We start from the raw sequence: 288,358 nt of genomic DNA, 5'->3' as shown, positions 1-288,358 counted from the left end.
GGCGTCGCCCTAAAGGAGGGCTGAGCGTCCTGATCGCTATAAACCTTCGAATCACTATATTTAGACCCAACCCTCTGCCTGGTCTAGCCATGTCGCTAGCCATTAAGTTTAAATGGGCTTGGCTCCTACTCATAAACATTTATTTGCCCCCACACCACCAAAAAAAATCAGTTAATGACACCAGACAAAAATTAGAAGACTATGTAGCCAACTTGACATCAATATACCCACAAGCCCTGGTGATGCTAGCTGGCGACTTTAATGCCAGAATTGGCCCGACTGCAAAAGTGAGGCGGGGTAAGGCCCCTGGGCCTGACAACATCCCCCCCGAAGTTTTCAAAACTAACATACAGTGGTGGGCTCCGGTTCTGGCAGCTCTATTCACAACTATTGATCGAACTGCATGTATTCCAGAGGACTGGGGTTTAGCCATCATTATCCCAATCTACAAAAAAGGCAATCAAGCAGATCCCGCCAACTACAGACCCATCAGCCTACTAAACATTGTTAGTAAGCTCTATGCTCACCATCTACTTGAAAAACTGCATGACTGTCTAGAACAGGAAAACATCCTGGCAGAGGAACAAGCCGGATTCAGAGTGGAACACTCAACCATAGACCATGGTCTTGTTCTTCAACATTTAGTTGAAAAATATATAACTAAACCGAGGGGGGCGCTCTACACCGCCTCATTGACTTTAAGTCAGCCTTCAACCTCATACCCAGAGATAGGCTCTGGAAAAAATGTGAGGCTACCAACATAGACAGACGTCTGCTAACTCTCATACGATGTATACATAACACCCAACTACGTATAAGATATAACAACGCCAGCAACCTGTCTAGGCCCATTTCTACTCTCAGGGGAGCTAAACAGGGATGTGTTCTAGCTCCCACCCTGTTTAATTTTTACATTAACTCCCTAGTCAATAGTATGGCGATGGTGCCTTCCCATCAACCCACTCTGTCGAACAGCCCTGTGTCCATCCTTCTTTACGCGGATGACGCAGTACTCGTATCTCTACCAAGTACTGGCCTGCGACGTCTTTTGAGGGCGCTTGCCAACCATTGTAACAAAGTGCTATTAGTTATCAACTACGACAAATCAAAGGTTGTTGTGTTCTTCAGGAAGAAGAAGAATCATTGTTGGCACCTAAACGGATTCCCAATAGCACAAGTAACATTGTTCAGGTATTTAGGGATAACTTTTCACTCTTCTGGCCCATGGCACCCTCAAGCAAACATCACTGTTGCCAATGCGCAAAGGAACTCAAAGGCTCTCCTTTCCTTTTTCTACAGCAAAGGAGGCCAACATGTCCCTTCTGCAATACAGGTATTCGTGGCCAAAATCATCTCCCAATTGCTATATGGTTCTCAGATAACTGTCCATGGCAAATATACATCATTTGAAACCATCCAAACTAAATTCCTCAGGTCTATTTGGGGCACTCCTTCCTGTGTCTCCAACACTCTCTTACGCCTCGAAGCAGGGCTCCCTTCGATAGAGGCCCATATATGGATACTTAAGACTAAATACTGGTTAAAAATACTTTTTTCACCCGTGGGTTTGGCCCCCCTTGTATTGTCTGACGTTTTTCAATCAAGATGGAAGAAAGCTCTATCCACAAAACTTCTAAGTTTGGGATTCTCATACTCTGCCATGGTTATGTTAGGCTTTTCAAAAGCGCAGACAACCGTTCGTCAGCGGATCCTAGACGTAGATTACCAGAACCACCTCGCTCTAGTTCCTGCTAACCCTGGACTCAGTCTCAATGCAGTAGCTCTTACACCTGCACATTATTTGGCTTCTCTTTCTATCCCTAGATTTAGAAAAGCATTCACGCTGGCCAAGTTTAATGTATTACCGTCGTCGCTCTTAGATGGTAGATTCCAAAAAATCCCATTTGCTGAGCGTGTATGTCCCTGTGAGGCAGATGCAGTTGAATCCGTGACCCATGTCCTACTAGGTTGTGCTTTCTATTCTGACCGTCGTTCACTTATTCGTCCGATCTTACAAAAAATCCCAGGCAGGGTGCCTCATTTTACGTCAGCTTCCTCCTATCAGACTCAACTCCCCAAGTCTCTTTCAAGGTGGCAAGCTTCTGCGCTGCAGTTTTTCAATGAAGAACACTGTTAATCCAACAGCCTACACAGACTTAAGAACTGTCTCCTTTTTTTAAACTGTGTTTATTTTAATATGAAAAACGTTTGCCCTGTATTAATGTTTTTAAAATGATTGTGATTTTTATTTTTATACTGGTCCATGACCATAATAAATCATTCATTCATTCATTCACTCACTCTATAAAATAATGGTATTAGGTGGCTGATGGCTCTTGGCTTTGTCCTCTCTTTTTGTTTTTTTTAAGCTTTCACTGCCTCATAAGAGCACAGCTGAGACCTGTATGAAATACTGGGCAGCGGCTGCCAGTCTGTGCAGACCACCATTCTTCCACCTTCTGTCCCCAGATGTTGTTGGCCTACAACCCCCATCATCGTTGGCCATGGGCTAAACTGGCTGGGGCCAATGGGAGTTGTAGTCCGACAACGTCTGGGGACCCAAAGTTGAAGAAGAGTATTGTGGACAATACTGAGCTAAATGGACCGATGGTCTGAGTTGGAATAAGGCAGCTCTCTGTTCCTGTGACAGCAGGAAATAAAAGCAAAGACCCCTGAAAGTCTCAGCCCTGCACAAAACAGTCTCCATGTTGATTTGTAGCTGAGCCTGAGAGTGAAGGATCACCCTCCTGTGACATTTCTTCAGCTTTTATTTACTTCACAATTTCAAAATAACTTCATACACTTTCTGTTATTTTCCCCTATTTGCAAATGAATAATTTAGTAAGTAAAATATATTAAAGCTTTCTTTGTGCCTGTCGAAGACTGAAGCAGCCTCTCACGCTCGCCACTTTTGGCATCTGCAGGGATGCTTTTGTGCTGCCACCGCCTCTGAGTCTTCCAAGAACATGGAAATTCTGCCCAGTCCTCGGCCAAAATGGCTACCAACCAGTTTGGATTGTTTTGCTTTGAAATGTCCAAGAGTCATTAGCAATTTCTTTAAAGTGGACAGTGCAGAATCCTTTATTTATTTGAACTTGTTAGGGGGGGAAAGTATCACTGCTATTAAAAACATGCTGGAGTCATCATTTCTTTGTTAAGAGCAAAGATTTCACTCTTAAGAGTGATGAGTGACCATTTCCAGAGAAATTTTTGATTGACACAGTGCTCTACAGTTCTTGTCTACTGCACCATAGTTTTTATCACAAGCCAAAATTAAAATAATCCAAACATTATTAAAACTGAGGGCTGAATATAAAAGCCTCCACCTTTGCTTTTCAACAGAATGCAGATGAAACTCAAGTTAGAGAGATGCAGCTCTCATTTAATGCAAGTTTTAAGGAAAAGGACTGTGGAGAGGCACTTGGAGCTGTAAATAAAGACATTCTTTGGGTGGGAATGACAGAGGGGCCAATCTACCCGTTGCCCATTTCCCTCCGTTTCTCACTATTCCACTCTTAAGTTCAGTTCTCCACATTTGCAGGTCAGTTTGCAATTTTTAAAAAGTGTCATCATGAACATTCATCAGCATTTCCATGTAAATTTCTTCTAATATGCACATTTGTATGCAATTTTGTCTAATGTGTGCTTTTTTGCAAAGCAACGTTCCCTAATGCAATGCATTACATTTTTGTATATATAGTGAAAATTTGCATTTTCATGCACATTACGTAGCTAGAGAATTGCATTGCAAAATTCAGAGGAGTATAAATTTCAAAGGATGGTTGTGTTTCAGTCTGTTTATTGTTTCAGAAAGTGTGAATTAGGTAGAATTGGGGCAATGTAAACTGAATAAAATTTCTCTCTTCTCCCACCCCCATCCTTAGTGGGAATCCTAGAATGTCAAAAAGGGTGCAAAGATTTGCACAACATTAAACAGTCAAACGTGAGGAAAAGGAAGAAAACCAAATTGCACAAAAGATCAAAGCGTGTAAGGGTGAAGAAAGACATCTATATTAAAAGAAAACAAAAAGGAGACAAAGGTTTTATACTGTTTAAATTTTTAAATTGTGTTTTAAATTGTTTTTGTAAGATCTGTTTTAAATTGTATTTGTTTTAATGTTATTAGTTACTGTAAACCGCCCAGAGAGCTTCGGCTATGGGGTGGTAAACAAGTATAATAAATAAAATAAATAAATAAATAAACAAACAATTAATTTCCTAACTGTATTGTCAGCAGAACCAGAAAAGTTGAATTAAAAGGAGGACCAAGACGGGGAAAGGGAGGAGGGTCAGTTCAACCAAAAATTAAACCTCAACATGTACTACATGGGAAGAGCAAAGATCAAATGAATCCCAGATGAGACGGAGGCTGAAGGCACACGGGTTGCTTCAAAAGCAGCCAGACTGTTTTCCCTGGCTGTGTTTAGAAACGACTCTGCCCACGGCTGGGCACATCTCCCTTCCTCACCGCTGATTAGGAAAGCTTTGGGCCAGTCACTTTTGTCTGCCTGAGCCTGCAGCAAAGCGTTTTCATTGGACACACCTGGAGTGGCAACGGGGCTGACGGCGAATCAGTTCTGAAGTCTGTGCAAAGCTGACTTCAGGGTAAAGCGCGCTGGAGCGGCAACGTCTGCGGCTTTGGAGTAAAAGGGGGCAGGGTCCCCGTGTTCAGAAGATGGAGGTGGCAGGCACCGAAGCCAGCAAAACCACAAATCTGTCTCCGCTCAAAGACTCGGAGACTGGTCTTCAGGCAGCCACCCTTCTGCCTGGCTCTCTGGCAGCCCATGGAGAATAATTCTAATTTTCAGCCAGCTGCAGTGAAGCACAACACCCCAAAAGCTGTTCAGGGCATTAAGAATAATCTGAACAGTTGGAGAGCTCATTCTGATAACATAGGAGGCACTGTGATCCAGTGTCACTGCAGCTGCTGCTGCTGCCACCACACCTCCCAAAGGTGGGTACGGCATTGGCTGACCTCTCCACCACCAGCTTCATCCAGCTTTTCTGAAATTGCCTCCCAAGGTGGAATTTCACCCCACTTTTGAGCTAAAAATGGAAGAACGTTTAAGAGAAAACAACCTCTCTTCTTTGGGTTCTTGTAAAAGCAGAGCATTCCCACAACCAGCCAACAATTGATTCACTGTGCCGTGCAAGAACCTGCAGAGGACCACCTTTCTTTCCATGCAGGTCCAAGCCATCACATAAATCAAACATTGTTCATCAGAAACCACACAGTCAAAGTGCTGGTGCTTCCTTCCCTAGAGTGCCTGCCCTTCCTTCCCTAGAGTGGCGAACTGACTGTCACTGGAAGTGAAGACCTCCTCCAAGACCCCCACCTGCCTCCAGAGGGGAGAGCGATGGTGACTGAAGAAAGGGCCTTCTCCTCAGGAAATCTTACCCCAGGCCAAATCTGTGGGGTTCTAGATGCCCTGCAGATGCTTTTTTTATTTATTTGGGTGTTTTAAAATATCCATTTATTTCTAACGCGACAGTTTTAACTGCTGCTTTTATTATTTACCCTCCTGCTATTTCAGTTTTTGGTTACTGATTTTTTTAACTGGCAATTCACATTTGTAAGCTGCTTTGGAAGTTTTGAAAACCGAGAAGTGGTTTAAACATGTTTTAATAAACAATAAACGGATACCTTTCTTATTAGAAATTCTTTTTAATATTTCATTCTGACATACATGCAGAGATCAGTTGACATCAGAATCAGGGGACGGGTCACACCTCAGTGGGGAGGGCACCCGCCTTGTGTGCAGACGCTCCCAGGCTCAATCCCCAAGAGCGCCATCTCCAGGTAGGGCTGGGAGAGACTCCCTGCCTGGAGAGCTGCTGCCAGCCAGTGCAGGCAGTAATAAGCTAGATGGACCATTGGCCTGGCTGGGTATAAGGCAGACTCCTCTGTTCCTACCTACCATTTGCTCTCCAGACTCAACTGTAGCAGCAACTGCCTGCCTGCTCGATCCGCATCTTTCTATGTTCCTCCTAATTTGTAATTAAAAAATTCAGCCACTCCAATGCAGCAAAAATAGAGCCAAGAAATCGTCAAAGGAAAGCAAAGTGGACACAACATGAAATGAACGTGGCCCACATCCAGCTGCAAAGATGGGCATTCTGGAGGGCAGATCAAGGCTCCCCGAGGCTTCCCCAGCTTAGACTCCAGCGAAATCCCCCTCTGCCTGCCACTACAAGGCAGAAGCATGTGTTTCAAATGTATTTCAGACCCAATAGGGTCCCTCCAACTAGGGATGGAAAGATCTGCCTCTTTCAGTTCTTATTTTTCTTATTTTTCCAACGTTAAATTCAGTTCTCTACATTTCTACAGCAATCTTTTTTTTTAAATCCTCATGAAGATTCTCCACATTTTAGTGCAAATTTCTCCAAATAAACACATTTTTGTAGGCAGTTTTGACAAAGGTGCACATTTTTGCCAGCCATTCCTCATCACTTCATGCCTTTTTGCATGTTATTTTTACTCATGTATTCCTTTTGATGCACACTTTCCCCTCATAGATGCAGTTTTGTAAATGTTGTTTAGTTGGCAAACTGCATCCCCAAATTCTAATAAATGCAGATTTCAAAGGATGGCTGTGTTTCAGTTCTCATATTGTTTCAGAAATTGCAAATTTGATAAATTCTGCTCAAAATGTGAACTGAATCGAAATTCTCACCCATCCGTACCTCCAACACAGGACTGTGGTTAACGTTAATCTCCCATGCCAACAATAATACTTTCAACTTCCTAACTGGGAGGGGGGAACTTGCAAAATGCTAACCACGGAAAGAGTCACACTGAAGCAAGAATCAGAAGGGAATTCTACCTAGCTAATGCCCAGCACAGCACACAGTCTTATCCCCCCCAAAATAACACAAATGGCAAAAGGCGGCAGTCAACACACAAAGGAGCGATCCCTGGAAAAGCCCACATGGAAGACATCTATGACAGAACCCCCAAGTCAGATACGTACGGATAAAGCATAACACAGAGCTATATTCACTTCTGGTTGGCTTAGCCCAGAAAGCTTGTATTTCTTATAAGCTATAAAACCTTTTAATTTTTCATGCTTCACACATACATGCAAATGTCTGGTGTTTCGTGTGGAGGGAGAAGCATCAAATGAAAAGGTTGCTGCTGCTCAGATTTCGAGGGAGCATGTCAGGAGCAGGGAGGGGAAGACCACAGCAATGCAATTATCTGAGATGAGAATATTTGGCTTGGAAGGAAGATCGGGGGGGGGGTCTTCTTTTTGATGAGAGACAGCCCCGCTTGACACACTGGCTGTCACCACTTCAGGCCCTTCCATTGTCAACACAAGATGAAAGCCCATCAGAAAGTATTAACTTCAGCTTTTAAACATTTTGAAAATGTCAAAGAGGTCACAGCTGATCTGTTTCCTTATCCAGCATATTTACTTGATGAAATTTGTGGTAACAATGTGTTTTTACTTTTCATTCAAGTTGGCCTTAGATCCTGGAAATTGATCACAGGCTAATGAGACTTGACAAGGGCACAGTGTGATTGGCTGGCTTGTATCAGCCACAGCTGTTGCAGGTACAAGCCAGGCATATTAGAAATTCACTAATGGCATTAATTGGGGGGCGCTGGAAAAAACAACCCCACCCAACCGTTTGGACTTTCCTCAGTTGTCACTCACTGGTCTCTGGTGGCCATTTGAGGACTAACACCCTCCTGCCTTGACACTGCCTTCTGTGAGGCAGTGAAAATGTTCATGCCACAATTTGGTGGGCATGGGGGGACACCCCCCCTCCCACACATTGCTCTGTCAGTAAAGATACAAAAGGAGGTGAAATCTTTGGCTTGACCTTTTGGGAACATGAAATGCACTGGGAAAGTCCTTTGAGGCCACTGTACCTTGGGACATGCAATGGAAGAGGAAAAAGTCCAGCCTTGAAGCCACCTATTTGCTGGAAGGGAATTCTGAAGATGCACGTAGCTGCCCTCAGCCTCTAAATGGGAAGCTGGGTAGGTAAAACCACATCAAATGGTCCTTGTATCATGGTAATTATCTTTTGCACACACGTGATTCCAAGGGAAAGGTCAGCGCGGCTGTCACTTCCCTCTAACGGATGCTCAAGACTGTGTGCAGCAAGCGTGAGATATTTAAGAGGAGGAGGAGAAGCCCTGCAATAGGCCATTTTCTGCATCAACTGTATTAATCATAAACCCTCCATCTTGAGCTGTGCAAGAGGCAGGTGAGTGAGGAGCCCAGCAAGAGGCAGAGGGGGAGAGTTGTCCCCTCCTCCAAACCTCAGACATCCTTTCCCCCGCCAGGGGACCAGGAGAGGGTAATAATATTCACCATAATTTACACGGTAGACGGCCTGGGAACGAGAAGCCGAGCTGCGGTCTTAATTGGACGATCGAGCCCATGTCCAACAGGGTGTGGGGAGGAGAAGCAGGTGAAAGGCACAGAAAATGGGAAGGGGGAAAGAGGACAATGTGCTTGGCTCCCGGAAAAGGCATTCATCTTCCTCTCTGAGCAGATGTTGTCTTCCTTCATCTTTATCAACAGCGGAAAATGAGCAGTGTCCACAAATCCAGAAAGAGGGCTCCAGATCCTGGCATATTTGCCATTTGCACTCACAGGCAGATTCTTATTTGTCCACAATCATCCCAAACATCTGAGCTGAGCAAATCCATACATTTGGACCTTGGACTTAGGGAGACATTCTGTGTTTCTCTTTGAATGAAGGAGGGTCCACTCTGTCTTGAAAAGATATTGATTTTTCATAGATTTGCAATCACCTCCACTCAGCAAACTCCTTTCTATGGCAAAGCAGCCTGGACTGAGGGGACTTTGCCCTAAAGCACAGCAAGACTGGCAGCCCTTGGCATCAGAGCCAGAGGACTCGGATTGCATATTGAAAGGGTTCTTACGGACCTCACAATTTGCAGGCAATTGGCCTTCTGACCTGGGCACCACTCACCTGCAAAGAACGTGCTCAGGCAAGGGGAAGGGATGAAGCCCATTCTGACCACTGCTATCCCATTTGGATGAGCAGGAAGGGTGACTAACCTATATGAATTACTAGCTACTCCCGTCCCGTGTTAATGGGACCTCTTAAACACCCCCTCCTCCCCCATAGGTCACATCCTGCCCCTGCTGGCATAAAGTTCATTTCCTAACCAAGTTGCTTCTTTCTCTAAAGACAGTTTGATGGCACCAAAGCACTCTATGGAAGATCTTGCGTCCAACCCTTAAAGAAGGGTGCTTGTTAACAGGGCAGGAGGAGGCTCCAGGGAGGACGCTGCCCTGACGCGCTGCACTCCAGGAGCTGCTGAGAAGGAGGCCGGAGGCCTGGACGAGCGCCGCTTCAGCACAGGTTTGGCATTCAAGTATCCATACATGGGGGCCAGTGGAGCCCTGGGTTATGTTTGGCCATGGAGCGGGGGGGGGGCTCTTGGATGTCTGCCCGTGGAAAGCCTACAAGCCAGTTTCTTCTGGAGGCTTCGCCTTTGGCGCTTTCCCCAATGATTTGCTCTTTACCACCATTTCATTGGGCTCCAACATGCCATACTTGACCTTTGCTCTCAGCCTGGCCTCTGCCTCCAGCCTCCAACTGCTGGCATTTGGATCCCAGGCTGGGAAGGAGAGGCAAAGAGTCACTGGAGTCCCCGGGATGTCAGCCCCGGAGGAGGAGGAGCAGCAGCCACCCCAGTCATGGCAGCCCTTCTGCTGCTGCTGCTGGACACGCAGACAATCCTCCCCGGAGTGAGCCAGGTCCCTTTGTGTGGAGAGAGGCACCCAGGAGGAGGTGGAAGCTGGCTACAGCTGAGAGGCCTGGTGGTGCCAAGCCCATATTTCTCCCCCTAATTCAAACTAGTGAATGCAAAATGGAAAGAGTCTTGCAAGCTGCATGCTACTGACAGCTGGGCCCTCCCAGAGGGGTGACTGCCTTCAAAGACAGGTAAACGAGGGGCCATATAAAACAGGCAAGTATTGATGTTGTAGTAAAATCCCAGAAAAACACATTGGCAGACAAGTAAATTTGTCACTAATAATTTAATGTAATTTCCCTAAAACGGAGGTAATAGGTACTTGGGGAATACACCTCCAGGGTTTACATCAAATGTTCATGTGGAATATCGCCATTTTTTTTTTTAATGTAGATGCTTTGTCTGACATGTTAGTATATGAGAAAAATCATTCTCTTGAAATGATGAGCTGGGGGGGTTGGGGAGGGGGTGTAAACCTCTAAACTGGCACAGCCTAGATCCTCTAAAGCCCCACTGTCAAGACGACAAGTCCTGTGGTGGACGCTGCGGTTGTTTGTTGGGGTGGCCCCCCCTTTACAAGGACAGACGGAGGTTACCAAATATTAATGAACCAATCCGTTGACAAACATGGTTCCCTCTGTCACTCCAGCGTACAGTGTCTAACATCAGACTCACTCGTAACATTCCAAAGCAGCATCTTGGTCTCCATGCCGCATAGTGACAGCTCAGGTTGTGTTCAACTCCCAGCAAATCAAGTATAAAAAATTCATTTTCTTCTCTCTGTGCTAATGTGATTTCTTTAAGCTCATCTCCTCAGACGGCACACTGCATGGGTCCAGGGACTGCTTAAATACCTTTATCAATTATAACGTGTTGCCAGATTTATTTTCTTAAAGCTCTGGGAAGGAAGTCACGTAATAGAGCAGAGAAATTGCCTAGGCCAAGACACACACCCGCAACATCACCCCCTTTCAAACCCATTTGCTGTTTATATTTCACATTGTAAGGAGGGCATTTGAGCTATAAATCTGGATTGCACTGCAGGTGTTGCAAGCTTAATACTGAGGCAGGAGTGGGGTGGGGGGTGGGGAAGGCCTGCAGTTTCCCCAGGTGATAAGAGACGCAAACGGATGAGAAAGGAGATGAAGAACCAGAAGGACAGAAAAATTATGAACTGAGACAAAAAATAGAATTGTGGAACGTCCATCACTCCTTTATAGAAAATTGACAGAGTGAAATGAAGTCAGCGCAGACAATAAGGGCTGTGCTCCCTTAAAAAGAAGCATCCAAATATGGCGGCTTTCTGTGCAGGTTTCATCAAAGGGGTGAATTTAATGCAGGTGCAGAAGAAAAGCCTGATCCAATTTAGCAGCAGAAGGTTACATGGAGAGGTCTGCATCATCCACACGCAGACCAGGTTTCCCCCAGCAGTTGGGGGGCCTGGCTGGACCAGGAGGAGTGATTTGTTACCACTGTGCGCTTTGCCTTCTTGCTATCCCTTTCCTTGCAGACATGCTGGTGTTTGAGATCCTTGTGAAACATCCCTGCATGGTGCTGCAGCTGCCTTTTGCTGAGGACAACCCTGGCCAGCCCAAAATCGTTAGTTGGAGGGGAGGTTGCAGAGAAATGATTCCAGTCTGTGCCCCTCACGGTGGGTGCCTTCTGCCGTTTGTGTCCCCCCCAATTCCAGGGGACTCCCTGGGGACCGAGGTTGTTGGATCCATTCTTGACACGGTCTTTCCTGCTGTTTCCCAAAGATTTTGTTCTAATGGTGGGAGGCTTTGAAAAGGACCCAGCTTGGAAAATCATACTTTAGCCCTCTGTTTATTACTGAAGCATAATAACATTTTTTTCAGGCAATAGAATGTGCAACTGAACAGGCTCATTCCCAGCAAAAAAACAAACCAGTTTCTAGAAAGAGATAAAACCAACGCACAAAGAGAGAGAGAGAAAGAGAGAGGCCGCCAAAATATGATCTGCCTGTGGCCCAGTTAATAGATTAGCAAGAACAACATCACTTTCTCAAGACAGGTGAAATCTAGACAATATCACTGAAGATTCTGCAAACTAAATAAGCTTCAGTGTATTGTTAGAATTAACAGATATACACAGATGGTTTCTGACCATGTTGTCAACACTGGAACATTTTCAGAAGTCAGCTCTGCTTGAAATCCACATTTTTAATCTGTGATTAATGAAATGTTTGATTAATGAAACCAATAAATCCTTTAAAATATCTTAACAAACAGAAGACGTGTCCAGTGTGTTATGATCAACCCTAAGAATTGCAAAATACGTGGGCAAATGGCTCCCACTTTTAAGATTGGATAAAATTGAAGACCTGGCTGTTTAGGCAGGCCTACGGGACTTTTGGGTAATCTAGTTTTATTCTGTAAAGATGTGGGTGGGTTTAGATTAAGTAGAGTTTGATGTTGTATTTGTATTTATATGTTATATTTTAATTTTCTGTACATCGCCTAGAGTGGCGGTTAATTCGGCCAGATAGGCGGCTTAGAAATAAAATTTTATTATTATTATTATTATTATTATTATTATTATTATTATTATTATTATTATTATTATTACTATTATGTTACATAATATCATTGGGAAATGGGTGACCTCTTTCGAGTTTCCATTTTCTCCTGTGTGAAACTCAAAACATATCTTTTTGGGGGGGGGGAATTCTCTGCTATTAAGAACAACAGAAACATACTTTTAAAAAAGAAAAGAAAAGGAACTTAAGGCTCTGGTAAAAGCAGCTGCTTCACAAGGAGGCGGGTTCCACATACCCCCCTCTCTGGAGGGCCACGGTGCAACAGGGAGTGTCTGCCCTTACGCTGCTGTTGTGACACTTTATCAGTTCAAAGCACACGCTGGGAAAATGGAAAGGCTATTTTTTAAGGAAGTTCACAGAGAAATTAAAATTATCCCCACCAAACCTGCCTTGTCCTGTAATTTATTTTCTAGCTGTTTCCTCTTTAGCAATGGATTTGTTTGTTGGACATTTCTGAAAGCACTGGCATTAGTCACCGGGCCCCCAAACTACATTCACCAATGCAGAAATAGAAATATTTTAATTGAGCTTGTGACATATTTTGCAAAAATGCATCTAATTTCATTGCATCTCTCCAAGGCCTAATCACTAGGGGTTGCTATCCTATTATTATTATTATTATTATTATTATTATTAGGGTGCTAGTCTCTATCTTCTATCCATTGCAAAATAAAATAAAACGGAATAAAAGCCACTTCTCCCCTCTCTCTGTAAGCTGAAGGAGGGATGCTGGTCTGGTGCCTCAACATCCACTGAGGGCTCCTTTTGGGGACCAAATTCTGTTGTGGGGAACTACTTGACATTTGGTAGAAACGTACGAGGTGGGCCTGCCCCATTTTCTTCCCGGCTACTTTGTTTTGGCTGACTGTGGTGTGAGCAACCATCGCCTGCCTGGCTGCACAAGGAAGTGGAGAATGGGAGTCACTGCCTGCACCCCACGCCTACTGGAAAGAGCAGGAGCTAGCAGCCGCTGCAGTGGGGTGGGGTGGGATGGGGTGAGGGCTCGTGTGTTCAGCAAGGGACAGATTAGAATCTGAAAGAGGACAAAGTATTTTTAAAATTACGCAGCCTAATGTCAGTGCTACTGGCGATGTGCCCACAAGATGGTGGCATAAGATGTACCCACACCCCCTCGTTTCCCACCTGTGGCTGAATGCTGCTCCTCCATCTACACAAAGCACCCACACATGGATGCAAAATGCACACAGCCAGAAAAGAGAAATAGGGGGTAGGAACGCAGGTTCCCCCCTTCCCACTCCTTGCTCTGCCCCCTAACTGTAGAATTGGCATTTTGTGCAGCATTGAGGAATGATCTCAGGCGAGCCTTTGTTTGGAGCAGGCGAAAGGGAAACCACGAAGATCCACAGATTCTTAGAGGGGAAATCAGCTCCTTAAAATTGCATTACTGACGTTGATGATTCATATTACAAATAGTGCTATTTCCCCATATAAATCTGAATTTCATTTAAGATATTGCAAGCTTAATAAGAATCGAGGCTTCGTGTTTTTCCGAAGCAATAAAGAACGCGGCACCTGCCACAAGCCTGAGTGCTGATAGACCGAAGGAGGGAGAGAGGGAGAGAGGCACAGTCTGAACAGCCATGGGACAAGAAGAGTTATGGATTGTTATGAAAAAAAATTAGAGTCCATTCGTCATCTGTTACCAAAAGAGGGATGTCATGGTGTGAATACAGAAGGCAACCCGAAGGACGCTTGTTGCCTGCATAAAAACTGTGCCCAGCAGAGCTTGGAAAAGTTACTTTTTTGAACTACAACTCCCATCAGCCCCAGCCAGCATGGCCACTGGATTGGGCTGATGGGAGTTGTAGTTCAAAAAAGTAACTTTTCCAAGCTCTGGGCACCCGAGGAAAGCAAGCGCAGCCCACCCAACGCAAGGGAAACGTGAAGGAGCCCCTCCCTGGCTGCCAGGTGCATGCAAGCTGCTGCCTCCTCTTCCCTGCCCACGCCCATGCGGGTCCTCTCAGGCCTCTTCCCCCGTGCAGCTGCATCTCCAGGCCACATCTAGTGTAGGGGTGCGCCATTAGGACCACACTGCACACAGCCATCTCTAGTCTCTTAGCAAAAGCAGTCATGAGGCAGGGGAGCTAATCTGGATTGGGAGCCAGGTCCATGGCACACAGAATTGGGGGCAGGGGGTAGCCCTTTCCCCCTCAAGGCCATGTTCCTCCTCCGAGCTCCAATTTGTACCAAAGCAAAGCTTGGGTGTTTTTTCTTTGGTTTTGCATGCACACCACCCATCCACAGACAACGTCTGTGTGCTCATGCCTTAGGCCCTGGTCCTTAGCACAGGGAGACATGGCATTCCAGGGGGTTACAGCAATATCCGCTTGCTGACTCCCTTGGGGCGAGGGTGTCCTTTACAGCTCCAAGCCATCCTGTTAATTCCAAGCCACCCTTCCCTGGCAACAATAGCAAGTCTACAATGGTGGCTCACACCTCCCGGTCATTTGCCTTAGGAAGAAAGAGGCAGCCTAGTGTACAAGCCCAGCCTGAATCACCTGAACAGCTCAGTGTGGATTCCTCAGGATAACAGATCTGTGAGAAGAGGCTTGGGAATGGAGATACCCAGAGGACCAGCACTGGGGTCAAAACACCCCCTTTAAACACTCCACACATACATGCACAGAGAGGGTCTGTGTGCCCTTTGCTGCATGTGACTGGAGATTGCCTTATACAACAGGGTCAGAAAAATGACAACAGCCAGGAAATGGAAAGCCAGGATGAGACCTTGTCCATCTGTAATTTGCACAAGTGCTGAAAAAAGGACAGGAAGGGAGGGGAGGCTTAACTTTTAATTTCCTGGTTGTTATCAGTTTAAATAACAACCTGGCTGTTATTTAAATACATTTTCTTTTGGGGAAAAAAGAGAGTTTGGAGAAACAGGAATTAATATTATTTTTTCTTCCAGAGACAGGAGCCAAAGTGGAGCGGCAGTTTGCTTTTCATGTGTGTTGCCGTTTCCTGGCATTTCATATGAATATTTTATGTACTTTTGCAGACAGTATTTACACACCCAGCTGGGGCTGCTGAAGCATCACTCACTCGGCCTCACGAGCCCCTGAAAGCCCTCACCCCACAGCTGGTCACTTTGTCCAAAGCAAGGGCCCCTGCTGGTCACAACAGTCCAGTGCCTCCTTGACCTGCCATCCAGTTTTGCCCTGCAGGAAAGGGCCCCAGTCCCCAGTGGCTGGGGCAGATGTGCCCCACACAAAGCACTCAACAAGGGTCTGTGCCCCCCCCATGGCTGCCAAATGCAAGGCATATTAGGGAGAGGAAGTGGCAACTGGAGACAAGGATGGGCCTACTCTTCTTGGCCAAGAAGTGGGCTGCTGGCTGGGGCTGTCTCTGGGTGTGTGCAAAACACTCTCTAAGAGGTACCAACCAGCTTCTTCCAGTTGTTCTGGAGAGAAGGACAAGTGCACAGCGCTCCTTTGCTTGGTCAGTCTTATGACCTTTCACCTTCAGTATCAGAACCACAAATGTGCATAGGACAGCCTGTGTGCATCTGTGGTCGATTGGTGCCATTACTACTCTGTGCCTACTCACCACAGACGCTTCCCCCCCCCGGCCCCTGAAAAATAAGAAGCTGCCTCTACTGAGTCAGAGCCTCTCCGGGGGTTCAGACAGGGCCTCCCCGGAGAGGCCGAGGATTAAACCTGAGACCTTCTACATTCAAAGCAGATGCTCTGCTGCCCCATACATTTATTTGTTTGTTTAATATGGCCTTGAGGTAGCCAGAATTGCCTTCTCTCTGAAGGTGCCCCTGCTCCTTTATGGCACGCACAAATGGATTCATTTGGGGGTGTGACAGAAGGAAGCGAGGGGTGTGTGGAGTTGGCAGCCACTGCCCAATATGGACAACCAGGCAGTGAGACGCAAGGGTGGCTGAGGCAGGGCAAGGGGCGCAGCTGGTTTTGAGGCTCTCTTGAAGAAGGGTTCCTGCTGCACTTGTCCGTGTCTCAAAAACTGCACAGAGAAGGAAGCTGCAGACCCAAAATGGACAGTTGCAAGAAGAAATGGGCCATTCAAAAGCGGACATTTGGGAAATTCAAAAATTAAAGTTGCATTATGTTAGGCAATGCAAAAAGTGACCAATAACAACTGTGAAAAGCAAATGAAGTAGTCGAGGCTGCCCTAGAACCCCAGACCCTGATCACGCAGACCCATTTCTTCTCCCTCTGCCAGAGACACTTCCTACACACTCCACTGCTACTCTCCATGCAGCATTATTCACCAGCACCGTGAAGGAAATAATTCTGGAACCTGGAGGCCCTTTCCTGACAAGTCATGTGAAGTTGCCGATGTAATGAATACAATGATGCCTGAAATATCCAGTACGACATTTTTAATGGGGACCTTATTGGGGGCGCAGTACCGACTCGAAACATTTGTGCCTGAAAGTATCATCACAGACCACAATTACTGAATTTGAGCTTTCGTCTGGTAAATGTCCAGTTTCCTAGATTTCCTCCCACTCTGTGATGGCTTCTATGTCGTGGAATGTGACCCTGAGCAAGACCTGAGGAAAATGCACATGTGTGTTTAAGAGGCGCACACAATAAATTACAATCACACATCATTGGCCAGTTCCACCTATTTCCTTTTCCAAAAAGGTCTGGTAGGCTTTGAGCCAAAATGGGAGACACTTGGGGCCCCAGCGGAATTTTCTGGTGGTGGGGTGAGGCTTCAGGCTGCTCCGAAACCTGTCTGAGAAAATGTTGATTCATCTAAACAGAGAACAACCCTTTCTCCCTTGATTTTAGGAGGGGAGATTTTTTTAAGCTTGAATTAAAACAGCTCAAAATCCTCGTGATATCCTCATTGCATGCAATAGAGAACCCAAAGACTCTTCAAGTACATGAAAGGTTGTCACACAGAGGAGCGCTGGGATCTCTTCTCGATCGTCCCAGAGTGCAGGACACGGAATAATGGGCTCAAGTTACTGGAAGCCAGATTTTGACTGGACATCAGGAAAAACTTCCTAACTGTTGGAGCCATACGACAATGCAACCAATTACCTAGAGTGTTATTGGGCTCTCCAACACTGGAGGCATTCAAGAGGCAGCTGGACAGCCATCTGTTGGGAATGCTTTGATTTGGATTCCTGCATTGAGCAGGGCGTTGGACTGGATGGCCTTGTAGGCCCCTTCCAACTCTACTATTCTATGATTCTAAGAGTTTTACTCAGCCCTGAAGCATTCCCAGTGGAATGGGGGGGAGAGAAAGAGAGGAGGGAGGCTGCTTTCCTCCTGAGTAGGCAAGGCAGGAGCCGGGGCTGCAACGCTGCCAGGCTGGCTGGCACAGATCAAAGGCCCTGCCCAACCAATCAAGTGGGCGAGTCTGGTCGGTGAAAGAGCCCCACCTCCGGCACTTCTGAATCCCGGCAGCACAAAAGGGGATTTTGCAAGCGCCTTGCCATCCGGCTGCCCTCTCCTTTGCTCTTCTCTGCAGGCGCACACCTTGCCAAGTGCCATTCAGTTGGGCTTTCTTTCGGAAACACCTTTATCTCCTTCTGCATTGTGCCTCGAAAGCCGCTCCACTTTCATGTCAGACTTCGAGGCTCACTATGCAGGGTTTGTGCAGCTGCTGCTGCTGCTGCGAGGTTTTTGGTTGCTTTTCATTTGACCTGTAATCTTGCTTCTGTTTGGAGCGCTGTAACTTTTAACGTTTGGAAGGGAATGTGCTTCCCATCTCTGAAAAGCCAAACACACCTGGCAGGTTCACACTCCAAATGTGAATTCAGGTGAAAATGCATGCTAAAAAATGACATTTCCCCCACATTCTGGAAATCCAGCATCTTCTCCCATATTTGTTCCCTGATTAAAAATCCACTGCAAAACAGGGACACACAAGTGGCAATGGCCATCCTGCCCCCACACTGTAAAGGGACAAAATGAGAGGTATTTTCTGTCCTTATGTGGATGCTGTTGGGTAACATCTCCTTAAAAATAAAACAATTGTCAGAAATAACACCTCCAGACTGGGCTGCGATACTGTGCCCAGTTCATCAGAAGCAAACCTGTGGTAGCCAGGAGGCACCAGGGGCTTTTCCAGCCCAGGGGGACCCTGATATCACTCATGCGGCCATTTCCTTCCCACCACCAACAACAACCCAAGAAGATGTTCACAGAATAAGCCTGAGAAATGTTCTAAAACCTCAGGATGAGGGTGGTGGATGATGTGGAGGTTTGATCTGGCGCAGTCCCTGTCAAAGATCTTAACTGGAGAGAGAGAAAGACACCGAGAGCTCCCCCCCTTTGTGCAAGCATCCCCCCGCCTCCCGATAAAAGGACAACTCCAAAAGTCTTTGTTTTTTCTGCCTGACAAACGGGCATGAAATAACGGGCTGACATCAGCCTCTGCAGGTCATTCAAGTCAGGCTGCTGCATGTCAGAATTCAAACTGCTCCATCCATCAATGGCAGACCAAAAATTAACATGGCTTGGAAACTCTGCAGCAAGACAGTAACAGCCCGATTGAAAGTCTGACCTTCCAAGAACGCTGGGGTGAGATGGAAAAAGATGGAAAAATTATTTCATGCCCTGCACCAAAGCAGACAATACAAAGAGATTTTGAGTTACTCGCACACAATCCTCCCCCTCTTGCAATTTAATTGCCAGAGTTCAGTGCATATTGATCTTTCAAGCAGCAGAAACTTGCATTCAACATGTGCAAGCCTTCAAGTGCTTTCTTGGGTGAATAAGGATTTTTTTTAAAGAATTAAAATAAACGTTTGCGATGATTCTGCACATTACAGTTGCTGGGCCAGGATCCTCTGTGCTGGGTGCAGACAAGAGCGTCCTTGCTGCTGCCGCTGCAGGAGGGACCAGTCTGAGCAATCCAAGGGAAGCTCCTTGCACCCCACCCCTTTCTCTGGATTGAGGCATCTGTTAGGCACAAATCAGCAAGGTGCAGCTAAATGGAAGAAAGGGGGAGGCCTTCAGTTGCAAAGATGCCTGGGAAGCCCTACCAGCTGGGAGGCCCATTGGGCAGAGGCTGGCTCCCCCCCATCTCCTGTTTTCTTTGCATTCTTGCAAAACGCCATTTCAGCACATTTATGTTCAGCACCATTCTTAAGCCTGACCACCAGCCATGAGGCAAGGAAAGGCCTCAGTGCTCCTTGAGTGGCTGCCGGCTCGTTCCAAGCATAAATAAAATCTGCAGAAGTGAAAAGGCCAGAGAATCTGGTGGCTGACAGTCACATTGGGGAGGGGGGCAAACATTTGGAGGGCTGTAAAGTCCTGCTTGCCTTTCCACACGGCTGGAGCTGGCAGGTGCTGCAGTTTGCAGACACACAGACAAAATATTCCTTGTGGGAACACTAGGACTCTCTGCAGCCACAAAAGCTGATTTCTGTAATTACTGGGGGTGGGCGGAATTATTTGCTCATCATATAGGCCTCTAAATGGCGGTGGTAACCAAATGTTAGGCTGCTGCAAGAGTCATCAGCTTGGCATCCTAAGTAGCCATCAACATGTAGCACAGACTGCAAGGGAAAGAAGTCCTCAGTCCCTCTTGCAAGCAGCCCAAACTGATGGGTGCAGAACCAGATGCTTTGCCGGGGGTGGGGCGGGGGCTGATCTAGGTTACAATACTATTACCATGAAAGGGGGTGGGGGAATAGAGGCTCGATTGTAGGAACCACTAGTTGCACATGCACACCCCCTGCCCAGCTATACGAGGTGTCCAGTCTTCTAAGATTTGTTGGTACCAAACAAGGTGCTTCCAGATTGTCACTGTTTTGTGGGTTGGATTCGATCATATGCCAGCAAATTCACATTGCACAATTAAAAGTGCATTTGGCTTTCCTGCACAACAAACCCACTCCCCTCACCCCTCAAAAAATCAGGTGTGGGCCTTTTTGTTTTTGCAATAAGGAAAATGACGGAGAAATTCACTGGAAAAGGTGGGATAGTAATTGCCTGATGTGACGTCATCTAACCTCCATGCAAACAAATCAGAATAAATGCTGAATAAACAGCTGATGTCATATAACCTGCCCATAAACTTTTGAGTACGCAAATCAGGATGCTCAATTCATAGGTAGTCTGGAATCACCCTCAGAAGCAGCATTAGAAGCCATGCTGTGTCTCAGTCAGGACCAAGAGCTTGTTTGGGGAATTCTAGGGTTCATAGTCCAAGAGGCGTAGAGATGTGTGCCTCCCTACCTAATGTGCTCTCTGCAGAAATACAAGTCCCAGAGTTCCTTCGTTCCTGCTGGCATTTCCTAGGCACAGGTAGGAAGAGGTGGCACCAGGAGGGAGGGACAAGCACCCCCATGGCCAGAGTTATGGAGATCTCCAAGGAGGTGGGCAGGGACCAGGGCTGCTGATGGGACTGGCAGGCCTCAGGCCAGGAGGAGCAAATGAGCCAGGTCTCCAGTCACCAGAGTGCGCAGAAGAGCTGACACTAAATCCCAGGGATGAGGAAAGGGGGTTCTGCAGGGCACCTGTCACTCGTGCACAGGCAATATACGCACCTGCCACACCTAACCAGTTAGGCAGCCAGCAACAAATGAAGCTTAAACAATGGCATTTAAAGAAGCCAAAGGGCACCCACTGATCCTTTCATTTTTCAAAAAGAGACAGGGAATTGGGGAGGAAGAAGGTGCCCACACAACCCCTTTATCCCAGGCCAGCAGAACAGAGGCCAAGGCAGCGCTCTCGCAGTAGCAGCACTTGGGAGAGAAGGGGACGGACCTCAGCAGGTCAAGGGTTGGGTCATATGCCTTGTTCCTCCAAGCAATCGCCTTTTGGCTCACAGAGCAAACACGGGCTGAGGCAGCAATTGCAAGAAGGGCTCCTCCGAGACAGGCGTAGCCGCATGGCAGCCACGGAATTCCTCTGTGGCACTTCCAAACCTCAATTCCAGCCACACGAGGAAGCTGGAGGCCACTCCTGGCAAGGCCTGGGTCAACTCACACAGTTGCTCTGGCATCGGCCCAGGGGCAAAGGGCCTCCTGGCTGTCTTTCGCCCCCACATCGGCTCATGTGGCACCCCTGCATGTCCAGAGAAGGCACAGGGGGCCGGGGTCTTGCTGAAGCTACACAGTGCCCAGATGGGTGACCACCTAAGAATCAAACCCCATGTACACGGCCTTCACTTCCATGACAGAATAAAAGCAGGATATAAATTTAATAAAATCATACACCCCCAAAAAAGAATAAATAATGCTTCTTGGAAAAGAGCCATCTCTGCCCACTACCTGCACACGAGATGAGTGAAGCACATACCCCATTTTACACAAAATTTGAAACCAGTCTCTACGTCCTATCCCTTTCCTACACACTGAGTGTATCTATCAAAATAAATGAGAGCTCATTTAATAAAAATAAAGGCATGCAAATGAGTCAGAATCATAAAAACAATTAGATTGACGGGCCCGTCTTGGTTGCTGTAATTACCAAAGGTGTATCATTTTCTAAACTCTCGTTGCATTAAATGGGTGACATACATTTATTGAAAGTAATTAGCACCTTAGTGACAATGATTTGAGTGACTGGATTTCTCTCTGCGTAATAAAATCCTGCTGCACTGGCAACTGTATCCAGAAAGACAGACAGCAGGGACGTTTTGCCAGTTGTCGCTCATGATCATCACTGCCAGAGGCAGAATCGTGTCAGGGTCTCCCCGTGCTATGGCTGGCAACGCATCCGGGCCCTTTCCCGGCTGGCAGCCATCTTGTTCCCCTAGTGGGTCACTCCTCCCCAGCAGGCCAAACGTGGCCCCTCCTCACGCTCCAGCAGGACCACCCTTTGCATCTCTTCAAGGGTTGCCCCCCTCCCTGTCCTCGCCCTCAATCACTACCTCTTCCTGTCCTGCCTGCAGCCTTTGTCGGCAGAAGAAAGAGCTCACTTCCAGTACTCAGCTGCTGGTTCTGGTCATCCCCCTTCATCACATCCTCCTCCAGACTGACTGACCCTTTGCCCGGTCACTGGGCCCCTGGTTCTGCTGGGCCCCTGGATGACACCTCCAGGCGGCCCGTCTCCGTAGGGCTAGGAAGACAAAGGGACTCTTTGTAATGTAATTTGAGACCAACTTCTGTAAGACCCAAAGTGTATGTGGGGGGGTTAAGGATAAGTAATCTCTGAAGTGTTCTCATCAGCATACAAATGCACACACATCCATGACACAAGAATCAAAGTTTTGCTTGTAACTTAGACAAATGCGTGACCTTTGATAAGAATGTCATATAAAGATGGACAAAGTAAATCTCAGTTGTTTATTGTTTGTCTCAGTGGATGGGCTGTTTTTGCCTTAGAAGAGCCAAACATGGCCAAGCGGCTGGTCCTTCCACGGCGACTGTCTTGCTTTTGGCATTCATTATCACAGCTGGCATAAGGCATTTGAACTCTCACCCCATATTTATGACGTGCACAAAGAGTTGTTCTTTTATTACTCGTAAGTCATTTCATTTTGGAATAATATGAGGGAGCATAACTCAGTGGCAGGGCATCTAGTCAGCATGCAAAAGGGCCTGGGTCCAACCCTTGGCTTCCTCAGGTGGCGCTAGGAAGGAAGGACCCTCCTCTGATGCTCTGGGGAGAGAAGTGCTGGATGGGCAAATGGCCAGACTCCTTACGAGGCACACCCCGTGCCCGTGCACAGCCTCTACGATTCCCTTGCCAGGGAAGAGGTCCCTTCTGTTTACCTCTTCAGTAAAGAGGTGCCCCCAGCATCTCATTGGCCCCCATCAAAACACAGACACCACCCACACAGGTGCAGGAGAGTTGGGTGTGTGGCTCAAGTGCATGCAAAGGTTTGCCTCCTCTGCTCATGCCCGTGTGCAGCTGTTGGGATTCTGGGCAACGGGGACCACCCCCCAAGGACTCTTCTTCCCTTCAGCACCTTCCCTCTAGCACAGCTTGGCCAAGAGTTCTCTCCGAAGAGGGCTAGGCCTGGCAGGGGAGTTGGAGGCATCAAGTTCTGGAGCCAATGGCAGCACACAGAGTGCAGCTCCTCTGCATGCCCTCTCCCCTTCTGGGAAATGGGAAAACCCACTGTGTTTGGTTCAGCAGCACTAAGCTCCTGCAGGAGGTGGCTGGGCCCTGGGAGTGGGAAAAGGTCCAACATGCTGGATCTCTAACAGAATGGGAGCATTAGATCAAGGTAAGGTGGACAGAAGGGAAGGCCAAGAACACAACAGGAGCCCTGATGGATCAGACCAACATCCTCCTCCTCATTGTGGCCAGCTGGATGCCCCTGGGAAGCCCACAAGCAGGGCATAGACGCAACAGCCCCCTATCATTGCTGCTCCTTGCAACTGATACTCAGAGGTAGACTGCCACTGAATCTGGAGGTTCAAGGTGATGCAAGATTCCCCTGCCAGATCTTACACTGTCTCTGGTTTGCTCTCCAGGCCATACATGGGCAAGGCCCAAAGCACATCAACCAGTAGCTAGAAAATGGCAAGCAGGATCTATACTAGCGGGACTCCCGGATGATCCCTGTTGAGCAAGCCTCTGTTTATGATTCCTACCACCCAAACTCCAGCAGTCCTCCAGGAACTTGAGGAAACTGGCACAGAGAAGCTTCAGAAGCTCTTTCACTCAGCCTTTCAAATACCTTGAGCCCGAGGGCCAAGACTAAGATGTGCAACTCTTTTTCATGGGCATTTCTCTTTCTCTGCAATTAAACAGTAACAACATCTGTTTCACAGGCCTCTTTCTGGAAAACGCTTGGACCATTTGAGGAATGGCCTGCTGCTGGATGCGATCTGGAAGCCCCTGCTTTTCTCCCCAGAGCCAAATGTCTTTTGCATTTACAAAAACAGGCCTCCATTCAGTGATGGCCGAAACCACTTTCCATTTTCCCCCTGAACTCCCCAAGGAAGGACTGGGGACCTCACGTCAAAAACCTTCACTTTAGAACAATAAATAAATAAAACCAGCCAAAGCCTTCCCGAGGCTGGCCAACTGTGGCATAAGTAATTCAACAGGCCGAGAGATGCCAGATAAATTTGATTACTATAAAAGATGGGAATATGTTGCTTTCCTCTGAGAATTCACAGAAGGGGTCAAAAACAAAGCAGCGCTGAAAGGGAATGATTTCTCTTTGCTTTCCCGTTCAAGGCAGAAATCCAAAGGCAGCTCCAGTGAATGGGGATTACAACCCCCATCTTGGGTGTTCTGGCCACTCGGGGAACAGGAGAGGGAGGAGGAAGAGATCCTGTTCAGGGAGAATGCGCACAGCCCAGTCAGCCTTACTACAGACAGGGACACGGAAACAATATGGAAATATTCAATATCTTGCCAGAGGGCCATGCTGAGGCTGGGGCAGAAGCTCTCAATTCTGAGCGGGGTGAGTGATGCACTGCCTGGTCAATCCCTCCCTGCGGGGGCGTTTGATAGGCGTGGAGGGTGGGAAGAGAGACAATTCTAGGCATGTTCTGCAGAGTCAAAGTGTAGAGACACACTCACTGTTCTGCCAGTTGCACTTGCATCTCCACCTCTTTTGTCTGAAAACGGGGGCACATGGCACCCCCATTTCCTGTAAAAGCTAGTGGGATCGGCTCGAGTGCATTTAAAAAAATTCAGCTTCACACAGATTTCCCAACTGATTGGTGGATCAACCCGTTCCCCCTTCAAGTGTGGCCAATGGAGACGCTTTGGGGTAGGCAACTAGTGTATTTACAGCCAAAGTGCAGCAAGGAAGGCAAAGAGACAGGCAGAGAAAGGGGGAACTTTCATCAGCCAGGAGAGGAGGAGGAGGAGGAGGAGGAAGAGCTTCCCATTCTTAATTTGCTGCTCTCAAAAGAGTAAAGCAACTCAACTTGCAAACAAGTTTTCTTGTAGCATTGAAAGATTTCAGCAGGAAGACATCCCATCCAGGTAAACAGTGCAAAATAAGGGATGGCCATTTAAGAACGTAAGAAGAGCCTGGCTGGATCAGTCCAGTGGCCCATCTAGCCCACCATCCTGTTCTCACAGTGGCCAACGAGTTGCCCATGGGAAACTTGCAAGCAGGACATGAGTGCAAAGAGCACTCTCCTCTCCTGCAGGTTCCGGCAACTGGTATTGGAAGCATACTACCTTTAGCAGCCCTCTGCGTTCTCCTGCCCCTCAACTCCTCCTCTAAAGTGAATCAGCCTAGCAAAACTAATATGCAGAAAGTCACTACAGTTGCCAATGATCTTGCATTTCAGCAGCATAATTAATTGCTTTCTACCACAATATTATTTAACGAACAACTGAAACCATGCTGGGAAGACACTACAGAGCCACACTACAGACCGGAGTGACACCTGGCCCCAAGACCCAGAAAATTTCCAAGGGCTCTCGAGGATCTGTAGAAGGCTGAGCCACTTGTGGATCATAAATCACATGGAAACCCTCTTGTAGCCCAGAAATGTGTTTGGATGGCACGGGGGGAGGTTTTTCCAAACACCACAAAACTGCCCCTCCAACTTTGCTTGTTCTTTTCAAGGAGAGCATTTGACATTCTTGCAGCCACCAGAAAGTGAAAGGAGGCAGAAGATGAACAGACTCTTTCCATCCTCCTGATGCCAGGAGGAGCAGCACCACACCTCTCTTATTATGGCTACTATTACAAGGCTACTTTGGGGCACCTTGGAAACTAATCAAGAAGCCTGTGTGAACAGACGTTTGCACAGATTGGTGTGAGGAGAAGCAGCAGTATCTTCATGGCACACCCAAGCTCACAACTGAATGCACGTGTAACTTGCCGTGTGGCCCCTCGCACAATTCTCGAGAGCTGCAGTGGGGCACCAAGGTGAAGCAAGGGAGTGAAATGTCAGGGGCTGCTTCCACACAAAGCTTCATCAGCCACACATTCACTCGGTGGGAATGTTTGGTCAAAGGCTTCCACCTCCTGGAGAAGATCTGTCCGAATTCACCACTGTCCACAAAGCACATCAGACGGACAGCAGCAAAAGGCACAGCAGTGAAATTAATTCAAGTTGGCAATTGTACATTATGTTGTGTGCATCCTAATTGTGACACTTTCTCTTTAGAGGGAGGTGAACAAATGAAAGCAACGGAGACAGAAGACGGGCTTCAGAGAGATTCCCTGCTAAGGTGTTTTAAAGAGCTGTGTTCCTTTGTGAGGAGGTGGCGGCGGCGGCAGCAGGAGTGGCGGTAGGAAAATGACAGCAGCTGATAAGGAACACTAGAATTTGGAAAGAAAAATGGAAAGGAAGGAGGTTCTGCACGCTAGGAAATATTAAAACAAATAGCCCAGCAGCGGGCCATATTCCGTGTGTGCTTTGGGCAGGAATTTTTCATTTCATACATCATTTGCAACTTGCTGCAGCCGACCACAAAATCAGTCCAGAAAATGAAATGTTGAAAGGAGACTTTTTGTCCAGCCTTCCCTCCAACACCCTCCCCCAAGTTGCAGGTCATCTGGGCCGCTGCTGGGTTGCCAGGGCTTCTTAGGTGGCACAAAATCGGACAAAAGATTTGACAGTTTCAAGCAGAGTGCTCTTTCCACGTTTCCTCTGAATGATGATGATGATGAATGAAAATTAATAATAAACATAGTCACATCATATTTGATTGCAGGGAGCTTCTGCCCCCCTCCCGAAGCACACACACCTCAGAGGTGCTTATACTATATTAAAAAAAAAAAACAGAGACACATTAAGGACCATATAAAAGCCAGTGTCTAGAAAAGGAACCGGCAGGCAAAGGGAAAAGATGCAGCCAAGGTAAACAGCAGAAGATCCTTGAAACTACCTGGCCCTTTTGAAAGCTGAGAAGCGAGGAAGAGGAGCAGAGGGCTGACCGGAGTGAGTTTCCATGCCAAGGGGCCTGCCAGAGAGCAAGGCTGCCTCCCCCCTTGATGTAAGGTGCACCCCCAAACAGCTGTGGACAGGAGGAGGACAGACCTGCTGGGAGGGACAGACCAAGGTGGTCACCCACTTCAGCATCTGAGTGCAAATCCTGACCAGCCAGATGCTTTGAGGGAGCCCAGAAACAGGGCATAAAGGCATCAGCCCTCCCCTTTTCTTTCCTCCCAAGCAATGGGTATTCAGAGTAGATTGCTTCTGAACATGGAGGTTCCATTCAGCTATCCCGTGGCAGTGAATTTGCAGAATTAACCATGTGCTGTGTGAAGAAATTGTTTTACTTTGTCTGTTATGAATCCACTGCCCATCAACTTCATGGTATGACCCTGAGTTCTAGTGTCAGGTTTTCTAGTCTCTTTCAGGGCACCGTGCAAAATTTTATAAATGTTGCTCATCCCTTCTTCATGCCTGTCCTGCCCCAAATTAAAAAGCTCCAAATGCTTTAGCCATTCCTCAGAGGGAAGGTGTTCCAGTTCCCTCCACACCCTAATCTTTTCAGTCACCCTTTTCTGCACATTTCCCAGCTCTGCAGTATCCTTTTTGAGATATGCAGGCCAGCCTGCCAAACGTACTCACACAGTTAAGGTCACCCTGAGGCCTGTATTTTAACACCCTTTCCTAACAGTCCCACTCATGGACTTTGTTCAGTTTGTACACCAGGAGGTTAGTCTGAGGCTACCTGGAAGGGTTGCAAGATATTAAAAGCACACCATATCATGATAACAACGTATTTCAAAATCGCAGCCCCCTTCCTTTTGATGACAATAGAAGTTTCTAGAACTTTAAAGATGAAGTTAATATCACCTTCCCCTGCTTTCCCCCCCAGTACTGTCAGAACAAACTAGAGGTATTTCTTCTCTTGCAAACGGCCCTTGAGTACAACTGCTTAATAATAAACAGCATGTTAAAACAGCATTTCGAAAGGCAATCTATAAATATGTTAAGTAATAAAATCTAGGCATGGGCTGTTTTGGCGTCCCATGTCCAGAAGATCCGTGCAGACTCATCAAATCCTGTGCCTGGGGAATTAGCTAGGTTGTTGTGTTGGCATCAAAACCAACGTCCACAACCTCTTTGGGGGTTAATCGGACTAAAATGAGCCTATTTGTTGTTGATTATTTATAGAAGATTCACTTCTGATTAGTCTTTCTGCAGACGTGTGTCTTTGTGTGGGATCACTAAGTGTTTCCAGTCAGCCCCTGGCACAAAACCAGACCCCCAAATGACGTGTGACGGGATCGTGGTGTCTGCAGCAGCATTCTATCAATGGCAAGAGGAAAAAGAGGGCGTGAAAGATGCAGCACAGTGGCTTAATGCATTGACCTTCCATGTCTGATAATGACAAGTTCAAGTTCCTGGAGCTGCCTGAGAGGCAGAGCTAAAGGAAGACCACTCAAGCAAAGAGGAGAGGAGCCCTCCCGGCCTGCAAGCGCAGTAGTGCTTGCAAAGGCAGCTGCCAAAAGCTGCTGGAAAAACCTGCCTGCCTTTCATCCTTCTCGGGTTCCCCCAAATGTTCTCTTCACCACGCTGCGCATGGCATATTCAAAGATGCCCAGACCTGCTTTAATACGTTCTCCACAGGCTCAGGCTCCAAGGTGCCACACAGAGAAGTTTTTTCCCCTCCCCCCACGAGACTAGGGATGAAGGTGCATGGCCTTTCGAGGGGCTCAAAGTTTCTGTTGGGAACCATGAATGCAGCATCACCCTCATTGTTTGGAGGAGGGGGCAGCCCAGTGTGACCAAATGGTCACCTGTATGGTTTATCCTTCATGCTTCTTTTCAGCAGTTATTAAAATGCTGTCAACGTGTCTTTTGGATAATAGCTCATTCACTACTAATATTTCAAAGATAATTTTGAACTGTTTTATGGTGTTTTATATGTTTTTGGATTCATTGGTGTACACCACCTTGTAAAATTTCATGAGTTGGTTGTATATAAATTTATTTATTTCTTTTATTTATCATTTTATTTATACCCCACCCTTTCTTCCAGCAGGAGCCTAGGGTGGCAAACAGAAACACTATATAGATACTTGTATGTATGAATGAATGAATGAATGAAGTGACCATCCATCTTTGGGTGCCAGCCTCTTTCAGCTGAAGCCTTCCTAGCACTTTCCCTTGGACAGTGGCGCTGGCCTTGGCTAGGCATTGCACAAAGGCTGGGGCTGCCCCATAAGCAAAGTCAGGTGCCAGGGGTCCAGCTCCTGATGTTTTCATTTGAAGCCATCTGGATGCCACTAGCCCTTGAATCAGGGACGGTGCAGCCTCCGTTCCACCTGCTGAGCAGCAGGTCAGCCTCCCGGAAGGAGGGAGGAAGAGTTGGGCTTGTCCCCTGCACCAACCCGCCTACTTAGAAGGAGGTATTTGATTCAGTTTGCATTTAAAGGCAAAGCTCTCTGATGTGCACTGTCCGGAACAATGCAAGAACCAAAACAGACCCGTCCTTCAAACAAAATTTGCACTTCTCTGAACCTTGCAGTGCAGTCCTCCAGTCAAGTAAAATGTACAAAAATACAGATAGTGGCCCACTGGACCTAAGAGGGAGTGAGAGGCTGGAGGCCTACTATCAGGGCTATTCAGGGGCCACAATTCAAGGAGCTGTCCCTGGTGCTTAAGCATCGTGGACGGCTCCCTCGGCCGTTAGGACTAAAACCCAAAGGGGATTCCACTGCCCCACTGACACGGAGCCACCGGTCGCCCCTGGGACATTGCAGCAGCAGATTCCCTGTGCCAGCAAAGGGCTGGACTAGCCACCTAGGAGGTCATTTCCAACCCCATGATTCTAAGCCCCTCATGACTTGTGGGTGTCAGACGAATGGATTCAGCATACTCAACGATCACTCAGTCCCTGGCTTGGCCAGTGAAGCTTTTGTTTGTCCTCTCATGCCACCAGGCAATCAAGACTGGAAAGCAGTTAACCCTATGTCTTGACATTCCTCCGCTTCAGACCTTCACTTCAAAGAGCCTCCTCTTCCTTCACCGCTTGCCTTGTCTGGTCGGATCTTGGCTTTGCAGTTTTGGCAGGGACCAAACCAAGAGGGGCTTCTTCTCCTGGGGGCTTCTCAGCTCCACGCTGTGTTGTTGCAATGCCCGTTCATGGCAGGCCTCCTCTCTTTCCCAAAGTTGAGGAACCAAGCTGTGACTGGCCAGGCCCTTCACGGTGGTGTCCTCAGAAGGGAGGGACCAAGAGAAGCCACACTCTCTGGAGGGACGGGATGTCTAATGACATTGATCTCGAAGAGAACATCAGACGGGCCCGGCTCCTTGGTTCGGCCAAAGGGGGCCCATCTAGTCCAGCATCCTGTTCTCACGGTGCCCAAGAAGATGCCTCTGGGAAGCTCATCAAAGGAGGACAGGAATTCAATAGCCCTTTGCCCCTATGGCTCGCGAGCAACTTTAAAGTGGTCTGCGTTGATGGCCCTCACTACACCTTGTGGGACCGAATCCCATCATTTAACTATGCCCTGTGTGAAGAAGGACCTCCTATAGTTTCTCTTGAATCTCCCAACATTCAGCGCCAATATCACTTTTCCTGAATGTGAAGCACCTCTGAGCATCGTAGAGGCCATTTTGAAATAAAGCAGGTGTTTCTATCCTCTGTCCTGGCTACAGTCCTTGTACACTCAGATTGGTGCCTTCGAATTGTCCCTTTTTTCCAGGAGGGATTCAGGCGCATACTGGAACGTTAGGTTTGCACAATTAAAGTTGCACAATTAAAGCATCCTGTCACCCTAGTGCAACAAATCCCCTAAAAAAAAAAGAAGACTTTTGCAGTTAGGAAAATGAGGAGGAAATGCACAGGACAAATGATTAATGGGAAAATGTGCTAACACTCCAAAAGCAAATCAGGATGGATGCAGGATGGATGCTCACTGTTCCATAACCTCCCTGCAAACAATTCAGAACAAACACTCGACATAGGCTTTCAGCACTCTAGTCACTTACAGCAAAGCGTTTCCATTGGCTGCACCTGGAGGGAGAATGGATTGATCTGCCGATCAGTTGCAAAATCTGTTTGAAGCTCAATTTTTAAAAAATGCACCTGAGCTGATCCCACCAGGCTTTACAGTAAAAAGGGGCCAAGTTTGACTAGCATTGTGTGCCCCCGTTGTCAGAAGAGAGGTGGAGAAACACCGGAACCGGCAGAACAGGGAGTGGGTCTCTACCCATAGTCTGACCACTGAGGAAGCTTTGTGTAAGCAAACCAGGATGAATGCTGAATTAACTGGTCCTCTGGAGGAGCCTGAAATTTAATTGCCACTTTGCTGAAAATTGCTTCATAGAAATGCTTGCAAAACATTCAGATCTGGTGATTTTGATACTTGAAAATACCTTGAGAATACAGCCTGTTCTCTCTGGAGCACCTGGTTTCTCAATGGGAAAGCGATAAATCATAGGCCTAAATTATACTTTAATTATAAATGTCTTTCCTTCTAATGCTGCCTGGGACCTTTTATCCTCCTAGATAATTCTAAAAAATGACCCCTGTCATAATTTATTTCACTAGAATAATATAGTGGGATCTAGTCCTGCATCCTGCTGTATTATAATTTAATATCAGAGGTATAACATCCGAGGTTTTTATATAATAATAATAATAATAATAATAATAATAATAATAATAATGCACACATTGAAAATATTCTGAAGTTTAAGACGTGGTATATAGGAATATCTTTTCTTTCAAGCAAAACTGAAAGTAAATACAAAGGTTTTAGGTTTTATGAAAAAATATTAGAGAGGGAAATTATTTGTAGGTGGAATTTATCTGGAATAATTTACATAACCTTTCAAACCGCCAATAAAAGTTACATATGTGTGCATAAATTTTCTCTGTTCCCGCCCCCATGACAAACAAGAGAACACAATCAAGCAGACCGTTGTTTGTGGACGGGGAGTTTCTGTGGTACCTTCAACTCCACTCAAGGAATGCTCAAGGAAGACAGCAGAGGTTTTGCATCATTCATCCTGTGTCCAACGCTGGCCACCCACTTGGCTATCCCCTGCCTCAGGGCACCACTCCACAGTCAGGAGCAGCACTGATCCAGAAAGTGCTGAGAACGGAACTCCTGCATTCTTTAAAAACGAAATGGCCAAGAGGACGCCCGTTGTTCTCTCGCTGTCCTCTGACTCCTCTGCTCCCTCCCTCCCCCCCACCCAAACTGGAGGTGTCCAGATAATTTGGAAGATGACAAGCGCGCTCCCATCATAAACAATCTTGGATAGGGCCCCCTGGTTTTAATATCACCATAGGAACAGGGATGGGAGGCCGCAATTGGAAGAGGATGGATGGTTAGGATTTTTTTCCACATTTCAGACGGGCTTTTAAGGGGCTTTTGTTCCACCAGTGAAACTGGCTTCTGTATGGCAGGGAAAAATGATCACAGCCACCTTAGGAGTTTAGAATCCCTCAAAGAAAAGGGTAGGGATGTCAGATTCTGGTGCCCACATGGGAGAAACTGAGGGCATCTCTGCCATAGTGATTGCTGGCGCTTCAAGACTGTCGCTGTTTCAGGGTGGGATTCAGTTACATGCCAGCAAAACCAGGTTGCAAACGTCAAGCTGCTTTAGAGCTCTTGCACAGCAAGCCCACTTCCCCCCTCAAAAATCCCAGACTTTTGCAATAAGGAAAGTAACAGGAAAATGTGCTGGAGAGTGTGGGAAGGTCCTTGTTTTGACTGCAACTTCATTTAGCCTCCTTGGAAACAAATCAGAATGAATGCTCATTAACTAGCCAGTGTCGTCTAATCTCTCTGCAAACAAATCAATAAGCAGTTTGCCTGGAAGCGCCCTTACTCTCTGAGCTGGGACATCGAGGCAGGAGAGGAAGGGCAAAACCACTCTTAGGGAATGCGCCACTTCATTAAGCAGGTGACTGGCAAAGCATGCTTACAACCAGCCCCTTGCTTTCCGTGTCAAAAGCAGCCACAGCACCCCTCCCCCACATTCAGATCAGGATCCTAATGCATGGGGTGGGGGGGTCAACACTTTCTCGCTGCACCATTTTCCCTCAGAAAATCCCCCCAAAGCTATGATTTGGTGGAAAACAAAGCTTCAGGAGGGGAAAGGATGATCTCTGAATGGAAAATGGCATGGAAATACAGTATATGGTTGTTTTTATTTATTTATTTGTTTATTTATTAGATTTATTAGTCGCCCATCTGGCTGGTTGTCCAGCCACTCTGGGCGACGTACAGAATAAAAACATACAAATACATTAAAACATTAAAATCTCAACAATATAAAAAACCTAACCCACTGGTCCAAACTGGGGGGCCTTGGAGGAGGGGTGGCTTTCATGAGGAAAGAGTGGCCAGCAGCAGTAAGCATGCTCCTGAAAGCAGTTTGCCCAAAGAGACCATTTTTCAAACCAAACAATGGGGGTGGAGAGAGAACCCCATTTCCATACCACAGCAGAAGCATGCTGGCCAGCTGCTGCCCCATCACAGACAGACACAAACAGACTAGAGAGGAGAAGGAGGTGCTGCTGACTGCCGTTATTGATTCATTTATTTATTAGGGTTATATCCCACCCTTCCTCCCAGTAGGAGCCCAGGGTGGCAACTCCGTGGCTGTCGGAGTGTCATCGGAGAAGAATGAGCCTGGCCCCAGGGTGAGGCAGATGTGCCCTAAAGATGTCACCATGTGAAGGGGGTCTTCTCCGTGTCCTTCCACTGTCTGAGGGAGGGTTGGCTGGCGGGCAAGTACCAGACATAATGCTTCTTTGGCCAGGGCACTCCCAAAATCTGCCCCAGCCTCCCAAGGAAGCTTCCCCTGTCTTCTTCACTGCTCACTGCAAGACGGGCAGCCAAACTAGCTTAATTTTAGCCAGCTTCTCGGAGGGGATCATTTTCAGTGGCCATTTTGCTGCTTTTACAATTTATCGATTCTGTTGGATTTCTTGAAGAGATGCTTTCAGTTGCTTTTAAGTTTGTGAGCTGCCCTGCCTTGATCATGTTTTAGAAAGAAATTACTATAGAAATTACAGTAATTAATTCAAGTGCCCCCAAAACAAAAGAGAATGAAGTAGAAAAGGGGTGCAAAAATGAAGGGCCAAGCCCCATATAAAAGATGGTGCTTAAAACAAAACAAAGGGGGATGAGAATAAATTTACCTGCCTTTCCCTCAGACAAATTTAGCATCAGATGAAAAGGGCTCTTTTCCTTCTAGGCAAATAAAAATAAAGAAAGGACCACTGCCCTCACACATGTGCCATCAAATATCATAAGTGACAGGTTCAATAGCCCAAAGAGGATGGGGCCAGGAGGGTGATTGGGAAGTGGGGTTCTCCAAAGATAATTATGGCCGGCTTCCTCTTCCGAGTTCTGAGAGAAGTCAGAATGTGGCTATCCAGTTCAATAAAAACCTCATCACAGCACAGAGAGGAGAGTTTACTGCCTCTTTGTTTTGGCTTTGGGAGCAGTTCATTTAGGATGTAATAAATTGGAGGGTTTTCTGTCCCTCCATAAATCCAGGGACAGTGCAAATGAGGTGCTCCTCATTAGGAAGAAAAGAAGAAGGGCTCCCCAGACAGCCACAGGCAGTGCCAGCATTAAAGCACTCATTAAAAGGAGCCGTCGTCTCTTAAACAAGGGGTATAATTTAATAACATGGCATGGAGTGTGGCACAATTGGGGTGAGCAGAGGAGGAGGGGCTCCTCCCTATTTCCCAAACCAATGTCACGGGGGGGTGCTCATGGAGAGCAGAGGCGACCCTGCACCCACCTGGATGATGTTATGAATTACAGAGAGTTAGGGGCCTCCAGAGGCTCACGGCAGGTGTCGGGATGGACTTCCAAAGCAACAAATCCATGCTGGGTGTCTGTGGGTGTCTGTGGGCCACCTGCCCTTCCCCACTATCAGTCCTACCTGCAGGGCATAGGAGAGGGCAAAGGATCCCTTCTCAGCCAGCAGGAGGGCCTCCGTTGCTACAGGGATGTACTGAGGAGCCATTTGGGTCCCATGCTCCTCCTCCAGCTGAATTCTTCACAAGGTTCCTCCTTGCCCTCATGTGCCACCTGGGCGGAGCGGGGAAGAGAGGTGTCAGTCCACCACTCCACTCTGGCATCTGCCAAATCTGCCTCGAGGAGAACACCCTGCTGGCCTCTCAGATTCCAGAGAGTTGCCTTTTGCTCCTAAAGTATTATTTCTTCATGAGGGTTTCCCAAAGAGTGTTGCTGGTAACTGAGGTGCGCCACATATGCCTTGGTGTGGTGAGCTTCCCAGGCTGGCCATGGAAAGCTATGCGTGGCCTGGATAGGCCCACCTTGAAGAGCCCAGATGTTCCTCTGCAGGTTAACTAACCTAAACTAATTAACACAGGTCCAGTTCATTAAAACTAGTGAAGATTAGCAAACTTATAGCATTTGAGTATGCACTGAGTTGCAGTATGTTTTTATCTGAGCAGTTTACTAATGTCAACTGGTAGATCAATTTTATCTTTTAAATCTATACAATAAGCTATTTTGCAATGTTCATTTATAATCATCTGTGATTTCTCTTGTCATATTCTGTGCTCATTAAGGTTGTCACCTTTTCAGAGTTCTAGCGGACAGGAATGGATTATAAATCAAAATCAACAATGATGTAAATAAGCAGGATATGATACAACACCATTTCAATTTACTATTCAGTCTTAAAATATGGCAAATATGAAGCATCACCATATGCATGTTTGGTTGGTTGGTTGGTCTTGTTGTATCTGTAGGGATGTGATAAGAATAAATCCAGGTAACTAGAATACTTGATCAGAGCTTTCATTAGAAACATGTGTCAAGGATGTCTTAGGATTCTAGGAAGCTGCCTTTTGCCCATCTAGACCAGTGGCCCATCTTGTTTAATATTGTCTACACTGACGGGCAGCGGCTTCCCAGGGAGTCAGGCAGAGAGCAGAAGTCCTGCTCAGTCCAGCTTCCTGAAATCCTTTTGATGAGAGCTGCCAAAGAGTGAACTCAGGACCTTCTGCATGCAAAGCTCTGGCCTCTCCCATTATGCGGAGTAAGTATGAGGCAGTGTCATCACAGAATAGCACATCCCTGGATCTGTGCTTCCCACCACAAAGAGTCACGTACTTCACACTGTGGCAACATAGCTCTTTGAAGTGCCCTCCCTCCTGGCAGCCACCTGTGGTCTCAGGCTCAAGAAAATGTGTTTCCCCCCTGTGACAAGTAGCGCAACAGTTTGAAATGCAATTTATTGCAAGCACCTCTTGCACTGAGCCTGCCGTGTCTTCCCCAGTTAAGAGCAGGGCTATAAGGAGGCAGCGGTTTCTGTCCCATCCTATGTTCGTCACAATCAGCACTGTTTCCATTCTGCTACAGTTCCGCTTCCGCGAAAACCTACATTATTCATCTTCCTGTCTGCTATGGCTTGAACCTAACTTAATTAACAATGTAATTAATTATGTAATTAACTTCAGTGCATTTCAGTGGAAGTGAAATGTCAAAACCGATGCAGAAAGTAGCATTAATTACTGTATTTATGTAATGTTCACAGAGTTAAAAAAATGAGAGAAAATACCGCTTGCATTTACATGTGTGACATCCGGCGAACATATGAAATCCAGCCACTTCTGTTCCCCTTTCCATTTCCGACAAAAATCTCTAACATCCCTAGTTATGAGACACAACTTGGGATGGGTGAGAATTTTGATTCAGTTTGCATTTCAAGAAGAATGTATCAAATTCGCACTTTCCGAAACAATATGAGAACCAAAACAAAGGCACCCTTCGAAATTTGCATTTATTAGAATGTTGAGATGCAGTTCGCCAACTAAACAATATTTATAAAAATGCATATATTAGGGGAAGTGTGCATAAAAATAAATATATGAGTGAAAATAACATGCAAAAAGGCATGATGTGGTGAGAAATGTCTTGCAAAAATGTGCACCTTTGTCAAAACTGCCTACAAAAATGTGTTTATTTGGGAAAATTCTCACTAAAATGGTTAATTTCATAAGGACTTTTTTTTAAAAAAATTGCAGATTGTTGCAGAAATGTAGAGAACTGAATTTAACATTAGAAAAGAGAGAAAGTGAGAGAACCGAAACTGACAGCTCTTTCCCTCCCTAGAGACCCCCCCACACCCCCACTCCCCATGACCCCCCCAACTGTGTGCTGCTTTCTGATTTTGTTTCACTTTTATCTTACGTTCTCTCCTTTTCCCACACAGCTGCAGGAGAGCTCATGTTGCCTCCCTTTAAAGCAAATGTCAGAGTGGCAACAGCACTCTCCCTTCTGCAGATGTCTCACAGACATCGGTTTTTGCAAAAGGGGTTTTGCAAGCTGCATGCTCCCTGCTCCAGACTGCACTGGTGTACATCTCCAGACCGGTAAGGACGGTCCTCCAGCAGCAAAGCAACCCCCAAACCCAGTCAGCGGGAACCTGAGTAAGTGCAGGGGTTCCTGGGAAGGAGCACCACACACACCTGGGCTAGAGTGCCGGGGGCGGTGCGGTGGTGAGCTTCCCTCAGGCTCTTCAGGAGATCTTGATTTTAGAAGACATGATGAGATGCATCTCCCAAAGACACATTGCGCCTGCATCTCACTACCTCAAAAAAAGGAGGCTCTCACTGATCGCTGCAAACAGTCCATCTCAGCATTTCACTGCCCCGCACCTGGACAGAGAGCATCAACCCACCAGGACAGAAAATGACCTCAGGGCCCTCCGAAGAGGGAGCCAATCGCCACCATCTCCCCAAGCTTGTCCCTTCTGCCTCCTTTGCACTCCCAGGCAACAGCAGCAGCAAGTGGACTCCTGCTGGGAGGAAGGGCAGGATAGAAATCCAATAATAATTACAAAAATAAAGTAAATGATGCAGGAGCCAAAGAAGCCGTGGCTGGGGCTCCTTATGATGGCCTCCCCCTCCCCCTGCCCCTTGGCTGCTCCGGAGTATCAGACTCCCCCGGCTGCCCCCCTGCTCTTCCAGCCAACACGCCTGCCTGGCTGTATTGCACCAAAGAGAAGATTCTATAAAGCAGAATCCTCAGGTTTATAGTCAGTGTATTATGGATATGAGAAAAACAGGATTAAACAATTACTGGCTTGAACTCACACAGTAAAATTGGTTTATGAGGTAAATTTTAACAAGAAACAAACAGTTAGGGTTGTTTATAGGCCACAGCAAGCTGTAAAGAAATGGAAGAGGCTTTGTAACTGGGCGGCTGGCCTGCCGTGCTCCAGGGGGGGTCCCCTTCTGCTGCCCCTCCAGCCCCCACATAAGAAGGCCCCAGCCTGCCCCGGGGCTCTGGGGCTGCAGCTAAACTAAGTTCGCTGCTCAGGCACAGCCTGCCCATCTCCTCTGCACTTGCCTCTGAAGGTGGAGAAGGCACCTCTGTGGGGCTTCCTCCTTTCTTAACAACTGTGCAGTGTGGAGTTTGAGTGGTGGGCAGCCAGTGCTTTGTTTGGCAGAGATGGGCTCATCGGAGTTGCCCTTTGGGGTTGAGACAAAGGAGGCCACTGGCTGGCAGGTGGGCAAGGGGACGGAGGGGGGTGGGATGGGCTGGCAGCCCGTCACTCTCCAAATGCCCAACACAACAGCGGGATATTCAGGAGGAGGAGCCAGGAGTGCGTCCAACCTGTCCAAGGGCTGCCAGTTGTGTCTAGAGGACATGCGAGAGACCCTCATTACATAACAGGGGAGGGAGGGCAGGGCGGTTGTGTTCATGCCCCGCTTGTGGGCTTCCCATGTGGGGCACCTGGCTGGCCCTTCTGAGGACAGGATGCTGGACTAGGTGGGCCCCGTTGGGGCTGATTCGGCGGCAGTGGCTGCTGCAGGGGGCTCTCCCCATAGACTTCACCTGGCCTTTCTAAGGAAGCATCATCTAGAACGAAAACCTGTCTAGTTCAAAATCTGAAACGGAGTTTGTTTCTGCTGAAACCTTCCCCCCCCCGCACCATCACTTGACACCCCAGGGAGGGAAAGCCCTTGCCCAGGATCCCGGCGGCAGTGGCGACAAACCCTCCCGGGCTGCGTGGGGCCCTCCTCGCAGCAGCTCCCCAAAGCTTGCCACGGGTGCAGCGGCAGCAGCCACAGACCCACCAGCTGGCTGGGGAGCAGATCTGTTGGTGGCTGAACGCCGGAGGGAAACTCTCCCCCCCCCCGACGTCCTCCTTTGTTTAAGGAGAGGAGCAAGAGAAAGGGGGGGGGCTCTGTCGTTTGGTACAAGTCATTTTACATGCTGGGATAATGAAGTATAAAAATGCCTTCAAAGGCTCCATTTCCTACTTTTAACTCACTCCCAGCCGAGCGCTTTGTGAGGCCCTTCTGGGACAGGCATTCCCGGCCCTGAGCAAACAAAAGAACGGCGAATTCATTAAACTATTTAATTATGCCTTTTCATTTTGTTCCATTAGCAAGCCCTGCCAGCAAGCAGTAAATAAAGGCGCAATGGTCTTTCCCCAGCAAACACACCGACTGTTTTTAGTCTTTATTCGGCTCATCATGCAGGGGGTGATCTGCCCCCCACGCCCAGCCCACCCCGGCCCAGTCCTGGCTCCACGCCTCGCCCACGGCCTGCAAAGAGGAGCAGGCAGATCCACCCGCGGAGGAGGCTCCGCAGCCCCACTCAGCATTGCAGGCACATCCCTGAGCCGGCTTCCAGAGCACCCGCAGCAGTCGGCAGCAGCCGGCGGCAGCCACATAGCACTTTACAGCCAGGCACGGAAAAGATATTAGCTTCTCTTTTTTTATACTCTAGTAAATTTGCTTTTTACATCTATTTCTTTTCAGAAGGGCTTGTTATTGAGCTCACTGTCCACAAATTCCATTGATCTCAGGCTGTGACTCAATCCATATGCCCGTGCCTGACACCAGCACAGCAAGCGAGCGATACAAATCCTGTTCAGGCTACAAACTTATTGATTTTATAGATTTCCCCCAAAGTTGTGATAATGATATATCATTGTTAAATTTGGTAGAACAAACTGTTTTCCCAATCTGTCAATGCAAGCATGAAAACCAATTCACAGCCTTGTTTCGAAGGCTCTCCTCCCCTCTGACGGAAGAGGGCTGCCGGCGGAGCCCGCCACGAGCTGAGGCCCGGCTGCCCTTGCCACTGGCGTGATGGAGGCCGCCTTCCTTGCTGCCCTCTTCTGACCCCTGGCACGCTGGGGTGCCCGGCGCCTACCCTGCCGCCTACAATCACCCTCTTTTATGGGCTCCAGCAGGACCCGCTGGTTAGCTATTTAAAGCTGGCGGCACAGATGAGCCGTGTCAGGGGCTTCTGAAAGTATTTCTTTTTTTAAATGAATTTCAGACTTGGTCAGAATACATTAAGGTGACATGATGATTACTGATTTTAACAAATTATTTTTGCTCTTGGTCCAACCTTCTTCTCGAGACAAACCATTGCTGTTCATGGGGGGCAATATGTCTTCGTGCTTCAGTGCCAGGAGAGGAAATGGGCACAGCCTAAGGAGAAACCAGCTCCACACTTTATTTATTGCTCTGCCTCCACAAGTTGAGGGAGGCTGGGATCTGGGAATGCGGTTGAGGAAACACCCTTGCAAAACTTTAATCTAGGGAGCGGCTGTAGGCTGCCTGCAAAGTGGGAGTCTGCATATTACAACGTTCCCCAAGCTGGTGCCCTCCAGTTGTGCTGTGCTAGCTGGGGGTGATGGGAGTTTCAGTCCAAAACATCTGGAGGTTAGCTGAGGCTGGCATATTACAAATGTAGAGATAAAACAGCCATTGCCAGATTTGTTTTTTTTCCCCTGTTGCTGCTGCTGTGATACTCCTGCCCTTGTATGTGAGAGACTGAGGCACCAGCCAGAGCTGGCCTAAGTGCTGAGGCAGTGCTCACCTTGGGCCCTTTTTAAAAGGTGCAAAGGTGATCCAAGGAAAGTGGGCTTGTGACATCAAAGGCACCAGCCAATCTGTGCTGCAGTGTCACCCTCCGTTCCCTAGAGCACCCGAATATGGGGATAAATTTACATGCTGCACTTTAAAAATTAAAAGGCAGACAACCTGGCTGAAGCACGTGGGTATGGGGATAGGCGCAAGATCAGCTAGCATTTTAGTAATTGTTGTAGAGCCATATGACAATGGCACCAATGACCTAGAGAGGTAGCGGGCTCTCCGTCACTGGAGGCCTTCAAGAGGCAGCTGGACAGCCATCTGTCGGGAATGCTTTGATTTGGATTCCTCCATGGAGCAGGGGGTTGGACTGGATGGCCTTAGAGGCCCCTTCCAACTCTACGATTCTATGCTTACTCAGCCACGAGTGATCACCAATCAATAATAATAATAATTTTTCTTATCTGCCCCTTTCCATAAGTTCTCAGAGTAGGTTGCAACAATATAATACACAATTATAAAAACAGACAAAACAGTTCCAATTATAAACACAAGTAAAACCATTCCAGCCAGAACAGAACAGTGTAACTTCAGCAAACGAGAAGGTCCCAGAAAACAAAATAACTTCCTTACCAAAGGGTTAGGGTGAAGAGGTGCATCTCCAGCATATGGCAAAAGCCATACAACAAAGATGCCAGAATCCACTTTCCTTGAGCTTGATCCTGGAGATGTGATGCTCTCTTTGATGCGGAAGTGGCAAGTGTGTACAAGGGCTGAGTCCATAATGGTAGCCAACAGGTCTGGCAAGGTTAGATCACTAGAGCTTGATCAGGAGCTGGCTCATATCAAGCATGCCAATTTGGGTTCAGTTTGACTCTGGCGTGAATTAAGGTTCTTGCTGAGCTAAAGTCTTGTTATGGTTTTATGACATCATTGACAGCGCAACAGGAAGGTCTAAGAAAGGCCCCTAATCCCAGGGAGACCACCACAACTCTAGACTCTGCAAAGCCAACACAAATCCCTTTGTGGTAGCACCAGTGAGGCCTTGCAACTGGGTGACCTGACTAAGGGGGTGCCTTGACCTCCCACCACCATCTCAGGACCAGCCCAAAACCAGATGTCAGAGAAGATTCCTGTCACTAACCCTGCACCTCTGGGGTGAAAAGAGAATCAGTGGACCCCCCCCAAGACAGATGTGCTTTGGGAAGATGCAGGTTCGGACCCCCCAATGTATGCTGATTACCTCCTCCCCCCCAAGATTAAGACTCTCCAAGATCACCCCCAGGGCCCAGTGAATCTGAAAAGCCAGAACACAAGGCGATTCTACTCAGGAGGATGGAAGCAGAGCCAATGTGCATCAGAGTGCGCTGACACTCCGGAAGGAGGAGGGACAGCAGCAATGGCAATTAAACTCCTAAACTGGTGCCTAGCACTTGCTCATGCAACACCTCATCCTTCTCAGCTCTCAGTAGTTGGACAGTCCCCTTGCTAACTCCCTCACCTAGTGGGCAGCTCTCCAGCCTTGCTGGCCAGATGAGCATCTGAGCCACACAGGTGGGATGCTGCCATTACATCTCCAGTGATCTAACAGTATCCTGGACGCAAGGATCATAGGAAATACTGTTCCCATATCTCTTCCTAGTAATGTTATCAGAAGTCATAGGAACTGCATCTACCCTGGGTTCTTTGCACCAGGGAGCTATGCTGGCACAAAGATCTAAGAGAAGCCCCACAGCAAGACCTTCGCACCACTGATACAACATTGCACCAAGAAACATGAATATATAGTGCAATATCACAAATGCTGTATTTCTCTCTCTGTGTGTTTGTCTTTTAAAAACCCTGCACAGGTCTATGTCAAGGAACATTTGCTGAAGGAATAGCAAGGAAATGGGTAGAAGAAAGTCAAGCAAAACCCCAGACTCGGAGAGTTGTGTTGAGTTCACACCTTTTGCTGACCCCCCTTGCTCATTTGATGCTGGCATGGTGACTGAGTGTCATCAGGCCCCAACAGTTTGCTACTCTGCAGCAGGATCTGACTGTCTACATCCAGGCTGGATGCAAACTTTACAACCTGAGTCACCCCAAGGGGACCCGCCCAGCCCTGCCACCAGCACACCATGCCCAAGCATACCATGGATTTGAAATACCTGTGTGGATCATTCTAGTATTGCCTATTTCGCTGGCATATTCAAAGCACTTTGCAAATGAGTCATCCTGTCAAAAACAATCACCCCAAACCAGCCCCTGCCTCTACAGTTTCAGAAGGTTAAAGCCTTCCCATTCAGCAGACGGATTTTTTACTTCGGCAGGAGAGGAGGAGCTGGCCTGTCTCTGGGTGGACAGAAATGCCATTTGTCAAAAGCAATTCATCAGAGCACTCTGATTGTCCTCTGGGGCCACCAGCCGCCCATTTCTATTCGCAGGGACCTCTTGGAAACTGCCTGCTGTGGTTGTCACCAATTTTAGAGACACTCACGGATGCTGCAGTTAGAAAAATATTGTGAGGACAAGGAGGATTCCTCTCTGCTGGTTTGCCCCCAGAATAAAAAATGAGCCAAAACAAAGGGCTACTGATCATTATTGCCATGGTCCAAATGCAAAGGCGCCTTCCCGCAGAAGGATAGCTTCCTTTCTCTCCTGCATTTGTTCAACTCCTCTGGGAGGGGCAATTTACAGAAAGCATTATCGATTTTTGCCATAATAGGCACAGAGATCCCCCCCCCTGCTCAGCCAGCTCACTCTCCGCATCCCAACTGCCAGGCTGGATTCTGAAGGCAGCAGACCATTATTTTCTCCCAGGCAAATCTATCATCAGAGTGAGGAAAGGACTGAGATGGGGAAAGAAATAAAAAATATTTTCACCTTGCCGTACAAAATAATTGTGACACACGTGCCAAATCAGGGGGTTATGAGAGAGAGGAAGAGGTTTCAAAGCATCTTGGGAAGAAGAGACCCCCCCCAAGAGGCCTCGCTTTTTTTTTTTTGAATGAATTTTTTGCTTTTAATGCAGGGATCCTTCCAGACTTTTCAGCCATTCTCCACATGCCTACTCTGCTGACATATTTACTGGCATTTTCTATGCCTTTTGGGGTAGTGTGTCAGTTGTGTGTGTGGTGCACAATCGTGAAGCATCCTTGATCTGCAGGATGGAGCCCGCCTTTACAGCTCCTCCTGAATACAGACCACCCACCCTCTGATTAGCTGTGGTTCCCACATTGTTTACAGAACAGTGGGGGGGGGAGAAAGAGAATTTCTACTCCCTGTTTAACATTGTCCACCAAACTCATCCGGCCTTCTCTGCAAAGACTGAGGAATCCTTACTTTGTATGTTTTTTAGAAAATGGAAATCCCCCTAATGTTCTCCTAGGCAGATGGCCCTACTCTTCATGCCTCTCCCTTGAGTCCTCTGTGTTGCATCCCACCCTACTTTCCCCTGGGGCTCCAGTCATGACTGTCAGAGTGCATATTAGAGGGTGCACGCAGACGCACACTCACACACTTGTTGTTGGGGTTCTGGGCTGCTATTTGCTTTTGCCTGTAAATGTAATTCCCAATAACAACCTTATTTTGGAGGCCCAAAAACTTTAATGCATGGATTGGCCCCGGATCTAATGCCTAGATTCCCCGTTCATTAAGCCATGAAAAGCTATCGCTGCTTCATTGCTGGAAGAAGAGACATTGTTCCAAAGGCAGCCCGTGAAAGCAGCGCAATTAGCCGGCCCTTTGCATAAAGCCGGCCCTTTGCCTCTGGCGACGGCACAAGCGGCTCAATAGCAATCAAAGGGCCTTATTGAAAAGCAGCAGCGGCAGCAAGTTTGCTCTCTGCAAAGAGGGAGGAATCTGTGAAGTTGGTTGCCAAGTGGTGCTTTTTGTAAGGGCACTCATCATGAAAAGGCAAACCATGCTAACCAAGGAAGGAAGGAAGGAAAGTGGTCCCTGAAAGAGAAGCATTGCTTCCTTCCGCCACCCCAGCTACAAGCATTTGCAAACATGCCCTGGGATCAGAGGCGGAATACCTGGGAATAGTTCCAGTTGCTGCGGGACACAAGGCGGAAGAGTCGCCCTTACACTCCGGTCCTGCTTACTTCGGGGCTTCCCTTTAGGGCTTCTGGTTGAAAACAGTCAGGTCTAGATGGGATCCTTTCAGCCTGATCCAGCTGCAGCCCTGGCTCCATATATTATTATTATTGTTATTGTTATTATTTGATACCCAAAGGTCTCTAAACAATTTTCAACGTTTTAGAAAAATCATACCATAAAAACAAAACCGTAAAACAACAACAACAGCCCCCTGCAGCCCCAGGAAGCTTTGGCAGCCTATTAATAACAGACAACATTGTCACAGTCTATCAAAAGCTTGGGGGAAAAGGCAAGTCTACCCTGTGGAATTCCTTCTTTTCGGCACCTACTGAAGACCTTCCTCTTTCAACAAGCCTTTTAAGCAGAGACCTTATCCCTGTGCTGGAATTGCTTTTCAAGATGTTTTTAAAGCTTTTTTAAAAAAAGTTTTTAACCTTAAAAAAAAATGTTTTTCAAGATGTTTTAATGTATTTTAAACTCTGTTTTTATGATGTTTTAAAGTGTTTAGGTGCTTCTGTTTGCCGCCCTGGGCTCCTGCTGGGAGGAAGGGTGGGATATAAATCAAATAATAAATAAATAAATACTTTACCTGGAACCAAAAATATGTCAATGAAGGTGCGAGTGCTTCCACATAAGGGGATTCACAATTGAAAAGGACCCCCTTGTCCCTACCCCCTAAGCCTCCCTCAGAGGGGGACCTGGAGAAGGGCCTCAGAGTAAGATCTTAGGGTCTGGCAGGTTCATATCCTCTTCAGGCTTCCTGGTCTACTCTCAGAAGGCCAGCCACGTTCCAGAGGCTTGGAGATAATGGAAGGAAAGGTCCATTTGTGGCTGTTTCACCAAGTATGCCATAATTTAAAAAACAGCCACCACCCAAAACACAACAGAAGGCCAGCTGTCCATAAACACCAGAGGCCTCTTGCAGTTGGCATGGATGAAAAACCCAGGAGTAACCACTGCCATCTCTGGCCCAGAGAATCTCAGGCCTTCCACAGGAAATGCGGAGGCAGTGTCACCTCATCACCCACCTCCTTCCCGAAGGGCTCCCCCAGACAAAAGAAGGATTTGGGGGATGTCACGTGTCCTAGTCCAACTCATAAATGATGCCGGCAAGGCAAGTGGAGCTCAGGACTATGGAAGGGGGTGGACCTATTGTCCTCCTCCCGAAAGAATTGCATCTCACCCCTCATACTGAGCGGAAACAAAGAAACTGATTACAAAGCAAGAAACGGCCGAGAAATGGCCCTGGTCAATCAGCCCAACCCCAGTCAGCAACCAGGGATGGTGCAACAGGGACCACACGAACCTTCAAACACAACAGTGTCTGTCTGCTTTGGTGTCTGTTGTGCTCAGATGTTCCCACGTGGTAAGCAGATGGGTTCAGATCCACCAGCCCTCCTGTCTCCTCTTTGGGGTAAAGCCTCCCACCACAGGCATAAGAACATCAGAAGAGCCTGGCTGCTGGATCAGGCCCAAGGGGGCCCATCTAGTCCAGCATCCTGTTCTCACAGTGGCCAACCAGGTGCCCCCATGGGAAGCCCGCAAGCAGGACCCGAGTGCAAGCCCAAGCTCTCCTCCTGCGGCTACTGGCAACTGGTATTCAGAAGCATGCTGCATGTGACTAGGGTGGCAGAGCACAGACATCATGGCTAGTAGCCACTGATAGCCTTACTGTCCATTAATTTGCAGGGAGTCACAGTCAGGAAGCAACCTAAATCAAAGCCCCTCACCCCCAGGGGCTGAAGCGCCAGATTCTCCTGAAGAGCTTTCTTTGGGGTGAGGGTCTTGGGCTGACTCCTTCCTGGTCATGGGACCAAGTGATCTGGGAGAGACTGAAGAGCATAAAGTGCAAAGTAGCAAACAATAAATAGATAAATACTGTAGATGGAGTTGCGTTCCGTGTTGTGCTAAGGGGAACATTCTGCCATCGGAAGGAACATTCTGCCCTTCTCCACCATCTCTAAATCTGTTCTGGGTTTTCCTCCAACCCTCCAGAGCAGATCTGGGGATGGTGCAGGGCGAGGAAAGAATCCCGTTGTGCTAGCACAAGAAGGCAGCTGAATCTTCTCCGTGGGCAAGAACTTTATTAAATATAGATATACTCGGTGGCTCTACAAATCTGCCTTATGTTGAGTCCCATATAGTTTTCTTGGATCAGACTGTGAGCTCCAAGTGCCCGTGCCATGCTGGCACAGAAGCCAGACTGAAACCGGTTTCTTCACCAAATGCACAGCCATGTCTGTAACAGTGATGGCACTGATGCCAGCCAGTACAGAAATTGACCAGCTCCTCAGCGTATCTCTGCTGGCTTTTTCTTTTGCTGCCTTTTCTGCCATGCAAGGCTCAACAACTTGGAAGGAGTCCGCTGCAAAGCAGGCGGCATTCTGAAGTGGAAGCATTTTGCGGTGGTGCAGCAACAGCCAGCGCTGTGGAAGAGCAGGTGGCACCCTTCTGTTTCCTGCGCTTAGCCAACAATCCACTCCACTTAATGCAGACATATGTTCAGACACATGCCCACACACCCACAAACAGATGTGTACAAAAACACACCCCCATGTTGTTGCAGCTCAAATATAGCGAGGGGTGTAAAAAAGGAGCCGCACTGGGGGGGGGAGGAGCATACTTGAAGAAACATCCTGCAGGGAGAGTGCCTGGGTAGTCCTTGTTTTATGTGGGAATGCTGAAAGTTAAGCTAAGGATCCAGCCAAAACATTCTCAAGGACTTGGAGATTGCCATACATTTTAGGAAAAATTCTAGCTCTTTCTACGCTCATGCCTTCAGCTTTTTTCTTCTTCTGCCTCAATGGCTTAGAGAAGGAGGAAGAGGACTAGGGAGGATTCTTGCTGGGAGTAAAGCACCAATACAAGTTACGAGTAACCTGAACAGGGGAAGGAGGGTGATAGACAGAATGACATACTGTTCTTCCCTCTGCTGATTCTTCCTCTAAAGTGTTTGTTTTTGCAGGCTTTGTTCCTCCCTTTCCTCCCTTCTCTTCCCATCTTTGTTCTTAGCTAGTTAATAATGGCTCCTTAAAAGCGTTGCCGGGTCTTTGGTTTTCACCTGAAGACTCCTTTTTTGGGGTCTCCGGGACAGTCACCTCAATCTCCAGTTTTCCAGTCAACCGCCCAGCTGTGCATGTCTGTTGTGGCCACCTGGTGGTGCATATGCCTCCCTCTGCCACCCACAAGCATTGCTGTAACCACAAGCAATCCCCAGAGTCCAGGAAAGGGGCTGTCTCGTGCGCGCACACACACACACACACCCAGAGCTTCGGAACCAACTGCATCCCATTGGGGGTGAGGAGGAAGAAGTTCTTCCCTGCCCCCCCAATGGGATGCAGCCGGCTCTGAGGGCCTGTCCTGTGACATCACTAAGGCACGCCCCTGGCAACCCTACTCCCTGAGCGGAAGCAGAAAGGCTGCTGCAGCATGTATGATTTTTCCTCTTTTGCAGTATTAACCCTTAACTTTCTTGATTATTTTAACTACCAGTCTTAACAGACCAGTTATTTCTGTATTCCACTGCAATGTGGGTGTGCACCAAAACTCTAGCAATTCTAAGGCCGAGGCCCTGAGCACACTGGACTCTCAGCACAGGCATTCACCTCCTTTCATGGAAAGTTTGTTTGTTGGTGCTCTAAGAACAACTACAACCTAACAGAGATCAATACAGAGCATGGAAGATTACTTTTAAAAAGTAATAAGTTACAGTTACATGGCCCCCAAAAAGTAGTAATTACTGTTACAATTACAATCGCTCTGAAAGTAACTGATTACTTTACTTTTGCTCAAAAGTAATTGCTACAATTACATTTTAGTTACTTTTTTTTTAATGCCTACAAGGTGCTGGCCTTGGCTGCTGCATATCTAAGTAGCCTAAAACAACATTAAAAATAAGCACATGCAGAGAGAGAGAGTAGTAGAATAATTTTTTTTAATCCATAAGATTAACAGAATGGCATAACAGAATCTCACATCCCCTCACCCCACCCCCAGCAATGATGATACCCCAACACACAGCTTTTTGTATATATATATATTGCCTCCAGCTCTTTTCTCCTTCCACTCCTGTCAATTTTTAAACAGTTGTTTTCTCCACCCCGTCTTGCTCTCCACCTCCTCCCTCGTCGCCTCCTAAGCACCCATAGAGCATGAAGGAAGAACAACGCTGCACAGAAGCCCAATCTGAAGCACATGGTTTTTATTCGCAAATCAGAGGAGCAGAAGACTTCCCCTGCTCCCCCCCCCAAGTAATGCGTAAAAGTCATGCTGGAAACATTACAATTACTCCTCAAAAGTAATGAAGTTACTACTCGTTCTATTACCAGCAAAATGTAATGAAGTTACCCACTAGTTACTCAAAAAAGCAATAAATTACAAGTAATTCCTTACTTGTAACTAGTTACTTCCAAGCTCTGGATCGATATAAGCTGGAAGTAGGGGAAACAATGTTAAAAAAAGAACTGTGATCCAAAAATATGCCTCCATGACAAGGAGAAACATTGTTTGCCCCTGTTGTGAGGAGGCAGCAACAACTCACCACAAACTCTGATGTGAGAAAACAAGGCTGGGCTCCTTGCAAGTAGCAGTTTCCTCTATGTCAGTGGCAAGGATGCTTAACATGAACAATAAACAAATTAGCTTGAGCATCAGGACAAGGCACAAAGCACAACTTGGAGCATTATGGGGTGGGCTTGTCTGGCCATCACAGTGGTGCGGCTGAGCCCACATTTGGCAAGCTGCTACAGTTGTGATGCAGAGAGTGTGGGTTCATCACTTTGACACCCCCTGTCAAAATTCCTGATGCAGCGCATTCCATTCTTGGGCGGATCCAACCTAAAAGATCTTTCTCTGTGGTTCCTTCCATTCAGACCTGTGAAGAAGCCGATTCTTGCAATGGGTGGCACAGAAACTCATCCCACTGTGATCTGGAAGAAACTGAGCTGTGACACCACACAGGGTGCTGTTCTGAACTAGCTTCATGGGGACAGGGTAGCAAGCAAATGGCATTCTCTGAAAGAACAAGAGCCAAAACCACACTGGGGGCTGATGGGAATTGTAGTCCAAAATAGCCTGAGTGCACCAGGCTGGGGAAGACTGGGCTACACGGACCCCATGAGAAGTTAATGAATTTGACTCAGAACACTCAGATCAAAGAAGATAAGAGGAAACATTTAATCCAATTAAACAGTGATTGACAAGACTCTGAACGCAGCAGCAACAGACTCCAGTCAAGAAATGGATATCAGATGTGACTATTCTCTGTATATTTAATGTCATTAAGAGTGTGGTGGAGATATGAACAGCAATCAATATTTACCTCACAACTAAGATGATGCAATTCTGGGAATTCTTATTGTCGTTATGGGAAATTAAGCTTTAATTAGAGCCGAAGAAAAATAATAAACAAATCTTCTGAGGAAAGCAGCGCTAGTGAAGAGGAGATAGCCCTCTTTTCTGACCACAAAGAGCCATCTGAAGGACTTTGCCACCTTCAGACAGAACCGGAAATCCTCTTGGCTGACCAGCTGTGCGACTCAAGCAAGGACCACCCAACCCTCCTCAAGGCCACTGTCTCCAAACTAGAGCTTTGCCATCCTCAGAATCCATTTCCCTCTTCCACCTCAACCTGCTCCCCCCCGTCCTCAAAAAAACCTCTAGCAAAGTAGCATAGTAGTGTTTCTGTGAATGCTACGGGCATGTAATGGAATCAGAGCATCTGCAAAGTGTAAAAAGAAAAAAAGGGAAAAAAGAGTCCTGTGTATGTTGTTCATTTTTTGCTCACCAGGAATCAAGATTTCAGGGGAGGAAAACACCAAGGTTTGTTTTAAAACCTGTATTAAACCTAAACACATCTGGTCAATCAAATTTACAGCAGTAGAAAAGAAAGCTATGTATTTCTTCTAAAATATGTGTTTGGGAGCCTTGATCAGAGAGTTAAAATTAGGGTTCAAGGATTCAACTGCCCAAACAGCTGCATGGAGTGACCCGGGCGACCACTCCCAGAACCCTTAGCACCTTCACAGGGACTCAACTCTTGAATTAGGAGGACCAGCTGCTCTAACAAAAGATGGTTCTGGAAGCTGGCCTGGGAGTATGAGGCTGCCAAAAGAATTGTCTGATAAGAAACAATGGCAGGAGAGATAGCAAAGCCACTTGGGCCTTGGCATGTTGGAGGCGGGGAACATTTTGTCATTGAGAAGAAAGACAGCAAACATTAAAGGGCAAACAGCCATGGCCAGCAAGGACAAGAAGGGGATGGCACTTAGATCTGAGGAATGGAAAAGGGAAACTGGGATGCAGACAATGCAAAGAAATGCCAGAAAGGTAGGCAGGCATTTCAGCCAGGGTGGAGAAACACAGGCATTTAATTAAACAACAACAATTCATGAAATTAAATAATCCTAACCATTACAAAGAATCAGGATGATCACAGACTACCATAGTTCAAAATACGCAATAAAAAAGCAAAGTTTTCATTATGTTAAATCATTTTTAAAATCATCTTTAAAATCCCTACCAGCCTATCATTCAGAACCAGCTGTTGGATGCTGTGATGGAAAAGTGTCATTGGGGAATAAACCATGCCTGGTTGGTAAAAGAAGAGTTATGTTGCCTCTCTCAGGGCACTCTTGCTTCCAGACCATCACTATTTTCAGGTGGGATTCAAACACACATTGGCAAACTCAGGCTGCACAATTACAGCTGACTGGGAGGTCTTGTGCAACAAACTTCCTCCCCTTCACACGCACACCAAAATTGGACTTTCTGCAATAAGGAAAGTGACAGGAAAGTGCACTAGAAAGTGTATGACAACACTTGCTTTGACACAACATCATCTAACCTCCTGCAAAGAAATCAGAACAAATCCTCATTAAATAGTCAACGCCATCTAACCTCCTCACAGACAAATCAGGACTAATATTCAATAAACAGGTCAACTGGAAGCGCCCCCACAGCCAACCCGCAGCCCAGCCAGAACACCCTGTGGCCCTTGAAGTCTTTTTGTGAAGACCTCTCCCAGGGCTGAAGGTCATGCTTGAACTGAAAGGAGTTGTTGGCCCTCTGCTTCTCCCACAAACTCAACCAGAGCAACAACAGCTGAACTTTAAGAGGTGCACAGAAGCAGCAAAAGTGAGGACCTTACAGCTGCGGATGCACCATTTGTCCAGGGATCTGGAGATCTGTCTCAGCCTCTGCTAAGCTGTCCAGAGCCTTCTGCCCACCTGAGCCACTCTTGCAACACTTGGCTATTGGCATCTGACACAGTGCCACACCCTTTACAAGCATCCTGGCCAGGGGTGACAAGTGGACCAAAGAGGTCTGGACATTTATTTGAGAGATAGGGTGACAATGGTAGCTTTGGCTAAGCCCTGCAGCCAAGGTACAGCAAGTGGCTAGCCAGTGGACCACCGGTTTGCTATGTTGTGGGCTCAAATATAACCCAATGTGTTTTCCTGAGACACATCACAATTTTTGGCTAGGGAAGCAGTTACCTCAGATGTTGAGGTTTTGGAGATGTCTGAGCACCAGTGGGAAGAACGATGGCCACACATTTTCAGTCACAGGTGCTAATCCTTGCAGAATGGGGTGCCTGAGACCTCAACATACCAGTTCACATCTCACATCCTTCCAGAAGGACAATCTGTAGCCCATCCTCACCTGACAGGAGGACACTGCCACCACCACACAATCTGGAGTACCCACTCCTCCCAAGGAGTGGAAACCCCAGCTCAGCACCCCTCCCATAAGTGTCAGGGCAGAGCCCCCATCTGTGTTTATTGGCATTGGTGCAAAACCACCCAGAATATTATGGGGAAGCAGACATCCCCCTAGGAAGACAGAGGCAAGGAAGAAAACGGATTCATACTTGGAAATTAAGAATGTCAGCCTGTCTTCATATCTCAAGCTAATTTGAAAGGGCTTTAATTTTCATAAAGGATAAAAAAAGGTTTCTTTGCTAGATTAAACTTGCAATTGTCATTCATATATTGTTTATAAGGTACTCATCTCACTCTGTATTTTTTTTTTATTTTGTATACTAGTTAGCAGTGAAGACTTGTCTGCATGGATCTGAAGGAATAAAGAGGGAAATGTCCTTAACTGTCAGTTTTAATAAGAGGAGTCAACGTGCCTCCATTCAGGTTAAACATTGCCCTGTCACATTTCAATAGAGTCAACAGATTTTTTAAAGAAAACTCAAAAGCACAGTGTGTGCAAAAAAGGAAAAAATATCTTCCTTGTCATTGAGTGTCAAAGCCCCACTTTATTTGGGGGTGGGGTATGGGAGGTGGGACAGAAATTTCTTTTGTAAAATGTGAAAAATTACCACTCATAATTGGTGCTGACATGAAAAGGGGCTCTTTTTGTTAGAAAAACAAAGAAGATCTCTAATTTAATAATCACCTGCAAAGGGTTATTGTGATGGGAACAAAACACACACAATCAAAGTCATCTCTTTTAAATAACTATATTATTCTTAGGCAATCACTGCATTTTCTGTGGCTCTGAAGAGGCACCAAAAGGGAGAGAACACTCCTTCTCTCACGCACAAAACTTGCAGAATGAAGGTTTCAGAAATTAGAAGTGTCCAGCTTGTGAGGAAGAAAAAGGAGTTTGGATATTACTGCTGAGAGCCACCAAAAAGTCATTTGATATATATATACTTTTAATTCAGGGAATGCCCAGCTTTGTAGATCTTCCCCTCCACCTTCCGTCTAGAGGTGGTCGGTGCTTGAACAGTGCATGATGGGGGGAAAACAAAATTCTGCTCTAATCTGGAACTTTGGAAATGTGACTCCAAAACTCCAAATATGTTTTCACATCTCACTTTTAAAATGTGGTTTTGAAGAATACTTTAGGACTAACAAGGCAGTCATATCGATTGCCATTTTCTCAAGTTCAACACTTTATACCAGAGGGAGGGAGCCTGTGGGCCCTCCAGATGTGGCTGAATTACAATTCCTATCACCCCTGGCCACCAGCCATGAGTGGTTGCTGGGAACTGAAAGTCTAATGCCTGGAGGGCCACAGGTTGTCCAGCCCTGCTTTATATCCTAATTTCTAAACTTTACACCCCAAAACTCCCATCACTTCGCAAGCTGCCAGGGCTTTTTTTTGTTTTAATAAGGTTATTAATTCAAATTTGAAAGAGTAATTCTTATAGTTAGAAGAACTTGCTTATAATTTCCTCCAAAATCTGCTTCTTCTCAAAAGAGTACCTCATGTATGTATAATTATTTGTTATCTGTTTCAACAGTTATTAAAAAGTTTAAAAAAATAAAATTTTGAGTCCTCTGGATCCTGCTTACTAAAGAGCTTCTACTGGGGTTAACAAACAGTGATTGTACTAAAGATAAACTAAAGAGACCATAAAGTGTGTAGGAAGTACGGGAGTTGAGTGATGTGCTTTAGCAAAATAATATATATATTATTGTTTTTAGAATGCTTTGTAAAGAGTTGTTCTTCAGGAGGAAGGGTGGGATATAAACTGAATGAAAAAGAATAGTAGGAATAACAATAATTATATTGGTTATAATATATTGTATGATTATAGTTGATCAAATGGTTAAGAAGTCTTTTATTATTTATTTATTTATTATTTGATTTATATCCCGCCCTTCCTCCCAGCAGGAGAATTGTATGAGATTTTTGTCATATAAAGTAGATCTGTAATGACAGGATGAATTATAGCATTATAGCATTGGTAGTATAATTGACTTGAAATAGGATTTGCTGTATGTGATATTTGTTGGTATGTTTCATACATGTGCAGGTTTTGATACATGCTAAATTAAAAGTAAAAGAACATCTCATTCTGCATGAATCCCCAAAAGGGTTACTCCACTTCTTGGGACAGAACCCAGCCCTGAAAGAATGCAGCGAGATCGCATTAGCTGTTCCTTCACTGGAGCTAGGAGCTCACCCCAGCCATATAAACATTTTGAAAGATCTTTACTATACCTCCCATGTTATTTCATTAAAAACAGAAGTGGCTCCCTGAACACCAATGAAAGTAGCTGTCAAAAAGCACATCCAAAGTTCGTGCTCATGCAGGTAGTGAAAAAAGGGTGAATTGTCTATCATCAGTTCTCCTTCTGAGCTAATCTGATTACAGCAAAATCAGAAGCAGGAAGTTGTTCTAATCATTGCATCAGAAAACTAATACTTTCAGAAAAGGAATGTACCAAAGCTCAAGACTTCCCTTTTATTGTCAGTGGTAGAGGGCTATATCTGGGGAGCTGCCCCATACCGAGTCAGGTCAATGGTGTGTCCAGTTCCTTGTTGACACTGGCTAGCAGCGGCTCTGCAGAGTTGCAGGCAGGGGACATTCCTAACCCTACCTGGAGGTGCCACTGGGGATGGCACCTGGAACCTTCTGCAGGCCAAGCAGGGGCTCTGCCACTGAGCTATGGCCCTTCCCGAAATGCTGAGCAAAGGCACTTGCACAAACCTAGAGGCACATGATAAAAATGCCCTGCTCCTTCCAACAGAAATGGTAGTTCTGATAACCCTTGGAAGAATTCAAAACTCAGTATGAATGATTCCATGAAGCCAGCACTAAGGGAAACCCCATTCCCATAAACGTCTTCTTCTTCTTCTTCTTAAATTAAATGTATATCCCGCCCTTCCTCCCAGTAGGAGCCCAGGGCAGCAAACAAAAGCATTAAAAACACTTTAAGCCATCATAAATACAGACTTAAAATATATTAAAACAAAAACATGGATCCACTTGGTCAAACTCCCTCGGCAAGCTTTAATAAGCCAGGAAGGGCAGTCGAGAGAACATGTTGCTGGCCGTATCATTGCAAGCACTTGATCCATGGCATCAGGCCACATCAATAAAACCGATCCCGAGAAGCAGCAGACGTTGCACTGGGACCCTCACTGGGGACTACAGTAGATGTGGATGGGGCATCAAGACTGCTACGGAGGCGAGCAATTTACCCTCAAAGTGCCTTGCAAAAAATTCACAGTGGGCCTCTGAAGGGTCTAAAACTCCATTTCCTGGAGTTGATGTCAATGGACTTCTGACAATATGGAAAAGCTCCACGGGACAGCTACTTGAGGATGTGATGGTGGTAGAGAAGTGGGCCTTCTTCACCACCCTCACCACCACACAGTAGGCACAGTTATGATGTTTTACTCGTGCCTGATCAGCCTCACTGCACGTCTTTCACCACATGCGCTCTAGCCGTTGTCCAGCCTGTTTCATTGCCCTTAGCTCACTGGTGTACTAAGGTGCAAACTGGGCTCCACAATGCCAGAGAGGGCACTCGGGGGCAACTGTGTCAAGAGCCTGATGCACCTCACTGTTCCACAGCATGACAAGGGCTTCAACAGGGTCACCCGCTCTATTTACTGGGACTTCCCCGGGGCATTCAGGAATCGTGTGGATTCCATGAGTCTCCGAAGTGGACCATCTTAATCTGTCCACCACCCTTTCAGGGAAGGAACGGAGCCATAAGTCTAAACTTCACCAGGAAACTTGGGGGATACAGAATATTTGCTCCACAGCTGAACATCTGCAAATCCAGTTTCTCCTCTGGCCTCCACAATTCCCTCATAATATCAGTAATGCAGCAGAAATTTCCTTTTAGCTCAGGTAATTCACATCCCTAAAATCCAGGTGGCTCCCAGGATTGTGTTTTACAAGCCACCTGCAGAATGCCAACAGCTCATGCCAGAAACAGGCCCGTTTTCATGAAACCGCTCAGAGCTTTAATCAGTGAAACTGAAGCCTGCAGGGTGTGAAATGAAAAGAGGCCAGGAGGAAAAGCAGAGGAAAGCTAATGCTGGCACCACTGTGCTGGTGCCCCCACCTGGGCATCTGCTTCGGAGAGGCTTGGCAAGCAACATCGGAGGGGCTTCTTCATCCCTCTTGGCAAGTTGCTTTTTCATAATTTACACACTCGGCAGGCAGTGGTCTCCTCTCCCCACCCCCACCCCTGCAATGAGCTCCTTCTTCGCACAGAGGCTGCAAGATCAGGCTGCAAGACTCACGGATACTCATGGCTGGATGCTCAGGAAACAGGAGAGCACTGCCTTGCCTAATCAGACCAAGGCCCATCTCCTGCAGCAGCAGCAGCCTGCCTGCCTGCCTGCCTGCCTGCCTGCCTGCCAGAAGTTTCCAGGAAGCTCATGAGCAGAGAAAGATGAAGTTGCCAGCTTTTGTTTGTCCCCAGGATCTGATCACCAGAGGCAGATGTACTGCCTCTGAATAGGGAGGTTCCTTTTTACTTTTGTTTAATTTGAAGTACGTGCATACCACCCTTTACCAGCAAATGTTAGGGCAGTGTACAACATATGCCAATCAAACATTTGGCAACAAAATAATAATTACAACACCATAAAAAAGGCAACAGTAAAATAAACATTGTCACCACTGAGAATCTCTCATTGGCTTCTTGGATTCCTCTTCTGCTCTCAAATTAGCCTTTGCTTGGACTGTCAAAGCCAATGTCTTTTGGCCAACTGCCATGTGGGCAACTCCCCATCTCAAGATGAAGTGGTCATCCCAGGCATGTGATGGGCCCCACCCTAAGAAGGTGCTAAGCATGTGTATGGCTCCCTTCCCCAGTTGCTGCTCCCACACTCCTCCTGTACCCTCCCACAGCGGCCCCAAAAGCAAAGCAACAATTGCTCTGTATTATTGCGCAGGCACCATCTGCAGCTTTAGCATTTTGAAAACTCATTTTCAAGTGCTTATTTAATTATTTTAAACTTCTTTTTAAAAACACACTTAATCAGATTTCAGGGCAGTGTGAAACAAATGCCAAAAATGCAAGGAGGTGAAACTTTAATAAATCAATAAAATCTGTTGCAAGAGCTGGGCAAATAAAAATTATTGCAATGTTGGCACCAGGCAAACCTCTTTGGGGAAGATGGTTCAAAACAGAGGCACCACTACCAAAAAGGTCTTCTCCCTGGTATATGGTCTTGATTCCTCTGGTGGGAAATGTACATGGAGAGAAGTCTCAGCGGAATATCTTAAACTGCATTACAGCAGTCCTGCTGGGAAAGCATTATTCCCAGACTGCATAGAGGTGTGGTGTCCACAGGCTTCATGGCAGCCTAGGGCCATCTAGGGAATCTGTGGCTGTCTGAATGGAGAACTTCCTGGCTCACACAACTTCCATTCTTGGCCACCATGCCAGGTAGCTGGCTCACCTGCCAGCTGTATTTTTTTTAACAACTCATCTCGCCTTGCAGAGAGACTTCACTGTATGCAGACAACAGAGGTTTTGCAATTTAATCCTCATAAGCCACTATGCATTAATCTCTAAAAGGCTCCAGTAGCATCTGTTAACCCAAAGGGCATAACATCAAGATACTATGATCCTTCCTGATGTACAAAAGTAGTTATTAATTTACACTCATTATCTAAAGTCATTTGTCAGTAGCCTTTAGATAAGTGTAAAGTACTTACATACCAGACAAAATGCAAGAAATCATTGATGGGCAAGTGACTTTAGAGGTGGCATCATTTAATGCTACCAATTCATGTACAGCTAACATTTACCCAAGGACTCAGGATTCATTAGAGCTGAGCTAGCAAACCCCTATGACAAAGGATAGATTCTTATGCTATCCCATCCTGTGGCAGCTGTAGGAAAAAGCCACCCTGTGCTTCCATATTTATCAAACCTTGGAAATGAGTACTGAATTCAGTGCTGATAAGGCCATTGAACACTGATCTGCATGGAGGGAGAGAGAGATTATGCATATGGGGCCATCTCCACAGGAACAGTGTTGGGGGCAGCACTCCTTTTGCTGCTGCCAGTTTCTCACACACCCCATTCCAGTGCTGGGAACTGTATTTGGAGCAACATGTCCAAGGCATCTCAACCACCTTCTGAATGTAACAGCAACATTACTGAATCATGATACCTTATTGTTGGGTCAGTCCATTTGCCTCCATTAAGCAAACTCATTAGGCTGATGGCAAATCTCCAACACAACTTCCAAAAGTCAGTAGTGCACAGGGTCTTCTGCTGCTGCTCCCATTCCTAGCTGTTGTTGCTGCTGCTGTCGTGTGAAACACAAGGCAAGACTCGGAGTCACTTATGACATCAGGAGGCTCTCAGAGCTCATTTTTCATTCATGACCCCAAAAGCTCTGAGGCTGGCCCTGGTGGCAGAGAGGCTTGGCTTCAAAACTCTCCCTTACACTTCCAACAACTGCTCCCTTACAAATGTATTATAACCCTGTCATTAAGCAGGCTCAAGAATGTGGCCCACATCACAGCAGAAGCCACAAGACTTTTCTCAGCTGCCGGGCTTTATGTTGTGCACAAAACATGGAGCGTCTTCTTGAGGAATAACGTTGCCAAGCTTTGAAATACAGGCTCTTCATCTCAAGGCTCTTTCTGACTCTCTTTTTTATACCTTTCTGCCCAGGTAGAGATTCTCACTGGGGACTCTAATTGGGTAATTTGATGTTGACTTGTATCTACCGCTGACCCTGGGGGGTCAAGCCAGCCCTGCCATCTGGCACTCCAAATGATGCCCCTTCCAAAGTGCCGCGGCCTCCCTGATAAATCTCCATGATTAGCAGAGTCAGTTTCTGACATCTCGTTTTTAAAAAAAATAAAGCACCAAGAAAAAGATGCTTTTTAAACAGATAATTAATTTCTGGTGGTAAAGCTGAGCTGCTTATCAAAGTTTAAAATGTGCTTGTTTGTTTTAAAGTGACAGAGTTGATGTGGGCAGCAAATGTATATGTATCGACACAAACAAACATGCTCAGTTTAGCCAATATTTAGCTTCATGCAAACTATCAAATAATGGATTGTGAGCTAACAGAGTTGTAAGGAGACACAGAACAATTTAAATTCAAAGAGATTTGTTGTTTTTAAACAATTCATACATACATGTGCACTAATGGGTTCCTTGAAGGAGAGAGGATGAAGAATCTACCCAGGCAAAGCGATGCAAATTTGGCTCCCCAGCCCCCGCCTCGCTGCTCTTCCAGTGCCTAGGAAGGAGCCTCCAAGATGGTGCCCTGCTTCCTAGAGCTGCCATTTCCCTATCATGGTGCTGCATTAGAGAAACCATCTTGAAGGCCCATCCTCAAGAAGGCCCTTTCCAGGAAAACCATCTCCATCCCAGGCACAGAGAATCTGAAGTCCAAGAAAATGGATAGAAATGCCAGTGGGTTAAGGAGGCTCTTGGCCTCAGGGTTCAATCCCGCCCCCCACCCCACTCCACCAATTTGGTTGATTGGTCAACTGAAAAAATTTATACCCTGCCCTTCAATACAAGTATTTCCAGGGCAGCTAACAAGTGCAATACAAACTTCATAAAAACAAAACATCTTAAAAAAAAACATTTAAAAAATCCTTAAAAAAATTCCAGCACAGATGTGGACTGGCATAAGGTCCCTACTTAAAAGCCTTGTTGAAAGACGATGGCCTTCAGTAAGACATACGAGTATGACCAATGTTGGATACCCCCCCTCCATTAAACAATGCCTAAAACAATAGAACATCAGGTGCCAGTTGAGCATATTTATTTATTTATTTATTTATTAAATGTTATATCCCTTCCAGAAGGAGCCCAGGGCAACAAACAAATGACGAAACACTAAAAACGTCTATAAACATCTTAAAATAGAAATCGATATCACGAGAGGTCTGAAGTCCTGGGAAAATGAAAGTCCCTTTGCCTGGCACCAAAAGGACATCAACGTAGGAGCCAGGGGAGCTTCTCCGTTGGGGGTGGTGGCCACAACCAAAGAGGCCATCGCTTCAGTCCTCAGCCGTCTCCCCTCAGCCAGGTGAGGACAGCTGGGGTGGGGCAGGTGGATGTGGGGGCAGGTGCTTCTTCAGGTCCGCAGGCCCCAAGGCCACAACCCATCTACCTCTGGGGGCTTGGCAGCGTCTTGCCCATCAGGTAGAAGCCCAAAGGAAACTCAGCCGCCATTCATGCATTTCAGGAATGTTGTTTCTAGACCCTGAACAGCATAAAAGAACCAAAAGGAGAACCTCTTGATGAGCCAGTTTGGAAAGAACCTTCAAAAGGACTGAAAGCCACCAAAAAGGCAGCAAATCCAGAGAGGCAGCAAGGAGTGGGGGGTGAGTTAGCATTAGTTAACACCTTTCATTTAATTACCGCTCCAAAGGGTAATGAGCAAGTCTGTGGAAGGCAGGAAGGAAAACACTTGGAAGTGCTACAAATACCAACAAGGAAAGAAATTATACAAAGCAACCCAGGGAAGTTGGATATATTGACAGGCAATAAAATGAGCTACAAGCTGGATAATGCAAGCTAATGTATCTGGGGAAAGACTCAAGCAGCTATTCAATGGGAAGGAATTATGTGGAAAGCAGGAAAGGGAGAGGGAGCCCTCCTTGGCACTTTGCCGCCGGCATTCGGCACAAGATGAACAGAGATGGTGTTATGCAAGCTGATGTTCCTTATTTATTTTGCTTTGTCAAGAAAAGGAAACAAACAAGTGTCAACAACCAGTGTCATAAAAAAAGTGGCTGCAAACCTAAAACCACTTACTCTGGAGTAATTCCATTAAAGTCAGCACACAGAATTGCAACTTAAAACCTGCAATGCAGGCAAGCGGAATTAACTCTGACTTTAAAAAGTCTGAGGCACAATGATAGATTTATCCTGCGTGCTTTAACTGGCACAGCCCTGAATCCCAGTAAGGACATCCCTGACGGGGATGGGTATGAACTCCAACTCCCATCATCATCACCATCACCATCATCATCATTATTATTAATGCTCCACCATCCCTGACCATGGGCCATACTAGCTGAGGCTGATGGGAGTTGGAGTCCAACCCTACCTGGAGGGCTCCACCAGGTTCCCCTCCCTGCTATACAACATGAAAAGCCATAGCTGAAGTCCATGCAAATGACTCTGTAACAGGGCAAAGCCAAGAATCAAAACCTCCACTCTTAAGGAGCCGGGATTATGTGTCAAGGAGACCCTCTTCTTTCAGCTTTCGGCCTCAGTTTGCCCTCTTTAACCTAGGAGTGTTTTAGCCATTATGCAACTTTTCAGTGACAACAGTGCAAGTTCACAATCACAGCAAAAGGAAAAGCCTCCTGCAAGCGGGGGGGGGCGGGCGTATCTGGGCTGCTGCCCCCCCACACACACTTTGGTCTAGCAAAATGCCTTCTCATATGGAGAGTCTGTACGATGGGAAAATGTGCAGCCTCCAAAGAATGGCTCAAAATGGATTTATAGAAAGGCTTACAAAATGGTGTGGCCCTGCGGATGGGAGGCGGTGCAGCACCTCCAGTGCAGAATCCCTCGGAGCAGAGAACAGCCTCTCTGGAAGGAGTCACATTTTCTCCAGGTACATCAGGCTGTACCCTGAGTGCTTGGACAACATCATTGTTCCAGGAAAAAAAGTAAAGAGTGGGCAACACAACGGAAGGGAAATAAATGCACAGGTATGGCACAAAGACCTGCTGTGTAGCAAGGTCCTTAAGGTGAAGCGGGGCACATCTGTTTTCTCTGTGGCCCCTGAAAACAGTTGGCAGAGTTCTTGGAACAGCTCTCCTGAATGAAAAGAGTCAGGGAAGCATAGCTGGATTTCACAAGCACAATCCACGCTGTAATAGAAACTGAGCCAGGGATGCTGAGAGAGAAGCGAGCCAGTGAGCTCTCAAAAGTCTTTTCAGAAATTCTATAATCCATTCCACTAATCCATCTTTAATTATATCAAAAAGTTGACAGGTTACCGGATTGTTATTCAAGGCAGTTCCAACCCACATTAAAATAAAATTTGTAGAATTTATCAGTGTGAACACACCTTACAGACCAGAGTTTTAAGAATGGCATCATTATATTATGAGATGTAAAAGCTCTTAAAATACTGGCAATGCTGATCAGATGGCTAATGTGGACAGCCAGCCAATTAGAAACAGCAGGGGGGCAGGATGATGTATGAATCCCTGTTTGGTCATCCTTTTTAAAAGCAAAAATACACCCTGGTTATCAAATGCTGTGTAGTTGCAAAAAAGCAAAAAACATTCTGGAAATTTCTCCTCTGCAGGCACCGGTGACTTGCCAGCCCAGGTTTTGAGATTGGCGGGGGGGGGGGCTGCTCATGGTTTGGCCAACGGGAGAAGCCAGTTGCGGTGGGATGTGGGGCAGGGACTTCTCGGTGGTGACACCCTGCATGTGGAATGCCCTCCTCTAGGAGGTTCAGCTGTCCCACTCATTACTGAGCTTCTGGTGGCATCTGAAGGCACAGCCTTTCTTCACTCAGGCCTTCGGGACAGTTGGAGGCTGTTCTCGGTCAGCCATATTGGGGGTGGCTCTGGTCACATTAAGGCCATGATTGGATCATTGTTGAATTTATTGTTTTAACTGTCATTTTGAACACTGCCCTGGGCTCCATTCCTAACCAAAGAGGAGCAGGGAACAAACTGAACAAATCTTTGATGAGATGACATGAAACAGTGAAACACACAGGGGCTGCCCAAGATCAGGGGCCCCGTTCACCCAGGAGAAGGGCTCGGGGCACAAACATCCCAGGCCTGGGTGCTGGCTCTTCAGTGAGTCTGAGCAGCAGAATCCCACCCCAGCCCTGGGCTCCCTTATCCCCTCAGGGGCTCCTGTATGTGGCTTCACCTCAGAATTAATCACATTTGAATTTGCACCTTCTCCAAGATCTTAATGAAAATGTTAAATAATAAACTGAAGGCCTTGCATTGATCCCCGAAGTGCTTTGCTTAAAGCTCTGCCTCCCTCGGCGGCCTCCCTATCGTAATTACACTCTGCTCCCTCTCTGCCAACTCAGAGCAAAGCCATGCTAGGGAGAGATATGGACGTGGCGGGGGCTGGGTGGGCTGGGTAGGGAATGGGCATATCACATCCTGCTTAGGCTTATGAATACGATGGCCCCAGAAGAGACAACCCGGAAATCTAAGAACCAAGCCAGAAACAATAAGGCAGATCCACGCCTTTGAAACCAGACATGCAGACAGCAAGGAGGGAAAGGGGTCCAAAATGGCACATGGAGCATTGGAACCCTCCCTGCATGGCTGACCTGCCCACAGCTGCCTCTCTCTGCTTTCTCCTAGCTGGGCTCAAGTCTGGTATTCAGCCTCGCTGGAGTGGGAAGGAGCAGACTGGCCAGAAACTGTAGGACATTAAGGGGCTGGAAGAAGGCCTAATCACCCACCAAGGGGAGCCCTTCAGCCACTGGATCTGGCCAGCATCCTGCCTCCCACTGTTTGGGAGTCACAGCAACTGGCAAACCGCTTCCAACACCAAGGAGGTGCTGCTGGCAAGCTATTCACAGCCTTCTCCATGAACTCATCTGACCCCCTTTTAAAGGTATGCAAATTGGTTGCCATCCCATCATGCCACCGGTGAATTCCATGGTTTAACTGCCTCTGTGGAAAAATACTTGAATCAGCCTCATTGGATGACCCTGTTCAGTGCCACTATAATGTTATGTTGTTATGTGCCTTCAAGTCGACTACGACTTATGGCGACCCTATGAATCAGTGACTCCCAAGAGCATGTCGTGAACTACCCTGTTCAGATCTTGTAAGTTCAGGTCTGTGGCTTCCTTTATGGAATCAATCCATAACTGCTGTCTGTTCACTTTCTCCACACCATGCACGTAGGAGTGCAGTGGCAAATTCAGAAGGGCAGGGTCCTTTCATGTTAATCATAGCCGCACCCCTTCCCCTTTTCTGCTCCAGGATTGAGGTGACTACCTTTTTCTGCCTAGAAAAGCAGGTAGAGTTGGAGGAAGTTGGAAGAATGACACTCTTTCCCGCTTCCTCTTTTAGCTCTATGTGCTTTCCAAGACACTGATTAATTCTACTGGACTTGACTTTGACCAAGCTCTCTTGGAAAAGTGGTGTGTGTGTGTATGGCGTGCGTATGCACTTTATTTCTGTCTCTTGGGGTGAGGCTGATCTGGGGAAGGGGGGCAGAAGTGACCAGAGGGAGTGGTGCCCATGGTACTGACTCAAAAATCCCAAAGTGCCAGCGGGCCTAAAAGGGTTGACAACCCCAAGCTCACAGGACAACTGCACAAATGGTGAACCCTGGTGGAGAGGGGCAGAGGGATCACAGTGGCAAGCTCTGCCCTTGACACTTCCTCTTGCCCACCTGCATGATCCCTCCAGCCAAGGGGACAGATCTAGTGGCCCTGATCCTTGTGTGCATGGGCAGTGCTTGCACTCGTCCTGAGTATGCCAGCTTCAGAGGGAACCCATAGAAATGCCAGTTAAGAACGACAGCAAGTGGGGGCTGTGGGGGGATCCCGTGACAAACGACCTCCTTTCCCTCGCTTGTCTGTTTGGCAAATGTTGCCACGAGTTGACCTGGACTCTACTCTCTTGGCTTTGATCCACCTGAGGGCAGCCTACTGTGGAAAATATACTGCCCTGTATTTCAAAGAACCTCAACCAAGCAGCCAAATGTACTAAATTCTTGGTTTTGTGTCTGGCACTTAAATTCCTACAGACAAGAGAGGATCATGAAACCGATCCTGCAAAACAAAAGTAGACTTTGGGGATTTCTCAAGCAAACACTGCAGAAACACCAAACCACTCTCCTCTCTTCCTCTTTCCAATCCTCTGGTGTGCCTGTCACCATCTGGAGTCGCTGGTGCCTGCATGTACGGTGTAGGTTATTGTCTCTGTGCACATACGGTGTACGTGTGCACCTGTGAAAATGCACCAGAGTTAAACAGCCCAATTCACGTAACGCAGCTTTTCCCAACCTGGTCCCCTCTTAATGTTTAGGCGACAACTTCCATCAGGCGCAGACAACGCACCTGTATGGCGCTGGGGCTGATGGGAGCTGTAGTCCAAAACATGGCCACGCTGGCTGGGCTGACTAGGGATGTGCCAGGATTCTGCCCAATTGGGACTTGGCACCGAATTTTCCATTCATTCACTTATTCTCTATTGTTGTGGATCAGACATTTATGTAACAATTTTCCGCAGATATTATCGAAAACAGATTTTTAAAAATGTATTTTATTAACATTTTACAATATAAAAAGAGAACTGTACAAACATGAGAGAGGGGGAAAGCAACAAACAAGGGAAATAACAATCACAACAACAAAGTCCAAGGAATAACCATAAGGGGAATGAGAAAATGTTTTTTTAAAAGTCTGTAAAATATAGATATTAAGAATGATAGTTTTATAAATATTTCCTTTCAAAAATATCAATATTAATATCAGTAATTTTTGCAAGGGGAAAAAACGGATCAGTAAAAGCAGCAGCTAGTGGACAAAGAACAAACCTGAATCCATCCTGGCCTGTGAGGTCGATGGAATGCTTTTGAACCAGCATCAGCCAACAAGTCCCGTCTCTAAGGCTGACACATGCCATGCCCATCCACAAGATCTCTGGTGTGTTTGTTTATATCAGAGGTAGCCAACAAGATGCCCTGCAAATACTTTTGGGGCTCCAACTCTCATCAGCCCCAGTGAGCATGGCCAATAGTCAGGGATGGTGGGAGTTCTACTTCCCCTCCAGACAACCTGTTTATTCATCCTAGTGTGGTTGCACGAAGCTGATGTGGAGGCTGTGAACACACCTCCAGCAAAGAGTTTCCTTGGCCACACATGGAGGGGCAACGGGTTGATCTGCCAATCAGCTGCAAAATCTCTTTGAAGCAAATTAAAAGAACGCACTCGAGTTGCTCCCACCAGGCTTTACAGTAACAGGCAGGATATGACTAGCATCGTGTGCCCCCATTTGCAGAACAGAGAGGTGGAGACGCACTGGAACTGGCAGAACAGGGAGCATGTTTCTATCCTATCTCCGGTCATTGTTGAGCATTCCTCCCGATTTGCTTGCAGGCTGCTTATATACCTTCCCATTAGTCATTTGTTCACTTTCCCATGCATTTCCCTATCACTTTCCTACCTGCAAACAGTTCAATTTTTTCTAAAAGCAGGTTTGTTCTACTTTAACTGTGTAAATATCTGAAAGACCACCTCCTTCCCTGCAGATCTTCTCAGGGATTCAGATGAGCAGAGGGGGCCCTCTTGGTAGTTCCACCACTCTCAGACATTTGCGGTGGTGGTGGAGGTGGCCTAGGAGCGGGCATTCTCTGTGGCAACTTCGAGGTTGTGGCGTGACTTCCCACAGAGCTGCATCTCGCACCTTCATTCTGTTGTTTTCCTAGCATGTAACACACCTGAGATATATTTACAGGACCCACCCTCTTCCTGTGACTGTACTTTGTTTTAAACTGGTTTTAACACTGAATTTTGAATGGTTGTAACCTGCCCTGGGTCCTGATGGTGAAGGGCAAGTAATAAATTGAATAATTAAATAATTAAATTAAACCTACATTTTTGGCACATGCTTGAATCCCTCTCATAAAACAGCGACTGCCTGGAGGCCTCTGTCACCTGGCAACATCTGGAGGGTCCCAGCATCTGGAAGGCCACAGGTTAATCACCCTGGCTGCTGTGGAGTCTCCCTGCTAAACCAACATAGCTGGATGTCAACGGGGGGGGGGCTCTGTCCTCACCTTAACTTGACCTTAACAAGAGGCCCCAGCATGGCGAAATGTTGCAAGTCAGCTTCAAATATCCCGTCCTGGAGTAGCCAATATGGTACCTCCCAGGTGTTACGGGAGTCCATCTCCCATCAGCGCTAGCCAGCATAGCCGACAGCCCCAGGATTGATGTGAGCTGTAGTCTAGCAACATCTGGAGGGCCACAGCATTGGCTACCCCTGGTTTATATGTTGCTGGAGGATGAAATTCTTAAAAATCAAGTTTTCCACTTCCTGTGACTGGTTTTTGTCACATATGACATTTTCATAAGGTCCCTTAATCTTTATTCTTTTAGATGCCTAGAAATCTCCTCACTGTCACAAGTTCCTGTTAGCTTCTGCTTCTAAAGATCAGCAATAAGGAATAATGAAAGAAAAGGGGTGGGGTGGGGGAACCAGCAAGGCACGTGCCACACAGACACACACACACAAATGCAGCCATAGTAATTTCAAGGGATGCACAGGGCCAAAATGGGGGTGGGGAAGGAGGGGTGAGTGGGAAGGGAAATCCTGGTGCTTCAGAAGTGCCGCTCTCACCGTCAGGCCAGGGGGACTGGGCTATGGGCTAAAGTTAATTGCATTTCCAGATGACAAACCTCTCACCTCTGAACTGAATGGTGCTTTATAAAAGCTATCAGTAATAAACTGTAAATCTCAGCTATGATTGCAAATAAAGGTCATCCCTCTGATGCTGGCCCTTATTATTATATTCCTGTCTGAAGCCCCATTACTTCTTAAGGTGTGGGGCCAAGTGTCTGCAGCCGCCGCCAGGAAGGCTCTTTCTCTTGGCTGCAAGGCACATAGCAGCAGGAAGATTTGTGCATCCCCAGCCCCCCCCCCACCAGAAGTAGCCCAGCCCTCCACTTCCGTACGCAAGAGGACCCAGTGAGCAACAGTAAGCTTCATCGGCCAGCCTTAACGCAGAGCAGAGCGCTCTCTTGCCTCCACAATATACGTCTGACTTGTTTTCCGTGCAAAGATTCCCAGGCAAAAAAGTGCAGGGGAGGGTGGCAGAGAGACAGAGGCACCAAGCACAGGGTGGTGGTGGCGGCAGCTGCCCCTTGCCTGCCTGCTTGAGTGTACGGAGAGGAGAACTGTGCTCAGAGCTTTAGACTGCTATAGCAAGATGCTCCATGATGACAGAAAAAAGGCAAGGCAGGCATCCCTGGATGCATTTTGGAAGACGCCTTCAAGTGGCCTGTATACAAGGCTTACCTGACCTGGTTGCTTCATTTCAGACACGTGTCTTGTTATTTTTGATAAAAAGTTTGCTGAAATGTGTTGAGCTGCTCTTCTTTTTTGTGGTGTAGGACCCGATCCCTATCCTTTCTGTGTTATCCCTACCTCTGGTACCAAAGTTTCGATTAAACAAGTAATGCCCCAGGAACGCATGTCTTTCATTAGCTGAAGCATTCCTGTAATGAGAAGCACAGGATTGGGTGCTTATTGCTAAAGGATGAAATAAAGAGGTAACTTAAAGTGATCTGGAAAATACCTACCCTAAGTTGCCCTTTACTCTTTACTATGAGCCTGCTGTTGGAGTATTGGTAAATTAGCAGAGTTTAATTGAGTGTAGCTTGCTCAGTGTATCAGAGTGAGTCTGTGTGACCTGGGAGAAAAGAAAGCAAGCTTTTACCTTGCTTTGAATCACTGAGACTTTAGACTAAACAAAAAGACTGCTTTACTAATAGAAATGCGTGCTTGAGAGGAAAGGCTCTAGTTCTAGTTGGAGGTGCAATGGCCAGGCTGCCCCCACGCTGGAGGAGTCGGCTGGTCTGAGAAGAAAGGAGGAAAGAGAGTTTGGAGAGGAACACAGGTGAGGACAGGCAGCCTAGCCACCTAGAGGGCCTTAGGTATGCAAAGAGAAGCAAATAGGAGCTGTTCTTGCCACATTTCCAACACCTACCACCCAGAAAGCTTCCTTGCATACTTACCAAGTATTTTTATAAGTTTATGAAAGGAAGTCTATTGTGCAGTAAATATTTTACAAAGTTCAGGACTCAATCTCCTTGACTTCAACAAGAAAGTTACGCATCTCGTTCTCAGCACCACTCTCCCTGAATGCTTGACAACGGTGGCATTGTAAGGTGCTCTTACTCTGTTTCTAAACCTATTTTATTATTACTATTACTGGTGTTGTCGTGATACAAGATTAAAACTAAGTTTTTGAGAAAACAAGCTCCACACTAGTTTTTAGCTTCTTAGCTATAGCATAGACTATCTTGATTGTTTACACCTTTTGGTATTCCCTTGTTCACTATATCCTTGTGGGCAGGATATAAATTTAATAATACATAACTATATAAGCATCCTTTTTTCTTATGAAACGAAAACATGCCAGTCATTTAATTCCTGTTCACACCAGATTTTCTGTTAACTTGACCTTTACACAGCCCATTTCATAAGTTGACACACTCTCCGCAGGAGTGGGGGGGGAGTCACTGCCTTCCCCTTCCCCTGGCCTGGCCTTCACATCCTCTCCACCAGTGAGTGGGGGAAAGGGATTGGCCGGCACTCTGCGCCCCTCTCCCCAGATGCCTCATCTGGAAATGTGGCTGCCTCACCAAACAGGGAGGGCTGGCTACAGTGCTGCTGGGACCTAGACATCTGTCCAGAGAAGTCAATTGCTTCCAAATAGAAGGCCACATCTCCTAAGGAAAAACAGTGGCCATCTGCAAGGGCTTTGTTCAGGAGGGTCAGGGTTTTTTAAATATCCCAAAGGTGGTTTTTTTAATGGACACTCACCATCTCTTTATGGACTGATCTGCATAAAGCTGAGACTGATCCGCAGCCTGCACCCCCCCATACACACAAGTGACCATAAAGCTTAGCTTTAAAGGAGGCGGCAAGCCCTGTCCATGCCTCGAGCCTCTTCCGAGGCCTGGCTGCATTTTGAAAACATGCAGGATGAAGCTGTACCAGATCTTTGTTTGTTGATGCTGTCAGATGTGAGTGCAAGACACATAAAGAGCAACAAGAGAGAGAGACGTGCTTCACAACCGCATGTCTGGCTCTCCCGATGTGACAGGAGCCAAAGGCGGCTTTCCAGAGGCTTCCAGATACGTCTTGTGGAAATTTCTCCTTAATGGAGTCCTTGTCCAGGAAATGACACTGAGGCAGGTTGAAGCTTACAGCTGTTTATTATACTTACAACAGTATATTATACTTACACTATAAATACGTTCAAAGCAGGAGACCATCTAGGGAGGCGATTGGACCCTTGGATGATAAGGGAGTAAAAGGTGTACTAAAGAACGATAAGGAGATTGCAGAGAAGCTAAATGAATTCTTTGCATCTGTCTTCACAGTGGAAGATATAGGGCAGATCCCCGAACCTGAACTAACATTTGCAGGAAGGGATTCTGAGGAACTGAGACAAATAGTGGTAACGAGAGAGGAAGGTCTAGGCTTAATGGACAATATAAAAACTGACAAATCACCAGGCCTGGATAGCATCCACCCAAGAGTTCTCAAAGAACTCAAATGTGAAATCGCTGATCTGCTAACTAAAATATGTAACTTGTCCCTCGGGTCCTCCTCCGTGCCTGAGGACTGGAAAGTGGCAAATGTAACGCCAATCTTCAAAAAGGGATCCAGAGGGGATCCCGGAAATTACAGGCCAGTTAGCTTAACTTCTGTCCCTGGAAAACTGGTAGAAAGTATGATTAAAGCTAGATTAACTAAGCACATAGAAGAACAAGCCTAGCTGAAGCAGAGCCAGCATGGCTTCTGTAAGGGAAAGTCCTGTCTCAGTAACCTATTAGAATTCTTTGAGAGTGTCAACAAGCATAAAGATAGAGGTGATCCAGTGGACACAGTGTACTTAGACTTTCAAAAAGCGTTTGACAAGGTACCTCACCAAAGACTTCTGAGGAAGCTTAGCAGTCATGGAATAAGAGGAGAGGTCCTCTTGTGCATAAGGAATTGGTTAAGAAGCCGAAAGCAGAGAGTAGGAATAAATGGACAGTTCTCCCAGTGGAGGGCTATAGAAAGTGGAGTCCCTCTAGGATCGGTATTGGGACCTGTACTTTTCAACTTGTTCATTAATGACCTAGAATTAGGAATGAGCAGTCAAGTGGCCAAGTTTGCTGACGATACTAAATTGTTCAGGGTTGTTAAAACAAAAAGGGATTGCGAAGAGCTCCAAAACGACCTCTCCAAACTGAGTGAATGGGCGGGAAAATGGCAAATGCAATTCAATATAAACAAGTGTAAAATTATGCTCCAGCGAGGCTGAATACCAGACTTGAGCCCAGCTAGGAGAAAGCAGAGAGAGGCAGCTGTGGGCAGGTCAGCCGTGCAGGGAGAGCGGGTTCCAATGCTCCATGTGCCATTTTGGACCCCTTTCCCTCCCTTGCTGTCTGCATGTCTGGTTTCAAAGGCGTGGATCTACCTTATTGTTTCTGGCTTGGTTCTTAGATTTCCGGGTCGTCTCTTCTGGGGCCATCGTATTCATAAGCCTAAGCAGGATGTGATATGGGGTCTGAACTGGCGGTGACCGACCAGGAGAGAGACCTCGGGGTTGTAGTGGACAGCACGATGAAAATGTCAACCCAGTGTGCGGCAGCTGTGAAAAAGGCAAATTCCATGCTAGCGATAATTAGGAAAGGTATTGAAAATAAAACAGCCGATATAATGCCGTTGTATAAATCTATGGTGCGGCCGCATTTGGAATACTGTGTACAGTTCTGGTCGCCTCATCTCAAAAAGTATATTATAGAGTTGGAAAAGGTTCAGAAGAGGGCAACCAGAATGATCAAGGGGATGGAGCAACTCCCTTACGAGGAAAGGTTGCAGCATTTGAGGCTTTTTAGTTTAGAGAAAAGGCGGGTCAGAGGAGACATGACAGAAGTGTATAAAATTATGCATGGCATTGAGAAAGTGGATAGAGAAAAGCTTTTCTCTCTCATAATACTAGAACTCGTGGGCATTCAAAGAAGCTGAATGTTGGCAGATTCAGGACAGACAAAAGGAAGTCCTTCTTTACTCAGCGCATAGTTAAACTATGGAATTTGCTCCCACAAGATGCAGTAATGGCCACCAGCTTGGATAGCTTTAAAAGAAGATTAGACAAATTCATGGAGGACAGGGCTATCAATGGCTACTAGCCGTGATGGCTGCGCTCTGCCACCCTAGTCAGAGGCAGCATGCTTCTGAAAACCAGTTGCTGGAAGCCTCAGGAGGGGAGTGTTCTTGCACTCGGGTCCTGGTTGCGGGCTTCCCCCAGGCACCTGGTTGGCCACTGTGAGAACAGGATGCTGGATTAGATGGGCCACTGACCTGATCCAGCAGGCTCTTCTTATGTTCTTAATTGCAAGGAGCCCCAGCCAGCATGTGCTATGGTGGAAAACTGCCTTCTTCCCCAAATTGAGGGCTGTGACATTCCCACCTTTGGCTCCACCTGTCAGGTTCCCACCTGCTTGTGGCTACCGCTTTTCACTAGGCACCACCTCAGGACACCACCAGTCAGGATTGTCGTTTTTATTTTTTCTTACTCCGCTCTAGCACAGATCTCACAAGATCCCACTGCTAGGAAGCACCACCAGTCACTCCCTGTAAACAATACTGCTAGAGACTTTGCCTTAGTCTCTCTATAGCTTGTTACTTTGTGTCTGGGTGCCCTTGCTGTCCACAACCCCCTTGTATCTTTGTCTATAAAGCCTACAATCCTGGGTTGCTCTGGATACTTGACTTGTTACAATTCCTCCCTTCACCGCTGCCACCATTAGATACTGCTTCTGTTCAGCCTTGGGAATTACCCTGCCCTCCCTTCTGGTCTGTATATCCCCAGCTAAGAATCAGGCTTTTGGTAAACCAATAAAAGTATTTATTTGATAACACCAGGAAATAACAAGATTACTTTAGGAATGTTTAACAAGCGTATGGTTTCATATAGTGTCACTCTTTATGTTTCTGGCCATATATATACTGTCTAAATATCAGCCAAATATAATCCAACCCTCCTTCAGAACTCTGCCAACCAACCCATCCAAATAACTCTCCACTAAGGACTCTCCAACAACTCTCACCAACCAACCCCCTCTCAATTGTCATCCTCCCATTTATACCTTCAGCCATTCAAACACTCAGCCAATCATCATCCAGTATTCTCCAGCCTTCCAACCCATGCTCTCCCCCCCCCCCGCTCATTCAATTCACTTACCATATATCCCTTAATAAACCCGCACTTACCATATTTACAGGTTTTAATATATAAGGACATCACAAGGGCCTTTTATATGTTTTTACAATGTACAGTCATGTGTCCCAAGGTAGCCAATAAGGGGCTTTACCTGTTTCCCGCTTCCACCTGGCTCTGTGATTCGCCAGGTAATTCTCCATTACAGGGAAGTAAGAATGCACATACTCATCTTTTGTCTGCCCTGTCCTGTTGCAACATCTGTCTCCTTCCATCTTATCTACATACCAATAACAATGACCCTCAGAGGTGGAATTTTCTACTTCATATGCAGTTTCTGAAAGTTACATCCCAGACAAATCGGACATGTTTCCTGCAAGTCCTGTACGTGACACTTCCATTTCACAAAAAGTGAACTTTGGGAAAGAGCAAGGCACAGGAGGAGGCCTTTTAAACTGGGGCGGGGGAGGGGAGTAGGCTGCAATGCAAAGGAGAAAGGCCAGGGAGGATGGAGAGCAGAATCTTCTTCCCACCTCCTGATTCTCCTTTGCATTCCTTTTACCTGGATTTGGGACCACACACTTGTCAAGAGTTTTAGAGTTATGGATCGGGGCCCAACAGAATCTTGTAAAACTCCAGTTGTAATACAAACATTGCAAGGCTGCAAGTAACCGGTCAACAGAATGTTTGCTTTCTGTGTTTTAGGAACAGCTTTAAAACTCTCTCTCTCTCTCTCTCAAATGGACACTAAAGCCCCAGGCAACATAACCACTGTGGATTTATTATAAAATGCATTTCAAAATAATGGCTGAAAGTCTTAGGAGCAGAGAAGAAGATGAAAAAAAGAAGTAAACAAGCCTTTTCCTCCTACTAAATGATAAATTAAAAGCAGCATTTTGTTGTTCTGCCTCATTTATTATCACATCGCACTCAGGCTGCCAGAGTTAAGGTTGTGTCAGCATTTCCACAACAGGCCCCTATTCTTAGGGGTTTATAATTCATCCATAAAACTTTGCTCTGGGCTGAAATTCATCCTCCCAGTTTTTATTCCACAACGTTGTTAATTTTGTATGAAAAGGTGACCCCCACTAGGCACAAATTTCCACAGGTTTGAACAGGACAAGCACCTTTGTGTCTGGCTTGGCTGTGGTTTTCAGTCAGCTGTTAACAACAACAGCAACAGAAGTAGTTGTAGTGATGTCATGGGCACTGCCACAGTCATTGTGCTAAAGAGGGGGGAAAGGAAGGGTGCATTTGCCAGTAATCATCATCACGATGCATGCACTTCCTGGAGGAAAAGATTCCTAGATCCCAACAAGAACTGAGTACCATTGGCACAATTATTACTCACAAGGTGGGGAGACAGGGGAGCAATAACTGGAAAGCCCCCAGATCAAAACAGTAACACATAGCAGGAAAAGCAAAGCAAACAGCAGCCAAAAATAAAAAGGAGAGTTTTCTTAAACCTAAACACACTTTCCCTTTGGGGTTTCCGACAAGCATTTCCATTAACCGGCTCCAGATGTTTCTGCCCTCTTCTGAGCAGCTCCTTTAAAAACAGGAGAGCAACTTTCTGCCTCCCTGATGTTTAGAAGGCGAAGCCTTAGTTGGAAAGGGAGGCCTGATACTTGCCTGCCAAATGAACCATCAAGGCATGCAGCGGCAAGGGGATTTAGAAAAGAAAGGTTTGGGGGCAATTGCTGGCCACTAAAGAGTTAACTGTGAGCCTTCCCTTTTCCTCCTGATAGCAGCCTCTGAAGGTAATGAAATATGACGTGTAGGTTGGCCCTTGACCATAGAGAGCACCCCCCTCCTGTTTGTTTCACGAACAAAGGCAAAACAGATGTGTCGCGACTTCTGAGGAGTCGAAGGCTGAGGAGACACCCAGCCCAAAACATCACCGGCCTGAGGAGTCCTGCGCCAGAATTGGTGGGGAGGGAACTCAGCCCCCACCCCTCCCACACTGACATTCCCATTTCTGGCCCAATTTCCACACCCAGTTCAGCGCTTGCACCCCTCCCTCCCCCCTCCCTGCAAATGGGATTCATACCTCTCTGGGTAGCCCCAAAATAGGCAGACGCAACAGCCACAAACCCCAAGTTGCTTCCAGACAACCTGTTGATTGAGCACCCATCCTCATTGGATTGCATAAAATTGGCTGGGAGGTTCTACAGTGTCAGCTCTCAAGCATTCCCCCTGATTTGTTTGCAGGGAGGTTAGACGTGGCCGCAACATGGAGCTAGGCTATTCGCATTCCTTGACACTCTGGCCAGGCACAGCCTCAGGCACAGCCAGGAGACCTAGACAACCACAACTGCATCACGGGTCTCCCCAGGGGGTGGGTGTGTCTGTGTGTAATTTATTTAGCAGATTTCTACCCACCCTCTTTTTGGGCAGGGCAAAACATGCCAGTGCAAGAAATGCAGCCTCGTAGAGTCGGCCACGTGCCAACCGTGCAAAAGGCAGAGGTTGGTACATGCCCACCTTGCCATCCCCCATCCAGGCGAGGCTCTAGCTAGGCAAAAGGGCGGGAAGGAGGGCTGGGGAAAGGGGTGGCCGAGGGAGAGTGGGTGTGGGTCCCAAGGGCCAGATGGAGAGGGCCTGAGGGCAGCATTTGGCCTGTGGATCCCCAGCCCTGTCCTAAGTGTCAGCTCCCCACACCAACCCCTTTGCAGTCTGAGGAAACAGGCAGATGATACCTGTGAGCTTAACCATCTGCTGGGCCAGGCCAGGATTATGGACATCAGAGGGTAATATTTTAGGCATAATTCATGGTTGTTTGAATGTACCTAGGGTCAGGGTCAGGGGAAATGCTTTGCCTTCCAGAAGCAGCTAACTTCCTGAACTTCCTGAAGGAAGCTGCCCTGAGTTCCAGTTTGGAAAAAGGGCAGGGTATAAATAATAATAATAATGATGATGATGATGATGATGATGATGATGATGATGATGACACTTCAGAACAGAGGAATCTGCCTTCTACTAAGAGACGGTTGGTTCACCTAGCTCAGGACTGTCTGCACGGACCGGCAGGGACTCCCCAGGGTTTCAAGCCAGGGAGTCTCTCCCAGCCTGCCTGGAGCTGCCGCTCTTGGGTTTGAGCCTGGGAGCGTCTGCATGCAAGACGGAGGCTCTGCCACGGAGCTGCTGTGCCCTTTCCCGCTTGGGGCCTTCCTTGTTCCTCCTGCCAAACAAGGGCCAAGACCAGAAGCGATGCCTGGAGCTGCCACTGCTTCCCTAGGGGCACAGAGGGGCTGTGCAGCTGCTGGTGGCTTGCTTTCCATTCCTTGCGTTCATCAGTGCACCAGTGGTGGGCGAGAAGCTGCCAGACTCCCAGACTTGCTCTTGGAGAGATCCATAAAGATCAAAGGGACCCAGTTTGTTGGTCAACCTGGCAGACCCCCCGCCCCTCTTTATGGGGGCAGGCGTATCCACATGATAGAATCACAGGAGACCTGAAGGTGTTTGTTGCTCTTGGAAAAGTTTCTGTACACAACACAATAAAACCTGTTTTTTTTTTATGCAGCAGCTCTTGCACCGACACCAGGAAATTATAATGCATTAATTTATTTACCACTTAATGCCCAGATGGCTTCTAAGTGGTTTACAAAACACAAACACCCTTGTGGCACAACATGGTTTAAAGCTGCTCTGGGATGGATTCCTTTTGGGCTGGACCTTCTTTCCGGAACCTGCCAGTGCTGCAAAGACAAGGAGGCCACCAAAAACAAGTCAAGGGGCATTTTTCACACATGACGCTGAACTGGCCTTTGAGCCACTCCAGGGCTATTTATGACCTGGGTTGACACAGAAGAGAAAGTCAAGGAGAAGCCATTGTAATGCAAATGAGCATTCTGATCACCAGAGGTTTTCACAAACCTGTCTGGAGCCCATCAGAGTCCCTTTAAGGCTCGTGTGCAAACGCCAAACCTTCAAGCAGATTTCGCTTAAACAAAAACGGCACAAGGGGAGTGGGGAGGGGCTAGAGAGCCTTGAAAATTGATAGCCCATCTTGAATGTTCTTTATCAATCTCCGCAGAGACCCTGACATGTGGCTTTTGAAAGGAGAGCCTCTCCCTTTAACCTTGACTCTGAACACATTCTTAATTCGAGATGCAAGCAGAGGTTCAACATGGGGTGACCTTTGGGGGGGCAGCTGTGGGGGGAGGGGCGTGACTGGACTTCTTTATGTGCTGCTTGGACTTTTGTGACATCACAGGCTGGACCCATCACTCACGCGTTACACAATGCAAGATTGGCTCTTCATAGTGCAGCAGCATCAACATTGTTTGATTTTATGCAGGCGGAGCGTCTGCTCTTTCTAGGAGAAAAGAAAACTCATTTCTCTGGGTTAAAGGCCATGGAGCGGTTGCAGAGCAGGCCTCTTTCATCAGCCCGGAAAAACTGGTCCTGACCCAAGACCTCTCCCCTCACAAGTGCAGGGCCCATTTGCCTCCTCAGTGGCCTGGGTGGTCTCTGAGGCTGAACAGCTTCTCCCAAGCTAGGAGGTTGCTGACAAAACTCTTGCACAGCCCCTGCCAAGAGGCAATGGCTGTGGGCACTTTCGGGCACCCCAGCACTTCCCTGGTCCAGTTGGAAGGAGGTCACAGGAAGCTCATGGCATCTTGTAACGTCTGCGCTTATTTACAAATGTACAGGTTGCCCATAAGTGGAAGTACAGCTTTAACACGCCAACAGATGTTCCAAAGTCAGGTTTTCAGGGGAGCAGCCAACACCCTCAAGAAGCTCTTACAGAGCCAAAACCCAGCGCTGTCCTCAAATCCGTCTCCAAAACTGCACAGAGTCCCTGGCTGTTTCCTTGTCAATGAAAGGCTGCCTGTGAAGATACATCAGCCTAATTTACATAATAATGGAGGTCTTTCAGGCTTAGGCCTGCCTTATTCAGTAAACTCTTGTCCAACCAGTTTTGACCACAGTCCTCATTTTACAATCACAGAGTTGGGAGATCATCCAGCTCAACCTCCAGTCTTATATCAGTACATTCCTATCACGCCCCTCAGCTGGGAGTGAAATCTCCAGGAGCTTCTGCTGCTGCCCACCTCAGGCAAATGGATCTCCTCAAAGCCTTTATTTATTTATTTATTTAACTTGTACACCACTTTATATTTCAAAAAATCTCAAAGTGGTTTACATTTCAACAAAAATCAATATAAATTCTACATTCAATAGAGTTGCTAATACTAAGAACAGTAATCCACATTTTAAGTAACATAATTGAGCAGTAAATCTCTAAACAATGCACAATGCTCATGCATGCTTCACCTTGCCAGAGAACTCACTTACCAAAAACTGAGGGTCATTCACCGTAACATAAATGACACTAAAAGGAAGATTTCCTCATTCCATTCTGTCCAGAAGGCTACTTGAGCAAATCTTGGAAGTGCTTAGAAAGAGGTACAAAGCAGTTTCTTGGCACCATATGTGACTTGCATAAACGTCTTGACCATAAAACATTACATCAAAGCCTTACACGGTATCCTCCTTGCATCCTTATAGTTATCTGTTGCAGGATTTATGCATACCTCACCCTTCAAGACATCCAGGGCAGGTGATGCCACCCTTGCCCTACTGGATGGCCTTGCTGTTAGCCCAGTAAGATGCACCAGTCCATAACGTGTACCCAGGGGTGTAGTCATCTGGGGTCTCAGGGGGTATTAGACCTCTTACTTTTTTAGGAGCAGGGTCCCAGTAGGGTCCTTGTGTCTCCAGCATCCTACGAGCCAATCAGCATGAAAGGGGAGTGTGTTAGCCACTGTGAAGAGTCTTCTAACATGCTACCTTGTCCTTTTCTGCTGATTGGAGCCAATCAGAGTGAAAGGAGGTGAGTCAACCACTGAGAAGACTCTTCTCAGTAGCTAAGACTCTCCCTTTTCATGCTGATTGGCTCCTAGGGACATCTGTTGTTGTGGGAGAAGGCATTAATAAGGATCTCATTCTCAACCCCGCCACTAAAAAGGGGTGTGTGTGGCTGTGACTATCATGAAGGGATCCTGCACTTCTGCATTTGCCACTACGCTACTGCCTGTTTCTCACACGCTTGAGGAAGCCTGGAGACAGTCTGGTGTTGCAAAGCACAGCTGGGACTTTTAGTCCTCCCTCAGTGCCACATTTTTCATCTTCCTGGGAGATGGTTAGAAATGCAGGTATATGGTCATCTTACATGGGTAAGAAGCAGGGTTTTTTAAAAAATAAAAAAATAGTGATTCTATGAGTAGCAGGTGACTATTTGTGCCCCTGAAGTCCTGCCGTTAAGTTGATTCCGACTGCTTGCTCCGCGTTTCCCTTGCTCCCAATCTTTCGCAGTATTTATCAAGCAATTTCCCTTGCTTGCGTGCTGCCATCACGAGTTCCCCATTAACACACACAGCATGGCCAGGCACTAGATCACAGAAAGGCTTGTAATTATTGACTCTGTTTACAGAAACATGAAGGACACAGAGGACGGTGGTGGAAAGCCAGGTTTATGAGGCAGACACCCCCAGGCAAACCCTCCTCTTCCTGGGGAAAGGAGGAAAGGGTGTCCAAGGGGCGCCCGGCAAGACGGCAGATTTATATGGGTTTTGAAGGCAAGTCCCAAGACTGGTGGAGCAGACAGAGGGAATTCTCCTCTCCTTATTAAAAGAATGGAAAGCGCCAACATTGATTTTGTCCTTCATCACCACACAAAACAACCAACGAAAGGAATGGATGGCTCCAAGGATTGCCACAGTAGCATAAATCAAAGCAAATGTGTTTATCAGAGTGACTTTGTTTGCAGCATGTGGGGGCTGTTTGCTGGCCCATGCTTTCATACTTTTAATTTATGGGTTGCTCCCCACACACACACCCCTTTTCCTTCCTCTTCTTCTTGTCTGCAACTTCTCCTCGTGGCAGTAAAAATCAGCGTCATGAAATGTCAAGGCCAGACTCCATTGCCCCACAAGGGCAGCCACCCTGGTGCAAAGGCTCTTCAGGACCACGCTTTTCGCACACAGCCCTGGGCCTTCCTGAGTGAGGCTTTCCACAGCCAAGGAGACAGGCAGAAGGCGCCCATTGATGGCCATGGAAGTGTGAGCCAATGCAAGGGGCCAGTGGGAGCAGCCTTGGAAGCTGCTGAGGAGTGACTGGTTTCCTGGGCCAACCGCCTCTCCACCCCCAGCCCCAGTTCACCAAGCCCACCCGTCGGGATCTTCTCCCTCACTATTGACACAAACCGGAGAAGCACCTTGGTGGAAAGGCCACGGAGCTCCATGGTGAAGGTCCCGTGTTGAGTCCCTGAGTCAGGTCTGGGAAAGAGGCTCCCTGCCTGAAACCCCGGAGGGCCACTGGTAGTCAGTGCAGGTAACACTGAGCTAGGTGGACCCAGACGACTGACTCAGTGCAAGGCAACCTCCTATGTCTGACCTGAGCAGAAAGGGGACTCTTGTTGAACTCCCATGCATCCCAAGGGCTTGAGGAAGTGGAAGAAGTGGGCAGACACTTTGCGGCAGGAGCCCTTGAAGGCAACCCTGACCATTAACAAAGATAAAATTGGGGTTAGTCTCAGTAAAGCTGTCCTGAGCCACAGCTGCAGTTTTGGCAGGGCCGTGCCAAGTTCGCCAACTGCACATTATGCTTTTGCATTGCCTGCAAAAGAGGCAGTCACAGGTTCTGCCATCTCCAATGGGCCACATTTATTGATTACTAGATCTTACTGCATAATTGGTATTACTCATTTTTTATGCAAATTTTAAAATATGTTTTTGATTTATCTGTTGTATGCGTTGTATTTTTACTGTATATTTCTTACGTAATAGGTTGTTTTACAATGTTTTACAACATGCAGTTCACCGCTTTGGGGGCCTTTTGGCCAAATAGTGGTATATAAATAAACTATAATACCAACTATGCCACACACCCGCACAACTCCAAGCACTCCAAGCTCTGGTCTCGAGACACCACTGCAAATGTAAGTGTGCTGCAGGTCAGGGCGGCTGGCCCCCAGGCCCTTCTCCCTGGACCAGCAGCAAAGGGGATGGCGGAAGAGAAGGGCACCTGTCTCATCCCATCTGGCTGGGAGAGGAATCCAGTTCAGGGGAAAAGCCTGCAGTAGTGTTTTCCTCTGCAGACATTGGTCCAATTATGCATTGCGTTGCAGCAAAGAAAAATACAAAAGGCATCTAATATTGTATTTAAATGTAAGCCAGGAAGAAAAGAAAAAAGAACACCCAAGCTTGGCTGCGTCCTTCTCAAATAGCCATTTAGGCGGGGGGGGGGGAGGTCTAATGCTCCGAGGAACATTCTGCCTCCATCCCTCAGAATGCCTCAGAGGTCAAGGTTTGTGTTTCTGTCTTTGTACTGGTTGCCACCTCAGGCTGTGAGCACACCAGTCGCCTACAGCAAAGTGTTTCCATTGGCCACACCTGGAGGGGGAATGGGTTGATCTGCCGATCAGTTGTGAAATCTCTTTGAAGCCAATTTAAAAGCTGATCCTCCCAGACTGTATAGTAAAAAGGGGCCTTGTGTGCCCCCATTTTCAGAAGAGAGAGATGGAGACACACTGGAAGTGGCTATAGTGCTGGACTTTGACAGTAATAAATGGCTGATTGATAGATTGGAAGAGGCAGAACAGGGAGTGTGTTTTTACCCCCACTGGCAGCGATGCTCGTTTCCAGGCATCTCCACCTCTGTGCTGTCAGTCCAACCCCACCCCTTTTTATTCCAAAATCTGGGGTTTTGGAGCTCAGGTACATTTTCCCTTCAAGTCAGGTTCAGGTGGACTTTGGAACTGCTTGGCTGGAGGTGGGAGGAGCAAAGAGGCTAGGGCTGGAGGCCAAGCAGGAGAGGAAGATGGGGGTGCCATAGGGCCACCTTGCCAGCACTCCGCAGGAAAGGTGGAGGCTTCTGTGCAGGGCGACGGCTCCTTTCGGCGGCTCCTGTTTGCCTTCTGTTTCCCTCAGAGGCTCCAATCCCATCTCACCTCCTCAGTTGCTGCCTTTTTAAACATATACTTTCGAGTAACAAGAAGTGTGCAGCTAGTCACAAGCCATAGAGCAGGAGATTGTGGCTCTTCTCCTTCACCTAAAAGCACGTTCCAGGGACATCCATGCATGACGGGAGGAAAGCAAGCAGCTGCGAGGGATGAGGGGGCAAGGAAGCCGACTTCAAAACTGTTTGGCCATCACCACTCAGCTCCGCCCACTGGTGTGTCCCTGGAGTCAATATGATTAAAAAAGGAATTAAAAAGTAAAGATGTGTGTAGCTGGGTGCAGGTTCGTTTCAAACTGCACCCAGACAAAACAGTCCCGCTGCTTTTTAAGGACACTTGTGCACACATAGCTTTGGGGTTTAGGGAAAGGGAAGCGGGTTTGATTTCTACTCCAGGCATCTGAGGGGTGCCCATCAAGACTGTGGAGATGATCTAATGTGGCCCATCCACATTTAGCACCCCTGAAACTGGGAGTGCATAAAATCAGTCCATTTCTGTGTGGTGTGTGATACTCTTTCAGCTATAGTCTGGGTCCAAGTCAAATATGAGGTCGTTCTCCAAGTTTAGGCTGCAAATTGCAAGTCTATCACTTCAAAGGCCAGATCTGGACCTTCTCATGACCACCCCAAAATTAGAAACCCTGAATGTCCGTCGACACTGCATGTTCCTGTAATACCTGCATTCTTGTGATATTTCAACCTTTTATCTCCTCAACTCCTAATAGGCATCAAAGCCTTAGCACTGTTGCCGGATTCTCTTTTGCTCTAAACATTTTTTGAGCTGAATAAGGCAAACAGAAGAATACTTATGCAGCACTGAAACCACAAAATACAGAATAGACTGTAGTGCGACAGTGAGTGGCATGAAAACTGGGGCCTTTACTTAAAGCGAGGAGATGGCAAGACTGAGTGAGCTGCAGTGCATCAGGAACCCAGTAAAATATGGACTTTCTGCAGATTTTCCCAGCTTATGATCAGGGAATGGATCTGCAAACTGAAAACCCTCCTGAGGCGTTTCACACATGCCTCCTCACAGCAGAGCAATTTAAATAGGTGTTAAATCAAGAGGGGGAAGGGCGTGAACATACAGTCCAGGAATGCTGATAGGGTGCAAAAGAGAAACCAGTCTGTCCATGGGCTACAGAAAGCCTAGTTGTAACCCTAGTGCGGCCGGGGGGCCCCCCTAAAATTAAAGGGAGAAGCTGCCCTGGACGGCTGCTACGTTATCGCTCAGCCGCTCTCATGCCCAAAAGCATTCATGGCTTCAAACAGCTACTACTAGCCTCATTTCAAAAGTATTTGTGCTGTGGCCAGAAGACTGAAAAACTCCCTGCTCTGTTCTGCTGAAGTCACTCGGCAGCCTTTGAATCCGCATTGGGTACCTACATTCAGGTTTGCCTGAGCAGTTTCTTTGGGGGAGCCATCAGTTCCGGGGTCACAAGGAGATCCTGGCTGGTATCCCAAAATTCAACCGAGGCAGAAGATGGGGAAGACCACACTATCAATAGTCCAAATCTTTGGCTAGCAAGACAGCTGCAGCCATTCTGTACCAGGATAGTCTGACCACTGTTGTCCACGCACTGATAACCTCCAGGCTGGATTACTGTAATGCACCCTATGTGGGGCTGCCCTTGAGGTTGGTCTGGAAGCTGCAGCTGGTGCAAAATGTGGCAGCGAGACAGCTCACTGGGGCAGGGTATTGCCAACATGCTACTGTGCCCATTAGCTACCAGGCCAAGTTCAGGGTTCTAGCTTTGGTGTACAAAGCCCTATACAGCTTGGGACCAGGATACCTGAAAGACCATCTTACCCCTTATATACCCAGCACATCACTACACTCTGCAGGTGAGGGCCTCCTGCAGATAGCATCTTATCAGGACGTCTGTTCTGCACAACATAGGAAATGGACCTTTAGTGTCGTGTCACCGACCCTTTGGAATTCCCTCCCCTTAAGTATTACACAGGCGCCATCTCTGTTATCTTTTTGGCGCTTACTGAAGACATTCCTCTTTCAACAAGCCTTTTAAAGTAGAGACCTTATCTTTATATTTAAGTAGTCTGCATTCGTGTTGGAATGGCTTTTTAAGATGTTTTTAAAGCTTTGCTTTTTTTATTAAAAAAATATGTATTTAAGATGTTTTATTTGTAAGGTGTTTTTAAGATGGTTTCTTTTTAGGATGTTTTAAGATTATTGAAGTGTTGTGCCCATTTTTGGAGCAAGGGTAAGATAGAAAATCAACCAGTCAATCAGTCAGTCAGCATCATAATCAGGAAAGTCTGCTGTCTTCCATTTTTTGCTCATTCTTTCGTTTTGTGTAGTTCCAAAAGCAGAGCCCTTGCAGCATTAGGCAGAAAAGCAGAGCAGTTTCTGGGGGTACATTTGTACTGTGTGTGTGCATGGGGGTGGAGAGAGAGTGCTCAAAAAGGAATAAAGCAAAGGCACTGGGGACTCAAATTCCAAAGGGAAGGAAACAACAGTTCCCACCTCAGCGATGCTACCCTATTTCTCAGCCCTTGCACAATCAGTTTGCTTCCAGGGCCTGCAATCTGCACCCACTTCTTCAAGAGCACCCTCTTCCCAAAAGGAACAAAAAAGGCTCCTGAGAGCTGCGCCTTCTATTCCCCCTCTCCCACACTATTGTCTCTTTATTGTCAGGAAATGGCATCTCAGCCAGCCTCCTTTTCCTCACACAATGTTGGGTTATTTTATTACTATTTGAAAACTGCTTGGCAAGCACTTGATGGGACAGAGCAAACCATCTTGGCACAGTTTGCAGATAGGAAGACAAGGCAGCGCCAGGGGAAAAGATCAAATCTCCCAAGGAAAGTGGGGGAAAGTGGGTGGAGACCAGGGTCTGACATTGCTAGAACAGCCTTCCCCAACCGAGTGCCCTCCAGATGTTGCTGCTGAACTACAACTCCCAGCAGCCTCCGCACCCAGCATGGCCAGCAGTCAGGGATGATGACGGAAGCTGTAGTCTCAAACATCTGGAGGGCACCAGCTTTGGGACAGGCCACACCAGAGAAAAGTCCTGTCACCTGATCACAGAAATTCTGGTCCATCAGCCATTTGAGATTTAGGTGGTTAATTGATTCATTAATCCAATCCAATTTGCAACTGGGTAAAACCAGTACTTCTCAAGCAGCAAAAAGCAAAACGTCCATTGTTTTCAGATGATGCAGGCGCAAGAGCAGCTTGGAAGAGGCTGGGGGAAAAAGGGGGGGATTACTCTCCACCTGTAATTTTTATATTAAAAATAAGACATTCAAAAAGGCTGCTGTTCAAGTAACTGGCACTTCTTTAAATTGGCCCTTGTGTTTGTCAGGTGATTCATCTAACTTGGCCTTCCTGAACCTGGTGCCCCAATCTGATGGATGGAGAGTCGTTTTGGCCTACTAACCCTATGCCCGCCCCAGCACAACCAGACGATTCTGGGTCTGGTTGGGGATATACTCCCAAACATCTGCAGGGCCCCAGGTCAGGTAAGGCTGAGGAACTGGTCGCAGACGAGTAGGAGCATTGCTTTTGACCTGGGGAGCTGGTGTGGCGTGGCTTCCTTGCTTTCCTGTACACGCCTCCTGGCTGCCTGTGGGATGCTGCAGGACAGGCACCACTCCATAGGTTAGGTGGGGGTCAGGGTAGGTGGCCTTTGCACCCTTCCAAGGGGAGGACTCAGCAGCTCCAGAGCCCCAGCTCTCCAAGGGCTGCAGCAGTCGCCACCACAGCCATCCTGCCACTTTCCACCTGGCACCGCGTCCAGCTGCGGAGCATTTGGTGGATTTATGCCCTGCCCTCCCCACAGTGCCGTCTGTTTTACGGCTGTTGTTCTTAGCAAGTCTGCTTCATCATTCAGATTATTAACAGTGGAACTACATTGACTGAGAAACCCCAAGACGGGCGGCCTTAAAAAACTAAACTAACATTCTGGCATGCAGCGAGGTATTGATCTGAATGGGCAAACATAAAGGAACTCCATATTATGGTTAGTTATGAGTTTGTGTTTGGTCTCAGAGCAGACATTTCTCTGCTTTCCCCTACAAGGCTCAGCATTTAAAGCAGGCCTCCCTACGACGGCTGGGCCAGCACTCCAGGCAACAGAGACCCACTCTTGGCCACACAAAGCAGGAGGGGGCACTCTGGAGTGGGAAAGCCGCGGGCGGGAAGAGGGTGCTTAACTGCCCCCGCCTGTGTGGTGTAGTGCTTAGCGTGCTGGACTAGGGTCTGGGTTAAAATCCCTACTCAGCCCTAAAGCTCAATGGGTGGCCTTGGGCCAGTCACAGTCTCTCCTCACAGGGTTGTTGTGAGGATATAATGGGGAGGGGAGAACCATGTTTGTGCATCACCTTGCCCTCCCTGGAGGAAAGGTGGGATATAAATGTCACAATAATAAAGACTTTCTCTGCTCTAGAAGTTCACAAAGTCCCCCCACCCCTCCAAAAGATGGGGGGTCATGGTGGTCTTGGGGTTCTCTTTTTGTGCCTTAGCACGAGCAGCCCGCCACTAGTCCAAAGGGTGCTACATTACCATAGGCTCCTCGGGAGGGAGGGAGGATCCACCTTTTGTGCCAGAAAACTGATCAGTGCCCCACCAGCTTAAGAGGGGACAGAGAGCCTTGTCGAAGAGAGCAGACAGAAGAAAGGGTGCAATCTCATCATTATCATCTCCAAAGCTCTGGCATTTGTTTATCAGATGTGTTGCTGCCTGTCTGGAGTGAACGGATTGCTTCACATTTGCAAAGCTGCAGAGTTTGCAGAGTTATTATCAAAGCCCTGCAAGAACACCTGCACAAAATGTCACGCGATGGAGGCCTTTGGTGCTTGTACCAGTGGAATCGCGTAGCAGCAAACTCAATCTATGTGGGTGCATTTTGACCTCAGAGGAAATGTCCACATCAGCCAATCTTGGCTTGAGCTGTTCTTGTAAATGCCACAAACGTGCTGCCATCTTCAGGAGCCATGCCAGCCATCTCAAAGATCTACTGGAATCTTCCTGAAGACGCTGAGAAGGTTGCTCTGTCGGTGTCCTGGTGAACTAAATCCTCCCTCAGTAAGGCAGAGGCAGGGACAGGATGTTTTCATTCAGAAATATATATATTAAAAAAGGTGAACAGTAAACGTGACAACATAAAACTTAAATAACAGAACAGAGAAAGAAGGATTTCTTATAGAACTGGGGGGAAATTAAACAGAAATCAGTCCTAGAAAATCCCAAACAAGCCAACATTTTCCTGGGGTGAACCAAACATTTTGTCTAACCTATGGGTTTTGTACAACCTGCAAACGCATGCACACTCCAGGGCTGGCCCAATTTCTTGTCTTTCTTTTTTACTGCCCTGGGCTAATTAACCTTCCCTCCCCCGCCCTGAGCTTTGGATCATGTTCCCTGGAATGAAGGGGACCTTCAGCAGCCCATGAGCTGCTACCTCCACCTTCCTCACCCCGAAGTCCAGGCAGTGGTTCTCTCTTCAAGGAGAGGCATGGCCTGCCCTGCCCTGCGATTTTGCCCCCACTCCTGGCCCTTCTCCTGGGCCCTGCACTCCCTGCAGTTTTGTCCATTGCTTTTGTATTCCTGCATAAAAGCTCATCCCTTTCTCCAGGCTCTGCATCTGCCTGGCTCTTCTGCTAGGATGGGATGTCTCACTAGGAGTCTGAAGAGTCCACCTTCCAGCCAGTGTCACTCCCAATGGGGCGTCTTCTAAGCCAGGCCAGGTATGTGCTTCCATCTGGCATTCCCATCATGCAACAGAAGCAGCTGTTCATGATTTCTGCCCACCATAGGCTGTAGTCCGCAGGCCACTCGATAACGTTTTTAAAACTTTCAGCTGCAACGTGTCACCCATTCTTGTTCAGGGAGTGATCAAAGGAACGTGTTCTTTCCTCATGCATTTTTAATTTTTTAATTCCAGCCATATTCTGTTTCTAAGTGTTCAAAGTCAGGTGCATTATAATTCCCTCACAACAACCCTGCAAGGTAATCAGGCTGAAAGAGAGAGTGACATGCCCAAGACCACTCCAAAGCCCTGTCGTCCCCTCCCCCTCCCTTGCTATGAAATGACACCCCCCCCGGCCCTGCGAGGATGCTGCGTTGCCCATTCACCTCCCCCTTTACGTGGCCAGCTCCACCCAAGCACTCAGCAACAGCACAAGGTCCCTCCTGGGCATCCTCTGGCCAGCTGCTCCTCAGCAGGGCGTCTGTTGGCACACTCCCGAGCCCAGAAATCTCGCTGGAGCAACTCTCTCTCTCTCTCTGCGGAAAGGGCCCGGGGATTTACGATGGGATAATGCAGAGCACGGCACCTATTTACGAGTTGATCATTTGTGCAAAGGCCCCCTCAAAGTAGCAGAGGTTACCCTGCGACCAGGAGCGGCACTTCTGCCACTCAAAGGGCCACAAAGCCAAGTATATGGAAGTTAAAAGCATTAATAAAAAAAAGTGTGACTTATAAATTACTTCATCTTTGTCACCCTTTTTGAAATGGGGTGAGTGAGGCCAGGGTAAATTTATTTTTAAGTGCTTTTGGAGACCATCAAGGGTCAGGCCTGAAATGCTGTACTCTATAAATCACTGTACGTGTATCTAAGAAATGCTAGTGAATCATAACATTAGCCAATATTGATCTATTTATCACTTGCAACTGCTGATAGGCCAAACAGGCACCCCAGAAAGGGTTAAGGCAGAAAAAAAAAAGCTGTGTCTTGGGGGGGGCAGCAGAACAAGGCTGGAAACGCTCCCCTTTTAATAAAAATGAGATTGGCAGCAGCCGGCTGGAGCTCATCCACAGCAAGGCAAAGGCATGCCAGCTTCCTTAGCCGTCTGTGGCCTCCTGGCAGCACCTTGTTCTCTGTCGCCATCACGTGGAATGGCCACAGTCAGAGCCCTCCAAGGCCAGACCCTCACCAAGGTAACCCTCCACTGAATTGGACTGGAGGAATCTTCCCTCCCGGATGGGATGGCAAGCCTGCCTGCTCAGAGGGCATCCACCACAAGATTCTCAGATGACTGTGCTCTGTCCCGATTCTAACCTTGCCACCCACTGCCCTCTTGGACCTTTAGCTATAGGGGAATCATAGCACTGGACTACTTTGCAGGGCTGGCGTAAACCACATTATCACAGCCACAAACACCCCCCCGCCAGCCTGCAATAAAGAGACAATAGCAATGGATTTTATTTCCATTTGCTTTGTAAAAAAAGTTTACAAAGAATGAGGGCAGTTCAGTGGTAGAACACCTGCTTTGCAGTTGGGTTCAGTTGCTGGCATTTTCAGGTAGGGCTGGGACTGCCCCCTGCTTGAGTCGCAGTCAGTGTAGACAGTGTAGACTTGGGCTCCACACATGAAAAATGGAAATGGACTGCCTTCAAGTCGATCCCGACTTATGGTGACCCTATGAACAGGTTTTCATGGTAAGCATAATTCAGAAGGGGTTTACCATTGCCTTCCTCTGAGGCTGAGAGGCAGTGACTGGCCCAAGGTCGCCCAGTGAGCTTCGTGGCTGTGTGGGGATTCGAACCCTGGTCTCCCAGGTCATAGTCCAACAACTTAACCATTAAAGCACCTGACTTTCCCCAAAGAATCCTGGGAAGTGTAGTTTGTTAAGGATGCTGGGAACTGTAACTCTGTAAGGGGTAAACTACAGTTCCCAGGATTCTTTGGGGAAGCCACGTGTTTTAAATGTATGGCATACTGGTATTGACTTTAAGGCAACCTCCAGTTCCACATGAAACAAGACATCTCAGTTAGGCTCTAGTCACCAGATCAAAGCCTTTCCATTGACCAATCAGTTTCTCCATATTCCTGCCTTACAGTAGCCCCTTGTCCAGAGTATAGGTTGCATATCAGGACAGTCAGCAATCAGATGCTGTGGCACCCCCATTTCTTTTAAAGCATTCCATAGTTTTTCATGATCTATACAATCAAATGCTTTGCTGTAATCTATAAAGCGCAGGGTGATTTCCTTCTGAAATTCCTTGGTCCATTCCATTATCCAACGCATGTTTGTGATGTGATCTCTGGTACCTCTTCCTTTTCTAAGTACGGCTTGGACGTCTGGCATTTCTCGCTCCATATATGGCAAGAGCCTTTGTTGTAGAATCTTGAGCATTACTTTACTTGCATGGGATAGTAAGGCAATAGTTCGATAATTACTGCATTCCCTGGGATCCCCTTTCTTTGGAATTGGGATATATATTGAACGCTTCCAGTCTGTGGCCCATTGTTCAGTTTTCCATATTTCTTGACAAATTTTTGTCAAACTTTGAACAGATTCAGTCTCAGTAGCTTGTAGCAACTCTATTGGTATGCCATCTGTTCCTGGTGATGTGTTTCTTCCAAGTATTTTAAGAGCAGCTTTCACCTCACATTCTAAAATTTCTGCTTCTTCATCATACGGTTCCTCCGTGAATGAACCTGTCATCCTTACATCGCTTTTATAGAGTTCTTTAGTGTATTGCTTCCATCTTCCTTTTATTTAATCTCGGTCAGTCAGTGTGTTCCCCTGTTGATTATTCAACATCCCTACCCTTGGTTTAAATTTCCCTTTAATTTCTCTAATCTTTTGGAACAGGGCTCTTGTTCTACCCTTTTTGTTGTCCTCTTCTATTTCTATACAATAACGATTGTAATAGTTTTCTTTATCCCTGCGTACTAGTCGCTGTATTATTGCATTTAGGGTTCTGTGTTTCTATCTCCTTTTGCTTTTGCTTTCCTTCTCTCTTTAACCATTTGAAGAGTTTCTTCAGTCATCCATTGAGGTCTTTCTCTCTTTTTAACTAGAGGTATTGTCTTTTTGCATTCTTCCCTGACAATGTCTCTGGCTTCACTACACAGTTCTTCTGGTTCTCTGTGAACTTTATAGATTCAAATCTGTTCCTTATTTGATCTTTATACCTTTCTGGGATGTAATTTAAATTGTATTTTGGCATTATGATTGCTTTGTTGTTCTTCTTTAGCTTTACTCTGAGTTTCGATATTACCAGTTCACAATCTGTACTGTAGTCTGCTGCTGGTCTTGTTTTCACAGAAAGTATGGTATTTCTCCATCTTCTGCTACCAACTATATAATCAATTTCAGAGCTTGGAAAAGTTACTTTTTTGAACTACGGTGCCCATCAGCCCAATCCAGTGGCCATGCTGGCTGGGGCTGATGGGAGTTGTAGTTTAAAAAAGTAACTTTTCCAAGCTCTGATCAATTTGATTCCTATAATGACCATTTGGTGATGTCCACGCATACAGTCGTCTTTTCAGTAGTTCAAAAAATGTGTTTGCAATAAACAAATTATTAGCTTCATAGAATTCAATAAGTCTTTCTCCTGCTTCGTTTCTGTCTCCTAAGCCCCATTTCCCCACAATTCCTAGTTCTTCTCTGTTCCCTACTTTTGCATTCCAGTCAGAAGATCTTGTTCTGGTGTGTGATCAATTTCTTCCTGTACTTTTGTGTAAAATCTCTCAAATTCCTCTTCTTCTGCATTTGCCGTTGGAGCATAGACTTGGATGATGGTTATGTTAATAGGTTTCCCATTTAATCTCATTGATATCACTCGCTCAGACCTTGCATTGTAGCTCCTAATTGCTTTTGCTACATCATTTCTCACCATTAAAGCAACCCCACTTCTTCTTAATTTCTCATTTCCTGCATAAAATATTTTGTAGTTGCCTGACTGAAAATGTCCCATTTCCGTCCATTTTAATTCTCTCATGCCAATTATTGTAATATTGATGCATTTCTTGCTTGACAATTTCTAACTTTCCCTGGTTCATGCTTCTCATATTCCATGTTCCTACTGTGTGTGTCGTACAACTCCAGACCCTCCTTTCGTATCTGTGCACATCAGCCTCTGGGCTTCCTTTCGGCTTTGACCCAGCTGCGTCATTAGTCACAGCGCTACTCGTATTTGTCCTTGGTTCTTCCCCAGTAGCTCGGTGAGTGCCTTCTGACCTGGGGGTCTCATCTTCCAGCACTATCTCGTGTTGCATTTTGGATACTCTGTTCATAGGGTTTTCGTGGTAAGAGATATTCAGAGGTAGTTTACCATTGCCTGCCTCTGAGTCTGGATGCATCTTAGTCTGGTGTCTCAGCTTTGATCATTCCACCTTCGGTGCTCCTGCTAGGAATGTAGCCTCTTGGTCTAGCCTCCTGATGACATTGCTCTCAGCTTTTTCAACGCTCTCAAACCCCCTCACCACGTTAAGGTGTGCATCCTAAAGGGGGTAGAATTCCCTACCCTTAAATATTAGAAAGGCACCATCCCTGTTATCTTTTCGATGCCTACTGAAGATCTTCCTCTTTCATCAAGCCTTGTAAGTAGAGACCTTATCCCAGTCTGCATCTGTGACGGAATTGCTTTTTAAGATGTTTTTAAAGCTTTTTTAAAAAGATGTTTTTAAAGATGTTTTGTTTTAATGTTTTAAAAGATGTTTTGTTTCAGTATGTTTTTAAAGATGTTTTGTTTTAATATATTTTCAAGTCTGTTTTTAGATGTTTTAGAGTGGTTTTAGTGCTTTTGTTTGCCGCCCTGGGCTCCTTCTGGGAGGAAGGGCGGGATAAAAATTTAATAAATAAATAAATAAATAAATAAATAAATAAATAAGAATAGGATCCTCTGAAAGATTCAGTGAATCAGGCAGGGCGAGTGCACAACAAAAGCCTCGTCTGGAAGAGCTCCCCAAAATCTGCTCACTCAAGACTTTCCCTGACTGAGGGTGAATTTTTCATGATCACCCTATAATTACTTAAGTGATCCCGAAAACAAACAGCCTATATAGTAACTTGACCCTTGAACAGTTAAATATTAGAACTTTGTATTATGGGTTAGAGTTAGGTGCCACCCCATGGGCTTTCTTTTGCTCTGTTTTTCAGTTCCAGTTTCAGTTGTGCTTTCTACCCAGCCAGCAATAAAGAAACATATTTGTTTGCTTGCAGTAAGAAGTAAGAGTTTTGTTTATTCTGCAGTTATTATGAGTAGAGCAGGATTGGGTGTTTATTGCTAAAGGGTAAAGTAAAGAGATAACTTAAAATGATCTGAAAAAATGGCTACCCTTTACACTTTTATAGCACTCACTATACTCACAATCATAGTGGATTTTCCCCTTCTTTTTCCTTATTACTTGATGGTAAAGGATGAAAACAGCCCTAGAGGAATAGAAACATTTCTGTGTAAACTACAGTTAGCTGGCTGGCCATCTAGGCTGTAACTCAAGCCTAATTTCTGATTTTCCCAATATGTGTGGCTAGTACGAGGCCTTTTCAAGGTTTCTGGAAAGAAAAATCAATCCAGCAACTAGTAAAGAAAATCCAGTAGCTTCCCACAGTTAGTTTCCAATCGCTTAGTTTGTCCTTCATATAGCATCCAGTTAAAATGTCTCCCCTTGATTGACCAACAGGAAGGAAAATCTAAAGGCCAGGAACAAGTCTAGAAGGAGAAAGTCTCAAGGAGGAGACACCCTATAGTACTTATTTTCTCTCTCCTTTCCCCTAAACTTGTAGTATGGACAAGTTTGTTTTTCAGGTGGAATCTAAAACGGAGATAGCTAATGCAGCATCAAAGCCAAGCTCTGGAGCTCACTGTCTTTACCAAAGTAGTTCAATTCATGAAGAATCAGACCACTGTTGAAAGGGGACTGTAGCTATAGGCAAAGTCAAGCTTTTTGAGCCTAGTATTCCTGGGGGAAATCTCTGAAAAAAGGGTGAGACCATCGAACAAGGAACCAGAAAAACTAATGTCAGAGACGGATTCCAAGAAATGGAAATAAGGGGACTTAGTGGCCTTTGGCCCTCAAAGCAATGATTAGCAGCTCTGTCGCTGGAGCAAGTGTGGAAGGCGCAGCAAAGACCAACTACAGGAGAGCCTGCCCTGTTCAAAATGCGGCCCACATGGCAGCGAAGACTGATCTGGAGTAGCTGCCACGGACTCCGTGCCAGCCACCTGCAGCTTTTTCTTTCAGCAAGAGAGATAAACATTTGCCCAGCAGGAGGTCCTCCTGCTATCGATTAAAGGTCGTCAATATTGACTATATGAGGGATTCCCATGCTCAGGAAGCAAATTAGAAACTCAATACCTGAACTATTCCTAAATGCAGTTATCAACACTGGAGTTTTATCTCTTAAAACCAATGCAGCTTAGAATTTAAAGCTATTAAATTAGAGTTTAGAAACAAGATTTGCACTGAGAATGAATGCATCATTCACTTTAAACTGCAATAAACCCAGCCCCAAAATGCAGCAAAGAGCAGGAATGAGCCAGGTTGGCATTGGCAAGCGTTCTGCCGTGTGGGGCATTCCCGCCCCCCAAAAAAACCCTATTTTGGAAGTGCTAATCCTCTGGGACGGCTCTTTGACACACCTTTGCCCTTTCTTCTTAAAACCTTCTTATTTCAGCCACTGACAGAGAAGATGGCACTCCCTTTCATTGTGAAAATGGCACAATGAAGCTTCCATTGGGTTTGTGCTGGGCATGTCAAAGGAGCCAGCACTAATGCCAAACATCTCCGGAAGGAACCGTCCATTTTGTATGACTTACAGTATGCCAGGGAGTCGCAAAGGGCTGGTTTTTCAAATCAGACTTGCAGTACTTGAAAAGCCCCTTCCCGGGGCACAAGCGGTCTCTGAATAGTATTCTGTGGTATGATATTAAAACTTAGTTTTGATACAATAACAAAGAAATAAAATACGTTCAGGGAAGGACTGGCAAACCAACAGTGATTGTCCCCTTGAGTTATATATTGCCGGGGCTGACTTCTGTACAATATCAGCAACAGTGATACAAATCCAGGTTTTGTCTCTCACATGGTATTAATTTAACATGGGGGTGAAAAACAATAAATTCCCATGACAAAAACAGCTCCAGACAGGCTGTTTCAACAAGATGTTGCTTGCCACATTTCAGTGCTTTGGGTCTGAAACAGTCTGGTGGATTCTGGAGGATTCCAGCCACATTCCTTTGCAGGAGGGCAGCCTTTGCCAATCTGGTGCCCTCCAGCTGTTGTGGAGTACAACTCTCATCTGCTCTAGCCAGCACAGCTGTATGATGCTGGGGCTTATGGCAGCTGCAGTCCAACACAGCTGAAGGGCACCAGACTGAGGAAAGCTGCATGAGTACAATGCCTCCATTCTTATCATTAGCATAATCTTTGGAATTCTGTTTCCCTGCACTTCAGCAACCTGTGCAGCATTATCTGGCTGTCATAAAATACTTTCCAGCACATTGTGAAAAGGCTGGATTGCCGTGTATTCGAGGCACATAGTTAAAGAACTAATTTAATATTTTCACTTGCATGGGATTTAAGACTTATTAATATACAAAATTGGAAAACCTTCTCATGATTTCAGGGCAGGCTCAGGAACAGAAAAACAAGTTCAGCTGTTTGCTCAGTACAGGATGGGTTTTGGGGAGCACAGATTTTTATTGAAGCTGAGAAGGCAAATCAGAACCCAAGCAAGGCCTCACTCTGGGTGGCTTCACTCTTAAAGTGCTAATCCCATTTTTGTACTGCATGACTAGCAGGCATGTCATTTGTAGAGCTTTATGTCTCCACAGCAGTCCTAGCTAAGATCCTGCACGCAAAGTAAGAACATAAGAACATAAGTCAGTGAGGTGGGGCCTCAGTGAGCTCCACGAGAATTCTGGCTCCTTTCGGAGCTCCAGATTGCTGTGCATGTGTGTAGTGAGGCCTTTAAAACCCCTACTTCACAGCCCTATTCCCTTGGCAGTTAGACAGGCACCTCCAGCTCTGCTGAAAACCTTTATGCTTATATCTTCCCCGGCTGAGTTTGTAGTCAAAGCAATCTGTGACTGAAGGGTTTTCATTACGCTTTGTAATTTTATCATTTTTATCTTGTGGACTTTATATACTCTTGGTCACCTCTCACATATTTTACAGTACGGGGTTTATAAATTCTAAAAAAAAGACTAATTATGAGTGCCCACCTGCCCAACATTTAAGATCTTCTGAGGAGGTCATGCTCTGGGGTCAAACTCATGGAGAAACTAGATTGGTCTGTACAAAGTGCAGGGCCTTCTCTATGAAAGCCCCAAAGCTCTGAAATTCCTTCCTAAAAGCAGTCAATACAGCAACTGGAGACAGAAGGCCACTTTTTTTCAAAGGGTCTTTGATGCTGTTGGCCCTAGTTGTGCTGCGGCTGAATGACTGGATCCCTCTGTTTTACTAGATGCTCTTTGTAATGCTTTATTTTGTAAATGGAGAACAATGTGCAGGGGGAACTACTGTTTAATATTTTTTTTAAAGTCATGAATCCCTTTAGGTGATGACAACATACACAAAGCCCTTTGTACCCCAAAGGAAACATTTATTGATAGGGCGGTTTGAATGTGCAGCGCAGGGCCTGTGAAGGACACACTGTGCCTTGCTAGTGGAACCTGTTTATAATGGGCAAAGAGGCTCATCCCTAATTCAGCTGAGGCCCAAATGGAAGGTGAAGGCCCTTGATGACTCATTGCTCCCCCCGGGAATGATGCACCTTGGCCCGTCTGGTCTAATGGTGGCCGGGGGGGGGAGGACAGCTATTGCCCCTTTCCCTCTGGGTTCACCCAACCCGCACCTCCTCCCAAAGGGCGTGTGGCTGGCGGCCACTGCTCCCTCCTCCCCCTCCCCTTCCTCAAATGCTCAGAGAGGGCAAGTGAAGAGGCAGGAAGCAGGAGGAAGAGAAAGAGCATGATCACAAGGGAGAAAGTGCCCCCCCTCCCGAGGGCTGGCCCTGGCCACCTGATACTTTCCACTGAAGGTTAGGAGATCACAGCAGCATGATATGACTGGATACCGACTAATGGCAAGAAAGGCAGAAAGTTCCACATTTTGGGAGGAGCAAGTAGAACGGGAGCAGGGCCAGATCAATGAAAACATGAGGAATTGGCAACTGTCACTATTTGGAGGTGGAATTCATTCACATATTGGCAAATTCAGGTTGATTGGGAGTTCTTGTGCAACAGACAGATTTCCCCCCAAAATCAGACTTTTTGCAAGAAGGAAAGTGATGGGGCGCAGCCCTGGAAAGCATGACCTACGCATTGCTTTGAAGCAACGTCATCAAACCTTCCCCCAAACAAATCAGAAATGCGTGCTCACTAAATAGCCAGCATCGTCTGATCTGCTTGCAAAGAGATGAGGATGAAAGCTCAGTTAAAGAGAGTGTCTGGAAGCATCCAAAAGGCCTGCAAGAACTGTAGGCATTTCAAGGCTGTTCTTTATTTCATATGCCCTAATATTTTCGTTTTGGGATCTACTGGTTTAGCCCTTCATCAAAGTGGAGATGATGGTAGCTAATTAAAAACATTGAAAGCAAAATGTTGCACAGATGTCAGAATGGGTGCTGACAACAGATGTCATGGAGCATTTTACTTGTCTCTGAAGACACAACATTGATTGCTGCAAAATATGGGGAACAAGTACAGCCCCTCCCTTCCACCAGCAGACAAGTGTCGGGACAGCTGCTCTTCAGGATTGTGGACAGTTGTTTGTCCAGAAGTAAACAACTCAGTAGCAACTCCCCTTTAAATTTCCAGCTGCTGAGAAATGTATCAAGTCACTGAAAATGGTCACAAATATTGGAATTCCCTCCCCTTAAATATTAGGCAGGTGCCATCTCTGTTATCTTCTTAGCATCTATTGAAGACCTTCTTTCAACAAGCCTTTTAAGTAGAGACCTTATCCCAGTCTGTCTCTCTGTTGGAATTGCTTTTAAAGATATTTTCAAAAAAAATCTTAAAATGTTTTCAAGAGGTTTTATTTTTGAGATGTTTTAATATAATGAATTTCATTTCATAATATATTTTTAGTGTTTTCTCCTTCGTTAACTGCCGGAGGAAGGGCGGAACAAAAGTTTAATAATAAATAAATATTTTACATAACCCCCCCACCCCCATATATATTGTGCTTTATTACAAATAAAATGTCTCAGCAAGTAGAACCAGTTTCTGGGCATTTTAAAGATGCATTTAGCGCTGCAAACTTTAAAAAAAAATCTTCTACATATCTGCCTTATTGCTATTTTTAAGCAAGGCTCAGAATGTTTGTTCAAGCTCATCTTGAGATTCCTTGTCTGTGAAGAAAATTACTCTGGCCTCACAACATATGTTTCTAATACTCAGCAGGCACCACATGGAGACCTCTCATCTATTCTAACAATTCTCACAGCCCCATTGTGGTCTTTAGAAAGAGGTCTCACTTATACTTTAGCACCAAAATTGGGGGGGGGGGATGGAGATCCCAAACAGAATGCTGGCCTGTTTTGTGTTTATCTCAACTCAAAGGCAGCAGAAGCCTAACCCTGCATCCCTCCCCGCTCATTCAGAGCTCACTTGGGCAAGAAATGCCAGCCAACTGTGCTCTCTCTGTGCTGCAAATGCCACCAGGGCTTAATTCCAGCAGAGCTTGGCCCCAGCACCTGTTTTCAAAGCAGTGGCAGATGGGGAAGAGCGCCTCTGCACTCATGCAGAGTGCTTCTTTTCCACCTGATGGTAACTGCAACCTCTTTGGAGCGAGGGAGTGGGGGAGGGGCAAAGGTCCCAGATCAGCAACAACCTGGCATTCCTCATTTGAAGAAGGGGTCCACCCCAGATATCCCATGCTCTGGCTCAGCCTCCCCGTTTCCCCCTCTCCTGAAAGTGCCGGGATGCTGCTGGCTAAGTCCTGATTGTAACAGACTTCTCCTTCAAAACCTGCCTCTCAAAAGCTGCTGCTGCCTTCAGGGAAGGGCCCCATGGCTCAGGGGCTGTGCCTGCCAAAGGTCCCTGGCATACCCAGGTAGGGCAGGGAACTCATCCTGGAGATCCGCTGCCAATCAGTGTAGACAACGTTGGAGGCCTGACTCCACATACGGTAGCTTCCCATGTTCCTTTGGCCTTGCACAAGCCGTGCCAGTTCCTCCCAGGAGCCATTTTAAGCATATGCACAGGTGACGGTGCCAAACCAGAATTCGATCCTCCCATGTCTGGGAGAAGCGCAAGGACCAGAAAATAAAACTGGACTTGAGAACACGCCCCACTTCCTGAGTTCACGATATTGGAGAGTCAACAGTATTCCGAAGGGGGTCTTGGAAGGACAGAAGCCATTTTGTAGGCCCCTCTGGAAAACGTTCCTTGAGCTTCTGGGTCTCCATCCGTCCGCAGAGCGAAGACGAGGCCTTCCCCTTGCCCCCGAGACATGGCCCGACTTCTGGATCTTGCTTCCGATTCAGTGTCACTTCACTTCACGTGGTAGGACAGTGCAGATCTGCAGCACAGTCATCATAAGCAGGTCCTCCCTTCTGGTTTTTGAAGGGGAGACAGACACACTGTCACAAATCTGAGCTGGTCCTGTGCAGTTTAAAAGCCAGATGTTTCCCTTTGGCTTTCAGTACTGCTTCCTCTGCCTGTCTCTATGTTATCATAGCATTGGTTTTAATTGTACTTTCGTTGTACTGTACATTTTATTTGGGTATTATCAACTTGAAAAGAAATTAATAAAATATATCAAAATAAGGAAAACAAAATTAATTGTCCTTTTGTTATTGTAAGCCACACAGAACTTGCCCAAATAGTGATGTATGAATATTTTGATCATCATTTATCATTTCATTTATATCTCACCCTTGTCCACTGAGGAGCCTAAGCTAGCATACATCGTTTCCCCCTATCCCATTTTATCCTCACAACAACCCTGTGAGGTAGGTTGGACTAAAAAGACAGTGATTGGCCCAAAGTCACTCAGAAAGCTTCATGGCTGAGTGGAGACTTGAACATCATCATAAGGTCATGACTGGATGGGCCACAGACAGCGAAGGTGGCTGTTGCTACCCTGCCTGATGCCTGCTGTAGCCAGTTGCACCTGTCGATCCCAGGCAATAAGGTGGGGAAGGAGGAGGAGGAGAAGGCAGGAAACAGAAAGTGGAAAGAGTGTGCCAACCTGTTCAGGACCGGGGGTGGGGGAGTGCCAAGAAAACACTCCAAGCAAACAAAGGTAACTAGCATCAGAAAACAGGTCTGCTGCTTCTGGCAGATCTCCACACCCGCGCCAGACCTTTATTTCACTTGAGACAGTCCTGGCTTCCCACAAAGACTCCTGGGAAGTGTAGTTAGTGAAGAATGCTGAGAGTTGCGAGGAGATGCCCTATTCCCCTCACAGAGCTACGATCCCCAGAAGAGGGGCCGAGTGTTCAACCACTCTGGCCACTGGAGCGCTGTCCGGGACATAGCAGCCTCCTCACAACTCTCAGCACCCTTCACTAACTACACTTCCCAGGATTCTTTGGGGGAAGCCAGGACTGTCTCCAGTGGAATAAAGGCCTGGTGTGGATGTGGCCCTAGTGACTGAGGCCTGGGTAGCCCTGGACTCTGAGAAACACGGGGTCCAGGTCTACCCCTCCTTTTGTTTCTCAGTGGGCGGACCTGCTGTCTCTCTGGGTGGGTAGGCCCTCCAGGAGATGCCTTTCTTATCACCACTGAAACCCCCCTGGCTCCCTTGGTGCCCCCCTCCCCCAGACCGTAACTAATTGCTCTGGGGCTACAGCAATTAATTTCACATTTCGAGAGAGAGAGAGAGAGAGAGAGAGAGAGAGAAGCCAACAGGCCAGAAAAACAACACTACTTCAGGATTGTCCTTCCTCCTGGCGCCTTCCCCCAGCAAAATGGGTATGAAAACACGTTGCTGGGCTGGTGTTGCCCATCACAGCCCCACCCACTGCAATAATAGAGGTACAATCATGATGGCCTTTGTCTGCACTGGCAGTAGCAGAATTTTTTTGCAAATGTTTACAAACCTTTTCTGTATGAAATAAGACCTGAGTGACAAAGGGGATTAACTCCTCTCTCTGCTGTTCCCTTTTGTTTTTTAGTTGGCACATTAGTCTCCCATGGCAGCTACATTCGAATTCTGGATACCCAAATTGTTTCTATAGGGGGGCAGCAGCAGCAATCTCTTCTGCACCGGGGAAGACCAGCCAGAAAGGTTTAAAACATCTCAAGACTCTGGTGTTCCTTCTCCAGAGAGTTTCACTCTAACCTTCCCTTTGTTGAATTGGCTAGATCTGATTTCCAAAATGTCAGTCATTGCTATGCCTTCATTAATTGGGTAAAAATCCTGACAGGTAACAACAAAAGAGGAGGAGTTTCTCACAAAACAAATGAGAAAAGTGCCTGCATAGTGGGACTCATATCTCAGGTTCTACAAATGGTGGAAAATGAAAATATATTTTTAAAATGAAAACTGGGAATCTGGGGATTGTGGCTCACCTTGGGGGAGAGGTTGTTCTCCCCCCCCCATGGATGTCAGTGGTTCTGGGGCCAAAGCAATTGCAATGGGGCAGCAGCCAGAAGTGGTGAAGGATGGAGAAGGGCCACATCTCAGACTGGCAGAGCATTCAATCCCTGGCAGCACCTCCAGGTGGGGCTGAGAGAGAATTCCATCTAAAATCCTGGAGAGCTGCTGCCACTCGGTGCATGCAGTACTAATCCAGATGGCCCAACGGTCTGACTCAGTATAAGGCGGCTTCCAGTATTCCTAGGCTTAGTAGACTAATGCTAGCTCCATCAAGGCAGTAGTCAAGAGATTAGGCCAAACAGAGGAGGCCCCAGCAGCGACCAGAGTTCAGGACAGGGCAAGGACTCAGAGCAGCTGGTGCAAGGTTAAGGACAGAGGCTGCAGAGCACATTAAGAACACGCCCATGCCCGCCAGCATTGAGCTCTGATGTGGGCAAATGCACAAAGGAAAACCCCACCGCCAAAAGGCAGGGAAGAGGCCTTGAAAGACATCGACAATGAGGCCTGTGAGGTGCTCAGACGCTGGAAGAGAAGGCAAGCCATCCAGAGGTAGCCCCCGCGGACTCCCTGAACCCCCCCTCCCTCCTGCCTCTGCTGTAGGTCTAGTTGTCACCCCTACTCGACAAGGCCACACTCTCAAGAGAAGGCCAGGAGTGTCTGAGATCACTGCTGCTTCCAAACACTCGGTGTGAATTGGAATTAAAACAGTGTTCAAGAAAAAAGACTGTTCATTAATCTGTCACCTGCCACTTCAATTTAGTTTTCTGGAAAATGCAACTGGGCAAAACTCTGCCCACAAATTTGCCTCGGAAAGGCCAGTTCTTGTCCTAAGAGAGGAGCCATTCAAGTGCCCTTCACACCTCTGAGGGAACTAGAAATAAATACAAGGGGGGAAAAGAGGAGAAAGGGGCCTTTGGGTCATATGAGTCAAAGACAGCCATGTTAAAGCAACTCTTCTGTACGTTTTAATTGTTTGCTTACTGGTGTCAGTTTGCACACAGCCACTTTCCCAAGGAAGAATCCTATTTTTCCCTCCACCGGCACAGCAGACAAAGCACCTTCTTCATGTCAGATTTTAGCCATCAAGTCACAGCCTGGCTGCAAAAGGAGAAATGCAGAAAACTCGCAGGCCAGAAATGAACAGCCTATTAAGATCTGAAAAGCTGTCATCCCCACTGAAAAGACTTGCATCAGCCACTGAGACTGTATTTTAAAGCGCTTGTCCGCAAGAAAACTTTAATAACGCAGCCTGGCTCTAATGTCTTGTGAGAGGAGAGGCAATTTTACTTCTTCTATTAACCCAACGTGATTACAATGGCTTATTTCATGGAATATTAAGTTCAAATTCTGCTCCCTGGGGGGGACAATAAAACAAAAAAAGAAGAGGAGCGGGGGGGGGAGTGTATCTGTGTGAGTGCTTCTGACATTGCCTGAAATAGCCACAAGGTCCGCAGGCCCTCCCCCCCCCTCACAGCTGCAATCCACCTCGATTTGCTAAGGGCCACATAAATGAGCAGCAAAACAATAACAAAGGAAAGTAGCAACTTTCAAGATGGAAAGTATAACATTTCTCTCCAGCCAAAGAGAGCCTATCAACCCTGCCTTCCACCAAGGCCAGGATGCAGCCTCCTCCTCAGCATCACCGCCACACACACATTGGCCATACGGTGGGAGGGGGAGATTCTTGCACCGAGCTCCCTTTCGCCATGAGGCCGTAATAAGCAAAACATTTTGCGCTAAGACCACAGCTGGGACACCAACTCTCTCCTTTAATAACTGCCTGGAAGCAAGAGGCCAATTTTCAGCTACCTGAATGAGCTCAAAGCATTCAGACTTGGTTTCCTCCAAAAAGGAGCGGGGGGGGGGGGAGGTCCAAAGATGCCTTTTGTGCACACATGAGGTTGCTGAGCTTCAGATAGGCACCCTAGTTGGGCTGACCACGTCCCTGCCTGCCTCCCTCTCCAGCTTTTTGAACAGTAGACTCAAAGAATTTGGAAGCTTTGAAATTTAAATGGCTTCCTGCCCAAGGAATCAACAGGCATAAAATGAGATGCAATTTGCTTGGACTTGGGGGGCGGGGGCTCCCTCTCTGCGGAAAAGAGAAATGCCACAAAGCATTGCAAGTGGCAGGCAGGTAGCAGGACACAGCACCGGCTGAAGACAATTTACCTTGCAGGCTTGGGGGGGGGAGCTTGCCTCCCACCCAACCAGAAATGCCAGCTCCACGCAGCTCAGCTGCCCTTTTCACCAACCTGTGTACACAAAAGTGATGGCCGTTGGACACTTTCCTTCGCTCCCTTTCATCTCCCCAGTTTACCCCCGAAAAAGCCATCTGGGTGTTCCATAAAGAATGCAAATGCAGCAATACATTAGCCTCCTCCCTCCTGCCTTGCTAAATTGCGCTGGGTGTCCGGCAGGCTGCGGCGTTCCAATAAGCCTTAGAGCCATACAAATTGTTCTGGGACAAGGCTGTTGATCAGCCTCAGAGATGCTTTAAAATCACACACAATAAAATACATGGAAAAGGAAACTTCCTTTGCTATGCAACCCTTGCAGTTTTTCTCCTTCTAGCCTTGCAAAAATATTAGCTGTGGTTTTACATCCAAGAACATGGTGATAATCTCCTCCCCCACCACCACCACAAATGTCCAGAACAAATTTCTTTCCCCCTCCTGAAAGAAGCTAAGTGAAATTTCAAGGTACACATGAGCTCAATTAAAGCAATACAAGTAAAGGTGGAGAAGGCAGGAGTGAAAGGCCAAAGTCAAGAGAAGCATCAGAAATTGAAAGGGGAAAAATCCAGAGCAACATTTTGCCCCCTTCTCTTGAGGTCCCCGTTACAAAAGTGATCTGATAAGTGAATGGCAAGCTGAATGGCAAGCAGCCACCGTCCCCAATAGCTGCCTGATGCATTCCCCTAATCCTGACCTTTCGACACAATGCCACAGCCTGACTGTTCCCTGGGCTGGTGGCGCCACGTGTCTGGAAGGGTTTACGACACAACAATTGTGGGGCAACAAGAGTGCAAGCAGAAGCCTTAGAGATGCAGCAGCAGCAGCGGCATCACAGGGCAAGATCAGAAGTCTGTGTGCAAGACACACACACACCCGTGTGAAGAAAGGAGAACACACCCACTGCCAGGAGAGACACGTATGTACAAAAGACTGGTTACAATACTATTCCCAAGACGGTGCTATAGAGTTAGGAAAGACTTCAAAGGTGAAAAGAAATTGTATTCCACTGTGAAATTAGCTAAAATTATGACAACTGGAAGGGAAAAAAATTATATGGGCAAAATTTGGGTCTCCTGGAAGAATCTTTGATGTCTGGATTCCAATTTAACCCCCAACTGAGTTCTGAGAACCAAATGCATCACCTGTGTCACAAACCCCAAGTCAGGTTGTCGAGGCAAGGTGATTCCTTTTTTAAAAAATTATTTTACTCTGGATTTACCAGGGCCTGCTCTTCTGACACAGCCTCCCTTTGTCAGTCCGTTTGCACACCCTCTCATGGCCCTCTGCTCATTAAACACATACAAGCATGGGGGGCAGTAAAAGTGTGTCATTTTCTTTTCTATCCATTGCCCATGTTACATATTCATAACTTTGTCCTGGTTACTGTATGAGATACAAATCGTGTATGTGCGTGTCCAGGAGCCTAACAGGACGCAGTTTTTTAAAAGGCATTCTCAGTAAAATTGCAGGGTGTCAACAACTGATGCCATTTTCCTATCTGTGCTGAAAGACTGATCCACGGCCCATCTGTCTTCAGTGCCATGCAACTCCTAGACAAAATAGGAAACGTATGGATGGTTGATATAAAGCAGGCATGCATGCACAGAGAGAGAAAGATCAACATATTTGCCATCGCTGCCTCTGTCTGACTTCATGTCTAACGCTGCATTTCTGTTGAGAACACCTCAATTTTTGAAAGAGGTATCTGCCTGGTATTCATACGGCACGTCTTCCAAATACACACACACCCCTCTCAGACAACGGCTATCACCTCAGTATTCTGTATACATTTGCAATGAAAAAAAAAACTTTATCTCGGTATATGACTGTAATGTGAGCCGCACCTCAGAATTTTTAAAGCTGTTATAAATGTTTAAACCATTAATAATAAATCTAGGTTGTTTAAAGAATATTTCCAAACATCATAAAATATTTAGGCCTGAGAGCCCCCTCCCATACCATAAAAAGGTGAGATTTATCACAAAATGTTTGAGGGATAATCAGCCATTTTTGGGCTAATATATTTTAATATTTATACACCTGACAGAAGTGGATATAAATGGTGTGTTCCTATTTCCCAAAGTGTGTGGAATTTTTACAATTAATTGAAGGAGTGACGGCTTTAGGGGCAGAGGGGGTTGCAGACAACCTTGCAAAGCTTGCAGATTAGGGTAAATCTTGCAACCCAGAAGGACATTCAGGGATGCTTCCGTCTGTGCTGCTCATTCGGGAGCTGTAGTGTACATGTACAATGGCTGCTTATTCAAATACGTGCATGTTTCGTCTCAACTGCTTGAAGTAAGTGCAGCATCCGTTTAACCAAAAGTGAAATCAGCAGTTTCCAATCAATAATCATGCTTGATGCCTCAGGAAAAGCAAAGAACTATACCGAAACTATTGACTTTCATTCCAAAACAAGGATAATTTTGGGCAAGCTGAGTAATTATTACACTGAGAACCCTAGCTAATTTTTCATGCCTACATCTTAAGAATGCATGTGGGCACATAATCCCACAAATGCAGGTGTGCGCATATACAAACAGATGCTGCCCTCCACCCCTCCCGGGCACTCAGCCATTTCAGAGAATACTGAAGCCACAGAGTAAAAACAAAACAAACAAAAAATTAAAATCAGAACATGTGGCCACATTGGAATCCAAATCTCACTACCAAAATAGCAATTTGGATTTTATTTTGTAATACGTATATTGTACATTGAGAAAATCATCTCCAGGCCCCTCTGCTTTTATTCTGCACCTGGGAAGATGAAGTGCAGGTATATTATATGCAAAGATTAGACATTATTTTAACTCTCCCCCCTCACCCCCCCAAAAGTTATCGTGCTCTATATTCCTCCTGTCTGCTCACCACCCCCACCCCAATTTATTTGCTTGCATGTTTGAAATTAGAGAAGCAGCATCTGGAATGCAAGAGAGAAATCATTTGGCAGCAGCAATCACAAACCCAAGACTCCTCAAGGAGCTGAGCTGAGCAGCAGCTGCTTATCAAGCCAGTTTTATGTTTCTGAAATGAGTTCCTGCTGCTGAGCCAGAATTTGTAGACAGCCAGGGGATCACACACACACACACAGAGGCTGCGATAAGATTGCACTTGCCCCAAACAAGTTGTTGAAGACATGAACGTACTTCCAAGTGCGAAGGTGGACACAGCACAGACATGGGAATGCAGCTGACACCGGGCACATGGACCTCAAGTGCCCACACATGTACATGGTCACGTGGCCATCAAAGGAGTTTGTTTTGATGAAGGAAGAGAGGTCTTCATTCTTCCATCAGATTAATGAAGATACAAACAAAAACCTTGCTTTCTCTTTTATGACAAAAGAACCTGGGGGGCACAGACCTTTCAGAAATGCGTCTGAATGTGATCTCTTTTCTTTTTTTAACGGCAGTTAAAAAAAGACACAATGGAAGGAAAAAAAGGAAAGTGTTGCTCGTCAGTGCCTTTTTTTGTAAGCTCCCCCTTTTTAGGTCACCCCTCTTTCAGATCGCCCTTTTTTCTGCTTTGTGTTTTTCTGTCAGATGGAAGACACACAGCTCTTCAAAAACGGAGAAAATCCACAGAATTGTCTGTAATCAATGACTGAAGCAGATTTGGAAGGGCAGCGATAGAGTGGGATCTGCCCCTAAATAACAAACCACACTAACTTTATTTTCTAATGATGACTTTTTCAAAAGGCAGGGAGGGGCGTCAGCAGGGCGGATGCGAGGGCTGCTTGTCTTAAATTTTGACACACACACACACACACCCGTGTCAGGGCAAGCATGTAAGGGGCATCAAGCAAAACAAGATGAAAACGAGGAGGTGTTGCCGGAGGGGGGGAGGAGGGAGGAGGGATTCGGGCGCCTTGCTTTTCTTGAATCCCTCTGAATACATTTCACAATTCATCAGTTTTTGTCTTTCCTGCCACAAGTGAGGACAATCAGACCAGACACCCATTAGATTTTTCATGCAATTTTTTTCCTTGTTCATGACATGTTGGCAGCAAGGATGGCAATTCTGAAATCTTACCAAATGAGAAAAATGTCAGAAACTGAACTGACAGCTAGTGGTTACTATGGTGATAGGTGATATTGGAAGGGGGAGTAAAATAAGGCTCAGTTAATTCAAAAGGAATTGAGTTCAGTATTTTTAAGCCATTTGATACAGAGGAAAAACTTAATCCTGATATGAAGATGCTATCTTGTTTCAGCTGAAAGCAGAAGAAACCAATTTATGCTGTCCTCAATTAACAGCAGCTAAATATATGACTTAGAGAGGCTGCAAAACTAACATTACACACTCACACTCACACCGTATAGATAAAGCAGGTGAAAACTCAGGTGAGGAGAACAAGGAAAGCACTTGACCTGTCTGTGCGAAGGTGCCACCTCTTCCCTTTGGCAGATGTTCCAACTCTCCAGGCTCAATGGCAGGTTCATTCGTTGGGAGGGGGGGAGCACGGAGAGAGAGACATAAGCCTGGAGGAATGTGGAGCTCCTGAGAGAGAGAGTTGCAGCCACAGCCAAGCAGCGGCATGGGAGGAGAGGCGCTCTGGCAGGCAGCAGCCCCGATATGTGCACCAACCTTTGTGTTTATGTATTTCAGGGTTGTGGAGTGTTGGTATTTGGTTTGGGCTCATTCCCAGGGGAAGCCATCTGGGGTGTAAACTCCCAAGAGACCGGGCATCCTTGTGATACCCTGAGAACATTGGCTCTAGGTTCCCTCAGGTATTGCAAGCCAAGGGAGAACAAACAAAACACAAGCTGTTGAAAAGCAAACAGCCCAGAGGCCCAAATCCCACCCTGAGCCCGGGGCCTTCACTGGCGTCCCTCCTCCCAAAGAAGTACACAAAGGTGCTGGAGTAAAAGAACTCCACACAGTCCAAGGAAATAGATGCCATTTCAGGAACCATCCCAGCCACTGGCCAGGTCCCCTGCCTGCCTTTTGCTCTGTGTCTCCTCCTTAGAGAAGCTATAGGAGTTAAAGAGAGTAAATTGTCCACACCAAAAGGAGCTTTGAGGAAACATGTTCTGCAGATACTCCATGAAGGTCCGTCCCAAAGGGCAGAGGCGGGAAAGTCTGTCTCCATTCTGGCAAAATGCTAAATTTCAAAAAAAATTCCCCTTTGCATGAATACATGTGTGTCCACCTATGACTTCAACACTTCCTTTCCACCTGAAGAACAGGTATTAAAAGTAGCGTTTACTACATCCTTTGCTTTCTTTTCTTTTAAAAAACAGGCTACTTGCAGTTACAGGTAACCAGGAAAAAAACCCTTATTTACTTATTTATAGCAACCAAGTAGCATTTAATGAAAAGAAGCAGAAGCTGCCCCCAACACAGAAGCCAGGCTGGTCTCAGGATTCTTACTGTACAGACGACAATGCCATCTGCTGGGAAAGCAGAGGCAAGTCGCTCTGGAAAGAAGCTCCACAGAGTTTCAAGAGGGCTGGAAAATTAGTTGGAGACATGCCCAGCCCAGCCATCCTCACCAACTGTCAAGCCAAGGAGTCACTGGAGTATGCCTCGGCTCCTGACGTGAAGCACCCGGTGCTGCTCCTGACATTGCACGTATGTTTTTCTTCTTAATTCTCAGCTATAAGACTCTCTGTTCAGCTCCTTCCAAGTATGTTGAGCTCCAAGAGGACAACTCAAAGAAAAACAATCACGTGGGTGGCTGCCCTCCTCAGTCTTCTGCTTGTGACTCCCCCTCCCCACAAGCACTCATCTTTGGATCTCCAGCAGGAAAAAGTGGGGGAGGCAATCAGCAGGCAACACCAGCACAACTCCATGACATCGCAGCCATCCACGCCGGCCTCCTGCCAACAAGATGATGCAGCCAGGGAGGTAATCACATGGCCCATGTGCTCAGCATCCCCCAGAACTCAGCAAAGGGCTCACCGCATGGCATCCGTCACATCAGATGTTCCCCAGTGCTATGTTGGCACTATCCTGCTAGGGGCCGGCTACTTCCTGAAAGATCTCCTCTAAACAAGGCAACAGTTGACCAGCCTCTCCCTTCTGGAGCCTTCACCAACCCATTGCCCTCCAGATGGCTTAGATTACAACTTCCATCAGTCCCGGCCAGCATGGCCATTGGACCATCTGAAACCAATTGGCATCTGAGTCGCAAAATTATTACACCACTAGCCCTTTTCAAGGAAGCATTTGCTCTGTTGGAAATTTACTCTGAGAAGACAAATCCTGACATCTGCTCTGCAGAATTGTCTCAGTTGGTTTAATTCAAATGTTACCCCACTTATACTCCAGCAGATACTACGCAGCTGACAACCGTAACTCTAAAATGCATCTGAAACTGCAAAACACCATCAGCATAAATGATAACATTCCAAGAAAACCACAGAAATGGCTGGCCAGTTAAATCCCCTGAAATGCTGGCTTGATTGGAAGTGTTTGACGGGCTTTTCCAAAAGGGTGGCTTTTGGAGGTCATTTGCTTCCACCAGCAAAATCCTCAGGCTTGGATGCTGGTAGGCCCACCCTTACCTGGGTATCCTCATTTCTACTTTGTTTCATTTCTAAAATTTGTTCCTTTGTCGCCAACCAGGGTTTCCTTTCGTGATGTGCTGAGGATGTTCTTTAGGGGATACCCTTAGCTGACCATAGTCACCAAGGCAGATCACAGGAAACAATGAAGTTGCACACACATTTTCTCTGTCTGTCGTCTGCATGGCCTAACCCTGCTGATGGCTAGAAGGACATTGGGAGGAAGTAAGAAGTGGAATGGGGGGGGAAACAACCAAAGAAAGACAAAGGCAGAGGTGGCCACTTACTCTTCTGGGGAAGACAGTTGCTTATTTGTTGCTCTTTGGGAGTTGTTAACGGATTTAAGTGCAGAGGCTCTGGCACAGCTTCCTTTTGTTTTGTTGGGTTCCTGATGGGTCATATCTAGGCAGCTATTATTACCTACAGGGCACTTATTTTTAAGTGCCACACACAGAATTAAAAATTACAAGTCCCTGTCTGGAGACTCACAGTCTAAGTATTGGCATGATCCAAGTGAGATGTGTCGGGGTTGAATGCACAGGAAGAACAGAACATGTCATTTGCAAAGCACCTTCATAAACCTCAGTTGCAAGTCACTGGGTATTTCCCTTTTCATTTATTTTGATTTGCTTTGTTTAGAAGTCTTTAAAAAAAAATAAGCGGAGAGATTTTGGGGGAGGAAAAGGGTTGAGGAAAGAGAAGGTGGCGAGGCAATTTATAGGATGTGAGAGATAATTCCAAGTGTGAAGAGAGGTGAAAGTGAGCGGCAGAATAAAACAATGAGGCGAGAGCACAAAAGAACCACAGGCAGCCAACAAAGGAAGATCTGCCTGCCTTTAAGTGTCCTGCCAGCCCCCTTTGAGAACTGAAGAACCATCTAGTGCTGCTGGGAAAAGCTACAGAGCTCCACAATTGCAGAATGGCAAAGACCTTGCCCTGCACCAAACCAGAGCCTTTCTGTCTGAAAGACAGTGGAAGGGAGACAGACAGAAATGCAGCGTGGGGGAAAGAGCCAGCCTCAAACTATTTGACAGAGGATGGTTAAAACTTAAGGGCTGCAGCCTTTGATTGGTTTAACCTGTAGATTATTTATTTGGTGCCCACAACTCTGCTGCATTTACACAACACACCCACTCCCAGCACAAGGGGCCAACCCTCCGGCATGGCAAGACCCACGACCTCCACACCTTCCACAAGCACTGCTTGTGTCTGGCCAGAGCAGCCGCATCGCCCCACAGGGTGCTATCTAGAGAGGGGGGCATAGCTCAGTATTGCTTTCTGTTTCGGAATCCTAAATTCAGCTCTCCACGTTTCCATGCCAGTTTACATGTTTTTTGTAAAGTCCTCATGAAAATTTTTCAGTGTTTTAGTGCAAATTTCTCATACACATTTTTGCAAATCATTTTCTCCTAAAATAAAGCATTTTGTATGTTATTTTCATAATTATATCCGTTTACTTTAGTTTATGCACTTTTGTACACATAACTTGGCTGGAGAACTTGCATGGAAAAATTCAGAGAAGCATGAATTAAATTCTAGGTTTCAGCTCACATATGATGCTTTTTGAGACCAAAGGACATACTGAATTCTATTTTTGCAGCCACTTTGCCCTGGTGTGTGAGTGTAAGCTGGACAAGGGCAGTCTTCCTTTTTAACAACAACTGGTTGCTTTTGTTTGTTAAATTACACATGGTCAAAAAGCCATTTTTATTGAGATTTAACATTTTAAATGCAACTGATTCAAAACCAGTTAATTAATCAGCTGCTACAAAATCCTCCTAATCCATGGACACAACACTGGTTTAAAGTCAGCTCTGCCCACATGCCTCAGTTTACCCTCATAGCTCCTCTCGCTCTTGCTCATCTCGTGCTCGACGTGGTGGGCCAGCTCTGGCACCCTGTGTGTTCCTTCCTTAAATGGAGCTGGACCCCCAGTCTCCCCCCTTCAGGGCATCTCTATTTTGAGGGGACGCTACTGGGGCGGTCCTCAACTGACATTGCCAAGGAGTGGGAAGGCGCTGTGAGGCAGTGAAGGTGTCCACCACAGGCAGGCGAGGGTGCTGGGGCCCTTCCACTTGCAGGAGTGTGTGTGCGTCTGTGTCTGTGACAATATCTATGAAGAAAAGGATTCTGTGATGTTTCCGCTGGGAAGCCTTGCAAAAGTCTTTTTCCAGGGGTGGGGTGGGGTGAGGGCAGGGGAAAAGTGGGGATGAGAAAGAAAGAAGAATCACTGTTTTTCTTCTTCTGGCTCTCCACATGGCTCATAACAAACAGGTTTTCTCTCGAAGGCCAGAGATGTATTTATTTTTAACAGCCTTCCCTGGGTCGGCAGCCTGGAGCTGAGCTTGCCAAGCCATGTGAGATTCTGGGGGGCGAGTTTAAATTATTTACACCTCGGCTCAGATGGGGAGAAGGAGTTCATTTGCCACTCTTATTTACTACGTTTGTAATTCAGTTGAGTGACAAGCCGAGTGCGACTGAGGAGGCCTTGTACACAAAGAGAAAGGTCCCAATCATTGCCTCCTTCAGTGGGAAAAAAATCCCCACACAGGGGAGCCCCGGTGGGGCAGGGAGAGAGAGAGGGCCCTCCTCAGGGTTGTGAGCAGAGCCCTCAGGGGTGCCTGCGCACACCCCCAGCAGGAAGGGAGCTAGGAGGATTCCCAGTATCACAAGCCCATCAGCATGAGATAAACCGATTTGACTTCCCCTACAGCCATTGAAAGAGTTCAGCATTTATCTGTTTTCACGTCTAATTAGCGTGCAGCGTAGCCAGAAAGTTCCCGTTCATTCAGCCGTACAGTTTTATTTTTATTCTGCTGATCCTATAAATGTGGGCGACTTAAATACAGCCCAGTTGCCCTCCACAGAGCGCACCTCAACAGCAGCCAGTGACCTCTGCTCACAAAGGGGGCCGCTGTTCTAGGCAAACATTCACTACATGACTATTTTTGGTGACAATCAAAGGGAAAGGTAGGGTATGGGGAAGAGCAGGCACAATGGAAACCCTGTTTTATAGAGAAAGAAAGATACACACACACACGCACGAAAAAAGAAAAGCAATTGCGCAGCCATGTAAAGAGCACAGGGCTGGCCTGATAGATCATTTTCTTTCTAGACTAAACATTGTGCCTGAATCAAAGGATACATATTTTCACAGTTTTTATACCACAAATATAGCGGCAAACAATAGCAAATATTTAAGCACAAGTCTTAGGGGAATCTTAACCCTAAATATTCCGACAATCCAGTGAAATAAACTTAAAATAGGAGCAGAATTATCACTGGAAAGAAATATTATCTTTACTGTGGTAACTCAGAGACTCTCTTACATGATGCATATGCTGCTGTAGCTCATTGTCAGTTGATTGCCACACAAAGGCCAGAGCTAGTGACCTCATGTCATGCTTTTTTTTAGTAAACAGTGTAATTAAAATATCATAATTTCTAGCAAGTTTAAAAAATAATAGTGTGCTCATAAACCCAATGTGCTTCTGCAACAATCCTTGCTAGGCCCAAAACACTTTTGCAAATAGCTATTAGCACAAGCACTAGAAACAATTTTTCAAGGGGGGGGGGTGCTGCACAGGACAGGAATTTCCCCAGACTGTCCAACAGGCCACTTGCTGTTGGGGGCAACCCTGTGGAAGAGAGAGGGGCTGTTCTGAGGGGGGCAGTTACATTATACATTTGAAAGATTATTATGTGCCTTCTATAAATCAAGCTTCCTTTTGAATTTCCCCTCCTCCTTATAATTGAACAAGTGTTCAGCGGTACCATGCGGTCACAGCTGTTACAATACATGAACCACATTTTCGGCTGAGCTTTCGTTCCACATTTTCGGCTGAGCAGTTTCCATAGTGCTGTGAACGGCTCAGCATTCTTTGCTTTCTCCTCTTCACAAGGGCTTCACTTTTTCAGAAAGGCAAAGAGCCCCAGCGCCAGGCTTGAGTTTGCCTTCTTAAAACAAACCCAGCAAGCAGCAGGTCCAGGCAGGGGGGCTCGGGACCCGGAATGCCATCACCCTTCAGTTCCACAAGAGAGGCCATCTTTGCAAAACTGACGCAGCTAGCTCAAGCGGATGGTCAGTGTTGTTTATTGAGTTGTTTAAAACATTTTCTATGTTCAGTCTTGAGGCGATGCACAACAATCTTAAAATGCGTGAGCTAATTCTTCAGTGAAAGGATGCACCACCAGTCCAAGGACAAGGCAATGTTACTGCAAAGTCTCCCTCAGAATTACTGTATTATACAAAAGCACCTGTTGTTCAGCCAAAAGCAAACAGCTTTCTACCAGGATCAGAGCAGGAAAACTCCCATCCATGACACGGACTGTAATACCCCCTCCTGGACTTATGAAGGCTTGGGGTCAGCCTGGACCTATGTAGTATTTTTATTCAAGGTGCTTCAAAACTATTTCTCTTTCCACATCCACGCGCAGTCTGCAGTCTGTGGCTGGACATTCAGACAAAAACTCATGTAAAGTTTCAGCTTTGATCAGCATGGCTTATCTGTTCCTCACCCTCTCCTGCAAAGAATTAAACATTGGCTGCCCAAACTTTCTCGTTTGCCAAGTGGTTTGACTACACACGTTCCCTTCAAGCCCACAGCTCCCGCTGCGCCTGCAAATGTTCCCAAACTCCCATGGAAATGCAGACCTAAAGGAATTGGGGTGCCCCCATTCCACTGGAGAGTTCCTCTGGCGCCTGTGAACTTGGGTTCAAGGTCCAAGGCCCTCAAAATTAGCCAATTCACAATTGGCAACCTCTATCAACGCATTTGACTTTCTGTCTTAAATCTGAAACAGAGCCATCTCTTTCACCTCCCTCATCTCTGAGAACAGAAGGCTTCTGGTGAAAGGAATGAAAATCTGGAAAGAATTTTGGGGTGGACTGGTCAACCCCCCCCCAAATTTCATCTCCTTCAGATGTTTATAATCTAGCACCTTTCTAAAGACAAAAAGGGGGCTTTTTTCCTCCTTTGACTGAAGGGTGACATGGAGGGCTATTAATGATCAATGTAATGTTTTCCTCTGAAGTATTTTTACATCTGTGAAATAATGTAATTTAGGGGTGGGGGTGGGGAGCGATCATTTTTATATGGCATTCATGATTCTAGCTCAATCTGGAGAATTATTCAAATCTCAAATTAAATGTTCAAGAGCCACAGCTGTGCCTCAAACTTTTCTGATTCTATTAAAAGAATATCAGAGACCCTTTCAGGCTTGCCTCTTTCAAAAGGAACGTGGCATTTCTAACTGACTTTATGATCAGCTGCACTTTGTTTTGTCTTGATTACCATCCCAGTGGTTGGGCATGTTTTATCTTACAGTTTTTTAAAAAAAGGAGTTAGGAATGTGCACCCAAGGAAAGCGCTCCATAAATTATACTGTATTTTATTATCTCAGGGCTCTGAGGGGGGAAAATTGGCTCTTAAGGAAGGCTAGAAACCCTTTAAAGTGAATTCTCCCGTTTGGCTAAAATTACTTTTGATTTAATATGATCCATCTGTAATCAGGACCTGGCATACACCGTTCCACTTTCCCCTAGCCTCACCAATCCCCCCTGCCACCGCCCAGAAAAAGCCAAGGACCAAAGATTTAAAATAGGTGGAACAAAGCGGCTAAAAGAAGATGCATGAAACAAAGAAAAGGATTTCTCCCTCCTCCAAACAGACTGGGCAGCCCAGCCTGGCCTCCACCTGGCTCTGTCCTTCCCACCCCACCTCAGATACATGCCAGTATTCTCACACTGGAGGGGCAGCCAGCAAATTTGAAATGTGGGGTTCCTCTCGGTGCAACTGTCCCTACCAGCGGGGATGTTGTTTACTACTTCTTTTCCTTCTTTGCCTCACACCCCTCATTCAAAGGAAATTTCAGGAGGAGGAGGAGGAGGTCTGCCTGAGTAGCTTTGCCCAGGCGTAGTGCAGAATCAGAACGCTCCTTTAGAACAATACCTTCAAGGAGAGAGCCTAACAAGCTTGCTTTTCAGGATCTTATGCTGCAATTTTAAAGGTTAGGAATCATGTACTCCTGAAATTACATGTAGACTCACATGCAGCAATCAAATATTTTAAAAGGGAGGGAAGGAAAATTCAGCCCAGAAAATGTGGACTGTTATAAAATAAATAACCCTTTGACAATGAGTTTACAAAAAGGCAGCATCTATAGGTAGAGGATGATTTATTTTAAAAAAAAAAAAGCAGGCAAAATGAGGGGAAAGATATTGTTCCCGCAGCTTCAGACAGACGGACTTTAATAATACTTAAGAGAATGACGCGCATTAATGATCTCAGAAAAGCACTTCTTATGCCTCATCCATCATGCGGAGGAGAAAATGAACCCTTCGACAGCATTAGGAATTATTCCAGATCTTGTCAGTAATTCGCACCTTCTCTATAGCGTCCTAACACAAATTTGTGTGTATGAGACACTGACCATTAATCTAAAGGATCTCCCACCTCCCCCCACAATCTCTACCATGCTGAGAACGTATCAAACATTTCATGGTTTCATGGAGAAATTTCACATGTGAAATTCACTCTAAACCAAACTGATAAGACAGGCAGAGATATAAACAAAGATGATCTGTCATATTTAAAACAGCAGCAGTAAAAAAAGGTTGCAGCAGCCTGAGATCTCTATATTGAAAAATAAAGCTGACTTGAATTATTAAGCTGTGGCACATAAATGATGAGGCTCCTGGTCATATTTTATATAACTGTTTTAGAGTCCAAAGTGCAAAGATTTTGGGAAAAACTATCAGACGAATCCTGGATTATGCATCAGAGAACTATCGGTCTTCGTGTATTGCATATAAGGTGCTTTACTCTCATTTAACAATGTTTACTTGAAATGAAATCTGCTAGTAAAAAATACTAACAACTGAAATATACACTCTAGCATCAGAAGAATACATAAATATGAACATCCAAATTAATACATCATTTTAAAAGATAACCTCTGAGTATATGCCAGTTGATCTCCAACTATACAGCATAAAGATCAAAGCGAGCCTATGATAAATTAAACCTGTTTCTCTTCTAAACATCAGGCATTTGGGGACAGAATGGCCGATCACTGGGCAAAAGAGACAATTGTGAGGCTATTAAACAAGGAGGAGAACTCCTCTCTAGAAATCAAATCCTCTCTCTAGACCGCAGGGTTCTAAAAGACAAGGCAAAAACAGAGAAGCTCTTAGAATAACTCTTCTTCAACCAAAATGGAGCCAGAGATCATATTAGGGTGCCTTCTAGCGAAAGGAGGAAATTTTAATTTTCTCTACAACACAAATCTTTGCTTGAAAATCCCATTGTCTTTTGAGCAGGATATGTACACCAATCAATGGTAGGAACATCTCTTTGGTGACCTCAGGTAAACGATTCAAGGTGCAGACACGCAAATTCTTCTGGGACTGGAATCCTGGACGAGTCCATTAAAGCCCTGGACATATTAAAAGTTCATTAAAAAAAAAGTGGAAGAGAAGCCGAAAGTATGGAACTTGCCACAGGGCTGGCACCAGAACCATCTGGGGAGGGAGACATGGCTGACCACAGAAATCACCCCAACGCCTCCCTTTTCACAGTCCCATAAAATAAAATCCAAGATTACTTGGTTTTCCCCTATGCATCTTTGCACAATATAGAAAAACGACAGAATGACGATGGCATGCAAATTGAGGCCAGGCCTGGTTCCTACTCATTAAAATGGGACAGAAACACAGCGAGACCTCTGGGAATATTCAAAAACTAGATTACCTGGGAGAATTTCCTTTGTCTCATTAATGTCCAGCACCATTTGGAACTGTCCTCCAGAGGAATTAAATGGTTTGCAAAGAATGGGGGCCAAACTGCTAACCACTCAGTGGATCTGCTGACATGCTCTGAAAACTGGTGGCAAAGTGGGGGGAGGCTGGCAAGAACATCTTTGTATAATATGCTTTACTGGGAAATAAACCATATATTATTAAAACACAGTGGGCCTTTTTAAACAGTTTGTCCTTAATTCCCATCACATTTGATGGGAAGACATGGACACTTAGGCGGAACTGGATTTGGCTCAGAAATTCTCTTCACAATAAAGGCAAAGCAAGCAAGCAAGTCAAATAACAAATAAATCGCATGTCCCAAATTTGCAAGGCCCATGCTGCCTCTGTGCAAGCCAGCAACCTCTCCTGTGCCGAGATAAAGACCCAATCTACTCATCAGACACCTTCAGGCTCGGCCATCTAATAGGAACAAATTGGCAATGAGGGTCTAGGCAAGAAGCACAAGACTCCTGATTTGTAGATGGTAACTGATGCCTAATGATCCCCTTGGGCAGATCAATAGTAACAATCCTTATCCCTGCCTTCCTTCTTTATTGGCACACCTGAGGAAAGCAGGATGCGGTACACGCACACACACCCCCCAGGCGCTCCAAAGTGAGAGCCCTGCACACCGGAGGCAAGCGCAGACTGCCCCAACAGCCTGGCCGGCAATGCTCTGCCTGCCCCCTCGCCCTTTGGCTAGCCCTGGTAGGCCTCCCTGTGCCCTGCACAAGCCACAGGATCGGCACAGGAGGTGCAAGCGGCCTGCAGGGCAATTCACACATGGAGAAGAACCACGAGGAGCACAGAGACAAAGCAACGCTGATCAGGAACACAGACGAAAAGGTGTTTTGTTCAGCATCACCGAGGAGGAGGTTGCAAGTGTTCATTTCAGGGTCAGACAATTCAGCCCGGAGGGGATCCCTGCGCATGGCCTCTTTCCTCTCTCACTACCACAGAAGGTGGTCATTTTCTTTCTGTTCCGTTAACTGATGTTCAATCAAGCCTTCTTGGTTTTAATTGCCCCTAAAGCCAAGACTTTATTTGGGACTGGCATTTTCCTCTTTAAAAGGGCGGGGGGGGGAGAGAAATCCTCCAGTGTAGGAAGAGCCCATCACCAGCAAAATGCGGAGAGCAGCAACCAGAGGGCCCCTCCTCGGAGTTTCCTCAAACTAGCAGGGTCTGTGGTTGTGTTTTGTGCATCAGAATTCTGCTGGACCTTCCGAGGTCTGTCTGCCCACAGAGCAAAAAAAAACTTTGCTCCTTTTGGGGAGCATTCCGCCTCCCCCTTTTTCCCTCTGATTTAATTCTGCTTAGAATAGCTACTTCCTCACCTTCTTTCCCCTTTTGCAAGTAAAACACCCGGAAGGCTCAGAAGAAGGGGGGGCATCACCTTTTCGAAACCACAATCCGGCCCAGCTCATGTGCAAAGGGCCTGGTCTTAAAAGGGCGGATCAAGCACGCAGCAAACAAATGGCAACGCGGACGCTCAAGTGCGCCGAAGCAAACCGCGCCTTCCCCTCTACCAATGGGGCCGAAATCGGTTTCATTTCTTGGGTACTCCAAGCACCCCTAATGCAGGGAGAGGGTCTTCGCGCTGTGCGTCACTTTTCCCCTCCACGCTCCCGAGGACCGGCTGAAATCTTCATCAGCCCCCCAGCAAAAAAAAGGGTGCCACCCCCACCCCGCATGTGCCCCCCATCTTCCGCGGGGGGGGCGCCCGGGGGATCCCTTTCCCCAGCTTCACGTTTAATATGACACCGGCTTCCGCCGTCATCTCCGCCCCCTCCAGCCACTCCAACATGCAAATGAGCCAACAAACAACCAAGGAAGCAAACAGCCTTCGCCCAGAGCCGGTGGATGGCTGAGCGGGGGGGGGGGGGCGGGGAGGAGGCGGCATACACGTGTCGGGCAGCCCGCCCATTTGCATATTCACATCAGCCCCTCCAGCCCGGGCAGGCGGAGGAAGGAGATGCACCCCGCCGCCGCCTTACCTCACCTCTTGCACGGGTCGCTGCCGGCCGGCCCATCCCGCCAACGCCAATGCCGCCGCTCTTAAGAGGGAGGGTCCACTCCTGGAGAAAGCGGGCGAGCCGTCCTGCGGGGCTGGCGTTGGCGGACTCCGGCTCCCCTCCTCCTGCTCTGGAGCGGGGGGGGCGTTGGGGGCATGGCAAGGACAAACAAACGCACACCCGCGCAAGGGACACCTCTGCAGGTTAAGGCGGCGACAGGGCAGGCCCCGCCACGTCGAGGGGAGGGGGAGGGGGAGGACGCGGGGGGGGGGTCACGCAGCAGCAGCAGCCGGCTTAGCCAGAAGCAGCGAGCCCAAAGCCTCCAGTGCGCGCCCGTCCCGTCCATGGGAAGATGCTCGTGGCGGTACTTCCCCAAGCGGCACGCACCCCCAACCCACCCCTCCCCAGGCGGCAGCGCACGGCTGGGTCTCCCCAGGCCGGTGCCACTGTGGCCAAGGGCGAGCTGGGCCCCTGTCCACAGGTCGCTCTCGGGGCCATTGCTCCGGGCCCACCAAAGGCGGCGGTCTCGTTGACGGTGAAAGGAGGGGCGAAGAGATCTGGGGAGAAGGCAGGCAGGGCGCCGCTTCTCTGCTTGCCGTGGCCACCGCGAGCAGCCAGCCCCGAGGGAGCGATGCCCTCCCGCTGGGACCCGCCAGGCGACCGGATCTCCGACGGCCATGGGCTGGCGGGGGGGGGGGGGGAGGAGGGGCGGCCAACCTGCGGGGGGGGGCTACGACGAAACAAAGGGCTCGGCTGCCCGGAGGGGGAGGCGCCCGGCCGCAAGGTCAGCGGGGGGGGGCTTGTGTGCCGCCGCCCCCTTCAGCCTCTTGCACCGCTTTTGCGTGCAGCCTCGAGGCAAAGCGCGCCTGGGCAGCTCAGAAAAGGGATGGAAGGGAAGGTGTTTCGATGCTAAAAAGAAGTCCAGGTGAAAAGGCGCCAGTCCGGCTTTCACTCGCGCTGGTCGGGGGGGGGGGTTGCTCCCTTCCTAGCCATTCATGAAGACTGGGGAGCCGGATTGGGGGGAGGGGGGAAGGAACGCGCGCGCCCTCGCAATTCGACAGAAACTGCCCGGGAAGCGCGCGGAGCGGAGCTGCAAGGCCAAAGCTGGGGCCCGGATCCTCCCCAAATGTGACCCTGCCGGGGAGCGCTGCAGCTCCAGAGGTGCCCTGCTGCTAAGCCGCCGCTCCGGGTTATCGGGTGCGCTCCTCCGCCGCTCCACCGACATGGGGGGCGCTGTGGTGGAAAGGGCGCGCCGCTGTCAGCCTCCTGCGCGCTGGTAGAGGGGGCTGGCGGGCTTGGTCCGGAGAGAGATCTGGGCCGGGTGTTTTTGAAAATAGGTTCGCCTGGCGCGCTCTGCAGCCCGGCTAGGAAGAAGCCGCCCAGTAGAACATGCAGAGCTAATCTCCGAAAGAGAAACCGAGCTTAGAAACAGGAGCTTCCCCTTCTGTTACAAATGAGCTGTTGGAAGTGGAGCAAGAGCAACTCCTGTTTTGTTCTTTTGTTTAAGCTCCAGAAGGAAGATAGAGTTGGGGTCCTCCAGATGGACAGGCTTGTTTACCTTTACCTGTGATGCTCTGGCTGACTTCCTTCTGTCGCTAGACTGTGACGCCTTTAGGGAAGCTCACCTGCCCCTCCTCCTTCCGCCCTTTCCACCTCTTTCCTTCTTCGACTGTCCGGGAGAGAGGAGACATCCCTTTGTCTCTGCTCTCTCCTAGCATGGGGCTGACTCCTGCACCTGGGCGTTACACCTCCAACTTAGCTAGCTTGTTAGAACTAGGTATGCCTTTCTGTCTACTATGTAGTTCTATAAATAAAGTAGTTTTTCTTATTTTACTAAGTCTCAAGTCTCAGTGATGCTGATGCAAGGTAAAAGCCTGCTTTCTTAGGCAAACGCATGCACACACTGGCACACTCGCATTTCAACATCTGCTGTTACTGTGCTGCTGTGGTGTCGCTTTAAATGAAATTAAGCACACAAACACAGAGTCAACATGAGCAGGGGGGGGAAGCCAAAGCAAAAAAAGTGCTTAAAATCCTCCTCTGGGTGGAAGCACTGCCTGGAGTGAAAGCTGGCAAAGGAGTCTGGGGTGTCCCCCTCCTGCCCTGATAAAGGGCCCTTGAGAAAGCCTGGGCTGGGCCTGGGGGAGAGTTTCCCCCTCAGAGGTGACAAAGGCCCCCTCAGGCCCACTGAGTCTCCCCACGGTGACATCCAGTTGTTGCTTCTCTCTCTGCATCCCCATCACTGCCTCCACCCCAGTTGCTCCGCCACACTCGCATTTGGATGCTGCTGCACCTATGTGCGGGGGGGGGATGGCGGGCGAGCAGAAAAGCAACAGCACATGATTTTAAAATGTCTGGGATACATCATGCATGATGTGTTTGGTTGGTTTTACTCCACACACAACCCTCTGCCCCCATCATGGTAGAAGACCGAAGTCCTGGTGCAAGGACAGCTCTTCTGACCCAGAGCTTTGTCTCTGGAAAAGTCAGCACAATGGCAGCTTGAAAATGCAAGGAGAAAATCCCTCCTAATACTGTAATTAAAATGTTCTCCAACAGTTTCTGGGACAGCAACTGTTTCTGCATGGCTGAACCACCACAGGGAAACCTTGCAAAGAGCCAGGACATTTGTGAGCACAAAGTACCAGGCAAATCCAGACTGCCAGTAGAGCTGGAAGGACCACGAAGAACCAAAGAACATCTGTTGATCCTATGCTGGAAAGTTTTCAGAGTGTGGGATGTGGAGGCCCCATTCCATTGGGTCACCTTGTACTAATGCAGCCTTCCACAAACTGCTGCCCTCCTACTGTTGTGGACTATGACCCACATCAGCCTCCCCAACATCCTCACACCCCGCTGGCTGGGGTTGATGGGAGTTGTAGTCCAAACACCTGGAGGACAGTAGCTTGAGGAAGGCTGCCCTAAAGTCTCCTGGATGAAACGCTGGCATCTTCCACACACACCCAGCAGTCACTTGGGAGGGCACAACTCTTTGAGCAGCTGCCTGCACCACCCCTGCCTCATGCCCAGCATCCCCCTGGCAAGGGGCTGTGGGAGGCACCTCTCAGGTTGGGCAGCCACAGGCCTTGGCAGGAAGGAGCCTGCGTGTCCCATAGGACTAGACACCGCCTGGCCTTCACTCTGCACCCTGTGCAAACCAGAGAGAAAGTTTAATGTCTGTTTACAAGCCATGAAAAGCAATGTTTAAATAGGCACTCCTGAGATGCAATTACGGTCATGCTAATGAGCTCTCCTGACTCTAATAAGGCATCATAACATAGCCATGACAATGCTGCTTCTGGTTGGTCTTGCTGGCCAACAAGGGTCCAATCCTGCCCCTGGCGACTTTCATCAGCCCCATTCATGTGTCTGGGCCCAGAGCGCCTTGGTAAGTGATTGGGGAATGGATAAAGGCCAGAAGCACCAAACCTCCACATACCAGGCAGCAGTGGGGCGGCCCTCCCAAATGTCAGTGCAGCAAATACCATTGACTGCTCTCTCAGGATGTTCCTCTTGCCTCTGGGCTGGCAACTAGACAATGCTTCTGGTGGGCTGGATTTGGCCCAGTGACTGCTACTTGCTGATCTGGTTGGCTGCTATGAGAACGGAGTGATTGACTCGATGTGCCTCCTTTGGCCTGATCCAGCTGCAGGCTCTTCCAATGGTCTTGTCTCTACCATAGGGTGGCATTGTGTGTGTGTGGGGAACATATCTCAAAATGGAGTTCCCCAGCAGGCTGTCACCACAGCCAAGACAGAGGCTGGAAGGCAAAGCCTTTAAGGCAGCAAAGAGACCTTCCTAACTGCAAGTGAATTAAGGGGGACACCAGTAAGGTTTCCTGCCTAGACCATTAAAGTACGGTCTCCTGGTCACCTCCAACATCTTTCCCCAGCACATGAGGGTCTTTTGATTCAGTCCCTTGTTTAAGAAAATGGTCGCCTGCAGATTTATTTTCTGTAAAATAAAACGTGTTTTCATTCAAAATACCTCTTGCAAGCAAAGAAAAAAAAATCCTAACACAAAGTAAGGGGAACTCCAGAAACAGGAAATAATACATTTTACCCAGTCAACTTTGTTGTATAATTCAATTTCTTTAATAAACTTGCAGCCCACTGAACACGGGGCGTGTCTTCTAGTAACAGGAGGGGCTTAATTTAAGAGCTCACAATGTGCATGTGCATGCATGCGTGCACACACAGAGTTCGTTTTAGAATGTCCTGTCAATCTACTGAAGAATTTTGAGAAGTATGTGCAAATGGGAAACATGTTTTAAACAGCAGCCCTTTTTTGCAAATAGTGGGATATTTTATTATTACATTGCCATTAATGGCAAACGTGCCATTTCAAAAATTTCCTCAGCCATTAACATGCTTTGCTGCTGAAGTGAGAAACCCATCTCAAGGGTGCAAGAGAGAGAGAGCTCCAAGGCCCAACTGCAAGTGCCACTGTGCTGAGACGATGGTGGCCACAAGGGATTTGACCCATCAGGCAGCCCAAGACATTTGCTGGGCAAAGAATTAAGCCTGAAAGCCTCTTCTGGCCAGTGACATCCAACTCTGATTTTGCTGACATATAATTTTTTAGGAAAGTAAATTTGATTAACGCAGAACACAAAGGGTAGATGTATAAGATCTAAAGTCAATTTTATCTCATAAAATGCTTGGCATCAAACATTTATTTTGAACTTAATAATAAGCCCTCCCTGCTGTCAGATTCCAGTCTAACATGTCTTTCATATGTTGGAATATGTGGTTCAACTCCAACTGGTGGGTTGAGGCTGCATGGGGTTAAAAAGGGTAGCTAGAGAGGAGACCTCCAGATGGCTAGGCTAATACCTATCCTTTGATCTCCTGCTGTCTCTCCCTTCCTGCTAGACTGATATGCAAAGGATATTGACCACATCTCTTTCCTTCCTTCCTTCTTCTTCTTTCTCTTGAGAGGGAGAGCAGACCTTCTCTTTGTCTCTCCCTCTCCTCTAAGCATGAGGGCAAACACTAGGCTTAGTGTTTGCATCTCCAACTTAGCTAGTTAGCTAGATGTAGAACTCTTTCCTATCAAGTATGTATTTCCAGAATAAAGTAGTTATTTCTTATTTTAAAGCTTAAAGTCTCTGTCTGACTAATTTGCAGGGAAGGTGTAATCTTTAGCAAAGATTCAAACACACATAAAGGCTCACTCAGTCTCTCCATTCCCAGTTTCGCCACTCTCCGACATCATAAGGATCTGCTGGACTCATGCTTTGAAGTGAGGAGTGGTGGGCTTCTCAAACACTTTCTGCTACAACACATGTTGGATTTCTGCCATCTGCAGGATGTTGTGTGTTATTCTGGGGATGGGTTGAATTTTCATTTGGTTCTGGCATGCTGCAGCCCACATATAGGTTTTAACCGGCCCCACAAAGCCATGGCTTTTCCCATGTACAGCCATTAATGTTGGGCTCCCCGTGCACACCGGGCTGACATCACCATATGTGGACAACACCGCAGAACATTGGCTGGCTGTGATCCAATGCCCCATGTTGGCCCTTTGTCTTCCTTGTTGAGGAATGGCCAATCTGTGCATGTGGAGGCTCCCGAGAGGGCAACTGAAGTGGCGGACTGAGGGGTGGGGTGGCAGAAAGCAAGCCGAGGCAGGGCTTCCAGGCAGTCCACAGCAGCCCAGCCTACACAGAGCAGAGAGACCACCAGCAGCAATTGCATACTGTAAGGCAAGATAGGATCCTCTTGGCTCCTCAGGTCACCTGGGCTTACTGACTTGAAAGCAACAGCAAGAGCATGAAAGATCAAACTAGCACTTCCTTGGCCTGCAGGCTGCCTGGTGTTGGTGACCGAGGGGGGTGGTGGAGCCTGGGCTTAGCCCTGTGGCTGCAGACTCTACTTGGAGACCCCAAGTGCTCTGCAGGTAACAGTGTGATGATGACAGTCGTCTCTAAACACCAGAGAGATGGAATCAATCCTTTGTTCCAAGATCTAATCCTGCCTCTCTGACATCTCAGGATGAGCAGACTTTGCAAGGAGCCTCCTTGCAAGAGCAGCTATAAAATGAAAACTAAATGTCCATAACCTCCATTCCCCAAACAACACATAACAACAGCCTGGGGATAGCTGAAATCCAACCTGTGCTGGAGTGCAGGATGCTTGAGAAACTCACCACCCTCCCTTCAAACTCTCTCTCTCTCTCCTTGGGTGGTTTGATTACGAGTATGTGCAACCCAATGTCAGGCGTACACCAGTATCTGACAGGTCATCTCTTTATTAATGCAGAAGAGCCAAAATTCATTTCTTTAGCCTAGAGAGTGGAAATTAGTGATGATCAAAAGGTAAGGTTATTAAGCTGGTCTCCTCATGTCACATGCAAAACTCATTTCGGCATTGTTTTCCACTCAGCCTCTGTTTTTCCCCTACTGTGTCTGCCAGGAAAAGAAAAGGCGGCTTCTTTGTCACACGCCCGTTGCAAGCAGTAATCATATATGCCGTAGGCGTCTTCTTCACGTGGAGCAACATGTTATGGTCTTCTTATTCCTCTAGATTGTAGCCCAGGACAATTGTTGATAAGCAGAAGGGCTGTTCCTACCAGACCTCCAAATTCCCCCTTTTAAATTCGGGAGGGGGGTTGCATGGGGTTCTGCCAGCCTTGCAGCGAGGGGAGGGCAAGTGGGTGCACACCCCCCCAGGGCTGTGCTTCACTCCCCACCAGATTTTTTTAAATTGTCTTTTTAATTTGTGACATGACAGACAATGGCAACCTCTGTTTAAAGAATTATTAAAGACTGTTTTAAGAACAGGAGCAATTTAAGGATTGGACCCTCTGAAAAATTAAGTGAATAAGGCAGGGCGAGTGCACAACAAAAGCCTCATCTGGAAGAGCCCCCGAAATTCTCCTCACTCAAGACTTTCCCTCACTGAGGATGGATTTTTCATCATCACAATTGCCATATAATTATTTAAGTGATCCTGAAAAAGAACAGCTGGTATAGGAGGGGTTCTTAACCTGTGATCCATGGACCCTTAGTGGATCCATAGACAGGCTTAAGGGGTTAATGGACTGGGTGCAGAAAGAATCAATTTCCAATGCAATAAAATAAATTGTATTTATTTATTCATGGGGGTGCATAGCTTTCATTCATGGGGGTGCATAGCTTTTGGAATCTGTGACTCCAAAAAAGGTTAAGAACTACCTCTGTATAATAACATGACCTGTCAAGAGTTAAATATTATAACTTTGTATTATGCGCTAGAGTTAGACTCCACCCCTTAGACTTTCCTTTTCTCTGCTTTCCATGATTCATTTTCAGTTATGTTCTCTACCCAGCCAGCAATAAAGGAGCATGTTTGTTTGCTTGCAGTAACAAGTACGAGTTTGTTTATGCTGCAGTTACTATGATGAGTAGAGCAGGATTGGGTGCTCATTGCTAAAGGGTGAAATAAAGAGATGACTTAAAAGTGATCTGGGGGGAAAAAACTACTCTAAGCTACCCTTTACTTTTTTTAAGCACTCACTATACTCACAAACATAGTGGCTATTTTTTCCTTCCTTTTCTTGAGTACTTTACTTGATGGCAAAGGATGAAAAAAGCCCTAGATGAACAAAAACATGGCTGTGCACATGACAGTTAGCTGGCTGGCTGGCCACCTAGGCTATAACTCAGGCCTTATTTCTGATTTTCCCAATATGTGCAGCTCAGAATGAGGCCTTTTCAGGGCAGAAAAAGCAACCCAGCAACCAGTAAAAAAAATCCCAGTTTCTTTCCACAAATGGTTTGCAATCACTTAATTATTCCTTTATATAGCAACCAGTTTAAAAGTTTTCCCTTGATTGTCTAACAGAAAGGAAAATCTAAAAGTCAGGAACAAAACTCGAAGAAGGGACTTTCATGGAAGAGTTACCAAACCTACCCTAAAATATTCATTTTCTCTCTGCCCTCCTCTAAACTTTTAGTATGGACAAGTTTGTTTTTCAGGTGGAATCTAAAACTGAGATACCTAATGCAGCATCAAAGCCAAGCTCTGGAGCTCACTGCCTTTACCAAAGTAATTCATTTCATACAGAACCAGAACATAGAGACAGCCCACAGGTGAAAGAAGACCGTAGCTACAGTATAGGCAAAGTTGTGCTTTTTAGTCTGGTATTCCTGGGGGGAATCTCTCAAAAAAGGGTGAGACAACTCAACAGGTTAAACTTCATTAACATGCTCTGCATGGAGAAGTGAGGGGGAAGGTCACTACCTTTCCCTTCCCCTGGCCTGGCCCTCATGTCCTCTCCACCAATGAATTTATGTGCACAGGGTGATTGGCTGGCGCTATGCACCTTCCTGCACCAAAATGCCTCACCTGAAAAGGAAGGCTGGCTGCACGGCTGGGTCCTGTGCTGCCCCCACATTCCCACCTAAATCCCAGCAGTAGCTCTCAGGGGCTTCAGGAAAGTCTCTCCTGCCCACTGAGCTCAGGGGCAATGAGGAACTGGCGCTGAAGCAAGTGCAGGTGGGAGTCTGTCCTCCTTCCCAGAGCCCCACAGCAAAGGTGGCTAAGCTGAGGGTGGCCTTCAGTCCGGGGCCTATCTTGTTCTTCTGGGCTGCCCTTGGATTTTCTCTTTGGGGATGACCAGAGAAGGAGAAGAGGGGCCAGGGAGCTCCAAGGTGTACCTTGTTGTGCCAGTCCAAACTTCACAAGGCAGAGAAGAGGCGGCAACAATGCCTCCTCTTTGCACTCAGAATAGGCAGAAGCTGCACATCTTGGGCACTTTCCTGCAGCCAATGACTCCCTCAAAGCACCCCATTAAACTGCTTTCAGCTGCAAATTTTTAATGTACTCCCATGCCAGTGACCTGGCCAAACATAATTTTCGTTGCATCCATTTTTAAAGAAGGGTGAAATTGTACTGCAGACCAACAGGAAAGGCTTTCCTCCTCTTTTGCCCCAGCTGGCGTCTCTGGGTTTTCCAACCTTCTTCTCCAGTCTAGCTTGCTCATTTGTGGTGAATCTCCTCTCTCCATCCCCAACCCCCCTACCACCAAAGCACTTAGCGTAGTGGATGCAGTGCTGTCTTTTGGTAAAAAATGAGGTGGGGGTAGGTGCTGATACCTTGATAAAAGTGCCGTGGGTGCCAGTGCAAAATGGCTGCCATGGGCAGCCAAAAAAGAGGTGCCAGCCAGAATGCCATACCAGTGAGTACCATCACGAAAAAAGCCCTGTGTGGATGCATTGCCCCACTCGAGGGGCGGAAGCCATGAGGCACCTCCTCCTTTGCAGCCACCTCCAGGAAATTTTTCCTGGCAAATGAAAGGCCTTGGGTGAGCACTGGCTTCCTGTTCTCAGAGATGGAACGCCAAAGGGGGCACACAGGGAGGCTCTTCCTTGTGGCCTTTCTGCTGGTTTAGTGAGGCAACCACCTGGATAATTTATCTTGAAATATTTCCTTTTAAGGTGGGGTGATGGTAGGGGGAAAATAATTGGGGACGGGAGGAAGAGGGCCTTTAAAAACAGATTTTACTGTCCCAGGGAGAGTGTGACAGGAACAATTTACAATTTTCTGCCATCCAATTCTCTCAGCCTCCCTCCCTTGGTGTGTGTGTGTGTGTGTGCGCCTCCTTCCTCGCCTCTCTCTCCCCACATCCACCCTCCATTTCCTGATAACTTCTCCTCATGCTAGTTCATGCCTAATCTAAAATGGTGGTGCAGAGAGAGAGAGAGAGAGAGGTGGGGAGGGGGAAGACATTATGATGGGGGGGAGGCAAGAAAGCGAGATTGAGAGGGGGGAGGAGAATGTCAGAGCCCGAGTCTGGCATTTCCCTATTTAAATTCAATCACGCAGCCCTCGCTGGGCTGAGAAATAGATGGCCTGTATTATGAATTTCTGATCAGATGACTGATAGGTGATGAGAGGGGACGTAATCCCATCGAGGGAGCCTTTTTCTCTGCGGAAGGCCAAGCAATAACTGCCCTTCAGAGACAGAGCTCCGCTGTGCCCTTTGTATAATTCGCCCTCTCCCACCACCCCTGGCCTCTTTTTTTGGTTAAAAGTCCCAATAAGTGCTTTCTTAGGATGGTAAATACATCTTAAGGATTCCCCAGGCCTGACTCTGTGCCTTGGCAAATCAGACGCAACAAGAGGAGACAATTTTGTTTCTTTTTAAGCCTCATTAGAACTCTTCTCCTGGCTCATTTTGTACCACCAACATGGTGATCTAAAAAGAAAGTGAAAGCAAGGAATGAACGCACATCCATGGACGACTCTCAGTTCCTACCTGGCAGGGTTTTCCTTTCATTGTCACATTGTCTTTGCCTTCACGTTGCATGTTTACAGACCAAAATGAAGCCAACCTTTTCCCCTCCTCACCCCACACGCATCCACAAACAACTTGCATAATATTTGCACACCATAGAAACAACACCCCAATTACGCAGTTTTTTGAATACACACACCTACCTATCACCCATTGTGCCTTTCAAATATTAATTACAGACCATCAATTATGATACCTCTTGGTGCTAGAAGGTTTTTATTACCAACATCCACTGAAAATGTCAGTTCAAAAGTATTATCAGCACATTGGTTTTTATTTCTAGAAGTCAAGTCCTAACAATGTTGATTGCTTTTCCTTCAGAGAAAAGAAAAAGAGTCGACAGCAGCAACTGATCTGCGATTTGGAGTCAAGTGTATTGCCAGCGTTGTACCAAATCTGAAATAGTGCCTAATCTCAGTTGATGAGCAGAGCAAGGAGTCATCAAGCACGTAGCAGGATCTGATTCCAGAATTACACCAGAAAAGCAAAGGGAAAGCCCAGCCTGGCGGAGGTGGCGGCTTTGGTAAAGGAGGGAAAGACAGGCAGAAGGTCAGCTGTAGAATGCTTGGTGTTTGGTGCTGAGCAGGGACACCTCAGGTGTCAGCTCTGCAGCAGACGTGAGTGGCAGCACCTGAGCTGTAGCCCCGGGCTTGGCTAGAGATCAGCCTCAGAGGAGGTGGAGGATTCCCATCTTCACATGGAAGTATACTAGGCAAGCTCTCCCCATTCACCTTCTCATTATTCACACGGCAAACACTCCGAAGGCTCCTACCTCTGCCAGTTAAACCTGGTGATCTGATATGGAACCAAATAGCAGGTTTTCACTTTCACGCTTCATCATTTTTTAATTTTTTCTTATATTAAAATGTATATCCAAAAAACAAAAACAAAAATTCAAAGATAACTGAAAACAGAATTCTGGCATGTCCATTTCCCCTCTCTCCAGTCTGAACGTGAGAGTTGAGGAGAGGAGCCTTTCCTCCATCATCAGGCATTCCTGCCTTCCTGAGACGATTCCTCCTCCTCCACCAGCAGCTGCTTAGTTTGAAGGGCCAAAGCAGCTCAGTGGCAGAGCATCTGTCCTGCATGCAGAAGGTCCCAGGTTCAATCCCCAGCAGCATCTCCAGGGAGAGATGGGAGAGATGCCCTGGCTTGGAACCCTGGGGAGTTGCTGCCAGTCCGTGCAGACAATTCTGAGTCACTGGTTTGACTCAGTGCAAGGCCGCTTCCCGTGTTCCCAGTTATCTGAGGCTTGGACAAACTGCACTTGTAATATTTAATGTTACTCACTGACAAAATTGCATTTCCAAAATGCCAGTTTCCCAATTCAGGGGGGGAAACCAAATAACTAATAAGGGCCCAGAACTTCTCATGCTCAAAACCGTTTACATAAGAGGTGCACAAATATATACATATGACTGTTTAATTTTCAAGATGAAAGCTCCAGTGTGAAAAACATCCAGGAACATTTTTTTTTCATGTGTCTCTGTGGCAATGCTGCCACCACACTGCCCATGGTGGAAACTGCACTGCTGCTGGCCCAAAGTCTTGCAAAGAAGTCACAATACAGGAGGCTGGCAAGAGATTCACCAACTAACCCCACATCATTTTGCTACAGCTGGGGTGAGGTAGCCACAAAGCAGATCCAAAGAACCAGCTGTATCCCCTTTTGCAACAACTGTCTAGACCAGAGAGGCGGGTAGCATCCCAGATTCAAAGCCCCCACATGTCGATATCTCTAGGCTCCCTTTAAGAGCGGCACAAACACACCACATGTCACTTTGCTAGCCCTGAATGTGACACTGAGGTGATGTCCACATAACCAATCCTGAGCACTAGAGAGTTATGAAAATGAGCTAAGGTTTGCTATACCTGGAACAGAAAGGCAGATAAGGTGCTGGATATGAGATCCAGAGGGAGCAGGTAGCAATTCCTGGTGGCCCTCAATGCAGAACTAAGCCTCGCCCTATTTAATAATGGCACATACGAATAAAGCCTCCCCCCTACTTCAAGACTCCTGATTTTGCTTTGTGGCATGGTGAACTCAAACAGAAGCAGCGAAAGGCAGCCACCATGCTGTGGTCCTCCTGCATCTGGTGTCCATCCTGGATTTCCACTACAGAGAATCATGTTTTGCAACCATATGCAGGGAAATCCAGCACATCACCTCCAAGGGATGGATGGTGTGTTTTCAGTAGAGATGTAAGGAGACCGTGGTTTCTGTCCCATCCCATGTTCATTGCAGTCAGTGCTCTTTCCGTTCCACTACAGTTTGGCTTCTGCTAAAACCTATATTGTTCACCTCGCCATCTGCTGTGGCCAAAACAAATATAATTCATTACACAATCATTTTCAATGCATTTCAATGGAAAAACAGTGCAGAAAACAATTATTTACATGGCGTTTGTGGACTAGAAAAACCAATAATATTGTTTGTGTTCACTTGTGTCATTTTTGTTCCTGACATCTGAAGAAAGTGTGAATTGTGGCAACTTCTTTTCCTGTTTCTATTTCACAGGGAATTTTCCAACATCCCTACTTCTCAGAAAGTTAAGCCATATATTCCACCCCATGCAATTCCTCTCTCCTGATCATGTCTTCATCCATTTTGAAAGCATGTAGAAAGAGAAGGCTTTCCTTGGCCTGACTCCCCTGCAAAAGGAAAAAGCAACTGCTTAAATTATACTTCTATGAAAGTTGATTCTTCCTAGATAAAAAAGGCAGTGCTTTTTTGGTGGACACATCGTGGGGGAGGGTTATGCACCCGTTTTAATTTGGGTAGGTTCATTTGGATCAATGAACCTTCTCAGCCGCTCTCTATTTGGGATGTTTTTACGAAGCGATACATAAGACATAAGACAGAATTAAATAAATCAATAACAGAAATCAAATGCAGTGGTAGTCTAGATTTCAGCATTAATGGGATCTCTGTGTACATGCACTGAAGCCCATGTGGTGTTAGCACAACCTCCATCCCCTTCCCAGATTATTTATACTACAGAATTTATTTTTATTATGTCTAAGTGGAAAGGAGCTAAATGATGATCAATTGACCAGTTTTTATTTCTTTGTAAAACTCACAAAAAAATCCTCAACCACATTATCACATCCAAAAGGTGCATGTGCTTGACCCATTAGCAAATAAAATGATTCAATAATAGACAGTTTAAGTGGCTATAATCTAATCCAGTTTTTTATAACCTGGCACCCTCTAGGTGCTTTGGACCACAATTCTCATCAGTCCCAGTTGGAGGGCAAAACATTTGGAGGGCACCTGGTTGGCAAAGGCTGGTCTAATCAGAATGATACCACTTGGATATTGGCAAACTTAGAACTGGTTCAGGATCTGCCATGTTTGACTGAAACAAAGTTGAAGAAATTGAGCCATTTTCAACACTCCAAAGCACTGAAGAGAAATACCTTCTTCGTTCAGAGGATGTTCTTGGTTGCCTTTGCTTTTAATTACTCTAAATAGTATTTGTCCCATTTGCTGCGTTCTGGGGGAAGAGCCATTGTTTGTCATTAAACTGGGGGGGGATTCACTACCTCATTTTAATATAATGATCACTATACATGGTTTTTGTTCAAATGGCATCTATTTAAAGTTGGAAGTCATCTTCCCAAAGTGGGAAAGAATGCTAAGTGGACAGCAGGATCCCTTCCCTCTCACCAACACTGAAGGATGCTTCCAGACAGAGATTCTACAAGGATGAGGCAGCTTCAAGCGGCTGCCCCTCCAACACCCAAAATCCTTACTGGGGCTGTGCTAGCAGTAGAAGCCGACTAGCAAGCTCAGTGCAGGTTGCACACTGATGTGGGTGCCATCCACCACTAGGAGGTGCCACTTCTTTAATACACTTCCTGTGTTGGCTGTCCAGTGGGTAGAGAAATGGCTAAATGGAAACAGATGGTGCCAATGTGTGCACTCTCTCCTCTAAGGGAAACATCCCCAGAATGCATCAAATTACAGCCAACTGTGAGAGCCAGTGATACATTAAGGTTTTGGAAAGAAGAAAAAATAGAGCCCTACTTCATATGAATTTTCTAGTCAGATTCTCCTTCATTACACCACGTAACGCGATCTCTTGTTTCTCTCTCTGTTATTTGTGTGTGTGTCACATTCATTTTATGTCATAGTGATTCTGACCAAGTAGAAACAGTCTTGACTGTAAAACTTCTATAATGGTTTTAAGAGATGTTTAATAGGATGCATTAACAACGAGAACCCTTTCTTCAGATATTTGTATCGCTCAGGTCCACTCTGGATTTTCCTCATGTGTAAATGAGATGCTTCCTTCACTTTGAGGCCCAGCTAAGTGATGCCCTCAGGGCTAATGGCCTCCCCAAACACCTCCTGATGACTAGAGCCACTGGTGGTTCCCCCAATGCAATATGCATGAGAGAAGTAGATGCACCACCACGACCCATCTTAAATCCAGCCACCAAGCCCTGCCTGTTTAATAAATTTCACCAGCCCTCCACTATTAGACAGGAGATTAAAACTAATCTATCAAGCCCAAAACCAAGCACAGAGTGGATTATAATGCAGAATGTACAATAGTATGAAGATGTCTAATGCTAAACAAACATTTCAATCGCAGAAATAATTTTAGTCTTATTGTTTATGCAAAGTGGATACTATGAGATTTAACGTCTGCATTAACACAAGTGGAGGAAAGGAGCAGGTTTAAAATGCTTGGTTCCTGCCGCCGCCACCATCACCAGCTGGGCATTGTTCTCAAGCAGCTCCTGCTCAGGAAGGGAACGCTCCACGCCGTTGTGGTATTTAGGATAATTGTTCACTCCTCCGGGTCAGCTCAGCTGCACTTACCCTTCTTCCATTTTTTAACTTGATGCTGTCAGGTGCCCAATGGGAAGATCCCAACTTCACGTTTGGAGCTATGATTTCGGATTACAATACTTGAGCACTGCAAGATCTTCACTGCCACTTTAATCACATGGCATCCAGGCATTCAGTCTGGCTTGTCAATAATGAGCACCTTTTCCTCCTTTTCGGAAGGTGCAATAAATGAAACTGTGATAACGGAGAGGGTGGCTCATGATAAATCCCAGGCCAGTTCACTTTGCCAAGGCCAGTCCCTCTCACATGCTTATGGCAGCCAAAATGCTTCCCTGCCCGGGTGGCGTAGTATGCACAATTGGCTTCCCGTGCAGCTCTGCCCAACTGCATGGCTATTGCCACTTTGTTCATCCTGCAGACCCCCTGACGCTGTCATGGAGATATTTTCCCATATGATCAGGCAAACCTTTTGGTGGCAAGGAAGAACTTTCAGCTTCTGTACAGCAGCAATAAAAGAAAATGGGGAGGTCATAGTTAGTTTTGAGTGCTGATTGTGGTGGGGAATGTTATATGGATATTTTCAGAACATGCTTTAGTGTATCAGATTGCTCTTCATACACAACAGACTGTCTACTGGAAATAAGTGGTTTACAGGCCAAATGTGTTTTGAGGGGAAACTGTGGTCTCTTCTGTGGTGTTCATTGCAAATTTAGAGCTGCTAGTTCTAAGGGGTACCACAAACCATAATTATTCTGAGACAATACTGGTTTCAGGGCCAAAACTAACAGCAGGATTTTAAATGCCAATGGAGTCGAGAGCCTCCCTCACAAATGGGTGCTTTTAACTGCTGGCCTGGACCAAGCATGAGTGATACGATGTCCATGCCTAGCCCGGCCCTCTGTTTTCATGTAACTGAGCGACGACAAGAGGGAGGGCTAATGCAACCCTGCCATGTTGCTCAGAGATCAGGAGGAGGAGAAGGGTGCAGAGGTTTATAAGATGAATTCCTGTCTCCCTGGGCACTGGGTCAAGGCAAGTCAGAATTGTCACTCGACCAACTTTGTGGATAATCTGCTTTTATTACTTGCAATCAAACCAAGTGTGTGCTATCCAGATTATGCAGACTAACTCACTGGGGGGAATTAAGTGCAGGGCTTGATTGTGGAAACGTCTGAAATATAAAAATGTCCAGGGGTGGGTGGGGGTGGAGCATCCCTGCAGTTTCTGTATCTCTCACAGCACAAAAGCTTTCTCTAACCTGGTGCAGCTGAGGAGATGTTTCGGAAGGAGGCAAAGTGACCAGCATCTCGTGCTGTTCAGCTCTGAATGCCGATGAACAGACCAGCAGATGACTTAGAGCTGAGACTATCCATGAGGCATCCTCCCCATGTCAAAACTGTTCCTAATGAGCCTCTGATGAACAGGGGCTGCCATTTTGAGGGCAGGTTTTGGGTTTGTGATTACCGGGAAGACACCAGCCTCCAAAGCTGCCTCCTGGATTGCATAATCTGTTCTTTCCTCCAGTGATGGATAGCATGGCAAGAGTTTTTGCTTGCCTTGATTAATTTCAGAGTATCTCAGAGAAGCTGCATAATCCCTAAAATAGCACAGAAAAAGACTGAGAGAGATGGCTGGTCATAAAAGCAGGCGGTAGTGGAGAAGAGGCTTCTCTGGCAATGACAAACATGGCACTGAGCACAAAAAACGGGCTTCTTTGGCTTGGCACACTTATTCACCTTATGGGAGTCTGAGGAGCACAAAAGGAAACCTTCCTAATGGGCAGAGGACCAGGGAAGGGAACATTCCCTCTCCCCCCGCCCGCCCAATCACAATGGCTTTTTATTTATACAAGCTCTGAATATGGAAGAGGCTGAAATTTATGAGGGTGCTCGGACAGACGAGAATGGCAAATGATGGATGAGGAGATTCCCTTATTAAAGTGTCAAAATCCTTCTCTAAATATTAAAGGGAAATCTTATCTTCAGCTGCTTTTTCTAATATACAAAATCCACACAAGCCAAGAATACTGAAATGTTCTTCTGTCACAGACAAAATTTTAAAACTCTGTGTTTTTTTAATTCCAGGAAATATTGTTTGTATTTATGCAATATTGTGGCCTTTCATTCTCATGCACAGCATCTCCATGTAAAATAAGAATTTGTGAAATCAACAACACACACACAATGCGCTCTGTGCCAACCAGAATTACAAAACTGTTCCATTTGAAATCAGCTCCAGCATCCCTTATGCTGCACATTTTCCTGAGTGCTTTGCTCCCTCACATAGGCTCTTTGTTTCTTGCCTTGCTAAGCAAAACAGCACTCAGCACCACCATCACCATTCCAAAGACCTGCTTTTCACGCTAGCCTCGCGGGCTGTTGGGGGACAGACCTGCAGTGCCCCCTAGTGGCTTCCTCTTTGGAACAACCACAGCCGTACTGGAGAGACGGCAGGGGAGGGGTGCCTGACTCCAGCCCAGTAACCAGAGGAGGCTCAGTCTGTCAACATGGGCCTGATCCACTGGGGCATTGTCCTGCATAAGCCCTTTTAAAATGAATGAGCCTGGCGCTGTTCTTCTTGTGCAACTTCTTTGATGCTTTGTGGAGGGTGCATAGCGCAACGGCAGAGCAGAAGGGCTGCAGCTTGATCAGCGGCGAAGGGGTTGTAGGAGGTGGCTGTGCCGTGAAAGGCTTCTCTGACTAGAGAGCTGCTCCTGCTGTCAGAGAGAACAATACTGGGCCAGTCAGACAAACAGCCTGACTTGCTGGCATAAGGCAGGCTTCTTGGGTTCCAGGATATCCTACAGGAAGGGTAGCCAACCTGGTGCCTTCTAGACGGTGTTGGACTGCAACCCACATTTCCCCTCTCCATTGGCCAGGCTGGCCAGTGGGGCAGACATAAGCTGGCCTGGAATCCAACAACATGTGGAAGCTGCTGCATTGTCCTTCAGCGAAGGGAATGCCTGCAGCAGCGAGCTTGTCCAGGCTTCACAGATGGCCCACAGCTGCCGCCTCCTCTTCCTTCTCCTCTTGTGTTTTGTTGTATGTTGCACATCCTCCTCCTGCCTAGGTGCTTTAAAACACTTTACCCGCCCCCAAACCTTAGCTCACACAGATCTAGGAGGGCAAACTGTGTCAGTGTATGAAAAGCTCACCAAGAACCACCCAGAGACATTGAGGGAGAAAGCAAAGTCCCAGGACCTCCTGGTTCTAAGGGACTTGCCTGAATGAGGGGTGGGGGCAATGGAGGGGGGTTCCCAGATGCAGCTCCACCCTCTCCATGGGAAGCCAAGAGGGTCTGTTTGGCCACTCCTTGTGCTGGATCTGGAAGGCTTTGGGGTACTATAACATGGGTGGAAGGTGGACCATAGCCAGGATGAGATGGCTTCCCCTGGCCCAGCTCCTTCTCTGGCTTCCTTTCTCTTCCAGGATAAGCACAGTGTCTCGACATGAGCCAGCCTGGCCATGCAGGCCATCACCACTGCTCTCAGTCACTGCAGCTGTTAGGGCCCAGTGTGGCCAGAGGCAGATGGCTTGGTCTGCGGCAAGCTGGTGGCCAGATGCCAGAGCAGGCAGGCAAAGGCTCCAAAAGGCCAGAGAAAAAAACAAAAAACAAACACCAGTGCAGTGGGGGGAGGGGCTTAGCATCTACTCAGCACGCTTGGCTTGCTACACAGTGACGCAAGAGAGGGTCTTCTCTGTTGTGGCCCCGACTCTGGAATGCCCTTTCCCTGTAAGTTTGGACAGCGGAGACTCATGCGTTTCTGAGAGCAGGCAAGAACAACCCTATTCTTCCAGGCATTTAGAGCAAATTAATAACCACCACTCTTGGGTTTCATTGTTCTTGGGCTGATGCTCTATTGACTGTTTTATATTAATTGGGTTATTTTTAATTAGGTATTATTGGATTTTGTGCATGGTTGGAATCTGTCCTGGAATCACGTTGAGGATGGTCTACAAACTGGAGAAAGAAATTAATGGATAAACCAACTAATCAGGTCGCCAAGGAGGGGCAGGAAAACAAGCCTGGAGCATCCATTATACAGAGCCAGGCAGGCTCCTATTGGTTCCTAGAATCACCTGGTCTGGCAGGGCTGAACTACAGCAGTGCCTCCTCTGGCCACTTGCGGAAGTGCTGCTACACAGCACTGACTAAGCTAACAATTGCTCCCTTGAGCTGCAGCAGGCGTCCCCTGGTGGTGCAAGGAGGAATGCATCTGTGCCCTGCTGCCAAAGTCATGGGTTAGGTCCTTCTAGCACCTTCCACCAGCCACCTTGCCATGCCTCATCCCTGATTAGCTTCTTGTGTGCCTGCAGTAGCCTCCTGCCTGATGAGTTTCAGAGCGACTGCTGGCTCTGCAGAAAAGTTGGGCCTGGACACCTTTAAAAAGCATCCCCAAGAGGCCTCCTCCAAGGAAGATGTTTCTAATGAATGTGCTGTTGTAGAAATGGCCTTGTGTCTGTTCCCAGAGTTAGGTGAATAGCTATAGCTTGGTGATAGAGCACTAGCTTTGCATGCCAAATGGCACCAGTTCAGTCCCAAGCATCTCCAGTGAAGTGTTCATGGTGCAGGGAAAAATAAAGACCCCTTTCTAAGACCTTGGAGAAGCACTGCCAGTCAGAGTAGACAGAACTGGGCTAGACAGACCAATGGTGTGACTCAGCATGAGGCAGCTTCATCTGCCCACCTGAAGTGGCCGGAAAAGATCCACCTCAATTCAAACAGCCAGCATCCTCTTCAACGTGTCACAGGCGTGGAAGGGCTGAGGCTTGTGCCCAGCCAGTTGTGAAACATCACAGTGCATGGTGTGCGCACACACCAGGATAGAGTCATGTCACCATCACAGGCAGTTAAGTCAGCAGCCTGGTTTGCTCTCAGGACATAAACCTAATGCTGCTAAGTTCACAGCGCTGCCTTTTCCTTTCCTACACAGGCAGAACCAGAAAGACCAAAAAAAGAAAAGAACCCTCAGCATAAAAATCAACCAGTAGACCTCATGTACATAGGAACATTTCTTCATAGGAAATATACTTCTTTTACCTTCATTTTCATTTGCATCATCTGCAGTTCCTGCTCAAAAGTTAGCTGCCAATCACTTTTTCACACAAGCAGGCATTCCTCTGGGGAGGATTACTCACTTTTTCCTTGTGGCCCCGCCCTCTAATTATACATTTCCACTCACTGGTTGCTAGGTGACCAAGCATGTTCAATCTGTTCTACCAGCTGTAGTGGGTTCTATTAAAAAAAACCCAGAAGTGTGAATATCTGTGTTTTCCCTGGTAGGATACAGCTGAAATACAAATCTTTGTTTGAGAAGTGTTACGCTTTTGCCCATGACAGGGGAAAAAGAAAATGAAGGCACAGCTTGCAGCAACATAAAAAAGGCCAGCAGAATTGGTGTTACTGTATACATGCGGAACAGCTTACCCCAGTCAACAATTTGGCTGCCCAATTCTGCGCCTGCTGCAGTTTCTGAACTGTCTTCAAAGGCAGCCCCTCATATAATGGTTACTACAGCACAGAGAACATAAGTTAGGCTATCCCTGTCCAGATAGGGGCGCAGCTGGACCCCCAGTCAAAGATAATGGAAGGCACTCTGTGCCACCAAGGCCACTTGAGCCTCAAGCAACAGTAATGGATGCAGAAGTACCCCCATGCTCCAAGCCTGCTCCTTCAGAGGCAGCATAACCCCATCCAGAGCAGGCCACAATCCATCCACCCTGTCTAGAGAATGGCCCACTACCAGTGCCTCAGTCTTGCCCAGATTAAGCTTCAGTTTATTGGCTCTCATCCACTCCATTACTCAGGCAAGACACCAGTTTAGCATATCCACTGCCCCACCTGAAGATGTGAAGGAGAAGTAGAGCTGCGTGTCATATTGCTGACAATGTACTCTAAAACTCCAGATGACCCCACTCAGCGGTTTCATACAGATATTAAATAGCATGGGGGATAGAACTGACCCTTGCGGAACCCTGCATTGAAGGTTTCACTGGGCCAAACAGCATTCCCCAAGCGCCATCCTCTGAAGATGACCATCCAAGTAGGACTGGGACCACCACAGAGCTGTCTGGTGATTAAGCAGATTTGGTGCACGCAGCCTCTTTAGGGTGAAGATGGCTCTTGTGCGCCTTTCTTTCTGGATGCACAAGACTGAAGATCATGCAAAGACAGGACCATTAAAGGCTGGGAAACAAGCAAAGAGGCACAGTTAGCTATCTCCTTCCCAAGCAAATGAATCATGCACAGACTAGTCAAGGCAACAGCACTGTTGTTAACGGGGGCAACTCATGCTGATGCCATGCAGGCCCAGGAAAGGCAGAGAAATCATTTTCCCCAACTATTATTGTTCCTCTGAAGAGGCATAAACTACACAAAAGGCTCTCTAAGTGTAGGAAAACAAGTATATAATTACATAATTATGCAGATATGCTGCCATTTTTCTTTCATGTTGGCCTTTATATCTTTAAAAAGCAACAGGACAGAGCTGTGCTAGAAAGCAATAAAGCAAGGGGTAATTTAATACCAAATTACAGCCATATTGAAAAGTTTACATGAAGTTGAGAGCAGACAGAGGTCAGGTTTTCAACAGGACTGTCTTTAATTGTGGCCATCAGTTTTAGCAATCCAGATCTTGGGATCAAAGACAGATGTAATATGTTTCCTCAACACTGAATAGTGAAAACAGGCGGCACGGCTGGCACCATCTCACACCACAAAGTTATAAACTTGATTCTTTGAAAGGCACCAGCATAATACTGTACATTTTAACAGCAACCAACAGGGATTTATTTAAGAAAGCTGCCACTCCTTATCGGATGCTGGGCATTTTCTTGCGCACTTAATTGCGTGTAGTGGAAGCCTACAAATGCATTCAGTTGCACCCCATCACTCTCAGTGGCTGTGTGGGAATCGCCCTCCTTTGATGCCACCTGAGACACCTTGGCCCTGTATGTCCAGTAAGAAGCTGATTATCAGTGAGTCCAACCCAAACAAGTTTGCTAGATCTGCTGATTGTTTCTGCAAATGAAACCATTTCATCCTGGCCAGTTCTGGGGAAAGAAGCATGTAAGTGGCCAAGGGAGATGGCAAAGGGGCTGGCTTGCTCCGTGGCAGCCCCGATGTGCACAGATGACATCAGGAGCCGGCCAGAGAGAATCCATCGTTTTCATGCAACCAAATACTAAATAAAAAACACATTTTGCCTCGTATTAAACCTCTTCTGTAAGTGGTTCCAGGTTCACGCTCTTAAAAGAGGGGAGCCCAGAGGAGGCTTTCGGAATTTCCCAAGAGTGACGGGAGATGAGGCACAGGCTGGGAACCTGCACTGCTTTAATTTTGCTTCTAAAGCACAGAAGGAATGATGTTTTGAGTCATTAGCATTTACTTTAAGTGGCCCTTTCTTCAGCAGAGCCCCCTCCTCTCTCACACTTCTTACACACACACTTAGCCCCAAATCCTCCTAGGAGAATTTGCCTTGTGGAATTGCATCCCAGTGCCTGAACCCAGAAAAGGTTTTTAAGAAAAGAAAAAAAGAACAGCCTCCAACCAGAGGGGGCCATGGCTAAATCCATTAAGAGACTGCCTTGCAAAGACTTTAAGAACATGGACACTTGTGCCGGCAAGTGGCAAACCTGAAAGGCAGCAACAGCCTATGGAGATGTGGCCACTTTCTTCTCCGGTCAGGCCTTTGCATTCCCAAGGTACCCCTGTAACAATTTGATTTTGAACAAAAGAATGCAAAACCTTTAAAGGAGGCGGAGGAGAAAAGGAGGGTGAAGGAAAGCATGTTTATAAAGCAATCGCTCAAAATACAAATATTAAGGAACAAAAGTGTGAAGAAAACTAGCTATGGAACATCTGGCCGTGGCGGGCGGGGGAATCAACACCCATTCTCCTTCCATAGTCATGAACAAGGGACCACAGGACTTGGGTGTAAACCAGCAGGGGCCTGCCCAAAGTGGCGCCCAAACACCCCGCCATAACAGCTCTCCCCCCTTATCCAAGTCTTTCTTGTTGCATCATTCAGATATCAATTTCTGCCAGCATCTGTCCCACCCACCCTCATGTCACTTCATCCTGTTGCACAGCAAGGCCGGCCCTGGCATTAATAGCAGAGGCAGAAATGAAGATGGAGGTTGCAGCGCTGCAAGGGCAGCAAAGGCGACATGCCTTCTGTGGCAGGTCCGCTGGAAGTGATCTCAGGAATGGGGGTGGCTCTCATGATCATTCAGCTCCTCCTGGCCATAGACAACACAGCTAGCCTATGACAGCCCCTGAAGTGAAGAGACCACCAGCGTTCCAGAACAGGGGGAGACATCCTGCTCTATAAGCCCCACTGGAATGCACAAGCCCCATGAGGAAGAAGCTCTTGGAAGATTGTGTCTGCGATGAGAATGCCACCTGGTAGAAAAGAGCCTCTCAGCAAAGACACACCTGGCGCACTCATTGCCCATGAAAGCTACTTGCTAGGTATGTATGAGGTGGCTGCCGCAGCTTAGGCAGCAAGATTTAGTCCTGGGAATAGAAGCCCACATTCCGCCTCTTATACACTTGATCTCCTCTCAGGCCAATCAAACCTCGAGAACTCTGCATTTGGCTCTTATCAGCTGGGTTCATATCCATTTACTTCAAAGAGGAATTTTTAAAATGTCTCTTCAGTAGATAGAGTTTCTAACTTTTGCAGCCAGAACACTCTTCTAGGTCATAAATGACACAAATGAATGCATGAGCCCAGGCCTAGAATCTTAGAATCATAGAGCTGGAAGGGGCCTGTAAGGCCATCAAGTCCAACCCCCTGCTCAATGCAGGAATCCAAATTAAAGCATCCCAACAGGTGGCTGTCCAGCTGCCTCTTGAATGCCTCCAGTGTCGGAGAGCCCACTACCTCCCTAGGTCATTGGTAACGCACATGCACAGGTCAGCATATTCCTGAGACTTGGGCATCATGTCCATTCATTTCACAGTACGGTTCTATTGGTAGAACTGAGGCATTTTTGAAGAGATTCAAAACAGTTGTTTACAAAAATACTCAAGAGTCCCTTTTGTTAATCAATCAGATCATGAATCTGGACTTGCATCTTTAATTCTGATGGTGCCAACTGTAAAATCTGTGGCTGAGAAACCACACACAGGGGGGCAGTCCAGCCCACTCCATTGCGGCAGGGCAAGCAGGGAGCCATTGGAGCGAGGGGTGGGGTGCGCTGCCTAGTTCTGATCCGCTTGTATTCCAATAGTCCATTGTTCGATCCCAATCCGCCCTTTTTTTGTTTCCTCTTGCTGTGGCACGTGCTGTGGGTTTTTTGCGTGATTCAAGCCGCAGTTTTGTTTTGTTTTTTTTGGGGGGGGGATGCGTATTTTTTAATGTAAATACTTACGTAAATGATCACAGTATTCCAGTGTTTTTTTCTTTTGCACATCAATGAGGCAGATAATCACTTCTAAGGCTGTCTCTTGCCTCAGGCTAAATGATGTGCTGTTTAATGATTCCCTTTTGCTATTCACTACTGTATTCTTGTTTTGTTTGCAGTACTATTTTAATGTATTTTTTCCTGCTACATTTTAAGCCTTCATAATAAAAAAAACAGTGTTACAACTGCAGCGACTTAAGAGGAAATTGTGAAGATAATTATGTTAAATAGGGGGGAATTCAGGGGGGGAATCCATGCTGATTGCAGTCACAGCCCAAAAAAGTTTTGCCACAGCCCACTGCAAGAAACCAGTGCCAGTCCAAAGAGATAGCAGACTGTCAAATTTGGTTGGAATCTGGCACTAAGTGCAATTTAGTGGATATTCTTCCCCATTCCTAGCTAGAGCCGAGGCACAAACCACCAACAGCATCATGCCACAAGATTGATGAAAATAAAAAATAATAATTCAAAACAAAGACGACTCAAATCATGGAGCTCTTTTTGAGCTCCAAGTGGACATTTTAGTGCTTCAGTCTATTGCCCATCCACGGCTAAGTGGGGACCATTTTCTCATGTCTGGAAGATTAGCCTGGCTAAGGGTCACGAAGAGAAGTTTCTGTTACCCAGGATGGAATTAGGAGGGAATGTCCCTGCAATTGCAGCTGTACAGTTGTCTGTCACTGAGAGTTGATTCTTCTTCCCAAAGAGAGCAATTCCTGCCCATCTGGCTCTGCAGGATCATGGCCAGGTGTATGCTTGCCCAAAGGTTTGCCCCTTTGTTCTGGCCCCAGGTTTCTGGCCTGGATTTGGCCCGACAGAAAAGGAAACGTTATCAAGCCACAGGGTTTCAGGTGGCTTTCTCTTCAAAAACTGACTTTACCTCCTAAATTAAATGTTTCAGCAATATTCATTACCCCGTTTGAAGAATGCTAAGCTGCAGCATTGTGTCCACAGTTATTTATTACCTGCCTTGTGGTTTGAACAAATATGATTTTGTTATTCCACACTGTCAAAAGAAAAAGCACATCTGGTTCTGGTTGACAAAATTATGACAAAATTCACTGTATCCTAAAAAACTGATTGAAAAGTTTGCAGGCAATTCCTGGGCCTGGTTGGGGAGGTGGGGATTGAATTTCAACAAAGGACATGCCAAATATTTCTTCCCCCCCCCTCGCTTCTTACTGTTCAGTGTGCTTCTACATCCCAGGGTCTTTCTGATTAGATACTGCAGCCAGGCAGGTATTCCATTCAAAATGCATCTGTTTCCCTTTAGTGGCTTGGCCACATTTTCTTATGTTGCTAACACTGTGCGAAGTCTGGGTTCACTTCACATCCAAACATTAGGTGATATCTCCAGCCTCCGTCAGAAGAACACGGTTAAACCCATGTCCAAACAGTAACAGATTCACCATGCAAGGGCTTCACTCACTGAGTTTTTTCTCGGGAAAAAACAGTTGTAACATTGCCACTCCACTCACAATATCCTTCCCCTTCGTATTTTATAGTTCCTCTATACTCCCCCCCTTCCTAAGTAAGAGATTTCTGCCAGAAGCCCAGTAACAAGGGGGTTGGCCCAACGTGGGAGTTGGCTATAAATGCTCACATGTTGCTCACCAAACAACCCATGTGAAGTCTGACTTCCAGTTGCCATTTCTATGGTTGCCAACTGCACAAATAGTGAAAGTTGTTGTGTGTTTTTTAATGTATTAATTCATTTATTCAAAATCCCAGTCGTGTCCTGGGGCTTTGGGAATTTATGCAAGTATTTACCATTTTATGTTCAGCGAAGAGTAGTAACAGAACTTTCCCCTACCTTCCATTATTATTATTACTGTTGTTGTTGTTGTTGTTATTTTTATTTATACCCTGCCCTTTTTCCAAACTGGAACTCAAGGTGGCTTCCAGATAAAAGTAAGTACATATCATTAAGAACATATAAACATATAGAAATCATCATTAAAACAGAATTAAAATATTAAGATGTTAAAACCAATTAGCCATACACTTAAAATACTGCAAGCCATTTTAAGAGCATACAAGTAAAACAATAACATACAGCACCCTCTTCAATCACTACCCTTAAAGCCTTCAGTTCCAAAGGCCTGCCGGATGAAAAAAGTCTTTAGCTGTCAGCGGAAGGACTGCACAGATGAGGCCATTCTTGCCTCCCTAGGGAGTTCCAGAGCCTAGGGGCAGCCAACGAAAAGCCCCTGTCTCGTGTCCCCACCAGTCGCACTTGTGAAGGTGTTGGGATTGCGAGAAGTGTCTCTCCTGAAGATCTCAGGGTCCGGGCAGGTTCATATAGGGAGATACGGTCTGACAGATAGACTGGACCTAAGCCGCATAGGGCTTTATAGATCATAACCAGCACTTTGAATTGTGTCCGGAAACAGATTGGTAGCCAGTGGAGCTGTTGCAGCAAGGGAGTTGTATGATCCCTGTAACCAGCCCCATTTAACATTCTGGCTGGAATGGTCCTTTGGAAGCATCCAGGGAGCAGCTGGCAGAAGAAGGTGATTCAACGACTCAGGATCCTTGATTCTCGCTCACCTCTCCTTCCCAACCCTTTTCTTCCCACACCTCTACTTTCATTCTCTGCATTGATCAGCATTTACTTGAAGCCTCTCCTCTGAGCACTCTACAGCCACCAGACCAACCAAAAACCAAAATAAAAAAAAAAACCCTGGCAATAAGGAGGTCTAAGGGCTGTTTTGGGAGGACATCTGGAAGGGGTCATCTCCACATGCTGGTAGCTCTCTCTGTCTTGGCCCAAGCATGTTGATAAGTTTTCCAATATGGAATCCATTCTTTTATAACAGGAAGCACATGGAAATTATGTTTCAGACACGGCCAGGAAGGGTTCCTTTTTATCTTCAAGAAGATTTGTGACCTGTAGCGTGGGCTACCGTAACATGATTTATTTGAGCCTGCTGCCTGTGATGAGTGCTCATAGCCAGCCACCAGTCCAGGACGCAGCCCTATCCTGTTCCACCTGCACAGTAATGAGAGACAGGCTTGGTGCCCTGTGCTGCTACCTGCTCGGATCTCTTCCTGAATACACTGGGAGGCCTTAATACCAAACCACGTCAACCTAACACAGCCTTCCCTGGCTTTGTGCACTCCAGAAGTTTTGGACAACAACTCTCATCTGCCCCATCCATCACAGTTGTAGTCCAACCATCTGGAGGGCACCAGGTTGGAGAAGGCTGACCTAAAGGAGGGCCTGTGCTAGACATCAGCCGCTTGGGACAAAAGATGTGAGCATGAAATAGCTTGCCCATTTGCAGGTCACCGTACAATGCATCTGGTGTTGGTGGTGATTTGATCTATTATTATTTATTTATTACATTTACACCCCGCCTTTCTTTTCACCATAGAAACCCAAGGCGACTTACATATGTGCCTTCACATACCCTGGGATTAATTTCATTTGTTGCCTAATATAAAACATCCCTAGGTGACTTACATACACAGTTAAGTAACAAACATCATGTGTAACAATAAAACAACAATCACACACACACAGACACCGATGCAGGTGACACAGAAACAGCAAGAAGCAAGGTCATCAGTCACATGCTCTCAAACTTCCCTGGGAGAAGAGGTATGCCCTACCATGGCATCAAAAGGGTGTTAACGTTGGTGCCAAGTGGGCCTCGCTGAGGAGCCAATTCCATAGATGGGGGGCCACAACCAAAAATGCCCTGAGCCTCCTCATCACCCTCTGAACGCCTCTCAGAAGGGGACTCAGTGAAGGGCCTCTGATAACGAATGCAGAGTTTGGATATGTTCCAGTCAGGAGTGGCATTCTGTTAGATTCTGGGCTGCTGAGCAGTCGAGGGCTGTGAGAGCCAGCACTTTGAATGGAGGTCAGAGACTCGGTAGTTTGCCCTCAGAAAGATGATGTTTTGTCCCTCATGCAGGAGAACGGCAGAAGAGAGAGAGATTGGAGGGAAGTGGAGAGGCCCTGGAAATGTGGGGGCCAAGGGGCACCGTTTGAGGGTAGGAATAACACGTTGCAGAATCCCCCCCCCAAAAAAAGAAAAACAGTTGGGGGGAATGTGTATGGCTGAGCACACTTTTCTAGCCAAAGGACTCAGAAATGGCTCTGGCCTGCTGGAGAGGGGATCCAGGTGCAAGGGCCAAGAGGGTTCCAGCGAGAGGGAGACTTTAATGTCATGCCCCTTGCAAGGCGTTTATCTTAATTGTGCATTGATAGCAATCGTATGATCCCACCTTCCACCAAGTGGCCTCAAAGCAGCTGATAGAGAAAACGCTCCAATGCCAACAAAATGCAAGAAAGCCAGGGCTGCCCAACCCTCTCTGGCCCAGCGAGCTAAGCCCGGCCACAGCAGCAGACGAGGCCAAGCCAAGGGGCTCCTCAGGCCTATTAAGCAGCACCCTCAAAGAGCAGGAGGGCTCTGCCTGGCACATGCATCCAAGGGAGCCAGAAGGGGCACCAAGCAAGCCCACCTGGGAGGGGCACCAGCGTGGAAATGGCTCCCACCGGCTGTCCCCTGCCCAGCCTCAAAATCTCAGGAGCAGCAGCACAAGGGTCTGCACAAATTTAATTATGCGCTTATTTCCCTCCTTTTGGGAGGAAAGGCAGGGTTCAAATTCAATAAATAAATAAATAAATGTATTTCAGACGGGTGGCCTTTGCTTGCCTCATGCATTCCAGAGCAGTTTATAAAACACACAGGTGTGGAGCCAAACATCCTGCTGCGTGAGCAGAGGACATTTCCTCTCAGGCAGCTGTCGTATCCTGGGTCAGGGCCATTGGTCCAACTGGCTCAGTGATGTCTACACTGGCTGGCAGTAGCTCCCTAGCATCTCAGAGAGGGGTCTTTCTTTCTCAGTGCTACCTGATAATGCAGGGGACTGAATCTAGGACCTGCTGCATGCAACTCAGATGTCCCACCACTGAGCCTCTGCCCTTCCCTTCAGAATAAGATTCTAGTCCTCATGGTTCTGATCTGAATGAAGGACCAATTGAAACAGGAACATAGGAAGCAGCTTTGCTTTGAGTCAGGCCGTTGGTCCGTCTAGGTCAGTATTGTCTACACTGACTGGCAGCTGCTATCCAGGATTTCAGGCAGGAGTCCTTCCGCAGACCTACCTGCTGCCAGGGATTGAACCTGGCACCTTCTGCATGCAAAGCAAATACATACTTTGCGCACGCGCACACAGACCTACATCAAATCACTGGTTTCAAGACAGTTGTGGGACCCTTTCGGTGGCCGGAAGGAGACTCCGCAACAGCCCTGCGCAAGCAGAAGTGTCTCCTTGGATTTTGTAATCAAGGGCTTGCACAAAGACATCTGATTACAGACAGGCAAAAGGGCCTGGAAGATTTGTTTCTTTGTTTCTTTAGTTATTATTTCATTTATATCCCACCCTTCCTCCTAGCAGGAGCCCAGGGCAGCAAACAAAAGCACTAAAAACACTTTAAAACATCATAAAAATAGACTTTAAAATATATTAAAACAAAATATTTTAAAAAACATCTTAAAAAGCAATTCCAACACAGACACAGACTGGGATAAGGTCTCTACTTAAAAGGCTTGTTGAAAGAGGAAGGTCTTCAGCAGGCACTGAAAAGATAGCAGAGATGACACCTAATACTGAATTTAAGGGGAGAAGTCCACTTCCTGTGTTGTGCAGAACGGACCTCCTGATAAGATGGTATCTGCAGGAGGCTCTCACCTGCAGAGCACAGTGATCTGCTGGGTATATAAGGGATAAGATGGTCTTTCAGGTGTCCTGGTCCCAAGCTGCGTAGGGCTTTGTACACCAAGACTAGAACCTTGAACTTAGCCTGTAGCTAATAGGTAGCCAGTACAATTCTTTCAGCAGCAGGGTGACATGTTGGCGATACCCTGCCCCAGTGAGCAGTCTCGCCTCCGCATTTTGCACCAGCTGGAGCTTCCAGACCAACCTCAAGGGCAGCCCCACATAGAGCGCATTACAGTAATCCAGCCTGGAGGTTACCAATGCTGGGACAACAGTGGTCAGGCCATCCCGGTCCAGAAGCAGCCGCAGCTGTCTTACCAGACAAAGCTGGTCAAAGGCACTCCTAGCCACGGAGGTCACCTGGGTCTCTAGTGAACTTTGGTAGAGTTCTTACCCAACCCTTACCATAAGGTCTGGTAAGGGGAGGAGTAGAAAAATGCAATGATAAAACAAATAAAACAGTTAGAACCATAAAACAAGAAAAGTGTATAAGCAGTAAAAAGTTCCACGTACAGAACATTTAAAAACAGTTCCATATATGAAACCAGTTAAAAATAGTTTTAATATCCCTTCTTCTGAATCCATAAAACTCTCAGATTAAATATTTGTATCCATTAGGGCTACAGTTCGGACTGTGCACACATACCTGGGAGTAAGCCTACGGAACATATCGGCACTGACTTCTGAGGAAATGTGTTTAAGTTTGTGCTTGAGGTTTGTGAATTGTGGCATCCATAACAAGAAAGGGAATTATGTACTTGCCTAAACCTGCCACTGCATGTTTCAGTTTACTGATTGATAGGTTTAGGCTACAATAAGCATTTTTTTATAATATTCAAAAAAATTAACTTGAGGTTTAAATTAAAAAGCAAATGGTATTTTTGGATGTCTTTTTATTAAGGCTATCAAAACCATACCCTCTCCAACATATTCTCTTCCTCCTGATCCTTCAGGAAGATAGCTTGGAAATCCTTGACCGGCAAGGAAATCTCCTGTGGATTCATTGTCCCCAAAGCTGTATGTTTTCCATTCAATTTTTATTAGAGTTTTGATGAGACTGGCAGGCCTAGTCTAGGGAGGGGCAATCCCAGCTGAGTCAGAAGGGCCGTTCCTGGCTTTTTCTCCATGCAGGAAAACAGAGAGCTTTTGCTAGTCGGGCGGTATATAAGTGTAATAAATAATAAATAATATAAAAATAATTGTACAGGCTATCATGTATGAAGTGTGGCCCAGGTGAGCTTTGGGCCTTTTCCAGAGAGGGAATGCAGCAGACCAAATTCATCATCATTGTCTCATGGTGATTTTCACGCAATTTTTCACACGGCACATGCTGCTCAGAACAGCTCAGAACCACATCAGAATAAGATAATAGCAATAGTAAAGAAAAAATCCATAAAGAAACTATAAAATCCGCAGTTCAAAACATATAAAGTTTAGATAAATGTGGAATCTACATTCCAACTGGCAAATTAAAAAATCTTATTTTTATTTAGTTAGCTAATTTATATTTCAACAGAAATCTCTGCGCGATTTACATATCCCAACAAAAGGGGAATCAATATAAGAAATAAAATACAAATTCCACATTCAAAATAATGACTAATAATAATGATTCCACATTTAAAATAGCATAAGTAAACAATAAACAATGTACAGAAGTAAACAACAAGAGACCACAAAAGCAAATCATACTCAAAACATCAAAATACATCTAAGATACAACATGCAAAATAAGTACAATATATGCCATCATAGTAACATTACAAGGACACCATATGGGAATAAAAAGGATAGCTGACCCCTATAGGCACATGGGGGAAACCAGCTCTAGTGCGTTTTTTTTTTAATTCAGCTGCAGACAGATTTTGCAACTGATTGGTAGATCAACCAGTTGCCCCTCCAGGTGCGGCCAATGAAAACGTTTTGCTGTAGGCTCAGACAGAGGCAGTGATTGGCCCAACACTTTGCTGTGGGCAGTGCTGAAAAGTCTGAAGTCAGCTGAGGGGAAAGGAGATGTGGCTAGCCAAGGGCAGAGTTGCTTTAAAACACAGCCTGAAAAACCTCTTCCCTGCTTCTGAAGAGACAAGTGTGCCCAGAGCCTGATTCTCTTTATCTCTTTCGCAGGGGGGGAACAACAGCCAGAGGGGGCACACTCTCAAATGTGCCCACTGGCCCCAAAAGGTTGGTGACCCCAAAGGGAGGGGATTTCAGGCTGAGGACGTTCTCTTTAATGGGGCTTCCGTGCCCAGAGCTCAGGCCTGTGCTGCTTGCTGCTGGGGCCCATCTTGAGACTTCCTTCCTGCAAAGCCCGGGCAGTCTGCCAGCAAGCATGTTGTGTGCCTCATGTGGAGGTTGGTGGCACAAGATGTACCGCAGCAGCAGGCAACGGTGGGGATTCCATGGAGCAGCTGCCGCCGCCACCGCCACCACCAAGGGCACTGGAGGGTCTCAGCCTGCCATCCCCAGACTTACTCTACAACAGCCGGGAAATCTCAGAAACTTCCTGCAAAGTTCCCGGGTCTGTGAATGAAAAGAGCTCCTGTAAGTACTAAAGTGGTTAACGATAAAAAGAATTGATTTCCTGCCTGCGGTGAGCTCCCTTGGCTCGGAAGGCTGAACAAAACCAGCGATGGACCCCAGAAATACAGCAAAGTGATGAAGAGGGAGCAGGAACAAGGCCGACAGTGTTTCCACGCCACCGCCATTCCGAGCAGTGACCCCCTGCGCACCCACCCGGACCCTCACCCCAAAGACCTCCCCGGCCTGTGTCCCAGGTCCTTGGAGGTGCCTCTTTGGGCTTCCTCTGCACCAGGGGGGTTGGCCTTTCTGGACCTCCCAGCAGCTGAAGAGGCCAGTGAGATTCTAAGGCCCAGAAGTTTCAGTGGAGCACAGCTGAGACATCATCCAGCAGGACTGACTCAGACCTGGAGTTGTGCTCACCCTCCTCCTTCCCCAGCTGTAAAATGAGTATGGCAACTTGCATTGCAAATCCTATTAGGGCCATAAAAGATTTTGCAGCGTACTTATTTTATCTAAGTCAGCCTCTCCCAAACTTGGGGAGATGTTCTGGAGTACAAAACTCATCTGGCTGGGACTGATGGGAGTTGTAGTCCCAAACATCTGGAGGGCAACCACTGGGGGGAGGCTGGTTTAAGTGTTTTTATCCGTCCTTTTGGCAGAATCACACATTTTACAAAAACTAGAGCCAACTAGAATTAAGAAAATAAAAGTGACAGAGACATTTGAAACAGCAGCAGTGTCAGACTGCTTCAGCCAGGTGAGCCTCATCATCACCTGTATTTGAGGGTCCCTGCTCCAGCCTCTGCCTGATTCAGAGCCCTAAACGCCATGTGTATCTTGGGGGGGGCCGTTTGTCAACTGAGCATGGAGCTTCCTGCCTATTGAGAGGAATGGTGATAGGCTGCTGCGAAGCCTACAGGCAGGACAGAGATCTGCAACCTTACGATGGCTGGATGAAGAGGGAACGCTGGAGACTCCCTTGTGGAACCAACATCCAGGGCTGAGGGGCAGCCCCATCTGCCAGCCTGCTTTGCCACCTGACTGCTCTTTCTCACCTCAGGTTACATTACTGGCCATCTGCAACAACTGGTCAGCCTGCACAACTTCTCTCCACCTCGCCACTCCTTGTGTACTTTGGCAAGGCTGTTTTCAGTTGTAATTTAATCTCCCCTCCTCCTCAGATTTTGTTGTGGCTCCCTTTGCTGTAGCGAACTTTAGAGTTGCATTAAAATGGAGGGCCCCCAAAACTCTCCTTCATACTTTTCTTAAATTGCAAGTTCATTTCAGATCCAGAGTTTAAAGCTCTCCTGATGAATTTATCCATGCTGTGGCCAAACACATTCTTCCCAGTCCTTGTGAGGGGCAACCCGTCAGCAGTCCATCTTCCAGGAAGTGTAGCCCACGGTCCCAGAATCCAAATGTCTCATGTTGGCATCACCTTCATAGCCAGTCATTCACCCAGAGTATTTTTATTTCCCTTTCCACTCCTCTTCTAAGTACTGGAAGGATAGATGAGATTTGCACACGTATTAATAAATCAACAATGAGTTGTACTCCTTATTATGAAAAAGACAAAGGGCCCTGCTGGTTCTCAGACTTCAAGGCCAATTTGTTTATTGGGATACAAGCTTTTGAGCTTGAGAAGAGTAAGGAGGGCTTGCTAGATCAGATGCATGAAGGGGACATTGCTGGTGGCAAGTATATGTGCCAAGAGGTACAGGGGCATAAAAGCCAGATTAACAAGGCGAGAGGCAAGGAGAAGAGAAACACAAAGCACACACACCCTGGTTACTGAATTGTGAGATATAAAAGCAGGAAATAGTGCAGACATTGGGGCATCAAACCATGGCTACAAAACATGGTTTGGTGGCTCCAAATGGAAGAGATTTTTTGTTGTGAGAGTACCATCCACAGCCCTTTCAGTATAGCATAAAGTGTATAGTGTCCAGCTTGTTAATGATGAGTTTCACTGCCTTAAGGTCAGAGACAGAATGTCCCAGGAGACGAATATACTTCACACGCAGAGAGAGAGCTATCCATATATTTCCATTTTCCTTTCTTCTCTTCCAGGCTGCCTTGTGCCAATGGGAGAAGGGCATTGTTGGGAGCTGATGGCATCTTTGATGGGTAAAGCTCATGCCACAAGAACCTTGCCACTCTTCAAGGTGCTACAGAACTCTTTGCATTGCTGCTAATTCAGCTGCTCTTCTAGAATTCACCTTTATTATCAGTCTGCTGCCTTTTGGGGAAAATGGGATTGGATCTTTTCAAAAGAACACACTGTTATTCAACATCCTACACACGCACAGTATTTCTTCAGTAGGTTTATGTCTTCTGAGAGAATTTGTTTAGGCAGATTCCAGGGCACAGACCAGGAACGCCCTGTCAGTTGGAGGGAGGGCACTTCCGTCCTGTCGTCGCCTCTCCCATTGGCCAGTTTGCCCCACAGCACCTCCCCCATGCCTGCCCCCCCTCCCCATGCTCAGGGGCCGGCACCATGCACATCTGCTCCTTGCCTTGCCTTTCCTCCTCCATGTCTCTGAGTCAGCGCCTTTAAGTGTAGACACTCCTGGGCTAGATGGGGATGGTGTGTCTCGGGATAAGGCACCTTCTGGTGTTCCTGAGAGTCAGCTTGTACTGATGAGCACATCTTATTCTCGCTCTATTCTTCAGACACTTAAAACACCCCTTGGCAGCCCCCAAACAGCTGTGTGTGTGTGTGTGTGTGTGTGTGTGTGTGTAGTTGTGTGGCTCCAGTTAGGCAGTTGCAAAAGTGATAAGCTGGCCCTGGGCAGGCACATTTGCTGTCCTTCTCCCGAGGGGTCTGTGTCCCCCTCGCCTTCCCCCCACTCCTCCCTGCACCCTCCAGACATGCTCAAATCCCAAGTCCAGCATGGAGGTCAAGGGGGCCATGAGTCTTTCCAGGTGTGTGGCGCTGCTATATTTACAGCTTCACTTCCAGTCTCCCTGTGAGAAACCCAAGCTGTTGGCCAGCTGTAACCGACTACCAGAAAGAGGAGGGGGAGGGAGGGAACATTCGGGGGGAGGAGAAGCAAGACCCCCTTTCCTATTTCTGCCCTCTGCCACATGTTGCCCACCTGCTTCATTTGGGATTCTGTTTTCCAAACAGCTCCCCCCCCCCAGCCATTTATGCACAGTGATTTTTATCCCACTTTTCAGACAGTTATTGGCTGAACTATTTTCATAGTTTGTGATCTGCTTAAATTGGGTCCCGAAAAATCCTTAGCTGGGATTCAGTCCACCCAGAGCAGGCTCGTTCCTTTGCTCCAGGGTGTCTGTGCGTGTCCTCCACATGGAATCCAGTCACTGGGGCGCTAAATCCACAGAAGAACAAAGCAGCTAGACAGGTTGTACCAAGCCAAGGAGAGCTGTCTGCTGCTGGATGAGTCCAGAAAGGCCCAATCCCGCTTCCCACCGTGGCCAACCAGGAAGCCCTCAGGAAGGGCAGGAAGAGCATCCTAAACCTGCCGGCACCGCAAGCCTCGGTTCTGGGCCCAGCGCTCTGCAACATTTTCATTAATGACTTGGATGAGGAGGTGCAGGGAACATTTATCCAATTTGCAGATGACACAAAATTGTTAGGGACAGCTAATACCTTGGAAAAACAATATGTTTTTAACCCTTTTTTAAGATGTTTTAAAATGTTTTTAAAGTTGTTTTGTTTTAATGTATTTTAAGGTCTTTTAAAAATATTGTTTTGATGTGTTTTTAGCACTTTTGTTTGCCGCCCTGAGCTCCTGTTGGGAAGAAGGGTGGGATATAAATCAAATAATAAATACACAAAATATTGCAGATTCTCAGTGCTTTGTATTATATGGTCAAATTTTGCTTGCCATTATGCTCTGACTAGAGGGAGTCTAGCAAACAGGCACATGCACTGACGTCATGGACCAGATTCCACTCTAGTAGCAGCCATCTTTGCACATAACAGCTACTGTCTGCCTCTCTGCTGGAATGGCTTTCAAAAATGTTTTGTTTTAATATATTTTAAAGTCTCTTTTTAAGGAGTTTTGGGGTGTTTTAAGTATTTTTGTTTGCCACCCTGAGCTCCTGCTGGGAAGAAACATGCACTGGAGGGCGCAAAGTATGGCTAGTGGACACAAGTTGGTCGCTTTATGGCTTGTGACTAGAGAGAGAGGAAACAGATTGTGTTGGTTTATTTGTTCTGTTTGCTCCATGGTGCAATGTGTGATAATTATGCCTGTATAAAACCTTTTTCCTAAGAACTTTTTTGTTTTAGTTTTGCTTTTAGTAAAATTTTACATTTCCGTTCAAATCCTTGTAGTCCCAGTTATTCTTTAATATACCAACCTATGCCTTGGCCAAGTTCTATGCTGCTTTGAGGTGTCCTCTGGAGACACATGGAGGATTTTTAGGCTGTATGGTGGAAGGCAGTCTTATAGAAAAATAAATCATTTTACCGGCAGCGCCATGCACAGGACCAGGGAAGCTGGGGTGCTGTGACTCTCAGCAATAAAATTGCACAGTGGGGAGGAGAGCCTGGCTGGGAGTCCAGAGTCCGTGAGTTCAAATCCCCGCTCGTGTCTCCTGGGTGTCAAGGGCCAGCTAAAGATCACCCCCACTGTGAGTGGCTCAGGGGTGACGTGCCCTGCCACCTGTGCAGCCGTGGGGAAGCTGCACAGTCCCAAGGAGCCCAGTTGCCCCCCAACGGGCAGTTGCAGACAAGGAAGAGCCAGCTGGGGAGGACTAGCCTCAGAGGGAGGCAATGGTAGACCCCCTCTGAATACCGCTTACCATGAAATTCCTATTCTTAGGGTTGCCATAAGTCGGGATTGACTTGAAGGCAGGCTATTTCCATTTTTGCACAGCTTTTATTATTATTATTATTATTATTATTATTATTTATACCTCACCCTTCCTCCCAGTAGGAGCCCAGGGTGGCACAACTTGAAGGCACAAAGTGCATCTGTGGGACTTTCCGACTTGTGATTGACTCTCTTCTGGCTGCAGGAGGTGGTTCTCCAGAGAGGGACAATCATGTCCATGGGCACCTACGGCACAGGAGAAGAAAGAGCTGGTTTTTGCAGGAGAAGTGGAACTGAGGCAAGTGCATGTGGCAGGCGAGGCCAGATGGGCTAACAAAGGGCACATGGACTGTCCCAGCATCACTGGTGGGTCAGGTGAAGACACAGTGGCCTGTGGTGGTTCCTGCCTGTGGAAGCCACGCTAGCCGCCTTAAGCAGAACCTGCCATTTTGCATGCCAGCAGTTAGTCAGCCTGAGCAACGTCCACTCATGGCAAAAGCATCATGTTGGCAGAAGAAGGCTGGCTGTGTGCACCACCCTGTAGAGGAGGAGAGCGGAACTCTTTCCAGGGCCAAGGGCCAGAGGCAAAAGGAAGTAGAGCAACACATGTAAATGTTGCCTTTGCCCAGTAGTCCAGTTTCTGCCCTTCTCTGGCCTCCGTGGGGCAAGCAAATGATCAGAGCGCAGGGACACCACCCAGCTAGGCACACATACTCAAGGCCGGTGCCAAGTAGGAAGGCCAGTGTGGCCGGCTAGAAGGGTGACCTGTACAGAGTCCTGAGGGCCAGAGAGAAGCTTGGAGGGATGCATTTGGCCCCCAGGTCTGAGATTCTCCCCCCCCCACTGTAGCACTTACATAGCACATCTTTAGCAGCTCAGGAGGGCCCTGATGAACAACGCCAAATAAAGAACATGCGAGAGGAGAGGATGGCAAAGGAAATGCCCTCTTCAGCCTCAGGTTGATGGGGCTGAAGTGCCTGCCTGGAGTTCTTATGCTGGGCCCCCGCCCGCCCCCCTTCTCTCTCCAGGCCTGCAAGGGCAAGCTGTTCCTTTTCTGAGGCTGTCAAGTACTGTTGCTTGTTGGTGGCAGCATTAATATCTCCATCGTTTAATTTCTTTTATTAATCCCTTTCAAGATTACCATCACCAGCCTCACACTGTAAACAGCCGTCATAATGCCATCACTTCAAGGTTAATATCAGTGACGCAGGTGAGCATTATGCAAAGCAGAGGCAATGGGTGTCGAGGCATCAGGCACCCTTCTCCCCCTCCCCCTGCAGGGGGAGTTTAAACAAAGGTCTTGTGCAGATTTGCAAAACTATGTTATCTCACAGAAGAGGTGAGGGCTCAATACCCAAAGTCTCTTCTAAATTCCCCCTAAGGCTCTTATTCTCTTCGCTCCATCTATAAAAGTACAACTAGAGAAAAAGGAAAAAATATTTTCATCCCCATGGCTTCAGAAGACAACTCTGATGGCAAGATAGTTTCAAGTCTAACCAAGGTATTTAGAATCAGTAAAATTGTTATATTTAAAACAAAAAAAGAATTCCACAAAACAAAGCATGTTTTTTTAAACAGAATCCAGCTGATTTAAGGCCTTCCCAACTTCCCAAGTTGTTGGACTCCGGTTCCCCTTAGCCCAAGGCAGCACGAGCAACTCTTCTGAGACAATGGGAGCTATAGTCTAGCCACCCCAGAAGGCATCGCATTGGCTACTCCTGGTGTAGTCCAAATCACATAGAGGACACCAGGCTGTGGAAGGCGGCTCAACATAATCAACCTGAAGATAATCCCGGGATGGAAAGGAGCCAGTTGGGCACAAGTCATGATTTCCTTCAAGGTTCCAAACATTTAGGGCTCATCTACATGGTAGTTTACTGTGTTTGGTGCTACTCAAATCTCCTTTTCATTCGCATGGTTCACATGATGTTACTGGCAAACAGAAGCTATCATGCAGTTTCCCCCCTGTAAATCTGTACTAACCCAATCCACTGACAATACGAAAAGTGGAGGAAAGCCCATTTCCACTGCACTGCACTGCACTCCTTCTTGCAGATTCTTTGCTTAAGAGCATGTGGGTATGTCAATTGTTCCCCTCTTCACGCCCACTATCTCCTCCTCCCTTCTTTCATTTCATTTCCTGTGGGCTGACAAGCAACTTCTGTTTGCTCTCCTCTGTTCTGCTGGCCTTTTTTATGTTGCTGCAAACAATGCCATTATTTTTCTTTTCCCCCTAACTTGTGTGCAAAAGCATAACACTGCTCAAACAAAGATTTGTATTTCAGCTGTATCATACCAGTGGAAATACAAATAATTGCACTTCCAGGTTGTTGTTTTTTAAAAATGGAACCTACTGCAGCTGGTTGAACAAACTGAGCATGCTCGGTTGCCAGGCAACCAGAGGGAGTGGAAATGTTAAATTAGAGGGTGTGGTCATTAGGAAACTGTGTGATTGATCCTTGCCCCTAGTGTAAACAGAAAACACTGTGTTTGCCACTGACATTGAGCCCTTACTGTGGATGGTGCAAACAGAAAACAGAAGTTAAAAACAGCATCTTTAGTATGAAGTAATGTTCCCGTGTGGATAAGTCCTTAGTGTGGAATGGAAAGGTCACGGCATGCCACAGTCAGGGGTGGCGCAGGGTCTCTGGCATGCTCTGAATTACAGGGGTGACTGTGCCAAGATGTCATGTCACTTCAGTTATTGTCCATGTGGTCATTTCAAATTTCAAAACTTGTAGGAAAGGCATTAAAAAGAAACTGCCTCTTTTTGTTGCTTTTTAGCATTAGTGCACACAAGTAGCTAAGAAGCCTCCCATGTGAGAATGCCCTTCCATACCCTTCAATTCATCCACTGCTTCTCAAGTTTGTTATTTTATTATTTATTTATTTATTAAACATATATCCCGCCCTTCCTCCTAGAAGGAGCCCAGCTTCCAAACCCCCCAACTGACCCCAGCTCGGTCTTTCCTACAGGCAAAGAACATAAGACCATAAGAAGAGCCTGCTGGATCAGGCCAGTGGCCCATCTAGTCCAGCATCCTGTTCTCACAGTGGCCAACCAGGTGCCTGGGGGAAGCCCGCAAGCAGGACCCGAGTGCAAGAACACTCTCCCCTCCTGAGGCTTCCGGCAACTGGTTTTCAGAAGCATGCTGCCTCTGACTAGGGTGGCACAGCACAGCCATCATGGCTAGTAGCCATTGATAGCCCCGTCCTCCATGAATTTGTCTAATCTTCTTTTAAAGCCGTCCAAGCTGGTGGCCATTACTGCATCTTGTGGGAGCAAATTCCATAGTTTAACTATGCGCTGAGTAAAGAAGTACTTCCTTTTGTCTGTCCTGAATCTTCCAACATTCAGCTTCTTTGAATGTCCACGAGTTCTAGTATTATGAGAGAGGGAGAAGAACTTTTCTCTATCCACTTTCTCAATGCCATGCATAATTTTATACACTTCTATCATGTCTCCTCTGACCCGCCTTTTCTCTAAACTAAAAAGCCCCAAATGCTGCAACCTTTCCTTGTAAGGGAGTCGCTCCATCCCCTTGATCATTCTGGTTGCCCTCTTCTGAACCTTTTCCAACTCTATAATATCCTTTTTGAGATGAGGCAACCAGAACTGTACACAGTATTCCAAATGCGGCCGCACCATAGATTTATACAACAGCATTATGATAGCGGCTGTTTTAATTTCAATTCCTTTCCTAATTATCCCTAGCATGGAATTTGCCTTTTTTCACAGCTGCCGCACACTGGGTCGACATTTTCATCGTGCTGTCCACTACAACCCCGAGGTCTCTCTCCTGATCGGTCACCGCCTGTTCAGACCCCATGAGCGTATATGTGAAATTCAGATTTTTTGCTCCAATATGCATAATTTTACACTTGTTTATATTGAATTGCATTTGCCATTTTCCCGCCCATTCACTCAGTTTGGAGAGGTCTTTTTGGAGCTCTTCGCAATCCCTTTTTGTTTTAACAACCCTGAACAATTTAGTGTCGTCAGCAAACTTGGCCACTTCACTGCTCACTCCTAATTCTAGGTCATTAATGAACAAGTTGAAAAGTACAGGTCCCAATACCAATCCTTGAGGGACTCCACTTTCTACAGCCCTCCATTGGGAGAACTGTCCGTTGATTCCTACTCTCTGCTTTCTGCTTCTTAACCAATTCCTTATCCACAAGAGGACCTCTCCTCTTATTCCATGACTGCTAAGCTTCCTCAGAAGTCTTTGGTGAGGTACCTTGTCAAACGCTTTTTGAAAGTCTAAGTACACTATGTCCACTGGATCACCTCTATCTATATGCTTGTTGACACTCTCGAAGAATTCTAATAGGTTACTGAGACAGGACTTTCCCTTGCAGAAGCCATGCTGGCTCTGCTTCAGCAAGGCTTGTTCTTCTATGTGCTTGGTTAATCTAGCTTTAATCATACTTTCTACCAGTTTTCCAGGGACAGAAGTTAAGCTAACTGGCCTGTAATTTCCGGGATCCCCTCTGGATCCCTTTTTGAAGATTGGCGTTACATTTGCCACTTTCCAGTCCTCAGGCACGGAGCAGGACCCGAGGGACAAGTTACATATTTTAGTTAGCAGATCAGCAATTTCACATTTGAGTTCTTTGAGAACTCTCGGGTGGATGCCATCCGGGCCTGGTGATTTGTCAGTTTTTATATTGTCCATTAAGCCTAGAACTTCCTCTCTCGTTACCACTATTTGTCTCAGTTCCTCAGAATCCCTTCCTGCAAATGTTAGTTCAGGTTCAGGGATCTGCCCTATATCTTCCACTGTGAAGACAGATGCAAAGAATTCATTTAGCTTCTCTGCAGTCTCCTTATCGTTCTTTAGTACACCTTTGACTCCCTTATCATCCAAGGGTCCAATCGCCTCCCTAGATGGTCTCCTGCTTTGAATGTATTTATAGAATTTTTTGTTGTTGGTTTTTATGTTCTTAGCAATGTGCTCTTCAAATTCTTTTTTAGCATCCCTTATTGTCTTCTTGCATTTCTTTTGCCAGAGTTTGTGTTCATCAGCCGCTTGGGTGTTTTTGTGCATAATAATAATAATAATAAAATTTTATTTTTAGGCCGCCTATCTGGCCGAATGAACGGCCACTCTATAACCTTGCATCTATAACCCACCCTACACCAAAGTTTGTGTGTCCTTCCCAGAATGCTCTTTCCCAGTAAAAGGTGGATTAAAAAATCTCGCCCCTGGAGGTGGCCTCACATGGACATATGTGGATGCTGCACCTGCACTCTCGCTCTCCCTGGTGAGGGAACTGTGGGAGGCATGACTGGGTGGCTGGCTGGTGGATGCAGATCCTCTCTCCATAAGAGGGGGAACATGGCCAACCTCTTTCCTGGGGCGGGGGCAGCCCACCAGCCAGCCAGCTGACAACCAAGGGGCTCTCACAAACAACATGTGATGAACCATTTTGGCATGTGATGCAGAAAGCAGCGTTTCCATCTTGCAGGCCTGCACATTTCCCTTCAGCCCCACCTTGCCCCTTCTGTTCCAAAATGGCTCTCGCCCACTTTCGTTCCCACCTTAAGGACATACAGAAGAAGCAACACCTTCCAACCCAAAAGGAGCTCTGAGCGTCACTTCCAGAAGCCCCCTCCCCCATGCTTCCTCATGTCCGCATGGGATGACATGCATGGATTATTGGAGGGGGGGGGCAGAATTCAGCAGCAAACTCTCGTTACCCTTACTTCCCCAGGCTAAAAAGCCATTAGCAAAAGGCCGTTAATTGCTGCAGTCTGGTGTGATGTGTATGGGGGGTCAGTGTTTGCAGGTTAGAATAAACTCCTGCAGGCCAAGGAACACGCCAACAATTCAGTGTGTGCAGAGAATTTGTGAAAGGGGGAGGGAGGCACATTTTCCAGAGACTCCCTTCAAAGCCTGCCGGGGCGCAGAATCCGAGGGATTGTTCTGCAAGGGGGGAGAGTTGGGTCCTGCAATTGCAAATCGGCCTGGTTGACAGACCCCCCTCCCTTTGTTATATCTTCCCTCGCCTTCCTCTAAGAATTGAATTAGAGATATAAAAAGGGGGAAATCTCAAGCAGGAATATATTTCCTGCGCCTGGATAAGGGAAAGGACTGGAGGTAATTGCTTGCTTCCCTCCATTGTTCTCAGCTGCCATCCAGAGATTCATAGAGCAGTTGCAAAGCTCGCTTGCTGGCTCCTCTTAGTCCCCCCCCCCGCCTTCCCCTTTAATTCTTCTCTGGTCCCCTTTCCAAATCATCAGGCAGACACCCCCAGTCCCCAGCCTAGCGCTTTTTACACCCTGGGAAGAAAAAAGGAATCCGCCTGCTTTATTTATGATGCAATGAAGGTATGCGGAACACATCAGGCTGGCCTGACACTGGTCAACCTCTCCATCAGCAAAGGAGGACGGAGGGTTTCATATACCAGCCAGGGCATAGTTTAACCATTTCTCTGCCATTCATCTGCAGGGAGGCTGGTTTGTTTTTCTAATAGTGCACTTTTCAAAACAAAAACATTTTTTAAATCCCTTTTTGCTGCATCCTGCTACAAAGAGGTGGTTTGACATCTTTCCTGTCATTTCTTTATATGATTGCAGGCGGGTCAATGTAACAATTTCCATTTGCTAAAATATACTCTGCTTTGAGATAGCTAGATGGATGCCTGGCAAAGTCATACAATAAAGCAAAGCCCACGAGTTACCCCCCCCCCAAAAAAAACACAGGAACCATCTCTAGCTGCTGATCTGGGAGCTGCTTAGACTAACATCTGAGGGGCCAGGGAGTTCTCCCTCCATCTGTGCGAGCTGTCTTCAGCTCTCCAGAAATTGCATTTCATTACCATCCAAGGGATGAAGGAAACCTACATGAGAATACAGTTGAGAGCTCTAGGTGGACGGGGGTGGAGGGAAGGGAACTAAAGCAAAGACAAAGATTTAGAATAAAACTGAAGAAGAAGAAGAAGACCATCCCTTCGCTTCAGGCACGGGCATTCCGCTAGGCATGGACTGGACACATTGTAGGCCAACCATGGACTGCATATAGACAAATCTGCTTAGCAAAGGGACCTTTGTCGTGCCTCGATTCGACTCAGTTCCCATTACATCATGCTCCAGTAGCAAACCTATCTCCCGTATGCCCGGGTGTGGAACTGGGCCATGGATGCATGGGGGGGGAGGGGGAGGCTCCTTGGGCCTTTTGCTTTTAACCACAGCAGTCTTCTGGCACAGCTTTGATGCTCATGTCTGAACTGGATGGCTTTGCCACCAGGAACTCTCATTCCTGGTTCCAGATATATATATTTTTTTAAAAAGGCATTTTGGGCTGTGTAACAATTGCATTTTTGATTTAATAGTCAAAACACCGTTCAGGGTTAGGCCCGAATAATCTGTGCTTGTGTCAGGGCAACGTGCCCTACCCCAATGTGATTGTAAGCCCTACAAAAATATTCGGATTTTTACAAACAGCAGAAGAGGGTGAGAGGGAGAAAAGGAGCTTGTGAAATGTACTGTGAAGCACAGCATGAAACAGAAACAAAGGCCCAGCAAACCAGAGATGGTGATGAATGAGCTTTGCAGTACCTTATTTATTTTTGATGCATTTCAGCATTTGCCTTTAATCTCCAAATGAAAGGAAAGGGGCAAAAAGAGGCACTTTCCATACAACTGCAATGAATGCAAAATTAAAACTGGGAACGCGACATAGCAGCAAGCAGAGAGATTTAGAATTTAGCCACTTGGGGGGTGGGGGTGAGAGAAGAATGAGAGAGGCAGTAAAGGTAGTAAAAGACCATTTCGGAGCCTGAACTTGCAGATGGAAGTCAAAATGAACCAGACCTGTCAAGAATGTAGTTAAAGAGGACCTTTTTAAAAATGACTGGAAATAAGCCGAAACATCCATGGGTGAAAGACATATAATTTTAATAGCTGAATGCATATTAAACCATTTGCTTTTTGTCATTAATAATAATAATAAAAATAATAATGTTATATTTTTGTCAATAACAGTAGCAAGATATACAAAAATAAAAAATTAACAGCCCTTCCCTCCAAAATGGAAAAGGATCTGTACATTCAGCTGAGATTTCACAGTAGCAAACTTAAAAATGAAAACATTTTTTCACATATTGAATTTCTAACCTCTCCAATAATGATCATAATTAAAGTATATGTTTAGTTTTTCAAAATAAATTTGTCCCTTGCTTAACAAAAAATAAAACTGGCAAATCTATATGTGGAAATCCTGACTTCAGAAAGGTTTTTCCCCACCAACTATTTTTAAAAATGCGACTATGGGATTATTATACCAACTCAGTTGTTAAACAAAATGTAAAGCACAACTAAGTGCCACGCTTAGTTTCAGCCTGAGGAGTTGCATTACTAACCTGCCAAGAAGGCATTGACAACGGAAACAGAAGGAACTTTCATTACAATAATCCCACTGATGACATTTCAAGTCAAAAGAAGCTGCTGATTCTCTTCAAGCCCCAAAGCTCAAACACTACATAAATTAACTCTTTCTGAATAACAGAGTATGGAGCATTTCTGCAAGCTTGGGAGTTTGCTGATTATGGTTTCCAAACAAAAAATTATTCTAAACATATTGTCTTACTTAGAACAAACTGAACTTTATTTTGAAAATTGATAAGAATTCTTCACAATAGTTTCTTTAAGCCACTATTCTTGACCTACTGTTTTGCTTCTTCCTCTTTTTTTTAATGGATTCGCTCAGTACGTAGGGTATCTATAATGCACAGTCACAATTGTATTTTTAATTTCGAAAATGGAACTGAAATTCAGCATGAAAAAATGCATAGAAAATGCCTTTAAATTATTGGTAGTTTATCATGAAGAAAAGACTGATTAATTTAGAAATGTAACTAAATATTTTTCTTTAAAAAAGGAATAAATTATGAATTAGCAGTATGAACAGGGATGGGCTGATCCATCCATTTTGGTTTCTTAGTTTCTTATTGTTCCATCTTTAAGTTAAGATTGCCACATTTCCACATCAATTTGCACTTTTTAAAAATAATCTTGAAAATTCACCAGCTTTTTAGAATGTATTTCTTTTAATATATACATTTGTATGCAGCCAAGCAATCACCTCTAATATAATGCATTTTATATGTTATTTCCACAAATATATGCATTTTTACACACACTTTCCCCTTTTATACACATTTTTGTGCAGAGTTTGGAAGGGCAAATACAAAATTCAGCAAAGAGTTAATTACAAAGAAAAGATGCATTTTGGCTCACATATTGTTCCCGAAGTACAAATTAGGTAGATTTGAATTAAAATGTGAACTGAACTAAATTTCTCCCTCACCCCTAAATATGCACAACACCAAAGGACCCCAAATTCTACAATATCCACTACATGTACTGGCAACGAAGGACCAGATAAGGGAATAAACAGTCCTACTTATTATTTACTGGTAGCAAGATTTTTAAAGTAATAGTTTTTCTAAAACGGAACTCCTGGAAAGCCCAGAACGAAAGGAAAGGTGTTCCTTCCTAGTCCTGAATGCTTTTGGCTTCGCTGTCTGTGTCCTGGAACAGCCTTTGCTGTGGCCTGTCTCTGCAAACAAACTGACCTTTGGCTCTGGCGTCCAGAAGAAAACAGGATTCCTTGGGGGACGGACAGAAGCTGGACTGGTTGAGGATTTCATTGGGATAGCTCTGCTTAGAGCTCAGATGCCAGAGGAGGGACATTGCACTTCATTTTAAAACATAGTGTGTCATCCACAATAGCAAACATTCTTGGAAGAAATATCACTTCTGTTGTTTCCATTTAATAATATTTGCTTTAATTCCCCCCCATTAATGCTTGTATGCTTAACCCTACTGACAGAAGCCTTTGTTTTCTTTGCATAGTTGTTAAGCAAGGACAGTTATCAATCTAACTTTAGCGTAGCTTTGTGATATCCCTGTTATTTTAAACAATCTGATGGATTATTAAATAATAGATTATTGTTATAATTATATAACAATAATAATGTCATTCTTAATTATCTTATCATTCTCTTTATTCACAGATAAGTTTATTCTCTGATCATGTCCACTAACATGATGGGGAAAGGACTGTGGGGAATCGCTCTCTTCTTCTGACATGCAGGCACACCCTTCCTTCGCATTTCTACTTTTTAATCACCTGTTATTTCAAATAGCCTAATATGCTACGGAGGGGGGAGGGAAATTAGACCTTTCATGATTTGATGATTTTTACACATGCAAATACATGTTCTATTAATTCAAATGATGTTTTAGGTTCACAAGGAGCGTTGCATTGTTACTGATTTTGTAGAGAAAGGGCGCCCTCTGCAGGTAAAACTCCATCTCAAATTGCTCACACCTTAACAAAAACTCCCACCCGCACACCACGTTAGGAAGCCTTGAAGAAATTAAAGCTGTTAAGTTGATAATTCATTTGATCCATGCATTTGTTATTTTTAATACTGATTATAACTTTATTGTGAGACCTTTATGTTGTTCACTGCCTTGATATTTTGTAGTGTTTGGTGGAACAGAAACGTTTGCAAATAAATGGAAAAAGATGCGCAGCAGCAAACAGGAAGCTGTTCATCAGGATGGCGGAATCTGCCCATTTCACGTCTCTCATTTTTTCAGTCTTAAATTTGGTTCTCCACATTTCCACAGCAATTTGTGGTTTTTTTAAAAAATCCTTATGAAAATTCGCCAGCATTTTAGTGCAGATTTCTGCAAACAAGTCATACAGAAATTGCAAATGGCAAATGGTGTTTGTTTAAAAAAACAAACCTATGGGATTTTCCATGGAAAGGGTAAATCTGGATTCAATGGGGTGGGGGAAATGCAAGCTGGCATTTTGATGCCAACATCAAGTGGATGCTGCAAAAACATGCATGCATGAGGAGTTCTGATCCCACAATAAAAACGCCTGTCTGGATGGACCCTCCGGAATATCCTCACCCGAGTGGCTTTTTCATTTGACTTACACAGGTGGGAAAGCAGGGAGCTATTTCTAGCAGGTGGATTGGGGCCAAGGGTTGCCCTTCAGCCCTTCGAAGTCTCTTTTCACATGCAAAAGCCAGGGCTCAGCTTGCTTTCTTTCTGGTTAGAAAGGAAGCTTGCATTCTTGCTGGGCCCGAGGAAGTAGGTTGGAGAGAGGAGCTTCCTCTGGTTACTCCTGTTGGCAGCCCTTGGGGGGGCGGGGGGCTCTTCTCTGGCCTCTTCTCCAACCTGGCTTTGTCTTTTCATCCAGGGTCAGAGCTGGCATCCAGCTGCTTGCAAGATGCCTCCAGCCCTCAAAAGCAGCAGACTGATGTGCAATAGGGCAAAAGCTGCCCAGAGGAGGGAGATGTCACAAAATGATAATTTACTTGACTTTTCCTCACAAGAGCCATGGAGCTCCAGTGCTACTTCAGAGGAAAGAAGGGCACTCCTGAACTAATTTCCCTGCCTCTCTTTTGTCCTCTTCAAGAACTGAGCCTTCACTTCCTTCACAACAGACTTTTTCTTTTCCTGGAGACAGTTTCAAAGCAGTGGGGAGGGGGGGATCTGGGGAAGTGCTCTCCTCTCCTCCCCCCCCCTTTCCCTGCATCAGTCTTATAAATTGCTCTCCATGCTAATTGCTTCCTTGGAAACAACCGATTTGGCTAGTGTGGGGCTTCTGATATCTGTATGGGATTGTTTAAAATATGTGAGAAATGGGGCAGGGCTCTTGAGCCTCTTCAAAAAGAATCTTATGCAAGTTTTTAACTAAGTGCAAAATTAAGTGCTTGTTTCTCAAACATTGTTGAACTTTACACATTTTAATAAAGGAATCAGGAAACACCACTCCATAACAGTTTTTTAAAAATTAAAAAAAAATCAAAAGGGCAAGAGCAGATTACATGGCAATACAGCAAAGAATTTCCCAACACCTCCCAGCAAAATGCAGTCAGGAAACCTTGAGCAAACAGCCTTAGCTAATAATTTAAGCATGAGTGGGTTGCTCGCAAGGGATATGATCTTGCAGAAAAAAAGGTCAGCAGCTTCCCAAATCTCCACATGTACCTCTCTGCCACAGACATATGCACACATGGGTGTGTGTGTGTGATGCATAAGCACAGTTTATCTCTCCCCCACTCCTGTGTATGTTGCCTGGGGCAATGCTCAGGTTACATGTTTTGTGCTTTCCCCCACTTTCCACAGCAAGAGAGGTTTTTAAAAAATGCCTGTAAGATAAAAGTCTAACATGCAGATTTAATTCAGCAGATTTCATCTGGAAAGTGTGTGGCTCCATGCCCTTCTTAACAGGACTTGATCACCAATGGAGGCGGCTCTTCCTTGTCAAGCAAGTGCAGGTGCAGGTACACCCATGCACACACAAAGCCCACAGTGCTCTGGCCCTGAGGGACTCTCCTTTGGACCTTGCTGCAGGCAACAGGCACACAGCCAGCTGGGGTCTGGCCTGTGAGTCCCTTTTCAATGGGCGTGGAAGAGGGGCAGTGGCAGCTGGTGCTCACTGGGGCAGGAGGCAGAGCCACCCCTGGATTGGTTGCCAGTCAGAAGACAGGCAGGTGGGGGCTGGCTGAAGCCAGGCTGTGATTGGTGGGGCAGTGCCCCCCATTCGCCCTGTTGGACCAGCCTGCACTGGATTAGGAGCCCATTCCTGCCCACAAGGGGGAACAACAAGCCTCGCTTAGGAAGGGGGCAGGAAGGCTTAGATGATGTTCACAATTGCACACACAACACCACAAGGCATTCATCAACATACACTCTGAGCCTCTCTCAATGGTGCCTCCACAAGTATCATTGAGGCTGCTGTGTGGAAAGTGGTTGTTGTGCGCCAGCATCATCAGACCCTCTCCCGGGGATTTGTTATAGCACCATTAGCAATGAATGACACAACTCTTCCCAATCTTTTCTGAAAGCTCCGGGGGGCTGCCAAAAATATCATTCCCCAGCCCCACATGCATACAACCCTCCTGACTTGGCCGAGGATAAGGAGAAGCCCAGAGCACCTCCTCGTCCCAAGCAAGGCTCCACAGCCCTCGCCCAAGTTTTCCCTCCCTTTATGAAGCCACTCAAAGCAAATTCCAGCTACTGACCACAGAAGAATGAATGTTATTTGCCAGAGACCTCCTGCTCAGAAGGAATTAAAAAACACACCCAAACCCATCATGCCAAGTGAAAACATGTTAAAGCAAAGTCCAAAATCTTACACTGTCTTTGAAGGTAAACTGAATTATTGATAGGCAAAGCCTGGTCTAGGAATGCTTGCTCACCGCCCTGAGAGCTATTTCGCTAAGGGCGGTATATAAATTGAATAATAAATAAAAATAAAAATAAATCAATATTTTAATACTTCTGCTGCTAATTTCATTTTCCATATCACTGTTTGTGAGCTTTGTAAGTACTTTGAATGCACTGCGTGGTCTTAGCTCAACTCGCTGCTTGCTCGCTCGCTCGCTTTTAGGTCACTTCTTCTCAAGAGCCTCACTGAGACCAGGATTGGGTCGAGGAAGAGCACAAACGTGGAACAAGTGAGCACGGAGGTCCAATGCACGGCAGAGGGTGGAAGAGTTTCAAAATCTGGAGAGGCTGTTTGAGGAAAGCCCCGTTTAGGGGTGACGGGAATGTGTGTTGGAGTGTGCAGGATGGCACAGCCTGATGCTCACACGTGCAGAGCGGGGAGCTCCAAAATTAGCCACTTCAAGTTCTACTTCCTCTTCCTGGGCTGTGGAAATTGATTAAACAATCAATTAAATAATTCTATGTAGAAATGCTGAAATAAACCACATGAATACAATGCACAACTTTCTAAAAGTCTCTGCACTTGTTCCTAAAACACTGGAGAGGAGCGTAGAAAGTCCCCCTCAGCTGCTGGATGGAGGAGGGTGCCACTCAGAAAGAGCACAGGCCATCCCTCCTGAAAGTAATCATCTGCCTGGGCTATAAGGGGATCAAGGGTTTGATCACTGGCCGATCCAAGATGCCTGGTTTATTGAGCATGCATCCTGATTTGTTTGCATGAAGTTTGCAGAGAGGTGAAACAACGTTGGCTATTTATTGAGCATTCCTTCCGATTTGTTTATGAGGAGGTTATATGAAGCTGTGTCAAGCAAATGTTACCCCACACTTTGCAGCACATTTTCCTATGATTTCCTTACCATTAAAAGTCATATTTTGCAGGGACTGGCAGAGGAAGCAAGTTTGTTGTACAAGATCTCCAAATCAACTTTAATTGTGCAAGCTGAATTTGCCAAAATGTGATCGAATCCCACCTGAAAACAGGGACACACTGAAGTGCCCATTCAGAATAATAAGCTCAAAACAATTCATCCTCCAAAGAATATCTTGCAAAGCATCGTAAGTGACCAGGAACAACTTTTAGGGACCATGGCAGACCGGGGGTGGGGGTTCTATGTTTTGTACAGATTCTCTGGCATGTACCGGCACACGAATAAGTGTGTCTGGGGGTGGGGAGGAGTTAATTTCCCTTGAATTTGCCTGATTAACTGAAAGAATTGTGTGTTCTTGACTGCTTTATTTACTCTTTATTAGTCTAATGATGCTGTTTCCTGGGAGCTTAATTACCACAGTAGAGACAATTCATTTCCCTTTCCCCTTCTGCACGTGGAAGAGAAAAGGCTCATTAGAGGGGCAGCAGGCAAGAGGCCAAGGCTTCAAATGGGGGTTTAGTGGGGGAAAGGCACTCAGCGCTGGACCTAACTAAAGCCATAAATTTCAGGCGGTTGGGTGGGTCAGCTGAGATGGTGGCATTTTGGCATCCCAGCATTCCCAGAGGGGTCCCTCCCTCCCTCCCTCCCCCTGGAGCTGCAGCTGCAGAGCAGAGCAAGAGACTTACTCAGTGAGATAAGAGAAGCACTTATGTCTTAATACTTTAAACCAGCTCCTAAGAATCATAAAAGCAGGACAGAACACTTCCAAGTGATGCTATATGAAAATTAAAAGCATATGATTAATGTTACAGAAAATGTGAGGGTCCTCAGCCCTTTGAAACTTTATCTCTTCATTGTTTTGCCATTTACAGCTTACTAATGAAATTAGATATGGCACAGAGTTTGGTGTGTGTGTGTCTGTTTTTAAAAAAATGTGTACTGAACATTTTTCTAGAGTTAAATCAACATATTTTCCATTCCTCATTAGGCAGGGCTGGGAAATGTTCCTTTGCTTCTGATGCTCCTAAGAAATAGCTCTGCAGTCTTTCCGTCATGTGAATCATCATTTGACACGCTGGCTATGTCTGTGCAAGCTCTGCAAGGTGCTGCAGCACAGGGATTAAGCAATTTCCATCTGCTCCATCTGAACTGTCTCCTACAAAATGTTTACTGGGTAGAGCAAAGCAAGACAAGAAAATGAAGCAAAGTTTTTAAAAAGGTAATAGGCTGAAGTTGAACAACATCATGGGCGGAAGATTCACTCTGGGCTGGCCTGAGCCTACTTGGAGCTCCTGGTGTTGATTTATTCTTATTATTTGCATTTCCCCCACCCTTTACCCAACAGTCCCAGGGCAGGTTACAACAATTTTAAACACATAATTAAAGACAGTTAAAAGCAACCTAAACAACATAACAGAAAATAGGGTGAGTCCTAAAAATATTCATCTCAGGAATTGAAGGCCAGGGTAAAGAGGTACCTGTTAGTATTCTTATGGCTGAAAAATCAGGGAGGTATAGATTAATATTTTAAGGGGTGTCTATAATGCAAGAAGCTTCAGGGGAAAAACGACCACCAACATTTAAAAGAATAAAAAATGGAAAAAAACCACATGTAAAAAAGAAAGTAAAGACGCAAACATGAAAACCAAGCCAAAGGGTCCACGGCCTCCTCAGGCATCTTGCCCAAGTGTGGGAGCTCTGCCAAAGCTCTCTGCCCAAACAGGCTTCAAAGAGCTCAGCTTCCCAAATGCCCTCACCCACCCCCAATCTTGTGTTTTCCTTCAGTCCCAGCTGCAGAGTTTCAGCTTGGTTGGATTTTCAAAAGAAGCGTCATAGTCCAGCTTTGCCACCAGGAGCATTTTTGTTGCAAAACATATGTAGCTGTGTCTGCCCAATCTGAAATATAAGGAACTGAGACCCAAACTGGACTGGAGGTGGTGGGGAAACCATCGCTCCATTTAGTCTGCATTGAAAGGACAAAGGTAGCTCCTCAGGGAGGTGTAATGTGAGTCATAAACGGCTTGTCTTGGAAGCCGGACAGGCAGGTAGGTCACAGCAGGAACAGGAAGTGGGGAAGGGAGGGGAATTGGGACAGCAGGGCGGTGGGCATCACTTAGGCATCACCAAAAAGGACCCAGGCTTGCAGAGCGGGCGCACATGCTGATCTCTAGGTACAGATGCACACTGAGAAATACCTACTATCATTTAGAATAAATACTGTGGTAAAATGGGACCCTGAAAAGACAACTACATCTCCCCACAGTGGGGGAGACCACAACCAGGTGACCCCCTCCCTGCTCAGTCTGCTGCTGAGGGGCTCACTGTTGATAAGCAGCTTCAAGCCCCCCACCCCACCCCTCCTAGAGCTCTTCCTCTCCAAACAAGGACTAGACAGCCTACCCTCTCAGATGGAATCCCCTGAACCTGCTTCCCAATCATCTTGGGGTTGGAAATGGCGACACTTCTGATTGCATTCGGACTGAGGGTGGGCACCACAGGAAAGATGTCCAGAGGTTAGTGGGCAGCTGCTTCCCCTTGGCACCCCCCTCCAATCTGTGTATCCACACGTATGGCAGTGCCTGCCTTCTTAACCAGAGAGACATACTGTAAGTTGGAGATCCCACCATTCGGAAGACCGAGCTGGCAACCAAGAAGTGCCTGAAAAAGACACAAAGAGAAAAGAGGAGTTTGCTCAATGTTTCTCAGGCTACCCAGGCGGTGAAGGCCTTCGCCTCCTGACATGGTTGGGTTCTAGTCTTGCAATATTGTGAACCCAACTCTACATTCCTAATGAAAACATGGTGTAAATTGGCTCTGGAATCAGGCACCACCAAATGTGGCCTCTCCTGGGAGAATGTCAAGTGAAGAGCAATCACTCCCTAACCATGTGAGGGCCACGGGGCCTTCAAAATGCCTCTCAGCCAGTCACCTAAGGCTTTGGTCAAAGGGAAGCCTGAGTTCAGCACTATGTAATGAGCTTGAAGGGCAGCTTCACCCCAGACCAGAGCACTCGGATTAAAGGGTTCCAGCTACCCAAGCACAGCTGCTGGACAGCCCCGGCCTTTGCAGAAGTGAGCTGCAGGAGCTATGCAAGCAACGATTGTGCCTCTTTTCTGAACCAGAAGGTTATATATTGAGTGAACCTGCAAAGATTCCGTATCTCTAAGAGGCTAAGTGAGAACAGGGAATTTGGGTAACAGGATCCGTTAACAGGATTCTGCTTGGCATCCTGTGTAGGCTACAGGCGCCTTTTAGAGCACACTCTCACATTTCGATCAACAGAAACCCAGAAGCAATTTTCCCATCAAGAAAACAAAAGGAATCATTTAATGTTCCCATGTCTTACTTGCTTTTTAAATAAGAACATCACACCAAAGCATCTTCTGAGCTGTTTATTGCTGGATTCTAACTTGCCCTGAAACAATTTTGTTCCAGGGGTTTGCATGTGTATAATGCCAGTGGGGGGGGTGTCCCAAAACTTATTTTATATCCAGCTTTATCTACCAATGGAACCAAAGCAGCAGGGGGCAACCTAATGTTGGGAAACCTGCTCAGAAAGATCATGGGCTAAAGCCAGGCTGAGTTCTTTGCCTGTCTGAAAACTCTCCACATTACCAGAATACAAACCACTGACGATCTGTATATGTGGTGGGCGTGGAGGACAAAGAAAGAGGAGGGAAGAACATCAGAACAATGAAATACATTGGTGATGAAGGGTCCACTCTGGGATAAGAAATGAAAAAAAATGAAATGGATTGTCTTCAAGTCAAGAGTGTTTTCATGGTAAGCTGTATTTGGAGGTGGTTTACCATTGCCTTCCTCTGAGGCTGAGAGGTAGTGACCGGCCCAAGGTCACCCAGTGAGCTTCATGGCTGTCTGGGGATTCAAACCCTGGTCTCCCAGGGCATAGTCCAACACCTTAACCACTACACCACACTGGCTCTGGGATAAGAAAAGAGGATTCAAAATGATATTAAAAACCCAATGTAATGTAGACAGAAAGTATTCTGTAAAGGTGTGGAAACTTGCTAGGGTTTTTTAAAATTGTTCTTACTTTGAGCGCAAGTACTTCTAAGCCCAAATAACTGCAGCTCTGGGTATTACAGGCATTTATTGATTTCTTGGGGTAGGGGGGACTCCAAACTTTTGAAAGAAATTAAGCGCAGCACTGCAAGCAAGTGCCACATGCGATAGACAGACATCCTTTTCAAAAGTGCAAAACTTTATCACTGATGAGCTAGAGAAGGTTCTTTTTTTTTTTACAATAATTTTTATTCAAATTTTCATAAAACATACAAAACAAAATCATAAAACATTCAAAGACAAAAAACAAAACAAAACAAAAATGATTAAACAAAAAAATAAAATGTTGACTTCCCATTTGTCGCAGATCAAATCAGTTATAGGTCTACAATATATAACAATCCTGTCTCTTAAATTATATTATAAAATCACTTTCCTCCAGTAGTTATCTTAATTAATCATCAAATCTCATAAACATTACTTTATTCTTTCCACAAAAAGTCAAAGAGAGGTTTCAATTCTTTAAGAAATATATGTATCAATTTTTCTCCAAATAAACATGTGGATTAATCCATCTCGTTAATAATAATAATAATCTTATTGTCATAACCATAATCCAAATAAACATATCGATTAATCCATCTCATCAAAATCTGTTAAGTCCAATAATTTCAATAGCCATTATTCCATTATCCATATTAATTCCATCTTCCATCTTCAATAGTCCTGTTAAGTCCAGTAATTTCAGTGTCCAATCTTCCATTATCAGTATTCCATAATAATCTTGCTGTCATAGCCATAGTCATATAATAAGAGTCTGATGGGAATTTCCTCTATCCCAAATATTTTCTTGCCATCAATTCTGAATAAGTTGCTGAAATATTGTTGTAAAGTCATATCTCTGTTCTTCTTTTTTACAAAATGCACTGGCTCATCTCTTGAGAGTTTTTCCATTGTCACATGGCTGCAGTTAATTCCATAGATTTTCTCTATATCAAGCTCCATCACGTCATTCCAGTCCAGAAGATTATCCAAGCCATTGATAACTTTATCTCTAATATCTTCATTAATTACTTCAGAGATAACGTTAAATTCCAAACAGTAGATTTTATTTCTAATATCCATAAACTCCAGATCTTTTTCCAATTCCACATTTGTTCCAAACTCCAAGGCTTGCGTCTTCCCTTTATTTTTTCTTTTCTCATCTCTGATCTCATTCTCCTCTCTCACAGGATCCCCTATTTCTTTAAGCTCCTGCGTCATTTTGCTCAGTTCAATTTTCAGCTCCTTACTGCCCTGTCGCAGGGTTTGTTTCGTTATCTCAATCTCATCCATTATTTTCTGAAACATAATTACTTCCAGATTCTCAGCCACTTTCTTGATTGCCATTTTTAAAACCACGAAAACAAAACAAAACAAAAATAAAGAAGAACCACTTCTTATTTCAGCAACAATTGGGTTAATATTCCAGGCTTGATGACATCACAGTATAAACAGAGCAGCCTGCCTTATCTCTCTATGTTCAAGAATACAAAACAAATTTAGTTCCCAGCATCAAAACAGTTAGTGGCGTCGTGAAGAAGCAGATTCGTCAAAATAAAATAGACCAAAAAGAGAATAGTCCCAGACAATATAATGTTCCTCGGAATAGAAATCCCTCTTCTGTTTATATCTTTAGAATGCACTTCCAGGACAGCTTTTTGCAATAGAAAGCTGTTAATTTCGTGAATAACAGAGAAGAGTTATAGCTCACCCAGAAGTTCTTTAAAGCTGATTCATTTGACAAATCTCTTTTTGCTGCAACAATTTAAACCAAGTAAAAAAAATAATAGAAAGAAGGGTGCTTGCCTGTTAGTCCGTTTTCTCTTTGAAGAAAAGATAAACGTATCGCATTAATCAGATAGAGCTTGTTCGGAAGTCCGTCCGGCATTGCTGGCTGGACCTTTTCTCATAAATTAATGAAATCCAGTCCTCCCAACAAAAACAGGCTTTTGAGGTTGATCTCTACGTTTCTCCCTGCCCGGGAGAAATTTCATCAGTCAAAAAAAAATGTTCTGACTGATTTATATCTGAATAAGCTTCTTTTGAGGCGGGAGCCCGTCTCAAAAGCAGGCACAAGCGAAGTCACCCTTCCCGGAAGCAGCTAGAGAAGGTTCTAAGAGCTCTGTCTGGGCACATTCTGCTGGGAATTTCTTTGGTATAATCTCCTATGGAGTTACCTAAAGCTGTGGAAGAGGACCTGCAAGTTGAAGAAGTAGGTGATGAAGAAGAAAGGAATTCTTTCAGAGTAGAGGGGTCAGCCTTATACCCTTTCCTTTGTAAAGGAACACTTGAGTGGTACAGCACAGAAGCACCAGGTTTTGGCCACAGGAATGAGGAACATCTGTGGCCTTCCAAATGTTGTTGGTAGTAATGGCTGGTGGCTCCATGCTCAGCACCTTGGAGAACTCCTTGGAAGTTCAGGCTACAACCTGGAATCAGCACCTTGGACAGCTCCTAGAAAGTCTGGACTGCAACCCAGGGCAGGTTCCACTTCCCCACTAACATGGTGCCACCAGCTGCCACTGGTTGTTAAGAACATAAGACCATAAGAAGAGCCTGCTGGATCAGGCCAGTGGCCCATCTAGTCCAGCATCCTGTTCTCACAGTGGCCAACCAGGTGCCTGGGGGAAGCCCGCAAGCAGGACCCGAGTGCAAGAACACTCTCCCCTCCTGACGCTTCCAGCAACTGGTTTTCAGAAGCATGCTGCCTCTCACTAGGGTGGCACAGCACAGCCATCACGGCTAGTAGCCATTGATAGCCCTGTCCTCCATGAATTTGTCTAATCTTCTTTTAAAGCCATCCAAGCTGGTGGCCATCACTGCATCTTGTGGGAGCAAATTCCATAGTTTAACTATGAGCTGAGTAAAGAAGTACTTCCTTTTGTCTGTCCTGAATCTGCCAACATTCAGCTTCTTTCAATGTCCACGAGTTCTAGTATTATGAGAGAGGGAGAAGAACTTTTCTCTATCCACTTTCTCAATGCCATGCATAATTTTATACACTTCTATCATGTCTCCTCTGACCCGCCTTTTCTCTAAACTAAAAAGCCCCAACTGCTGCAACCTTTCCTCGTAAGGGAGTCTCTCCATCCCCTTGATCATTCTGGTTGCCCTCTTCTGAACCTTTTCCAACTCTATAATATCCTTTTTGAGATGAGGCGACCAGAACTGTACACAGTATTCCAAATGCGGCCGCACCATAGATTTATACAACGGCATTATGGTATCGGCTGTTTTATTTTCAATACCTTTCCTAATTATCACTAGCATGGAATTAGCCTTTTTCACAGCTGCAGCACACTGGGTTGACATTTTCATCGTGCTGTCCACTACAACCCCGAGGTCTCTCTCCTGGTTGGTCACCGCCAGTTCAGACCCCATGAGCGTATATGTGAAATTCAGATTTTTTGCTCCAATATGCATAATTTTACACTTGTTTATATTGAATTGCATTTGCCATTTTTCCGCCCATTCACTCAGTTTGGAGAGGTCTTTTTGGAGCTCTTCGCAATCCCTTTTTGTTTTAACAACCCTGAACAATTTAGTATCGTCAGCAAACTTGGCCACTTCACTGCTCACTCCTAATTCCAGGTCATTAATGAACAAGTTGAAAAGTACAGGTCCCAATACCGATCCTTGAGGGACTCCACTTTCTACAGCCCTCCATTGGGAGAACTGTCCGTTGATTCCTACTCTCTGCTTTCTGCTTCTTAACCAATTCCTTATCCACAAGAGGACCTCTCCTCTTATTCCATGACTGCTAAGCTTCCTCAGAAGTTTTTGGTGAGATACCTTGTCAAACGCTTTTTGAAAGTCTATGTCCACTGGATCACCTCTATCTATATGCTTGTTGACACTCTCGAAGAATTCTAATAGGTTACTGAGACAGGACTTTCCCTTGCAGAAGCCATGCTGGCTCTGCTTCAGCAAGGCTTGTTCTTCTATGTGCTTAGTTAATTTAGCTTTAATAATACTTTCTACCAGTTTTCCAGGGACAGAAGTTAAGCTAACTGGCCTGTAATTTCCGGGATCCCCTCTGGATCCCTTTTTGAAGATTGGCGTTACATTTGCCACTTTCCAGTCCTCAGGCACAGAGGAGGACCCGAGGGACAAGTTACATATTTTAGTTAGCAGATGAGCGATTTCACATTTGAGTTCTTTGAGAACTCTCGGGTGGATGCCACCCGGGCCTGGTGATTTGTCAGTTTTTATATTGTCCATTAAGCCTAGAACTTCCTCTCTCGTTACCACTATTTGTCTCAGTTCCTCAGAATCCCTTCCTGCAAATGTTAGTTCAGGTTCAGGGATCTGCCCTACCACTGTGAAGACAGATGCAAAGAATTCATTTAGCTTCTCTGCAATCTCCTTATCATTCTTTAGTACACCTTTGACTCCCTTATCATCCAAGGGTGGCCTCCAACTCCCATCAGCTCAGGCAGCCTGGCAAATAGTCGGAGAGGGTGGTAGGAGTTAAAAGCCCAGCAACAGCTAGAGGGCTGCAAGTTCCCTCACCCCTGAGTTACCATATTCAAAATGACAATAACGTTAAAAAAAATAACACCACCACAACCTTTCAAATAGCTTCACTTCTGTGCCACGTGGGGAGTGTATTGCTCAGCATCAGGGACGACACTGACTCAGCAATTGCCTCTGCTAAGCACAGTGCCACGTTAGACATATCTGTTTAGTAGTGTCGCGTGCACATCTGCGGAAAAGGTTCTGGCTTTTTATGGTACATCTTGAGATGCTACAAAAGCCTGGAAGAACGGCTTGGCCTTCTGTGACCAAACTGCAGTAGGAAGAAAACAAAGACTGCAAGTAGCCTCGGCTATAAGCAGCAGGCAGAAGGACTTCTGAGTGTCTGAGGGTGTCTTAGGGAAGGGCCATAGCTCAGGGTGGCAGAGCACCTGCTTTGCATGTAGAAGGTCCCAGGTTCAATCTCCAGGTAGGCCTGGGAGAGACTTCTTGTCTGAAGCCCTGGAGAGCCACTGCCAGTCAGTGTTGACAATACTGAGCCAAGTATGACTTGGTGTAAGGCAATTTCCTCGGTCCCTACGTGAGAAAAGGTATCGTTTCTGCAAAGCCCAAAGTACTCAGGAGATCCAGGGATTTAACAAAGGGCACTTTGAATACCACAAAAAGGACACACAGCTCTGGAACCTATGCCACTCTGTTCTTGTTATTAAAATAATTTATGTACTGCCCTCATTTCAAGAAGAAATATCAAGCTGGTTCACAAACAACAGAAGCCAACAGCTTTTTAGTTTAGAGAAAAGGCGGGTCAGAGGAGACATGATAGAAGTGTATAACATTATGCATGGCATTGAGAAAGTGGATAGAGAAAAGTTCTTCTCCCTCTCTCATAATACTAGAACTCGTGGACATTCAAAGAAGCTGAATGTTGGAAGATTCAGGACAGACAAAAGGAAGTACTTCTTTACTCAGCGCATAGTTAAACTATGGAATTTGCTCCCACAAGATGCAGTGATGGCCACCAGCTTGGATGGCTTTAAAAGAAGATTAGACAAATTCATGGAGGACAGGGCTATCAATGGCTACTAGCCATGATGGCTGTGCTCTGCCACCCTTGTCAGAGGCAGCGTGCTTCTGAAAACCAGTTGCTGGAAGCCTCAGGAGAGGAGAGTGTTCTTGCACTCCAGTCCTGCTTTCAGGCTTCCCATAACTGGCATCTGGTTGGCCACTGTGAGAACAGGATGCTGGACTAGATGGGCCACTGGCCTGATCCAGCAGGCTCTTCTTATGTTCTTAAAGTAACAAGTATAAAACAAGTTATAAAAATTCAGCTGCCTGTAATTAAAATAACTTGGTAAAATGCCATATCTACAAAGATTATGAGAGAGGAACGCCAGCAGGAGGTGCTGTGCATGTTCAGGAATGGAGCAAGCTCTGGTAGAGAAAAAGTGGCCCCTAGCCAGCCAAGGGCACAGGCATGAAGTTGAGCAGCCAGTGAATGGGTGTCCATGGCATGGTCTCGGGTATGCTTTAATTTGGATGCCTGCATTGAGCAGAGGGTTGGATTCAGTGGCCTAGCAGGCCCCTTCCAACTCTACGGTTCTATAATTCTAAGACTTAGGCTGTGAGCACATTAATCACCTACCCAAAAGCTTTTCCATTGGCCATGCTTGGAGGGGGAACCGGTTGATCTGTCAATCAGTTGTGAAATCTTTTTGAAGCTGAATTTTTTAAAAGAATGCATTCAAGCTGCTCCCACCAGGCTTTACAGTAAAAAGGGACAGGGTTTGACTAGCTCTCACAGGGCAGCTGTGAGAGAACTAGAAAAGGTCCTCAAATGCAAAGATGTATCACTGAACACCAAAGTCAGGATCATTCAGATGATGGTATCCCCGATCTCTATGTATGGATGTGAAAGTTGGACAGTGAAAAAGGCAGATAAGAGAAAAATCAAATCATTTGAAATGTGATGTTGGAGGAGCTTTGCGCATACCATGGACCGCAAAAAAGACAAATAATTGGGTGTTAGAACAAATTAAACCAGAACTACCATTAGAAGCTAAAATGATGAAACTGAGGTTATCATACTTTGGACACATCATGAGAAGACCTGATTCACTAGAAAAGACAATAATGCTGGGAAAAAGAGAAGGCAGTAGAAAAAGAGGAAGGCCAAACAAGAGATGGATTGACTCCATAAAGGGAGCCACAGACCTGAACTTACAAGATCTGAACAGGGTGGTTCATGACAGATGCTCTTGGAGGTTGCTGATTCATAGGGCCACCATAAGTCGTAATCAACTTGAAGGCACATAATAACAATTGACTAGCGTCCTGTGCCCCTGTTTTCAGAAGAGAGAAGCGGAGATGCACTGGAACCGGCAGAACAGGGAGTGTGCCTCTACCCTCAGCCACCTTCCTAAAGCTAAACAGATCTAGATTGGGTCAGTGATTGCATGCGAGACTGTCTGGGGAGGAGCACCCCAGCCCCCCCTCTGGTCTCTATCTTGGGGGTCATGGTGAAAGAAAAGTGCACTGTGTAGAAATATGCAATACAATAAATGCTTTTCAAATGAAATGTATAAAAAACTACAAAACAGATTGACACTGGACAGTACTATGTAGGGAGAGCAAAGAGAAGTCTTTGGCAGTATTTGTCAGGGAAGGACATCATTCTGAACACGAGAGTATTTCAAGGGCTGTAGCCAGCAAAAAGTCCCTGGCCAGCGGAGGCCAGTTCTCTCTCCTGGAGCAAACAGGGGCTCCCACTGAAGTGTGGAAAGAGCTAGAGTTGTGTTCATCAAGCACACTTTCATTACCTCCAGTTGCAATTATTTATTTATCTTCTGCAGGGGGTGGGGTAACAAACACTTGTCTTGCATCATTGCCAAACGGTCCAAAAAGAAAAGAAGCCTCTGAGCCCTACGTCAGAAGAGTTCTGCGCTCTGTCTCCCAAGGTGACCAACCAGAGGCCAGTGAGCAGGCACAAGCAGGAAAAGCAGCTGGTCAGCCTGCCTGATCCCCTTTTAAAGCCACTTGTATATATATTTAAACGGAGGAGGAGGTGCTTCAAGATACTGAGAGCTGCTCCAATTTTCTTTGCAACCCTGAATATTCATAGACTTTTTTCTCTGCCTCCAAAGTTGCCCGTATTACCTAATGCATACTCAGCATGGAACATTTTTAAATGCATTACCCTTTATTGAATTAGGATTTCCAGCCGCCTCTAATAACAAAATTCAAATGGCTGCAGCAGACTAGGGTTTTAAGGATGCTGTGAAGCCACTGTGTTTTTACGACAAGCCAGAAGGGCCGCCCAGTGTGTGTGTGTGTGTGTGTGTGTGCAGTTATCAGCAACCTCTTGATGAAATACTTCAGATGGCTAATTAGATTTGTGTTAAAATATCTCTGTCATTAAGACTCAGCGCACTGGGAGATACTCGATAAAAGATGGCTCCTGGCCCACCAAGGGCTTATTTAAAGTACAAACTACACACACAGGCATAGACACACACACACACACACACACTTTGTTGTGTTTCTCTATTTGGGCCGCTGAAGAGGGCACGATACAATAACCACATCAAAAAATGTTGTGGAGAAAGACCTTTTGACTGTGATTGTCAGTCCTGCTTTTGTGGCCTTGGGGGCTGACTGCAGGCTGCTTAAAAGGGGTTTTTCTAGCAAGGACCAAGAGGGCCCCCCACTTTCTATCTGCAGCTCCATCGTTGACGGGGGCTAGAAGCAGCTGAGCAGCAACAGGGTGGCTTGGCTTGAGATGACTATTTTGAATTTGGCCTTTGCTGGCTCTTTGGAAAGGAGCGAGACAATCCCACAGCTCCTTGCTTGCTTGACATAAGAACATAAGAAGAGCCTGCTGGATCAGGCCAGTGGCCCATCTAGTCCAGCATCCTGTTCTCACAGTGGCCTACCAGGTGCCTGGGGGAAGCCCGCAAGCAGGACCCGAGTGCAAGAACACTCTCCCCTCCTGAGGCTTCCGGCAACTGGTTTTCAGAAGCATGCTGCCTCTGACTAGGGTGGCACAGCACAGCCATCATGGCTAGTAGCCATTGATAGCCCTCCATGAATTCGTCTAATCTTCTTTTAAAGCCATCCAAGCTGGTGGCCATTACTGCATCTTGTGGGAGCAAATTCCATAGTTTAACTATGCGCTGAGTAAAGAAGTACTTCCTTTTGTCTGTCCTGAATCTTCCAACATTCAGCTTCTTTGAATGTCCACGAGTTCTAGTATTATGAGAGAGGGAGAAGAACTTTTCTCTATCCACTTTCTCAATGCCATGCATAATTTTATACACGTCTATCATGTCTCCTCTGACCCGCCTTTTCTCTAAACTAAAAAGCCCCAAATGCTGCAACCTTTCCTCGTAAGGGAGTCGCTCCATCCCCTTGATCATTCTGGTTGCCCTCTTCTGAACCTTTTCCAACTCTATAATATCCTTTCTGAGATGAGGTGACCAGAACTGTACACAGTATTCCAAATGCGGCCGCACCATAGATTTATACAACGGCATTATGATATCGGCTGTTTTATTTTCAATACCTTTCCTAATTATCCCTAGCATGGAATTTGCCTTTTTCACAGCTGCCGCCCACTGGGTCGACATTTTCATCGTGCTGTCCACCACAACCCCGAGGTCTCTCTCCTGGTCGGTCACCACCAGTTCAGACCCCATGAGCGTATATGTGAAATGAAGATTTTTTGCTCCAATATGCATAATTTTACACTTGTTTATATTGAATTGCATTTGACATTTTTCCGCCCATTCACTCAGTTTGGAGAGATCTTTTTGGAGCTCTTCGCAATCCCTTTTTGTTTTAACAACCCTGAACAATTTAGTGTCGTCAGCAAACTTGGCCACTTCACTGCTCACTCCTAATTCTAGGTCATTAATGAACAAGTTGAAAAGTACAGGTCCCAATACCGATCCTTGAGGGACTCCACTTTCTACAGCCCTCCATTGGGAGAACTGTCCGTTTATTCCTACTCTCTGCTTTCTGCTTGTTAACCAATTCCTTATCCACAAGAGGACCTCTCCTCTTATTCCATGACTGCTAAGCTTCCTCAGAAGCCTTTGGTGAGGTACCTTGTCAAACGCTTTTTGAAAGTCTAAGTACACTATGTCCACTGGATCACCTCTATCTATATGCTTGTTGACACTCTCAAAGTATTCTAATAGGTTACTGAGACAGGACTTTCCCTTGCAGAAGCCATGCTGGCTCTGCTTCAGCAAGGCTTGTTCTTCTATGTGCTTAGTTAATCTAGCTTTAATCATACTTTCTACCAGTTTTCCAGGGACAGAAGTTAAGCTAACTGGCCTGTAATTTCCGGGATCCCCTCTGGATCCCTTTTTGAAGATTGGCGTTACATTTGCCACTTTCCAGTCCTCAGGCACGGAGGAGGACCCGAGGGACAAGTTACATATTTTAGTTAGCAGATCAGCAATTTCACCTTTGAGTTCTTTGAGAACTCTTGGGTGGATGCCATCCGGGCCCGGTGATTTGTCAGTTTTTATATTGTCCATTAAGCTTAGAACTTCCTCTCTCGTTACCACTATTTGTCTTAGTTCCTCAGAATCCCTTCCTGCAAATGTTAGTTCAGGTTCAGGGATCTGCCCTATATCTTCCACTGTGAAGACAGATGCAAAGAATTCATTTAGCTTCTCTGCAATCTCCTTATCGTTCTTTAGTACACCTTTGACTCCCTTATCATCCAAGGGTCCAATCGTCTCCCTAGATGGTCTCCTGCTTTGAATGTATTTATAGAATTTTTTGTTGTTGGTTTTTATGTTCTTAGCAATGTGCTCCTCAAATTCTTTTTTAGCATCCCTTATTGTCTTCTTGCATTTCTTTTGCCAGAGTTTGTGTTCTTTTTTATTTTCTTCATTTGGACAAGACTTCCATTTTCTGAAGGAAGACTTTTTGCCTCTTTTGACAGGCTGTTTAATCTAATAAAGCTATTACAGTGGAATGGATTAAAGCGATATGAAGCATTAGTAATTTCAGGAACAGTTAATGAACATTCACACCAGCCACTGGGCTTCCTCGCCTAAGCAGATTGTATGGGAGACTTGAAAGAGAACCCTCTCCGCTCAGCCTACCAAATTTCCAGGAAAAACAGTTTCATGCTTCAAATGGGCTTTGCCCCCAGCTGTTGAAGTCCAGCTGCCCTGGCTGGTGAATGGCAGGAATGGAAAGTTGCACCACAGTGGAGGGCCCTTCATAAAAAATGCATGCAGTCTTACACTCCGTGCTTTAGCGAAGAGTCCTGGTCTGGCCACAGAATCAGAATTCTACATGCTGCTTCCTTGCTAGATGAGGTACAGCGACCTTCACCAACCCTGGTGCCCTCAAATGTGCATGCCCTGATTCCCATGGCTGTGCTGGCTGGGGCTGAGTGAGTAGTGCTGACCACAACATCTGGAGGCCACTAGGCTGGCACAGGCTGAGGGGGCAGGCTTGCATCAGCATATCCTGCCACACAGCAGACACCTATGGAGCCTGGTTTGCACCCTGGTACAGCAGTGAGCTAAGGGCAATGAAACAGGCTGGATGACAGCTAGAGCCAAGTGGCAAAAGATGTGCTGTGAGGCTAATCAGGCACAAGTAAAACACAACCATGCCTACTCCGTGGCAGTGAGGGTGGCAAAGAAGGCCCATTTCTCTGCCACCATTGCATCCTCAAGTAGCCACCCAATGGAGCTTTTTTTATTTTTTTTATTTATTTATTAAATTTATTAGTCGCCCATCTGGCTGGTTGTCCAGCCACTCTGGGCGGCGTACAAGATAAAAAACAATACATTAAAACGTTAAAATTTAAAACCATAACAGTAAAAACCTAACCCACCCCAAAAGCCTGCATGAAGAGCCAGGTCTTCAAGGCCTGGAGGAAGCTCATCATAGAAGGGGCATGGCGGAGATCATTTGGGAGAGAGTTCCACAGGGTGGGGGCCACTATTGAAAAAGCCCTCTCTCTAGTCCTCACCAGTCTAGCTGTTTTAACCGGTGGGATCGAGAGAAGGTCTTCTGAGGCTGATCTTGTTGAGCGGCATCCCTGATGATGCTGGAGGCGCTCCTTCAGATAGACTGGGCTAAAACCGTGTAGGGTTTTAAAGGTCAAAACCAACACCTTGAATTGGGCCCGGTAAACAACCGGTAGCCAGTGCAACTCCTTCAGCACTGGAGTGATGTGATCTTGCCGGCGGCTGCCTTTAATCAGATGAGCCGCCGCATTCTGTACCAGTTGCAGCTTCCAGACCGTTTTCAAGGGTAACCCCACGTAGAGCGCATTACAGTAGTCTAGGCGAGAGGTGACCAGGGCATGTACCACCGGTGGGAGCAGATGGTTGGGAAGGTAGGGGCGCAGCCTCCGTATCAGATGGAGTTGATACAGCGCCACCCGGCTCACAGCCGAGACTTGAGCCTCCATGGACAGCTGGGAGTCAAGAATGACCCCCAGGCTGCGGACCTGGTCTTTCAGGGGCAATCATACCCCATTGAGCACCAGGTCCACATCCCCCAGCCTTCCCTTGTCTCCCACAAACAGTACCTCAGTTTTGTCAGGGTTCAGCTTCAGCTTATTCCTTCCCATCCAGCCACTCACCGACTCCAGGCACTTGGACAGGGTTCCTACAGCCAACCTCGTTGAAAATTTAAATGAGAGATAGAGCTGCGTGTCATCCGCATACTGATGACATTGCAGCCCAAATCTCCTGATGATTGCCCCCAGCGGCTTTATATAGATGTTGAACAGCATCGGGGAGAGGATGGAACCCTGTGGCACCCCACAAGTGAGAGGCCAAGGATCCAAGACCTCATCCTCCAATGCCACTCTTTGGTACCTACCAGAGTGGAAGGAATGGAACCACTGCAATACAGTGCCCCCCATGCCTAACCTCTTCAGGCGGTCCAGGAGGATAACGTGGTCAATGGTATCGAAAGCCGCTGAGAGATCAAGGAGGACAAGGAAGGTGCATTTGCCCCTATCCCACGCCCTCCTCATATCATCTACCAAGGCGACCAAGGCTGTTTCAGTCCCATATTGTCAGGGATCTGTTCACATCAACTCCAGGAAATTGAGTTTTAGACCCTTTGGAGGCCCACTGTGAATTGTTTGCAAGGAATTTTGAGGGTAAAATTGCTCGCCTCCATAGCAGTCTTGATGCCTCATCCCCATCTACTGTAGTCCCCAGTGAGGTGTCCAGTGCAACATCTGCTGCAACTTCTTGGGTTCAGTTTCAGTTTCAGTTGATGTGGCTTGATGATGTGGACAAGGTGTTTGCGACGATGCTGCCAGCAACATGTCCTCTCAACCCATGCTCTTCTTGGCTTATTAAACTTGCCGAGTTTGAAAGAGTGGATCCAGGGTGTGGTCAATGCATCGTTGCAGGAGGGAGTGGTTCCAGCTGCATCTAACCATTCCTAAAAAAGCTCACCTTGGACCCACTGGTTGGTGACAACTACTGCCCGGTTGCAAATACCCGCTTTTTAAGGAAGGTGATTGAGAGGGTTGTGGCGCAGCAACTGCAAATACTCTTGGATGAAACAGATCATTTTGACCCATGCCAGTCTGGGTTCAGACCTGGTTATGGGACTGAATCGGCCTTGGTTGCCCTGATGGATGGCTTTTATCAGGAGAAGGACAGGGGAAGCGCGACCCTGTTATTCTTACTTGATCTCTTGGCAGCTTTTGATACCATTGACCGTGGTATTCTTCTGGGCTGACTTGGTAAGATGGGTATCGGAGGCCCTGTTTTACAGTGGTTCTGATCCCATCTCCAGGGTCATTTTCAGAGAATAGCATTGGGTGATTGTCTTTCAGCCCCCTGACAATACCCAGCTCTATTTCTCTGTAACATCTGAACTGGGAGAAGCCGTGCAAGCCCTGGACCACTGCCTGGACTTGGTGGTGGGCTGGATGAGGGCCAATAAACTGAGTCTGAATCCTAGCAAGATGGAGGTGCTGTGTCCGTAGTCTGGGGGTGCTCCTGGATTCATCTTTGTTCCTAGAGGCCCAGGTGACCTTAGCGGCTAGGAGTGCCTTTTACCAGCTTCGGCTGGTAAGACAGCTGCGGACATTTCTGGACTGGGATAGCCTGACCACTGTTGTCCATGCACTGGTAAGTTCCAGGCTAGATTACTGTAATGCGCTCTATGTGGGGTTGCCCTTGAGGTTGGTCCAGAGGCCGCAGCTGGTGCAAAATGCAGTGGCATAACTGCTGACTGGGGCAGGGTATTGCCAACATGTCACCTCACTGAGCCCGTTCCTGGAGATGCCTGATTTGACTACAGTGATGCATGCCTTAGTTACATCCCGTTTAGATTACTGTAACATGCTCTACGTGGGGCTGCCTTTGAAGACTGTTCGGAAACTTAAACTGGTACAAAGAGCTGCAGCCAGAGTGCTAACTGGGGCTGGTTACAGGGACCATACAACCCCCTTGTTACGACAGCTCCACTGGCTGCCAGTTTGTTTCCGGTCACAATTCAAAGTGCTGGTTTTGACCTATAAAGCTCTATACGGCCTAGGTCCAGGTTATTTGTCAGACCGTATCTCCCTGTGCTCTGCAGATGAGGGCCTCCTGCAGATACCAAGTTATCAGGAGGTCCATTCCGCACAACATAGGAAACGGACCTTTACTGTAGTGGCACCTGCCCTTTGGAATTCCCTCCCCTTAAATATTAGACAGGCGCCATCTCTGTTATCTTTTCGGCTCCTACTGAAGACCTTCCTCTTTCAACAAGTCTTTTAAGTAGAGACCTTATCCCAGTCTGAGTCTGTGTTAGAATTGCTTTTTAATATGTTTTTAAAGCTTTTTTAAAATAAATGTTTTTCAAGATGTTTTGTTTTAATGTTTTTAAGGATGTTTGTTGTAATATATTTTAAAGTTTGTTTCTGTGATGTTTCAGAGTGATTTTAGTGCTTTTGTTTGCCGCCCTGGGCTCCTACTGGGACAAAGGGAGGGATATAAATCTAATTATTATTATTATTATTATTATAAGGAACACTGTGAACAGTACTGGTCACTTCACCTCAAAAAAGATATTGTAGAGTTGGAAAACGTTTGGAAAATGGCGACCAGAATGATCAAGGCGATGGAGCGACTCCCCTATGAGGAAAGGTTGCAGCATTTGGGGCTTTTTGGCTTAGAGAAAGGGCAAGTCAGAGGCGACATGATAGAAGTGTATAAAATTATGGCATGGAGAAAGTGGATAGAGAAAGGTTTTTCTCCCTCTCTCATAACTAGAAGTCATGGACATCCAATGAAGCTGAATACTGGAAGATTCAGGACAGATAACAGAAAGCATTTCTTCACTCAACACATAGTTTAGCTATGGAGGCAGTGGATACCCACCAACTTGGATGGCTTTAGAAGAGACAGATTCATGGAGGAAAAGGCTATCAATGGCTACAGCCATGATATTTATGCTCTGCCTCTTCAGTCAGAGGCAACAGGCTTCCAAATACCAGTTGTAGGAAACTGCAGGAGGGAAGACAGCTCTTGCACTCAGGTCCTGCTTCCCATGGGTTGGCCATTGTGAGAACAGGATGCTGGACTAGATGGGCCATTGGGTTGATCCAGCAGGCTTTTTTTAATGTTCTTGTGCTCTTATAGAGAGCCAGTGTGGCCTAGTGGTTAGAGTGCTGGACTACGACCTGGGAGACCAGGGTTCGAATCCCCACACAGCCATGAAGCTCACTGGGTGGCCTTGGGCCAGTCACTGCCTCTCAGCCTCAGAGGGAGGCAATGGGAAACCCCCACTGAATACCAATTGCCATGAAAACCCCATTCACAGGGTCGCCATCAGTCGGGATCGACTTGAAGGCAGTCCATCATCATCATCATCATCATCAGTGCTCTTACAGTGATATACATCCAGGGAGGAGGCACACAAGGCAACCATCATTTGCTTTACAGGGCATGGACTGGTAGGGAGGAGGGTTCACCGTGAAAGTGGAATACATAAATTTTTCACTTTTCAAAACAGTATGAAAACGGAGACACAGCCATGCTTCAAAATGCGCACTTATCTGCATTTTGCAATGCAGCTCTCCAACCAAGTTCTCTTTACAAAAATGTATATATGAGGCAAACATGTGCATAAAAATGAATATATTGGTGAAAATAACATACAGAAATGCATGATATTGCTTGCAAAAGTGTGTACATTAGTCAAAACTGCACACAAAGTTGTGTTTAGTAGGAGAAATTCACACTAAAATGCTGAAGAAAAATGCTGAGGTCTTTTTTTTTAAAGATTGCTGCAGAAATGTGGAGAACTGAATTTAAGATTGGAAAAAATGAGAAACGGAGAGAGCTGGAACTGACAGATCCTTCCATCCCTAGCTACTAGTCACAGACCACATTCTTGCTTCATGCAACTTAATTTGACTAGCTCACATGCAAAACCTCCTCCAAAGTGGCTAATAACATGTGTTGGGCTAGAAACACTATTTCCACAATAGGTTCTGGAGTAGCTGGAGGAGGCCTCCACCTCGTCCTCCGGGTGTTATGCATTCCCCTCACAAGGCAGGAAGGTGAAAGCAAATTTGGGTAGCACAATGTGAGAACCTGGCTCATAATGCAAGAAGGCATATGAGCCTCTGAGTCAGCTCCAAGGACCGGTTAGTGGATTGTATATGTATATGCAGTGCTTTTTTGTGGGGGAAGGGGACCAAAAATGAGGTGACAGTATTTATATCTTGATAAAAGTGCACAGAATAGCTGCCATGGCAGCAAAAAAAAGGGCTAGTGCTCTGTACTGGGGAGGACCATCCCACACAACAAAAGCTCCGCTTGTGTGAATGTGAAGAGCAGGGGGATTGCAAACCAAAAGAAAACCAGCCGGCTGTGATTTGATTCTCTGCTCCCCCGACATGTATGTTTACTAAGCAATTGTTGCAATTACGAACCCGCTTCCTTTGCCATTCTGCAGGCTGCAGATGCAACATACTCAAAATGCCAGCACTTAAAAAAATGTCTTGTCTCTGGCACTTGGAGAGAGCAAGTAGTCACGCCATTTACATTTCAAATACTCCTCAGATGTGAGTCATGGCAAATCCCTTGAGGTAAATGATATGTAGCAAACATTTGTGGATTAGGAAATGAATTTCTTCATTCAAAATAGATACCATCTCCTCCCCACTTCCCTCTCCCCATCTCAAAGCTAACTTTGATTTCTGGAACAAGGACTCGCTTTCTGATGACCCAGCAAACATCGCCATGCAGATGGGAGCATTAAGGAGCCAGATCAATAGCACAACAAATGGGTCAAAGTATGGAAAGGAAAGACGGTTGATCATTTTTCAAAGCCCCCTGGGGGGCGTGGATGCTCAGGATACTTTAAGCAGGAGCTGCCTTTCCGCCTTGAGTAGATTTGTCCAAAGTGAAGGAGGGTTCAAAGCCAAGGTTGTGGATCTTGCCCCATCTCAACAATCATAACCAACAAGTTTAATTCACAGGAAAGAGTACTTATAACTAGAAGTTCTGTTAAAAAAAAGAGAAAGAAATTGTGACAAGTACACACTTTCAAAAACTAGTAGATTACTTGTGACCACATCTGGCTGCAGAGCTGCCTTTCTGAAAGAAGCCTTCGGGGAGTGAGGTTCAGGGGGTGGATCCACCACAGGGCAATTTGGGCAGGTGGCAACCATTTGGCTCCAGTGCCCCAGCAAATGAGATTGCAACTGCAGACCTAGACTGCAGACACAGGCAGCGGCGCACAGCTGTGGCCTCAGTTTTGATGGCCCAAAGGATGAGGGTGCACACACACACACACACACACACACACACACAGGGGTGTAGTCGTCCAGGGTCTCGGGGGTCTTATACATTTACTTCCCAGCAGGGTCCCTATGTCTTCAGCATCCTATGAGCCAATAAGCAGGAAAAGGGAGTGTGTTGGTCACTGAGAAGAGTCTTCACACATGCTTCCTTGTCCTTTCCTGCTGATTGGAGCCAATCAGAGTGAAAGGAGGTGAATGAGCCATTGAGAAGACTCTTCTCAGGAGCTAACACACTCCCCTCTCACGTTCATAAAATGGAAATGGACTGCCTTCAAGTCAATCCTGACTTATGTTGACCCTACGAATAGTGTTTTCATGGTAAGCGGTATTCAGAGTTGGTTTCCCATTGCCTCCCTCTGAGGCTGAGAGGCAGTGACTGGCCAAAGGTCACCCAGTGAGCTTCGTGGCTGTGTGGGGATTCGGACCCTGGGCTCCCAGGTCGTAGTCCGACACTCTAACCACTACACCACACTGGCTCTCTCTCATGTTCATAGAAAGTTGTATAATCTTAGAAGGGGGGTGGCTATGAGTATCATAAAGGGACGAGGCATTTCTGAATTTGCCACTTCAGTACATGCATGCAGGTGCACACAGACGAGTGATCCTGTCAGCCGGGCTGCTCTGGTGCTCTCCTCCAACAGCCCTCATATTTCAAATGCCAGATTCAGAGAATCATGGAGCAGCAGGAATCCATGAAGCAAAGGCAGCCGGATGAATCGAGGGAGCAAACCAGGCCCTCTTTTGCAAATGGCGAAAAGACTCCCTTGTGTGCAGTGGCTTTAAGGCCAAGCTGAGAGCGCTCCATTCACGTTTCCCTTCACCTTTGCATCTGACCAGGCGGCAATGGTGGCGGCTGGAAGTCCAGCACACGCTTGCAATGCTAATAGGTCAGGAGTGAGCCCCAATCTCTGCCCATTTTCTGCAGTAATCATTCTTTGGATCTTTCTGGCTTTTTCTTTCCCCACTGCACAGTGATTTATAAAATTTTAAAGCTAATGGTATAACAAACACAAACAATGATATCAGTGATTTATGGTGCATTCTGGGATAAATAAATTATGAGAGTGACAGTGAATCGTGAGTGAAGGGGCAGCACAGAAGACCACCCTATCCATATCCATGTCTGCAAAGGCTTCATCTCATTGGCTGCCACAAATTGAGGAAATTTGGGCTTGGTTAGCTTCTGGACATGTGACCACCTGCGAGTACAAAGTCCTTGAGTCTCCTTGCTTCCCTGAGAGGGCTGGGGATGATCGCTCTCTATGTTGGAATTCTTTGGCTGGAATGCAGTGCAGCCATCACTAACAGACCAGCACATTGTCAGTTTCATAGGCACAACCCCCTCCTTCTGATTCTAGTTGGAATACTCCCCCCCAAGAGTCAGAGAACAAAAGAACATCAGAAGAGCCTGATGGATCAGGCCCAAGGGGGCCCATCTCCTCGAGCATCCTCTTCCCACTGTGGCCAACCAGATGCCCATGGGAAATCTGCAAGCAGGACCCCAGTGCAAGAGCACTCATTCAACAACTGGTATTCGAATCATACTGCCTACAACTATGGAGGAAGAGTATACCCAATACCAATCATGTCTTACTGTTATGTGTCCAAAGTATGATAACCTCAGTTTCATCATTTTAGCTTCTAGTGACAGTTCTGGTTTAATTTGTTCTAACACCCAATTATTTGTCTTTTTTGCAGTCCATGGTATGCGCAAAGCTCTCCTCCAACACCACATTTCAAATGAGTTGATTTTTCTCCTATCTGCTTTTTTCACTGTCCAGCTTTCACATCCATACATAGAGATCAGAAATACCATGGTCTGAATGATCCTGACTTTAGTGTGCAGTGATACATCTTTGCATTTGAGGACCATTTTCTAGTTCTCTCACAGCTGCCCTCCCCAGTCCTAGCCTTCTTCTGATTTCTTGACTATGGTCTCCATTTTGGTTAATGACTGTGCTAAGGTATTGATAATCCTTGACAAGTTCAATGTCCTCATTGTCAAATGTAAAGTTACATAAATCTTCTGTTGTCATTACTTTAGTCTTTTTGACGTTCAGCTATAGTCCTGCTTTTGTACTTTCCTCTTTATCTTTCAACAGCATTCATTTCAAATCATTACTGGTTTCTGCTAGTAGTATGGTATTGTCTGCATATCTTAAATTATTGATATTTCTTCCTCCAATTTTCACACCTCCTTCATCTTAAATCCAATCCCACTTTCCATATGATATGTTCTATGAAATAGGGCTTGTTCTACCCTTTTTGTTGTCCTCTTCTATTTCTATACAATAACTATTGTAATAGTTCTTTGTCCCTACATACTAGTGATTGTATTATTACATTTAGGGTTCTGACAGTGTTTTCTATCTCCTTTTGCTTTTGCTTTCCTTCTCTCTTTAACCATTTTAAGAGTTTCGTCAGTCATCCATTGAGATCTTTCTCTCTTTTTAACCAGAGGTATTGTGTTTTTGCATTCTTTCCTGATAACGTCTCTGACTTTACTCCGCAGTTCTTCTGGTTCTCTGTCAACTAAATTTAAAGCCTCAAATCTGTTCCTTATTTGATCTTTATATTCTTCTGGGAATTGTATTTTGGCATTATGATTGCTTTCTTCTTCTTCTTTAGCTTTAATCTGATTTTTGATATGACCATGATCTGTACCACAGTCTGCTGCTGGTCTTGGTTTTGTAGAAAGTATGGAACTTTCTCATCTTCTGCTACCAATTATATAATCAATTTGATTCCTATATTGACCATTTGATGATGTCCACGTGTACAGTCGTCTCCTTCTCGAGGTGGGAGAAGATTCCCCAAAGTGGCAGCCTAGGTTTTAAGCCCACTTTCCTCCCCCATCATCACTTCCTCCTGCAACTTCAACACTTCATCCTTTCCTTGCTGAAGACAATTATTCAGAAACAAATAGGAAACAGAGGCGCCTTGACAAGAGAGCGGTGCAGTTTAATGCTATTTCTGTCTCTATAAAGTCTTTGGTAATTTGTTTACGACTACCAGATCCAGCCATAGATTTAGCAAATGCAACCCCATTTATGTTAATGCCCTCTCCTTTTCCCCCGGATCATGTTCTGAATAAAAATTAGCCAAATACTCTGTTTTGAAAATATATAGAAGACGAGAACTTGCTGGAAAGATCCCTGCAAATGTGCTATCTTATCAGCCACATTTTTTTAAACTTAATAACTTAAGTATACTGTTAGTGAAATTACAAGTTGCTTGTGACACAATAAATTTACAACAAAATTCATTCCATAAATTATTCAATTCACTGACTGCAGCTAAGGAGAGAAATATCACCATGAGCAGGTGATTAGCATGTGAAAAGAACCCCGTCTCCAAACTGTCACCTCCATTTGGAGCTGCCTGGTGGAGTTTTGTAAAATTACCATTAAGAATACACATTTAAGGCTTTGTAGCTTCCATAAAAGCTATAACTATTTGATTCACATTAGATTCATTTGTTCTTTCTTCAACTGTCTTCTTCTACAAACCATAAACCACTCCAATAAATGCTCCCTCAATCAAGTGCGCATTAAAACAAAAGAATTTAAGTTCCATAAAAGTGATGAATCAGAAACCAGGAGTTAAACTTTCCTCTTTGCCTTCCTCACCCCTTTGCTGCAATGATCAAAACTGAAACAGGCTAAGAGAGGAGAGCCTTGCCTGGTGGGCCTTTTTTCAAGCATCAGCCACAAAAACAATCAGCTTCTACAGGAACACCCAAAATGGGCAACCCCAACAGGATACTAGCCTCCTCCCCGCTCTACGGCACACGCCCAACCTTGACAGCGCAGCACCTGCAAAGGCGGATGGCACCTTCCGTTGCAGTGTGCAGCTTGCTTTGTGCAACGTTCACAGGGTGCTTTTGACCACGACTTCTTCCTGGTGTCCAGATGGGAGGCCAAGACAGAGGAAGTTCCCCAAGTGACAACTTCATATCCGATTCATAATTGGATACTTGAGATTCCCAATCCCCATGTTCATTCTTTCGCGGGAACTGCCCAGCCCTGATGCTCATAGAGGCCTCTGCAAAGAAATCATAGAGTTGGAAGAGGAAAGGCCCTGGTAGCTCAGCAGCAGAGCACCTGCTTTGCTTGCAGAAGGCTCCAGGTTCAATCCCCGGCAACCCCTCAGGTAGGGCTGGGACTGTCCCTTGCCTGAAACTCTAGGGAGCTGCTGCCAGTCAGTGCAGACAATACTGATCTAGATGGGTCAACTATAAGGCAGCTTCCTATGTGAAGGTACCTCAGAGGTCATCTAACCCAACCCCCTGACAAAGCAGGAAATCCAGTCTTCCAGCATCCCCAATAAGTGGCCTCTGCTTAAAAAACTTTGAAGGAGGAGAGGCCACCATCTCCTGAGGCTGCCTGAACTCTTGTTGCAAATCCCCTTTCTTGTCATCTGAACACCTTGGTTTGGGTCCTACCCCCTGGAGGCCCGAGCATGAATGCATGTGGCAGCCCTTCAGATATATGGAGGTGGCTCTCATGTCACCTCTTTGCAATCTCTTCTCTAGGCTAAAAAACACCCAACTCCTTCACCCTTTCCTCTCCTCCTCCTAGAACTCTGCCTCCAGGCCTGCTCCATCTTTGTCACCCTCCTGTCCTGCACTGAGCAGGGGGTTGGACTCAATGGCCTTACAGGCTCCTTCCAACTCTACGATTCTATGTACTTTTCAAAGTCCAGTGCCCAGAAGTGGCCACAGTGCTCCAGGTGTGGTTGTCTGCCTAACCAATGCAAAAGAGAGCTGTGATATTATTTCTCGTGGTCTGGACACAATAATTCTGTTGATGCATCCAAGAATTGTATTTGCCTAATTAGCTGCTGCATCACACAGGCAGTTCATGTTTAGCATATGCTCTACTAAGCACACAGCTGGGTCCAAATGCCCATTCTGCAGCCTCTCTTGATGCAAATTAGCCTGATGTTAGAAAATTAAGATTCTGTGCAGTGTCTAACTTCTCCATCGTAACTCACATTTTTCTGCCACTGCCAAGATATTGTTAACTCCTTTGGGGGAGGGGGAGTCATCTTTCAGTTCTCCCTCTCTTCCTCCAGTTGCCTCTTCTTTTTCAGTGGCTGCCCTCATCCAGCCTGGCCAGCCTCTGTCTCACCTACTGCAGCGCTCTCTGTCCTCATGCCCTGTCCACTCCTGTGACTCTTGGGCAGGAGACGGTCCCTGGCAATAGTCCTCAGCTACTCCCAGTCACATGCATAAGCAGCAAGAGTCACCTGTCTCTCGGCCTGTAATTTTTAAAAAGTGTGCATCCACTATGCCACCAAAGAATGCACGTTCCAAGGTCCCTCAAGTCCCCCTAACACTTGGCATCTTGAGGACTCTTGTGACATAACAATGTCATCAGGGATCAGCCCTCCCAAGCAGGGGCAGAAGGGCGGGGGGGGGGGAAGGGCTCTGCTGATCATTCCCTGCAGCTGGGAGGGCATGGCCCCTACCCCACATGTCCTCTGAGGGAAGACTCTTTCTCTCCGGTGAACAAGCTGCCTGCAGGGGCCATTCAGAAGTCTTCCTTCTTCCTGCTCAGACTGTCTTCACACCAAACTCTCCCTCTAGGGACGAGGTCCCCCAAGGTGAGCAGGTGGAGTGGTTTGCCTGGAGTGGTAAACTGCCCATTCTTCGTGTGCTCTTTAGTCTGGAATAAGGACTGTTTATTGAGCATTCATCCTGATTTGCTTACAAGGAGGCTAGACAGCAGTTGGCTATTCAATGAGTGTTTGCTCTCATTCCTTTGCAAGGAGGTTAGAGACGTTGCATCAAGCAAGCATTTCCCCACACTTCCCTTATCGCAAAAAGTCCAATGTTGGGAGGAAGCTGTTTTGTTGCACAAGATCTTCCAATCAACCATAGTCATGCAACCTGAATTTATTTATTTATTTCATTTCATTTATATACCGCCCCATAGCCAAAGCTCTCTGGGTGGTTTACAAGAATTAAAAACATAAAAACAAACATACAAATTTTAAAACACAAAAACAATTTAAAACACAATTTAAAAAAAATTAAAAACAATTTTAAAACACATGCTAAAATGCCTGGGAGAAGAGGAAAGTCTTGACCTGGCACCGAAAAGATAACAGTGTTGGCACCAGGCGCACCTCGTCAGCGAGATCGTTCCATAATTTGGGGGCCACCACTGAGAAGGCCCTCTCCCTTGTTGCCAGCCTCCCAGCTTCAAAGTAACAAAGTAAATGGTGCTTCCTACAAAACTCTCTTTGTGTTTTCCTACATTTCACCTCTCCTTTCTTTCACTTTTCGGTAAGCTGCTCTAACCCTTTGAAGAAGTGTGGGTTACAAAAATGTTCCACAGTCACAGTTGTTTGCATACTTTTGGATCACCAGTTCATGCACAGTGAGGCACTGAAAGCTGGAGGGGGTCAGGTTTAAATCCAAACTTTCACCCCTTTCGAACTACTCTGACTGTGGTGCAAAGAGCAATTAAATACGTTTGCTTCCAATTTTGCCACAGTCAGGGGTGGGTGGGTGGTGGACAGACTTTTCTGTTGTTTCTAGAGCTCTTTCAGCAATGGATCCAAATAAAGCGTCATTGTTCCTAGCCCCACAGCTTTCAGCTGCTTCCTGCAAAGGAGGTTGGCAGCCCAAAGAGTGGCTGGTTCTCCACATGACGACGGCTGATTCCAGCTGACAAAATCGTTTACCTTCTTAGATGTGGCCTTCAGCTAGGCTCCCTAATTCCTTCTCAGTATCTATTTTCATTTGAATGTAGCAGCTTACATAATTCATAAGGATAATCAGAAATATGCAGAAAGTGAGAGAGCCGGAATGGAGAGGCAGGCGTGTGCCCCAGCCAAATGGCATGTACTTCAAGGGGCTTGGGGTTTTCTCACGGATCAGGTTCCCTGGGAGGACCTTGGGCCCTGCCAGGATCAGCAGGGCTGGCAGGTGGGTGAGGTCAGCTTCTTTGGGCCTGGGACTTTGAGCAAGGCCAGTTTTGCTTTCTCTGCACTGTTTGGGGGTCTTGGGCCTGGGTGGGTCAAAGCCTTGCGGTTACCAGAGACAGGCAGAGTACGGAAAATAATAATTTGGCTGCTCCTCTCCTTGACCAGTCTCATGGCGCAAGGCCTCATCCTGTACCAAATGCCGTGGTGGCGAAGGTGGTGGCGATGGCAAGAGCCCATTTATATGCCAGCTGCAATAGAGCTGCAGTAACGTGGGGGGGGGTCAGGCAAAATGGAGAGCAGTGAGAGCTTCCCTGTGCTTCTGTGGGGAGTCTCTCCTGAGGTCCTTTATACACAACCCACTTCCCCAGGAGAGGCCACAGCTCTGTGGCAGAGTGCATGCTGCTTTTTACCCAGAAGACCCCATCTTGCCTTCCCACTGGTGTCTTCAGGTGCAACTGCCTGGAACTAAGGTGGCCGGGGCGTGCACCCTCCTTGGCAGAGGACCGTCCTCTCTTTCCAGGGCGGGGTCCAGTCTAAGTCCAGTTTACAGAGAAAACCCTGTGAAGGGGGAGCCTTGAAGCAGCCCACCATCAGTGAGCAGCGCCTTCTGGATGGCAGCCTGAACAGGCACGCCAGCTCAACAGCTTCCCTGCTAGTGCAGTCACAAGAGTGTTAACTAACTTGGCTGCATGACATTGTATAACACACATCCACATGCACCACTCTTTACGCTTTGTACTGGCGGGCCAATTTGCAACCGATTTCAATTCAAGAAGAAGGGACTCTTATTGGGAGGGGAGGGGAGGTGACGGGGAGGTTGGCGTGGGGCAAATGCACCAGCCAGAGCACCGGGTTGGCTCCACTGATGCATTTGCACCAACGTGTCCACCTCCCCGCCCCCTCACTCCTCCCTCTCTCCTTCCCGGTAAACAACAGTGATCTGGTTGCTGGGAGGCCAGCAAAGCAAGCGAGCCACTTCCGAATTCAAGGTGCTAGTTTTGATATAAAAAGCCCTAACCGGATTAGGAGCCAGCTATCTGTTGACACGCCTCTCCCCTGGCCCATCCTGGTCTGAGATATGTCAAAGAGGCCCTTTTTTGTTGTATTATGGCCAGGCTAAGGCTCATAATAGGGTCTCCTCAGTGGTGGCCCCTCAGTTGTGGAAAGCTCTCTCACCTGAGGTTAGTTTTTAGCACCAGGTGAAAACATTCCTCTCCACCACCACCCCACCTTGCCTTCTGAATCTTCGATGTTGGTTTCTGTGCTGAGCGTGACAAATGGAGGGATGTTGCATACTAAACTGGATTGTGCATTTTAGATGCTTTAAATACTCTTATGGTCGTTTCTGCGTAGTTTTATACGTTGTGACTTGTCCTGTGATTATTTTATGGTGAAGGACAGGATACAAATTATACAAATAAATGAATAAAGAAAATTCTAAATACCATAAATACTGGAATATCTCTGAAACTTGCTCTTACAGCAATGACACAGGGAGGCGTGCCCTTCATAACCGTTTGAATGCAAGAGGAAGAGTAAAGTGTCTCCCTTTGAAAACTGTGAAGCGAAACCACCTCTGGCTAGACCAGCAGGCAAAGCACATCTGTCCTAAAAGCCCAGCCGTCGCCGCCAGAGATGAACACGGTTTCCTTCCAAGGCGGCGTGGGCTGAGGAGTTACCGTCATTCTGCCCAAATTAATAAAAGCAGAGCTAGGCTTGGGTTTACCTCTGATCATTTATCATGCAAATGAAAAGCTGTAATGGAAAATGTAAAGAAAACAAATTTTGCAATATATTGAAACCTCTATCCAGCGAGAGATAAGATTGAATATTAGAAGGAAGAGGGCAGAAAATTAGCTGTCTGTACAATAACTGGGAGGGGAAGCTGTTTTATTTAGCCTGGGGGGATTTTGGTTGCAAACTGACTAAATTAAAATCCAGTCTATTAAATCCAGGATCATACTAGAAAATGCCTTCTGGTTGCACTTTCAGATAAATTTTCATTGATCTCATTTTACGCATGATTACATTTTTAATGAGTTGTGCAATATTTCCAAGCTAATTTTACCCCCCCCATCTTGCACGTCCCACCCTGCTCCAATACTTACTGCCCGCTGGATTAACATTTCTGATAAATTGTTGGACCAGAAAGAAGGCACATTACCAGGATGAAATAAATTACTTCCAGTTTTGCAGCTGTGGAGTGATAATGTGAGAATACAAATGTCCAGTGTCTAATTATGCTGTCTTCCAATTCATTTCACAAAACAATCATTTCCCCCCTCACATTGTCCAATATAAATAAACCCTGAACAGTATGCATGATAATGTGCTGGTGGGGAGGGGAATTCCCTGCCCCAGGACTAGTCAATGTTTCCCTTTCAAAAGTCAGAACCTACCCAAAGAAAGAAGAGAAAATTGGAATGAGGGGCCAGGGAGAGCTGAGGTGTGACCTCCTCCTACCTAAGGCAAATTGTTAAGGAAGGAAATCCAGTGTTCACCTCTCAGTAACAACTGCTGACGTTCCAGGTAAATCAAAGAATTAATTTCCAATTTTCCACTTTGGGGCCATAATCCCAGGGAATTAATTGCCACCACATAATGCTAGATAGGATCACATACCAGTTTGTGCATCAAATGCCAAGGAATTTGGATGCTAAATCTGAAATATAGTTTGGCCTAAACTGTGCAGTTAGCAAAGCCCTGAGTGCGAGTCCTCCCGTTCCAGGTGGGGAGCTGTATTTTTGATTTAGAAAAATCCCGGACTGCAGAAAACGAGCATTTCAGGCAGAGAGCCGTTTGATAAACCTTCCTCCTTACATATTAGCTTTCTACATACAGAGAGTTATGTGTTTTTAATATGGGACAGGTTCACGTGGGGGCAGGGCCCCCTTTAGCGGCCCCTTCCCTATTGATTGTGTGAATGAGGTAGAGTGCGGGGGGGGGTCAGAGTACAAGGACTGACCACCAACCACTTAGCTGATACAATGGCTGAATGGAAACCCTCCCCTCCACCTCCAGGGGCAGCGAGTGCTGCCGTTCCTCACTCCTCTTCCTCTTACAGGCACCAGCATGAGGTGGGGAGGCAGGCTGGAAGGTCCCAAGCCTGGTAAAAAAAACAAAAAAAATCTGCTTTTGAAGGAGCTGCAACCTGAGCCAATGCTCCATACACCCCTTCCCCATGTGCCATCGGAGATGGGAGGGGACAGAGGGTGGGCCTTCTCAGTGGTGGCCCCGGGAGGTCTGCCTGGCCCTTCAGCAGGGAGTGAAGGTGGTTTGATTCAATCCTGGCTTCTTTGCATGTATATTTTAACTACCGCTATTTATATATTATTGCTGCATTTGTGTGTGTATTACTTTTTTTAAAAAAAAACACCATTTGATTAGTCTTAAGAGCCTCCATGAGTGCATTTTGTTGCAGAAATGCAGGATAGAAATCCTTGGGATGGATGGATGGATGGATGGATGGATGGATGGATGGATGGATGGATTTAACTCCCGCAGGATATCATGACCCCCACCCCACCCTCCAAGTCTTTGCTATCTTCTGTGAGGCTATCCTTCGGGTGTTTGAAGAGTCCTATCTTGTGCAGTGGTTAGAGTGTTGGACTACGACCAAGAAGACCAGGGTTCGAATCCACACACAGCCATGAAGCTCACTGGCTGGCCTTGGGCCAGTCACTGCCTCTGAGCCTCAGAGGAGGGCAAAGGTAGCCCTTCTCTGAAGACCGCTTACCATGAAAACCCTATTCATAGGGTCAGGATCGACTTGAAGGCAGTCCATTTCATTTTTATCTTGTCCCCACTCAGTCTTCTCTTCTCCAAGGTAAACATCCGCACGTCCTTCAACCTCCCCACACAGAACTGACTTTCCAAACATCTGACCATCTCTAATATGGATGAAAATGGAAACCACTTCCTTCTTAAAGAGGAGCATCTAGAACGGCTCAATTCTCCCGATGAGGTCAGAATAGCACAAAATTCACTAATAGGCGAAAAAGCTCTTGTGGTTTAAGAATATACCTATAGCCAACAGATATTTCTATCAATCTTTAAAAAGCAGGAAAATTGGGCAGCTATAGTGAATGCACCAGGGGAGCAAGAGACCTGATATCCTCTCTGAGATATTGTACAGCCCTACAAATGTGTAAAAATGCAAACACAATTTGAGCTGGTCTTTCACAGTCCAATCCACTTCCTGTGTAGCTTGGAGGAATTTGGTAATGTGCCAAATTCTTCCAAGAATTGGTAACAAATTGTGTTTGCATTTTTACACATTTGTAGGGCTGTACTAATTCAATCCTTTGAAAATACGAAAAGGGAAAGAAAAAATGTCTTCACTCTGTATCTTTAGTGCTTGCAGACACTTTGCTCCAATGCTTTTATGTGTCAATCATTCCCCTCTCCACGCCCACTATCTCCTACTCCTTTCTTTCATTTTGTTTCCTGTAGGTGACAAGCAACTTTTGGCTGCTCTCTTCTGTTCTGCTAGCCTTTCTTATGTTGCTGCAAACAGTGCTGTTTTTCTTTTTCCCCTAGCTTGTGTGCAACAGCATAATGCTGCTCAAATAAAGATTTGTATTTCAGCTGTATCCTACCAGGAAAAACACAGATATTCGCACTTCCAGGTTTTTTTAAAGGAACCTACTGCAGCAGGCTTGGTTGCCAAAAAACACAGGGAGTGGAAATGTTAACTTAGAGGGTGTGGTCATTAAGAAACTGCATGACTGATCCTTCCCCTCAGTGTGAATAGAAAACACTGTGTTTGCAGCTGGCATTGAGCCCTTACTGTGGACAGTGCAAACAGAAAATCAAGTTAAAAACAGCATATTTAGTAAGAAGTAATGCTCCTGTGTGGATAAGCCCTTGAACTCATTTAAGCCCCCCCCCGGGGCAGGTGTTTTCTGCAACATGTTTGTGAAATAATAACAGTGCATTAGCAGTGGGTTTATTCTGGTTTATTCATTGTTGAGCAATGCTTTCCCAGTGTTACTTTACTGCTGTCTGGAGAAGCTTTAGCACAACAAAAGCAGGATCCCCCCCACAAAAACCCCCAGAATATTTGTAGTATGAAAAACTATGGGATTTCAGCAAGAAACTACAGGATATGCACTGATTGGAAATGAAGCAGTAATGACCACCCCAAAACTCGTACTGAAAGCAGGATTGCCACAATAGCATCATGGGCATGAACCCTCATGAATGCCCAAGAAGAAGGGAGCTTGGGGGGGGGTCCCTTTGGCAGCTCAGTATTGCTTGGCCAGCTTCTTATCAATCCTGAACTGTGATCCTGACCCCCCCCCCGCTCATCAGCGATGCAGTTTATTCTCAGCTTTTTTTTCCCTATGGCACCATCAGCCAGCACACTGCCCGCCCCTGAACTAGTTAAGTAATTTGTCCCATAATTTACTATTGGCAGATCTTTTTTGTGTGTGACAGTATCTGCCGGTATGGAATACCAGCACTTCTTTTGTGGCTGCCCATGCCAGCCGTTTTGTGACTTTTATCCAGATATGAGTACTGGCACCTCATTTTTTATATATATACAAAAAAAATTATGAAGATTTGAAAGGAGCCATTATTTATCTCCATTTTCTATTTCTTTTATATCTTTTCTCATCTATTTCTCTTTTAGAAACTACCTAGCTCCTTATTAAATCCCATATGCTCAGCTGCACAAAAACTTATTTCACACTGCACAATTATTTTAGATGCTGCACAAAATGTGTCTAGCTGCACGTTAGAATAAACCCTGCCAGGCATATGGCATCATTTGGGCAGGGGAGGGATCCTAAAACAGAATTATTTGCAACTTTCCCCCATTCTTTTCTTAAGGAGGCTTCCCTCCTCCCTCCTCCAACCCCAGCCTCATGAAATAAATACGTCCAAAAGACGAGGAAAAAACTCAGGAACCAAGCCATTCATTGCTCAAAGCCAACGGCCGACGTCTGGTGGAATGAAGCACAAAGAATAGGGGGAAAGAGCCTCTGAGGTGGACCCCCTCCCTCACCGGAGGGTGCTGAGAGTTAAGAGTCCCCCTATCCCCCTCACAGAGCTGCAATTCCCAGAGTTCTCTGGAAAGAGACTCTCTCTGTTAAACCACTCTGGGAATTGTAGCTCTGTGACGGGGACTCTTAACAGCTCTCAGCACCCTTCACAAACTACAGTTCCCAAGCTGCTTTGAGGGGAAGCAATGACTGTTTAAAGCGGAATAATAGTGAAATAAATGCTAAGGTTTCTTTCTTAATTTCTGGTCAGAGAATTTGTCTTTGAGTGGTATGCTCCAAGCAACGGTGGTTGTAATGTACCATGCTTAATGACATCACTCGGGCCCACCCCTGTGACATCTGTTGGAAGGTTCACTTCAGTCCATGCATTGCCTCGCTGCGTGCTCTGAATCCATTGACCTTTAGGGGCAATAGATATAGTTAGTCGGTTGAAAGGGCCCCTGCTTGACTTCTCTCCTGGTGACTCTCCTCAAGTTTAAGCATGCCTCTGGTCAGTTAGACTGATATTCTCAGGGCTATCATCACTTCCAGTTCGTCCTCCTCCTTCCCACAATTCTCTCTCTTCCGCCCTCCCTTTTGCATTCAGCGAGTGTAGATGATCAGGCTTTCCTATCCACGTGTACTTTCTTAATAAAATGGGTTTATTTTGTTTAAGATCAACACCACTCTCTTTCATATGCTTTTTATATCTCCAATGAACTCTGCTGCATAAAACAGCTCTCTTCCACATCACTAGGGCCCGCCCCTGAAATCTCAGGATTTGGGATGCTTCTGACCTGGCAACCCTACTTCCCAGGAGTCTTTGGGAGAAGCCATGATGATGTAAAACGGAATAATAGTGGAATAAATATATGGTGTGAATGTGGCCCAAGGGAAGATTTGCACTGGCAGCTTCTTCTAAGTTCACCATCATGAACAACTGGATCCAATAATTTGTCAGGAAGCTGTCAGGGACCATGTGGCCTCTTGTTTGAAAGGTGGGCTGCTTTTCCGGCATGCACACCAGCAGAGCAGATTCCTCTGTCAGCTTCATTATAAAAGAATTACAATGAATTATTCCTCCACAAGATGAATTTTGGTGGTTATGTCCTCATTCCTGAGGAATGTTTGTCATCTCCACGCAAAGCCATCTGTGTCATCAGTGGATCAGAGCCTTCGGGTGTGTTCAGTTGTGTTAGTTTAATAAATCCTTTGCATGCTTTAACCTCAGTGTGATTCGCAAGGCAAGCAGAGTTCAGACAGAAACAAGAGCAGAAGAGCAACTTTACTTTAACTCCTGTTTCTCCAGATGCTAAAGCAATGTTATCTTTTCACTCACCAAAAACGACCTCAGTGCACAGCTGAAAGTCTTCCAGGATGCTGACCCTGTCCCTGACTCAAGGCAAGAGGCAGCTGCAGTCCAGCCAAGGACAGGGCAGCAGCCAATTCATGTCTTCGTGCCAATTCAGATTTGGAAGAGTCGTATTAGACTTTCTGAGAGAATCACACCATGCATTAAGCATGAAACACCACATAGTGTGTGAGCCGACTGAGAAAGGATTCATCCCAATGAACTTATGCTATAAGTTGGAATCCTGCATTGAGCAGGGGACTGGATTCAATGGCCTCATGGGCCCCTTCCAACTCTACTATTCTATGCTTCTATGATAGCTACTATGCAAGTTCAGAGATGACAGCAGACATCTTAACAAAACCATTGCCAAGAGACCGACTCCAGAACCTTTGAGCCAAGATGGGCTTCTGGGGTTCTTACATGCCATCTTGAGGATGAGTGTTGGGTAACCAAGCTTGCAGGCTTTTAATAAGGAGATGTCCCTTCTAGACAGACTTTGGCGACACCTCTACGCTTGTTTACTGTGATGTAACATCCTGTTGACCAGGTGTTATTTTCCACCTCTTCCTCTTCTTTGTTAAGCGTTGTTGTTCTCTTATCTGCATATCCTCCGTTAAGCTAAAGGATAGGGAAGCCCGAGGCTTTGTCTCCCAGAACATCCCAATCATGGACGAAAATCTACTACCTACTTCTATCTTTTCTCTCCAAGCTAGAGCCTATGTTTCCTGAACATATGAAAGTAAACACAAGTAAGTGTTTTAAATAATTGTTACCAAATAAGACTGTCTCTGTTGCTTTTATTCAGCTTGTCTGTATGAGGGGAAGGTGGGCTGGTTAATTCTCATTCCGCTTTGCTAAATATACTCTGCTAGGAGATAGAACTCCTAAATGTTTCTATCTTATTTAAGCCCAACAGTGTGTTCAGATAAACAGAGACCCCACAAAAGAGGGGCAAATGGAGATTCTTTGGTGCAAATCAAGGGAGCTATAAAAAGGAAGATTTGAGAGGTCACATCTCCCTCCTTAACTAGGATGGAAGTGGAACTGACCTGTCCAGAGCAGCTGCCATCTGCTCTTGATGGCCTCACTGGCCAAAGAGGGTTCCAGACAACCAGTTTATTGAGAATTCATTCTGATTTGTTTGCAGGAAGGTTATACAATGTTGCATCAAGCAATTATTATCCCACACATTTCAGTGCACTTTTCCATCACTTCCCTATCACAAGTCTAATTTGGGGGAGAATTGAGTTTGTTGTGTAAGATCACCAAACCAACTTTATTTGTGCAACCTGAATTTGTCAGTAAGTGGTTGGATCCCATCTGAAAATAGCACCCCAAGATTCCCACCACGTACTGCAAGTCGGTGATAGGCGTGGTTAACAAGCAGAGTCAAAGATAATATTAGAGATAAGAAAACTTCCTTCAAAAAATGGAAGCCTTGTCTGAATGAGAATAAAAAGAAACGCAAACTTTGGCAAAAGAAGTGCAAGCAGATAATATGGGATGCCAAAAAAGAAGTTGAGGAGCACGTTGCTAAAAACTTAAAGACCAACAACAAAGAACTCTTTAATTACAGTACCTCAGTAGCAGGAGCCCAGGTAGGAGAGGTGATTGGACCTTTGGATGACAAAGGTGTGCTAAAGGAGGAGAAGGAGATTGCAATGCAGCTGAATGATTTTTTTGCATCTGTCTTCACAGTGGTGGGTATAAGGCAGATCCCTGGACCAGAGCTTGGAAGTAACTCGTTATTTTTAACGAGTTACTTTTAATTCGTTACAATTTTAAATAACGAGTGGGTAATTCCATTACATTTTGGCAAGTAACGGAAGAATAGTAATTTCCCTACTTTTCAGCTTCAACTTTAACGTTTCCATGTTAGGTTGGACGTTACTTGGGGGCGGGAACAAGGGGAAGTCAGCTCCTGGCTGTGATTGGTTAACACAAGACATGTGCCTCACACTGATTGGACCTCTGCGCAGACTGTCTCTTCGCTCGTGATCTGTGTTAGGAGGCACGATAGAAGAGATGAATAAGCAGGGGGAGCCTGCTAGCGTCTGACTCTGAGAGGAAAAAATGGACGCCGGAGGAAAAAGCCAGGGCAAGGAAGGCAGAATGGCGAAGAGCTGTGGAGGTGAGTGACGATGATTTGTGTGTGTGTGTGCCCCGGTGTGTGTGTTTTCGGCTGGAGTCTCTGGTTTTGGGGGGGGGGGCTCCGGCTCTCTGGCTACCACCCCTTACTCTCTGGACTCTCCGCTTCAATTTAAAAAAAAAGTTTCTAGGTGGTCTAATTCCCGAGATATACACCAAAACGTAAACCCCCCCTGCACAACTTTTTTTTAAACAGATCATGCTCTAGCTACAACTCCCATCAGCCCAATCCAGTGGCCATGCTGGCTGGGGCTGATGGGAGTTGTAGTTTAAAGTAACGTTTCAAAGCTCTGGCTGCAACCCCGCCCTTTCATGATTGTGAGTAAAGTGCAGACTTGTGTTTGTGTTGTAAATCTCTCTTCCTCCAACCCTATTTTTAAAGAAATTAGGCAGGGTTTATCACAGTTTTTATTATGTAGGAAACTAATACTCATTTTTTAAAAAAATGAATGAAGTTTATTTATTTATTTTTATTATTTTATTTATATCCCACCCTTCCTCCCAGTAGGAGCCCAGGGCAGCAAACAAAAGCACTAAAAACACTTTAAAAATCATAAAAACAGACTTTAAAATATATTAAAACAAAACATCTTTAAAAACATTTTTAAAAGCTTTAAAAACATTTTTTTAAAGAAAAAATTTAAAAACATATTAAAAAGCAATTTCAACACAGACGCAGACTGGGATAAGCTCTCAACTTAAAGGACTTGTTAAAAGAACAAGTTCCTTATCACTTGAGGCTGCAGTTTTCCCTGGTTGAGTAAGCCCCATTGAATACATTGGGACTTGCTTCTGAGTAAACAAACATAGGATTGCACTATAAATATCTTTACAGGTTATATAAATAAACATATTTGATAGTCATGCTTATATAAATATTTTCATAGAATCATAGAATAGTAGAGTTGGAAGGGGCCTATAAGGCCATCAAGTCCAACCCCCTGCTCAATGCAGAAATCCAAATCAAAGCATTCCTGACAGATGGCTGTCCAGCTGCCTCTTGAATGCCTCCAGTGTCGGAGATCCCACTACCTCTCTAGTAATTAGTTCCATTGTTGTATGGCTCTTAACAGTTAGGAAGCTTTTCCTGATGTCCAGTCGAAATCTGGCTTCTTGCAACTTGAGCCCATTATTCTGTGTCCTGCACTCTGGGATCATTGAGAAGAGATCCCGGCCCTCCTCTGTGTGGCAACCTTTCAAATATTTGAAGAGTGCTATCATATCTCCCCTCAGTCTTCTCTTCTCCAGGTTAAATATGCCCAGTTCCTTCAGTCTCTCCTCATAGGGAGTTGTTTCCAGTCCCCTGATCATCCTTGTTGCCCTCTTTTGAACCTCTTCCAGTTTGTCTGCATCCTTCTTGAAGTGCAGAGACCAGAACTGGATACAGCACTCAAGATGAGGCCTAACCAGTGCTGAATAGAGGGGAACTAATACTTCACATGATTTGGAAACTATACTTCTGTTAATGCAGCCTGATATAGCATTTGCCTTTTTTGCAGCCACATCACACTGTTGGCTCATATTCAGCTTGTGATCAACAACAATTCCAAGATCCTTCTTGCATGTCGTACTGCTGAGCCAAGTATCCCCCATCTTATAACTGTGCATTTGGTTTCTTTTTCCTAAGTGTAGAACTTTTACTTCCACCCAGTTTTGTCATGCTGTGTCCCTATAAGTATCCAATTGCATACTATGGTTGTACAATACTTCCTTTACATTTTAAGTATGCCTTGGGGTAGTCATGGTTCTCCATTGTTTTCATCCTGAGGGGCAGATAGGCTGAGAAATGGTGAGTAGCCCATGGTCACCCACTACACTTTATAGCTTATTTTCATTTTGAAAAATTAATTAAAACAATTTACATGCAGGCAAAATTTATTAAGCGGATTCACACAATATGTGTAAAGCACATCCAACTCGCATTTAAACCGCATGACTTCCCCTAAAGAATTCTGGGAAGTGTCATTTCCCCCTCACAGTTATAGTTCTCACCACTCTTAACAAACTGCAGTTCCCATGATTCTGTGGTGGGATTCATGTGCTTCAAATGGGTGTTGAATGTGCTTTAAAGGAATGATGTGGATCTGCCCTAGGTATGATGTTCATTCAAGAGTGAATTGAAAAGAACAATTTTAAAAGATACTTCTTACTCTTACTCATTTTTCAGACCTCTTTCTGAAGTAAAGGGTCAAATCTGTAAAAACATTTGGAGCAGCCACATTAAAAGATAAGGGCAGGGTATTCCAGGCAGGGGGTTGCCAACCCTGCTTGGATATGGATGTCTTTGCAGAAGAACCCTAGTCAAGGTTTACCAACAGCACAGTCCAAACTATATCTACTTAGAAGTCAGTCCTCTGGAGTTCTATGGGGCTTAATCCCTTAGTAAGTGTGTTTAGAATTGCAGCCTTCAGGAGCCTCCATCTTTACTCCCCAAAGCTCCCATCTAACATCTCCACAACACTAGGCTCCTTTGTCTCTGCTGTGGCCTTCTGGTGACTGCCCTAGCCTGAAGGCACTTGACCCTTCTTGCTGAAAGCAAGTAGGCTAGATTAAATGTTCCCTACCCAGGCTCATATATATAAAATATAAACGGCATTTTGTCAAAAGTATTTTTGTCTACATTTTATACCTCATCCTTGGTTTTCCAAGCTTGGCATGGAACGCTTCTCATACAGAATTAATTTGAAATGCTGCATATTTATTATCATAATCATCATATTCAAAATAAAAAATATATGTACCGCCTTCAAGTTGATTCCAACTTATAGTGACCCTATGAATAGGGTTTTCATGAGGCTGAGAGGCAGTGACTGGCCCAAGGTCACTCAGTGAGCTTCATGGCTATGTGGGGATTTGAACCCTAGTCTCATTTTGTTCTCACAACAACCCTGTGAGATAGTAGGTTAGACTGGCCCAGACAGGGTTATTCAGTGAGCAAATAGGATCTCTTTTAATTGTGCTATCGACCTGCTTACTTCCACTCTGACTGGGGGATCTTGCAGCATGGGGAAGAGATGGGGGCACATCACAGCTGAAGTTCACCCATATAGGAGCATTATCTCTTGTTTATTACAGAGACGCCTGTTGCAGGTTTTGCTGCTGAGAGCAGCAGTCAGTTAGTGCGGCCACTTGAGTCACAGCTTGTTGATCCTGAGGAGGCAAAACTAGAAAGTGAGGTTCAGAAAGGAGGCCCTGTGCACGAGGAGGAGGAGGGCATGAAGCAGTGCCAGTTGCCCACAGCCACATCTGCAGAACAGCAAGTACCATGGTTTGGCTTTGAGAAAGCTTGTACATTTGTGAGCCAGAGTGGGAAAAATGTTGTTGTACGATGCAATTACTGCCTTCCAAGGATCAAAAATCTGAGATCAGCTGTTTCCTCCTCATCCAATGTGAAGAAACATTTTGAGGTAAGCCTTTGTCATGCTGGTCCTCAAAGAGTGTCCATTGTCTATTTATGTTTAAATTGTGAAGTTCCTCTTCCATTTTTTCTTGGATTCATGCTTTGTTCTTCTTCCTCAGAGGGCACACCCTGAGAAGCTGAGAGCAATTGAAGAAGCAATAAAGGCAAGGAGACGTGGCCTTCCTGAACCAATGCATGACACCCCTCCTCCCAAAATGCTGAAGCAGCAGCAGACAACCCTTGAGAGGTGGGGATCTGGCAGGGATCTGCTTCTTCTGGCAGCCTGCGTACACCCTCGCTTCAAACTAGATCGACTGGAATCGTGTCAGGCCACCACCCATACCAACAAGTAAGAACATTAGGGAAGCCCTTTGGGTGGATTACTCCAAGGGAAATGTTGTCTCAAGGGAGGCATCAGAGGGCTTAAGGTGGTAGGGCAGGGGCTGGGCCTTTTCTTCCTGGGGCTCCTCATCACAACCTTGGGTTGCTGCAGGTAATCCTTAAGGGTCTGCTGTGCTGCCCCATGAGTGTGGTGACTTGGTCACCTTCCTACCTTCCATGTCATCATCCACAGGCTCAGGCTGGACCCTGAACCAGGGGACATGACAAGCATCAGGAAATGAAGAGCAGATGATGGTTTCCTAACATATATGTGTTAACATATCCTCTCTCTTTCTTAGATACACAATGGAAGCCTTGTTGAAAGCTGAAATAAAGATGGGTGTACTTAATGAGGACAGTGATCAGTCTTCAGATAAAGACCAGGAAGGAGATGACTTAGAAGATGACTTCTTTAACTTTCTGCCCCAGGGCAAGAAGTCAGCAGTGGACACTGCTGAGGAGGAACTGGTGAGGTACCTGAGGTCTCCCAGCAGGGAAGTGTCATCACTCCATGGCTTTCCACGTGTGCTGCAGTGTTTTTTGCAGCACAACACAGGCATGCCTTCAAGCGCCGCAGTAGAACGCCTGTTCAGTACTGGTGGCAACGTAATGACTGTAAAAAGACATTCCTTGTCTGACATGCTCTTTGAGTATCTTGTTCTTTTGAGACATAACAGAAACATATTATAAAAGCATTTCAAGTGTAAAATTTGATTTCAAGAGTTGGGGTATCTTCATTACTTGGGGGGATGTGAGATTCTGTTATGCCATTATGTTAATCTTATGGATAAATTTTTTTATTCTACTACCCCCTGTGTGTGTGTGTTTATTTTTAATATTGTTTTAGGCTTCTTAGATGTGCAGCAGCCAAGGCCAGCACCTTGTAGGAGTTTTTTTAAAAAAGTAACTGAAATGTAATTGTAGTGATTACTTCTGAGAAAAAGCAAAGTAATCAGTTACTTTCAGAGCAATTGTAATTGTAACGGTGATTACAAAGTGCCAAAGACACTTGAAGAGAGACACTGCTTACAAGTGCCTGTACGCTAATGCTAGGAGCCTGCGAACCAAGATGGGAGAACTGGAGTGCTTGGTCTTAGAGGAGAGCATTGATATAGTGAGCATAACGGAGACCTGGTGGAATGGAGAAAACCAGTGGGATACGGTTATCCCTGGATATAAACTATATCGGAAGGACAGGGAAGGACGTATTGGTGGCGGAGTCGCTCTATATGTGAAAGAAGGCATTGAATCCAGCAAGCTCGAAACCCCAAAAGAGGCAGACTCCTCCACAGAATCGTTGTGGGTGGTGATACCATGCCCCAGGAGGGACTTAATACTGGGAACGATCTATCGTCCCCCTGATCAAAATGCTCAGGGAGACCTGGAGATGAGATATGAAATTGAGGAAGCATCCAAACTAGGAAATGTGGTAGTAATGGGTGACTTCAACTACCCGGACATAGACTGGCTGCATATGTGTTCCAGTCATGACAAAGAAGCAAAGTTTCTAGATATTCTAAATGACTATTCCCTAGACCAGTTGGTCATGGAACCGACCAGAGGGACGGCAACCCTGGACTTAATCCTCAGTGGGGACCGGGACCTGGTGCGAGATGTAAGTGTTGTTGAACCGATTGGGAGCAGTGACCACAGTGCTATTAAATTAAACATACATGTAACTGGCCAATTGCCAAGAAAATCCAACACGGTCACATTTGACTTCAAAAGAGGAAACTTCACAAAAATGAGGGGATTGGTAAAAAGAAAGCTGAAAAACAAAGTCCAGAGGGTCACATCACTCGAAAATGCTTGGAAGTTGTTTAAAAACACTATATTAGAAGCTCAACTGGAGTGCATACCGCAGACCAGAAAAGGTACCGCCAGGGCCAAGAAGATGCCAGCATGGTTAACGAGCAAAGTCAAGGAAGCTCTTAGAGGCAAAAAGTCTTCCTTCAAAAAATGGAAGTCTTGTCCAAATGAAGAAAATAAAAAAGAACACAAACTCTGGCAAAAGAAATGCAAGAAGACAATAAGGGATGCTAAAAAAGAATTTGAGGAGCACATTGCTAAGAACATAAAAACCAACAACAAAAAATTCTATAAATACATTCAAAGCAGGAGACCATCTAGGGAGACAATTGGACCCTTGGATGATAAGGGAGTCAAAGGTGTACTAAAGAACGATAAGGAGATTGCAGAGAAGCTAAATGAATTCTTTGCATCTGTCTTCACAGTGGAAGATATAGGGCAGATCCCTGAACCTGAACTAACATTTGCAGGAAGGGATTCTGAGGAACTGAGACAAATAGTGGTAACGAGAGAGGAAGTTCTAAGCTTAATGGACAATATAAAAACTGACAAATCACCGGGCCCGGATGGCATCCACCCGAGAGTTCTCAAAGAACTCAAAGGTGAAATTGCTGATCTGCTAACTAAAATATGTAACTTGTCCCTCGGGTCCTCCTCCGTGCCTGAGGACTGGAAAGTGGCAAATGTAACGCCAATCTTCAAAAAGGGATCCAGAGGGGATCCCGGAAATTACAGGCCAGTTAGCTTAACTTCTGTCCCTGGAAAACTGGTAGAAAGTATGATTAAAGCTAAATTAACTAAGCACATAGAAGAACAAGCCTTGCTGAAGCAGAGCCAGCATGGCTTCTGCAAGGGAAAGTCCTGTCTCAGTAACCTATTAGAATTCTTTGAGAGTGTCAACAAGCATATAGATAGAGGTGATCCAGTGGACATAGTGTACTTAGACTTTCAAAAAGCGTTTGACAAGGTACCTCACCAAAGGCTTCTGAGGAAGCTTAGCAGTCATGGAATAAGAGGAGAGGTCCTGTTGTGGAGAAGAAATTGGTTAAGAAGCAGAAAGCAGAGAGTAGGAATAAACGGACAGTTCTCCCAATGGAGGGCTGTAGAAAGTGGAGTCCCTCAAGGATCGGTATTGGGACCTGTACTTTTCAACTTGTTCATTAATGACCTAGAATTAGGAGTGAGCAGTGAAGTGGCCAAGTTTGCTGATGACACTAAATTGTTCAGGGTTGTTAAAACAAAAAGGGATTGCGAAGAGCTCCAAAAAGACCTCTCCAAACTGAGTGAATGGGCAGAAAAATGGCAAATGCAATTCAATATAAACAAGTGTAAAATTATGCATATTGGAGCAAAAAATCTTCATTTCACATATACGCTCATGGGGTCTGAACTGGCGGTGACCGACCAGGAGAGAGACCTCGGGGTTGTAGTGGACAGCACGATGAAAATGTCGACCCAGTGTGCGGCAGCTGTGAAAAAGGCAAATTCCATGCTAGCAATAATTAGGAAAGGTATTGAAAATAAAACAGCCGATATCATAATGCCGTTGTATAAATCTATGGTGCGGCCGCATTTGGAATACTGTGTACAGTTCTGGTCGCCTCATCTCAAAAAGGATATTATAGAGTTGGAAAAGGTTCAGAAGAGGGCAACCAGAATGATCAAGGGGATGGAGAGACTCCCTTACGAGGAAAGGTTGCAGCATTTGGGGCTTTTTAGTTTAGAGAAAAGGCGGGTCAGAGGAGACATGATAGATGTGTATAAAATTATGCATGGCATTGAGAAAGTGGATAGAGAAAAGTTCTTCTCCCTCTCTCATAATACTAGAACTCGTGGACATTCAAAGAAGCTGAATATTGGAAGATTCAGGACAGACAAAAGGAAGTACTTCTTTACTCAGCGCATAGTTAAACTATGGAATTTGCTCCCACAAGATGCAGTAATGGCCACCAGCTTGGACGGCTTTAAAAGAAGATTAGACAAATTCATGGAGGGCTATCAATGGCTACTAGCCATGATGGCTGTGCTCTGCCACCCTAGTCAGAGGCAGCATGCTTCTGAAAACCAGTTGCCGGAAGCCTCAGGAGGGGAGAGTGTTCTTGCACTCGGGTCCTGCTTGCGGGCTTGCCCCAGGCACCTGGTTGGCCACTGTGAGAACAGGATGCTGGACTAGATGGGCCACTGGCCTGATCCAGCAGGCTCTTCTTATGTTCTTATGTTCTTATTACTACTTTTTTGGGCCAAGTAATTGTAACTGTAATTTATTACTTTTTAAAAGTAATCTTCCAAGCTCTGCCCTGGACCTGAACCAAAGACTCCTGAGTAAGCTTAGGAGTCATGGAATAAGAGGAGAGGTCCTCTTGTGGATCAGGAATTGGTTACATAGCAGGAAGCAGACAAAAGGAATAAATGGCCAGTTCTCCCATTGGAGGGATGCAGAAAGTGGAGTCCCCCCAAGGATCGGGACTGGGACCTCCTTTGCTTTTTAACTTGATCATCAATGATCTAGAGTTAGGGGTGAGCAGTGAGGTGGCCAAGTTTGCTGTTGATGCTAAATTGTTCAGGGTTGTTAAAATTAAAAGAGATTGTGAAGAGCTCCAAAAGCACCTCTCCAGACTGAGGACATACTTATTGTTGTGCCAGTTCCAGAGTGTCTCCACCTCTGTTTTCAGAAAACTGGGGCACATGACGCTAGTCAAACTCTACCCCTTTTTACTCTAAAACCTGGTCGGAACAATTTTTTAAATTCATATTCAGACAGATTTTGCAACTGATTGGCAGATCAACCCATTGCCCCTCCAGGTGTGGCCAATGGAAACACTTTGCTGAAGGCTCAGACAGAGACAGTGATTGGTCCAACATTTTGCTGTGGGCGGTCCTGAAAGGTCTGGATTCAGCAGTGGGAAAGGGAGATGTGTTCAGCCAAGGGCAGAGTTGCTTCAAAAGGCAGCCAGAAAAATACTTCTTGCTGCTTTTGAAGCAACTAGTGTGCCCACAGCCTGAGTGAATGGGCAGTGAAATGGCAAACGCAATTTAATGTGAGCAAGTGTAAAATTATGCATGTTGGGGCAGAATATCTTAATTTCACATATACGCTAAACTGGCAGTGACTGACCAGGAACAAGACCTTTGGGTCATAGTGGATAGTTGATGAAAATGTCGACCCAGTGTGTGGCAGCTGTGAAAAAGGCAAATTCCGTGCTAGGGATCATTAGGAAAGGTATTGAAAATACAACTGCCAATATCATAATGCTGTTACAGTATATAAATCTACGGTGCAGCCACATTTGGAATACTATGTACAGTTCTGGTCGCCTCACCTCAAAAAGGATATTGTAGAGCTGAAAAAGGTTCAGACAAGGGCAACTAAGACGATCAATGGGATGGAGCAACTCCTCTCTGAGAAAGGTTGCATCAGTTGGGGCTTTCTAGGTTAGAAAAAAGGAGAGTAAGAGGGGACATGATAGAAGTGTATACAATTATGCATGGCACAGAGATAGTGGACAGAGAGATGTTTTTCTCCTCTCATAACACTAGAACTCATGGATGTCCAATGAAAGTTGGAAGATTCAGGACAGACAAAAGAAAGGACTTCTTCATGCGGCGCATGGTTGAGCTCTGGAACTCACTCCCAGAGGAGGCAGCGACAGCCACCAACTTGGACGGCTTTAAAAAAGGATTAGACAAATTCATGGAGGAGAAGGCTCTCAGTGGCTATGCCCTGCCTGGTCATAGACTCATAGAGTTGGAAGGGGCCCATGAGGCCATCCAGTCCAACCCCCTGCTCAACACAGGAATCCAAATTAAAGCATCCCCGACAGGTGGCTGTCTAGCTGCCTCTTGAAGGCCTCCAGTGTCAGAGAGCCCACCACCTCCCTCAGTCATTGGTTCCATTGTCCTATGGCTCTGACAGTTAGGAAGTTTTTCCTGATGTTCAGCTGAAATCTGGCTTCCTGTAACTTGAGCCCATTATTGCATGTCCTGCACTCTGGGATGATCGAGAAGAGATCCTGGCCATCCTCTGTGTAGCAACCTTTCAAGTACTTACAGAGTGCTATCCTATCTCCCCTCAGTCTTCTCAAGGCTAAAGATGCCCAGTTCTTTCAGTCTCTCCTCACGAGGCTTTGTTTCCAGTCCCCTGATCATCCTTGTTGCCCTCCTCTGAACCCATTCCAGTATCTGCATCCTTCTTAAACTGCAGTGTCCAGAACTGGCTGCAGTACTCAAGATGAGGCTTAACCAGTACCGAATGGAGGGGAACCAATACTACACGTGATTTGGAAACTATACTTCTGTTAATGCAGCCTAAAATAGCATTTGCCTTTTTGCAGCCACATCACATTGTTGGTTCATATTCATCTTGTGATCAACAACAATCCTTAGATGCTTCTCACATGTAGTATTGCTGAGCCACGTATCCCCCATCTTATAACTGTGATTTGCTCCCCCCCCCGGTGCAGAACTTTGCACTTATCCCTGTTAAATTTAATTCTGTTGTCTTCAGCTCAATGATTCAGCCTATCAAGATCACTTTGAATTTTGTTTCTGTCCTTTAGGGTATTAGCTACTCCTCCCAATTTTGTATCATCTGAGGTTTGATAAGCATTCCCTCCACCTTCTCATCCAAGTCATCCTGCTAGCTTTCCCTGTTTGCTCACTCTCTGAGAGCTGGCTCGCTTGTATCTCCTCTGGACCAGCTGACACAGGTCCCTCTGCTCTGCTCAGTTAGGAGACAGGAAACAGAATGAAAATGCCCAACCCACACAGCTGCAGTTAGTTGTACTCAGCAGCTATCAGGCCGTGCCTGTTCCAATCAAGCTGCTATGGAGCCCTTCACAGCACATGGCTTCAGAGCCTTCTTTGTCTTTGTCTCTTCCTCCCTACACCTTCTCTGCCAAACTCCTGTTAGCTCTCTCTGTTCGCTTGCTCTGTTTGCTCACGCTCTGAGAGCTGGCTCGCTTGTATCTCCTCTGGACCAGCTGACACAGCTCCCTCTGTTCTGCTCAGTTAGGAGTCAGGAAAGCAGTCGAAGGCAGTCTGCTTCCGAATACCAGTTGCTGGAAAATGCAGGAGGGGAGGGTACTCTTGCGCTCATGTCCTGTTTGCAGGCTTCCCATAATGGGCATCTGGTTGGCCACTGTGAGAACAGGATGCTGGACTAGATGGGTCACTGGCCTGATCCAGCAAGCGGGCTCTTCTGAAGTTCTTATGACAATGTCCACACCCTCATCATCCTCTTTAAGTTACCTTTAACTAAATTGGTCCCTGGAAGGGACCCCAATGCAGCTGTCCAGACCAAAGGTTAGCCCTGCAGTGCCGCTTCGAAGGCAGCAGTGCTGCTTCTCCAGACCAGGCCTCTCTCTATGGTCTGAAGGCAGCCACCCAGCATTCCCACACTGGAAAGACCAGGAAGGGGGCACAGCATCAGCAGATGGGCACACTCATGGCTTTGTTGCAACCACACCACCACACCTTCACATGGCTGCTGCGGCTTGATTAAAATGCAAGATGCAGCCAGAAGCAGACACCAATAAATTCTTTTGCAAAAGCAGAAATGTTTTTTTCCAAATGGCTCCCCAAACACTAATAAGCACAGCTCTCTTACGTGTACTTGACTCTAGTTAACCTTTTACTGGTGCTTTTCAACATCTCCAAGTCAGGTACTAATATGGGACTAATGTGGGGTTTATGTTTCCTACAGGAATAGCAGAGGAGAGCTGCACATTATTGCAAAGCAGGCAAGAGCCTATGAGAAGACAGCAGGACTGGAGATCAAAGCACAGGAAAAGAATTTAATAATGGTTGTGGCATGAAGGCTGTGTGTGTGTGTGTGCGTTGCGTTGCTTTTTTACATCAGATGTCCTTTATGGAATATTAATCCTCAGCAATGTTTCTGGAAATGAAAAAACCAGCAAGAGGGGAAACAGCAATAGGTCCATCTTCCCCATGTCTAGAGGACATTCAAGGAAGCAACACCTCTCTTGAAGCTGACAGCAGAAGACAACCATGTAAGGAAGAAGAACCTGACCAACTGTGCCATCCTCGCAGCCTTCCTCAACTGAGCATCTGCCTTCCAGATGCTTTAGGCTACAAATCCCATCAGTCCCAGCATCATACACCTGTGCTGGTAGGGGATGGTGTCCAACAACGCCTACAGGGCACCACGTTGGAGAAGGCCACTCCACTGAATTTAAAAATGTGTCTGCAGAATGTCAAGAGCTACATCACATTAGTTCACAAATGCCCAAATAATAGAAGGAGCTATCGCTAAGTGCCACAGAACCAATTTTGGTGAAGAAAGTCCCCAGTTCCATCCGATCAGGTAGCAGCAGGAGGAAAAACTCTGGAGAGCCACAGTGCCAGTCTAGGTGGCCTTGGCCATCGTATCAGAAATCAGAAATACATATCACAAGCAGGTATATATTGTAGTATGCATTTAATATATAAAGTACATAAACCTTGAACTTTAATGTATAAAACCTTCAAGGTACAGCATCTATTAGGCTACACTGTTGCAAAAGACCGAGTCCAAGCTCAAAGTCTTCCTGAGACAGAGTTACAAAGTAGTTGAAAATACAATAATACTTCTCACCATCAGATGACATAGATGGATGTGATGCAGGCTTCAACCAGTACCAAAGCACTGGTAAAGTACTGTTCAATCAGCCCTCCTTTTACATACATTTCCAAGGCTATATCCTATGTCATAATTCAGATTGTTATCTGACAGGTGGTTGCATGAGGTCACCACTCAGACTGCAGTGTCAGTTTAGTAACCTTGCCATTGTTTCAGAGAGCACAGTCCATTCCCACAGCAGTTCCCATGTGTTTATCTTGTGTTTGCTTCCAACATGGCAGATTGCCTGAAATGTTGGCTACTGCAACATACTCCATATAAGGCAATTCCTGAGACCCATATAAGGCTGTTCCTCCCAGACAGCGTTTTAACACCAGACTTCATACTAATGATTATACAAAATACATAATAGTATTGATACATTGATACATAATATTATTTATCTTGCTAATGAAGGCTCTTGGGGGGTAAACAATACATAAGAAATGGGAGGAGCCCATAAAATCCCTATTCCTCCAGCCCCCTGGATACTTTTCATTTTTGCCACACAGACACACTCTCCAATGGAGAGAATGCCCCTGACAGTACTGTAATTGTATTCCAACTGCATTAATCCATCCCCTGCTGAGCTCCTGGAGAACAAGGGATGCATTCAACACCAGCAGGGAGAAAATAGAACAAAAAATTAAGGAAGAAGTGAATAAATAATTCATCCTAACCCAGAAGTAGAAGAACCAAGCAGTAGCTGTGTCTCTTTGTGTACCCTAGGAGGAAGTACTTGAAGAGAAAAGGGAATAGCAAGGAAACCAAACCAGAAAGAAAGATCCCTGCATTGAGCAGGGGGTTGGACTTGATGGCCTTTAGGCCCCTTCCATCTCTCTGATCCTATGGCACCCAAGACTTTCCATCTGGAGGCAACTCAGGGCTCAAATTACGGGGTGAAAGAGCAGGAGGCCTTTTATTGAAGCCATGAGACTTGCTCCCTACTTCCTTCCTCCAAAATGTGTGCATGTGCGCGCGCGCACGCACACACACCATCTTAAGCCAAATTATACCCATCCTCCACCCTGCAATTTAAACATGGAGGCAGCTGAGATTCCACTGCATGAGAAGAGGCTGTGACCCCCAACTTCAAATTGCAAGCTATCAACGAGGCACTAGTCTAGGCCCCATGCTTTCTTGGGCTGGAAGGAGATTGTATCGTTTTTATTCATTGAAGCAATCAGATTTGATCTGGCTGTGATTAACCGAGCAGTGTTTAGGGAAGAAAAGCTTCCAAAACCCAATTTCTGTACCATGGTTATTATGTGTGTTCCTCAGTTGCCTGTTGCAGCAAGTAGTGGGGTTTCTGCACATCTGTAGGGATGCTTTTCCTGCCTAAAACAGGGTTTTCATGCTACAGAGCCAGGTGCTGGATTCCAAGATCTAACACCAACAAGCCCAAACTGACTCCAGAGCACTGAAGCCCTGGAAACAGCTTGACTGTTTGGGGCCATCTGGAGGATTTTGCATCACTCTTTCCTAAGAGGCTGGCGGCAGCAGCAGGACCCATTTTCTGGTGAGGACTTGCGATGCTTTTGTAACATCTGTTTATTTACAACTGCATGGGGGTAGAACAACATTTGGACAGACAGCGGTGGCCGCCTTTACTCTGAAAGCAACAGCACACCCCAAAATGTCTTTCTCACACACACACCATGCTAGGCAGCTGTCTGCTCTGCAGTAGTATATATCCTGAGGTGGGGAAGAGGCAAATTCTGGCCTCTGTTGCAGAAGATATTTGGAAAAGACGAGCAGTCAGCTGCCACAGAGACAGAGACTGCCTTCCACTTGCAGATGATTCTGAGGGAAATGCATGGCCATTGTGCGCTAGCGTTTACAAGCACACTCTAGTAGCTGATCACTGATTCCAATTACGCCCTGCTGCTGCTGCTGCTACTGAAAATCTCTTTCTGTTTATTATAAAGATATCTTAAAACAACAGGCGTAATGGGCTGCACATGTCAACCGGCCACAGCTTTGGGGCAGCTGGGAGTATTTCCCCATATTCTTCACGGGGGGAGGAGGAATAGGAGCAAGGAGGCTTCCACCACAAAGCTGTGGGAGTGCTTGAGGATGGTAAAGTCATTTACCTAGAGGAGGCACAAAAGAGGGCAGGACTCGGGCTGGCCAGCAACCAAAGCAATCAAAGGAAAGCATCCTTTAATACTGGAGTGCCACCAAGGCCAATCCGGATGGCTAAGGAAGGCCTGCTGGCTTCATGCTCACCAGACATTGCACGCTGCTGAATCCTCCAATTCAGGTCGCCAGATGTGGAGATTTACTTTTGCATTCTCATTGTTTATGACAGATCAAGTCAAACAGAAACTTCCTTGTGAGTCAACCTGTTTTCCCAGCTGTCCAACAGCACCTTTGCTCCACCAGACACTTTTCTGCAAATATTTTGACTGTGTTGGTCAGGGGCGTATGCCCAGGTTGTTTTTTTTTGCTGGACAGCATCTGTGCCTGAGATTCACAAAAATATCCCTCTTTTTTGCGGGGGGGGGGGGGAGAGATCAGAATCCTCCATCCCTGCACAACAGGAAGTTGTTAACTCTGCTATTCCAGACGGAGTGTTCTGCCAAGTTGCAGAGAGGGAATTTGAAATACCAAATACTTAAGACAAACACACACACACACACACACAATTAAAAAGTCATGGAGGCAGAAAACTGCAAGGAAGACAAACTGGTGTGAGGCAGTCCTTTCACAGCCCCAAAGTGGGTGTTGCTCAACCGTAAATTCCCTGGGCTGTGAGACAATCACCCCTTGCAAGTGCTCTGGCTGTCAACTGATTGACAGGTGCAACTCCTCAGAGGAAAGACCACCAATGCTACGTCCCTATCTGGACAGTGACGACCTCGCTTCAGTTGTTCATGCTCTGGTAACTTTCAGATTGGACTACTGCAACGCGCTCTACGTTGGGCTGCCCTTGAAGACTGTTCGGAAACTACAGCTAGTCCAGAATGCAGCGGCCAGATTGTTGACGCGGACCAGAAGGTCCGCTCATATAACACCTGTTCTGGGCCGTCTGCACTGGCTTCCTATTTGTTTCCGGGCTAGATTCAAAGTGCTGGTTTTGACCTATAAAGCCCTACACGGCATGGGACCGCAATACCTGGTGGAACGCCTCTCCCCATATGAACCTACCCGTACACTGCGCTCAACATCTAAGGCCCTCCTCTGAGTACCATCCCATCGAGAAGCTCGGAGGGTGATGACAAGAACCAGGGCCTTTTCAGTGGTGGCCCCCGAACTGTGGAACAGTGTTTCTGATGAGGTGCGCCTGGCGCCGACGCTACTATCCTTTCGGCGCCAGGTGAAAACTTTTTTATACTCCCAGGCATTTTAAAGTGTATTTTAACAGCATTTCTGTATTTTGGACGTTGTTTGGTTCTTTAGTTTGTTTGTTTTGTTTCTTGATTTATTGTATTTATATATTATGCTTGTTTTTATCTTTTTGTACACCGCCCAGAGAGCCTTCGGGCTTAGGGCGGTATATAAATTAAACTAAATAAATAAATAAATAAGGAGGGCTTTGTGTAAGTTAGCTCCCTTGACCCAAATTAGGGCTCTTCTTCTACAGTGTCCTCCTATGGTTCTCCTTGGGCAAAGGAGACCACCTCCAGCCAGCCACCATCATAACTTTAACACACTTCATTGATGGGCTAGGTTAGGAACTGAGATTAAAGGTTTTGTTCTTCAGCTTCATCTTGATATATGTTTTCATAACACCCTCATAAATTAAGCTGTACGTCTAACAGTCTTCCCCAATTTGGTGCCCTCCAGATGTTGCTAGAGAACAGCTCCTTCCATCTCTCACTATTGGCCAAGCTGGTTGGAGCTTATGGGGGCTGGAGTCCAGCAACATCTGGGGGGCAGCATGGGGAAGTGTGGCCTAATCGGATGGTCTCCTAAATATCTGTAGGTTCTTAGCCATTGATCAGCCACTTCAGCAGCACATTTGCTTCAAGGACCCATCTCCATTATTACTATTATTATTACCTCCTGTCATTACCAGCTTGTCCCAGGGTGGGTTACTGCAACTTAAAATTCAGTATTCAGTACAGTGAAGGTGCCTGGCATACCTCTGTGGGGAGCCACAACTTAGGGGCTACCACCAAGAAAACTCTCTCCCGGGCTGCCATCCCCTGAACCTCTGAGGGTTGCAGAACTACCAAGAAGGATCCCTTTGCTGATCTTAACACCCAAGAGAGTCTGTAGGGAAGGAGACCGCTGAGATATTTGGGCCTAAGTCACTGAAGGCTTTAAACATTAACATGAGTGCCTTGAATTGGGCCCAGACATGAACTGGCAACCAGTGTAGCTGTTTTAAAACAGGGGTCATATGGGTTCTAAAGGGAACCCCGCCAGTGATCTGGACACTGCCTTTTGGACCAGTTGAAGTTTCAGAGTCGTCTTCAAGGGCAGCCCCACATAGAGTGCATTGCAATAATCCAGTCTGGAGTACAGAGGCCAACTCATCTCTGTGCAAAAGGGGCCATAGCTGGCAAACCAGCTGGAGCTGGTACTCCTAGCCACCAAGGCCAGCTGAGCTTCGAGTGACAATGTTGGATCCAAGACTACCCCCAAGCTATAGACCTGCTCCGTCCAGGGGGGTACAACTCCATCCAGAATAGGCTGTCTTCCCATCTTCTGGACTCGAGAACTTGGAACACAACATCTCTGTCTTTTCAGGATTCAGTTTAAATTTGTTGGCCCACATCCAGCCCAGCACTGCCTCCAGGCACCTGCCCAGCACCTCTCCAGAGTCCTGATTCAGATGGAACAGAGAGATAGAGTTGGGTCTCATCCGCATATTGATATAGTGTTCTACCACTTTAAACAGTCATGGTTTCCACTAAAGAATCCTGGGAAATGTAATTTGCTAAGGGTGCAGGGAGGAGACACACACCCCGTTCCCTGCACAGAGCTACAATTCCCAGAGTTCCCTGGGTTGAGAGAAGGATTGTTCAACTACTCTGGGAGTTGCAACGCCGTGAGGGGAAGAGGGGTCTTGTCTTCTAATAACTCTCAGTATCCTTAACCAACTACAGTTCCCAGGATTCTTTGGGGGAAGCCAAGATGCTTTAAAGTTGCATGACATGGCTATAATGTATATGCAGACGGGGCCCTCGTCTCTTCTAAAACCCATTTGTCTCCTTGGATGTCTGTGTCTGGATTTGAAAAGAGCACACACTGAAACCCCCCAAAACACACACAAGGGGGGCTGTCCCTCCACTGCCGATGCCAGTGATGGTGGGCAGTGGTCCTGAGCCACTCATCTCAAACTGCTCCTTAAGCCTCTGTGCCTTTAAGCACATTCCCACCCCCCATATCTGACTTGATCTGCCTTGCCCCACAATTTGACAGCATGGGGAGAGAGACCCAATAGGCCCCTGGCCTTTATCAGCCCCTAGTGGGCCAAGGAGCTGTGCTCACTGGTCTCTTCTTGGTTTGAGACCCAAGCCGACTCCTGACAGTGAGTTAATTAGCCAATAATGAGTACCTGCTGCACCCAGAGGAAAGAGGCTGATCTGAAATGCCAATATTCTCCTTGGAAATAATTTAGCTGTCACTTACACAGATTGCTTTAGTGAGTGTCATACAACAGCCCTATACATAAAATCCATATGCCAGGAAGCTTCTCAATGACTGCTGTGCAAGTGTGGACCCCACACACACTTTGGAGACTGGATAGGCCAGGCTTCTTCAGGAGGCTTCCAAGCCCAGCTCTCGCCAGTCAGAGTCAGTCTAGTATCAGGAGGTAAGGGACAGAGGGATTTATAGGTTTACACGGACAGGCTTTAATCCTGTTTCTGTTTTGTAATTTACATACTCTCTGCAATTCTAGGTTAGAAGAACAGCTAACAAATTATCTTTGCTCTTTGTATGTTGAAGTTGGCTTGATGTCTTCACCCCCTTGCAGACCACCTAGAGATGGAGATTGGAGTGTGTGAGTGAGTCAGGATAGAAATGTAAGCAAACGTAGAAGCTCAGCTGTGTCTTTCCTTCCATTAAAAAAGAATTCATGAGCTGCAAAGGGCACAGGTAGATGTGAGAGGGATGCCAAATGCTTTGAAAAATGGAAGAGGGGGAATTGGCCAGCAGGAGAGGACAGAGCTGACAAATATTGGTTGAGTTCCAAAGGTACACAGGCACTTTAAACGTTCCCGCCGGGAAACTGCAAGGCTGCTGCAGATGGCGCCAGCCAGAGCAAGGAGCAGCCACTTCTGTTTGCCGGAGCCCAGCGTCTTTGGAAAAGCCACAGAGCTTTGTTTTCCTTCCCCTCAGTAGACCTTCCCACTCGAGCCTCATCGTCACCTAAGTTGTCTCTTCTCTCTTTTAATAGCTGCAAGGGCGTTTTCCCACCACCACAAGCCAAATGCCTCCAAGTCCCACGTTAGTTACTGGCCTGAAAAAGAAGGAGGAGGGACCCTCTCCCTTCCCAGACCCTTCCCTTGCTCTCCGCCAAGCCCGTTTGCTGCAGTTCTTAGATATGTATTTTATACCGGCCCCTGACTCCTCCAGTTTTGAGGAGCTTCTTCTTCTTCTTCACATGTAAATGTCTCACTTCAAAATGCAAATATGGAACCAGTTTTTAATAATAATAATAATAATAATAATAATGTTGTTTATGCAACTTGTGCTCTTGGCTATGCAAGATGAGGCCACAATCAAATGACTATATGTCTAGTTTATTATTTATTATTTAAATATTTCTGAACTGCACTTTTGTGAAAAAAAAAAAACACAAAGCCCTATACACCATACAACATAACATCAATAAATCATCAGTAAAAACATAATTAAAAAAACCATAAATACTGGTTGGTTAAAAGAAAATCCACATCGCCAAAGCCTGTCTAAATAAAAATCATTAGGTGACGTCTAAACCAAAGCAGGGAACCCCAGGTTAACAATTAAGTTTCTATACTATCCATTGAGAGCCAGGGTGGCGTAGTGGTTAGAGTGTCGGACTACGAGCCCCACACAGCCCTGAAGCTCCCTGGGTGGCCTTGGGCCAGTCCCTGCCTCTCAGCCTCAGAGGGAGGCAATGGGAAACCCCCTCTGAAGACCAATTGCCATGAAAACTCCATTCGCAGGGTCGCCATAAATTGGAATTTTCATACTATCCATGACTTAACTCATCAACTACTAACTTATTCACCACCTTATACCAAAGTCTCAGTGATCTATCACATTTGTCTTTCAGTAACACCTTGTTCTATGGAGTTCAGGGCAGCATGCTATTCTATCCTTGCAACAACCCTATGAGGTAAGTCAGGATAAGAGGTTGAGATTGGCCCAAGAACCCATTGATAGCAGGCTTCATGGACAAAGGGGCAGATGATTTAGCCCTACCCAGGCCAACACTCCACCCAACACACCCCATGGGCTCTCAAATGCATAATCAAGCATCCTTTGTTGCTAGTTTTTGGAAGTGCAAAAGTCAGCCCAGATCGTTCCCAAATCTTTCAAGAAAATCTAGGGATGGAAGGATCTGTCAATTCCAGTTTTTCCAAATTTCTGCAGCAATCTGAAATTCTTTTAAGGAAAAAAACCCTCATGAAATTTCTTCAGCACTTTAGTGTGCATTCCTTCTAAACAAATCCATTTTTGTATGCAGTTTTGACTAACCCCACACTGGTTCACTTCTAGGGATAACCTTAGGAAGAGGGCCTGCCTGGGAGCAGCACCAAACCCCTCCCCACCCACCTCACCTCACCTCACCCTCCCTGCTTTTCAATAAAACCCTTTCACAAGATGGAACTAATTATCGCCATCTGCTGTTCCATACTTATATTTCCTCCCTAGCAGCTCATTCTTCAAAAACTCAGTAGCTTCCTCCCTTTACATTTGTAAATGCTGTTGACTATGGATGAAATCCATGTTTACTTTGTATTCGGGGCCTGTTTTAATCGCCAACAGATGTCCGGCTCCAGTCTGCTTGGCTTGGCACTCAACCTCAGAGGGAAATAAAAGAAAAATCTTTATTTTACATTTAAATTGTAGATTGTAGCAGACTAAATAAAATGCCAAATTGTTATTGGAAACAACACAGCCGCTGCAATAACTGGAGCTGACATTTGCTTTTCATACAATTATAATTTTGTTTTCTGGCATTGTTTAACACAAAATTGTTTCCACATTTTTCATCCCATCTCCAAAATGATTTGCAATGAAGCCACAGACATTTGAAATTTATTTTTATTTAATACTTTCCTATGAGTTTATGAAATACTAGGATTATTATGCTATATACAGGATATAGATTTTTGAATGCATACCACCACCACCCAGACTCCTGTTTCAATACACATTACCCTCCTGAACCAATGTGTAAATGCCCCTGATTCCAACAGGCCTCTCTATAAATATGCAGTGTCTCCATGGACTGATCTGGCTGCATAATCCTTTTTATCTCTGATTTCTTTCATATTTATAGTCACCTTTGATGTCCAGTATGCACACTCTCCTCATCCTCCGGATTTTATTTAACCATCGCTAGTGTCCACTTGCAGCCTCCATCAGCAACAAGCCAAGGCAAGCCTAAATCCCAATTCCTCGCCTGCTTCCCAGATTGTAGAAAAACAGGATTGTGCACACACAGAGCAGTTCAGATACCTGCTGCCTCCTCTTGCTACCCAATTGCTACTATTACCCGCTCAAATGACACCCAACAATTTCCTGCAGGGACGGGTGCCAATTTTGCTTTCAGTTATAGCTGCCATGAACTAAACTGTGATCCTTTAAAAGCCAACCAACACAACTGCCATCTACCATCTTTATGTTGCACATCAGTGCACCTTCCAACCAGTTTTCCTTCATAAAGTTATTTATTTTTCACTGCAATTCCATTTCTAAACCAACAGAAAACTCCTGATTATCATATTTCAGCTTAAAGCACTCCCCAAACTTGTTTAGCAAAATTACTGTCAAGAAGCCATGTGTGATTACTGAGCTAAGCTCCAACCACGAACAGCTGCACTTTAGTGGCAGAATATGGCCCCCTCTGACCACACAGACATAACTGTAATGTAAATACAGCAAAATTAAATACATTTAATGTGACGTATGCATTGTTCCAAATCCTTCCCTTTGCCCCATTAACTTGCTTCCCTTTTACCATAGTGTAAAATAAAACTTCAACTGTGAATTATCATGCAATCAAAATTCCAATTTTAAGCCATTTCATTTGTAAGAGCCTGGAATCAGGAATCACAACTCCAAAGCTGGATATACAAGTCATGACAGCTGTGTATTATCCCCAGTATCAGAGGCAGAATGGGGGTCAGGAGCGGGAGAGGAGGCTTTTGCACTCAGATCTTGCTGTGGGGTTTCCATTGGGTCATTTGGTTGGTCACTGTGAGAACCGGACACTGAACTAGATGGGCCTTTGCTCTATTCAGCAGCCAGCCTCTTCTGATGTTCTTATGCTCAGGGAGGATTCATGAGGACTAGCACTTTTGGAGAGGCTCTCTCACCTCTCCATCAGTGCCTAATTCCAAATATGTGGGAGAAAGTCACTTCCTGATGATGTTAAATCAGCTTTCTCACTGTAGGTTGCACCCTTGGATGGTTTCCCTTCCCCAAAAGACGGAGGGTGTTTTCACATGAGAGGGCATAGAAAGCCCTCTCCCCCAAATTGTTTTGTGATGCAGATAAACAACCTTAATTGGCCAGAATGGTGATTCAAATTACAAATGCCCCAACAGCAAGTAGCATCCAGCAAGCACATCAACAGTGTGGTTCAGGCCTCCTGCATGAAAAACCTTTGACAGTTTTGTTATTACAAAGCTAAACAGCGAGGCAGCTAAAGATTTGCACTTGGAAGGAACCAGCCTGACTCACCCTATAAACTGAGATGAGATATTGCCACTTTGCAGTTCTGACTGATGAAAAGTCCCATGTGATCCGAAATACTGTACACACAGATTGTACAATCCTCCACATTCAGAGAAGCTGTGCTATTAAGCTAAGGCAAAGCTATTGAGATTCCATTAAAGGTACTCTGTGAGCAAAAACAGAAGCCTTGAGCAGAAATAACTTCAATCTATGTATTAGAGAGAGAGAGAGAGAGAGAGAGAGAGAGAGAGAGAGAGAGAGAGAGAGAGAGAGAGAGAGAGAGAGAGAGATTAAAGTATAATAGAATGTAAACCAGGTTGGAAAGAACCAAAATGATCTTTTACATCACAGGTGAATACTGGTCTGAATTAACAGCTCATTAAGCAAAAATCTTTGGAAGCCTGGATCTAAAAGGAAAATCACATTGATTGTCGTATATAATTTCCATTCTGTGGATAAATCTGAAAAGATGTCAGCAGGCCAAGCTCTTACCGGGCACCAAACGAACAGGTGGCCCTTGCCCTCCTGACCTGTGACATCAGCCACACAATCAAAACCCCTCGATTTACAGAACAAACCATTTGGTCTTGGTCTATGGCATAATACCTGCTTCACAAAATATGGAAACATTTATAACAAATGCCTTGTTAAATCCCAGGAGGAACGGAGTCTTATGATGTGAAGTATTCCCTCCAGAAATCTTGTAAATCATAGAAAAGTTTAACATATCCTGGGACAGGTTTGAAAATCTGTTTGTGGTTTCCAGTTCATTTTTGAACATTATATCTGGTCAAGCCACAAATAGCAAAAGGATCCCTTGACATTTTCTATGCCAAAAGTTTATTTAAATGTTGCTAGAGGAATGAAGTTACATGCCAGGCAAATCTGGTTTCTAAAAATCAATCAACATTTTAGTTTTTAAATTCTGTTTACTCTGTTGCTTTGTTTCCTCATAACCTTTGAAGAGCTTTTAAGCAACGAACGGCTGGGCTGGGCTCCTCTTACAAACCTTGCAAGGTTTTTAAGCCATCATGAATGCTTTCTCCTTATTTTCTTCTTTTTCAATATCATCAAGAATTTATATGGCTTTGGAATCTGCCTGGAGAGAGAGAGAGAGAGAGAGAGAGAGAGAGAGAGAGAGAGAGAGAGATGAAGCAACTTGCATCCCAATTCTAAACATTTGTACTGCTTGCCTGGCATTTCTGTCTCCCTGCAATTCCAGTGTAACGCTGAAGAAGGCAAAGGCAAGCAGACCCTGACACTGGTCAGTAACAGGCAGGGTGAGGCCCTTTCCCTGGAGGTCAGGGGGGCAGGGGGTGCTTTAGGGCAGGACATCCAATGGGTATTGCCCCTTTTTTGTGGGGGTCACCTGCCTGCTCCCAATGATGAACCTGTGCCATGTCCTCTCCTCAACCCAGAGGCCAGTGCTCAAAGTATGCAGAAAGATAGGTGGGATCTTGATGACATTTAGAAGCCACCATTCATGATTCATAACGCCCTTTTAACCACCTGAAAAACTAGCTAAGGGGGCCACCACAAAATGAAGGGGGCAGCCTGCTCTGCCCCCCCAACAGGGATTAGTTAAGGGTGGGAAGCTTTATAGTTTGGGGAAAGCCCCAGAATATGGAATGCAGTTCTCTCCACGGGTTCAGCTTTCAAACTTCATGCCTGAAACACAGTGACCTGACATTATTAGCACCAACACAGCTAGGAAGGGTGGATACGTAATGCCCCTAACAATATTGTAGACTTCTTCACACTTGCCAGGAGAATCAGACCCTCACTCCGTTCAGGAAACCACCCCCAGGGTTTCATTCAGTAGGCGACACTTGTCACCCTTGCGGAGGAGCGGCACAGAAGGTGAGCAGGTGATGCTTTGCAATCCAGCACCTCCTGTCCAAACTGAGGGTCCACAGGTCACTCTTTTCTTCTTTTGTGAAACGCAGAGTCACTTTTGAAAGGGACTGGATTACCAAATTAATTCAAGCTAGTCCCAGATAACCTTCAGCAGCATTCAAAAGCTGTTCACCAAAGATGTGCGTTGGAGCTGGCGATAAGATTTCCCTTTGCTGTTTGGCTATTTCTGCTACCGGGATGCTGCCGCCTCGTCGTGATCTCAATCATGTCTTATTCACAGAGGGGCGGGTGGGACCTGACACTTCCAACATTATACACATGCGTGTGCAGATTATTAAAATGAAGCTGTGTTTGCCTCTCCAGGTATTTCCTTTGCAGACCCTGTTCTGCTGAATTCTACTGTGGATTTCTTTTCTCAAATGAATATGGCAAGCACATTAAATGCCAAAAAAGTGGTGGGCTAGCATGGCCACTTAGATTTCATTTACAATGAGACAAAGAAAGTAAAGTAAAAGTTGTTCTAGACCAGAGCAATGGAAAAACTGTAACATTTTAAAACAAAAGAGGAGGGTTAGGGTTTCCATCCTATCTGGGAAGGGCAGCCACTGCAGGGCGGAGAGAGGCTTACGTCCCTTCCCACGAGAGCTGTGTGTGAGATGAGCAGAGAGACCTTTGGGTCCTACTCCCCACATTCACAAAAAAGTGTTGACATTTGGGGCTGGGGGGCAGCCCCAGCTTCCCTCTCCAGGCAATTCCTCTCATGTTCCTTGCATTGTTCTTGTGCACCACACAATTATTATTTCCATTTATAGACTGCTTACTATCTAAAAGATCTCAAAGCGCTTTACAATAGAATACACAAAGTACAATAAAAACATATCAACTTAATTTACAAAGCAAAATACATAAACAGTATCCATATCCATAAACATATACATAAACACAGTATAAAGGTCAGAATTCACCAAGGGAAGCCCGTAAGCCACCCTCCCTACTCTATGAAAGTGTCAGAAAACTGAAATTACGTTGACCTTGGAGGAGGGCGACAAGCAGGTAAAAGGTTATCATCGTTCTCCTGGTGCAGCTTGCCGCCATCTTTCTTGCTGCCATCTTTCTTGCCTCTCCTTCCTCCCGGGGGTGGTGGGGTGCCCGCCAGCTGCCAGGCTCCAGGACTCAACCGCGGTGGTCCTGCGTGTCCATTGTTCTGAAGGCAGAGCATCTCTCTGGGAGGCAGGTTGTGATCAGAGAGCAGGACAGGCTTTTGCTGGGGGCTGCAAACACACTGTGTAGTAGAATCTGGAGAAAACAACTCATAGGCAGTCCCTGATCTCAATCGGAGATTACAAGGAAAAGGAAACCGCTGGTCAATGGAGCTTCCTTCCAAGCAGGCACTGTGGGCTATAGTAGTAGTAGCAGTAATAATTCTATCCTGCCCTTGCTCTCAGAAGGAGTCCAGGGTGGCAGACAAATGACAAAACACTAAAAATGTCTACAAAACATCTTAAAAGCCAAACGTCTTTTAAAAAAATCTTTTAAAAAACTTCTCAAAAACTATTTCCATTCAAATGTGGGCTGAGGTACTGAAGCACCAGGGCTGGTGGAAGGTGGCTGCCGCTTCAGTGCAGGAGGAGAGGCCGTTTCTCACGTTTTGGACCAGGAATCCTGGGAGCCTGAAGAAGGCCTGACGCTTAGTGGCAGAACAGGACGGGCACAAAAGCTGGACAAGGAGGGGTGGCAGGAACAAGGAATCTGTCGTACACTGAGATACACCATGGGGTCCATCTAGCTCAGTATTGTCTGCCCTGGCTGGCAGCGGCTTCCCAGGGTTTCAGGCAGGGCCCATTCCCAGCCCTACCTGGAGATGCTCTCATTGGGGGTTGAACCTGGGACCTTCTGCATGCAATGTAGATGCTCTCAGCTGCATCGGCCCTTCTGGGATAAGGACAGAATGGATTCTGGCTACACTAAGTTAGTGGCTCCCAAACGTTTATTCCCGTGAACCAGTGAAAAATGGCTCAGGGTCTTCGCAGACGACTTCATGAGTTTTCTGCCTGTTGTAGCAATTGCAATGTGCTGTGCTAGATGCTGAATGATTTTTAACGGCATTTTCAGGGCTTCTTTTATTTAAAATGATTTTCAAATTAATTATTTCAAAACAATTCAAATTGTAATAAAATAAAATATGATATAAGAAATAAGCAATAAAAATACATTAAAAATCGATATGAATATTTAATGCAAACATGCTGCAGACCACCTGAATTAAGCCTGCGGACCACTGGTGGTCCACAGAGCACAGTTTGGGAACCCCTGCACTTAGCAATCAGTTGCCCTTTGCTTGCAATACAGGGGCAATGCTAGATCCTTAAAAGACTTGGGCACTGGCCCACAATACATACTTGCATAAACCTTGCAAAGTGGGGCCAAGGCCAGGTGATCCACGCCCAGGTGCAAAAGATCCTCAGCTCCATCCCCCTGCCCCACCCCCTAACAGCGGTTCTGCAAGGAAGGAGAGGTTGACAGCTCAGTGCAGTTGGCATGTATTGCGTTCTTTCCCCTCCAAAGGGGACTTATCCTGTAAAAACAGCCCCTTCTGAATACCCTGTCAACATTATCAGAACCTGATTATAATTTCAAAAAACAAATGTTTTTAAAAAACAGATTCACCATTTGAAAAGCCTCCATCCTCAAACACATACACACCACTCTTGGCCAAATCCTTCACAGTCAATTTTACCTTCTTTTCCATTTTCATACGTTGATTACACCAACATTTATTGCTTCTAACAAGCACTGAATGTCTAATAAAAGAGGGGGTACATTCAAGCCCTCATTACTGCCTGCCCTAGAAGTTTATTTTACTTCTAAGAAAACTTGTATTAGGGACCTGCTATTGATGTAATTTAATTGGGAGGGGGGAAAGAGAAGCATTTGTTTTTTATTTCAAAAACAGGTGGTTTTGAAATTCTGGCCTGTCAACATCACTTAAAACATTCCCATTCCGTGCCTCGGTGTAATACATTAAATCAGCATTTTAATTCTGCCCATGCTTTGTGGTTCCTGGCAGTACAATAAGATCTTCTGTGAAAGCACATCCCTAAAAGTCCTACTGAGTGATTAATTACAAGTCTGGAAGATATAAATATGCCTTTCAGTATGGACAGTATGGACTGCTGGCAGCAATGGCCTTTCACGTCCTGGAGGGCTCCTTTACTTAGCAGACATCTTTTTAATTCAAACAAGATCCCAGCTTCACTGGTCCTCTCCACCAAGAGCAAGACTGGCCTCCCCACTGGCAATGGAGGGCTTCTGATGCCTCATTAGCATCACACACAAACCTCAAAGACCACTTGGCAGTTCCTCCAGATTTCTATCAGCATCCCAATTCTCAACAAGGGGGAGGGGAGCAGGAGGACATTGTCATCTCCTGGCTCAGAGGACAATGACATCTCTTTTGAGTACAACAGGTAGATTTGATGTTGTTGCTTGCCGGTTCATCCAGAAACTGCTGTTGAAATGTCCCTCTGTTCCAAAAAATGTGTTGCCGGGGGGGGGGGGCTGCTCTCCAATAAACTCCGACCAGAACAGCCTGTCCCTTAGTGCATGGAACTAGATGTACAATCCTTTGCTCCTTTGCTAATAAAAACAATAAGGATAATTCGTGCTATTCTTGTGAATCCTGGGTCTGCAGCACTAGCTACCATCCCCATGGAGGTTAAGGCTATTTCTGGCTACTGGCCATGATGGCTGTGGATTTCACTTCCACATCCGAGGCAGCATATCTCTCAGTGCTGGTTGCTGGGGAACATGCGTGGGGAGAGGGCCGTCGTAGCGCTCAGGCTCTGCTTCCTGGTAGGACTTGGCCACTGGGAGAACAGGTTGCTGGGCTAGATGGCCCCCCTTTGGCCTGTCCCAGCTGCAGGGCCGTTCGGATATCTTTTCCATAGGAAAGTATGTATACACAATGATCAAGTGACTTCCCTCTTTTGTCTGCCATAAACAGAAGAAATTGAGAATTGGCTCCTTCACGTTGCTGGCAATTAAATAAAGACGCCACAGATGACAATGCACATATTTTCTCCTTTATGGATGCGACGTCCACGCAGAAAAAGAATGGAATGTGTGACATGGCTCAGAGCTCCCTCACAGCCCAGTCCAAAGCATATTTATGAGGGAGTCCTGTTGACTTCAAGTAGGCATGTTTAGGATTATAACAAAGCATGCTCTTTGCTTTTAATTCCTTCCATCCTTTCCATGGTCTCTTGGTTCCCTCCCGCTATTTGCCTCTTCGTTCTTCCAGGATGGACTATACTCAGCTTTCCAAGAATGGACTCAGAGGGGAAAGTGCACCTGTGCAGCACTGTGTCCTTGGACATATGGCAAGTGACAGGGGTATCACCAGCACCTGACATTTTCATTTTGCTTCTGTATCTATCTCTGCATACACATGCACACAAGGAACCTCCAAAATGGATATTAAAAATCTATACAAATATTCTAAAAAAAATGGATTAACCCTTGCAGGCAAAGAAACCATTTCACTTGTTGCTAATCCAGTTATGATTTTGCATCTCTTCTGGGAGCAAAAGGCTTGCACCTTCCTACTTCTCAGTGGCCATAACAACTTCTCTGACAACAGGGAAGGGACCACGAAGAGCTCCGTGGCAGAGTACTGCTTTGCAGGCAGAAGGTCCCAGGTTCAATTCCCACCCCCACCCCACCCCCGGCATCTCCTCTTGAAAAGGTTCTGGTGTCAGGGGATGGGAGCCGGTGGAGTTGGCAGTATTGGGTGACCAAAGCAACATATCTCTGCTTTCAAGGCTTGTAGTGGCAAAGGCAACATAAAATAAAGCTTGATGAAACAGATTGCAAATGTATGCAAACAAAACCAACATACTATATTTTTAAAATCAGGTAAGGCAAAGGGAGAGAGAGAGAACTAGAGACACTCTCATCCCGTTGTGGTTGCCCTAGACTTCTGTCTCCAGCAGAGACCAGCTCAAAATGTCTAAGAGAAAAGAGCTCCCTCTCCCCTCTTAGCAGGGCACCACGTGATGTGATGGTGGCACAGCCCAACCCAGGTCATGCCAAACAAATCCCTATAAAGAAGGAGGGGAGGATTTTAAAGAACATCGGGGGGGGCAGCTGAACCCTTCCTCTACAGCTGAATATTTTACATTCCTTAACCATCAGTGGTAAGCGTTATTGGCTGAATCATCTCCCTTTCAAATAAGCAAGCATGGACCTTTTGGAGAATCAGCTATGTGCTCTGGAGGCCATCTTGGGTTTTTTTCCCTTTTCAGCAGAGTATCCTGTGGCTCTCTATGACCCCACTTTATTGAAATCTTTGGGCTCAGGACTGGAATGGCCAAGACAGGCTGTATGGCTGCAGCTGGGCTGCTCGCTGGCTCCTGTGCTGAGGGAGGAGACAGCAAGAGTGTCCGCAGGGGGTCAAGGTGGGCAACTTGGCACACACACCCTTCCGTTCATTCCAAGTACAGAAACCAACTGGACTGGCAGCTAAATCTGACCATAACCCTAGCAATGAGACACCGTCCTTCTCTACCACACCTGCATGAAGAAGGCTCCTTTTGGGGTGCAGCACGGCTGACAATGTGGCCCTCACAACCCTGGCATCCAATCAAGGGAAATGGCTGATGGGCTGCTTCCCCCAACCCCGGCATCTGCTACCTAAGGCTGTCACCTCCCTCTGGCTAATAATAGGGCTGGCCCTGAGTGTCCAACAGACCACATCCTGGGACATTCCAAAAGGGAGGGGACATGTGGGAAATTCCAATGTGTGGGAGGTTTCGTCCTCAGTGGCGTGGATCATGGAGAGATTGCAGGTATACTTCATTATGAAACCTGACTTACATATATAAGCAGCAGCTTATCTGTATGCTATTTTATTTCGTGAGATATTTGATTGTGTTTATACACAGAGACTCCTGAACTTTATTTTGATTATCCACCCTTTATAACACCACTCTAACCTCAATACCTTGTGGAACGCCTCTCTCGCTACGAACCTACCCGTTCACTTCGTTCAGAATCTAAGGCCCTCCTCCGGGAAGCCCGGAGGGTGGTCACCAGATCTAGGGCCTTTTCTGTGGTGGCCCCTGAGTTGTGGAACAGCCTCCCCGAAGAGGTACGCCTGGCGCCTACACTCCTATCTTTTCGGCGCCAGGTAAAGACCTTTTTATGCTCCCAGACATTTTAATCTTTTAATCTTCTTAACCTTTCTAATCTTTTAATCTGTATTTTCTTTAATTTGTGCTGCATTTCATTTTTGTCGTTTTTTGTTGTTTGTTTGTATATGTTTTTGTGGTCTTTTATTATGATATATTGTATTTTACTTTGTTTGTTCACCGCCCTGAGAGCTATTTTTGCTAATGGGCGGTATATAAATCGAAATAATAAATAAATAAAATAAATAACAGTACTTTAAACTTACAACCTGTTTGAAACAATTACTAAAAAAAAGAACACATCGCACCCATACCAACCACTCATCCTCAAAATCAGAATGTGAAAGAAAGCTGGCTCTCACATGCAGCTTGTTATTGATTAATGACACAGGTCCCTTATTAATATGAATAGCGGGGGAGGGCAGAGAAAGATCAAAGGTGACATGTGAGCTAAAGGACATTCCCAGACGTTAGAAGATACTAAATCTCTCTCTCTCTCATAACAAGCTGTTTTCCTCATGTTTCCTTTGGGGGGGGGATCTGTTTAGTGAATGCCTCTCCTGGCTCTGCTTTATGAACCACGTCTTCCTTCCTTCCATCTGCAAAGGGCCGGCTGAGCTGCTGGGAAGTCTCCAAGTTGGCTGCGATTTCATTCACTCAAGCACAGCTAAGCATGTTAACAACCAAGCAGGGAAAATGAGTCACAAAAGGGCAGCAAGGAGGTGGACATTGTGCAGCGGCAGCAAACCTCGCTTCTTTGCGGCCTAAGGAAACATTTAATCTTCAGACAGGTGGCCACTTTTGACTATTATTATTTAACACTGAGGGGAAGTTAAAGCGGGAGTTAGCATCAAAAATGTGTAAGATCTGAGCTAAAACCTAAGGATATTCCACCATTTTTATGGTTTAAGATTTCTTTCCATACCACTGGAGCCATCTGTATCTGCAATTATGAGGAAAACAATAGGGATTTGCAATAAATCTTGCTTAAAGCTGCAAATTGTTCTGGTGCTTACAAGCAAGGATTATGAATGGCTTGTTTGTTTCTGGGCAGAGATACCTCAAGAGCAAGAACTGTGGGTGGCCCGAAAGGCTCAGATGCAGGAACAGCAAACAGACTTTCTACCGAGAGGTGTATTAGCCTCCATCAGTTACAGCTGAGCACAGCGCACATTTCAGGGCTGCACAACATCCCTTATGGGACTGCTGCAATATTGTTCTCACATCCCTTTGCTATGCCTATCACCAGGTCGATGCCAGCAGATTATGTCCGTGGCAGTCAATCGTTCCATATAAACATCCTCTTTGCCGCCAATTTTTGCCACTCTGTTCTTCCACCCCAGTTCATCTTAGCGTGACTAATGACATCCACCAAGAAGCGCAGCTTGAGACACAGCACTGTAGCAATCATTTGGCTCTGTGCATGCATTTTAATTTCATGCCCGGGGGGGAGGGGGCAAATCACCATTAGGCTTAAACAAAAATTGAGGCTTTATAATGTGCTGCGTTATGTGTATTTTTAAAAAGCTTCTCTCCAATTGTGTGACTTTCTTCTTGAAAGATGCTGCTACTACCTGGCTCGCCATGGGGGGGGGGTACAGAAAGCAGATTCGGTTCGAACCTGCTTTAAACGTTTCTTGATTAAAAAACACAAACCTGAAAATAAAATGTAAGTATATATATGATCACCTTGAGAAGTCAGGAACACACCCACAGCTTCAGGACAGCAAGAACTGTGGGCTGGCTTCCCTTCCCTGGCCCTCACAGCATGGTTTGGTCTGACAAGGCTGGCCACCCCATTTCAATCTTTCAGTGGGAGAATTGCTACGGCAGATCACTAACCTGACCTAGATGGGTTTCAAAAACAGCTGAAGTCTTTCCAAGAACAGGAGCGAGAAGGAGCAAGTGGGACCAAGGAGGAGATCTGAGGGGCCTGGCTGGTCTCCTCAGACCTGTCCTCTGAAGGCTGTTTTCCTTGCCTCATCCCACCCCAGGCTAAAAGAACTGGCCAAATGTTTGCCTTTGTTGATTTTGTCTAATCTCAATTTAAAGGCATCCAAATTGATGGCCATTGCTACATCCCATAGTAGTTGCTGTGAAACCCAAGTAGGGAGAAGGCCACTCCGCGCTCAGTGGGGCATCTGGCTGGCCACCATGGACAAGAGGATGCTAGACTAGATGGGCCGCCTTTGGCCTGAACCAGATTCGGGGCTTCTCTTATGTCCTTGTATGGGTCACAGTGTGTGAGTGTTAATGCTGGGAGAAAGTGTGGAAGATGCATTGATTCAGGAGCAGCCAACATGATGCCCTCCAGATGTTGTGAACTACAACTCTCATCGTCCCCAACCAGCATGGCCAAAGGTTAGGGATGCTAGGAGCTGTGATTCAGCAATATCTGGGGAGAAGAATGTTCTCCTCCCCTGCATTGCAAGTGTCCGTCAGGGTCAGTTTTATAGTTGCATCACACAAGGTGGCATGTGTGTAGTCAGGGCTATGAGCTGCTTCAGCAGGTGCAGATTAAGACAGCCCTTGGCAGATGCAGGGAGCTGCATGTATTGGACAGTGCTGCAGCAGCTATTGCACGAGCTCCCTGTAAGCTGAAGCTCCCAGGATCACTTCAGGGTGGTGTAGACGAGGGCCTGCCTCTGTCCACAGGAAGAATGCAAAAACGCTCCTCCTGCAACTGATGGAAGAGCCAAGCTGGTGGGAGGCCCTTGTTGGCCGGGCGAGGGGCACTTAGAGTGTGGAATCTGCTGAAGTTTCCTTCCCTTCCCTGGAGATTTCCTGAAGGAAGCAAAGGCCACTTTCTTTATTTTCTAAGTTTCAATAGCTGGATTGTTTTTCAGTCCTGAATCAGGGTTGCATTGTATGGCTACAGCACTTTAGAATTTCTTACTGAATTATTCTTGCTCCTCTGCTGTTATTGTCCTAGAAGCTGCACATAAATGCACAAAGAAGCCAGTGCTGCTTTTAGTTAACTTCTAATAGGAGAGCCTTCATCTGCCTGGAAAGCACATGTGGAAACTGCCACCCTTACGTACGTGTGTATGTGTGTGTGTGTGTGTGTGTGTGTGTGAATGGCAGGTTGCGGACTTTCAGTGGCAACAGCAATGCACTCTGCACGTGTTCAAGGGCACTCCCCTTCTGGGGGAAAGCCCTGATATTAAGAACACATTCAATCCTAGGCTCAATTTAAGCACAAGTTGATAGGCCCATCAATTAGCGTATCTCAATCAGGATCTGGAGATACTGTGAAACTGTGACCGATGGTGACCAGAAGAATCACAGGACCATTAAGACGTTCCATTTTTCTGCAAATTCACAATCTGTTTTAATACCTTAATGTTCTAAAAGGGGTAAATACATTAATGATTTCTTCTGCTAAAGAGCATTCTTAAAATAAATGTGGCACATTTTTTAAAGCCCTGAGACAGACTTTTCTGCCCCCTAGTGGGCAACAGAAAAATCACAGAATGACTCATGTCTTTCAGTGTTTTCTGCTCCAAAAAATTGGGGTTTTAGCAACAGTTTTAAATATTGTCGCAAAATACAGAAGGGATACTTTAGCTTGGCCAGAGAGAATATCAAGCTGTCTTCTGCACCAACCAAGGTATGCAGTTTAGGAAAGGTGGCCAGCAGCGCACACACCCTGCATCCCTGTGTTGATACATCCAGGGTCTCTGGCGTCAAGGCAGACTCCTTGGGGGCTACATGCTCCCCTCCCCATGTCCCCTTTCAACCGTGATTTTTATGAGCATGTCGTGAAGGTGTGCTCAATCTGGAGGGAAACCAGGTACAACAATACCTCTTACTCTCTAACATCCTTAATTCATGTCCAGCTTGCTCTGCTGAGTCCTGCGAAAACAACAGCAACAATATAACTGAACAAACTGGGACCAAAATCTAATGTCAGGAGATCACCCACTGATTCTTAACTGTGGGATGTGATAAAAGGTAAGAGAGATAAAGTTGAGGTTTGAAGAGGGATGTGTGTGTTTGCATGTGTAAAATCTGTGCTGGGCAATTCTGAAATCATGGAAAGAAAAATAAATCCAGGATTTTGTAATGTAATTTTACCATCATTACTGCTGTTTATTGATCTGTCAGTTTAAAGTGCCACAATATCATTTTCCCACTGCATTACATTATTTTATTTTTTAAAAAAACCTTTTAAAATAAAAATCCCATTTTGTGACTCAGGTATACCAAAGTGCTTCAGGCCCTTCTATGTGTCACGCGACATAAATCAAAAGTCATAAGGAAAACGTATCCCTCAAAAAGTGAGCTATAAACAGAAAAGTCTAAAGGATAAACTTTTCCCCCCAAATGCAATGAATTATGTTTGATTCATCTTTTTTCCTTCTGCATTTGCTGCTTTCTTACATCTGCTGTACTCATTTAGGATTTTTTAAAAAGATTTCCATTCATTTGCTGTCGTATGGCTCTCCCAAAGGAATTTGCAGCATTAATAAAACAGGTAGATGAACATTCTGAGTGAGAACTACAATGGAATTATTTTAATGTTCAACGGAATCAAAGCAGATTGGAAAATGACATGTAGAACACCTATAAAAGACGTGCCTGGGAATTAAAACTTACTGTCTTGCTGAGAAGAAAGGACTAAGAGCTGAACAGAAACCGTGGATTCTTGAGGATTCATAACAATAGCAATCTTAACTGCCCCACTGCTGGTCAATGTATTGAGCAAATCTGAAGTGGAAAGTCTTATGAGTAGGCCACAGTCCAAATGCAGTGGCTAAAACACATGTTTGCAGCTGAAATACATTCTCTCTGGAACTTAGCCTTCTGCCTGATAAAAGGTTCTGTGTAACTGGAAAGTTTGCACATTCCCAAACCAAGAGAAGGTGCTCTGACCTAATTTTGCATTTGTGTATCTTCACAGCCAGCTGACAGTGGGTTGTATTTTTGTTTTTGTTTACCTTTGTTGGCTTGATTTTATTGTATTATTGTATTTATATATTCCCGACTGTTTTATTTTATGTACACCGCCCAGAGAGCCCTTGGGCTTAGGGCGGTATATAAATTAAATTAAATAAATAAAAATAAACTAAGTCCTACTCAGAGTAGGGCCATTAACTTCAATGGGCCTTCTCTGAGTAAGACTAGCACTGAGTAACACCCTGTGCAGGCAGCATACATTATATTGATGGTTTGTAGGGGCCACAGTAAAAAAAAGGGGGGGCAGGGCTATTTGGAACAGCCTCCTCTTAAGTAGGCAAAATATAAACGAGCAGAGCTTTTACGCTGTAATTAGTGACAAGGGCAGAGGGTGCTTGTGAATCGGAAGATTTATTTATTGAAAATATTTATATCCTGCCTTTCTGCCTGACGGTGGTTGATAGCAAATGAAAATGGATATATAATAGCACAATAAGAAGATTCTTTGAAACTGCAGTGGTGACTCTGGAGCGCTGACTATGGCAAAGGTCCTCTGCCCAGGCACGAGATGTATCCAATGTCTCGAAGAATACAGGCATGTGCCCTAGGAGGAGGAGCAGCGTGGTAATGAAAATTACAAGTCATAAGAACATAAGAACATAAGAAGAGCCTGCTGGATCAAGCCAGTGGCCCATCTAGTCCAGCATCCTGTTCTCACAGTGGCCAGCCAGGTGCCTGGGGGAAGCCCGCAAGCAGGACCCGAGTGCAAGAACACTCTCCCCTCCTGAGGCTTCCGGCAACTGGTTTTCAGAAGCATGCTGCCTCTGACTAGGGTGGCAGAGCACAGCCATCACGGCTAGTAGCCATTGATAGCCCTGTCCTCCATGAATTTGTCTAATCTTTTTTTAAAGCCATCCAAGCTGGTGGCCATTACTGCATCTTGTGGGAGCAAATTCCATAGTTTAACTATGCGCTGAGTAAAGAAGTACTTCCTTTTGTCTGTCCTGAATCTTCCAACATTCAGCTTCTTTGAATGTCCACGAGTTCTAGTATTATGAGAGAGGGAGAAGAACTTTTCTCTATCCACTTTCTCAATGCCATGCATAATTTTATACACTTCTATCATGTCTCCTCTGACCTGCCTTTTCTCTAAACTAAAAAGCCCCAAATGCTGCAACCTTTCCTCGTAAGGGAGTCGCTCCATCCACTTGATCATTCTGGTTGCCCTCTTCTGAACCTTTTCCAACTCTATAATATCCTTTTTGAGATGAGGCGACCAGAACTGTACACAGTATTCCAAATGCGGCCGCACCATAGATTTATACAACGGCATTATGATATCGGCTGTTTTATTTTCAATACCTTTCCTAATTATTGCTAGCATGGAATTTGCCTTTTCCACAGCTGCCGCACACTGGGTCGACATTTTCATCGTGCTGTCCACTACAACCCCGAGGTGTCTCTCCTGGTCAGTCACCGCCAGTTCAGACCCCATGAGCGTATATGTGAAATGAAGATTTTTTGCTCCAATATGCATAATTTTACACTTGTTTATACTGAATTGAAAAGTCAGTTAGTCAAGGTACAGGGAAGTGTCATTTTGTCTTCCTTATTCATTGTCTAGCCCACCCTACTCTGCAGCTAGGTGCAGTTTACAGAAATGTCCTGATATACGCTACAGTAAACTTGCTAGCTTTGATCTTGCTGTGATGACAAGGGTCCGTCTTTGAGCTGCAAAGGGTTCTGAGAGTCCTTGACTCTTAGCCCAAAGCAGCCTCAGGAAGGAGGCCACCATCCCCCACCCATTTTACAGATGGGAGCCACAGCCGCAGGAGAGCATCTTGCCCAAGACTACCCAGGAGAAATGGCCACTGAATTATCCTCGTTGGACATCAAAAGTGGAGCACCACCACACTTCGTCCTCTCCCCCCACTTGAAAGCACATATCAAAGCTCAATTACTGTGGAAAACCTCCCCCCGCCCCAACTGAAACAGTCCCATCAAAGCCCAGTTACTGGTGGGATTCCCTTCATCCCCCAAATGAAACAGCTCCAGTTGTGAGCAAAGCAACAGACTCTTTGTTTTCACTTGAATATTTCATACATGCTGATTTGGAGCAACTAATATTTCTTGTTTTAATCATCATCATCATCAGGATGAATCCACTGTGATAACATGCTAATAAGTATGGTACATTCATTTGAAACCAAACACTGAGGCAATAAAGCAAGAGGTAAAAGTGGCACAGCAGGACAGTCCCTCCCTGCACGGAGGCAGCCGCTTCACCTGCTGTGCAGACCTGGGATCCGTGTATGTGAATTAACACTTGTTCTTACTTGTTTTCTCACCTTTTAATACGGCAGCTGTGGTGTGCTGCTTTATCTCCAACAAATGTTAATATGCAGCTCTAAAAAAAAAGCTCTCTTCCAGGCCCCTGATCTGTGGCAGAAATGTGACTGGGGTTTGCATGCAGAAGGTCCCAGACACAGGCTCAAGCAGGGAGAGGGGAGAAATTCAATCCAGGTTCCATGGAAAGGCAAACTTATTGAATTCAAACTTTCCAAAACTGTGTGTCAACCGAAACTCAGACATCCTTCGAAATTCACATTCTCCGAATTTTGTATGCAGTTTCCCAACCAACCAATGTGCAAAAAAGAAAATACTTTGGTCAAGTGTGCATATATTAATGAAAACAACATACAAAAATCATTATATTTGAGAAAACTGCTTTGCAAAAATGTACATATTAGGCAAAATTGCATATATACATATATATTAAGAGAAATTTGCACTAAAATGCTGATGAATTTTCATTAGGACTTTTTAAAATAAAATCACAAACTGACATGGAAATGTGAAGAAATGAAGTTAAGATTGGCAGAATGAGAAACTGAGAGAGAGAGAAATGGGTGTATTTGCCCCTCCCTCGGGCCACGAAGGGACTTTGACCTTGAATGTGAAGCATTTGCTGTCCTGCTAGACCTGGACACCTCTGGCATCCCCTCCCCCTGCTCCACGGTTGCTTCCAGATTGCTTATTGAGCATTCATCTTGATTTTTTTGCGGAAAGATTATATACCCTATAAATAAAATACAATGTTGGCTATTTATTGAGCATTTGTTCTGATTTGTTTGTGGGGAGGTTAGACGACATAATGCATCACGCAAATGTTATGCCACACTTTCCAGTATGTTTTCCCAGCACTTTCCCAGTTTGGGGGGGGGGAGCAGGTTTGTTGCACAAGAGCTCCAAATCAACTTTAATTGTGCAACCCTGGGCCTTAATTCCAAAGGCCAAACAAGACAAGACATTAACTGTCCCCATAGAGGATTTCCTCCCTATGCAAATGCCAACTTCAGATTTTCCTCAGGACGGCAGCATGGAAGACAAAAGTTTAACCTCTCTTCTCTCCCTGCTGCACTCCAAACAGTGATCAGCCCCACATCTGAAGCAATTTGCATCCTAGGGAGATGACGGTGGCCAGTGCTTCACCAGGCACATTGCTGCATAGTGTGCGCACATGAACAAATGTCAGGAAAGGGAAACAAGGGGCTGTTCAGAGACCAGCATTAGCCCAGGTATGTATCTACCCTGGTATGCAACCCTAGATTTCCAAGCCATCTTCATGGCAGAAGTAGTAGCTGAATTCACCTGCAGGCAGCATCCTGGTTAGGAGGAACTGATGTGAAGCCTCTTCATGCGAAGATTGCTCTCGGAAGCACATGGGGCACATTGCTATGCTATGCAAATTTGCCTGCCAGGTAATTCCCCCTTTCTGCTAGCTAAATTGGATTCAAAATGGGCATAAACAGAACAATCAGCTCTAAGAAACTACAGCAAATGTGACTAAAAGCCACCCAACTGGGAGGTGTACTTGCATGTTTAAATTGCTCACATGACTAATTCTGTCCTTCCCTTTCTAGTTCTGAATGACCTAGCTTCTGAAATAAGCCGTTTCTATATCAGAGGCACTGAGCTTGTTCTTGCTAAAAATACGTTAGACTATAAATTATTGTAACATTGTTGGCATTATATCTAGCTTAATAAGGGAAATGTAATTGTCCATGTAATTTGGTAATTTCATAATGACATATTGTTTATTATGCCAGTCTAGAATGCCTTAATTTGCTTTTATCTTGGAATAAAAGTTATCACAGGCTTCCCTGACTTTTTGTTTTAAATAGAAGTCATAAATATACAAGACACAGAAAACTATTTCTGTTATTCACAATGTTTCCTACTTTAACTATCACAGAGCCCGTTTACTTAAAAAATGGGTAAGCTTTGATATTATACAGGCTATGTTGCAACTTTTAAAAAAAAAAAAAAAACCTCAAAACTCATACAGATGCAAAGCCTGACAAAAGTTATGGTCATGGAACTGCCAAACACATCTGAATTGCAAGCTTGCAAAATCACAGAACTTGGAAGGGACCTCAAAGGCCACCTCCCCCAGCCAATGGACTACATGAAGCTGTAGCCTGGTCCAGCACTTTGTCTTCTTTTGAAAAATCCAAGCAAAGAGGTAAGTTCTGTGGTGTCAGGCAGGAAGTCTCCTGTGAAGAGTAGTGATGGCCAGGTCAGGGATAATGGGAGTTGAATGCCAGATGGGAGCTGGAGTCCAGCAACACGCAGAGGACCACGGGTGTAGGGAATTAAGAGATCTCTTGGCTACCATGATCTATAAAAAATGTCCTTATACCGCCAACAAGGACCAGTTGGCAGAGCAGAAGGGAAACCATCATTTCCCGATGAGTGATTGTTTCATATGTCTATGGTATTCTCCTGATGTTCTGAGTCCCAAATGGTAAAGGAACAGCGTTCTGTGCTATCTTCTTTCTCCACCCCCCTTCCAGGTCTGCCCTACTTTTTTATTCACTTTCTTTACTCTCCTTCCTCCTGCACTTGCTGTAGCTGCTTAATATAAAAAAGCTGCTGCGTGGCGGTTCATGATCAGGGCAAGACTCACTTGCTCCACAGAGATGCTGCTTTATGTAGTTTAATATAGAGAGTTGTCATGATGGCCCCAAAGAATGACACAAAGTCACTAGGGCACAAAAGCTCATTTAACAGGTATCACCTCATCTTTTTTCCATCTCCACCTTTAAGGATGCAATCCAAAATGCACTTACTAGAAGGTGAGTCTAATTTAATGCACTAGACCTTACTTCTGAGTAAATATGTTAGGGTTGCACTGTAAATTTACTTACAGTGCTTCCAACCGTCTTAACATCATCATCCATGATTGTGGGTGGGCAAACAATATCCATCCATCCCCAAAACAGGAAGAATTACCGCCACCACAATGGCTTCAGAAACTTCCTCCCGGACAACACAAGAAAGTTCTCCCCATTTTCACTCAGGGTCCTCTTTAATTTAATTTAAGTTAATGTAATTTAATGTATATGAATTTATATGAATTTAGTGGGCACTCTGCCTTCCTGTAGACAAGGCAATTAAGGATAATGATTCACTAACAGGCAAAAAGCCTTGCGGTTTAAGAATGTACCTATAGCCAACAGATACTTCTATAAAAAGCAGTGAAATTGGGTAGCTATGCACCAGGGGAGCAGGAGACCTGACCTCCTCTCTGAGATGTTGTACTGCCCTACAAATTGGTCAAAATGCAAACACCATTTGGGTTAGTCTTTCACAGTCCAATCTACTTCCTGTGTAGCAAGGAAGAATTTGGTAACATGGTAAGTAGATAGATAACAGATAACTATCTATTTGCAAAACAAGGAGACATCACATATATTTTAGCTCCCTGTATGACTGTTAATATGGATGTGGCTGGTTTTGTATGTATGCTGTTTTGGTGCTGCTTTTTTACTGAATTTTAGTGCTGCATTTGGGTTTTTGCCCATTTATGAAAATTGTGTGCATGTCACTCAAAGAGATTTTGGCTAATAAATATAAACAAACAAAGAAATAAGCAGAAGAATTTTGGCATACATTTTCCCCCAGTGAATTAAAATCCTGTAGAATTTAGTACAGACACTGTCCTACCATTGCAAAATTTGTGATGTACATTATAAAAGATAAAAAGTGTGCAGCATGTAGTGCACTTAAAGGGCTGCACACATCTTTCACACAGCAGCACCTGAGCCAAGATGCACGAAATGGCTTTTGCACCATTTTCCCTTTCTACTTTCAAGGGGCATTGACATGGAGCAGCCACCTGACAACATTCTGAAAATGGGATGTTAAAGCTGAGATGCTGGAAGATGTTGCGTTTAATAAAATCTACAGATGACCTTACTGAGCTTCCCTGCCTGCCATAAGTTTGAATTAATTGTATCATTTTACTTAAGTTTCCAACTTGCTGTGGTGTATTACCATATAAAAAATTAACTCTGCAGGATGTAATCAGTTTACCTTAATAAACCAACTTACCAGGACAAATGTGATAAAATTATAGTACCCCCTTGTGGTGTTACCTTCATACCCCAATAGCAAATTGCCTAACATTATATTTTAAAATCTTTTTCCACCAGGCTCAGTACATAACTAATTAACCTTTTCTAAAATCCAACAGCACAAAGGGGAAACTAAAAGGACTATCATCAGAGTCTGTTGGGGGATGTGGAGATTCTCCACAAACTGAGAAAGAAATCTTCAAGAGAATCCGTATGTCTTCATATATCAACAAAACTGGCGGACATTTTTTATATGGAAGAGTGGAAAGGTGTCTTATATTTGTAAATGGAACACCAGCATCCAAACAACGTTAAGCAGGGGCCCCCTTGGCCAGCCCAGGCTCCTCCTAGATTCCTTTTCACTGGGGCTTCTCTGTACTTTTCTACACATCATCGAGCCTGGATTAGTCCAACACCAAAATTGGCTCACAGACCCAATGTTCATGGCAGGCAAAATCAGTAGTTATGGGCAAGAAGATGATGTGCAGACAAAGAGGACTCAGGGTTCACTCTGGGAAAATGAGTCACTGGCCTTGCCAATTCATTCACATAGTCGGGGTCCCAGCTTGGCCATAGATTCACTGTGTGGCATTCAAGCCAGTTGCAATTTGGTTCATGAGGCTTTGAACAGGGTTGTTTATGGGACCGGGGTTGACACAGGGGAGGGACATTTGTAATAAGAATGAACATTCTGACCAGTGCTGGTGTTGCAATTCACATTAGAAACTCTCAGTGAAGTACTGATTTAAAACTTCGTGTGTGAAAACACCCTCAGTCTCACTGCCTCCATCTGAAAACAGAATTAATGGGTGAGAGAAAGATAATTACTCATCCTGTGGAGGACTTGAGTGAAATTAGCCATCACCTGTACATTTTACTATAGCTGGATATTCCAATTAAAAATTGCCATAGGGTCACTAACAGGGAAAGAGATGTTTAAATGTTTTTCATCTGAAGCACTAGCCTTGGATCTGCCTATAATCCAGGATGCGCTAATTCCCCCACCGCACCCCACCCTATCCCACCTGCAGTTTTCTTCACAAGCAGGAATAAAAACACCATAATTTATTTATTTGGCCAGTCTTAAACTTCCCTTTCCTATTCTTAGCAACTTTCTGAAATTCCACAGAAGTGAGTGTTATTCCCTCAGTGGCACATGTGAACAGGAATCCCGTGGCTGGGTACGTGGACACGTCTGTAAACTCATAGCTGGAATTAGCTGAAAAACAAATTGCATTTCTTGTTCTCTTATTTAAGTCAGCAGAGACCTTTTGAAAAGGCAGCTACCAGGAAGTCAGAGAATTACTGCAGAGAAATGTCATCATCACCCATCCTCCTCCTCTCTAAAATTTTTGCAGCTCAGTGTGGAAATATAGTAACTATTGTCCTCCCTCACTGACCAGAAAGTCCACACCGGTTTTAAACTGTATGTTGCTGCTTTCATTCATAAGTTTCATCTTCTTTTCTTTTTTCTTCTCTTTGCTGTGATTTTTCAACAGTGGTTAGCAAAAGTAGCTGGGTATGGTGTTTTCTGTTCTATTAATAATTTTTCATTCTTGTTAAAAGAAAACAAGGTAAAATTATGGCAACCATCTGCTTTTTCTTGTTTGGAGTTCTGTTGGCTGCCTCTGTATTCTCTCATACATGACTAATATGAAAGATACAAGACTAATAGGAAACATAACTGCAACTTCACTTATGGTTGGCTTCAGTTAACAGATGGTCTTTAAATGATCCAGCATAAAAGCACACATTTTTATAAAAACTGACCCCCAAACTGCTTCATACAGTAAAGGATTTTTTAGATCTTCAAAAACTTTAAAGAAGTTGCAGTATAAAAGAGGCCCTAGAGTACAAAGAACACTTATAATTTCCAACTTAAAATATCAGAGACAAAAGAGTTAACAATACAATAAGTATCAGAAATAACATACAATTCCCTTTGCAGCTATATAACAAGAGGCTGGCCACCTGGCAAAAATCTCTCCTACTCAAATTTTAAGTATGACCATAAAATTACAGCAAAATAATCTGGAAAAAAAATCTTGCCATGGCTGATACAGTCATGATGGACCAGTCAAGGCCAACATTTTCTATACCCTGGTTAAACTGGTAAGGAGATGTACTCAAGGCTCCTATTACAGCTGCTGCCTTTGGGATCAGTAATGTGCCATTATTCAGCCATCTCGAGCAAACAAACTGTGCTCCTCCATCCACTTCCTCCAAAGCAGTCCTACTGCTGGCTTTAGCAGCAAGATGCCACTGTTGGAGCACATCATTTCAGGACCCTGCTGTGGCACCAATTTCTTCATGAAACAGCCCCCTGTGTTTTACCAAGCATCTCAATGGCCACATGATGCTATGATAATCATACAGGATATACCCTTCATGTCAATGGAAGGCAACCAAAGTGAGCATCACTACCTGGTCGATACTCTCCAAAATAAAATCCTCAAATTAGAAGGATCACTTTGTCTGCATCGAAAGCTTCTGATGCCATGGTTTTTGTTTGCCATTTTCAGAAAAACAATTCCCTTGAACCTAAAATGGCAAGACTGAAATTCCAGTTCCACTGATTTCAGTGGAATATTTGGAAGACAACTTTCTTGGGAGTTGTGGTGCAGGATTACTGTCAGGTGCATTACCTAGATAACCGTGGTGGTGCAGAATGGGAAACAAAGCATCCTTTACTAGAGCAAGTCCTGACTGCGTTCACACTGCCCACTTGCTGGATTGTGGCAAAATTCTCCATTTACACTGAGCCTTATAAGCAAATTGTAAGACATTTCCAAAATATGAGAAGCTGACTGTTTCCTCATCCAACTCACCCTCTTGTTGAGAATAAACATACCCACTTTACTAACCGGCCCACTGCACTGTCATTCCCTCCTTCCCCAAATTTAAAAAACAAAAAGCTCACAATCGGGTAAATTGTGATGTGATGCTGGTTAACTTGTGTAATCTATTCACAAAGGCTAATCTAGAAGTTATTTGTCTTCATATTTAACTTCCCCCATATTTGGAAGACAGGTGAGTTGTTGTCTTTAGCAGAACTGTGCCAAGTCATGCCTATTTCAGAAACTTCTCCTGAAGAAGGAAATTGCTTAAGGAATACATTTGTCGAAAACTATACAATCTTTGCAATGTACTAGAATGACTAATATGAAGACAATGTTGAACAGTTCTCATTACTTTCTTTCTTCTAACAGTCATATTTTAATTTTGTTTTATTATAAGTAAACATAGATATACTTTTAAAAGCTTATTTCATGTCCCAATTAGCTTAAGCCTCAATTAATTTAACTATGGCTCAATTACGTTAATCAATGATATTGTTCGTTCTTATGTGGAGAACACACCCCTTCTGTGCTGTCTGTTTTTTGTGGCAAATGAATTTTCTCTCCTACCATTAATGGAGGATAGAAAGCAAAGTTATTATCTACCTAAGAGAGTGTGTCAAAATGCAGAACAGGACTTTGCTTCCCAACAAACACATCACAAATCAAGAGAATGGTTTCTTGGTATAAACATGAGGATTTTATATTCTCCTAAATCAGAAAATTATCTGAGTTTTCCTAACGAAGGAAGGATATGATCGTTTCTCCCACCCAATTTCAAAAGTGTTGTGCAAATAAAATAAAAATTAAGAGCAGAGGAATAAATAATACTGGCAACGAATAGAAATCGGAAAGTAAATTTGTATCACTCAGAGAGTCTGCTGTTCTAGAAGCATCATCAGCATCTGTGCCTGAGCAATCCATCATCATGGGGAGATGGAGGGCTACAGGAGCAGAGCCAAGCTACAAGCCAGAAAGACCAACACACACATTTTAAGAAGGTTATGGAACAAAAGAACTCATTTTATCACTTGGCTTTACCGCTTGAGAAAATGGCTCCTGGTGCGCTGAACTCCATGATAAATGTGCCCCCTCAAGATCTTTATTGCCCTTGTAAATCACAGGACTGACAGCAGTTAATAAGAAAGCTTTTGAGTGGTTTTGAAGTTTTGCTATGCTTTGTACAAATAAAGCCTCATATTAAAGAATTTGCTAGTCCTCAAGATATGGGAAAATTATTACAAGTGAAATCTGTTTTTAAAAAAAATTATGTTCCTTTTTTCATCCTGAAAAAAGAATATGTTACTAGGAACATGAGGCAATGAAGTAAATAGCTATTTTAATTTGCCTTTCAGATCAGAACACAACACCTCTGTCTTATAGACACTGATGTTGGTATGCTCAGATTTGGGGCTGGGAAGGGAGGGGAGAGTTTAGGAAACCCAGATTCCAGCACATGCCATAGAAAGGACCAGGATTTCTACTGCTATAATTCCCGGGGAATTACGTGCTGTATCTTTTCTATAGCAAGTAGATGGTTGTGCTCCTATTAAAAGTGAAGATTCCAAATACTGGTCAGAGAGGGTTATGCAACTGAATGGGACAACAAAATTATTCTAATCTATAGAAAGGAGGTGTCACAGAAGGCAGCTGCCATAATTGGATAATCCTGAATTCATATTAGGCACCTATCTTTTCCTACAGTGACAGCCTCATCCTGGACAACACACACAAATGACACCTTAATTCTAAAGTGATTTGCCCCAGTCCAGTGAATACAATCTCCACGTGAAAATGGATTTCTGCATGTAGATTTACTGTACCAGATGTGCTGACTAGGAGACGACAGACCACATCTAGCAGTGTGGTAATATGACATGCGTAACTGCACGCATTACCCTAAACCTATCTCCATGCATCAGCTCACGCGCATTAGCCATTATAATTCTGAAATTATAAGAAGGAAAGCAATTGTAGGTATAACACTAACTCAATATATCTGGGACCCTCTTCCAATCTTCTTTTTTAAAATAGTCCATATTATATCAGAGCTAGTGGCTCTAATATGCAGATGCTGATGGGCAACCAAGCATTGTGCATGGCTAGTAACACATGCAGGAAAACCATGTACAAACAGTATACAGATCAGTTTGGGATACACATTTGAACTGAGAGATGCCTGGGAAGTTCCATGCTCAAACATCTGCCACAGTTATGCTGGACTCATGCTGGCATACACAGGACTCGGCTCATGCTTAGATGGTGTGGAGGCTCCACTCTCAATTTGTGCATCTTGCTCACAAAGAGCAGCACCCAACAAAACCTTGTGAACACGGTGGGCACACAGTTCTTTGGATGTTTTTCTTCTTCTGTGCTGTGGAATCTAGTGAGATTTTTCATGTGTAGAAAGCTTGTTTTGAATGCACGAGGCCGTACTAAACACAGGGCAATCCTTGGATGGAAGAAAACTCAGTTTCTCTTATGATGCCTTCTAAGAACCAAAGAGTCCTGTTACGTCTACAATTGCTTTCGCCCATTGATTCCAGAACACATTTGTGCATAATCCTGGGTCTAATCATTAATTTCCCTTAAATATTTGTTTTGAGCAGCAGAAGAGAAAGCTACAAATGAGTAAAGTAGTTATTTACAAAATCTAGACTGCCCCCATGCTGTTTAACAGCTAAGTGTTCTCCAACAGCAGCATCCCTCAAAACTCTCACATCATACCTTGTGAACCACTCACCAAATCATATAGGTATTGATGTTTGCTGCTCTATAGTTAAATCACATCAGTTGTCAATTTAATCATCTCATTAGCTGGCTTTTATTGAGCTTCACAGCTCACTGTATACTTCTGCAATTCTTTCATTAGGCAACGTATAGACTGTGTTTGCAGTCTGCATCTGCCAACTGATTAGCTCAGTGGTACTGTTAATCTGTTCATTTTAAGGAGATTGAGGTTGGAATTCTACAGAGCATGCTCAGACAGCGTCTTTGGGGCGTAATGTCAGTATACAACATTATCAGCAATGTCACTAAGCAAATGCAGCTTCCTCTTTGCTAAGCTAGAGAGTGATTTCAACAAAACACAGCAGGTCTTAAAACATCCGTTACCTATCTCATGATCATACTTTGTTAGCGTTCAGTAGCCTGCTTAGATTCTAAATGTATTTTTACTAAGGCTATCCACTCACTGACTTTTTTTGGTCAAATTAACTGCTTTCCTTTTAAACTGACTAGTGTTTCATTATCCAGTTAAACCTAACATCACAGTTGCCTCTATATGGCTGACAGTTGAGGGTATCTAATGAAGATAACAGTTCCTCCCACATAATTTACACAGATAGATGGTAATCTTCTGTTCAAAAAAATCATTCCAAGCACAAGAAATGATAATTCATAACATCAGCCGCAAATGCCCTTTCATGGCAGACTGCATTGATTTCTCCGATTTAAAATCCACGTTCTAAATCCGTGATTAATGAATTAATTGATTAACATGCCGATTAATTTGATTAATGTTTTCAGCCACACTTGCCAAAAACACTGATGTAAGAGCCAAAAAGAGAAGCAGGGTGTGATTGTCACATACATACAGTCTGAATGGCAAAGGTCGAAAGAGCTTACTGGTATTGCTGGCCTGCTGCTCCCAAGTGTATATCTTTTCTGTCCCATGGTTATTGCCTGACATGATTGAACAACTGTAATTCCTTATTTAACGATGTCAAAGGTTTTTAGGAAATTGACTGTATTTCACCAACAATATATTTCTTCTTGATTACTGAGTGGTTAAAATGATTTTAAACCAAGAGAGCAAAATAAAGCAGTAATAAAATCAATAGAAGGTGCTTAAAACATTCCTTCTATTAGGTAATGGCATTTAAAATATCCGTAGCTTGTAATGGCACTTAGGAATTGCCCAAAAATCAATGAGCTAAATTACTTATCGAACTAGTTAATTTGAACATTGAGTTTTATATGTATATTGATAAAACAAGCTTCCAAAGGTGGTACTGTATTATCAGTTCTGTTATACGGTCAAATGTCTCCCCCTGCTGGAGAGAAGCAAAAATCCTACCCAGAAGAAAAGAAAGAGAAAGTATTAGGGAATTGTCAGATGTAATGCCTAGAAGCACCATAAGAGGTCCCTGGACCTGACCACTGCACCCTCCAGTGACTTCAGACTGATTCAGCACAGGCCTCACAGGGCTGTTTAAGGGGCTTGGACTCGATGGCCTTATAGGCCCCTTCCAACTCTACTATCCTGTAATTCTAGGATTCTCCCAGGTCAGACCATTTGTCCCTCTAGCCCCTCCACTGACTACTCAGACTGGCAGCAGCTCTTCAGAGTCTCAGGCAGAGAGAGAGTTTTCCTATCGCCAGCTACTTGGAAATGCGAGGGACTGAACTTGGAACCCTTTGCATTTTAACACTGCAATGTTATCTTATCATTTGACTTTAGTCGCTGCTCAATTGACAGTGACGATCATGTTTTAACTTGCGTGGAGGGTCTTTTGGTTTTTATATGCTTGGTGTCAGTGGTCATATTTGCTTTTGTTGCTTGGTTTGTTTATAGACATTAATTGTTTGTATGATTATGTGTTTTTAACTTGTTTTACAATAGGGTCACTGCAGTATATGACTGACAAATATAACAAATAATATACAGTAGAATAAAATTAAACAAACGCAGGTCCTTTATCATCACATTTTCTTCCATTGGGAGACCTTTCAGAATGAATGTTGCAAAAGCACACAGAAAAAAACAAACACCATCCAAACTTTTAAAGAGAAAGGTACAGGAATCATCACTCACAGAAATCTGGTATCTTGTTCATGGATCTTTCCTGGAAAAATCATATGCATTTATTTCTTTTAAGAGTTTGTATCCTGCCTTTTATAAAATGTCCAAGAGCAATATTATAATAGTGAAATCCAACTGGGGGAGGGGGAGGCTTACAAAGACTGAAACAGCAATAGCAACCCAGTAAAAAATCCAACACCAGAGATAACATACTGAAATTGCCTGAGGAAAATAAAACAAGTTTTTGCCTGGGGCTGAAATGGCAACAAAGCAGGCTCCTGGCTGGTGTCCCTGGGGAGAGTGTTCTGTCAGCACACACCTGTGACGAGGCTCTGCGTGGGGTTTAACGGCGAAGCAAGGCCAAAGGCCCTATAACCGCCACCTACTGACGACAAGAGAGAACCACAGTCTCACACACACAAACATACAGCAGTCATAAAAGACCCACCAAACCACAATCACAGAGAAATTGCCACATGGCAGAGACCACAAAAGGCCTAAGATCACAATCCTTAAGAAGAACCCCTACATCACCCACAACCCCCCCGTGTAACCAACAAATCAATAAAACGCTGCCTCTCAACACTATATCTAAGGCAATCCCACAGAATATGATCAATCGTCTCACCCACCCCGCAAACACTGCATTCACCCGAACTCACACGCCCCAGTTTAAAAAGATTAAAACAAATGGCACAATGTCCACTTAAAACGCGTAATAAGCAAACTTGTCGCACATGCCCTGGTTGATCAAAAAGACGAAAATCACTCAAATCAGGGCAAAAAGAAAATACCCTACGTCCCGTAGTGCCATTCTCCCACCGGTATTGCCATTCCCGGATCACATCCCTCTTAAGACAGCTTTTAACCTCACTTCATGACAAAGGCAAAAGAACATCAACAACAGAGCGCTGTAGAGCAGCCTTGGCAGTAGAATCAGCCAACTCATTTCCCGAAATCCCTACGTGAGTGGGCACCCAACAAAACTCAAGATAAATTCCCAGAGAGCGAAGTTCAGTATTCAAGGTCCAGATTTCATTAACCACAGCATTTTTACAGGCCATACCACCAGACTGAATGGATTCCAACCCAGAGAGAGAGTCTGATAAAAGAAGGACATTCTGCTGCCTAACATCCTTCATCCACTCAAGACCCAAAAGAATAGCTACCAGCTCTGCCGTAAAGACTGAAACCCAATCAGAAAGCCGAAAGCCCTTTTTAATCCCAAAATAAGGGACACAGTAAGCCGCACCCACTTTACCATCAGAGGAATCCCGAGAACCATCAGTAAAGATCATACAACAATGGCTCCACCGAGATAAGATATAATCCAAGGCCAAAATTTTCAAGCCCGAGACCCTAGACCTCTGGGATCCCAACTTACTAATTTGCACATCCACCAAAGGGGGAATCCAGAGCCAACTGAAACAAGCAGAAGTAACTTTTCTCGGAAGAAAACTATTGGCTAAACTATATTTCAGAAGTAAAGATCCAACTCAAACTACATAAGGAGCACGGACTAATAATTTCCTGGGATTCCCAACACCCAGCAAATAGGACACAAAGAGGACCATCCAAAAAAACACGAAGCCTGTCCCACAACGAAAGATCCAGAAAATCTCATCGCAATCCACACGGCCACTCCCCACACACACCTTGCAACACGGCATGGGGGGAAGTAACAAAAGCCCCAGTGATTATTCTCAAAGCCCAAGACTGAACAACATCCAACTGCTGCAATAAGGTCACAAGGCTCCATTCAGAAGTAACGTCAATGTCCCACCAGGTGGTGCGCTCCCTTCTCCCCTGCCTCATCCTTCACTTCCATCCAGACCGGCAAAGTGGGTAATGGAGCTAAACTAGTTAAGAACACGGAAAGTTGCCTCATGCCAGGTCAGTCCACTGGACTATCCTGCCCAGTATTTTCAACTGGAAAGCAGAAGATGCCTTCTACCTTGTGGGACAATGCTGGTTGCCTGAGCTCTCATCTAGATCTCAGGTCTCCCCTTTGTCACCCACCCCTACAGGAAGAGAAGAAGCTAAGGAGATGACAAGCCAGGCCGGAACTTCAGGGCTACCAGCAATGTAGTGTGGGACTATGCAGGAGGAGGGGGAAGCCCATGCAGTCACCTGCCTGGAATAGGGCCCTTCATGAGAGCCACGAAGGGTGTGAAGCCTTTAGCTCATTCTGGTGCTGAAGCAACAGCTCTGGCAAGCTCCTATTTGTGACCAAGGCTAGAAACACACTCCCTCTTCTGGGTGTCCAGTATCTTTTGACCCCTCCCTTGCTTGCCAGCCTAAATTCAAAGGCTCTCTGACAACAGATCTATGAACATGATGCTAAACAGGACAGGACAGTAATCGCCGCTTCCAAATTTTCTAAATGGTTTGCCTTGATTAAATCTAACCACACGTGGCCCCACTACCTGGACATTTTAACAAGTGCTCCCCTTCGAAAAGCATATACTGAGCTTTGATTCCAGGTGATGCCTTCGGCGTATCTTCACGGTAGATACCTTGGCATCCCTCACGCCGAAAGGCTTTGCATAGTAGGGTGTAAAGCTCCAGAAGATCTAACACATTACATGTTAGATTGTCCATTGTTTTCTCCTTTAAGAGCTAGATTTATATTACCACTAATTCAACCAAATAACGACGACAGCAGGACTCAGATAGTGATCTTTTTATTATCATCCAACCAGTCACATGTAATATTCTCTATTGCCAATTTTGCTTTGGCAGCGAAAAAACTCAGAGCTGCTTATGTTATGAACAAATGTTGTAATCAAACTGATTGAATTTTTATTTATCTCAACCCAGAATGGGTATTTTATTATCTATTTTATTTTGTACAAACGTTCGTCATTCTTTTGTAACAGCCAATGGCTATATGCAAATATTAAATAAAGACAAGAGTAATATTCACTCCCTCTTCTGCCAGTTTGTGGGTCTCCATCTCCCTCTTCTGAAAACGGGCACACAACGCTAGTCAAACCCCACCCCTTTTTAATGTAAAACCAGGTGGGATAAGCTCGAGTGCGGGCTCTTTTTTAAATTCAGCTTCACAAAGATTTCCCAACTGATTGGCAGATCAACCTGTTCCCCCTCCACGTGTGGCTAATGGAAACGCTTTGGGGTAGGCCACTAGTGTGTTCACAGCCCAAGTGGCTGCTAGGTGTGAAGGACGCCAACACCCAGCTCTGGGGCCAAGCCAGTAGGCCAGCTCACTAGCACAGGTGACCCATCCTGCTTCTCTCTTCTTGCCACCATCCATTTGTCACTTGGGGGCAAGATTCCCAGTTTTATGGTGATCTACCTGTGAGCAGGAAGACTGCAAGATGCGTTCCAAGTCTCCTTCAGGACTAATTGAGGTTGTCACCCCTCCTGATCTCTCAGGTGCTTTAAACCGGTAGCCTAGCCCAAACCGTCTAAGCAACATAGGTGGGTTGGACAAACAGCCCCCAAGTGTGTCTAGATACCAGGATGGCCCAGAAATATTTCAGTATAAAAAGAGGGAAGGGGGAAGAAACAGCTAGTATGCACTTTCAAAAGGAAAATAAAACACTAAACCAGAATATGCATCTATCTCAACAGGGTGGGGAACTGGATCCTGACCTCCCGCAATGCCTGCAGGCCATTTTGACAGGTGGGTGGGGTCATGACCATGACATCAGCTGGAGTGTTTTCCTTTGCCCAAGTGGTTTGAAATGGGTGTAGGGACACAGGGCAAAGGAATATAAAGAACACATCAATATTTATGGTCTCTTTGTGCCTAGGTGACAGGTCACAAGGCCCAGCCAATCGCAGGACAGACACATACTTCAGGAAAGGGAGCTCAAAACCTTTGGGAAGCTGAGAAATGGGTCTGTCAGTGTTTACTGCTGACTCCCTTCTAAATAGCAAGCTTTCATCAGCTTGTGTATTGGAGAGGAGATGCAATCTCACCCCTAGAGAACTTGGGTATAGCAAGGAGACAAGCTAGGGCAGGGCAGACATTCATGTCAGGTTTGTACCTGCGACCCTCTCCAGAACTGGGGAAATGGACAGGATTGAACCTGAAGCCTAGTGAATGCAAATCAGGAACTCTACTGCTTGGCTGTGGCCCCTCCCTCCCCACTAGACTCCAAACCATGGTTTGCAAACTTAGTTGTATGCAAAAGGTCCCAAGTTCAGTCTCTTGCAACACCAGGTAGGGCTGGGAAGCACTCCTGCCTGAAATCCTGGAGAGCCACTCCAGTCAGTGCTGACAATGTTGAACTAAATGGACCAGTTACCTGACATGATAGAAAGCTATATTCCTGTTTCAAACCATGGTTTGGAGGCAAGGTGCTAACCATAGTTCGCCACTTCCACTGGTACATCAAGCTATGTTTATGAACACCAAGAAGCAAAGGACAAAAAACACAAATGGGAAGAATGTGTGAGCCTACAAGTATAGTGGTTATGGTGTCTAAGACTGAGAAGACACAGGTCAAATCCCAACTCAGCCATGAGGCTGCCTGGGTGACCTTTCTCAGCCTGACCTACCTCACAGGATTATTGTGAGAACGAAATGGACGGACGCTTGAGCCCCATAAAGGAAAGGTGGGACATTAAAGCAGTGTATGGATGAATGAATGTCTGAACTAAGGAAAAGTATTTTCTGTGAGGAAACCATTCCAGAAGCACTCACATATCCCTGAAACACCCAACAAAAATATGTTACCCAATGGCAGTGAAAACTCATAAAAATACATGCCTGAACTTCCTTCTGTAAAAAACACTGAAAGCTGAAAGAAAGAAATTAAGTGCTCTGGGAATTATCTTCAACATCCCTTTCTTCAACTGTGTTTAAGAGAGGACCCTGTAGTGATAACCTCAGGTCCCATCAGGTAGCAAGTTTTCTGTCTCTTATGAGGAATAATATCTGACGAGAAATCCAAATCATAAAAGGTCAGCTCCTTCCCTTAAGAGACTGAAATCGATCCATAAAAGACCTCATATTGGAGCTCATATTGCAGTGCCTTTTAGGGGAAGAACCACTAGCCAACCACCTTTCTGCACCTTGGATAAATCTGTTTGAAATCTCACAAGGCTGCACCCTAGCTCCCCTCTTCTCAATACGTCATACTTTAATATCTAAAAGGTTTCTTAGAGTCAAGCAGACTTCCATTTCCCTCTTCTTTGGCTCTTATCAGTGGAAGCTGGGGTGTGAGAAACAGCACTGGTTAAGAGGGAGAATTGTCACTCAACAGAGAGAGGTGCAAGACTAGGAAAGGAAGAGAATTAGGGCATAGCAAGGTATGGCTAAAGGGTGTCAGACATAGCAAAGTACTTTAAGGCAGCACAGCCAATCCCCAGAAAGCAAGTAGTGCACCCCAGCCCTCAGGTTTGGCAACTGAGAGTGGATGGGTTGTTTTTTTTCTCTTTCCTCTGGTTCAGAAAGTCATCAAATTGGTTTCATATCAAGCACTCAGTGCTGGGTGACAAATAAAACATTTGACCAGAAGTTGGAATGGACAGTGTATATTTCCCCCACAAACAAAAGGGATGCAATTTGTTGTGAGAAGCCAACAGGTTCCAAGAACAGCCACTTACATGCCTGCCACGTCCAGATTATGGGAGCTGTGCTTGCAACAATTTATGCACATGACATAGGAATATAGGAAGCTGCTGTGTAGCACTAATCAATCTGGCTAAGTATTGACTGGCAGCAGCTCTTGAGGGTTTCAAGCAGGGGCATTCCTGGCCCCACCTGGAGATGCTACCAGAAACTGAACCTGGGACCTTCTGCATGCAAAGCATATGCTCTACCACTGAACTACAGCCCTTTCCCACAAAGAAACCAAACTTCCACAGCCCGCTTCTTGTTAAGAGGCATTTCTCAGTTTGAGTCTCTTGCTCATCTTTGCATCCTGTGGTTTATATTGGCTTCCTGTGATTCCTCAGGTAAAACTGCTCCGAGAACTGGGTTTTTCCTGCAATATCTAAATAGTCTGGATCTCCTTACTTGAGAAGCCGCTTCTCTTTCTGTGCCACAATACTGCAGCAGAGATCAGAAGAGGCCCCTGAGTTCGTTCTGGTTATCAAAGAGAAGGCAGAGGCAGTGGAGTGCTTTCTGGAGAGACTACCTGGGACTGGCATCTGCTTCCTTCTTCATCAGAAGGAGGCTGAATTCAGGACACACTGCAAGAAGTTAGTCCTTTCTCTGTGGGCTTTTGAGGAGGGGAATATCACTCAAGAGGAGGATGAATCATACATGCTAATCTTGATGAGATGCCATCCAAGAGAACAAAAAGGCTTCAAAGGACCCGCAATTCAAAGGACCCCTAATCTACTTCTAGCTCTGAATGTACCAAATGAATGTATCTGGGTATCTTCTATTCCCTACAAATCATGATCATGCCTTACAAGGGATTAATTAATGAACATTCTGAATTACTGAGCCAGAAAACAAGCTGGTACTTTCTGCAAAAATTATAACCAACTGGTGATTCTCTACCACCTGCCTTCCTCAGAAGGCATTGTTAGCCAGAGAAATTCCAAACAAAGCTAAGTGCAAGTAGCCAGTGGAGACCTGGGCTTAGCCTTGGATCTGGGAACCCTGCTGCAGATCTCACCTCTGGGTACCCACTTCACAGTCACAGGGTTGGTTAATCTGTATCCTATATGTAAAGCACCTTGTAAAATAAAAGTTCTGCATGAGTGGTTAAAAGCAGGAAGGATTGCAGCTGCCAAGTCATGGTTGCCAGAAGTTACCGCAGGTGGCTTTCTACACTTCTAAATGACTTGGATACCCTCACTAACTTGCCTCAAACCAGAGTTGTACCCCATGACAGCCATCTCAAAATGGCCCATATCAGTAGCCCTGGAGGATGCCTCAGTCCTCCCACATGCCCTGCTGTGGGCTGAATCAAAGCCCTCACCACATAGCTCTCCTTGGTTTTTTAACAGCAGCCATAAATTTTGAGTAGTATTTTTTCCAGAAAAGTTACGTTTTTGCTTATTTCTGTTTAGGCCCTCATTTTAAATGGTTGTGAGGTGCCTGCAGTTGCCTTTGTTTATAAATAAATAAACATGTCATCCCCAAACAGATTGCTCCTGAGGAAATGCAGCCATACACTGATAGAATTTTTAAAGGTTGTAATCCGCCCTGGAATATATGATGCAGAAGTGTGCACACGTGTGTGTGTGTGTGTGTGTGTGTGTGTGTGTGTAGAATATGAACAGGGGTGGCCCTGGACTACCTTCCAGCAACTGGCACCCTAGGTAATCCACGCAAATGGTGCTCCCACCTCCAAATCCCAAGAGCAGATCTAGGCTGAGATTTTTTTGTAAACTGGGAAACACTGTGTCCCTATGTTTAATGTTTTTTAAGCATATTTATTTAAACAGAGGCATAATTATTTGGTTTGTCCATCTATCTATCTGTTTAACGAATGTTTCTGAATCAGATAAAAGAGAGACACGGAATTTTCAGAACAGATTTGTACACAACAGCTAGAACGTAGAGTGGAAACTATTGTGCCCCCACCCCTCACTGACCCACCTTACTTGTTAGCATTGGGGGGCATGGTTTTACTTCTTCTACACCACCCAAGCCTCAACTCCCCTGTGACACTTTCTAAAGCTTGCAGCTATGAGTTGAGCTCCTGTAGCATGCTACTGTAACACCCCTTCAGGGATATGTTGCCACCACAGATACCATGTATCTGAATCAACCTTTAATGTAGGTAAATAAGGAGGGATGTTGGTGAAATAAAATAATATTTATTTAAGAACAGCAAGATTACTTTGTGTTTGTAAGCATATGGTTTCATTTAAGTTATTGTGTATTTTATAAGAGCATAAAAACCAACAACAAAAAATTCTATAAATACATTCAAAGCAGGAGACCATCTAGGGAGGCGATTGGACCCTTGGATGGTAAGGGAGTCAAAGGCGTACTAAAGAATGATAAGGAGATTGCAGAGAAGCTAATGAATTCTTTGCATCTGTCTTCACAGTGGAAGATATAGGGCAGATCCCCGAACCTGAACTAACATTTGCAGGAAGGGATTCTGAGGAACTGAGACAAATAGTGGTAACGAGAGAGGAAGTTCTAGGCTTAATGGACAATATAAAAACTGACAAATCACCAGGCCCAGATGGCATCCACCCGAGAGTTCTCAAAGAACTCAAAAGCCTGGAAGATGGCGATCTAAGCTACAGCAGCTGTACTCTCGCTCCTTCAATCTTCTAATTTATATGTGAGTTTAGCTTTCAAACTTTTAATTTTTAACTGATATCCATTTTTAACCAGAGACTTTTAACCTACATTGCTCATAATTAACAGAAATAACCTTGATACAAGAATTTTAATTGACTAGAGGCTCTATCTTATGCCGACTCCGGGAACTACTATAAACAAAAACTAACAAGCTAAAGATAAAAAGAACTATTATATCAACAATTTCTTCACCCGTTTTTAATGGACTTATAATTGAGGGCAAACGTGCCGGAGGAAAACAAGAAAGTAACAAAGCAATTAAGACTGAAAAAGTTTATCTGGTAGCTATTCATTGATAACAACCAGATTTTAAAGGAACAACAATAACAAATTTCCCCTTTGAACCAATGCCAACATCTTTAGCAATTTCCACTTGGAAGCTGTAATAAACCCAGTCTGATCATTATTCTTGTTAAAGATCAGATTACACTCTAAAGAACTGGAAGTAAACAATGGTTCTTACCAGAACAGCCTATAAAAACTTAGGTATTTCACCTAATAAAGAGCTCTCATCAGTACGTACAAACAATGCAACGAATCCCAAACAAACGCAACTAAAAATAACACAATTCTATAACACAAAAGAAACATCAAAACAAGAAATAGAATTCAACTTTAATGCTCCAGTAGAGACAGACAATAAAATAAATGACTGGACATTATGTAATATAGACCTTTTTAAAGGTAAATCCCCTGAAAAAGGAATATTAAATCTTGCGCAAGAGCTTCAAGCAATAGAAGACTTAAAGAATTCCTTACGTTCAGAAGAATTCAACCTGAAACAGAATTCATTAAATGAGATCTCATACAGTTCCATGCCTCCATTAGAATCCGCCTTAAATGAAACTTCAGCTAAGCCAACAAACTTAAAGATATACCATCCACTAAACCTTTTTGAGGAAGCTAGGCTTGAGCCAAATCCACTGGACGAAGCCCTATATACCCACAACCCACATGCCTCTATAATGCAACAAGACAATTTTCTTAGTCTTATTTTAAGGGATAGCTCCCCTAATTTCGGAAATGCCGATATTTCAGACTTCATCATGTAAGGACTTAATTATAAACAAAGCATGGACCTCTGCAGTAACGCAATCCTTAACTCAAATCTCAAATTTTGTTGCCGAATCTATCTCATTACCACATTAACAAATTGTATAATGAAACAAGAAAACAACAAATGTGAGAATAACGGAAACCCTGATTTTGTATCTCAATCAATGCAAACTATGCCCATGGAGGTCAAATATTACATTAAGAAATGTTCCAAAACTAAACAACATCATCAAGATCTTCGCATGAAATGTAGCAAAAGAAAACCTCAAAACAAATCCAAAGCAAAAATGAATTTTCGAAAGCTTTTTAAACTAATAGACCCTCCATGTCAACAATCTGAAATAAAAAAGAAAGGGAAAAAACGAAAGAGAAAGAGAAAAAGTAAGAAATCCAAGGCTACCGAGCATTCAACCCAACTAACTACAAGAACAAAGTCCTCTATACCAATTGACTCTACACCTGAATTAGAGCCATCTGAAGATAAAACCCAACAACCACTAAGGTCCACTTCCCAAAAGAACTTACAAAAAAATCACGAAACAGAAAAGGATAAAAATTTAATATATCCAAAAATGAATCTAGTCCTAAACAAAAATAAATTGGCGTTCATAAACTTTCCGAAACCCAAGGGTATGCTGAATTTAAACGAACGCAAGCATCATTTCTGTGGACTAATAAAAAGATTTCTTCATATTAATCTTACATCTGATGAAATTGAAGATATTAACTACTTATTCTACAACTACGTAAACTCCAGAGCAATAATCTTGTTCTCTGAACCCAATACATCAAATTTAATATATCGAAAAAGATCACAACTTTCAAAGCATACAATATGGATCACGAGAGTATTCGAAAACCATGCTTCTCCTTCATGACTTTATGCAGAAGATGATCCCTCCCTGTCTCCGCAATCTCTCTATAAGAACCATCTAGATCCGGTGCAAAAATTACCTGAACATTTGACAAATGAGAGACAATAATCACAAACAGAATATCCAGACAATCAAACAGAGACTGATACAAATCAGGTAATAAATTCAACAAAGAACCATCATTACTTACCTGAAGAATTGCTCCTCATGGATTCATACGGCGAACTTGACTGGAAGTCACAACTTGAGATTCTTGGCAGACTGAAAAAATTAATCACAACCCTGGAAAATAAAAGAAATTATGGCAGTCAACATCCTTTACTAAAGCCTTCGGTAGAGTCAAACTCTCAAACTAACTTAATACTACCAGAACAAGAAATAAATAATCGACACGAAATTCATTTATCAACACCAGCTAAGACATCTACACTGACTCATGTAACCTCGCAAACGAACCATTTAACACCTTCTGATATTTGGCTCAATAATAATCCATTAATGAACAAATTAAAGATAGTATCTTGGAACATCGCGGGGTGGAAAACCAAGATAAACAATGAATACATAAGAAATTTTTTATGGAAGCATGATTTTATTTTATTGCAAGAAACCTGGGTGGTGGAAGAAATCAGTCTAGAAGGCTATACACCCTATTTTAGCGCTGCAACTACAAATGATAAGGGTGGACGCCCAAGTGGAGGCCTTACCATTTATATCGCAACTTCTCTCAGAGTCAAGTTCATAAGGCAACACATCCTAAATAAATTGGTGTTAGCTATCATTTTAAGATTCCCAAATTTTTCTTTAATAATGGTCAACATTTATCTCCCTCCATCCAGAGACAAAAAAACAACTAAAAACCAATTGGAGTTATTAGAACTCGAATTAATAAATCTGACCTCAGCTAATCCAGAAATGCTGATGATTATAGCTGGCGATTTTAACGCCAGGATCGGATCATCTGATCTGTCTCTTTACACTAAATATCATCAGCCATCTCCAACATTCGAAAATGAACAAAACATCCCACCTAGAAAATCAAAGGATGAACGAATAACTTATGCTGGCTTTTGCCTAATGACCTTGACTACTAAACTTAATCTTGTTTTATTAAATGGTCGTTCAAACGGTGATACAGAAGGTGAACTTACCTATTTTTCTGTTAGAGGCTCATCCACCATAGATCTAGTTTTTTTTTCTGAAGAATTATTCCATTTAGTTGAAAATTATCGAATTATAAACCGCCCTGAGAGTGATCACTCCCCAATATCTTTTCTACTAAATCATAACGATAATTCTATACATCTAAAACAAAATACATTTCCAGACGGAAAAGTGGCCATTCGTGCTGAGAAGATTAGATGGCGGCCTAAGATAGAAAAAGCTATAACAAACAGTTTAAATTCCCCCGAATTACAGGCTGTAAGGGTTCTTCTTTTATCCCCCTTCTCCTTGTCTGAACCACTCCAGGATTTCCAAAATTTGATGGGAATTTTACAAACAACTATTCAACAAAATCGAAATGCTACAACTAATGGGGTTGCCCATAAATCCAAACCATGGTTCGACAAGGAATGTAGAGATTCACGTAATGATTTGGTCGATCTATATCATAGGTATAAAAATAGCAGATCCCTGACTCTCTTGCAAACATATTGTGAAGCAAAAAAGAAATATAAGACCCTGATAAAGAAGAAAAAAGAAATAGAAACAGCAGAAATATGCCAACGAATATTAATGGCTGTCAAATTGAAAAATTCTAATGTTTTTTGGAGCTTAATTGCCCAACAGTGGCCAAAATCTAGTCTTAAAATAAATTGTGTAATTCCATCTACAGATTGGTAGAGTTACTTTTTAAATTTCTACCAAGCAAATGACGATATGCCAGCCCCGAACCAACATCCTCTAAATGAGGTACCTTCTTGGCCTCCAGTAGCTGAAGATGAAATTTTAAAGCTTATAGCGCAATTAAGACCAAATAAAGCTCCCGGCCCCGATAACATTCCCTCTGAGGTTTTCAAAACAAACGCAAAATGGTGGGCTCCTATTCTCGCAGCCTTCTTTTCATACATCGACCATTCAATGAAGATACCTAAGGACTGGGGTGCTGCAATAGTCATCCCAATCTATAAGAAAGGTCCACAATCCAATCCGGCCAATTACAGGCCAATAAGCCTCCTTAACATTATAAGTAAAATATATACAGCCCACCTCTACTCTAAGTTGACTACATGGATGGATCAAAATGATATCCTAGCCCCCGAACAGGCAGATTTTCGTTCTAATCGATCTGTATTAGATCAAGCTTTGATTTTACACCATTTAGTACAAAAACATGCGAATAGGCCAGATGGAGCTTTATACACTGCACTCATTGATTTAAAGAATGCTTTTGATTCAGTGGACAGAGCCAGATTGTGGGTAAAACTAAATAAGTTAAAGATAGACAAAAGACTACTCATATTGATCCAAGAACTCCATCACAACACCTCTCTCCAAGTAAGAACTAACAACAAGGGCTACCTCACAAACCCAATCCCAACATTTAAAGGTCTTAAACAGGGCTGCCTTTTGGCACCCCTATTGTTTAACATCTACATTAATGATGTAGTATATAAAATAGCTTCCATATCTTCTCACTCGCCAATCTTAGCAAAGACCCCGAGAAATATCCTTCTCTATGCCGATGATATGGTTCTTATTTCTAAGACCCCAATAGGCTTAAAATGACTAATGTCACAACTATCTGCTTATTGCTCGTTGGAGAAGCTGAATATAAATTATCAAAAAACAAAAATAATGACCTTCACTAAAAAAAGATCTATGCACCGTTGGATAATTAATGGCAACGCCATTGAACAAGTTAATTCCTTTAAATATCTAGGAATAACCTTTCAATCATCAGGCAGCTTTCAGCTTCATAACAAACTTGCGATGATTAATGCAAAGAAAACATCGAAAGCATTAACAACCTTCTTTTACACCAAAGGAGGACAATCTATTAAACCTACATTCAACGCAAAAATTATCCCGCAGCTTACTTTTGGGTCCCAAGTGGACTCCAATGACAATCTATCTGAACTGGAAACAGTTCAGAATAATTTCCTGCGAACAATTATGGCGGTTCCAAAATGTGTTCCCAACTGTGTATTAAGGCTTGAGTTGGGTGTACAAGCCATCGCAACTAGAGTATGGTGGTCCAGAATCAATATGTGGTTAAAACTAATGTTTGAACCGATAGGCCTAGCTCCCCATATCCTAAAGGACAACTGTGAATCGACCTGGGCAAACAACATACTAAATAGAGTAAAAAAGCTTGGCTTCTCTATTCAAGCAATTAACGAATTAGGTTTACAGGCTGCTCGATCTAATATTAGACAGCGCCTAAGTGATATTGACGTCCAACATCAGTTAATGCTAATCAAAAAACAAAGATGTAATTTAAGCTTTTTAAAACCGATGTCGTATATATCAGACCTCACAATTCCAAAATATCGGAAAGCGTTTACCAGAATGCGTCATAATGTCCTACCCTCATCGCCGCTAGACGGAAGATATAATAATATACCCTATCAAGAGCGTCTCTGCCCATGTGGATCTGGAGAAATTGAGACGAATGCACATGTTCTGTTGCGTTGTCCATTTTATCACTCCCAAAGATCACGTATAATTCTCCCTCTTATAGACTATAAATCGCCCAGATCAGAAGCCCATTGGCTAAATTTTCTATTAGATGATCACTTACCTGAACGAACTTTGGCGGTGGCCAAGTATTCCTTAGCTGTAATAAATCAAAGAAAAATTATCGTAAACAAATCTGAGTAATAACAAATTTTATATGATTTTAAAAGATCTCAATTCTGTCTGCTTCTTGTATTATAAAGAACAAAAACTCTGTTTGAAGAAACTCACTATACATAAGATTAACCATTTTTATTTTAATCCTTTTAATACTTATTGTTGTTAAATGAAATTTGTATATCCATTTATATTGTATCCTGTCAATTTAAATATATTGTGCTATGAATTGGTCTTGTGACCGCAATAAAGGAATGATGATGATGAAATGTGAAATTGCTGATCTGCTAACTAAAATATGTAACTTGTCCCTCGGGTCCTCCTCCGTGCCTGAGGACTGGAAAGTGGCAAATGTAACGCCAATCTTCAAAAAGGGATCCAGAGGGGATCCCGGAAATTACAGGCCAGTTAGCTTAACTTCTGTCCCTGGAAAACTGGTAGAAAGTATTATTAAAGCTAGATTAACTAAGCACATAGAAGAACAAGCCTTGCTGAAGCAGAGCCAGCATGGCTTCTGCAAGGGAAAGTCCTGTCTCAGTAACCTATTAGAATTCTTTGAGAGCGTCAACAAGCATATAGATAGAGGTGATCCAGTGGGCATAGACTTTCAAAAAGCGTTTGACAAGGTACCTCACCAAAAACTTCTGAGGAAGCTTAGCAGTCATGGAATAAGAGGAGAGGTCCTCTTGTGGATAAGGAATTGGTTAACAAGCAGAAAGCAGAGAGTAGGAATAAACGGACAGTTCTCCCAATGGAGGGCTGTAGAAAGTGGAGTCCCTCAAGGATCAATATTGGGACCTGTACTTTTCAACTTGTTCATTAATGACCTAGAATTAGGAGTGAGCAGTGAAGTGGCCAAGTTTGCTGACAACACTAAATTGTTCAGGGTTGTTAAACAAAAAGGGATTGCGAAGAGCTCCAAAAAGACCTCTCCAAACTGAGTGAATGGGCGGGAAAATGGCAAATGCAATTCAATATAAACAAGTGTAAAATTATGCATATTGGAGCAAAAAATCTGAATTTCACATATACGCTCATGGGGTCTGAACTGGTGGTGACCAACCAGGAGAGAGACCTCGGGGTTGTAGTGGACAGCACGATGAAAATCTCGACCCAGTGTGCGGCAGCTGTTATAAAGGCAAATTCCATGCTAGCGATAATTAGGAAAGGTATTGAAAATAAAACAGCCGATATCATAATGCCATTGTATAAATCTATGGTGCGGCCGCATCTGGAATACTGTGTACAGTTCTGGTCACCTCATCTCAAAAAGAATATTATAGAGTTGGAAAAGGTTCAGAAGAGGGCAACCAGAATGATCAAGGGGATGGAGCGACTCCCTTACGAGGAAAAGTTGCAGCATTTGGGGCTTTTTAGTATAGAGAAAAGGCGGGTCAGAGGAGATATGATAGAAGTGTATAAAATTATGCATGGCATTGAGAAAGTGGATAGAGAAAAGTTCTTCTCCCTCTCTCATAATACAAGAACTCGTGGACATTCAAAGAAGCTGAATGTTGGCAGATTCAGGACAGACAAAAGGAAGTACTTCTTTACTCAGCGCATAGTTAAACTATGGAATTTGCTCCCACAAGATGCAGTAATGGCCACCAGCTTGGATGGCTTTAAAAGAAGATTAGACAAATTCATGGAGGACAGGGCTATAAATGGCTACTAGCCGTGATGGATGTGCTCTGCCACCCTAGTCAGAGGCAGCATGCTTCTGAAAACCAGTTGCCAGAAGCCTCAGGAGGGGAGAGTGTTCTTGCACTCGGGTCCTGCTTGCGGGCTTCCCCCAGGCACCTGGTTGGCCACTGTGAGAACAGGATGCTGGACTAGATGGGCCACTGGCCTGATCCAGCAGGCTCTTCTTATGTTCTTATAACTTGTTAAGATCCTACCTGACCTACCCACCTAAAATATACCTACTCTAACTCTACCCTTTCAACATCTAAATCCAAAACTACAAACCCACATTGATCCTACACTCCCTCTCTCTTTGTATATATCAGCCATCTCCCTGAAAGGCCCATGTTTAGAGAGGGAGTGACGTCCTCACGAGGTAGGTGGGTAGCTGAAGTCTGTAGCTGCCTTTAAAACACTAAAAGCAATAATTAAGTTAATGACTACGTATGCTGTCACCAACCTTTTGAACCCATGGGCACATTTGGAATTTTGAAAAAGTGCCACAGACAGGACAGGCCCAGTCACAAAATGGCTGCCATGGGAGTTTGAACAATCCAAATATTCACTACTGCAAACAAAACATTTCACAGATGGTCTAACAAGAAGTAACTTGCCCAGGAACCTTAGTAAAAAGCTGAGGTGAGGCATATGTTAGCAGGGTTCTGAAAGTTCCCCTCAGAGTTGGTGCCCCTCTTTACTTGGCACCCTCAGCTCTCGCCTGGTTTACTATATGAACACAGGCCACCCCCCGAATATGACACTGTAAATGAACCAGCAAGAACATGGGTAGGGGGTGCACTGTATTCTGTGCATGTCAGTGGAGGAATGATATGCTTTCCTGAAGCGAAACCCTGACTTTCCTCCTCAAATTTCCCGTCACAGAGAGAAACTGTTTCCCCTGCCTAAAAACTGAAGTCTCGTCAAGACGCCTCTCGATTTGATTAAAGCAGCAATTGAGCACCAAAAGCTCCACATCGGCGCTATATATAGCCAACGGCGGCTTCCTAGAAGGTTGCGGTGGGCGGGGCGTCCGAAACAGCCGCTCCTCGACCCCACCCCACCGGGCTCGGACTGGCCCGATGGCGCCCCTCCTCTTGCCCTCCTAAATATGGCGGCTGCATGTTCCAGGAGAGAACCGAGCTTCTTTAGAAAACCTTCCCAAGATGGCGGCGCTTCCTCTCTTTCCCCCGCCCCGCCCCCGAGATTGCCCCGCCCCCTTCCCAAGATGGCGCGGCCGCCTCGCTCCTCCCTCAGCCTCGCTACGTCACGCCCGGCGCCCTGAGTCACTGAGAGGCGCTGCGCTCGCTGGGAGAAGGAGGAGGAGGAGGAGGAGGCCCGGTGCTACTAGGCCGGGGAGGGGACGACGAGGCCGGGGAGAAGCCACCGCCGCCACCATGCCGGAGCTGGCCGTGGAGCGAGTGGTGGTTCACCCGCTGGTGCTGCTCAGCGTAGTCGATCACTTCAACCGGTGAGGGGCGCAGGCAGGCAGGCAGGGAGAGAGAAGCGGGATGAGTCACCGACCGGCCGCCAGGCCCGCAGCGGGGAGGCCCCGGGGCTTCGCTTCCCTCGGAGGCTGCTGCAGCGACGGCGCTCTCCACATGCTCAGAGGCGGCGCGTCCCGAGGGGGCAGCCTTGCCCTGGAAACGGGAGGCCGCGCAAGGGCAGCTGAGTCACGGGCTGGCCCAGGCCGCCGCCGCCCTAGCAGACGGGGCGCCCCTTCGCGGCCGAGGAGGCTCCGTCTCCCTCGCCTCCGCCTGGTCAGGGGACGCCTTTGGCAGAAGCACCGAGGAAGCCGCCGCCTTCCCCGAGCCAGGCCCAGAGCCCACCTAGCCCAGGGTGGCCCCTTCCCCTCTTTCAGGGTTGATAGCGCTGCGTGGGGGGGGGATGAGTGACAATGTGATTTCTTCTGCTTTTTCTGCACTGCTTGGAAACCGCCTGAGGGGCGAAGCGGCCCCCGAATATAAGTGAACTGGCAGAGATGACCTGAAACAGAACCAAGCCGCAGGGCAGAGCGTTTGCATTGCATGCAGCAGGGCCAGGCCGAGGGCCCTGGAGAAATGGGCCCTCGGAGCATGTGGTGGGAGACGCTCTCGACCTAGTATTTGTCCTGGGAGAGGAGAGAAGTGGTCTGAAGTTGGGCGTGATTCATGCCACTCCTGTGTCATGGTCAGACCACTACCTGGTAAACATGGACTTCTCGTTGCCATGCCCCCTCTGCAGGGGTGAAGGACCTACTAAAATGGTCCGCCCCAGACGCCTGATGGATCCGGATGGATTCCTGACTGCACTTGGGGAATTGGAACCTGCTGAAGGTCGCCCGGTCGAAACCCTGGTGAAGGAGTGGAACGTGGGGATCACCAGGGCATTAGACCAGGTGGCTCCGAAACGTCCTCTCCCCCTGAATAGGACTCAGCTAGCACCACGTGTGCTATACACCACGGTTGCGTAGTCTGAGACAGGAGGTGAGACGACTAGAGCGCCGGTGGCGGAAATCCCGCTCCGAAGATGTCCGGACACAGGTTAGAGCAGCAGTAGCTGCCTACCAAGTGGCAATAAAGGTAGGAAAGAAGGCTTTCTTTGCTGCCTCTATTGCGTCTGCGGAGTGCTGTCCCAGGAGGCTGTTCCAGGTGGTCCGAAGCCTGGTTGGTCCAGTTGCTCAGGAACCCTTGGAACAGTCAAAGGCCTCCTGTGACTTATTAGCAAAACACTTCGCCGATAAAATCGAACACTTACGGAGCTCGATCCCGTGCGCCGTGGACACAGTCGATGAACCAGAGTTGGCCAGTTGCAAGCCGGTAAATTGGGATCGGTTTCGGCTTCTCCCTTCTGAGGAAGTGGACAAGGTGCTTTCATCTGTGAAGCCAACCACTTGTTTTACTGATCCTTGCCCTTCGTGGCTCCTTGTGAGCTGCAGAGAGAAATTGGGAGAGGGGATCAAAGCGGTGGTAAACGCATCCTTGAAAGAGGGTGTGATGCCATCAGCCTTCAAGGAGGCAATTGTAAAGCCCATCTTAAAGAAGCCCTCCTTGGATCCCCAAGTATTCGATAACTTCCGCCCAATTTCGAATCTGCCATTTCTGGGCAAGGTCATTGAGCGAGTGGTGGCCAACCAGTTGTCAGCACACTTGGATGAAACGGATTATTTGGATCCATACCAATCGGGTTTCAGGACTGGTCACGGAACTGAAACAGCCTTGGTCGCTCTGGTTGATGATTTGAGGAGGGCATTAGATAGGGGAGAATCCACCTTTCTTGTCCTCCTCGATCTCTCAGCGGCTTTTGATACTGTCGACCACAGTATCCTTCTGCTTCGCCTGGAGGGATTGGGAATTGGAGGCACTATATTACAGTGGTTCCATTCCTTTCTCTCCGACAGGTACCAACAGGTAGCGTTGGGGGAGGAGGTATCAGACCCTTGGCCTCTCAATTGTGGTGTGCCACAGGGCTCTATCCTCTCTCCCATGCTATTTAACATCTATATGAAGCCGCTGGGAGCAATCATCAGGAGATTTGGGCTGCAGTGTCATCAATATGCGGATGACACTCAGTTCTATCTCTCGTTTAAATCTTCACCAGAGTTGGCTGTGGAGACCTTGTCCAACTGCCTGGAATCCGTGAGTGGATGGATGGGAAGGAACAAGCTGAAGTTGAACCCTGATAAAACCGAGGTACTACTTGTGGGGGACAAGAGAAAGTTGGGTGACATTGACCTGAAGTTCAATGGGGTGAGTTTACCCCTAAAGGACCAGGTCCGCAGCCTTGGGGTTGTGCTTGATTCCAGGCTGTCCATGGAGGCTCAGATTTCGGCAGTGAGCCGGGCAGCTTGGTACCAACTACACCTCATATGAAGGCTGCAACCCTACCTTCCTGCTCATCAGCTCCCACTGGTGGTACTCGCCCTGATCACCTCTCGTTTGGACTACTGTAATGCGCTCTACGTGGGGTTACCCTTGAAAACGGTCCGGAAATTACAACTGATACAAAATGCGGCGGCTCGACTACTTACGAATAGTCGCCGCCGAGATCACATCACACCAGTGTTGTTCGACCTACACTGGCTTCCAGTTGTTTTCCGAGCCCAATTCAAGGTGTTGGTATTGACCTTTAAATCCCTATACGGTTTCGGCCCAGTTTATCTCACGGAGCGCCTTCAACGCCACCAATTATGCCGCCCGACAAGATCGGCCACACAGGACCTTCTCTCAATCCCGCCAACAAAAACAGCCAGATTGGCGGGTACAAGAGAGAGGGCATTCTCAGTGGCGGCCCCCACTCTTTGGAACTCCCACAAGATCTCCAGCATGCCTCTTCCCTAAATGTATTTCGGAAAGCCTTAAAGACCTGGCTTTTTCAGGAGGCCTTCGGGGTATCCGGGGAGGGTTAATCGATATAATTGTAATGCCTCCTACCCAGTTTTAATATTGTTGTTGTAGATCTATTGTTTTTATTGTATTACTGTATTTTATTAATTGTATTTTAATAATTTTGTAAGTCGCCTAGAGTGGCCATTGGCCAGATAGGCGACGAAGAAATTAAATTTATTATTATTATTATTATTATCCCTCTGACTTGAGACCTCGCAGAACCATTGCCTATGGGTTAGATGGTCTGATGGGTTACAGCAGGTGTGGTCAGTGCCTGGATGGGAGACCGCTTGGGAACCATATGTAAGCTGCCTTGGGTTTCATGAAAAGAGAGGCAGGGTATAAATGTAATAAATAAAGAAATAATACATAAAATAAATAAGAAGAAGACACTTCCAAACTCAGCCACTGCCTTTCCAACGGCCAGGCGGCCTTGACAACTTGGCCACCTAGTGTGCTCCTATGCTTTGGCGATAGTGACCTCAGATGCTCCTGTTCACTGTCCTGAGTTGACAAAGCTTACTTCAGGAGTGGCTTGTGCTGCTCCTCGGTGTCACTGATCTGTCTCTTGATTTCACTTTTCCGTTTTAGGATAGGAAAAGTCGGGAATCAGAAGCGAGTTGTGGGGGTTCTCTTGGGTTCATGGCAGAAGAAGATTTTGGATGTTTCCAACAGCTTTGCAGGTAAAGCCAAGCCTGAGATCTCTATGGTTGTCTGGCAAACTAGATGTGTTGTGTGATCTACACTCTCTGTACCCTAAGCCTTTTTGCCATTAATGAATTTGGGGACATTTGGGGCATGTCCCTTAAATCGAGAGTAAGGAACCTGTGGTCCTCCAGGTGTTGGACACCATCAACCCAGCCAACATCTCCAGTGGTCAGGGATGATGAGAGCTGAAGGCCAGCAGCATTTGGAGGGCCACAGGTCCCCCACCGTTGCCTTAAAGTGAGAGACCCTGAACTGCTTAGTCATCAGTCTCCATTGAAACAGGTTTCAACTGACAGTCTTAGATGTTCAAGAACCTTCCAATAAAGCAATAACCCAAAAGGGTTTGGTTAAGAAGCCGGATGAGTTGTGTTTTGTTAAAGCTGAAATGCGGCCCCTCAAACGTTCTCAAACAGATCAGGAGCCAGCCTTTGCTCTCTCTGTGGTCTGTTCCACCAAATAATACCTTTGGAATTAAACCTTGAGTTGTCACCATCTGGAGACTTGTGATCTCTTTTAGTCATTGATCTTGTGGGTCACAACAACATGTACCACATACTGTAGCCAATTCTGCAGCAGTAGAGCAACTGCTTCGCTTGCTGAAGATCCGAGGTTTGATCCCTGGCATCTCCAGGTGGGGTTGAAAGACCACCTGTCTTGAGACCCTGGTGAGAAAGTCAGGATAGATGGGTCGGTGGTCTCTGTGTGTGTTATGTTCCTTCAAGTTAATAATGACTTATGGCGACCCTATGAATCGGAGACCTCCAAGAGCATCTCTCGTGAACCACCCTGTTCAGATCTTGTAAGTTCAGGTCTGTGGCTTCCTTTAGGGAATCAATCCATCTCGTTTGGTCTTCCTCTTTTCTGCTCCCTTCTGTTTTTCCCTGCATTATGGTCTTTTCTAGTGAATCATGTCTCCTCATTATGAGCCTAAAGTATGATAACCTCAGTTTCATCATTTTAGCTTCCAGTGATAGTTCTGGTTTAATTTATTCTAACACCCAATTATTTGTCTTTTTCGCAGTCCATGGTATATGCAAAGATCTCCTCCAACACCACATTTCAAATGAGTTGATTTTTCTCCTATCTGCCTTTTTCACTGTCCACCTTTCACATCCATACATAGAAATTGGGAATACTATGGTCTGAATGATCCTGACTTTAGTGTTTAGTGATACATCTTGGCATTTGAGGACCTTTTCTAGTTCTCTCATAGCTGCCCTCCTCACTCCTAGCCTTCTTCTGATTACTTGACTATTGTCTCCATTTTGGTTAATGACTGTGCCAAGGTACTGATAATCCTTAACAAGTTCAATGTCCTCTGTTGTCATTACTTTAGTCTTTTTGACATTCAGCTATAGTCCCGCTTTTGTGCTTTCCTCTTTAACTTTAATCAACATTCTTTTCAAATCATTACTGGTTTCTGCTAGTAGTGTGGTATCGTTTGCATATCTTAAATTGTTTATATTTCTCCCTCCAATTTTCACACCTTCATCTTGGTCCAATTCTGCTTTCCGTACGATATGTTCTGCTTACAGATTAAACAAATAGGGTGATAAAATACATCTCTATCTCATACCCTTTCTGATTGTGAACCAGTTGGTTTCTCCATAGTCTGTCCTTACAGTAGCCTCTTGTCCAGAGTATAGGTTGCGCATCAGGACAATCAGATGCAGTGGCACCCCCATTTCTTTTAAAGCATTCCATAGTTTTTCATGATCTATTCTACACAATCAAAGATTTTGCTGTAATCTTATAAAGCACAGGGTGATTTTTTCTGAAATTCCTTGGTCTGTTCCATTATCCAGTGTATGATTGCAGTATGATCTCTGGACCTCTTCCGTTTCTAAATCCAGCTTGGACATCTGGCATTTCCTGCTCTAAATATGGTAACAGCCTTTGTTGTAGAATCTTGAGCATTGCTTTACTTGCATGGGATATTAAGGCAATAGTTCAATAACTACTGCATTCCCTGGGATCCCCTTTCTTTGGAATTGGGATGTACATTGAATGCTTCTAGTGTGTGGGCCATTGTTTTATTTTCCATATTTGTTGACAAATGTTTGACAGATTCAGTCTCAGTAGCTTGTAGCAACTCTGTTGGTATGCCATCTGTTCCTGGTGATTTGTTTCTTCCAAGTATTTTAAGAGCAGCTTTCACCTCACATTCTAAAATTTCTGCTTCTTCATCATATTGTTCTTCTGTGAATGAATGTCATCCTTACGTCTCTTCAGTGTATTGCTTCCATTTTCCTTTTATTTCATCTCGGTCAGTCAGTGTGTTCCCCTGTTGATTATTCAACATCCCTACTCTTGGCTTAAATTTCCCTTTCATTTCTCTAATGTTTTGGAATAGGGCGCTTGTCCTACCTTTTTATTATTCTCTTCTATTTTTGTACAATAACGATTGTAATGGTTTCTTTGTCCCTAAATAGTAGTCATTGTATTACTGCTTTTAGGTTTCTGACCGTATTTCTATCTCCTTTTGCTTTTGCTTTCCTTCTGTCTTTAACCATTTTAAGAGTTTCTTCAGTCATCCATTGAGGTCTTTGTCTCTTTTTAACTAGAGGTATTGTCTTTTTGCATTCTTCCCTGATAATCTCTGGCTTCAATCCATAGTTCTTCTGGTTCTCTATCAACTAAGTTTAAAGCCTCAAATCTGTTCCTTATTTGATCTTTATACAGTAGGGCCCCGCTTACCGGCGTTCCGCTGATGTGGTGGCTTTCAATTAGGGGAAATTCCCCTTTTTAAAGCTAATTTTGCACTTTTGTGGCGTTTTGCGACATTTTTGCGCAACGCAGCCCATTATAGTCAATGGGTTCCGCTTTACAGTGGGGGCCTGGTCCCTAACCCGCCATATTAGCAGGGCCCTACTGTATTCTTCTGAGATGTTATTTAAATTGTATTTTGGCATTATGATTGCTTTGTTGCTCTTCTGTAGCTTTACCCTGATTTTCAATATGACCAGTTCATGATCTGTACCACAGTCTGCTCCTGGTCTTGTTTTTGCAGAAAGCATGGAAATTCTCCATCTTCTGCTACAAATTATATAATCGATTTGTTTCCTATATTAACCATTTGGGGAGGTCCACGTGTACAGTCTAACTCTGTGTGCATGGCAAATTCTATCATTCTCTGGGAAACAGTTGTAGCATAGTGGTTGAGTGCATGCTTTGCATGCAGACGGTCCCAATTACAATTCCTGGCATCTTCATTTAAAAAGGTGGGGTGGCAGGGGATGAGAAACCCCCTGCCTAAAGCCCTGGAGAGCCACTGAGTAGAGCCTGTGGTCTTACACCAAGTAAGACAACTTGCTGTGTTCATCTCATCTCTAATGTTAAGCTATCTAGATCCCATTCTAAGTGGCTTATCTCTGGGAAGCTCACAAGCAGTAGCATCTGGTTGGCTGCTGCTGGACTAGATGGGCTCTTGGCCTGATGCTCTTACCACATGGGTGCAACTTGGCAAAGTAGTCAGTTTCTTTCTTTCTTGGGGTTGGAAATTCATGCCATGAAATAATAAACTAGATCTTTTTCCCCCCACAGTCCCCTTTGATGAAGATGATAAAGATGACTCTGTATGGTTTTTAGACCATGACTATCTGGAGAACATGTATGGGATGTTCAAGAAAGTCAATGGTAAGCAATGTTTGGCTTGCCAGAAGAGGGAGTCCAGGGCTAAATCCACCACTGGAAAGCCAAATAATCCATGTGTATTAAATAATTTTGCTTTGACTTTTCAGAGGCTTTGGTGTTTCATTTTGAAGGTGAACACCTCTGTCAGTGAGAGAATAGATTAACTGGTCACCGTTTAACATCCAGTTCTACCAAACCCCTTGATGTATTGACTTAATGCTTCAGCAAAGAAATAATGTTTAAGACTGCATACTTCTGTAAGAAAGAGAAAGGCCTTCCTACATCTTGGGCGTGTGCAGTCAATGTGCTTTTGTTGGCTATTAGTTCAGCTCAGTTCTCAAGGTCTTGTGCATTTTGCCAGGTTCAAAGCACAGTATTCTATACCTCCTTAAAATTATTTTGAAGCTGATGTCCAACTCTGTAAACTTTGTATGTTGGCAATGCCAAATGCAAGCACTAGGCTCAGATTATGAGAAATGCTAAGGACTATAACAGAATATTATCTATAACAGAATACGGCATCTAGACTGATGCCTTACTAAACACATCAAACGAGATGTTTCCTGAGCAGATGCTTTCTCCTGTGCAGTCCTTCTAGTGAGGCACTGGAAAGGGCTGTTGCATGTTGGGCCCTGTTTCAGCTGCTTCATGTACTGTGAGTCTCCCACTTTGTTCTCTGTGTCTTTTTCTCAGCCAGAGAAAGAATTGTGGGATGGTATCACACGGGTCCCAAGCTGCACAAGAATGATATTGCTATCAACGAGTTAATGAAGAGATACTGTTCAAACTCGGTAAGAGCCACTCGCAGCATGCAAATCCTGACAAGGCTTGCTACTTGTTCTTACTGCAATTTACAAGAACAGTACTAAGGAAATGGAAAGAAGACCCTTTGCACAATGGCAATCTGCAAGTTCCTCCTCTTCTAGAAGGGGCTGGTAGTTTGGTTTGTTTGTTTTTTAGAAAGGGCTTTTTCCACTCCTGTAAGGGTGTGGGTTTCCACTAACAAGTGCTAAGGGTTTTTCTTTCCAAACAGGTATTAGTAATTATTGATGTAAAGCCAAAGGACCTTGGGCTGCCCACTGAAGCCTACATCTCTGTGGAAGAAGTTCACGATGTGAGTATCCTGAGTTCATGCACATTAAGTTGCTTTTTTCCCCTCCTACATTTCAGTGTCAGCCAAAGCACCAGGCTTAAACTGAGGTTGGGCCAGTAATGGGGATGCTTGTCTGTACTTTCCTCAGGCAACCAGCATTTGGTAAAACTCCTGAAAAAGCTCTTATTGGGATGTAAGAGCTCGCCAGTGTTGAGCATTAATTCTGTTCCTGCTTCTTCCTGTTGGGGAGAACGTAGGGTTAATGCTTCTCCTTCACTGTAATGCCACTTCCGCTGGCCAGTTCTGGTCCCGGCCTGGTTCTTTGGTAGCTCTTGGCTGGCTGTGAAACAAAAGTTTATTCCAGACTTTTGGAATAGCCCCGCCCTCTGCACACATACATATTTTCTGCCTAGAAGTGCAATGATGGTGACCTTCATGCCTGGTCTCTGCTTGCTCTTGCACCCAAAGGATGGGACCCCAACCTCCAAGACCTTTGAACACGTAACCAGTGAAATTGGAGCCGAAGAGGCAGAGGAAGTTGGGGTGGAGCACTTGCTACGGTAAAAAACGTTCTGTTTCCTTATCACTTCAGACTCTCAAGTTGTGTTTTGCTATATATTTAATTCCTTCTCAAAATAATACAGGCAGGCAGTTGTTCTCATCTTGCAGATTAAAAAAATGGATGCAGGATGCCTCTGATGGCCTGCAAGATTGCCTGCTACCTCCTTAATGACAAAGAAAAATCCCATTTGTCCACCTGAGTGCTCTTGTTCTGATCCTTCTCTCTGTTTCTGGCTGTTCCAGCGATATTAAAGACACCACCGTAGGCACCCTTTCCCAGCGCATCACAAACCAGGTCCACGGCTTGAAGGGACTGAACTCAAAGCTAATAGACATCAGGAGCTACCTGGAGAAGGTGGCCATGGGCAAACTTCCCATCAATCACCAGATCATCTACCAGCTCCAGGATGTCTTCAACCTGCTGCCTGATGTCAACTTGCAAGAGTTTGTCAAGGCCTTCTATCTGAAGACCAACGACCAGATGGTGGTGGTCTACTTGGCTTCGCTCATCCGGTCTGTGGTTGCCCTCCACAACCTCATCAACAACAAGATTGCCAATAGAGATGCAGAGAAGAAGGAGGGGCAGGAGAAAGAGGAGAGCAAGAAGGAGCGGAAAGAAGAGAAAGAGAAAGACAAGGAGAAGAGTGATGGCAAGAAAGAGGAGAGCAAGAAGGAGAAGAAGTAGGGGGCTGGGTGTTTGTATTTGTAAATTAAAACCTGGTAAACCGAACTTGGGGGACTTGGTGTTCTTGGCTGGATCCATGTTGGCTTGTTTCACTTCATCCCTGGGGACAAGCTGGGCCCTCCATCGCAGGGGCAACCTCGAGCCCAGGGCCCAAATGCAGCCCTTTGGGCCTCTGTCTGGCCCTCAGGACCCTTGTCAGCCCTGCTTGAAGGTGGCCTTGCCAGGCTGGAATGCAACCCGGAACTGTCAATGCTTCTTGCTTTCCTGGCAGCGGGATAGGAGGGAGTGTGTGTAGGGACTAGCCTATTGCATAATGGGAAGACAGAGCAATTGCTCTGCCTCATGCTGCTGTGTAACACAATGTCTCCTAGCTGGGGGGATGCAGAATTTCTGAGTCAGCTACAGAGACAGAGTCTTGGTTTTGTTGACGCAAATCTTCAAAAGCAAACCCGCCTCCACGGCTAAACTGGACAGTCCAGCAGAGGGCCAGTGGGGGACAATAATCCCACAGGCATGTCGTCTTGGAGTGGGGCATGTGTGGCTCAAAAGACCACAGTGCAGTTCTGGCACAGCACTGACGGGGAAATCAGGGCACTCGTCATGGGGCCAAGGATTTCTTTGCCAGGGCTCATGCAGTAATGAACTTCTGTCCCCAGGTGGCAGCAGCAGCTCATCTGCAGACTACATTAAACACTTGGGCCTTGTCAATATGATTCTCAAGGTTGGGGACAACAATTAAAACGGCAAACAAGCCAGCAACCTTACTAAAACCACCAAACAACAAGCCCACAGAACGCCAGTCTTCTCAGCCTCTTTCTGAAGGGCCGTCCTCCTGACTGTTGCACTGCAGCAGGCAGCGGATAATGATGTGGCCCTTAGAAAAAGTGCCTGGCCCATCAGCTGATTGATAATGGAACCAAAAAGGTTTTCTATGTTTTTATTATTCATAACCACCTCTTTATTAAAAGAAAACAATTTGTTTAAATACAACTTAATATAAAAACATAACTGCATCAGCCAAGGGAGGGACACCACTTTAGCCAAATGCTGGAGTGAATATCCACCTGAAAACTCCATTATGCTCTCATATACCTCCTGATCCCATACTGTAAATGTGAGTGCCATGTATCCTTGCTTCTGGGCTGAAGTCATAAGGAGAGCCTCCTGGATCAGACCAGTGGTCAATCTAGTACAGCATCTTGTTCTTGCAGTGGCCAGCCAGCTTCCTCTTCTGGGAAGCCTGCAAGCAGGACCTGAGGGCAACAGCACTCGTCCCCCCTGTGCCTACCAGCAACTGGTTTTCGGAACCATACTGCATCTGACTCGTGGCAGAGCACAGGGTCGTGGTTAGTAGTCTTTGATACCCTTATCCTCCATGAATTTGTCTAATCTTTTAAAGCCATCCAAGTTGGTGGCCATCACTGCCTCTTGTGGGAGCCAATTTCATAGTGCTCTATGAAGAAGTCCTTTCTTTGGACTGTCCTGAATCTCCCAACATTCAGCTTCATTGGATGTCCACGAGTTGTAGTTTTAGGAGAGGGAGAAAAACTATCCACTTTCTCTGGGCCATTCACAAAATTGTACACTTCTGTCATGTCACCTCTGACTCTACTTTTCTCTAAACTAAAAAAAGCCCAAATGCCGCAACCTTTCATCATAGGGGAGTCACTCCATCCCCTTGACAGTTCTGGTTGCTCCTTTCTGAACCTCTTCCAACTCTACAAACAGCTTCCTATCATTTACGTGTAGACAGAATCTGTTTCTTATTCCTTTCCGAGGCAGCACCAACTAGAGCGGAGAGTGCAGGCCCGATTGATCTTGTCTTGCTGGTGTTCTTGCTTGAATGAGCAGTTGTTGACTCTTTACTTTGGTTGCTGTTGGGTCAGAGTCAGTATTCTTTCCCCTTCTTCCATCCGAGGGCAGCTGGCAGTTGGAGGTGAGATTTTTTTCTTCCAGGTGTACGGCAGCAAATGCCCTCCTGGCTGATGGATGGGTGGGGCCAGCTGGCATCTCCCTTGTGATGTTCTTTGGGGAAAGTGGGGGTGCTGCCGCCCAGTAGCTCTTGGCCAGAATGTGCTTCTCATCAAGTGTCCAGTTCCTGCACTGGCAGCTCAATCCATTCCATTGACTGGGAACTTCTCCCAGAAGTTTGATGTTGACAAAGTCCTACAAACAGACCTCCATCCAGCAACCCTCAGCACCACCTTCTGGAATCTACTTTGCCAGTTGATCCAGGAAGCTGCCATAGTTGATGCTCTCAGAAGCCATTGAGAAGTCCAGGATCTTGCCCGGCGATTGCTATCAAGCAGGGTGACTAAAGTAGACAATCCTATTCCCTTTGAAACGGATCCAGGTAATTAGTTTCATCCTGGAGCTGCTTTAGCACTGTCACAATCGACCACCTTGGCTAAGAACAAGCTCTCAAATCTTGGGGCTAAAGGCAGTCACTTTACTAGGGCCCTCACCAATGGCCTCCTTCAAACAAGATGGCATTATGAAGGGGAGATATTTGGTCAAGAGGAAGTCATTTGCTTTCTTTTTTACAGCCTTATTAGGGGAAATGAAATGAGATGTACTTGGGACACTTGAGGTGGATAAGAGGAGAGAAGCAGCAGCATAGGAACATGAAAAGAGCCTGAGGCATCGTGCCAAGGGAGGCCCATGCAGTCCAGCATCCTCTTCTCAGTGTCCCTCCAGATGCCTGTGGGGAACCCCCAAGCAGGAGT

General features: G+C 45.6%; 1 protein-coding gene and 1 long non-coding RNA gene across 7 annotated transcripts; one reads left to right on the top strand and one right to left on the bottom strand.

Annotated features, from left to right (window-relative positions):
- Positions 1-134,466: 134,466 nt before the first annotated feature.
- LOC133369254 (uncharacterized) lies at positions 134,467-275,675 on the bottom strand. Of its 6 annotated transcripts, none has more exons than XR_009758848.1 (5): positions 275,049-275,675; positions 272,853-272,888; positions 269,298-269,389; positions 174,502-174,759; positions 169,779-171,656 (listed from the first exon to the last, which is right to left on the bottom strand). It is a non-coding gene; the product is annotated as an uncharacterized LOC133369254 (long non-coding RNA). The 6 variants fall into 6 exon arrangements; XR_009758847.1 differs by having other exon boundaries at positions 174,707-174,759; XR_009758850.1 differs by lacking the exons at positions 169,779-171,656; positions 174,502-174,759 and adding an exon at positions 134,467-136,014.
- Positions 275,676-275,794: 119 nt separating this feature from the next.
- PSMD7 (proteasome 26S subunit, non-ATPase 7) lies at positions 275,795-285,677 on the top strand. The gene is made up of 7 exons (XM_061594333.1): positions 275,795-276,056; positions 279,544-279,635; positions 283,204-283,296; positions 283,987-284,084; positions 284,327-284,407; positions 284,855-284,946; positions 285,191-285,677. The coding sequence occupies exons 1-7, from the start codon at positions 275,983-275,985 to the stop codon at positions 285,630-285,632; spliced, it is 972 nt and encodes a 323-aa protein (XP_061450317.1). The 5' UTR covers positions 275,795-275,982; the 3' UTR covers positions 285,633-285,677.
- The last annotated feature ends 2,681 nt before the right edge of the window (positions 285,678-288,358 follow it).

Source organism: Rhineura floridana, chromosome 13 (genome assembly GCF_030035675.1).
Source record: "Rhineura floridana isolate rRhiFlo1 chromosome 13, rRhiFlo1.hap2, whole genome shotgun sequence".
NCBI lineage: Eukaryota > Metazoa > Chordata > Lepidosauria > Squamata > Rhineuridae > Rhineura > Rhineura floridana.
The sequence above is the reverse complement of the archived record's forward strand: the minus strand, read 5'-3'. Positions and strand labels throughout refer to the sequence as shown.

Bases quoted from the DNA above. Each gene is read 5' to 3' on its own strand.
- PSMD7 (XM_061594333.1), top strand. From the start codon at position 275,983: ATGCCGGAGCTGGCCGTGGAGCGAGTGGTGGTTCACCCGCTGGTGCTG. The intron at 279,636-283,203 runs GTAAAGCCAAGC...TTCCCCCCACAG, and splicing joins TGTTTCCAACAGCTTTGCAG to TCCCCTTTGATGAAGATGAT. The intron at 283,297-283,986 runs GTAAGCAATGTT...TCTTTTTCTCAG, and splicing joins GATGTTCAAGAAAGTCAATG to CCAGAGAAAGAATTGTGGGA.